Source organism: Lepidochelys kempii, chromosome 6, assembly GCF_965140285.1.
Source record: "Lepidochelys kempii isolate rLepKem1 chromosome 6, rLepKem1.hap1, whole genome shotgun sequence".
NCBI lineage: Eukaryota > Metazoa > Chordata > Testudines > Cheloniidae > Lepidochelys > Lepidochelys kempii.
Genome location: NC_136385.1, coordinates 16250749 through 16479722, shown reverse-complemented (window position 1 = coordinate 16479722; position 228974 = coordinate 16250749). Strand labels below are relative to the sequence as shown.

The window sequence follows — 228974 nt, the reverse complement described above, 5'->3', positions numbered from 1 at the left end:
GTGACAGGTAACAATAACATCTCTCATACGCTATCAAGATATCAGCTCTTGCCTCTGCTCTGCCAGTGGGGCCAGCCTTCACCGCCCACTTGTTACATTTTCAAACAAGCACCTTCATGCTTTCTCCCAGGCTACCCCTCATGCTTGGGGGCAGCTCCCTGTAACCATCCACAAAGCCACCTTGTTGCCCTCCTTCAAATCCCTCCTCACAACTTTGCTTTGCTGTGATACCTACGAAAAACCTGACAACAGTTAGGCTGCTGGTGTGCTGAGACCACTGCCTGTCATCCTGACCGACGTTGCTTTATTGGTTTCTTGTGCTCCCTTAGCTGCCTGTATCTGTCTGTCATCTCTTGTAATAAACTCAGGTTGTAATCTTTTTGGGGCAGAGACTGTCTCCATGTTCTGTGTTTATACAGCATCTGGCAGAATGGGGTCCGGGCCCATAACTGCGGCTCCTTGGTGCTGCTCCAATACAGACAATTAATAATAATTAGGGCCCTTTGATGAGTATGATTGTGATTGTGGTGATGAAGATGAGGCCCAGCCATGGAAATGATGGAAAGTGGAAGACTTATGATGAGGATGCCCCTAAGATCAGACTCAAATGCGCCACAATGCTGAAAAATTGGAGCAAGAGGCCAAAATCAATTACAGGAGATGCAGTGAGAACAAACATGACAGGCTTTATGTGGGGAGGAGTAAGATGCACACATAGAACAGGGGACTTAGCGGTGAGGCAGCTGGGCCGGCAGAAAACAGACAGGATGACAAATGGAAATGTCAAGAATGTGATGCTCTGCCAGAAAAGGCCAGGATGTTGGGGTGTCACAAGGAAGAGAAGCTCATTCCACTTAGCACTGGGCTCGCTGCCGTCAGGAGCCTGCGTTCAGTGGTTAGCTCCATGTTTGAGGAACTGGAAGCAGATCAAAGGAGAGTACGAAAAGTCAGAGAAGTGCATAGGAAATAGGTCTCCCGGGGCAAGGCTAAGAGAAAGTGGCACATTGAGCTGGCAAGAAACGAAGTGGAGCGGAGACATGAGAGCTGGCTACAAACACTTGAAAGGAATGATTGTCACCAGCTGAAGGCGGAACAAGACATAACCAGCTCAAAGGCCACTGGGAACGTTTAGGTTAAACAGCAAAAAAATCTTTCTGACTTTGAGATGAGTTCAGCCTGGAAACAATTTAAGTGGGGAGCCCACTCCAAAGGTGGCCCCAGCCTTGCAGTGGTACATGAGCAGAGGGAAGGGCAGTTGGCTCATCTGGATCTAGCATGGGGAGGTGCATTCAGCCAGCCCTGTGGGCCTGCACAGGATGTGAGGGACAGTGGTGGGAACATGTGCGGGACAGCGTGGGGACAGAGCTGGGTGATTTGGACGGGTACAGGTGAAACATCCCCCAAACCACTGAAATTTAGGGAACATATAAGTATATGACCGTCACTGCCCCTCAACAGGAACCCTCCAGGTCACAGTCACCCCCTTCACAGCCCCCAACAGTAACCTCCAGGTCACAGTCACCCCAGCGAGGTGACAAAACCAGGATTCCTATCACAGGGTGAGAGGCAGCGGTTGGTTTTGGCAGGATTCCTGGCTGTGGGTACAGGAAGGTTGAGGGACCAGGAAGGGAGAGAGCAAAGGGTGCGCCCATCCTTCCCAGTCCCGTCCTCAGCCAAGCAACAGCCCTTCCCTTTGCTCTCAAAATAAAACCAGGGCCTGAAACCTCAGCTGAGCCCCAGAGTTCTCCTTGTCCCTCCTAAGGGGGGAACAGGAACAAGTCCCTTCCTTCCCCCCATCCTGCACCCAATCACACCAGCTAGAGCAGCCCCAGAGCCTCAAATGGCTCCCTGGGGGCCATCATGCTGGCTGAACTCCAGCCAGACCCCCTCCTATCCTAGTAATACCCTGACATCAAGGAGCTGGAAGGGGGTGGCCAACTCCCTGGGGGAATCTTCAGTCACCCCCAGCAGCACAAAGGGGATTTAATGTCTTGGATTCATTATAATAAAGGGTGAAGTGGGAGCAAACAGCATTTACCCATCTGCTGTCTCCACTGCACCAGTCAGCACACCCCACATACCTGAAAGCCCCAGCTCCTTTCTCATCTATCTCCCATGGGCTGGATCCTACCTTATTTCTTTATTTTCCCTGTTCTTGTCTGCCATGCCCTCCTCCACCTGCTCTTACACCTTTCTCTGGCTTTTCTCCTTCTTTTCCGCTCTCCCCGCTCACCTCTCTCTGTGAAAGGGAAATGTAGCTCAAGGATTCCTGCCCAAGAGGCCTGATGCCTAGAGAGAAGGCAGGGTAACAATGGGATAGGTCTGGGAGGGTGCAGGCCTGGTAGCACACTCAGCCAGTAGGGTTGTCAACCCTCAAGGATTGTCCTGGAGTCTCCATGTCAAGTGATGAAACCTCCAGGAATTCATCCAACCAGAATTGGTGACCTTATCAGCCAGTCTACCATCAATTCCACCAGCTCAGCCATTTTGTTGCAACTTAAAAAATTGAGGCAAATCTGTGTGTTTTGTAAAACCAGCAGGGGCTCTGGGATAGGTCCCCACACCAGGGATATTCCCAGCCACTCAGTCTCCCTACTCACATGGCATGCACGAATTACATAATGCCCTGATACAGTCAACCCCAAGTGTTCAAAAATCATGAGATGCTTTAAATACAATACATCTGTGGGGAGGGGGTTGTTTATATTCTGAATCTTTAGGGTACACTTGGTTTATGTTTGTAGGCTTTTCTCTGCAACCATAAAGGCTAGAAACTTACTGCTCAGCTTGCCACAAAACCACCAGACAGTATGAGGAGCATAAGCAACCCACAGTGGTGTGGCTTATGGTTTTGTTTTAATATGGCTGGAATTGTCCAAAGCTGCATTCTAATTGGCTGGTTGGATCTTTCTTTGATGATGTCACAGCTGCGTGCCATCTCCCAATAATGTACAGCTGGGATCTCGTCAGTGGATGGCTGTACCTACATGTGAAATAAGAGGGGCGGGGCAGGGGGAAGGGAGTGGCGGTGGCAATGGGAGCTAAAGTATGTGGAGATAAAGATAGTACAGGCCTCCTAAGGCTTATTCCAAATTTCTCCTTTTACTAGGTACTATTTTTCACAGTGGAAGGGTATATATGTCGTTCCCCTACAAGCACATTCCCTGGCAGGACCAGGAGCCATTGGGTTTCCATCCTGGTGGTGGCTTCTGTTCTCCAAGCCTGTCCTAGGCCTGGTTTCCATGGGAACCCTGGCTGATAGCTGAGGAGCATACTGAGTTCCTTCCTTCTCTGTAGCCTGAGGAGACGCTGGGTTTTCATAGAGAGACTAAGGATGGAGGAGATAGGGGATGTGTTTCCCTTCACAGGGAGGAGGGTGTGAGAGCCCAGCTCTACAGGAGCTGCTGTTCTGCTGCTAAGTCTCAGCTGGAGGACTAAGGCAACAATCCTACAAGGGGGTCTGCATGCACAGATCCTTGTTCCCAGGGGGACTCTGTGTGGGCCCTTGTCAGACTGGGGCCACAGTGAGAAACAGAGAGTGATCATCCATGTCTCAGTGCTTGAGCCAACCTGGAGACTTTCACACTTTACGTCCTGTTTCCTGCTGGACAGAGGTGCATGGACATTTGTGTTGTTCTTATTGTAACAAATCCCAGGGCTTCCTGTTAGTTGCCCTACTGCCCCTTGTGTCTGCTCAGAACCTCACAATGACAGCAAGGGCAGGACTCAGATCCTCCTGCTCCCCAAGCTCCTATCACTTGAGTTAAAGGAGCATCTTCTTTCGGTGTTGAGCAGTATAGCGTGTAGGGTACAAGGAGCAGTTCTGATTCCGTCCAGCACACGGCAGCCTGCGCAGGTGTGCACACTCACATAATTGGCAGCCGGCTCACTGTGGTATCATGAGAAAAGCCATCGTATCATGTCCCAGCACAACATCGCATAACAATGCTGACATAGTCATTTTATGGATGGGTCAGTGAGCTGAAGTTGGGGTGATCCTACTAAATTCAAAACAGGTGGCAACCTGCTGAGGCAAGAGGAAAGGAGAGAGACTAGATTTTGAGAGCATGTAAGTCAGTTGCCGGAGGAAATCCTCTTGGAGCTGAACTCTGGTGTTTGCTGCTGACCTGAGCAGGTTTGCAGAGATAACACTACTCCCAGAACAGAACTCCACAATCCTATCTCAGTGCTTTATTCCATGCTCCAGCCAGAGCTCAGGAATAATACAGACATTGGAGTTCCCTGCTCTCCCTGTCCCAGCCTGCCTGGGGGGCCTAGAAAGGCTACAAGCTGAATCTCTCCAGGGGATTGTTTCTTGGCCTATAGGTTCCCTTAGAAGCCATGCCCTGCAGCCACCCTGACACAGGGCCACCTAAAGGTCACAATTTGCTTTTCCCTTTAGTGGTAACTGACCCATCTTGGAGGTTCCCTTAGTGTGGGGCACTGTAATTCCACAGCTTGATAAACACACGGGGCCTGAGTCTGCTCTCACTGACAACCTTGTGAGCTCACAGGCCCCCAGGAGGAGAAGCAAGCCACTGAGCGAGGAGAGAGAAGTGAGTTTGGAAGTGGGCAGTGTGACCCAGTCATCCCCTCTCACACAGCCTCTGCTCCTTACTATTCCAGTTGGCCTGGTACGTAATGGCCTGAATCTGTTGTGCTGTAGCCCCTTTATGTGCTGTGTTGGCATACAGGGGGTAGAAACGGCCGCTGGGGAATACTCCTATATAAGGGGGCTCCCTCGCCAGCAGTGGCATGACTCTAGGCTGTGCTGATATAGAGGCCAGGCCAGGGGTGGCTGGAGTGCATTGCACTCTGCCTCTTCCTGGCTTGCCACAGCTCCCAGGGGACCATGGGAAGAAGAGTGTACATTGGAACAGACCTGGGGCTACACTACTTTATACCAAGGGCCAGGCAAGCCCCAGCTGGCCCCAGGGAGGTGCTAAGGAGGCTTAAGGCTACCTTTGTTGTCACTTCCCACTCCACGGTTCCTGAGCTGACTGTGGGAATGGTGCTGCATAGAGCCGGGCCTACGTCTTCCCCCAGTCTGTTTCCTCCAGCTCCTTTCTGGTGCTTGTCTCTTTTGCACTATTTACACCAAGGTTCGACTGGGGCTGTAGCCAGGGAGTGGGGGTGGGGAAGTGGCAGGACTCAAATCTCTGCCGATGATCCCCAACTCCACCCACAGCCTCTGAGCAGCTGGGTGTTTCTGTCAAAATTATCACTAGGGAACTAGCTAGCAACAATGAGTTTTAAATGGTCACCGTTAGCCTTCAGAGTCAACATCCCATTGAGAAACAGAGGGTGGTGTACATCTTTGTGGGTCCATGGTTTCAGTCTCATTAAGAGAGTCCTGCATCAGTTCAGGACAGAGGTTTGCTTTGAAACACTAAGGGCTAGAAATGTAATTACTTTTACATACAAACTTATATTCTGCAGAAACAGATGGAGGCGCCCCCAAGAGGGGCAGCACTACTGAATGCTGTCATGGCCCAGTTCCATCCTAGGTACTTGCATTACATTACTGGGGTATTTAAGCACCTTGCAATGTTTTTATCCCCCTTGAGGTAGGGAATTGCTGGTAACCTCATTTTACAGCTGGGGAACTGAGGCACAGGGAGGCTAAGTGACTTGGCCAAGATCACCAAGGAAGCATGTGGCAGAGCAAGGACTTGAACTTAGATCTCCTAAAGCCGAAGCTAATGCCCTAACCACTGGCTCACCCTTCCTCTCTGAGCAGCCTGCTGTGCTTTGGTTCCCAGCAGCCTGCTATGCACTAGCTCTGGATCCAGAGCATATTGCTCTACACCAGCGTCATCCAGCCTCTACATTTATACTGACCTGTTCTCTTTTCCACCCTGTTCCAGCCATGTTCACAAGAGCGAAGAGACCTGAGAGCAGAATGCCTTGTGCAAACTCTGGCCGGGAAGATTGGATTAAAGCCAACAGCCGAGAGGCTCGGGGTAGAAATTGTTCCCATTTCCCCAGTAATCTGGAGGAGAGAGAGCAGCCTTGTTGAGCAGTCTGATTGCTGGGGCCTTTCAGTCACTCTGTTAGCCTAGAGCTGGGGGGAACTGAACTGACGTGTTCTTGCCTTCCGGAGGCCTGCAGTAAGGCTGTCAATCGTACTACTGGTGGCAAGCAAGGGAGAGGCTCCTTCAGCTCCAGTGGCAGACACAAGACTTCCCATAGGGGGAGGGGGATGGTAGCCTTGAGTTCTGTCCCCCATGCTGCATATGCCTGGTATGGCTGGTGATCTTGGTGCCTATATAAGGCCAGGGACTCATTTACTACAATCAGTGTAAAGAAAGGTCAAAGTACTGCAGTGGTGAGCCCGTGCAGCAAAACAAACACAGGCAACATGGCAAGTAGCAGGTGTTTCCTGGCAGCCAGAAGGCACTATACAGGGTATAATGAAACACCTAGGTGCCTGATCCAAAGCCCAATGAAGTCACAGGAGGACTTTTCATGGAATTCAGCTCAGGGCTGAAAATAGTCCAACCAAATGGGTGGCTAGCAATAGAACAGTGACCTGTCAGGAGTGTAGCTTTGTTCTGCATCTGTACAACACTTAGCACAGCAGGGTTCTGGTCCATGACTGGGGTGCCCAGGAGGCACAATAATATAAATAATAATAGCAGCGTGGGGCTTCCTACCCCAGGGCACAGCTTCAAATGGCCAACCTAGGGCTTTCCTGACACTTCATTCTGTGGGATCCCCTCATCAGAGACCCATCTTCTAATGGAGCCACTGCACCTTGCAACACTCCACTCCTTGGTCCCCAATATCTCCCTGCCAATCCCATGTGAGCTCTATTGTCAGAGGCGGAAGGCACTGGCTAATGGTCCCATAAATCAGGGCATGGTCTCTTTGCTCAAGGCGAGCTCACAGGAAGGCGTGGCTGGCGTAACGGGACCCTGCTTTGTGGCAAAGCTGACGCAGGAGGGAGCAAGTAACTCTTATGTAAAGGGCGTAGGGTTAAAGCACAAGCCATGCAAAGCAAACAGCCCATGCAAACACTGTGAGCTGGAAGGAAACATCTGATCCAAATTCAAGCTAAAACGTTACAGACATATTCAGGTAAATATAGTGAAGAACAACTTGTGCCACAAGAATCGTGCCATAGAAAGCATGATTGACACTTCCTCTGTAATGAAAATACATACAGGGTGTTCAATCACCCCCCGTCCAATCACTCCTATGTGGGATGCTGTAGTGAAGGCAAAGTCCCTCATTACTGGGTAGACACTGCAGGATGTTATCCCCACCATGTTCCTGGCCAGCACTTCAGAGCAACAGTAAGTGTGCTGTTCCCCCAGGCTTAATGTTAAGCCTGGTGCATGCTGGGGCAGCGAGGAGGGTGGCCATTGGTTAGCAGGCAGCATGGCATCATGTCCCATTGCTGAGGATTTATTTGCAGCCATAAAGGCTAGAATGTGTATGTGTTTTGCAGATGAAGGCTTAAAATTGCTGGAAGCATTGGGTCCACGCAAGAAGTGATAGGCCAGTGTATCGGCTCCAGTCTGACCCCATTCCCCAATGGCCGGTCCCCTCTGTGGCCAGGCCAGACCTCTGCTCTATTGAAGGACAGGCATTATTTTGACCTGATCCCTGGGAAATGCTCAGAGAGGTCTGTGCACAGGGCCTGATCCAAAGCTCATGAGAGACTGCAGGACTCTATCCGTTGACTTTAATGGGCTTTGGCTCAGGGTCTTGGTGCTTGTGTGAGTGACTGTCTCTGCACAAGAGTGTGGCTTTGAGGGTAATTCTGCCAGTGTCCCTGTCTGGAAATTGGAACATTCAGCAGTGTAACCTACTGCCTTCCATATCCGCCCCTCTGTGCCTGATCCACACAGGATAGGAATCTATTACAGCTCCTAGCTACAAGCCCTTCAATTCAAGGGGTATAGGCTTACGCCATTGAATCATAGAATCATAGCATCATAGAATATCAGGGTTGGAAGGGACCTCAGGAGGTCATCTAGTCCAACCCCCTGCTCAAAGCAGGACCAATCCCCAACTACATCATCCCAGCCAGGGCTTTCTCAAGCCTGACCTTAAAAATATCTAAGAAAGGAGATTCCACCACCTCCCTAGGTAACGCATTCCAGTGTTTCACCACCCTCCTAGTGAAAAAGTTTTTCCTAATATCCAACCTAAACCTCCCCCACTGCAACTTGAGACCATTACTCCTTGTTCTGTCATCTACCACTGAGAACAGTCTAGATCCAGTCTCGTGCTTGAGGGTTCTGGTTCACAGTCCCTGGTCACCACCAAGCTGGTGGTTGTCACAAACAGCATGTGACAATCACTATAACTTTGGGTCCTGGTTACTTCAGAGTCTGTCTCCTCATGTGATGCCATGGCATTTGAGATCAGCCAATATCCTCCATCTAACAGCCCTCCCAGGACCAGATAGCCATGTGTTGGTGGCAGGGTGTTTTCAGAGCCTGGCCCTGGGCTCTGTAACTTGTTCTTTCTGCCTTGGCCTGACAAAGCCAGGATCTAATGATCTGCAGGGCTCACCTAGGATATAGGTAGAAGCTCTTGCCTGTGGGGATGTGTGGGTGAGTTTCCAGCTGCCCTTCTTTGTTAGCTAGGTTGCTTACTGGGACTAGGGCAGTATGTGTATGCTAGTGAAGTGATGTGGTTTTAATTACACATAGGTTGAGGGACTTGCTGATTGCAGAATTTTATACCCTGAAATAACTAATTGTATAGATGAGTGTGTTCCTGGAGGGAAGGGGGTGTGTGGAATACACCTGGCCTGTTCATTTTCCTGCACAAGCATAAAATATCCTGAGCTACACAACCCACAGAATCTCCAACACAGAATCCCAGCACCAGGGGCAGCCTTGGCTGTGCTCTGACCGGCCTCCACCCTCCCAGAACACACACACATACAGCTGCTCATACAAGTTAAATAACTCTTAATTCCATTTAGTTGCTTGACTGGTTCTATCCTCAGCATAATGTTTACACAGAAGGACAAACAAGATGCTGCATGGCCGGGCTACGATTCCACTCCAGTCAGCAGACGAGAGCTCTTCTGCAGGGCAGGGATGCTGCCGTAAGAGCTGTAACCTAGCTAATCTCTCACTGCTTACATCCTGGGAAATGTTCCATTACACTGGACAGGGGGTCACAGAGACAAGGTAGGGATGAGGACAGGGAGTTGGGAACTGCCTGATCAGAACAGCTCATTGGGCCATCAGCCCTATAACCCTGGCTCTAATGCAGCCTTTGGGAAAGATAGTCTTGGGGTTGAAGCATTGGCACAGACCTTTGGAAAGCTGGGCTCAGCCCTGCCATAGACTCTCTGTGTTGATCCCAGGCAGGTCACTTAATCTCTCTGTCTCAGTACCCGCTCTGTGCAAGGGGGATAATAATGCTCCCTTTGCCTCTTTCCAGTCTAACTCTTCAGGGCCGGGAGCACTGTGTGCACGTACAGCACCCAATGTGCTGGGGCTCTGATCTTGGATGGCATCTCGGTGATGAACATGGGAATTTTCTGCAATCTTTTTATGGATGATATGCCTGGAAATGAATGACGTGACAGGATTGCTACTCTGTCAGTATAGAAGGGTTCAAATGCTGCTCTGGGGCAGACCAGGAGACATGAGGGACTGGTGTCATGGAACTGTCTGGAATGGTATGAATGGGGTGTTAAAGACTGGCTGAAAGCGACCCATATCAGTGAAGGATCCAGAAAGAGAAAGAGAACCCCAAGGACTGAACAACTGACACCTATAAATGGGAAATTCCCACAGGCACAACGTGTGAACTGAGCCTGGGTCTGCAGGAGGGAGACAGTAGAGCAGAAGGTGACAGGAAGCTAGGATAAGCACTGGCCTTGACAGAGACACAGCCACTCTCACCTGGGACTGACACAGAGCGACAGAACGAAAATGGATTCTACAGCAGCTTGGCTGGGTGGAGTCCTGATGCTGGTGGCCAGTCTGAACTCTTACCCTTTGCTTCTCCATGCTCATGTAAGGACTTCCCGATGCTGGGTTCCAGTTGACTAATACACCCTACTCCATTGTGCAGTCTCTCATGAGCTGCCTGGTGTGCTGAAGCCCAGAGGCTCAGTCTCAGAGGTGTTGGACTCCTAACCTGAAGGAAGAGTGGGACCCCTGAAGAAGTACTGCAAAGAGACTGTTTAAAAGCTGGGGTGTAGCACAGATGCCTAGGCACTAATATAATACAAGTAAATAATATGACTACTATGCACTATAATTCTGTGCACCCCTGCAGTGCCTTTAGTTGGAGGATGTCAAAATGCTTCACAAACAACAAAGAATTCAGTGCTAAGTATTATCCCTGGTTTACAGACAAAGAGGTGAAGAGACTTATCCAGAACTTCACAGTCAATCTATGATGCCCCCAGTGCCTTGCACTAACCAGCAGTAATGCTCCCTTTATTTACAGTTTTGGTTCCCTTTTCCTTACGGCACTTTGCCTCCTCCTAAAGTGTACTTAATAACTATAATTAATAGGACTTATCACTCATGCAGCACTTTCATAGAATATCAGGGTTGGAAGGGATCTCAGGAGGTCATCTAGTCCAACCCCTGCTCAGAGCAGGACCAATCCCTAATATTTGCCCCAGCTCCCAAATGGCCCCCTCAAGCATTGAACTCGCAACCCTGGGTTTAGCAGGCCAATACTCAAACCACTGAGCTATCCATCCTCCCCATCTCAAAATCACTGTACAAACATTTAGGTATACAATGTAAGAGTTATGAGCTACTTTTCAGCAGCCAGTGGGTCTTTATTCATGTATTTGACTGTCTTGGGTGAGTCCGGATGACTTGGAGGCTGTGATGGACTTGTCCTTTAGCCACTCAGGTATCATATAATGAAAGACCCAATATTTTGCCCCCCGCTACTCCCCGACTTTGTGGGTCTTGTGATAAACCAGTGGAGGCTAGAGAGCAATTGTGGCAGCTTTGTATTTGCACAGTCCAAGGGAGAGCCAATGTCTGGAACAAAGATCCAATGGATGGAAGTTGGAGCTTGATAAATTCAGACTGCAAATAAGGTCCACATTTTTAAAATTGAGGGTAATCAACCTCTGGGACAGATTGCCAAGGAATATGGCAGATGCTCCATCACTTGAAGTCTTTGAATCAAGGCTGGATAGCTCTTTACATGGTATGCTGTAGCTGAACCACAAGTTATTGACCTTGATACCAGGTGAAATTCTGTGGTCTGTGTAATGCAGGTCAGTCCACTACAGCCTTAAAATCCATGAAGTTATGGGACCAGAAAGAGAGACTGGGAAGTTAAGATGTTTGAAAGGGAAGGAACTCAGATTCTCAAGCAAAAGGGAAGGAACTCGGATTCTCAAGCAGACTTAACTGAAATGAAGAAAACTAGGCCTCACGTTGTTATCTTTAGTTTGTTAATATTTTACTTAGTCCATCCTAGCAAACGCCTGGTTACAACCTGCTCTTGTTAAAGTTGCAAAATAGTTTTCATTCTAACCCCCTATTTTAGTCACTTATGCTCTGAAAATTTCATTTTTTTTTTTTTGGATTAAGTTTCTTTGAGCCCAAAGATTAATTGTTATCCAAGGCTTGAGCAAAAAATAAAAATAAATATATAAATTCCACCACTTTTGAGTGTAAGGAGAATGAAACAAATTCACTTTCCCCCAAACTGTGCAAAAGTTTAATGATAATTTTTTTAACAGTACTAGAGCCAAAATGGCTGGGGATTGTGAATTGCAATTTGGCTGGGAAATAGACTTTATTGAAGAGCAGTGCACAGCTGCCTCCTGGAAGAAATTCATTTTGATTTGGTCAGTTTCTGGGTGTCTGGAAATCACATATTGAGCTTTCACGGTAGAGTTTTTTGACTGAACTCATTAAAGGCACAACAAAGAAAAGATGAGCTGTTGTGGTGAGGGATGATTAGACTATCAAATGTCTATTGCTGTGCAGCCTGTCACAAGAAGTGAGGGTGAGGATGTTCTGTTTGGACTAACATGGGGAAGATCCTCCTGGGGGAGATTGGAAAAGGAGATGTGTGTTTTGGCTTATTATTTATCGGACAATAGAACCAAGAAGCCCCATGGTGCTAGGTGGTGTGTAAGCCCATAGTAATTCTGTCACAAAGAGTTTGCACTATGAATGGGCAAGACAGACACAGGGTGAGGGGGCAATAGAGCCCCAGAGACACTTCTCCAAGGTCAGACAGTAGGTTAGTGGTAGAGCTGGGAATCTGAACCCAGTGCTCTTTTCTACAAGGCCACAGCCACTAGGCCAGACCGACTCTCGCTTTGGGTAGGGAGTTAGGGTAATAGGGGATGGAAAGATCCTGCATAGGTGAGACATCTTGATTCCCCAGCTGGCTCAACCAGACCCAAGCTGCTCACCCTCCCTACCACAAAGCATAAGCTGTAAAGACCACACAGGAATTTCCACCTGGTGCGGGCACCCATGGTCCAGCCCCTCCAAGGCTGCAGGGTCAATGGCATGACATACAGCAATGCCTTAATTTTCCCCGTGCTAAGCACTCTTCCTGTGGGCAGAGACAGCAGGTACAGCAATCTCAGCCTGTTGCAAAGGAGACACCCACAAAACACTCTCACTCTGCTTCTTTCTTGTTATTTTTCCTTTGATCAAATCTAAATCTCTTTCGAGAGAGGTGTGAGGGCCACCATCTTGGCTGACACAGTGAGGAGTGAACCCGCGGCCGGGGAACCACTGGAGCTAAGCGCACAAGTTGCTGTACTGGAGGAAAGGCTTTCCAGTCAGGGCTGTACCAGCCTCTGCAGCTTGGGCACAGTGGGGACCAGGCACACGCTCCCCAGTGGTGTACAGAGCTCCAGGTTTTCCTTTGTGCATGGCAAACCGAATCAGCAGCATGTTTGAGGCAAACTTAGGCCAGCTCCACCTACTTTCAGGGCAGTTCCAAATACATTGCACAGATCTGCTTCCAACTTCCCCTGCTTAATTACCTCTCACTTGGAAACTCCTCCGCTTGCTCTCGCACAGGTAGGGAGGAGTTTGAGGCCCGTTGAAGGTCACTAGGGCAGCGACAGTACTTCAGAGTCATCTGCGCATGTCCCCCTCTCCTGCCATTAAAACTTGCCTCCCCCTCTGCCCCCGATCACAAGTAAGCAGTTTGGATTTAAGACCTTAAACATGGCCTGCGCATAGTCCCAGGCAGGAAGGTGGCTTTGCTGTGTTCACAAACAGTTGGCTGAGAAATAAAGGTTTGGGTGAGTGAAGCCTGCGTAGGGCTTGGGAGCAGCATGTGTGGTGTGTGTTGCAGGTTTCAGAGCCGGTCCAGGGAACATGCTGGATGGTGGTGGGGAGGGAATGAGGGTTGTGTAGACGATTGGGAGTTGTGGAGGGGATCAGATAGCTATAAAGTGGAGATGCAAGGTGGTGGTATATCATCAGCTGGAGAGCAGGCAGGTCTCTGGGTTGAGAGTGGGGTTGCACAACCCAGGTGGGGAGGAACGATGGTTAAGGTGCTTGAGTGGGACTCAGGTGCTCTGGGTTCAGTCCCCCACCCCACCTCTGACACAGACTCTCTGTGTGATCTTGGCCAAGTGACCTGAGGCTGGATTTCTATAAGTACCCAATCCACTTTAGGCCCCGAACCATGAGCCAGATTATCCAAAGCACTCAGCATCCTGCAGCTCCTGTAGAGACACTCCTGGGCAGATTATCTCTGGAAAATCTGGCTGCCTCATTTGGTGCATAGATGGGAGCAGAACTCGTGGGGTTTCAGGTCCCCATCTGTGAAAGAGGAGTACAAATCCATTCTGTCTGTTTCCTTTATTTAGCTTGCAAGGTGTTCAGGACAGGGACTGTCTCTTATCATGTGTGTGCAGTGCTGAGCACACCCATGGACCTGAATCTCTACCTTGCAGCATTGTTGTAACCTGGGCATAGTGAGGGCATGACTCTGCTCTGAGTCAGCAGCATTTTACACTCGCTTTTCACCAGTGAAAATGTCTGGGCAGGGTGCAAAGCAGTGGAGTGCATTTGTGTGGGAGTGAGGGGTTATGGAGCTGACAGGAGCTTCTGTGCATGGGGGGACTGGGATTTTCTAGCCTGCTGAAGAGCATGTGGGAAGTGTGTTTAGAAAGCGGAGTAGAGCAGCGATTTGCTGCCAAGAATTTAATTAGAGGCTCTCACAGAAAGGTCCCCCCCCTTTGTCTTCAATCAACCCCACATGCTAGGGGCATGTGAGCTCTCAGAGGAGCGGTCGAGGGACTTGTTTGCTTTCCCCATTTAAACCAAACCACTCTCTCATAGCCCCAGGGAAGTGGGTATGATCAGTTGGCAAACAAACTTCACTGAGTGCACTTACTGGAAATGTTTATATTTGGGTCCTGAAAAGTGGGCTGTTTACTGAGACTCCAGCCCAGTGTTTAACTTGTTATCGGAGATGGTGTGTGCATGGGGATGTGGAGGTGTGTAGAACAGCCCAGTTCCGTGGTCTTTCCTATTATCCTTTTCCGACACAGGAGAAAGAGGGCTGGTTATATAGGCCTGGTCTCAACACGCTTTTTGTCCCACTATAACTATTTCAGTTAGCGGGGTGATTTTTGTCACAGATATACAGTGTGGACAGTTCTACTGGTATAAGGGTGTCTGATCCTGGTACAGTTTATTCCCCTTCCTCTGTAGGAATAAACTACACTGATACCAGGCTCCTCTATACATCTATAGCTGTCCATGCAAGGGGATCCGTCCTGATATTGCAATACTGGAATGGTTCAAGTACTACAGCTCTTTTATGGAGACAAGGCCTTAGTTAAGAGCCAGCATGAAGTCAAATTTCTTCAGAAAGAGAAATCTCCTGGTGCTTTAATCCAAGCCAGGCGTGCAGCACAAATAAGGAAACAAAGCAATAGGGGAATGGAGAGTAGTTTCCTCTACACAGCAGCAGCCCTGTCCATAGGAGATGGCTCTCTCTGTATCTGCTACTGAAAATGTTCCACCTCCTTCCCTGGAGGTCCAGAAAGCACTCCTCCAAGTACCAGCTACTAACCTCCAGGAGGGTGTTGCCTTATTTTGTTTGAGAAGCAGGGGAACTGAGACTGTTTTGGGTCCTGAAAGGAATGTACACTGTGCATATGACATGCATGTGTGCACCTGGGCTTGTACACGTTTGTGTCTCCAGGTGTGTTGTTGTTGGGGGGCGGGGGGGGGGGGCGCACCTGGGACTTCTGGTTCTAAAACGTGAGCCTTCGCTACTTGAGCTAAGAGACCCAGCTCAAGTCAAGGTTGGAATAGGTTCATCAACCTTGGTCCCAGTCAATGCTAGAGAGGGACGAACAGACGTGCTGAGTGGCTGGGACACATGCGTGTACAGGTGGGTACCTGTGGGTTGATATGTGTATGTGCATGCATCTTATGAGCATGTGTATGTGGACCCTGTTAGGGCACCTTCCCCTCGGAACGTTTTTATAGCACTTGGTGCCACCTCTGATGCATTCCAAAAGCAAAGATGAAATTTTGAGAGATACCGCACAAGCCACAAGGATGAGGCCTGTCTGGCAGGGCTGACGCAGAGCAGGGGTGAGCTCCAGCAGAGGCAGGCAACCACCCCAACCCACCTATCATGAGAGACCTCTGGCCACCACCGTTGGTCTGGGGAGCTGACTAGTGTGTGTGAAAGGATGACGGAGGCGTCAGTAGAGCAGGCTTCTACAGCGGGCTGGAGAATGTGTTTATGTGGGGTGTGTGTGTAACATTGACTGACCAAAGTGGGCAACTTCTCTACCTTTGCTCCTGCCCAAACTCTCTTGGCCCTCCCTCCTTAACCCTTGGACATGGGTTAAGGAGCATGATAGGCCGGGTTCATTTTCCCACTGGGGAGGAAAGGTTAGATCACTTCCTAGGGACAATTAGTCCCTTGGAGCTCTCACATAGGCTTGTGTGAGTGGGGATGGGGTGGGGGTTCTTGGCTCTCAGGGGCTGTTTCCTGTTGGCCTCAGTTTAGCCAGAGAGCTCCCCTCCCTGACACCCCCCTCCGTACCTATTTATCAACACACTGCAGAGCCAATTTACCAAACATATTTCCGTTAATTTGCTATGTGTGTTTTTCCATTGGATGCGTTCAGCAAATGTTAATGTGCAATAAAAGCAGGGGACGTGAATTGTGTTTACCTGCTCCGATGGAGTGGAAATGATATTGAGATCTTCCTCTGCCCCCTCACAGATGGCTCCAGAACTCATTCCAGCAGGGCACAGAAATCCACCCATGGCTTTACCAGTGACCATGTGGACTAAGAAAATCTGTGCTAGTGTCAAGACTAAGATGATGCCCTCTGTGAATTTATCAGCAGGAAAAAAACTGAACTGGATTTCTGTGTCCCCTGGAGTGGACTCTCGGTGTCCCCGGGAAGAAGAACCGGAGTTGGATTTCTATGCCAACGGGGTGGGTTCTGGGTGCCCCTGGGGAGAAAAACCGGAGTTGGATTTCTGTGCCCACGGGGTGGGCTCTGGGTGCCCGCGTGGAGAAGAACCAGAGTATGGTTTCTCTGCCCACGGGGTGGGCACCGCATGCCCTCAGGAGAAGAACCAGAGTTGGATTTCTGTGCCAATGGGTTGGGTTCTGGGTGCCCCCGGGAAGAGGAACCGGAGTTGGATTTCTGTGCCCACGGGGTGGGCTCTGGGTGCCCCCGGGAAGAGGAACCGGAGTTGGAGTTCTGTGCCCGGGGGTGGGCTCTGGGTGCCCCTGGGGAGAGGAACCAGAGTTGGATTTCTGTGCCCACAGGGTGGGCTCTGGGTGCCCCTGGGGAGAGGAACCGGAGTTGGATTTCTGTGCCTAGGGGGTGGGCTCTGGGTGCCCCTGGGGAGAGGAACCGGAGTTGGATTTCTGTGCCCGGGGGTGGGCTCTGGGTGCCCCTGGGGAGAGGAACCGGAGTTGGATTTCTGTGCCCGGGGGTGGGCTCTGGGTGCCCCTGGGGAGAGGAACCGGAGTTGGGTTTCTGTGCCCAGGCGGTGGGCTCTGGGTGCCCCTGGGGAGAGGAACCGGAGTTGGATTTCTGTGCCCGGGGGTGGGCTCTGGGTGCCCCTGGGGAGAGGAACCGGAGTTGGATTTCTGTGCCCGGGGGTGGGCTCTGGGTGCCCCTGGGGAGAGGAACCGGAGTTGGATTTCTGTGCCTAGGGGGTGGGCTCTGGGTGCCCCTGGGGAGAGGAACCGGAGTTGGATTTCTGTGCCCAGGGGGTGGGCTCTGGGTGCCCCGGGGAAGAGGAACCGGAGTTGGGTTTCTGTGCCCGGGGGTGGGCTCTGGGTGCCCCCGGGAAGAGGAACCGGAGTTGGGTTTCTGTGCCCGGGGGTGGGCTCTGGGTGCCCCTGGGGAGAGGAACCGGAGTTGGGTTTCTGTGCCCACGGGGCGGGCACCGGGTGCCCCCGGGAGAAGGGCTGGTGCCCGGTGCACACCGGGGGCCCGCTGTCCAGCTGGGCGGGCGCCGGCCCATGCACGTCCGGCTCCGGCAGGCGGCTGCAATCCCCTCCGACGCCGGCAGCGAGCAGCAGCGGGCCGGGCGCCGCACGCGCGCGCGCGCACACACACACACACACACAGGCGCGCGCGGCGGGGTGTGGGGAGCGCGCCGGAGCCTGGCATGCCCCAGTGTGGACGTGAGTCACTCCGCGGAGCCCCTCGCAGCAGCAGCCGCCGCCGCCGCCCGCCAGGCTCCCCCCACATGCCGGCTCCCCGCCGCTCCGGGGCTCAGTTGCCCGCCGCGCTTGCCCGGCTCCCCGCCGCCTGCGGCTGACGCTCGCTGCTCCCCAGCTGCTCCGAGCCTGCCCGTGTGGACCGTACAAAGCCCGCAGCCCGCGCCGCTGTCCGGGGGCTGCCTTGCCTGGGAGGAGCCCACGGCTACCAGGAAGGGACCATGTACGTAGACCCGGAGGCTGCCGGCAAAGGTAGGAGCCAGCCCGGCCCCTCCGGCGCGTCTGGGGCTGCCGCGGCCACCGGGCGTCTCCTGGGCCCGCCCGCGCTCTGCTCGCGCCCCTGAGCGCTGTACAGCGCCGAGCACCGGGACAGCGGCGCGACCCCCTGTTCGACCCCTGCTGCTGCTGCTGCCGCCCGAAGCGGGGCGACGGCTGCGCCCCCCTCTGTCTCCACGCTGGGCTTGACCGGGGGATGCCCCCCATCTTCCCTCGGGGTAGCCCTTTGGCTTTGGCAGGCAGCTGATTCTCGCCCCCAGCCGCGCTTGCCGCGCACCTGCTGCGCTCACCCAGGTGTTGCCCGCTGGGCGCTGCTGATGCTGCCCTTCCGGGACTGGGCGGGTGGGGACGGCGCGGCTGGGGGAGCGCAGGGCTCGGCTGCTTAGTGGAACTTCGCTCCCCATTTCGGGGCACAGAGAAGAGCAGGGCACGGGCACAGAATGGGGCTCCAGCCGCCCCTCTCTCATGCCTTCTCCTCTTGGCTTCCTTCATTTCATCTCCTCTCTGCCCCTATTCCGCCTCCTTCCCCTTCCCTCTCTGCCCCATCTCTCCTTCCTCCTCTGACCCATCTCTCCTTCCTCCTCCTTCCCCTTCCCCCTCTGCCCCATTCCTCCTCCCCATTCCCCTCTGCCCCATCTCTCCTTCTTCCTCTGCCTCTATTCCTCCTCTTCCTTCCTGTTCCCCCTCTGCCCCATCTCTACTTCCCCCTCTACCCCTATTCCCCCCCTCCTTTCCTCTCTACCCCGATTCTGCATCCTTCCCCCATTCCTCCTCCGCCCCATGATCTCTCTCCTTCCTCCTTTGCCCCACTCCTTTTTACTGTTCCCCCTCTGCCCCATTCCGGTCCTTTCCCATTCCCTCTCTGCCCCATCTCTCCTTCCTCCTCTGCTCCTATTCCTCCTCCTCCTTCCCTCTCTGCCCCTATTCCACCTCTTCTGTTCCCTCTCTGCCCCATCTCTCCTTCCCCTCTTTGCCCCATTGCTTCCCATTCCCTTTGCCCCATCTCTCCTTCCCTCCATCATCCCATCTCCATCCCCTCTTTGCTCCCATCTTCTTCCCATTCCTCCTTTCCATTTCTTTCTTCTCTTTGACGTTCTGCTCCCACTACCTCCTTCCTGTTCTCTGCTCACAATTTACTCTATCAGATCTCTGCTCCTGTTCCTCTCTTTCCCCAGATCCCCTTTCTTTTCCTTTCCTTATTCTGCTTTTCCCTCTCTTCCACCCACGGAGTCGCCTACTTCTCCTTTCTCCGCTCCTTTCCTCTCCTTCCCCGCGGGGGTTGTGGGCTTTCTGGAGTTTCCCAGGCAGGAGTTACAGTAGTTTGGGGGGGAAGTCACCGCCGCTCATTTCAAATGAGTCACCACCCTGCAGAGCTGCCTGAGCAGTGGCACCTGCTATTCCTGGAAGAAATAAACACAACACAAGCAAAACATTCCCAAGTCCCGGAGCCAGTTTGAGAGCAGTCAGCCCACAGTGGGCGGGGGGAAGGAGAGCCTCTCCATCTGGCTGGCTCTGGGGGTCCTGCTTAGACACAGCTTCCTGGCCTCACCCGCTCCCTACCAGCCTCAGTCTTGCCCTCTGGGGATAGGGGCTTGGGGAGGCACTTTGGCTAGTGCTCTTTGCTGAGCTCATGCTTACAGGGAGCAGTTGGCCCACTATCCAGGAATCTGGGACACGCTGGTGTTGGGGGCAGGACTTATGGCTCTTGGCAGAAGGGTCTGTTGCCAATGCAAAAGAAGAGGGAAGGGGCATTGTCGAATGCAGTGTGGCTGACTGCGGCCTGGTGTTACCTGCAGGGTTTAGTTGCCAAGGTGGCTAGTAATGTTGGGTTCCCAGGGGCAGGAGGACAGGCTGTTTTCTTGAGATTTGGGGAGATCCAAGAGAGGGGTGGATTTGTCTTCAGGGGATTCTTCGGAACGTAGAGTCAAATTTTCTAGTAATCACGATTCTATTTGAAGTAGATACTCAGGCCTCAGCTGACTGGGCCTGTAGGAACTGGCAGACCCAGAACATGGGTCCATCTAGCCCAGTGTTCTGTATGTCAGTGGTTCTCAACCAGAGGTCTGGGGCCCCCTCGGTGGCCGGGAGCAGGTTTCAGGGTGTCCATCAAGCATGGCTGGCACTAGACTGTGTAGGGCCCAGGGCAGAAAGCTGAAGCCCCACCGTGCAGGACAATAGCCCTGGGCCCTGAGCTCTAGCACCCGGGGATAAAGCTGAAGCCTGAGCAGTTTATCTCCACGGTGTCCCTTGTGGCGTGGGGCCCCAGGCACTTGCCCTGCTTCCTACTCCTTAATGCTTTTATATGGAGAAATCTGTTGTTGTCGCACAGGTGGACCGTGAAGTTTTTATAGCATGTTGGGGTGAGGGGGGAGCCTATCATTTTGAAATTTGCTGCCCTTCCGTTTTGTTGCCTGGCCACCAGTCTCATCCTGTGCAAGGATCAATGGGATATACCTAATCTACCTCTTCTGTGCCAGTCATTATTTTCTATATCTTGATCATTCCCCTTCTTATTCAGCTCCTCTCCAAACTAAACAGTCCCAGTCTTTGCAATCTTCATGTGGAAGTTTCCTATGTCTCTGATCAGTCCTATCTCTGAAGCCCTATGTTTCTGCGCTGTCCCTTTGGAGACAGCGTCCCCAGCATGGCACACAGTATTCCATACGAGGATTCCACATTCTTTTGTTTTACACACTGGCATTATAATAGTTTCAGTGTAAATCTCCATCACCTTCCTTGCGGACCCTAATGTGCTGTTTGCTTTTTCAACTCCCGCATACTGAGCAGAGGTCTCCATTGTACTGTCCGCAATGGTGTCCATGTCTTTCTCCTGAGCTGATAATTAAAGTCAAGCCCAGCAACGTGTGTGAGTAGTCCTTGCTGTGGGCCACTTCATTACTGCAGCCCCCTGTTCTGTCCTGGCCCCTTACCAGGAGATTGAGGCCCCAAATCTATTACATCCAGCACTCCACCTGCCTCTGCCCCACTGAGGAATCCCACTGATTGCCTCCAGATTAGGCAGCTTCAGCCTGAACTGCTCTACGTTTGACATCTGCCTTGCTGTGTGGGCAGCTCTCTCCCAGCCCCTGCGGTGAGCTGCCCTCACCACATTGTGTGGGTAACCCTCCCTGTACTCCTCCCCACACCACCAAATGTGTGTGACCCTAGTCCAACGCCCCCTTGCTGCACTAGTGAGGCTCCCTCCCTGACCCCGTGGCATTTGGGTGTCCATGCACTAGTGCCCCCTAGTCCCAGCACACCCCTGCTCTGAGCCCCTCCTCCCAACATTCCGAACGGGCAAAGCCCCCTGTGCCCGACACAACCCCACCCTGAGACCCACTGTCACCATGATCCTGTCCCATTGCCTTCCACTGCACTAATGATCCTGCCTTGACCCCGGTTTTCCCCATGATTTATGGATGACTGTCTCATGCCCCACTGCTGGGCTAATGACTGCCTGAGCCCCATGTCATCCCAGTGTGCTCACCCGTACCTGCCTCTCCGTGTCACAGGGACAGCCCCCTTGGTCCTTCTCCCATCCCCTCCTTGGGCTCTCACACGGAAGGGTGGATTTCTGGGATGTAAAGCTGCCATGCGGAATGGAATTGAATGTCTGCCTTAGAAAAGGGGGTTGGGGCGGGGGAGCCAGGTAGGGGCAATGATAAGGCAGCACAGATTTCCCCTCTCAGGCCCTGGACAAATATGGGTTATTTTGAGTGGGCTTGATCCTGCTAGGAGCAACTCCTGGGGGTGCCGAGCCCCCTCAGCTTCCACTGAAATTCCACTGAAATCTGTGGGAGTTGAGGGCTCCCAGCCCCTTGCAGGATCCAGCTCCGTGTGATGTCTGTCTCCATTGTGTGGCCTGGAAGCAGGCCAGACAGATACAGAAGCTATGACGGCAGGTGTGGCTTCCTCAGACACAAGTTCAGCCAGAGCGCCAAGAAACCTAGCTCTGCACGGGTTGGCAAGACAGGCCTTGCTGTATGGGGAGACCAGCATGAGCGGCAGTGGGTTGGTGGGGGACCTGGTTTAGTTTCTGTGCTGAAATCTCTAGTCTGAAAGCAATCACAAGGAGACTCCGTGAGCAGCCTTTGGAGGAGTGTGTCTTGAGGCAGGGACAACAGCAAGAACAGGAGCAGCAGCAGAGAAATAAATACCAATGCCTGCACAGAACCGTGGCCTCAGATCTCATTAGATCTCACACATTACGCAAGGTGGGATTGGATTGGTATGTGGATGGGCCCCTCCCTGGACACTGGGTGTGAGTACTTGTATGGGAGATGTCCAGGAAACATAGAGGTGCTGCAGGAAATACTGTTGGTGACTCTGTAGATGCCACTTCCCCTCTGTTTGTACTTGTTCCAATGCCCCAGCATGGTGCTAGGGGGAACTTTGCTGCAGGTGGCATCATCTTCTGGCTGAAATATGATAAAACCAAGGTGCTGATCATGTGTGGTCATTAAAGATCCTATATCCTGGTCACACTCCCCCGCAGGTTCTTACATCTTGCAAAAATCAATTCCTGTTCCGCTTTCAAATGGAAAGAGTATTACCCTTCATTTCCTGATGCAAAATTGTGTTATGTTGCTGTGTGCTGTTAAACTGCAGTTGCACCTCTCTCCAGAGGTGGCTGCATTTCAGTGGTGAAGGAAGCAATCAGCCTTGAGAGATTTGTGAAATGTAATTCATTATGACTTGTAAAATACTTTGGGACCTTTGGAGGAAAGGTGCTTTATAACCCAAGGTAGTGGTATTAATTATTACCTAACTGTAAACAATCCAGTCTAGTTAAACAATGGGAGGAATTGGGAGCTGTTATTAAGGGAAATAGTCTACGGTGAAAAGAGACATTACGGGTGTAATTCAAACCAAGAAAAAACTGAGGTGGTTTCCAAGGAGTTTTTCCAGAGGCCAAGAGTGGCAGAGAAGGCTCTTACTCTGACTGATTGTGGCAAGGGATTGCGAGGAGGGAGCAGGGACATGGTCATGGTTTTGTGAGGTTTGGGGAATGGATGATGCCACACATGACACCCAGCTGCCCAGGGGAGTTACACTTCCTGTAGCACATCTGAGGGCTTGATCTCTCTGAAAAAATGGGTCAGCCTTAATGTCAAAGATGCTCTCCCTGCTACAGAGCAAGATTTCTTCCCCATGACCCTGTGAGTGAGATTTCTCCCCGCCCCTCCCATCTCTTCCTGCTCTGTCTCTTTCCATCTCAGCCCGTGGAGTGAGACTGCCCACCCCTGTCATGCCCTTCGGGTGTCTGGCAGCGTGAGAATGTCTGATGCCCCCAGCACTTCTGGGAGGGCAGGTGTGGGGGCAGTTTGATAGTGGCTGTCCCCCTTCACTGTGTGAGTAATGCCTGGGGGGCAGGGGATCAGCACCCCACATGGCAGAGCCTCCTATGTTCCTGGGGCAGCCCTTTCCACTCTTCCTTTGGTGCCTCCGCTCCTCTGATCACCAGCTGCACTGACAGAGCCGAGCAGCCTGAGTGATGGCCCCTCACGATGTGGTGAATAAATAACCAAGCGCCTGCTGTTTTCTCAGGGGAGCTCCTGGATCTGGGATAAAAAGGTCTGCGTGTTTGAGCAGCAGGTGTCGGGGTGGCAGAGCAGGGGAGTGGAAGGGAAGGTGACTCCCGAGGACTCGTGGTGCGGAGACAAAAGCGGGGCTGGTTAAAAATAAGATGAAATAACATCAGAAAGATTGTAGCCTGGGGCCCTGGTACAATAGCCCTGAACTTACATTCGCCTCCCCTCCCGGCTGTTCTGCTCATGTATTGGGGAAAGTCACTGGCGGAGAAGCAGACACAGAGCGAGGAGCTCAACCAGCCCGCAAGCCATTCTGCGCAGCGCTCTCCATCCCCTCCTTGGGCTGGGGGGCTGGAGAGGCCAAAGAGCCATTTCCATGAAGAAGCCACCTTTGCTCCCCCCGGGCCTCCCTGTGCCGCTCAGCTGACATGCGTCTGACCTCCTGCTACTCCGGGTTTGCCTCTCTGGCTCTGCTAGTGCCCCTCCATCCTGCCCCACATCACCACCCTGCTATTTCTGCCCCAGCTTTCCCCTCAGTCCTCTTGATCAAGGGCATCCTCTGTTATGTCAGGTCTGGCACTGCAGATACATTTACTTACATGTGCCTCTGCCAAAGCCCCAAAATCCAGCCCTACAGCATCCTCTGCTCTTCCGCTCCTGAGGTCCCTGCATCAGTTTGCCAATCCCCTCAATCCTGCCTTGTGTTATCCCTCTGTTGTTCCAGCTCTGGGCTCTCATATAGCTCTGCCAATGCCCCTCCATCCTGCCCCACAGCACCACCCTGCTAGTCCAGTTCTGGGCCCCCTGCTTTGCCAGTGCCCCTCCATCCTGCCCTGGAGCACCACCCTGCTAGTCCAGTTCTGGGCCCCCTGCTTTGCCAATGCCCCTCCATCCTGCCCTGCAGCTCCCTCTTCATGCCACACCTGGGCCCCTCCAAAGCAGAGACCATACCACCTGTTGCCAGCTCCTGCAGCAGTGGTTTTCAGGCATATTAAATCAAGACCCTTGGTCTCATTTTTCTTGGGACCAAGGTCACATTTGAACCCAGATCTGCTGGGCTGAAAGGCCGATGTGTGAAACTGTTGCATCATGAGCTCCCTCCCTCCTCCCACTGGCCTCCTGCTGGCTTTTCTCTCTCTTCATCCCTCCCTTTCCCGCCTACTAGCTGTAAAATTTCTCCTTTCCTGCTCTCAGGTGCTGGTGCCTCCCAGAATAGCTCCCATGCCAAGGGAGGGGTGGGGAGAGAGAGAGAGAGAGAGACCCACACACACACACCCAGTGGTGACAGGTGAGATCAGGTTACTAAAATTAAACCTGCCTTGGCTGCAGCTGCAGGAAGTGGGGTTGGAGGCAAGGGGACCCTCAGACAGAAATACGCTCTAGCCAAGCCCAGTAACGGCACAGGCCAGCCCCAATTTTGTATCCAGTGAAAAATGGGGCAAGGTGGGAGGAGGGTGCCCCCTCCCCAGCCGGGAATGATAAGTGTGGAAGGAGCTTGGGGCTGATTTCCGTGATCTGATCTTGCAGTCTTCAGCCTGCCAGGGAGAGAGAGAAGGAAATGAAGACAGATGTAGATAATAATCACTGCCACCCCAAGCCCCCAGGGGCTCGGCTACAATATGTATTATGGATGAATTCAGCAGGGAGAAAGGCTTTCAAAGAGCAGACGGCAGGGCTGGCAATAAGGGACTGTGTTCAAAAGGCAGAGAGCTTGGGAAAGCATAGAGTGGGGTGGCTTGAAAAGCCACCAACTGGCTCAGCAGGGCATGGCCCGTTCCCGGAGGGGGTGGGGGGGGCAGACTTAAAGCAGGTGCTGGGATACCTATGGGGTGGAAGCAAGCCCCTTCTGCCATTGGGGGTGGGGTCCTCACTTCCAAACAATGGGAGTCTCCAACACTCTCTTGACTTCCTCATAGGACGAGTCCCTGCCCTGCCCAGCCTCCCCACTTCCCTCTTGGCTTCATAGATTTTAGGGCCAGAAGGGATCATTATGATCCCCTAATCTGACCTCCAGAATCAGTCAATTAAGTGTCACAGCTAAGGCTATAACCCACATGTCTGGCATTCACTTCCATGACAGAGGTGGGGATAGAACCTAGGAGTCCTGATTTCTACTCGTGTGTGTGTGTGAGAGAGAGAGAGAAATGAGTGAGTGATATAAAGGAACTGGTGAGAAGATATGAACTTCCTGGAACCTACACACACACCTCCTCCAAGGGAGCTCTGGGTAGGGGCTGAACAGACTTTGGGACTAAAAGAGGCCATGTGCTGAGAGCAGCGGAGAGGATCAGTGGAGCGAAGGGGGCCTGGGAGAGTATTGACTGGTTCCTTCCTTGACATCTCCAGTAATGCGAACTCACTCCTCCATGTTCAGCTCTCCTGGTCAGTCCGTTCTTCCTCTCTCTTCACGCCCATTGCCCAGTCCTCCTTATCCATCTCTCCACCAGCCTCCCATGTCTTCTCTCCTTTCCTCTCATCCTGTCTCATCCACTTTTCCCCACCTATATCTGGTCCTTATGTCTCTCACTCCCCCATCCTCCCTTCTGTCTTCCCCTTCCTACCTTTCCCCTTCCCCTGTCTATCCATCTTCCTACCGCGCTCATCACCATGGTATCCAAGCACCTCTCTCCCCGTCTCTCAGTCACACCCCCTTCCCCCCAGTCCAATCTGTCATGTTTTCCTGGGACATCTGTGCGATTGGCTCGTTAGGGACATCAGGAAGCCAGACAGACCGGCACCCAGGTGAGATGGCCACTGATAATGCAGGATAAGAAGGAGGGAGACAGGAGGAGCGGGAGGGAGAGGTCACCTTGTGTGGAGTTAATGAGGTTTAAAAGGGAAGTGGCCAATCTCGCAAGAGGAGAGAAAGCGGGGGCGGCTGAGGTTGAGGGACTGAAACTGCCCTGCTTCTGCACCAGCTCAGGGATGGATGAATCTTTCCCTGAGGATATAGACAAGCTCTGAAGCTGTGGGGAAGTGTAGCAGGGTGGCTTGCCCTTTAAGGGCTGAAGGCCTGGGACCAGCCAGCCTTATTACTAAGGAGGCACACCTCAGCAGGGATCAGCTTATTCCCTATAAAGAGTATCAGGAAGCTACAAAGGGGGATGTGAAGGAAGGCCAGAGGTAAGTGACCTGATCTGTCTGGGAGCAATTAAGCTCTGGTGGAGGAACCTGGGGGACTTGGGGAGTGAAACCACAGGCAGGAAAGGCCTGGGAATGACCTGATGAGGTGATAAACGGAGGAACTTGGGAACTTCAGTTTGAGTGTTTGTTAATGTGATAAACCAGAACCTGAGAAGGGCTGTGAATGGATATAAAGGGTCTGTGAGTTATTGAAGAAGCCCCTTGAAGAGGGAAGCTGAAGCAGGGACCACTTACAGGGCTGCCCTGAGGCCACAAGGGGATACACAAGAGGTGGCCTGCCCAATAACAGGAGGACTGTAATAAAGGAGAGATCATAGAATCATAGAATATCAGGGTTGGAAGGGACCCCAGAAGGTCATCTAGTCCAACCCCCTGCTCGAAGCAGGACCAATTGCTGGTAGTAGACCGGTCTTTATTTTACGTGATATGGGTCAGTAGCCACTGACTTCAGTAGCTACTGCTCCATGGTCCAAGGCTTCATTGTGGGTGGGCTGTGTGTTGCTGTCCATGCCCTTTAGCTGGGATTGGGCCCTGGGATGTTTGCCTAGATGTCCCATTAACCTCCTGCCCAGAGACTGCAGCTGGAAGTTGGTGCCTAAATTCTTTGACCATTGGCACCAGGTGATAGCAAGAAGCTGGTAGCTGGGTTTAGCAGATGCTTTATTCCTTTTGCCCTTGTCCATCTTTTCCTTCCCTGCCTGAAGCGGGTTCCTCTCTGGATCCTCCACACGTACCTTAGAGTGTATGTTTTATTCATAGCGCAGTCCCAGTTTCCCATTTGGCTGTCTGGGGACATTTCCCTTCCCCTCTCTGTGTCCTTGTGTCTGGGGGATTTTGGTGACATGCGTGACTGAGTGGTGGCAGTGTGGGAAAAGTCTCCCCCTCTTTCAAGTCCGCTTGTGCATGGCCAGTTTGGTCACATGTTGTCTTTCAGTGGTGTGGATGGAAGGTCGCTCCAGGTGGGCTGGTCCTGGGAGGAGTGAATTGGAATCATCAATGATTTAGATAATGGCATAGAGAGTACACTTAGAAAGTTTGCGGACAATACCAAGGTGGGAGGGGTTGCTTTGGAGGATAGGATTAAAATTCAAAATGATCTGGGCAAACTGGAGAAATGATCTGAAGTAAATAGAACGAAATTCAATAAGGACAAATGCAAAGTACTCCACTTAAAAGGAACAATCAGTTGCACACATACCAAATGGGAAATGACTGCCTAGGAAGGAGTACTGCGGAAAGGGATCTGGGGGTCATCGTGGACCATAAGCTAAATATGAGTCAACAGTGTAGCACTGTTGCGAAAATAGCGAACATCATTCTGGGATGTATTAGCAGGCGTGTTGTAAGCAAGACACGAGCAGTAATTCTTCTGCTCTACTCCACGCTGATTAGGCCTCAACTGGAGTATTGTGTCCAGCTCTGGGTGCCATACTTCAGGAAAGATGTGGACAAATTGGAGAAAGTCCAGAGAAGGCAACAGAAATGATTAAAGATCTAGAACACATGACCTATGAGGGAAGATTGAAAAAATTTGGTTTGTTTAGTCTGGAAAAGAGAAGACTGAGAGGGGACAAAACAGTTTTCAAGTACATAAAAGATTGTTATAAGGAGGAGGGAGAAGAATTGTTCTTAACCTCTGAGGATATGACAAGAAGCAATGGCCTTAAATTGCAGCAAGGGAGGTTTAGTTTGGACATGAGGAAAAACTTCCTAACTGTCAGGGCAGTTAAGCACTGGAATAAATTGTCTAGGGAGGTGGTGGAATCTCCATCATTGGAGATTTTTAAGAGCAGGTTAGACAAACACCTGTCAGGGATGGTCTAGATAATACTTAGTCCTGCCATGAATGCAGGGGACTGGACTAGATAACCTCTAGAGAGCCCTTCCAGTCCTACGATTCTATGAGCAGGGGCAGGTTTGGAGATACCCATTAGGCTGGCTCTTTGCAGGGGAAGAAAGCCTCAAACATGGCACCAAGCCCTCCCTTTGGATGCCTTCAGTAGGTCTCCTGGCTTCCTATTGGCCAAGGTGGTGCAAGGGTCTGAGAGTCCCCTGTGGGAGATTTTGGTCAGCTTCTGCCAAACCTGTTGTGGAGAAAGCCAATGCTTTTCATGGCTCAGTGGGTGAGCGTCACCTCCCTCTGAGGAGTCCCTGAGACCCAGTTGGATGTTGCTGCTGATCCATTTGCTTCTGGCTGGGTCCTCAGGGATTCAGAACCTCATGCAGTGTCATTGTGACCTATTCATAACGAGTGAGATGGGCAACTGAGGAGTGAAGTTTATTTGAGCATCTGGCCTGGGCCAAGAACTAGCTGCAGGGTTCTCCCATAGCTGATCCAGCTCCCCAAGAGGTGGTAGCTATGTTGATGGAAGAATTCTCCTGTCGACCTAGTGCTGTCCAGCCTGGGGGTGAGGTTGGCATAGCCACGGCTCTCAGGGGTGTGGATTTTTTCATGCCTCTGAGAGACGTTTCTATGGCAGTGTAAGCTCCCAGTGCAGACTAGTCCTGAGGTTATAACACCTCTGGGGAGGCTCGCATATGCTGGTTCAAATTGGACTCTCCAGAGGCCAACAGACAAAAGAAAGGACTTTTGGATAAATAGCACAAGCTTTAACTCACTTGAGCCTTCGCTCTAGTTCCTGATCTACAGACTGATCCAAATGTGTAACCACAGGAAAAACCCAGCAGTGGGGTTTGAAGGACTGACCCATACCAGAGCCCTGGGTTGGAGCTAGGGGTGCCCTCTGGTAAGCTTTTTAGCATATTTGTAGATTCTTTTATGGATGGTATGTGTTTTCTCTGTAATGCTTTTACCTTCAGAATAAATGTGCTTGCTTAGAAAGAGCTGTGTGGTCATTTAACTGCTGGCAATACACTGGCCATAGCTCATGGAGAGAGAGCAAAATGCAGATGCTTGCCTCTTTGGGCAGTCTGCCTTGCTGTGAACGTTACAGTGTAGGCAGGGAACTGTGCAGCCTTAACGCTCCTGGTCAGAAGGGAGTGCAACATGGATCTCTGCTCATGAGAGGTGACGGCTGGGAGCCAGAAACCTTTAAGTGCATTCCCTCAAGGGATGATGGAGGGGGAAAATACAGGTGCAGTTATCCTTAAAACTGTGACACACAGCAGCTCAGTCCTCTGCTGTTGGTGCTACTCTTGGATGCTCTCAAATGATTGTCATTGGGGATTTCAATAAGCATCTGCATATCAGCGCAGATGGGCTGGCACACGCCTTCCTGGAAGCAATGGATTCTCTGGGCTTTACTCCAGGGTCTAGAAGAGCCGCTTGATCTCCAGCCGTGAGCTTGTATGGGTGAGTTCTGGATAGTTCAGATTCTCCGGTCATCTGAGTTGGGTGGTCCATCTATCCCCTCATCCGTTCCAGTGCAGGGTCTGTTCCACACCTACGCCAGCACCACATCTAGTCTATTTCCCCGTGATCTTGGAGACTCCTGCGTGCGACAGGTTTCAGCTGGTGCTGGGGTAGATCTGACCCTCATCCCCTTCACGGTGGCATTGATAGATAGCCCTGGGTGGGGGTGCGTTCGACTCCTTGGTTCATCCCTCTATCCTTGTTATTTCTTGGGCCTGGAAGCCACTGGGGCTAACTCCTGCCCTCCTGAAGATCACCCATATAAATAGTGTGTCGGGTGAATAAAATGCTTTTGAGATGAAACTCACCAGTGCCCACCCCCTTGCCTAGTCTAAGGGTCTATCTGCCATATTTAGCACCTCCAGCTCCCTGCTGCCTTGTACACCACTGGCCGGATGCTCTCCTCCATGGGTTTCCTGACTGTCTCTTTTCCTAGTTCCTCTCTTCTGTGTTACCATTGAAGGATCCTCTTCCTCCTCCCTCTCGGTACTGTTTCCCAGGAGTCTGCCATTCATCCACTTCCCTTTTCCCTTCAGCTCGCACCCCATCCTCTCTTGTCACCTCACAGACCACTCTCAGATTTATCTCTGCAGCCCTGTACTCTCTGCCTAGGCCACATCTCTCTGTCTCTCTCCATGGATGACCCACTAGTTCTTCAAACTAAAACTCTCCCATTTCTTCATCAGCACTGACCACTCCTCCCTCCTGCCCGTTGCTCAAGCCTGCACCCTCGGGAATATCGTTGACTCCTCCCTTTCCTTCTGTCCTCACATCCAGGCTTTCCCCAAACCCTGCCGTTCTCCCTCTAACCATCTTCTGTCCGCACTGCACACTCCTCCTCTGTGCACCGCCCTCTGGAGGGGGTTGGTTTGGTGGGGGGGAGCCAGGTAGCAAGCGCCTTTATGTACCTGGTGACAGACTCTCACAGCTGTAGCATGTGCCCCTGGTGACTGCAGTTCCCTCTTAGAATCATAGAATATCAGGGTTGGAAGGGACCCCTGAAGGTCATCTAGTCCAACCCCCTGCTCAAAGCAGGACCAATCCCCAGTTAAATCATCCCAGCCAGGGCTTTGTCAAGCCTGACCTTAAAAACCTCTAAGGACGGAGATTCTACCACCTCCCTAGGTAACGCATTCCAGTGTTTCACCACCCTCCGAGTGAAAAAGTTTTTCCTAATATCCGACCTAAACCTCCCCCACTGCAACATCTTATCAGGGCTCTCAGTGAGGCTCCCCCAGCCCCTGCTGCAGCCTCTTGGTTGTGAGCTATTATGAGTATTACTCCCACTCCAAACTCTTGACAAGGGCTGGCTCAGAGCGGTGGATTGATTAGAAGCTGCTACTGTTGGTTTTTAAAGGCCCTGGCTGACCTCCTGCTCTTGGGGTTTCAGTGACCATCCTGCTTTAAGAGATTCTGCCATCTTGTCTTGGGTCTTTTGTGGATTGTGCCCACGTGGGGGTGGGGCCTTGTGGGGAATAGGGGTGGGTATCTATACTGCATCTATGGGACCCGGGCTTGTGGGCTCAGTGTTTCCAAGCCTGTGCTTGAGCATCTGCACTGCACTGTAAACCTGGGTTTGCAGTTGCTCGACCTGGGTCTCCCAACTGTGCTAACACATCCATACTGCCCTGTGAAGACTTTCTGACTCAGGCCTGTTGCTTGAGCTGCGTCCACACTGCAAAACGACAGAGCTTGCACCCGAGTCACAGTGGGACTCAAGCTCTGACTGACCCTATTAGCAGGGTCCTAGGACCTGGGTCTTGAGTGCTTGCTGACCCGTGTCAGGCTGGATGGATGGAAGTGGGGGTTTGGGCTCAAACCTGAGTAACAGCTTGGGTTTAGTGTTCAGTGTAGACAGGCCCAAGGTGTGCAACTTAGTCCCCTGCCAGGGCTGCAGAGTGGGGACTGTGTGTCTTTTTCTGCAGTTGGGACATGGGGTAGGAGCTAGACTTTTATCTGAGGTAACGGGGTATGGATGGAGCCTATTTCTGGGACAGAGACCTGCGGCAGGGAGTGGGGTATCAGGGTGAAAACTTGGCTTTTATCTGGATGGAGACACAGGCCCGGCCTCGATCTGAGTCGGAGCTGGACTAGGCCCTTTCCACAGGTGGGGCCATGGGGCACAGAGCAGGGTGGTCATTGGGGCTAGGAGAGGAGGGAAGCATGTGGCGTTGCTGGTGAGGGGTCACTGGTGGTGCACAGGGTGACCTGCTTGCTGTGTGTATAAGTCTGGGGGCCACTGAATTTGTGGGAGACTCGCCATGCGCAGGCCTCAGCCCTAGTTTTGTTGCTGTGAAATTTGTCACTGTTTGGGAAACTCCCTGCCAGTTTGGCGATCAGGACACTTAGCAGGCTCTGTAGAGAAAGAGAGCGACAGGAGATAAAGGGGCTGGGTGAGCTCATCAGAGCTAGCCCCCCTTCACCACGTCCTATTGCGCTTCCTGCTGGGAGAGGCTGAGACTAGGATACCTAGGAGCTCCCCATAGCGCAGTGTCCTAACCCCATTCCCAATAGCGCCCCCTGCTGGGAGAGGCCAGCACTGGGATTGGTTTCTCCCCTCATCTCCTCTCCTGTGACAGTCTGGAAGTGTGTCACTTTCTGCCCCTCTTTCCCTGTTACTCAGTCACCCTGGCTGTGTGTGAATAACGGAAGGCTCAGAAGAGAAGTGATTTCGGGTGGTGGTGCGGCTCTCTCCCCTCTCAAATGGCTCTAAACCGGAAGCAGCCCTGGGAGGCGTCCCGTTGCTGGAGGGCACTGGCTGCCCCTGAAACAGTGCTGAAATGGCAATGCCAGTGTGTGAAGCCATAATGCTGCCCAGTGGCATAAATGTGCTGCCCCCACAGCCAGCCGGGGCAGATGGAGGCTGCACCAAATGTTTAACGGCAGCTGGGCGAGCCATCCAGGGAGCTGGGAGAATGATGGGTGGCAGGGGCCGCGCTCGCTGCATGGGTCACTGATTCCACACGCAGCTCCCCATGTCCACACTGGATCCGGCTCCCCCGCCAGGGCCGTACATGCTGCACCTGCAGGGGACAGAGAGAGTACAAGCCAAACAAGCTTCCCTGCTGGTTTCCAGCCTCCACTCTCGCCTGCATGCAGAGAGGGTAATAGCATACTGCAGCCAGGGAGAGATTCCATCCTGCACCCTGGCAGACCTCAGGGATTCCTCCCCCTTTGTTACTGGGGCATACCAACCTGGGGAGAGCACCCCTTCCTGCTTAGAGGGAGACAGAGTCCCTGCTGTCGGACCCAGAGAGCTCCTCTCCCCCCTGCACTAGCCATCGGGATGGGGGCACCCCATGCTTGCTGTAGGGTCAGATCTCCTTGCACTCTTTCAGTAGAATAGAGGTTCTCAAACTTTTGTACTGGTGACTTCTGTCACACAGCAAACCTCTGAGTGCGACTTCCCCCTTATAAATTAAAACCACATTTTTTATTGTTAACACTATTATAAATGCTGGAAGCAAAGCGGGGTTTGGGGGTGGAGGCTGATAGCCCACGACCCCCCCATGTAATAACTTTGTGAGCCCATGAAGGGTCACGACCTCCAGTTTGAGACCCTTGCAGTAGAGGGCATTGAGCCTTCAAGAGTCACACTGATTAGGTGAGGCCTTAAAGCCCAGCTGGATGTGCCCCCGCTCCCAGGCTGGTGGGTGGGTGAGAAAGGGAGTGAGCGGGGAGAGGGGTGAGTGGACAGATGTGTGTGAGCAAGCCGGTGGAATCCATTTGCACTGTTAGCTGTTTTCATCCAAGTCTGATCCTCTTTCTATTTAAGACCAAAGAAGCTATCACCCAGGGTAAGAGGAAAAGTCAGCAAAGATGATGTAGCTTCTGGCTTTCTCATTTACAGCTTAGCTGCTGGAAGAATCTCAGGTAAGCACCCAATACGCACCATCTTATTAGCCACACTGAGACTCTGGCTAGGATTGGACTAAAGTATTAAGTTTATCCAAGAAGAGGTTAAGTAGGAGGAATTGGTGGCCGGGGAATTCTCTGAGAGAACCAGCAGAATAGCCCTTCGCCACATACATTACAGATCCTAGCACAGGGAGTGTGGCAGGGAAAGAGGGGCCATGGCTGGGCTGTTTGTTGCATTCTGATTATTCTCGCTTGCAAGAATGGCCCCTTGTGGCCTGTTGTACCCAGGTGTAAATTTAGAGCAGTCCCAATGCTGCTCTAGCTTTTGTGGAGGGTAATGCAGGCTTGACCCCCCTCTGTTCCTGAGCGGAGCATAACTCATCTGGAAAGGAAAATCTAATGTCAAACCAGCATTTGGGGAATGGGAGGAGGCACAAATCCTGGACCTACAGGGCGGTAGGAAAGGGCCATAGCTCACAACTCAAGAGGGAAGGTGCCTCTAAAATATTGAAACAACCATCAGTCTAAATCTGAATTCAGAGCTGCCTTGTTCTTGGCCCTGCATATGCTGTTACAGGCACCGTTCTGGCTAACTGAACTGCACACACTCCTTGTTGCAAACAGATGGATCGTACAGCATTGGAAATCAGTGCCTGGGCTGCACAGACCTTGCTGGCACGGATGGTTAGAAGAGCTGGCCGGCCTCAGAAGAGCAACGCATCAAGTAGAGAGACTCTCGCGCTGTAGCAAGCTGATCCGGATCCAGGGTTCAGATCTCCCAAAGCTCAAGTGGGACTGGATTTTTGTTTGTTTTGCTTTGGGCCCAGTGCTCATAACCGTGCAGTCCTGGATTAGGTGAGCGCCGAGAGGTGTGGCCAGCTTGTGGATGTGCTCCACTGTCCCCTACTGCATGGAATCAGAACTGTTCCGTGTGTGACTCAGCCCTTATGTTATGCTGCAAACAACTATAGGAGAGTCTCCTTTAACTTGAGTGGGAGGGGCTTTGGGAGCAGGAGGGGCAGAGCTCTGTCTATGCTGTCATTGTGCGTACAATTCTAAGCCACCATGGAAGCGTAGTGAGAGCTGTGAAATCCTAGCTGGCCACAGCTTTTTTACAACAGTCTCAACTGTGTGTGTAACCCTTAAACCCTTGAGTCTGGCCATATTGTTACAGCCTTTAGTGACAGTGTAACCCATCCAACACAGCACTGACCCACAGAAAGGACTGTATATAACATTACCTAGCTCTTATCCAGCACATTTCATCGGTGGATCTCAAAGCACTTTACAAAGGACGGTCAGGATTGTTATCCCCATTTTACAGGGGGGGAAACTGAGGCACGGGGCAGGGAAAGTGGCATGCCCAAGGTCACCCAGCCAGGCCAGTGGCAGAGCTGGGGATAGATCCAAGCTCACCTGAGTCCCAGTCCAGTGCTGCATGCTCTAGGCCAGTAGTTTTCAACCAGGGTCTGGTGCCCCCTGGGGGGGCCATGAACAGGTTTCAGGGGGTCTGCCAAGCAGGGCCAGTGTTAGACTTGTTGGGACCCTGACCCCTGCCACCTGGGGCCGAAGTTGAAACCTGAGCAGCTTAGCTTTGCTGGTCCCACTGTGGTGTGGGGCCCTGGGCAATAGCCTTGCTTGCTGCTCCCTAATGCCGGCTCTGGCTTTTATATGCAGAAAGAAGTTGTGGCACAAGTTGGCCATGGAATTTTTATAACCTGTTGCAGCGGGGGGCTCAGAAAGAGAGAGGCTGAGAACCCCGGCTCTAGGCTACCCTGCCTGCACTTTATGTCCCAGGTGTATTGTACAGACAATATCAGACCTGGTGCAGTTATCTAGAACCAGATACATCAGTCAGGCACTTATTTAAGTGCCTCGGTGAGAGCTGAGCTGTTTTGAAACCCTGGCCCTGCTTGTGGGTGCTGAGCCCTTGAAATCTGGCCTTGAGCTTTTGTGACTCTGGCGCCGTTGTCTGCAGAATCTGCCTGCTTCTAAACCACACCTCTCACAGTCCTTGCACTCCTGAGTGTTAGGGATGGTGACATTGTTACCAGACGGTCTGTTACCTTCCTTCCCACTCTGTGCATGCTGCCCCAGGGTGTGTAAGGGAACCGGGAGATTAAAGGGCAGCCCGTCCTTGGGGTGTGTGATCAAAGGGGAGGGGGAGCGACTGCCCTGCAAGGCCTAACGGGGAGAAGACCACCTGGCCTGGGATCTGTGAGTGAGGGGCCCCAGGGAGTTGGCCTGTGATCCAGGAAGGAGGGCAGAGGGCTGTGTGTGGTCAGTAGAGGCAGTTCCACACCTGGGAGTGGGTATAGGATCTCTGGGAGTGCAGTGGGGCAAGAGCCCTGCACAGAGTGAGCTCTGCTGATTGCAGACAGGGGTGGCTGGGATCCCGGGGGCGGGGGCCATGTCCATGTGGATAGGAAGGGCTCTGGGCATGTAGGGGGAGCATGTGTCTGGGCCGCATTGCCTCCTCTGGCTGCCCTTTAACGAGCACAGCAGTGCAGAATTGCTGCCTCTCTCCTGCAATCAGTGCTGCCCACTGCCAGCCCAGCTGGGGGCTTGGCTGCCTGTTTGCCCCTGCTGCAAGGTACTTGCTCCTAGACCAGGCTCCTTCCTCATTTCCTCTGTGCCGCCCTTCCACCAATGCCCAGGTGCTTCTCCACAGGGGTGGAGAGTGAGGGCATCAATTCTTGACAGGTGGAAGCTGCTCATGGCCTCCTACCTTGGCTGAGCCCATCTCCTGGGGAGAGTAGCTATGGTAATCATGAGTCTACGCCAAGGCCCCTGCCAGCAGTGCTCTGAGTCCTGGGATCCCTTTGGTCCAGCAGAAACCGGAAGATACTGGATACTCATACCTAGGGATACTCATACCTGGATACTCATACCTAGGGCTAGTTCCCTCACTCCTCCCCAGGCACACCTGTCTAACACCTGTGGGAGGTAGGGGGGTGGTGAGGAGAGTCCCTGGCTGGAGCACAGGAGTGGGCTTCTGCTCCTGCTTTGTCACTAAGTCAGTATGTGACCAGGACCTCCCTATGCCTCAGTTTCCCCATCCAGTTAAAGAGGGGTGCTACCACCGTAACAGAACGCCTGTCACCCAGCACTTCACAGTTGTCCCTGTGCTGCACCTTGTGTCCACCCGTTGTGTGGCTTCCCTGTGCCCGCGGGGGTACAGTGCTGCCCTTCCAAAAGCACAGGCGCCCGCACCGACCCCATCAAACGAGACTCTCCATTCTCTGGCAGCAGCATGGGGACTTGAACAGGTGGGGAATCAGTTCCACTTCCCTCCAGTAGGGGGTGGTGGTGCCAGCCAGCTTATTAGCCCATTTGCCTCTTTACAAGGGTTGCTGTGAGGCTTAATCCACAATGCGCTTGGAGATCCCTGGTGGGAAGGTGCTACGGGCTAGCAAAGTGTTGCTGTACCCAAATAAAGGGGGTGCAGTGTGCGTGTTTGGGATCTACCCCCCGTGTCAGGTTGAGGGCAGCTGTCCCCATCCCAAGCCTTGCTACCCTGAAGAATTCATTCTGGACAAAGCCTTGGGCAGCATGGTGTAGGAGACAATCCCATGCTGGTCTCTGGTTCTCTGCGGGCCTCTCTGAAGCCTAGCCCTCAGGTATTGCTGGGGCAGGTGCTCTCACCTCTCTCTCCCCCCACAAGGACCTGGAGCTTTGGCTGAATCTGACTGAGTGTTTGCAATGGGGCCGTGCGCTAGGAACGAGGAGATCGCTGTGGTAGGGCACAAACTGGGGGAGCTGGCTGCTTTCTCAGCTGTGGGCGGCTGTCATGCGGCTCACTTACTGCGTGGTGCCGGCTGTGGGAACGGCACTGGGCACTGATTTTGCTGGGCTAGATGCTCCTCACCATTCCTGCCTGATTCCGGTGACGTCAAAGCTTCCTCCGGTGCCTCCAAGCGAAGGTGGCTGGGTTTGTTTCTCTGACTCAGCCCGGGCTCCCCAACCCCGCTAGCTGGCAGTGAAGGGACCAGGGCTGATCAGAGACTCAGCTGTGACCCCTGAGCCAGAGCAGCATTCTGAAAACCCTTCTGTGGTTTGCTTAAGTGAAAACTAAAAGGCACCACAGACCCGAGGAAGGGGGCTGGTTAGCGTGACGTCAGGCCTTCTCCTGATGGGTGGTGTGGCTGGATCACAAGGTGTCCTTGTGCTGTGCCGAGTATTCTCTCTGTGCCCTGTCCGCAGAAAAGGAGCATTGGCCCCAGCTGAAGCAGCTGGCCTGCATTATCTGAGCACCTCCCTGCTCCTCGCAGCTTGGCGAGTTCTGCAAGGGGGGTGGAGGGGGATCACAGGGCTGGTTTAACATGCCTGACTGGCTCATTAGCATCACTTGGGGGGTGCACACTCCTGAGGGGGAGGAGAGAGAGATGGGTGCGCATGGATGGAGAGGCAGATGCGTATAGGGGTGGAGGGACAGGCAGATAGGGTGACAGCGCAGGATGCTTGTTGCAGAACAGTGGGGTGCAGAGGGGGGAGTGTTGATGGGAGCCCGGGCGACAGAGCTGAGCCCTGGAGGTTTTGGGCAGCTGGGTGCAGGAGGTAGACAGAAAGGGCAGTCGCTGTTCCTTCTTCCTCCCCTCACCCCCACTTTTCTCCCAGCGCCCTTGACTGCTGTCCTGACCCTGTTTTCCTAGGCTCTGTTTATCACTTCTCTCTGCTCTCCCATGTCACTACACTGGTCCCTCCCTTGTTTGTTTTTCTCTTCCCTTCAATTTTCAAACCTGTCCTTCCTCCTCTGCTTGCTCCCTCTCATGATCCCTGTCATTCAGTCTTCACCTCCCGTCTGTCTGTCTGGGGTTTGATTCCACCCCCCACCCCAGGGAGGGCCCATTCTGGTGCTCCCGCCCTCTCCAGTCTACTTGATTGCGGGGTAAATGAGAAAGCCCTGTTCCAGCCCCAGGAGAACACCCCTCCTGGGCAGCCCCATGGGAAATCAGTCCCCTTGCGAGCCCCCCGCACACCCATTTGCTCGTAGGGCATGTGTGTGGCGCATCCCTGGTACAGCTGCCGTGTCCCCTTGGCTGCAAAACTGTGTTTGAAATTACCTGAGTGGGAAGGACAGACTGTTTGAAAGTGACACAAAGGGATGTGCAGGAGCTGATGCCAGGCTTCCTGTGGACCTGCCAGTTGCCTCGTCATAGAATCATAGAATATCAGGGTTGGAAGGGACCTCAGGAGGTCATCTAGTCCAACCCCCTGCTCAAAGCAGGACCAATACCAATTTTTGCCCCAGTTCCCTAAATGGCCCCCTCAAGGATTGAACTCACAACCCTGGGTTTAGCAGGCCAGTGCTCAAACCACTGAGCTATCCCTCCCCCCCCAAGTCAGCTTGCCTCTCTTCCTGTTCCTTCCTCAACAGGCACAGGGGCCTTTGGGGTCACATGTGTTCCCTGCAAAATCCATTTCAGGGGCCAGCACCTGTGTTTGGGGTCACTGCCCTGCCTAGAATCCGAGGAGAGTCCTGCTGGGATTGGGCTGGGCTGGGCCAGCCTACTGCAGGGGTCATCACCCGGCCTGGCCTGGATCGCAGAGGCCTGGGGTGAGCCTCCCTTCAGTTCAGGCTCAAGGGAGTGCCAGTGCATAGCAGCTAATTAGCACAATGGCATGTGCTGTGGCTGCCAGCGGAAAGATCTCACTGCAGGCAAAATGGCCTAGGGGGTGGGTGGGGCCACCTTGTGTCCTGGGTGATGATTGCTCTGAGTGCGGCTGGTTAGAAATATTTCCTGATCTGGCTTGGCATGTGTGTGTACATGAGTGTGTGTAAACTGCACTACTGCGTAGGTGTATTCCAGTGTACGTTGTGTGCATGCTATGTGTAGGGCTGGGTTAGGTGTGTCTATATGTGTTGCTTTGTGTAGGTGTAGGAGTTCACACTTACTCCTGGGGGAATTTTCTGCCACTGCGCATGCGCAGAATTTATATCCCCCGCAGATTTCTTTGCTTCCCCACAGAAAAATGACTTTCTGATGGGGAAGCAAAAGGAAGCCACAAGAGCAGTCATGCGACCCTCCCCAGCAGTATGTTTCAGGTGCCCAGGGAAGCCTGCAGAGAGGTAAATCACTGTGGGGCAGGGGGGTGGAACTGCGGAAGACCTGGCTGGTGTCTCCTCCCTGCGCTGGGATCAGCTGCTAGTCCAGGCTGGGCTGGAGAGGACAGGACTTCCCCCTCCCCTGCACGGCATCCAGGGCTGTGTCAGACCCACCCCCAGATTTATCCCCTGGCTGTAGGAAGCTCTGAAAACTCTCTCCTTCCCCCCCCCCCCCACTCTTCCTGCACCCATAGCTCCTCAGCTGCAGGGGGAGGGATCCCTGTAGGAGGAGCTGCTCCCCCATCCGCCCAATCCCGTGTATCCAGACCCAATCTTATCCAGACTCTCCTGCTGAGCCTCACCCCCCTACAAAACCAGAACCCCCACCCCCAACAAGCCCCTGTGCATCCGCACCGGGACCTCCCACTGAGCTGCCCGTACCCAGATTGCTCCACACAACCCTCTCAACCCACACCTGGATTCCTCCTACACCAAGCCCCTCCACACTTGGATCCTGCCTCGCTGAGCCTGCCCACACCTGGTGCACCCCGTATGGAGGGGCAAGGCCCTGGGGTGTTTCTGGGGCAGGCCCTGTCCTTGAGCTGTGTCGGGGTTGGGTGGAGCCTCATCACTCAGTCCGTGTTCCAGTGGGGAGCTGCACAGTGATCTCCCACCTCTGTGCAGCCAGTGGCCTGTGCTCCCCAGTGCCATACTGGAGCCTCAAATGTTGTTTGTCAAAATTTGCAGAATTTTAAAATATTGTGCGCAGAATTTTTAATTTTGGGGGGCAGTTTGTTTTTTGCACAGAATGCCCTCAGGAGTAACACTGTATGGGTGTCTGTATGTACTGTGCCCAGCTGTGTGTATAGGTGAGCGTTGCTTTGGACAGCTGGAGATAGTGTAGCTTGCATGCTTGTGTGTGTTCATTGTGTGGGGGGATGTGGGTCTGTACAGTGGTAGAAGAGCATGTTCTGAGTGGGTGTGTACATATATAGGAATATGGAGGGGTGTTAGGTTGTGTAGCTACGTATATGTATCTCATAGATGTGTGTGAGGCTGTATATGAGTACTGTGTGTGTCTGTATTGTGTAAGATTGTGTTGCTTTAAGTGTGTATGTAAGGAGTGCCCTCTGTGTATAGGTGTACTATACTGGGGGGTGTATATGGGTTTGTTTGGGTAGCTGCATGTGGGGCTGAGTGTCTTGTATGGGGGGGGTGTAATGACTGCTGTGCGTGGGTGTATTTGTGTTTTGGGGGGGCGTAAGGTTGTGTTGCTGTGTAATGAGTGTGCTGTGCTTGGGGGGGGCGTGTATTGGTTGGGGTGTTTATAAGCTGGCTATAAGTAAACACGGTGTGGCTGTGATCTAAGGGGACCTATGTGATCTGCAAACACCGTATTCTAATTTATTTATTTATTTTTGGGTGTTTCACTAAAGTCAATAGACAGCGAGGGCCGGGTTGGCTCCCACTTCCCCAGGTGGATGGCAGTGTGTGGCAGCCGGGGACAAAGCCTGCTAGCAGCAGCTGTGTGTGTACAGAGTTTTGATCATCTTTTCAGAACCAGATGCCCCACAGGAAGGGAATGTCTGGAAACCACCTGATGGCTGCCTTCTCTCACTCACTGGTCTTCCTCCTCTCCGCCTGCCCTGGTAACTCTTTGGAGGATGCGGACCTGAGGCCGGCTGGAGCCCAGCAGCAGCTGACCCAGCCTGCCATGGGTTGTCTCTAGGCAACACTCACTGGCTGAGAAGAAGGCAAGGCTGGAGGGGCCTCAGGTGCAGGGCACCACTGGGGTCACAAGGGCAGAAAGACCTCGCCTTGGACATCTGTGCTGCCAGGGCATGGACCGTTGCAGCCACCTTGGGATGTTGTGGGGAAACTTGTCCTCCCAGGGCTGTGAGCAGGATGCTGAGAGACCCCAGAACTGGCTTCTTCTTGAGTCAGTCGGGATTCGCTGCCCTGGAGTCAGTGGAGCTAAGCAGTGTTGCATCAGGAGAATCAGGCCTGGTGGCCTGTAAGGATTCAAAGACAGGGCGATGCACCAATCCCAGCATGTTAGCAGCTTGCCCTGTATGTTCTCAATCAGGGGGTCACCAGCAGAGAGGGGGCAGGAGGAAGGCTCCTGTCGCCAGCCTTTTGGTAAAGGTGATTTGCTTAGTCACTTGTAATCCCATCTCACTTAGAACCCCTTCCCCCTGTGCCCCATAAGTCTCCACTGCACTGATTCCTAGGGCACCTTCTGCACAGCCCCCTGGACCCAACACTGCAGATAGCTGTCTGGCACCTCTCACCATGGTACCTAGGCCCACAGGATTCTGGGGCACACCAGCAGTGGATGGTGGCTGAGTAGATATATGATCAGGGTACTAAGAGCTGATGCACCTGAGCTCTGCCCTTCCAATATTTACTCTCTGTGGTGCTGCCTTGTTCCTCCAGCCTCACTGGCGAGACCTCACCAAAATGGTCCCCAGGCCTCCTGTGAACTAGTTGGAAACCTGCTCCCCGCTGAGCTTTCAGTAAGATTTCTCTGGAGCCGTCTGCGAGCCACTCTGCCTGCCAGTCCCCAAGCAGAGCTTAGCTGCGCTCAATCCATTTGCAGAACTGCTCCCCAGAAGCCCAGAGTTGGTGTGACCTCCATTTCAGCTTGCCTGACGCTAGCTCTTGCCTGCAGCTGCATCACCTTGGGCTGCGATCCTGTCATCTCTCATAAGCTTAGACAGGGTTAAGCCTGGTCAGTGCTTGGATGGGAGAGCCCCAGGGAAAACCCAAATGCGTGAGGAAGTGGTGCTGGTAATTCAGTAACTGGCATCCTTCCCCAGGAGTCAGCCCAGAGCCAGCGGTGCTGCTGTCTTTCCAATGAGATGTAACACTGAGGACTTAACCCTTTGTGGTCTTTAAAGAGTCCATGCCCTGCTGTAGTTTCACTCTGGCGTCTGGGCCGAATTCTGCAGAAGTTTCAGATCTGGAAGCTCTTCATTCTCTGTCTGAAAGATGGTTTCGTGCAATTATGTTCCACTCTGTAGGTGGCTGCATTCCGGCGTTCCGTGAATGACCCCTGGATACAGGGTCTGTGAAATGTTTTGGGTGCTCTCAGGTGGTGATTGTTCCCTTCACCTTAGCAACAAACAGCTGGATAAGACAGCGAGGGGAAGATGCTGCCACCTCTGTGATGTTTTGTCTCCTTTCTCTGCAGGCAACTGGGATTTGTGAGTTGGGGTGAGGGAAGGAGACTTAATTCTTTGCATGATTTTGTGCATCTTTTCTACACACCCACCTCCTGAAGCCAGGCTCTGTTCCATAGGACAAATTGCTCATTAGCGACAAGGACCTGGAATTTGACAGGATGGCTCTGCAGATCATCTCTTTATCGATAGATTTGAGGTGGAGAGAACTGAAAACCCATCTCTGTGTGGGAGTATTTGCTGCACAAGGAGGCCTAGGAATAGGATCCCTTTGTGGCATCCCTGTGCATGACCAGTCCCAAGAGAACAGAGGCTGTCCAGGCTGCAGAGTGGCAGAGGCAGCCTAAGGATTTGAGGATCTGATGCACTTCTTGGAGACCCAAATGGAAGAGCCCCCAAGGAGGAGCAGGTCAATCCCTGCCTGTTGGGATATTAATTATCTGGGACACCCCTAAGATACTAACCAGAACGTCTGGCTTCAAATTCAGTTCCCTGGGAAAGGAATGAAGGGGCCAAGGTTCAATTCCTGCCTACTAACTGCCTCCATTCACCACCAAACATGAACCAGGGGTCCTGGCTCGGGTCCTGGCTGGGAGAGTCTGCAGCCAGGAAGTAGTGGTTGAGATAAGCCCCTGATGGGTAGCCTGCTTCCATGCTCCCGGGGACAGGCACTCTGATTGGTGAATTCCCTGGGATAGTCACTGTGGGACGCAGATTCAATGCCCAGATGGTAAAGGACAGGAACCATCAGGCCTAGGTAAAGTCCCAAGACAGTAACCTAGGTGCAGTCTCCAGCGGGTAACTCTGCCCACACAGGGATAAAAACAGGGGCGCCTGGGATCAATCCTGGCGTGCAACCCCCATCTCCCTCAGCCTGCATGCTTCTGAACAGACACCTGACAGAACTTGGGGTACCTGGGGCAATGCCCAGTGTGGCGAGCCCCCAGAGTGCAAGCAGACTGAGGGGATCTCAGCACTCCGCTGACCATTCCTTCTCTGCTCAGCAAGTGGAACTGGTATTTCAGAGCCAGGCTTGGTAGCAGGAAGAGACCTGAGCACTGGAAATAGACAGGGTAGGGGAGGAAAGGGGCGGGGGAGGCGGAAGCCCAGCAGCAAGGAGAGGAAAGGAGAAGGGGGCCATGTGGGAGGCAGGAATAGGAAGCTTGTGTACACCCTGGGAGACGCGGTGTATTTGATGAAGAGAAATTCTATCTAAAGGAAAGTGGGTGCATGTGTGTGCCTGGGGCGGGGGGGGGGGGGCGGAGGAGGGTGTCTGTCCCCAAGGGGTGGCAATGCAGTGGGGTAGGATCACCTACCTCTGAGCACCCGGAGAGCAGGGCCGAAGGACTGAGGGGAAGCTGCCAGGGGCGAGGTGCACTCAGAGCTGGGCTGAGTTACAAAGGAAAGCTTGCTGGCTTGTGGATGCGGGGCACTGCCTGAGCATACAGACACTGGGCAACTGGCGTGTGCGGTGGGGTTGTTAATATAGATATGGGGGGTGCCAGGGGGAGAGGGTCATAAGATTATTCGGTATGGAGAGCACCTAGAGGAGAGGGTGTTATAAGCCAGTCACTCTCATGCAGGGAGGTGACACGAGCAGGGGTGCTCAGGTGGCAGGCATACATGAAGGGGGCTGGCCTGTTCTAGGCCCGGGGGCACAGAGGAGAAATAGGGGGGAAGAGATTTCCTCGTGCCCCTCAGGAAGGTGAGTGGAGAATCCACTGGCGGGCTGAGAGTCACTCGGGTGGGATGGGGGTAGAGACTCTTGGGGCAGGGGCAGGAGTGTGCAAGGAGTGTGTCCAGTGAAACCTTAACCCTGTTGTGCAACCCCCTGCTGCGTGGTCAGTCCCAGCTAGGGTGACCAGATGTCCCGATTTTATAGCGACAGTCCTGATTTTGGGGGTCTTTTTCTTATATAGGCTCCTATTCCCCTCCACCCCCTGTCCCGGTTTTTCACATTGGCTGTCTGGTCGCCCTAGTCCCAGCAGAGGGGAGACAAATGAGCTCCCACTGACAAACGTGCATCAGCAGAGGCAGCATGAGTGCTGGTTGCTCCGTCCAGCCCCGGCTTCGCTCGCCCGGCGTTTGACCGAGACGGCATAAACCATTCTGGCTTTCTCCCTCCGTCACCTTCGGGGCTTTCAAACATCAGGCAGGCTGGGGAGGAATGAAGACGTGAGCAGAGCTGCCTTGGCTTGCCCCGGGCTGATCTCTGGAGTGCTTCGGGCCTGAGCCCTTGCTGCTGTACATGGCCTTACGCTGATGAGCTAACACATGCCCTGATGTCCCTGTCACTCAAGCGCTCCTTGTACCTGCTGCCTCCTCTGGGACCTGCCATGGCTCAATGACCTGTAAATAGCTTCCAGCAAACTGCAGAGCCTGTGCAGTGGTAGGGACGGGACAGCTGTCCCTTGTAAATAGATCTTAAGCGCTGCTCTCCCTGCAGTCGCCTCTCTCTGCTCCTTTAGGTGCCTGAGCAATGCATAGATATGTATGGGGGGATGGATGGACGGACAGACACATGCTTATGGAGGAGGGACGGATGGATAGTCATGGCCCCTCTGTGCCTCAGTTTCCCTTCTACCCTTTGTGCATCTGGTCTACCTAGTTTGTAAGCCCTGCGCGGTAGGGGCTGTCTCTTATTATGTGTTTATACAGCACCTAGAACCATGTGACCCTGATCTCAGTTGGAGCCTAGACACTAGCATCATAAAAATAACTCTCAGCAGCACAGCCCCCTAGCCTCAGGTGGGTGCCTTGCTTCAGATCAGACACATGCAGATGAGCGCCCCTTGCAGAATCGAACGCCCCCAATGCCTTAAGCCCGTGGGTTTTTGTCGGAGGTCTCCCATCCAAGCACTGACCAGGCCAAGCCCTGCATAGCATGAGGCTTGGCAAGCTGATCCTAATAATGAATAAATGAAAATAGTACTTAGGGCTTGGTAACACTTTGCCTCCACAGCTCTCTGTGCGCTATTAAATATTCTCCGGGCTGCGTTTTGGAAACAGGCACTATGGATTCTGTGGCTTTTATTTTATATTAACCCCTCTGCCTTCTGACATGGTGGGATTTATGTGGGCAGATGTGGTGGTAAAAGCGGAACCAGTTTCACTGAGAGCTGCCCGGTTAGATGGTGGGTGCTAATTAGGGCTGAGGCAGGGGAAGCTAAGGGAGGGTACGCGAGAACAAGTGGCCTAGCACCTTGTCATGGGGAAGGGGTGTCATTGGTTTGGTTCTCTCTTGTTCTGGGGGACACGTGGATCAGATCTGCACAGATGGCAGCGTCTGTGTGGCGCCGCTCGCACCTGGTGGCTTTGTGGAGGCTGAGGGGGAAGAGATAAGAGGCACCAGTGATCGCTCGCTTCCTCCCGCATGCTGTGTTAAATAGGCTTAAATCACCTTTGTTAAATGCTATTACATGGTTTTAAAAGCAGATTTTATTGCCAAATCCAGGGCATTTGGATTCAAGGGAGGCAGCCCAGGACTCTTGCTCTAGGTTTATGACACTCTCTCTCTCGCTCTCTCGACTCCATTTATCATAAAAGCCACTAGCCCTAATTAGCACCTTCCTCACACAGATGGGAAATCTGAGGCATGCAAAGTTACAGCCTGAGTGTTCCTATTCGCTGGGCTAAAGCCAGGCCCCTGATAAGTGGCCCAAAGACATTGAGCTCCCAATACCTTCCATTCAAATCAGAGTTGCAAGGGTTTCAGCACTTCTGAAAATCAGGTAATTTCTTTAGGAGACTAAACAGAGATTTAGGTGCCTGACTTGAGCTGAAAAATGACACCTATAGGACTCGTCCAAGGTCCCAGAGTGAGGCAGTGCCAGAGGCAGGATGAGAACCCAGGAGTCCTGACTCCCTGCTATGCAATTGCTCCACTGTGTCACACTTCCAGTGGGGTTCTTGGCCCCTGTTCTACCGGACTGCACCGCACGTTAGCTGAGCCAGGGCTCTAGACCAGCGGTTCTCAAACTGTGGGTCAGGACCCCAAAGTGGGTCGCGATCCTGTATTAATAGGGTTGCCAGGGTTCATGTTGCTGAGACCCGGGGCCCAAGTCTCAATGTCTGGGGCAGCAGAGCTTGGGCTTTGCCCCCGTCACACACCTGGGGTGGCAGGGCTCAGACTTCAGCTTCGACCCCACCCAGGGCAGCGGGGCTTGGTTGCGCTCAGGCTTCAGACTTTCTTTGTGGGGTCATGTAGTAATTTCTGTTGTCAGAAGGGAGTCGCGGTGCAATGAAATTTGAGAACCCCTGCTCTAGACTTATTCCAATCAGCTTGAGACCCCGAGGTCCTTCCAGGTGCTAGACAACACTGGTCCCGAGCGGCAGGCAGTGTCTAGCTCAGGGGTGGGCAAACTTTTTGGCCCAAAGGTCACATTGGGGTTGCAAAACGGTATAGATGGCCAGGTAGGGAAGGCTGTGTGTCCCCAAACAGCCTGGCCTCTGCCCCCTCCCACTTCCTGCCCCCTGACTGCCCCCCTCAGAACTCCCGACCCATCCAACCCCCTCTGCTTCTTGTCCCCTAACCGGCCCCTGGGACCCCACCCCCATCCAACCCCCCTGCTCCCAGTGCCCTGACCTCTATACACATCCCTGCCTCCTGACAGGCTCCCCGGTACCCCACACCTATCCAACCCCCCCTGTTCCCTGTCCCCTGACCGCCCTCCCCCGAACCTCCGCCCCATCCAACCGCCCCATGCTCCCTGTCCCCTGACTGCCCCTCGGGACCCTCCGCCCCTTATCGGACCCTCCGCCCCTTATCCAACCCTCCGGCCCCGCCCTCGGTCCCCTTACCATGCCACTCGGAGCAGCATGTCTGGCAGCTGCGCCGCCCGGCCGGAGCGAGACACACTGCCGCTCTGCTTGGCAGGAGCTCGCAGCCCTGCCGCCCAGAGCGCTGCCCGCACGGCGGTGTGGCTGCAGGGGAGGGGCCAGGGGCTAGCCTCCCTGGCCGGGAGCTCAAGGGCCGGGCAGGACGGTCCCGCGGACCATAATTTGCCCATCTCTGGTCTAGCTGGTTTGGGATGCTGACTGGCTCCTGCGCTCCCTGCAGGGCAGCCTGGCAGGGTGAAGGTGGCACCTCCCCGAAGACCACATGCTGCTCTTGAGTGGCAGGTGTGACTGGTTAGATTAGTTCCCAGGTGACCTTGCTTCCTTCTCCTCTCCCTGGTGCCCCTAAGCCATCAGTGTCTGTCCGTGATAACGATCCCCCTGGATGGGCACGGGCTGCTGGAGAGGGCAGCTAACCGTTGCTCATCACTCATGCAATAAGTCTCTGCAGACGCTGGTGCTGCATTGCTCTTGCATCAGACGTTGACGGGCTGAGTTACCAGATCAATGCTATGATTCTGGTGGCGCCAGAACAGCCTGCCAGACCGAGCCCTCTTCATCGTGGGCTGCGACTGGCTCAGGTGTCCAGGGGCTCTGGGCAGCTGCTCATCGCTTTGCAACTTCCCTGTTCCTAGGCGCTGGGAGACCTGATAAGGAAACAAATAGCCTGCTAACTACAACTGATCCCATTGGCAACTGGATAGATATGCCTGCATGCACTGCCAGTGCGTGCAGACGTGCAGTGCACCCCCCACCTCCCCCGCTTCCACCGCCAGTGCGTGCAGACGTGCAGTGCACGCGCACCCCCCACCTGCCCCGCTTGCACCGCCAGTGCGTGCAGACGTGCAGTGCACGCGCACCCCCCCACTGCCCCGCTTGCACCGCCAGTGCGTGCAGACGTGCAGTGCACGCGCACCCCCCACCTGCCCCGCTTGCACCGCCAGTGCGTGCAGACGTGCAGTGCACGCGCACCCCCCACCTGCCCCGCTTGCACCGCCAGTGCGTGCAGACGTGCAGTGCACGCGCACCCCCCCACTGCCCCGCTTGCACCGCCAGTGCGTGCAGACGTGCAGTGCACGCGCACCCCCCCATCTGCCCCGCTTGCACCGCCAGTGCGTGCAGACGTGCAGTGCACGCGCACCCCCACACCTGCCCCGCTTGCACCGCCAGTGCGTGCAGACGTGCAGTGCACGCGCACCCCCCCACCTGCCCCGCTTGCACCGCCAGTGCGTGCAGACGTGCAGTGCACGCGCACCCCCCCACCTCCCCCGCTTGCACCGCCAGTGCGTGCAGACGTGCAGTGCACGCGCACCCCCCACCTGCCCCGCTTGCACCGCCAGTGCGTGCAGACGTGCAGTGCACGCGCACCCCCCACCTGCCCCGCTTGCACCGCCAGTGCGTGCAGACGTGCAGTGCACGCGCACCCCCCCACTGCCCCGCTTGCACCGCCAGTGCGTGCAGACGTGCAGTGCACGCGCACCCCCCCACCTGCCCCGCTTGCACCGCCAGTGCGTGCAGACGTGCAGTGCACGCGCGCCCCCCCACCTGCCCCGCTTGCACCGACAGTGCGTGCAGACGTGCAGTGCACGCGCGCCCCCCCACTGCCCCGCTTGCACCGCCAGTGCGTGCAGACGTGCAGTGCACGCGCACCCCCCCACCTGCCCCGCTTGCACCGCCAGTGCGTGCAGACGTGCAGTGCACGCGCGCCCCCCCACCTGCCCCGCTTGCACCGCCAGTGCGTGCAGACGTGCAGTGCACGCGCGCCCCCCCACCTGCCCCGCTTGCACCGCCAGTGCGTGCAGACGTGCAGTGCACGCGCGCCCCCACACCTGCCCCGCTTGCACCGCCAGTGCGTGCAGACGTGCAGTGCACGCGCGCCCCCCCCACCTGCCCCGCTTGCACCGCCAGTGCGTGCAGACGTGCAGTGCACGCGCGCCCCCCACCTGCCCCGCTTGCACCGCCAGTGCGTGCAGACGTGCAGTGCACGCGCGCCCCCCCACCTGCCCCGCTTGCACCGCCAGTGCGTGCAGACGTGCAGTGCACGCGCACCCCCCCACCTGCCCCGCTTGCACCGCCAGTGCGTGCAGACGTGCAGTGCACGCGCACCCCCCAACTGCCCCGCTTGCACCGCCAGTGCGTGCAGACGTGCAGTGCACGCGCACCCCCCACCTGCCCCGCTTGCACCGCCAGTGCGTGCAGACGTGCAGTGCACGCGCACCCCCACACCTGCCCCGCTTGCACCGCCAGTGCGTGCAGACGTGCAGTGCACGCGCACCCCCCCACCTGCCCCGCTTGCACCGCCAGTGCGTGCAGACGTGCAGTGCACGCGCACCCCCCCACCTGCCCCGCTTGCACCGCCAGTGCGTGCAGACGTGCAGTGCACGCGCACCCCCCCAACTGCCCCGCTTGCACCGCCAGTGCGTGCAGACGTGCAGTGCACGCGCACCCCCCAGCTGCCCCGCTTGCACCGCCAGTGCGTGCAGACGTGCAGTGCACGCGCACCCCCCCACCTGCCCCGCTTGCACCGACAGTGCGTGCAGACGTGCAGTGCACGCGCACCCCCCCACCTGCCCCGCTTGCACAACCAGTGCGTGCAGACGTGCAGTGCACGCGCACCCCCCCACCTGCCCCGCTTGCACCGCCAGTGAGTGCAGACGTGCAGTGCACGCGCACCCCCCCACCTGCCCCGCTTGCACCGCCAGTGCGTGCAGACGTGCAGTGCACGCGCACCCCCCACCTGCCCCGCTTGCACCGCCAGTGCGTGCAGACGTGCAGTGCACGCGCACCCCCACACCTGCCCCGCTTGCACCGCCAGTGCGTGCAGACGTGCAGTGCACGCGCACCCCCACACCTGCACCGCCAGTGCGTGCAGACGTGCAGTACATGCGCCCACCCCCACCTGCCCCGCTTGCACAACCAGTGCGTGCAGACGTGCAGTGCACGCGCACCCCCCACCTGCCCCGCTTGCACCACCAGTGCATTCAGACATGCAGTGCACGCGCACCCCCCCACTTGCCCCGCTTGCACCGCCAGTGCGTGCAGACGTGCAGTGCACGCGCACCCCCCCACCTGCCCCGCTTGCACCGCCAGTGCATGCAGACGTGCAGTGCACGCGCACCCCCCCACCTGCCCCGCTTGCACCACCAGTGCATTCAGACGTGCAGTGCACGCGCACCCCCACCTGCCCCGCTTGCACCGCCAGTGCGTGCAGACGTGCAGTGCACGCGCACCCCCCCACCTGCCCCGCTTGCACAACCAGTGCGTGCAGACGTGCAGTGCACGCGCACCCCCCCACCTGCCCCGCTTGCACCACCAGTGCATTCAGACGTGCAGTGCACGCGCACCCCCCCACCTGCCCCGCTTGCACCGCCAGTGCGTGCAGACGTGCAGTGCACGCGCACCCCCCCACCTGCCCCGCTTGCACCGCCAGTGCATGCAGACGTGCAGTGCACGCGCACCCCCCCACCTGCCCCGCTTGCACCGCCAGTGCGTGCAGACGTGCAGTGCACGCGCACCCCCCCACCTGCCCCGCTTGCACCACCAGTGCGTGCAGACGTGCAGTGCACGCGCACCCCCCCACCTGCCCCGCTTGCACCGCCAGTGCATTCAGACGTGCAGTGCACGCGCACACCCCCACCTGCCCCGCTTGCACCGCCAGTGCATGCAGACGTGCAGTGCGCGCGCACGTGGGTACATGTCCCTGCAGCACAGCACAGCCATGCAGGGGCATTGCCTACAGGAACGTACGCACAGACACACATGCACACACTCAAACATAAAACTACAGGCAGTTGTACGTGTTCACCCACACTCTGTCACAGACTCACGGCCGCAGCCGGCTATCTGAGTTCTGGCTTCTTGAGCACCTGTTCCCTGGCACCAAGATGGCAACTGAGATAAGGTCTTGTCTCCCCTCCCTAGATCTAAATGTCAGCAAAGGGCCTTCGACTTTGAAATCTGCTTCCCCTGTTGATCTGACAGAGCTCAGGTCTGTTGACCTTCAAGGCACAGTGTAAAGACCATCTGTCTGTAGAGGTTTTTGCTGGAGGGGAGACGGTAGGGTGTAGCTGCCTAGAGCATGTTGCAGGGTGGCGTCTCTTTGGATTTAGTTTGACGTCGGGCAACTAATTTTGTATTGTTTAAGTAATGTATCTACACACAGAAAAAAGTCCTTGTAAAGGGTAGAGTTTAATTCAACAAAAACAAGCCCCTGACCACGCACACCCCCGCATGCACAGTCATACACGCATGGGAAATGTTACTACAGGCAGCCACCCAGGCTCTTAGGCGTGCATTCACACATCCATACAAACAGTCACAGCCCTATACCTAGGGCCCTGCCAAATTCACAGCCATGAGAAGCACATCATGGACCGGGAAATCTGGTCTCCCCCGGGAAATCTGTATAGTATAAGGTTAGAGTTCACAAAGGACCAGATTTCCCGGGGGAGACCAGTGTTTCTCAGACTGGGGGTCCTGACTCAAAAGGCAGTTGCGGGGAGTTGCAAGATTATTGTGGGGGCGGGGGGCGCAGTACTGCCACCCTTACTTCAGCACTGACTTCACAGCTGGGTGGCTGGAGAGCAGCAGCTGCTGGCCAGCCAGCCAGCTCTGAAGGCAGCCCCCCACCTGCAGCAGCGCAGAAGTAAGGGTGGCAATACCGTGACCCCCCTACAATAACCTTGCACCCCCCCCACAGCCCCTTTTTGGGTGAGGACCCCTACAGCTACACCACTGGGAAATTTCAGATTTAAATATCTGAAATCATGAAATTTATGATTTTTTTAAAATCTGATGACCATGAAATTGACAAAATTGGACTGTGAATTTGGTAAGGCCCCAGCTACACCCAGGGTGGCATATGTGTATATTCGTGTTGTTTCAGCGTTGTCCCAGGCACTCTCACACCTGAGCCTGGTGCTGTGTGATATAATCCCCAAATCACTTGGTTACATCATCACCCCCACCACACATTTCTGTATTCCTCCAGCTCTCTAGCCTGGTGCATGCTGGGTGAGTAAAGGCCGCTCTATGGGTGAGGAAGAGGAGGGACTCTGGGGACAGCGGGGGGTTGTGGAAGCACTGATGGGTGACGGGTAGAGCAGTGTCCCTCATTGTCTCTTGATTCCCCTCGCACAGTTCTATCTCTGCCTGTCTGAGCCCAGTGGCAGGGGACTGGCCAGGAATAGCCCTTCCCCAGGACATGAGCAGGTCAGAGGTGTGTGGAGTGGGACGGCAGTGAATGATGGTTCTATTCCGGGTCCAGGTGTGGCTGGGGGCCTGGGCAGGGGCTGTGGCCGCTCCAAATGCTTTTGTGCGGTGGGATTTATTTAGCAGGAGAGCTTTTCAAGTGTCTTTCGCACCCCACCCACTGGCTGATTCCTCAGGCACCTAATTTCAGCAGTTGTGACCCCCTCATTGGCTGTTGTGTCTGGGAAGGGAGAGCAGGGCTGTCAATCACAGGGGCCAGCTGGATTGAGAGGATGGAACATTCCACCATCCCTAGTGTGATCACCATGGAGACTAGCAGGAGAAAACTGTGCTTTGGGTGTAGCAAGTGGTTGACACTTTGTCACAGGTAGTGACCATAACCTTCAGCCCATGCTGTTCAGTGTGCATCAGTCACTGCTAAAGTTTGATTTAGTTGGGGATTGGTCCTGTTTTGAGTAGGGGGTTGGACTAGATGACCTCCTGAGGTCCCTTCCAACCCTGATAGTCTATGATTCTCCATCCAGGACTTCACCCAGGCCAAGGTACCCAGCATAGCTTCCAGCTCTAAGTCCTGGCTGGCCCCATGCTGCTCTGGCTTTCTCCAGCAGTTTGCTAGCTCCAGCAATGCACAAGGGAAGGCTGGGACAGAGGGTGTGGTTGTGCTTTCCACACCCAAGTTCAAGTGTAGGAAGCGTCTCACCCCCAAGGAGTGCATCAGCCCAGGGTGAAATTCATTCAGGGACCGTGAGGTCATATAGCGAGCCCTGGTCCTCCCTGCAGTGCCCACTTGCATCAGGTCAGTTGTCCGGCCTTGAGTTGCCATCGCGTAATCTCTTGCTCTAGGCAAATTGTGTTTCCATGGAGATGATGGCTCAGGATCTTAAGAACTCTGATAACTAGGCGATTGTCCCAGGTGGCTCCTGGCTTGAGATAGAGAAGGGGCATGACAGGGGGGTCAGCAGGATCCTGCAGCATTGAACTGCAACGACTGAAGGTGTGAGGAAGAAACCCATTGCCTGATTATTAACAACCTCAGAAAACACGGTAAAGGAGAACAAAAACCCAGGACACGCACCAGAGCTTAGGTTTCCTAAGTCAGTACCTTTAGTTCATGCAGCCAGAGAGTTTGCCATACTGAGCGCCTTCTCTGGACATTTTCCTTTATACTTCGGAGAGGGTTCCCATTATGCCCTACTCTTAAAGGAGCACTTGTTCCTTCGCAGGGCAAGCTCATCTTGTCTTTCTCTGCAGGGTGGGCAGGTGGAATGGAAGTGCACCAAACAGCATTTAACAGCCCAAGAGAAGGAAAGGAAGGAGAACAGTGAATACTGTGATATGGGGTAAACTAAAAGGGATAGACCCCTATTCCACATTTACTGTCTACACAAATGCATTAGATGTTCTGCATTAGTTTCCAGGAGGTGCCATTGAAGGGGCTGATGATTAGCTATAGATAATGGCATAGAACTTGGTTTCTCTTGGAGATACCATGTTGTATCATTACATCTTACAAAGCATTCCGAGTGCGGGGAAACCACGCAGACCCTGCTGATTTCCAAATGCCCACCCTCACAATGGCGCACAAATCCGGACCCTAGCTGCTGCTCTGTTAGTAGGGTTGTCAACCCCCCAGGACTGGCTTGGAGTCTCCCAGAATCGGCATCGATCTCCCAGTGACTATTGAAAGCAATCTGGGAGGTTTTAATAGGATATTTTAAGAAAATGACATTACGTCATGTTGGGGGGGGGAAATCTCCCGGAATAGCTTCAGAGTTGGCAACCCTACCTGTTAGGTTCTTGCGGCTTCTGCAGTAGAAGGCAGGGACGCCCAATGTATTTAATGGGTTCCTACCCAAGTCCTACACGCTGCTCTGTCCCAGCACATGCTGCCCTAGCAGCTGCCAGGAGCGGAGGGACTCGTGTTGCCTGACCCCCAAGGCTGAACCCATGGGGGCCAGGGCATTCTCAGAGGAGGGCCCTAGCTTCCCGGGGGGACTGACAGAGTTCAGGACTGGCCAAGGTTGAGGCCCCTTGCAAGGAACAGCTCCCTGCTTTTCTGTTTGTAGAAAGGCGGGTGGACGGTCTAGGATTTGTTCTGTCTCTTGAAGCAAACGAGGTGCAGCCTGTATTTGAAGGACCCACAGCCCTGACTGCTCCTTAATGTCAGGCAGGGACGTGTCCCCTGCTCTGTGCTGGCTGGAGTTTTGCAGTGCAGGATGATCTATGCAGGATGATCTTTCTCCTGGGTCTGTCGTGGGCAGCATTAGGAGTTTTCTGTAGCGGGTGGCCCTCTCCTCGGCCCACCCCTTTCTCTCCTGTGCCTGGGAGATTCCTCTCCTCTTCTGCCCGTCCCCCATTGCTCGTTTGCACCAGGGGTGGCTTCTGAGGCCCTGGAGCTGCAAGGAGCCCCGAGGCAGCGCTTTGCGCGTGTCCCGGCTGTGGTGGGCAGAGCCTGGCTGACACACTCTGTTACTCGCGAGTTTGCACAGGTGCGAAAGCTGCAAATTCACAGCTTTTCAACTGCAACCTAAAATATCAGAGTGGGGAGATGACTGGCAAATGAGGAGGAGGAATTAGAGGCCCAGTGCCAGGCAAACAGCATCTGTGAATCCCCCAGCATTGAGACATAGCCCCATCCCCACTGCTGTATCCCAGCTCCTGAGGACCCCCAGCTCTGAGGCACAGCCCCAACCCCCAGGACCCCCCAGCGCTGAGACCTGTGAAGCTAAGTTGCTCAGTCTTCGTCTTCAGCCCCGGGTGCTGGAGCTCAGGGCCCCGGGCTGCAGTCCTGGGCCCTAGAGAGTCTAACGCCAGCCATGCTTGGTGGATCCCCTGAAATCTGCTTGCGTCCCCCCAGGAGGCCCTGGACTCCTGGTTGAGAACCACTGCCTTGGGAGGTGTCAGACTCTTGGCTTCACAGAAATAGATACATTGCCTTCCTCTGCAGAAGGTCTCTCTGGTGGTAGCCATCTGCAGAGACTTTTAATTGCCAGACACTCCTAATGTTGGATTCCTTTGTCAGTAAGCAAGTGTCTGCACTGATGGTCTTTGGGAGTGAGTGGGAACTGGGAACACTGGGGCTGATCATCCATCCATCCACAGTGTGAAGCAGCAGGATGTGGTGCACTGCAATTCAAGCCAATAAACGTTACTGGCAAGACAAAGGATCTGAGAATCACCAAATTTCTACACAGAGTTCAATATCAGCTCAAAATAGAGCCCTGCAGGGCTCCTGCGTCATATGTCCATTTGATATCGTCGTCCATTTCTAAGCCAGTGGCTGGTTGCCACACATTGGCAGTCTATTGCTGACGTCTCTTTGATGTCCCCCAGAATCAGACTCAGCTTTTCATCCTTGTGGCCTCGGGGAAGGTTGCTCCCTTTGTCCAGCAATCTTTCTGATATCTCTTTATCTTCGAAAAAGTGGAATAGAAAGTGCCATGCAGTTTCACTCTTCTCTGTCATAGCGATTACATATTTTCTTCCCTCGGTTTCCAGTGAATCATAGATCTCCTTGATTCTAGTCCCACTTTGGGATTGCTGATTCTATAACCAGGGAGGGCCTACTGGTATTTTGCCCCTTTCTTTGTAGAAACTTAGTTGGCATAGAATGAAGTTTCCGGGTGTAGCTCTCTAACATTTTAGCTTCGTGAAGGCTTTGATTACTTCTTTCCCGGAACACAGTCTACATGTAGCATTCTGCGCATTTTAAATTCTCCCTGGGATTGTTTTTATTTGTGCGTCTTGCTGCCGGTATTATTTCAGATTGGGAGGCAGGCTACGTAGGTGTGGGGTGTGTTTGCTTGAGTTTCTGCATTTGATCGCCTACTGCTTTGTGATGGTAGGAGTGTGTGTTGCTTGGATTGGGATGGTAAGAGAATACCAATCAGCTGAGGGGATTGCCCTAGTTCTGCTCTGTGCCGGTGTTGAGAGAGCGCCTGTATTTGCTCAGCACTGGCTGGTGGAACAGCAAAGGGCTGGGTTTCCTCCAGGGAAAGTCTGGACTCAGCCTTTGCCGCTGCAGGGCAGAATGAGTTAACGTATACTGCCAAAGAGTTTCCAGGGTAGTCTTATCAGTGGGTTGTATTTACCTAGTGTTTTCTTTACAGCGCAAAGCTTTTATAGCCAGACTGAAGCTCCCTGATGCATTCAGTATGAAGCCCAGAAATATATAATTTAGAATGTGCTCCATTTCCGTGGCTTTCAGATTAAATTGTAGCTTGTTTTGGATCTTTCTCTGAACAGTCAAGAGCTTGGCCCTCTTCTTGGTTGACCCAGAGAGCCCACGGGTTGTGGTAGGTTTGTACAAAGCAAGAGATTCTTTGGGAAGCCATCTGGGGAGGAGGAGAGTTTGACCAGGTCACTTGCTCAGAGCAGGCATGTCAGGGCAGATCCACAGCTGGAGGAATCGGATGTCAATGGAGCGATGATGATTTACACTAGCCAAGGATCGGGCCCTGGGTTAGTTAGTGAGAATCTGGGGACTGCTCCAGCTTGGTAGGTCGTTGATGTGTATCTTGAGAAAAGTAGGGCTGAGGTTCCATCCATTCCTTGCTCACCTTTATTGCTTGAAGGCCTCTGTCTGTAGCACTGATTCCCCTGGGGTAAAGGTGCCGGGCAGTGGGGAATGTCATCGCAGAATTCCCCTGCTCCAGTCGAGCGGTGCTTCATGCCCGCTCTGTGTACGCTCTCTCCCCTGGTCTCAGCGACAACACGTGGTGCCGGGCGACGGGGAATCAAATGTGGCGCCACATGTCTGTGTTTCCCCTCCGGCTGGTGGACTAGTGCAGAGATTGAACTCAGTCATTCGTTTTGTAGCAGTTTGCAGTTCAGTCCTGGGTGCCAGGGTGAACCAAAAGCCCATCAAGCAGATGACAAATATCTTTCTGCTTCTATATTTTCCTTCCATGATTGTTAATAAGTGTCTGCGAGGCAAAGATGAGTTTGAGGGCTCGTTTCTCAGGCAGGGCACCGGTTGGACTCTCGTGTGTTAAGCTGTCACTGCTCAGTTGTTGCATTATTCTTTTATTGAGGAAGCAACACAGTAGCTTGCTGGTAACGCAGATAACCCCTTGGTTGTGGATCTTCCTGCTGTGTGGTTTATTATATATATTATTGTAATGCTCAGGGGCCCCACCTGAGATGAGGAACCCACAATGCTAGGGGTTCTACAAGCATGGAGTAAGAAGCAGGCCCTGTCGTGGAGAGCTCCTAATATAAGCAGACAAAGCAAGGTCTGTTGTCTCCATTTTACAGATGGGAATCTGAAGCCTGGAAGTGAATTGCTGGAGGTTGCACAGAGAATCTGTGGCACAGCCAGGAACTGAGCCTCATTTCCTGGTCTAGTGCTTTTAAATACAAGACCATTCTGGCCTCAGAGCTTAGGGGAATGTCCCAGGGAAGCATTAGGTGAAACAACTTGAATGGGGTTTTCTGGGTGTTGGGTTTTAACAGCATGTGGAATACGTTCTCTCACAGTTGCCAAACCCCAAGTCAAACAATTATGAGTTGGCTCCCCCAAAAATCATGAAATAAAAAAAAAGTGGGGACCTTTTTCCTTTGCCTTCTGGGTTCTGAACTTTTAGGTCACACTTAGGTCATATCTTCAAGCTTTTCTCCACAACTACCAAGGCTAGAAACTTACTTCTATTTTTAAACAGAAGCTGAGATTCTCACTTAATCACATGTCTCCAAGAGCTGGGGCTTTAAGAAAAACATCAAATACTGTGAGACTCTACAAAATTGTGAGTACAGGCAATGCTGCATAATCTAGGCCTCCTCTCTCCTTCAGCCTGAGTTTCTGAAGGTCCCTGGAGCGTTATGGGGCTCTCTGGGGGGTTGAATGACATTACTGTTTTCTCTGAGCTTGTTGTTTTGTTCTTGAGTAAGTTTGCCAGCCTGAATTCCTCTCCAGATCTGCCCAGCCTGCATGGTGAGGTTGCCTTCCTTTGCGCTGGGGATAGTCTCCCTAGGCCTGGCAGATGGAATTGGTGTCTACTGCCATTTGATTTTGTAACAGCTGCTCTGCCCTGTGCTGGTGGGAGCCTTGGTTTGCGGTTCCACGGGGAGTTGAGAGGTGCAGACCCAAGCGCATGCCATACTCGTGCACCTATGCAACATGTCCTGGTGCCCACCTCTGCAGAGCACACATACGGAAGCGTGGGCGTTGAGAAGAAGATGCAAACAGAGACATGCTAGTACCTGTGCAGGAACACTGAATTGCCAAGAGAGGGCATGCGAGGGGGGAGGGGTGTCTGGAGGTGGATATGCAATTGTGTATGAGGACCTGGAGAGGGGGGTGGGTGCAAGTGTGCTTTGTGTAGACCTGTAACGATTACCTGCATTTGCATCATGCACCCACAGAAAAACATGTATGCCAGCACTTCATCATAGAATCTCAGGGTTGGAAGGGACCCCAGGAGGTCACCTAGTCCAACCCCCTGCTCAAAGCAGGACCAATCCCCAATTTTTTTTGCCGAATTTCCCTAAATGGCCCCCTCAAGGATTGAACTCACAATCCTGGGTTTCGCAGGCCAGTGCTCAAACCACTGAGCAGAGCAGCGTGTGATTGTGCGTGCGTGTTTGTGTGTGCGTATGATTGTGTGCGGGCGCGGGATGCAGCGCAGGATTGTGCCTGGGTGTGTTTGTGCACGCATATGATTGTGTGTGGGCGCAGGATTGTGTGTGTGCGTATGGTTTTGTGTGTGTGTGGGCGCAGGATTGTGTGTGTGCGTATGGTTTTGTGTGTGTGTTTTGTGTGTGGTTTTGTGGTTTTGTGTGTGTGCGGGTGTGGGATTGTGTGTGTGCGTATGGTTTTGTGTGTGTGCGGGTATGGGATTGTGTGTGTGCGTGTGGTTTTGTGTGTGTGCGTGTGTGGGATTGTGTGTGTGCGTATGGTTTTGTGTGTGTGCGGATGTGGGATTGTGTGTGTGCGTATGGTTTTGTGTGTGTGCGGGTGTGGGTGTGGGATTGTGTGTGTGCGTGTGGTTTTGTGTGTGTGCGGGTGCGGGTGTGGGATTGTGTGTGTGCGTGTGGTTTTGTGTGTGTGCGGGTGTGGGATTGTGTGTGTGCGTGTGGTTTTGTGTGTGTGCGGATGTGGGATTGTGTGTGTGCGTATGGTTTTGTGTGTGTGCGGGTGTGGGTGTGGGATTGTGTGTGTGCGTGTGGTTTTGTGTGTGTGCGGGTGCGGGTGTGGGATTGTGTGTGTGCGTGTGGTTTTGTGTGTGTGCGGGTGTGGGATTGTGTGTGTGCGTGTGGTTTTGTGTGTGTGCGGGTGCGGGATTGTGTGTGTGCGTGTGGTTTTGTGTGTGTGCGGGTGCGGGATTGTGTGTGTGCATGTGGTTTTGTGTGTGTGCGGGTGTGGGATTGTGTGTGGGCGTGTGGTTTTGTGTGTGTGCGGGTGCGGGATTGTGTGTGTGCGTATGGTTTTGTGTGTGTGCGGGTGCGGGATTGTGTGTGTGCGGGTGGTTTTGTGTGTGTGCGGGTGCGGGTGTGGGATTGTGTGTGTGCGTGTGGTTTTGTGTGTGTGCGTGTGTGGGATTGTGTGTGTGCGTATGGTTTTGTGTGTGTACGGGTGTGGGATTGTGTGTGTGCGTGTGGTTTTGTGTGTGTGCGGGTGTGGGATTGTGTGTGTGCGTATGGTTTTGTGTGTGTGCGGGTGTGGGATTGTGTATGTGCGGGTGCGGGATTGTGTGTGTGCGTGTGGTTTTGTGTGTGTGCGGGTGTGGGATTCTGTGTGTGCATGTGGTTTTGTGTGTGTGCGGGTGTGGGATTGTGTGCATGTTCATGTGCACGTGATTGTGTGTTTTGCTCCTCGAGCGAATGGGGAGGTTTACATGAAGGGAGACTCCAGGGCCCTCTGTGTGTGCATGCAAAGAGGTGTGCAGCGGTGCCAGGGTATGCAGGCAGGGGCATTGGAGCCATCCTTATAATGGGGGTGCTGAAAGCCATTGAACAAAACTGTAAACCGTGCATATGATGGAAACCCCATCTTCGGTTGTTATTACTGCTTCAAGCCAGGGGCTGCTGCCGCGCCCCCAGTACCCCTGTGCGCAGGGCCGTGAGGGCGTGGAAGGGAGTCCCCGGTGCAGAGCGACTCCCGAAGGGTGTCACCAGGTTGTGGGGCGCCTTGCGAAGCTGGTGCTGAGTCTTTGTGGTGCTAACGAGGCAGCTGATCCAGTCGTCAATAACAAACAGTCAAAATGGAATTATATTCCATCAGAAAACCAAATCACGTGGAATACTGATGAGAGAGCTACCGACCAATAATGGCTCCGCTCCCACTGCTCAGCTCCCGGCCGCTGCCCTCCCTCCTCCATGCCTTCCGCTCGCTCTTCAGCGCTAGCTCCCTCTCCCTGCTTCTCGGGATGAAAGTGCGGCCTGCTAGGGGAGCTCCAGAGGCTACCTGGTAGTCTGTGCTTCAGGGACCTGCGCATGGAGAAGGGGGCCTCTGGAGGAGGCCTGGGCACAAGGATCTCGGCTGGAGGTGACGCCCCCAAATCCTGTTTAATTCCAGAGGCATGTGGGCACCTCATGCCTTTGGCTCCCCCTTGTTGAAAAGGGGAAGCCCAAGGTCCATTTTACGCTGAGCAGCGAGAGGCAGCTTCCCCTTCACTCTTACACTGCTCAGGCGTCACCTTGGGCCACCCCAAAGACGAGATCCCGGTTTCCCATTGAAAGGGGCTAGAGTGCTTTGGAACTGTGTGGGAGAGCAGCCAGTGCAGGCTTCTGGGGAGCCACAGGGTCTGGAGTCTGGATGATGGGGCAGCTAACTCAGGCCTTGGGGGAACCAGGTCTGGAGCCTGAATGATGGAACCAGGTAGCTCAGGCCTTGGGAGAACCAGCAGGTCTGCGAGTGGGACAGGTGCTGCCCACTGCACCTCCGCCATTTGTGGCTAAAAATTGAGCCTACTTTCCTTAAAGGGCTAGGTGGGGTTCTCATGAGTTCAGGTGACCCCCCTCGGCTCCCTGATGCATTGCAGATGCTCATTGTCCCAGTGCAAGGTTGCCGTGGAAGCTGGCATCCCCCCACTACCCTGTTCCACCCTGCTGTTTCCTGGGGCAGAGATGATGGAGTAGGAAGGAGGTTCGGACCGTGTACAGTGCGAGCATCCCAGTGAGTGACCAGCCGCTCATGGAAGGAGACGGAGGCCTCAGCCCTACTGCTCTTGTCATCTGTCAAGGTGGGTGTGGAGCCATAGAGGGGCTGACATTATGATTCATTTCCCCTGATTGATCGGGCACAGGGCCCTGTCAGAGCCAACTAACCTAAATTACATCAGACGACCGCCACACAATCCGGTAGCCAGGCGAGTGGGGTCTCTCCGGGCCGCGGGACTTGCTGTCTCTCTCACGTGCACCCAGCACTGTCTGCACCAGCAGATAAAAGAGATTTATGGCAGATTGGAGAAGGAAGGGGCAGGGAGAACAAACGAGCACTGTATATATCATGTGTACTCGTCTCTGTCCTCGCGCGTGCTGCCTCCAGCCAGAAGCAATTATCAGCCGCCAGAAAAAGCCCGGGCTGGTGAGAGGAGCAGCTTGGTAAATGAATCATGGCATCCATCGGAGGCACAACTCCTGCTCTGCTAACAAACCTGGCTCTGGCAAGGGAGCCCCGGGATCTGGCAAAGGAAAAGGGACTGCAAGCTGTTGGAGAGCCACCTAGATATGTGCCCCATGGGAGAGCCACACGGACCTGCCACCCATCTCCAGCCTGCACCTCCTGGGAGAGCCACACGGACCTGCCACCCATCTCCTACCTGCACCTCCTGGGAGAGCCACACGGACCTGCCACCCATCTCCTACCTGCACCTCCTGGGAGAGCCACACGGACCTGCCACCCATCTCCAGCATGCACCTCCTGGGAGAGCCACACGGACCTGCCACCCATCTCCAGCCTGCACCTCCTGGGAGAGCCACATGGACCTGCCACCTGTCCTTTAGTCCCACCACCTTGCCATCCTTCCTCCCCTCTTAGTTTGATCCAGATTCAAAGAAATGATGAAGAGCTAGAGCTGACCCTGGGCTTCAAGGTTCAGATGTGGATGCACAGCCCTGCATAACAAACAAACAAACTGCCCCAGGTCTCTTAAGGGACCTGCAGATGTCAGCTGGGATTGACATTCACCTCTGGACACCACAGTCACTGGCTGGGCTTGACTGCTGGCTCGTCAGCACCCCGAGCACAGGCCTCGCCCACTAGAGGAGAGCTTCTTCGGCTGTGAGGACGACGTAGCTGCTGAGCCTGTCAACTAGAGTACTACCGGCAGTGTCCCTTTAACGTTTCCCTCTCCCGGTGGGGTTGTCCAACATATACATCTCTTCTCCCCCTCGCGTTCTGTCTCGGTCTCCTCACTCAGCCCCGCCGCCTCGTTCTCTCTTTGCTGTCTTCTCTGTCTCCGGCTGCCGTGGTGTTTTGTGGCCCTGTGCTTTAGGGCTGCAGTAGTTACAGTTTGTCTTGTCACAAGGCTGAGTGAGCAGCAGAGCCGGGGCGTCTTCCGTCTGCTAACAGTCGTCTTCTGGCTCACCACTCCGTGTCACCCTCGGCCCTCGCTCTTCCAGATGTTCCCCTCTCTCAACTCCCGCCACCACCTCTCGATGGCTTTGCTGACCGTCAGGGGTCCCAGTCGGTGCCTGTTCCCTGGCCATCCCTTTCGTGAGGGCTGCATCACCCAGGGACCAGCTGTTCCCAGTGCACCCGGCATGTCATGGCACGCGTAACTCTGATCACCACCAAGAGCTTTGCTCCATTTGCAGCCTGTGGCTCTATTTATGCCCAGAAGGGGGAGCACTCACCTGGCTGGGAGTGGGGGGCACTGACAGCATGGGGTTCAGCCCTGAGAGTAAGAAGGATGGGACTGTCTCCCCGGTACCATCGCGGGGAGCTCTCACCTGGGGAAAGTCGCGGGGTGGTCACGGTAATGGGGCAGCCAGCGGGGCTTCACCCTGAAAAGCCATAGGGCTGAATTCAGTCCTAGAGTGAAGCAATGCTAATCCCATTGCAGTTGATGGGGCTGTGCCAGGGTGGAGGTTGCCCTGTAGCCTTTTCGAGTTTGTTTGGGTCTCTCCCTTTCACCTACCCTGCCACCTGGTCCTCCCTCTGAGCCTGCCCCTGTGTTCCCCCTGCACCTCCCTTTGTCTCTCCATCGCCTCTCTCTGTCTCCTGCGTGCCCCCTTTTTCTGTGGCAGCCCCTCGCCTCCCTTCTCCCACTCTGACCCCCACCCGCTCCAGCTGCTTGTGATGGGCTGGGGCAGCCCTGGAATTGCACTGGGGTGAGCAGTGGATGTTGAGAAGGGTGGGGAGATGCTGTAGGGTGATGGATCCATACCTGGCACCATTAGCCCCTGTCTCTCTCCCTGCTTAGCCTCGGGCCCCACCCCGCTCTCCCTAGATGGTGAGCGAGGTTCATTGGGCTGGGTTTCTGGCATGTGTGTTGCCTAGTGGCAGGCTCCGTCTCACTCCAGCTCTCTCCTGCTTTCCTCCCAATGGGAGCTGGGCCTCCTGCTAAAAGCCAGTGTCTGTGTTCTCGTGGGCCATCCTTGGAAGTGGCCTCTCAGTCCTGGTCACCTGGCCGGCAGCGGTGACTTGGTCCTGGTGACCTGGCCAGCCACTGCTCAGCCGTGGTGGTGGAGGGGAGCTCCAGCCACCTCCAAGTTGTCTGCAGTTTCCTCGGGGCTCCAGTTACCCCAGGCTGGCTCTAGTCCGGCCCCATGGCTCCTGTTGTTGCTCAGTGGAATGGTGTCCCTGCAGCTAGAAGGGATGTAGTCTCAGCACAGGGGATGTGGCACCAGGAGCCACGAGCACAGCCTCTGCCCTACGTGGCCCTTTAGAGCCCCAACACCATGCAGGCCTGGGAGCCGTCAGAGTCTATAGGGTCGGGGGCCTTCCCAGGGGCAAGGGCAGGCAGGATTCTCCAGGGAGATGCTGCCCTGACCCCCTCCTGTCTGCCCATTTATCCCCAGTGTGTCCCTTCACCCTCCCCCCGCCCTGTGCCAGGCAGGGCTGAGCTGGCCCCTGGCACTTCCCAGCTTCCCCCTGCCCCGGGATCCGTTCTGTTCCCTCAGGGCAGAGTGGCCTGCAGGCTGCTGCCTGCCCCACAGGCTCCCTTGTCCTCCTGTGCTTTTATACAGCCTCTCAGTGCTGCTACTCCTTTCTCCATTCGTTACACAGCTTCTCCCCTCCCCTCCACCTCCCCCAGGGAAACACAGACCAGGGCATCTCTCCCAGGTTGCACTGGGGGTCAGCCCCGTGGGCTGGGCACTGGCAGCCTCTCTGACTAATTAACAAGTGCTAATTGCCTGGAAAAATTCATTTAGAACCAGCCTGAAAACTGCAGCTGAAACTTGGCCTCTGTCGAGTGCGATGAACATGTGAAAGTAGAACAGCGCTGAACGGGGGTGGGCTCTGGGCAGAGCTGCTGGGCTCAGCCTGGGGACCAGATGTGCCCACATTGGGGCCCAAGGGTTAGGTGGCAGGATGGCCAAGTGGTTAAGGCAGTTGGCTGGCATTTAGAAAACCCGGGTTCAATTCCCAGCTCAGCTACAGACTCCCTGTGCATGCTGCTGAATCGCGCTGTTCCTCAGTGGGAGTACTAGCCCTGCCTTACCTCACTGACATGGCCTTACTGTCCGAGGGCACTAAGTGACCAGGGTAACGAGGGCCAGAGAAATGCCTGAAACTGGACTACTCCTGTTGGCTTTCCCTGCCGAGTAATCTGCCTTTGGGGGTGAGGGTGTGGTCTGGGGGCCCTCAGCTGTCCAAGGAAGGTGGGAGCTAGTGGCTGGACTATAGCACAGTGAGAAGGCACTCCTGAGTTCCATTCGCTGCTCCTATCTCTGTGTGGCCTTGGGCCTGAGCCACGTCCTCACTCAGTGCCTCAGTTTCCCCATCTGGGAAAGGGGGGTGGTAATGCTTTAGCAAGCCCATAGCCACTGCTGGTTTTACAGTGGTCACTGCAGCACGTACCAAACCCACTGAGAGCACTGTGTGGGAAGAACCCTGCCCCTCTAGCTCTTAAACACACAAGTTAAAGGAGAATCCCTGTTGGATGACAGCAGTCTAGAGTCTATGACACAAAGCTGAGCAGCTCCAATTGCACTGGCTTGCTTCGTACTCGCCACCTGGTTTGCCTTGGCTGGCGCCTGTAAAGTACTAAGCAGGGATGTTAGTGAGAGGCTGAAGTCCACCAATGGAACGCTTAAGCCAGTGCTCTCAGTCTTCCCTTCCCGTAGTGCTCCCTGGGAGTGGTGTCCCGCGTGGATCAGGCGGGGTCTTTGTGGGCAGAAAGAGGTTGGCCTGATCCTGCTCCCGTGGGAATTCAGCTCTGGAAAGAGTGGGTCCTGCATTGGGGTGGACAGAACCCAGGTCCTTCCCCCACTCTTGGCTCTGATGACACCTTGGCCCCATCCCAGTCCTGGGCAGCCCTTGGCAAGGTCCTTGCTTTAGAACCTTCATGTTCTTTGTGCCCAATTTGATTTCTCTGCTAATGAGCATCCTGCCGCAGCCTCCTTAACCCCGTTTGGAGCTGCCAGTGTGGTCAGGGGGTGAGGATGCAGAGGGGAGATGGGCTGGGACCAATAAGCAGGGCCAGCAAGCAGCCTGCTGCTCCTGCAGGTTGGTATGGTGAGGCACACACTCCTAATGCTAACAATGAATGCTAGGGGAATGCCAAGCAGCCTGTGGGGGAGAGGGCCCTGCCCAGGGTAGGCCACGATCATCCCAGGGCTGGCTGGGAGCGGACTCCAGTTGCGGCTCCCATTCCCTGTCACATGCGCTGGGGCTCGAGGTGGGGTCAACCTTGTTGCTGGGGGAGCCTATGGGGTCCAAGGGTAAGGTGGCAGTACCGGGCTGTGGGATCAGAGGCAGGCAATGCATCCAGGCCAAGTACCCTTAACAGTTCTCGGTCAGGAACGAATCGGAATGTGACACAGCACTGCTTGGGGGAGATCAGAAGCAGGTTCCTTGGGCAGGGAGAGCAGGAGCCCTGCTGTGGGGAGGGGAACTTAGCACACACCGATGTGATACTGAGCTGTGGGAATGCCATCATACATGCCCCCCATACTGTGCAGGAGCAAGCCTGCTGTGCCCTGTCCCTCTGGCATGCGGGGCGGGGCCCATGCTCCCCTATCAGCACGGCCGTGTGCATTGTGCCGATGGCAGGGGCGTCAGAGACTGATTTGAAATGTGTGGCATAGGGGAACGTTTGTGTTTCCCAGTGTGTGAGTGTGATCAAGGGCCGTGTGTTAGCATGAATGAATGTGGAGAGGGGGAGGAAGTTAATGTGGGGGAGCATTAAGGGGGGTGTGTATGTGTGAGGGAGAGAGCGAGAGAACATGAACACGTTCCCTTCCTTAGTCACTAGGGTATAAGAGCCATGAAATTAACAAGCCGAGAACAGCAATAATCTGTTCCATCATGCCAAACTAATTCCTGCCCCCCCCCGAACTGTTAAACACATAACAGACAAGTGAAGGATCTGCTTGACATAACTCTTCCTGCCTGACAGCATGATTTCAGGGGTGTCGCATCTCTTCGTTCCAATCCGTGTCCTCAGCAAGGCAGCCCGGTCCCAGCCATGCTTTGTGTGCTGTATGTGGCGGCTGGCTGCGGAGGGAGGCAGGAGAGGAATTAATTTGCTACTTTGCGTCGTAATTTAGCACTTAGGATGTAAATCATGGTGCTTTGGCCTCTGGGGTCAGTTGCCTGAGTGTCATGTGTAAAGTGTCATGGAGCCATCTTGCCCTCGCCCCACCCTACCTCACCCGAGCTCTGTTCTGCCCATTCATCAGGAAACCAGTGTCGGTGCTCTCGCTACCCTGGCTGACTTCTGCCAGCGAATACCTGGCTGCTGCTGCTCCAAGTTCTCCAGTCCCCAGCCTAGGGGAATGAGTGGCTCCTCGCTCAATGGGAAGAGCTGGCGGCACCTCACCTGAGATCACGTCCCGTTGTGCTAGGCACTGTACAGACACACACTGAGACTCAGTCCCTGCCCCCAAGAATTCAGTATCACAAGTATTTTGATTCCTAAATCCCATGGGAGTTAGGCAGCAAATACCTTTGAGGATCTGAGCCTCATAGTCTAAATAGGACCAAAGGAAATATAATTATCCCCAGTTTACAGATGGAGCACAGAGACATGAAGTGACTTGCCAAGACTTGAACCCACAGCTTCTGATCCCCAATGCCTTGTCCGTGAGGTCAGCCTTGCTCTGTACGCAGCTGAGCAGCTAGATTGGTTCACTCTTTGTGCTGAGGGGTAGAGGATAATTCCATCGGCTGGGGCACATCCACTTATGACCTGCTTTGCCTCTGTGTGCCTCAGTTTCCCTCTTCATAAAATGGGCGTAAGGATCCCTCCCTTGTAAAGTACTAATCAGAGCTGGAAACATCTATGGTGTGGAACAGAAATGCCAGGTGCTGTCCTTCCCCCACTGGCCAGTGACTGTGCAACCAGCCATCAAGGGACTGGACTTCATCTATTTCAGCACCACGATCAGAGCCAAGGCCTTGAGCCATCATTAAAGTCAATGGAAAGACTCCCTTTGACTTCAGTGAGCTTAGGATCAGGCCCCCGCTGAGTCATGCAGTCTGAACGGCCCTCAGAGCCATGAAGAGCTCTCCTGGGCAGTGAGGTTATTTAACCATGGCCATAGTGTTGGGGGCGCTTTATGGACAAATAATTCGGGGAGGTCCCTGCCCAGAAGAGCTTGCAGTCGAAGTGAGGCAGGGATTTGGGTCTGAGTGGGTGAGGTAACCGGGGGCAGTAGGGAGGAGCCCCAGTTCCTCTAATCCCCAGAGTGGGGGCACTTGAGCCCCTGCTCCCTAGAGCCAGCCCCAGGTCAGAGACTCCTGGCGGCCCTGTGGGGGGCTAGCACCACTGGGGCTCCCCTATCCCAGCACCGCGGGAGGCACAAGCCCCAGCCCACCACCCCCATTCACTGCGGCTTCTTCAAGCCCATTCCCGAGCGCAGCTGGGCAGCCATGGAAGACGAAGTCCTGGAGGTCGTACAGAAGCCGCAGCTGCTCAGCCCGCCTGGCCCGTGCCACCTGGGCAAAGCGTGAGGCCAGTGGCTGCAGGGCTGAGTACAGGTTCCATTCACCCGCAGCTAAAGGAGCCCTTAGCTCAAGTGACAGGGGCACGTGTTTTCATTGCTGAAGAGACCAAGTCAATCCCCACCACTGGCCGGGGTGTGTATGGAGTGGGCTGCTGCTGGCTACATGCGCAGGGGACCTCTCCTGGTGGTGGTGGTATTTACAGTGAGGTACTGACTGCAGATCTTAGCCATCTGGGCCCCACTGTGCTAGGCACTGGACCAGCGTACAGTCCATTTCTGAAGCCTGGTCCTGCAAATCTAGCTCAGACTAGCAGCTATTACAAGAAGGCCCACTGACTTCAGTGTGGCTCCACGTGGGAGCAAGGATTACTTATGTGAGCAAGGGTCTGTGGATCAGGGTTTTATAAGGTTCTCCTCAAAGTACCTTATAGCTGAAACGTGTCACGCTTGGTCTGAGCCTGGAGATCAGTGATTCTGGCAAATTTCAAGGAAAACTGTTCAGACAGCTCTGAGTTAGCAGCGTGCAGAAAACAAGCCCTTCTCAATAATCGCCCGGAATCTTTTCTGTGCTCGGGCGGTTTGGATTTCAGACGTCAAGTGTGGCATGGCTGTCATCCAGGACGTGCTTTGCCTCCTCACATGAAGATATTTGATTTGAGTCCTGCGCATGTTCATAACGCACGTTTGCTGTCCCTCTTTCTGTGTTAAGCGCTAGCCCAAGTGCGAAGCTCTGAACAGCTGCTGAGGTTGCGTTTGAGGTCGCAATTCGAGTTCAGCCTTGCAAAACTGGCAGGAAAATGGACCGGCCCAGGCACACACCTACTAGCCAGGCTTTAAGGTAACTGTGTGTCCAACGCTGAGTCCAGAAGCCTGGGGCGCTCCCCGAGGGCTGGCCTGTAAATGGGCTGTGTCGTCCACTGAAGGGGCAGGGCAAGAATCCAACAGATTCTGAGCCACAGTCTGGGCCTTGTATCCCCTCGCTCCAGCGTGGATGTGTGCTAGGCCCTCTGCTGCCTCAGCTAACTTCTCTCCTGCCCTGGTTAGTGGGTTGGGTGGGGGTGGGTCCACCCACTCCCCTCCGCTCTCCGCCCACCTGAGTGGGAAGGAGAGCCGCTGTCCTGTGGTGGCTGTTCTGCCCCACTAGCCCATAGGCAGCCTCAATGCTGCTGGAAGCCCACCAAGGGGAGAAAGTGGTCACTGCAGGCGAGTGCAGCAGGGCTCATGGTTTAGCCTGAATCCATGTGTGCCTCTGATCCTGCCTGTGAAAGGGGGCTTATGATCTTTCCCTTCAGCCCCACCCTTTGTCTCTTGTCTGTTGAGATTGGATGCTCACTGTGTGTCTGTACAGCACCGAGCGCAGAAGAGCCCTGATCTTGTTTGGGACCCCTAGGACCTACCCTGTCACTGGGAGGAGGCAGATGCAGCCAGCCCAAATTATTAGACTGCTATAAAAATCAAGAGCTGGATTCCCAATTAACTCCATGGTTGGTTGGTTTGTCCTTTGCTTTTGGAGCTCTCTGGGGAAAGGGAGCACTCCACTCCCTCGAACCGTGAGATTCACAGCCAAGCCTGTAGGGTCAGACCCAGCTGCGCTGTCCCGTGGCATCAGCCCAGCTCACTGTGATTCATGACTCGCTTGAATTGTGAGCAGCACAAAAATGTCTACTGCAAAATTCACTCCACAGCCCTGTTAACTCCTGCCAGGCTGCTCCGGTCTCCCAGGATAACCAGGGGACACGGGTGACTTGTCTGTGGCAGGCTTTAAGGCTCGGAAAAGGAATCACATTGCCCATCTATATCCATGCTGAGGAGCTTGAACCTTTGATTCCCAAGCAAGCTCCTCTCCAGCGCCCTTTTACTGCAACTGGTAACCCTCCTTAATGTGTCACTTCCACAACAGTGGTGCCACATGAAAGTTGATGGTATGGCTTGTAGGGAAGGCGCTGCTCTGGAAGTCAGGAGATCAGAGTTAATGCCCTGCTCTGCCACTGACTACTTGGGTCACCCTGGGCATGTTGCTTCATCTCTCTGGACCTCCGTTCCCCAGGTGTAAAACAGGGATAAGGCTTGTCTCATTAGACTGTAAACACTTTGGGGCAACAGCGCCTGGCACAGTGGAGCCCTGCTCTCGGTTGGGAGCTTCTGGGTGCGCTGTGACACAAATAGTTATTCCAAAGATCTTGGCATGAATCAATCCCAGCACTCATAGAAAGTCCCAGGTTGTCACAGCCTGCTAGGAGCAAGCAGGCCCATTTGTGCTGGAAATGGCCCACCTTGATTATCATACACATTGAAAGGAGAGTGATCACTTTAGATAAGCTATGGGGGGAGGAGAGAAAATCTTTTGTAGTGGTAAACACCCATTTTTTCATGGTTTGTGTGTATAAAAACATCTTCTGTATTTTCCACAGTATGCATCCGATGAAGGGAGCTGTAGCTCACGAAAGCTTATGCTCAAATAAATTGGTTAGTCTCTAAGGTGCCACAAGTACTCCGTTTCTTTTGAGACCAGGGCTGAGGTCAGGTAGCTGGTGGGCGTTGTCGATGCGCATGGTCGGGGAGCAGCTGGGCTTTGTCGGGAGGTCAGGGAGGGGTAGTTGACTGAAGGGCAAGCCAGCTTTCGAAGTCCAGGGTGTAGACAAGTTCAGCAGCAGGGATCTCAGTCCGCCAGAGGATGACAATGGCTGGATAGGCAAGGTGCAGGGTCAGTGTAGGTAGTAGGCAGGGACAGGCTGACCCTGAATCCAGCCAGGGTATGGGCAAATCAGAAGCGTGGGTTGGGTAGCAGGAGCTTGTTCTCAGTGGGTCTGGGCAGCGACAGGCCTTGTTGTTCAGACAAGGGGTGGGGCCGGAACTGGAAGCTGTAGACTAAGTGGTGTCCAATCAGCAGTCTGCTGCTAGTCACCTGATCCCTCTGAGTAGGCGGGTGTAGCCTCTGGTGGTGGGGTATTAACGATGGTTCCCTTGTGTGACCTTGGGGCGCGGTGGCATGGAGGGTAAGGCTCTCGCTCGGCAACCCCGCAGGCCAGTGGTGCCTGATGCAAGAGAAGAGCCAATAACTGCTTGCTTGAAAGCACAGTGCTGCGCCTGCCTGATCTTAGCAGGCTGGGAGCGATCAGCGTGTTGTGGCTGGGGACCTAGGGGTGACCTATGACAGCATGTCACCGAAAACCTCAGGGAGGGCGGCTGACTGATGGAAAAAGCCAAGACTCCTTCACTTTGGTGGGTAGCCCATGAGATTTTGGATGGAAAGGATCTTGGCTTGATTTCTTCTTGGAACAGCTTCTTCCTAAGCAGGGACAATCCTTCATTTGAGCTTTGCTGCTTGGATCCCTTTCTGCAGTGAACAGATCTTGCCTTTTATTTTAATTTTCTCTTGCCAGAATGCACTTAGAGTGAAACTGGCCCATGCAAGGGCTAGACATCACTTAAATCCTGCTTAAACCCCCGAGCAGAAGGCTCAATGTCCCCTTCATTCCTTAGCTGAGTTGGGTTTGTAGTGTTGTTATTTATGTATTTATTATTAGTTTATTGTTATAGCTTTTGGCTGATCCCGCTCTTTGCTGTGGAGAAAGGCTCAGAAGCAAGCTGACAACTTTCCAAACCCTTTACCTCTCCAGTCCAGCTTCTCTCCTCTTCCTTCTCAACCCAGAGGTGACGTTATTATGTTTTGTTTGGAAAAGTGGAAAGAAATACCCAGCCTGACTGTTTAAGGAGGGGACATTCCAGTCCCCGCAGGTTCCTTTTCACGTTGGGCTCAGGATATTGCTCGAGATGCAGGATCTTTCCTCCTTCTCTTGCTCATGAAATATAAAGTGGGTCGAATTGATACAAGCAAGTGACATTGCGTTGAACAAAGCTGTGATTGCAGAAGACAGAGGGATGTTGGAGTTCAAGGGAGGAAATTGAGGCCCGATCGCTGGCTGGTGTAAATAGCCCGTTGCTTCAGTACTGATCTACCGTGGCTAAGGATCTGGCCTGTTGGCTCTCTTGAAATGACATTGAGTCCCTTTGTATTTTTTAATCTCTGGGGGGATTCTGCATCAAGTGTGCTCGATTGATGAGTCAAAAAATGATTTTTTTCTGCCTGCCAGCCCTGCAGAGCTCAGCCTGGCCTCTGAGCGTCTTTGTGTTTCTAACATCAGTCAGAAGGACTCTGCAGTCAGAACTTTGCTGACAAATGCCTGATGCTTTGATGCTGGGCAAATGCAAAACAGATTGCAGCTTGCTGCTCCGTGACCCTGCTGACTGCAAGCTGAGGCCCTTGGTCCCATGTGCCTTAGCATGAAGACAATGGGACGATTTCCGTGGCATACGCATAAAGGTTTGCAGGTTCAGCACCAAAGGGACTAATCTAGCACCGACTGAACTCAATGGGAGTCTCTCCAGTGCTGTCAGTGGGCTGCGGGTCAAGCCCTTACCGGTAGCAAAAGCTCCTTTGTGTCAGTAAAGAGATGTGCCTGGGCGTAAATTCTGTCCTCCCTTACACTGGTGTAAATGAGGAGTCACTCCGCTGAAGTCTGTGGGACACCTCCTGACTCACATGGGGGTGAGTGAGGGCAGGATTCGGTCCCCAAGTATATGGTGAGGCTGGGATTAGCTAGGTTCTGGTTCTGATCTGAAAAGTGACTCATGGGCTCCCTGTATCTCAGTGGTTTCTAGCTGCAATGCCCTTAGTTATCATCAGTGCATTGTCATTGAGGGGCTTACTCAGTGGTAAGTGACTGGGAACTAGGCTGGTCCTGCAGTGAGCTCCACGCGGACAGAGCCCTGCACCCACACGGTGCCCCTTTGAACTCGGTGGGTCTCCATGCAGCTGCAGGAATCCATCCCTGCCAAGCTCACTGCAGAATCAGGACCTTCGCTATCAGTTCTGCTGCTGTTGCACAAGGCATAATAGACTCCAGCTCCCTCTCCCTTGGCTTCACTGGCTTGGCTGGGCTAACAAAGCAGTAAGGACGTATTATCAGCCCTGACCCTGAATCCAGCCAGGGTGTGCGTCTGCAGAGTACAAAGGAACCCAGCTGACAGTCACGTTTCAGAGCAGAATCCCACACTAGTTTCCCAGAGCAACCTTACTTCCTCTTTCTTGCCGCAGGTCGTTCATCCCATCATCACACAACTGTCTTCAGGTCCCTTCCAGCCCTGTGTGTCTGTGACTCTCTGATTAACCCTGAGCTGAGAAATGTGGCACACAAATATTTTACCTTTTTAAATGCACTGGTGACTGTATTACTCATCTCCCTCTTACACAACAGCCACTCTTCGCCTTGGATCCATGCTCCTTTTGTTTTGTGCTTGGGGCTGGATTTATTGTACTGTATTTGTATGGCAGGCTGAGCCCTGTGGAAGGGGGAAGGACAGATGCTATAGAAACTGTGTTCTATTGCTGTTATGTGGTGTATTTGTTTAGCTTCAAGGGTGCCCAGAATGACACAGTCACGTGGTCCCTGCTCCAAGGAGCTGTCAATTGAAGTAGACAAAGAAAGATCAGACAATACAAACCCGCCACAAAATTCAGTGGGTGGCCAGAGAACAGATTGAATATGGAGTCAGGTGAGTTGATTCGGGAGGTGGGGTGTGGGGGTAGTGGTTTGAATTTGTCAAAATCTTCTGGTTGCATAAATCACAAGTGACAGGCAGGACGGGCTCAGAGCCCTGGGCTGCGATGGAAGCAGTCTGGGCTCAGATTCCCATTTCGTGAAACCAATGCAGACCCCGGTGTGGCTGTGCGGAGTCCAGTTCAAGTGGCTCTGTTCACTTCAGATGACGTTAACTGGGGACAGGTTTAAGCTAAACCACAATAAGCCACCTTGAAACTGAAATAAAGCATCTCCACCAGCCTAGCTGGACCTGGTTACAAATCACTTTAAAGTGCAACTTTCCCACGTAGACAAGGCCTCCGTTCCCCATCTGCACCATTGGGATGATAATCCTTCCTCCCAGCTATCCTGTGTCTTGTCTATTGAGACGGTAAAAGCTGAAGGGCAGGGGCTGTCTCTCACTGTGTGTCTGGGCAGTGCTGGCACAAGGGGGCCCTGATCTGAGCCGGGGCGGGGCCTGTCTCACTGTGTCTGGGCAGCATCCGGTGCAACAGGGCCCTGACCTGCCTTAGGGCAAGGACTGTCCCTCACTGTATGTTTGTACAGCACCAAGCACAATGGAGCCTGATCTAGGCACTACCTTAATACAGATATAACTAATCCTCCTCTGGCTGGTGGATGAACTCTATCAGGCTACCTGGGAAAGGGTATCTGAAGGAGGGATTAGTAGGGTAGGGAGTTCCCAGCCATGCAGTATATTTTTATGGACAGGACCTGCTGTCTTGGATTCTGCACTGTTTTCCAGTGGGGCTGGGTATATCAGCTGGACCATGCTCTGCTCTCTGGTACAACTGCCCCATGGTCTAGCGGGCAGAGCACTGGAATGAGACCCAAGAGAGCTGGGTTCTGTTCCCACCTCTTCCTTTGACCTGAGACAAGTCCCTTTGCCTCTCTTTCCCACTCTTTGGATCGTGAACTCTTTGGGGAGGGACTATCTCTCACTCTGGGGCCCTGATCTCAGAGGGGACTTCTAGGTGCTACCATAGGGATTTTCTTCTCTGTATTAGCTCACGTACATCATGTGATCATGTAGTGGAAAGAAGCCACTGAGGTGTTGAATTTCCTGACATGAGTGCGGCTCCAACCTCCGTACAGTGCTGATGCAGCCATCCATCCATGAGCAGCAAGGTGGGGACAATGACAAATTCAGACTGGAAATAGGATAAGGGTAATTAACCATTGGAACAGTTGCCCAAGGATCGGGGTGGATTCTCCATTGCTGGCAATGTTTCAGTCAAGACCGGATGTTTTTCCAACAGCCCTGCTCTAGGAATGTGGGAGCAGGTCTCTGGCCTGTGCTGTACAGGAGGTCAGACTAGATGATACACAATTGCCCCTTCTGGCCTTGGACTCTATGATCTCTTGATCAAATGAGCAGCACGTTGCTAGGCCCAGTGCCGCGGTGAATGGAATCACTCAACTCGCCTAATCCTCAGCTTCAGCATCCCACTCCGAAATCACTCCCGCTCAGCAGCCAGCCACTGTATGCTCCACGTGCGCTCTGAGTCCACACCATGACTAGAGCTCAGAGCCCTGCTGGCTCCCCCTTGGTCCAGAGCTCAGCTCCATTGTGCAGTGCCCCAGAGGGACATCGCCTCAGATCAGCACCATGGAGAGCGGCCGCTTTCTTCCCCAGCCCCATGGGGGCTGTTCTCAGGGCTGTGCTGGCAGGTTGAGTTTGCTGAACATCCTTCTCAGCAGCTTATCTGGTTTCAGGTTATAAATGTTTGAAATTAAGGGCTGCTCCCAATTCCCTTCTAGGCAACAGTTGCTAAGTGTGTTTTACACAAAGACTTGTTATTACTGATGCAATCGAGGCGTTTTCCCTTTTTGCTCTTTCCCTGGCACGTGCTGGTGAGAGAGATGGCTAGGAGGTGCACAGGCCTGGTGCATCACTCTCCTAAAGAGCCCGATAATCTACCTGGTGCACGGGGGGTCCGTCATTACCTTCCACCACTTTGAAAAAGAAAACCTCTGTCCAGCTGCATCTCCCAGCCCAAGCCGTGTCGCCGGGGCAGCTACATGCTTAATAAATTCTTTGTTTCTCTGCTCTGCCCTGCCTCCCTATCCTCTCTGACAGCTTATCCCTCGGCCCTACAGACGATTACATCTTCTGCTTGTCAATGCTGCGCACATGCCCCACACACCGGCGGGCGAGGGGAACGCATGGCTGCGTCCCCTACTCCCCTCCCTCCTTTATTCCAGGTGGTGGCTGTCTTTGTGGTGAGTTTTGATTTCCATTAGGCCCTGCATCTGACTTGTGGGATTGTCTGCGGCCAGAAAAAGCACCTACTGATTCCAGCCAGAAGCACCATCAAACGCCTGCTTTTTTGGCTTGCTCTGCACTCACCTCCCTTGCCTGCATCGAATCTCGGCACCGCTTTTCTATTAGTGATTACTGTGCTCTTCCAGCTCTTCCCCTCCAGCCTGATGGGGCTGACAGTTTCATTGACGGCCTCTCGTTAGTGCCATTAAAATGCTCTTCTTTTTTTTCCCCAATGATATGCAGCGTATTTTGGCTTCTGATTTATGCCAGGTTCTCCAAGGTGGTCGTTTTCCTGTCCATTGAAGAGTTAGTGATGCAGAGATGAATTATGGAACTGCGCGGCTGAGAGAGCAGAGTGAAAAGCAGCCGGGCAGATTAGCCACCGATATCAGTCAGCCTGACTTGAAAAGGGAGAGGGGATTATCTGCACGGCCTAATATAGTTCTCTGGACACACCAATTAAAAAGCAGAGCCTTGGAATATGGATCTGCTGAAGGAGATTAAAAGATTGGTAATGAAAGAAGAGCACCTGAGCTTCCGCTTCCTAGAGCCCGGCCGACATGCACAAAAGCAAAGCCTCTTTATCATGGGGCAGTTGGGATGAAGAGCACGTGCTCCAGCCAGCCCCAGCGCCAATGCTGCCTTGTCCCAGAAAGACAGATGCTCCCTGCCAGCAGAGCCGCGCTGCTGGCTCTTCGATTTTGTTCAAAAATAAATCACATTTGCCAAATAAAATACAAGGGAAGAATACTAGATTATATGGCCGGATGTGAGGCAAGGGCGCCGTCCTAGCAAAGACTCTGTTGATCATTGTGAAGCAGAGAGAGATGCCCACCCATTTCTCCCTCCCTCCCACCCACCGTTACTGGATCACACTGGCTTTTCATCTGAAAGATACCAACCCAGAGAGGGACGCCAAATTGACGGGACTGAGGTCCCAGTGCTCTGCAGTGCTGGGATCTCACCGCACTCAGCAGACACTGATGAAGGGAGATGGGCTAAATCCTACTGAGCTCAAGGAGTGTCCTTGTATGGGGAAACTGAGACATAGAATGTGGGAGTGATTCGCTTATGGTCACACAATGACTCAGTGGCAGAGACAGGCCTAGAACAAAGATCTGTTCCCTAGTCCTGTATCTTCATCAGCGTATCATCTTCCTTTCAGGGTCATTGGCAGTCAGTCTCTCTCTGTTCTTGGGTTCCAGGTACTGCTCCCTCTGCGGTAGAGAGCTGGTCTCTGTCTGTGCTGGGTCCTATGGAACTGCCTTCCTGCTTCTTCGGGCCTACAGGGCTGGTCTGCTGCTGCTCTGGTCCTGAGGAACACATCTGCTGTGTCAGAGACCCAGAACAACAGACCAGCTCTCTAGGCTCAGAAAAGCAGGAGACCTGCTCCTCTGGACTTGGCACAGCTGGCGCAAGTCCCTCCACCTTAGGGCTGGCAGGAAAACAGGAATTCCAGTTTGTGAAAAATGTCAGGGTTTCATTCTCCCTCAGGGTGAAACCAGGGACCTTTCTGAATTTTTCATGGAAAAACAAGAGAGAGAGAGACCCAGAATAGCCAAGAGGCTGGCTTTTGGGCACACAGCTGTGACACAGGAGACCTTCGACTCAGGCAGAGTAGGGGAAAATAGGGCTCCCACCTCCCTGCTGAGTGGCCGGACTCTGGCCTAGTAACTGTTCTTTGGTTCCTCTCGTGTGCATGTGTGTGTGTGTACACACCAGTAATTCCATCCTGGGCCCGAGAAATTCCATCGTGGACCCGAGAACCCTTCCCGGTGAAAGCATTATCAGACATGGCCATTTCTGTGACAAGTCTGGGTTTAAACAAATGGGTGTTTTCTGATGCAAAAAGTTTCATCGCAAACTTCCCCACTGGCTGCCTCAACCTTTGTGCCTGTCCCTCCACCTGTAAGAGGGGGTGCCCCATGGCACAAAGGGGTGTGGAAGTGAGCTGGCCCTTCTGCCTCTAGCCTGCAGCCGCCTTGCCATGCAGCACTGTCGCCCAGGGTCGCAGAGAGCTCTGTGCGCAGCTCCTGGAGCTCTCAGCTCTGCTCCTCCTGGAACTTCTCCCTAGATTGATCCTCTTTGCTCTCCTTCCCTAGTCAGTCGTCTGTGGTACTGTCAGGGCATGCTCCCTGCGCAGATTTCCCAAGGACAGCACGCATCCTGCTGGATCAGGGGAGGCAGTGCTTCCACCTGGAAGCCTCTTTTAAAAACCCCCTCCCCCGGTCTTCTTGACTTTTGTTTTGTTAGTGTGTCTCTTTTCAAATGTCACCACGGCCTGTGCGACAATGGCAGGGAGGGGAGGCGGTGCAGCAGCTGCCAGCGGCAGTAGGGGAACAGATGGGAGCCATTGTTTCCATTTAGTACCATAATCTGAGCCGTGTTTCAAAATCTCACAGAGGAGCTTGGCTTTTTCTCTTCTTTCTCCTGTCTCTTTGCTTCCCTTTGTCCTCCCCTTAAAATGCAGGCGGAACAGACATTGGGAATCAATTTGGGGGCATTCTGCCTCTGCCAAGCACTGGGCTGCTCTGGGAAGAGGGTGTCAGAATTGGCTCTTTCTGCCAGAGCTCCCTACACAGCCTGTGACTGGGCAGGCTGCGGCATCTGGCACACGGGCTGCAGGCTCCGTTTCTGAGCCACTTGGCTTTCGCGACAGCAACCAGGCACCAGAGGGACAAATGCCATTCTATCCCCTGGCCTGGGGCATGTGATGAGGTATGGTGGGTTGGTGCCAGTAGGTGACACTCTTTCCGCTGTTGGCTTGGGTTTCTCTGCCAGTATGGCAGGACAGGGGGCTGCAACAGTGGCTAGAGGATGGGAAACTTCCCTCTTGTGCCAGCTGGGGGGCACTCTGAGAGCTCTGGGGGAGAGGAGCCTCCCACCTGAAAGGCTGAGGACTGGAGCCGTGTTAGCAGCAGGGAGTGCTCTAGTGGGGTGGCCGTGAGTCTGGGCTGTAGTGCAAAAGGGAAAGCGTTTCTGCAGGACTGAGACTGGGGATTAATTCATCATGTTTATTATGGTAGGGCCTAAGGGCCAATCAAAAGTGGGGCCCTGTTGTGCTAGGTGCTGCACAAACCCAGAGTAGGAGAAGTACCCTGCCCTGAAAAGCTTAGAACACAATGTCTCTCTGGTACCAGCAGGGGATGCTCACAGTGGCTTTGGGAAGTTTGGGTTTGGGAAGTATCTCACAGCAGACCGCCACCGTGGTGGCCAACAGCAGGGATTGAACCAGCAATCTCCAGAGTTAAAAGCATGAGCTGGAGTGGACCAGCCACGACTCCCTAGCAATGGCTGTAGCAAACTCGTATCCTCTGCAGATCAGGCACAGTGGGGGCCTGGAACACACACTGTGCGCTGGGTTATCCACTCAGCTGCTTGGGGTGAAGTCATCCCTTTGCCCACCTGTCGGGAATGACAATGTCTCCATGGCACCAGCATCGGGTGCCCTCAGCTGCTTGGGGTCATGGAGATGAGGGGACACAGCAAGGCCCAGGAGTTCCTGAGGCAGAACATGCCTTTCCTAACAGGCAGTTTGACATCTGTAGATACAAATTCTCTTCCCGGGGAAACGCAGGCTGAGAAATCTTTCTTCACAGCTCTGCAGCCTCTAATCAAAGCAGCCAAGCGTCTGTCTCTTCTTTATCCCATGGGGCCTGCGCTCATCCCTTCCCCTCACCCCATGGTTCATGAGAGTGGGGACAGATCCCTCGTTTGTGGCCTAAATGCAGCCTGTGTTGGAGGAGCTCCTTTTAGCAGTTCAGTGCCTCGTGAGTAGCACCATGAATATCTGGTTGCCTCCTCCTCAGCTTTCATGTCTAGCACAGGCTTCGTGGGGGGCTGGGAGGGGGGGCTGGGCTGGGCTGGGCTGGTGGAATAAAGAACCGCAGCCTCCCGTGAAGCAGGAGCAGAGAGGGAGGGCTCAGTACACAGTGGTGCTGGCAGCTGTGCAGGAGCCGGGCCGGTGTTGGGGAAGGAACACAATGTCTAGGTCCTGCACCCCAGGGAAGGCTGTGGTGGCTGTCACCCTCCAGGATGCAGGAAATCCCAGCCAGACCGTCCTCCTCATATGACGAGGGCAACAGCTCCAGGGGGAAGCACTTGCCATTGCTTTCTGAAGGTGCTGGATCAAGGGGCAGAGGTAGCACCTGAAGCTGGGATGGTCAAAGGAACCTAATGGATCCAGGCCTCTGACTCCTTAGGCTCCTCTGAGAATCCCAGCTCTGAAAGCAATGCCTTGTGAGCCGTGTGGTATCCTGCCCCAATGGCCCCCTGGAGCCCGTGCTCATCTCTTCCCCCAGCCCCCATGGGGCTGATCCTCTCCTGCAATAGTGCGAGTAGTGGGGCTACAGCAGATCCTTCGCCAGCCCATCCGTGGGCACAGTGGGCATCAAAGGGGACATCGGGTCCAGTTCTGCTCATACCAGAGAGAGACTTCAAGCCCCAGCTTCTGGAGTCAGGTGCACACATAAGAATCTCAGTCCCCAATGTGAGCCCTTGAAAATGTGCCCCCTAATGGCATCAAATCCAGAATGCCACTAAGGAGGGTCCCCCACCCCCACCTTCTTCTGTTTAAAGCTCAAATGGTTTTTAAGCTCATCTCTTGATTTTTGTGGGCCCGGCTCATGAGTTTAAAGCCCCAGGCAATGCTGGCTCGGCACCAGGCTTTTGTTGGCCAACCCCATCAACGATACAAACGCGTCTGCTCCTGACAATCCATGTCCCTTGCCCACTTCTGGTTAGATACCTTTAGTGTCCACCAGTTGGCGCTATGCCATACTGGCCCAGACAGTTTCTGTATCACCGTGCTGAGAGCCCCTGGGGGATAACCCTTCGATATGGGGTTGACTAGCTCCGTTGCCTCTAACTGGGCTGATGCACTAACCAGCTCCCAGGAGGCTAGAGTGGGTGCTAGAGCTGCATTAGCAAAACCTAACGGGGCTAGCGAGACCATGAAAGCAGCCGCTGAAGTGAGCTGTAGCTCTCAAAATCTTATGCTCAAATAAATTGGTTAGTCTCTAAGGTGCCACAGGGCCTCCTTTCCCTTTTGTTCTCTACTAGCTACCCCCTGGAGACGGGAGTCCCCTCAGCAGGGGTGTGCAGTGGGGGGGTTGTCCCTCTCAGGGCAGGGGTTTCAGTTCCACAGGGGAAGCCAAGGACTGAAGGGCTGTGCTTGTGGCTCTCCCTGTCCCCATTAACCAGCGGCGTCTGCTGCAGTCATTCCTTGGGCTCCAGTCAAGCCGTCAGCCTTTGTTACACTGTGTTCTGCCAGCTCTGGCAGCTACAGGGCTGCACCCGGTGCCAGGGATTTAGGAGCACGCTGCCAGCCCCACACAAGGGAGCACAAGGTCTCTGCTCCCCACCAGAAGGCTGAGACTGCTGTGGGCCATGGTCAGGGATCACCAGAAACCCCTCAGAGCATCCCCTCTCCCAGGGCACAGGGCTGGCAGTGGCTTAGGCCCTCTACTTGGTTGCTTTTTCCTCTGGGATCTGTCCCTTAGAGATGGGCTCGTGCAGTGGGATCTGGATTTGGAGCCAGGATCCGGATGTTCAGAGCTAGGGTGCGGGCTGGGCCCAGGGCAGGGTTCAGGGGAAGGCTCAGGGCACATCGGGGAGAGAAACTCAGCCCTCGCTAGCTAAGCACATGCAGCAGTGGGGGTCCAGGCTTGGGATGGTCCAGGGCTCAAGGCACAGCAGGGAGTCAGGTTCGTGGTGAGCCAGGGCTGAGGGTGCAGAAGGTCTCAGATTCTGAGGCCTTCAGGGAGTCTGGGCTCAGAGCCCATCCGAGAGGGAGGCACAGAGGGAGTTGGGGCACACCCTGAAGTCCTGGCTAAGGGGAGTTGGGCCTAGGACCCTTCAAGGAGTCGGGCTCAGAGGGAGTCAGAGGCCAGGGAAGTGGGAGGGCTTTGGGCAGAGCAGGCAGTGCAGCACTGAGAGGGGCGGCCAGGAGGGAGGCAGCTGCAGGCTGCCCCCAGGGCACAGTCCCTCTCGCTAAGCATTGCTGTTTTCCTTTTGACTGTTCCGCCCTGCTTGTGGGCTACTCGTTTATCTCAGTGATTTATTGTTCATTACCAAACCCCATTAAAAATTCAGGTTCCCCATGTGAGAGTATGAAAGAGCTTTTCTTCCCCATCCCTTCCCTCCCGCCTTCTGCCTTCCACTGTGCACCAGCCCAGCCAGGGGCTGCTTCTTCGTACAGCCCGGGGAGCAGAGCCTGCCTCTGAGAGTGCAAGAAATGGCATCCAGCTCCCCATGCGCTGCTCGAGGCCTGCACGCCCCATCTAGCCCTGCACGCCCTGCCCAACACCTGCACTCCCTTTCCAGCCCTGCATGGCCCATCCAGCCCCACAGGCCCTCCCAGAGGCCCATGTGCTCCATCCAGCCCCGCAGGCCCTGCTGGAGGCTCACACACGCCATCCAGCCCCACACACCCTGCCCAAGGCCTGCACGCCCCATCCAGCCCCACACACCCTGCCTAAGGCCCGTGAGCCCCATCTGGCCCGTGTGCCCCATTCAGCCCCCGCATGCCCTATCCAGCCCCGCAGGCCCTGCAAAAGACCTGCAGGCCCCATCCAGTCCTGCACGCCCCATCCAGCCCTGCACGCCATGCCTGAGGCCCACACGCCCCATCCAGCCCCCCACACCCTGCCCAAGGCCCCCACACCCAATCCAGCCCCACAGGCCCTGCCTAAGGCCCGCATGCTCTGTCTGAGGCCCACATGCCCCATCTAGCTTGGTCACAGGCTTACAGAGTGTTTGCAGAATATACAATCTTGGCCGGCTAAGCCAGACTGATTAGAAAGAGGGAAGGAGGAAAGGGATAGGAAAGAAGAAATAAGGTGGGGAAGGAAAAGGGCCCATGGAGGGAAACAAAGTCTCATCCCACATGCGGTTTGGGATTCAGCCAGAGCTGGTGGAAATGGTGATGTATTCTGTGTTGCTCCGTGTGGCCCGGTCTGGTCAGGACACGTCAGGATCAGGATGATGAAGGCCCAGGAGACAGTGGAGGTGGCAGCCAGGATGGTGCAGCTTGCTCCTGTTAGGCAATTTCCCCCTCAAACTCTCAGTCGCAGGGAGCAATGGATGGAGTGATCCATCCCCTCATTATTTTGTCCACCGCTTAGGCCTCGTTTCCGACACACCAGTGTCGCTTCATTGATTTCTGATTCCACACTTTTCTTGTTTACCAGACGCGATCTTCACACAGTCCTTGTTATGGCAGGGCGGCGTTTTGGACTCAGTCTGTCTGTCTTTCCCCCCTTGCACCATTTCCCATCAATGTTTGTGGTTACAGGTTATGGTGACATTTTATGAATTTTCACTCGCTTTTTACCGTGGAGCTCATAATTAGCATAAATGTATAAGCCCAACTGTCACCCCATCTAGCCCCACACACCCTGACCAAGGATGTGTCTTTATCCACCCCATCTAGCCCCACACACCCTGACCAAGGATGTGTCTTTATCCACCCCATCTAGCCCCACACACCCTGACCAAGGATGTGTCTTTATCCACCCCATCTAGCCCCACACACCCTGACCAAGGATGTGTCTTTATCCACCCCATCTAGCCCCACACACCCTGACCAAGGATGTGTCTTTATCCACCCCATCTAGCCCCACACACCCTGACCAAGGATGTGTCTTTATCCAACCCCTTCAGCACAATCAAACTGCAACCATACCCATTCTCCGCCCCCCCCCCCGACCGCATCGTGTACAACTGGCCTATTACAGCCTGTCTGGCATCACCCTGTGGCCCCCACCCTCAGCATACCCTGCTCAGTGCCATCCCCCCATCCCCCTGTCCTGTCCTCTCAGGCCCACACCCTGCTTTCCCACCACGCCTTGGGTCCTTTCCTCCAGGCACATTGCCTCTTCTGAACTTGATTTCGGCTCTCCTCTACCGATAGTGTACTCCATGGACCAGTCTCAGCCCTGATCAAGCAGATTGCGTTCGCTTTAGTGGGTCACACCTGTTTATACAAGAGCTGCCCCTGGGTCCACACCAAATGAGATGCTTTACCTGCACTCCCTTCCTCCCTCGGGATGTAGGTAAGCATTACTGGATTGGCCTGGGGTTGGGAATAAAACTTGATGCTGCTAGAGACCATCTTCTCCAAAAGACTTGAGACAGCTTTGCAAAGGTTAGTAGATCTCAGTGTCTGTTTGCGCTCCAGATTGTCGCTCAATCATCTGCAGTTGGGAGGCTGTTGTCCTTTACGTGGGTGTGACTTCTCCTCCCATCTCCCGCCTCTGTCCAGAAGAGAGGAGGAGAGAAAGGATGAGATTAAACAGGACAGAAGGAGAAAGAAGCACCCAGAACATGATGGAAGGGGTGTGGGAGGTTGCTCTTCTGCAGAGGGTTATTAATAAAAGCTGCATCTGTGGTCTAGGAATAGCTCCTCTGTTGTGGTGACACAGCGACGGAGTCGTTAGTGTAATTCGCTGAGGTCCCAAGAGGCTGCCCCCTTGGGCCAGCACTGGAGAAGTGGTGACACATTGGCTTAGGGAGATCAGCACATACTAAAGGAAGCTCCAGGGAGAAGGCGGACAAGCTGTGGGCAGCTGTCCGTGTGTCATGGCCAATCCGGCACCGGGAGGGAGAATGAGATAACGTTGGGAGGGTGACAGCCAGCTCCCAGTGGAAGAGTATTTACAAAGAGAAACATGCCAGCAGTCAACAGTGAATGCACTTCCCTCACCCAGCCGTGTGGGCCCAGGCTGCCCCAGCCCCGCTCCCGCCACCCAGCCATGTGGGCCCAGGCTGCCCCAGGGCCCCTCCCGCCACCCAGCTGTGTGGGCCTAGGCTGTCCCAGGGCCCTCCCGCCACCCAGCCGTGTGGGCCCAGGCTGCCCCAGCCCCGCTCCCGCCACCCAGCCGTGTGGGCCCATTCCACGTGAGGTGACCTTACAGGGGAAAGCAGGCAGGACTGCGAGCCAAGGTCCTCCTGTGCCATGGGTTGGAGGCTGGCCATAGCCTGGCAGTTGACCTACAGATGTGCTGGGGCCGGGGGGAGTTCCCTGTACCCTGCCTGTAGCTGCAGGAGCTGATGAAAGGGAGAGATCTGGCATGGGTGCCCACTGAAAGTGGGACAGAGACGCAGCCAGGAGCTTCTCTTGCAGCCAGGAGTGACGAGAGCAAGAGACGCATCATTAGTCAGACAAAGAGCTGTAGCCTCCCCATGGGCCCCTGGAGCCTTTGGCAGCTCACGCAGTCTCAACAGCAACAAGCCCGGTGGGTTAGTGTTCCCGCCATGACAGCAGGGCAGCCCCTGGTGCATGGGGAATGAGCCCGCCTGGTGTCGGGCGGTGCTGCAGGGTGGGTGAACGCTTGGGTATGGGGGCATGGAGGGGCCACAGGGAGAGTTGGCCAGGCTGCACCAAGTGATCTCAGTTGCTGAGGCGGGTGTCAAGCCCTCAGAGCAGGCATTCCAGGCAGGTGCTGGGATCCTGCCAGTTCCACAGGAGCAGCTGTTTGTTTCACTGGGGCACCATCAGCAACCCCACTGCTGCATTCGCTTAGCTTGGCGAGTGCTGAACACGGCCCATGCGGTGGCTTCCCAGCGGGGAGCAGAGTTCTGGAGAGCAGCAGCTGGTGGACCTAGTGCCCTGCTTTCTCCCGTCCTCCGCGGGTTGAAGGCCAGAAGCATTTGGAAATCGTCTCGCCACCCTCTCCCCAGGTCTCCAAGCATGGTGCGGGTGGCAGGCATAGCTGGAGGCAGACTCGCTGCAGCAGTGCTGGGAGCTGGGGCTGGATGGTCTCTGCTAAACCATGTGCTCTGATGTACAGGTGCAGAAGCTGCGGGTGAGGGCAGACAGCCTGGTGGCCAGATGTTGTGTTCACCACTAGACAGCCGCTGAGCTGAGCTCAGACACGTCCTTACTGTATCTGCAGCCTCTGTGTGTGCTGGTCTCTAGGACAAAGACGGTTGCCCAAGCGTTTGAGGCCTCGCACTGTTGGAGACTTTAAACTAGCAGGAAACACAGTGATCCAGCTCTTTCTGCCCTGCCAGTCCTATCCCCACAGGGCTAACAGTGCTTGGCATAGCTGCCCAGCCTTCCCTGCTGGAGCTGGGCTTGCCGATGCCTCCACTTCCTAGAGTGACAGGTTCAAGCCCTGATGGGGGTAATGCAGCTTTTCACTGGTCGATGAATTAATGACACCTAAGGTTGCTTCTGCTCTGCACTGAAGAGCCCATGGCCTGATTTTGCAAGAGTTGGGCCTCACCCTGGTATCCTTGGAGAAAGCCTCTCTCTGGCCCCTGTTCAAGTAGTGCTCTCTAGCTGTAGGGTCTGAGCACCTCATGACTTTCACTGGATTGATCCTCCCCGTCAGGCAGGGCTGTGCTATCATCCTCATTTCACAACTGGGAAACTGAGGCACAGCGAGGGGCAGAGACTTGCCTGTGGTCACGCAGGCAGCCTACAGCATGGCAGGGAACTGACTCCAGGTCTCCCAAAGCAAAGGCTGGTGCTCTAACCACTGGGTCAGCCTTCCTCTCCTGTGCGGAGGAGTGGGTATACACCAGCACTGTTGGTGTCGACGCTGTAAACCAGGTGGGCCTGGAGCTGCCGAGAGCCGTTCCTTTGTCTCCAGGGGCTTTGTGCCAGGTCCTTTGTGGCGACTCTGTAGCCACGTAAAGCAGAAGAGCAGTGTTTATTTTCAGCGCCGCCCCACAAGACCCAGGCCCAGGCCTCTGCTTCTTGATGCTCTGCATCCCGCTCCACAGAGGCATCCCTGCTGTGCTGGTGAGGCTGGAGGAGAAGGAATCAGATGGAAGCCCGGGGGGTGTCTGTTGTGCTCCATCATAGCAGGGGGCACAGTTCGGGTGATCACAATTATGCTCTGGCACATGAGGGCTGATAACCCTTAACTTGTCATTGGCATGCAGGGGCAGCCCCAGTCACTGCCACAGCTGCTCTGAGACAGAGAAACGGCTGATCCCTGGGTGAATTTCATTAAACTATTTGCCTTGATAACAAGGGCAGCTGGTGAATGAATGATTAGTTATTATTTAATATTTATACTGCAATAGAGCCTAGAAACTGGGGGGAGGGGAGGAGGGGGTCTTGTTTGCCAGGCATTGTACAAACCCAGCATTATGATTGTGGTGCCAAGCAGTCCCGACCAAGATGGGGTCCTTGTGCTAGGTGCTGTAGAAACACCTGCTGAAAGACAGTCAGTTCCTACCCTTCAGATCCTACAGTCTCAACAGAAAAAAAACAGGGCTAGAGAAACTGAAGCACAGTGACTCGTCCATGGTCACACAGCAGGTCCGGGGCAGAGCTGGGAATAAATTCGGCTCTCCTGACTCCCAGCCCAGTGCCCTGTCAGCCAGGCCAGGGTGGCAACTGTCAGATCCGGCCCATAGGACGATTCCGTCCAGTCCCTGAATGCCTCTGCCCCTCACCCCCTAGCAGATCTGCTCTACACCATGAGGGTCCTGTGCATGATGTGACCTCGCACACACCGTCCTCGTGAGGTCGCGCCGCATGGAGGACCCGGTGTATAGAGCACGTATTTCTGTGTGTGGCCTGCAAAGGTGCACGACGCAACTGCATCCAGCCCACGGCAGGGAAAATGTTTGAGCTCCCTGCATGCAGCTGCCCGTAGGAAGAGCCTGTCCCTGCTCCATAGCTCTGACGTGGACAAGCAAGTTCCACAAGCTGTTTCCAAGCTGTGTAAAGCAGGAGTGTTTCCTTCCACACCAATTGTATTCGTTCCCCCTGGGTTTCACAGCCTGCCCATCCGATGGGAGATGGTGCATGGGACCTTCTCATTGACGTTCTGAGCCCTCTCTCTCGCCCTTCCCCTTCCTCGTCTAAATAGCCCGAGGGAATCTGTCCTGCCTGGCTGGTGTGAGGGCTTTGCCCCAGCCCTGCTGCTAGCTTCCCCTGCCCCCAGCATAGGGGGCATGGCCAGAGTGCAGAGCTGTTCTCTGCTTCCCAGCGGCCCTCATACATTGAAGCAGCCTTGAGGTTGCTGTAATTTGCACTGGCAAGGGGCCAGCAGGGTCCTTGCACAGCCCCAGAATACAGGGAGCCAGATTCCCCGCTGGGGTAAACTGCCATATCTCCATGGACTCCAGTGGAGCTACACCAGATTACGCCAGCTGAGGATCTTGGCCCAGCAGGAAAGTGGCTTAAAGCCATATTACATCCCCCCTAGCCCTGCCCCACTAAGCATCTGATCCTTAGCATTGGTGTTGTCTGTTCCTGTGAACCCCTCCTTGTGCCTGCACTCCCTCTCCCTGCCAGTCTCCTGCCCTCCCCTGTTCCTGCTCCCTGGTTCAGAGATGAGGTGCCCAGAACCAGGGGGGCTCGCGCAGCTGCTTGCTGTAATGGCGTTCTCCTATTTGTGTATTTGCTCTCTTACGCCCTGGCCTCACGTTAACACTGCTCCTAGCACATTATTTGCTCCCCTACCCCCAACCGCCTCTGTGCATTCAGCAGCAGGCTCTACTGAGCCGTCTGCGGTGACACCTTGGGCTCTGTGCTGAGGGGTTATAACTAATTCAGAACCAGTCAGGGTGTGAGGAATTTAAATCATTCCTTCCAAGGGGCATTTCTTTGCACTTGTCTAGCAGGAATTTGGCCGGCCGCACAGTTGTCCAATTACATTGTTCTGTTCATTCCCTTTGGATGGCCGTGCTGCCCTCCAAAGTCTGCTAACCGAAAGCATTCTGTGCCTTCAGCAAGATTGGCTGCCTTAATATTCAACTCCTGTTCAAATCATTAATAAACCTCCGGGACACGGGTCCTCATCCTGGTCCATGGGGCACCCTGCTCTGAGTTGCTGCTCGCTATAGTGGTGGTGCATTGTGTGTGTGATGGCAGGGTAATACCATGACCTAGGTGGTTCGTTAGCAGTGGGGATTGTCCCTGGGCTCTCTCCATCTTAAGGTGTGAGCCTCAACTGCTTGAGCTAAAACACCTGCCTCAGTCAGCTTAGCCTGCAGTGGGCTCATCAATCTCTGTGTCACAACCACTACCAGAAGAGGACAAAAGTGCCACGCTTTGTGGGCCAGGGTAGGGCCTAGAGGGACCCCATTGTGCTAGCTGCTGCACAGACGCAGAGTGAGAGACCATCCCTCTGAACAGAGGCATAGCGATGATCCCCATTGTACAGATGGGAAGCTTAGGCACAGAGAGATTGAGTGACTTGACCAAGGTCCCACAGGGAGTCTGTGGCAGAGCTGGGAAGTGAAAGCTGGTTTCCTGAGCCCTGTCTGGTGCCTTAACCACTAGACCAGCCTTCCTTGATGAGAACTGGCCATTTATTTTTCCTTTGGGGCCTGATCCACTGTGCAGTGACGTCAATGGGTGTCTTTCCATTAATGTAACAGGTCCTTATTTCTGACCTCAGCTTGCGTTAAATCCATGCTAGGCCTTTAAACTCTCACCCCTGGCCCCCTGAGCTTCCCAGCCATGTCCTGAACGTGAATGATGTTGCCACCTGCTCCTCCCTTCGGCACTGTCCTAGGAGGGTCCTGGCAGGTTACAGCTCCAGCAGCCAGGCTGCCTTGTCCGTAGCATACCACACTCAACTAGGTCCTTTACAATAATCACCAGTGCTTCCTGTTATCCCTGTGTGTTGTCCTTAGGCAGCGGAAAGTATATTCTTGGCCCCAGGAATTTCACCACAGACATTGATGAAAGGCCTGCAGATCTGTAATGTAATAATAACCTCCTCCCCCCTACCCCGAAGTAATAAATATCTCCCCGCCAGCTGAGCGCTAGGGGAGGGCATCTGCCAGGGCTCAGCCACACCTGTGCAGAGGATGGGACTGATCCGTCCCTCCCCAGCCAGCAGCTGGAAGCTGAAGCTTGACAAACTCAGGTTAGACACCTGCAGATTTTTAACCCGGGAGACAGGGGGTGGGTAGTGAATCATGGGAACAACTTGCCTTGGGACATGGGGCTCAAAGTCCTTAATGGAAAATGGGGGCATCTCTCTAGTTCAGCCAGGAGCTACGGGCTTGAGGTGGGAATTTCTGGTGAAACTCTCTGGCCTCTGTGATGCAGAGGTCAGATTCGATGGTCAGAAGGAGCCCCAGAGGGAAGTGCACAGGTGCAGTGGAGGGCAGGTATGTGGGGCTGTAACAAGGCAGCCCACTCGTTTAAGTGCCAGGAGGCCCTGGGCCAGACAACACTGTTAATTACCCCTGCCCTGCTACACCTGTGTTGGGTGTCGGACTCAGGAGGAAGCGGTAGAGAGTTGGCTGGAGAGGACAGCAGAGGCCTATGATGGGAAGCACAAGGCTGGCAGAGGATGGGAGACTCCAGGTCAGGATCTGGGAGTGGCTGCTCAGGAGAGGGCAGAGAATAATCCAGAGGAGCCCAGGAGGGGCTGAGGAGGGAGATGGAAAGGACCCAAGCAGAGTGAAAGCTGAACCCAGAGGGTGGGCAGAGGAGTGCCTGAATCACAGGAGAGAAGACAGACCCCTGGGGAAGCGGGGGCTGGGCTATGGTGGAGACTAAGGCAAAGACTTTGTGTTGTGTGTGATGGGAAGTGATGCCCTGAGTGGGATGGACTTTTGTTCAGAGAAAAAAGACACCGCAGCAAGTCACCTCTGTGGCAAGAGGAGGCTGAAGATCACTGTGGGGAAACTGAGGCAGAGTGCAACAGTGCTGGGTCTTCCTGTGTGTGGGGCACTCCAGGATGGAGTCTTGGGACCGGGACATTGGTTGCAGTCAGGGGACAGGTGTAGCGAAGGGCAGGAATTTGTCCCTCTGCGGTTTTCAAACCTGGGTATCTCAGCAGGACTCCAGTCCAGCTCCTGCTTACACTCGGGCAACTCAGCCAGGCATCTGAGCCCCTAACAGACGCTGCTGATGGATGCTACCGATGCCCAGCTGTGGGATTCCAAGGCCACATTTGAAAATCAGCCCTGGCCCATCTGTACTAATTTTCCCCCTCTGTTTCCGGCACTGATGTGTAGGTCTCCAGTTGGTCCATGCCAGCATCACCCTTCGCATCCTTATTTAGAGAGGGACCTGGGGCTGGCTGCTCTCCAGTGCACTGGGAGAGTGGCTGTTTTGAATGATAAATTACGCCTTTTTGTGAGCAGCTCAGTGACTTTGTTCCTCGGCTCCTTCCCAACCCTGCAACAAACGCCAGCCGTCCCCGGTGATTTATGAATGGCACTCAGCTTATGGCTATGGGGCGTTTCCCTTTGCAGGACCCACTTCTGAGTGCCAGGAAGAATGACCCCATTGGGCTGGAGTTTGTGCTGCTGTCCCTCTGCACAGCAGCGAGTCATTAAAGTGTCGCCTGGTGAAACTCCCTGTGGCTGTTTTAAGAGACCCAAAAGTGTGGGGACAAAGCTGTCACCAGGGAAGATATTCGTCAGATTTTGTTTTAGGGCTCCAATCACTCAAAACCCAGCTTTACTTATAAACTCCAAGCCTTGCAGGAGGAAGACAGCTACTGACCTGACTTTCACTAGTGTCAAGTACCCCAGAGACCCTATTGGAGTCAATGCAGATAGATTAATAGATTTTACATCCAGAAAAGACCATCTAGTCTGACTTCCTGTGAGTCACAGACCATGGAACGCCCCCCAGTGATTCCAACTTCTGGCTCATAACCACTGGTTGAGCTGGAGTATGTCTTGTACCCAGTTTTGAGGTAAAGACTTTGAATAATGGAGAATCCCCCACCTCTCTCAGAAAGCTGAGCCAATGGTTCCCAACCCAGATTCCAGTGTGACTTAGTTTAGCCTCCGCGTCCACTGGCTTTGATGTCCAAATAAGGCCCAGAGCAATGAGATCTAGCTGTAACGCTGATGCTGCTGGTTTGGTGAGCCAGGGCAAGTCACTTCAATCTCTCTCTGCCTCTGGTTCCCCATCCGTAAAATGGGGAGAATAATTCTTGCCTGTGGGGCTGTGATGCTCATGTGGGATCTTTGGGGCGTGTTCTAGGAATGCAACGTCTGTTACTGGTCGGACGTTTCCTTCAGCTAAAGCTTCCCCCTCACCTTTGATGTGTTGGAAGAAACGTTTCTTGCAGAGGAAAGCTGGCAGCATTTGCAAAGCTGCGATGCCCGTTGGCCCCCTGCCGTTTGCACCCGAGTCTCACCTGGGAGCATCCCTGTTTCATTGTGCACTTGCACAGCACCTTCCTCTAAGAACCTCAAAGCACAGGAAGTCTCCTCAGGGAGATGGGGCAAGTAGCATTATAATAGGGGTCACTCGCTCTCGACTGAAATGCAGCCACCTCAGGAGTGGGAAAAGGCAGCTGTTTCTCCGCAGCATTACAGTGTGAGAGTCAGGAGGTGGAAAAGAATCTTCTATCCTGGGCATCTTGACCCCCAACAGGTTTTAGGGGGTCACTAATAACCCTCCATTTCTTTATCATAGAATCATAGAATCATAGAATATCAGGGTTGGAAGGGACCTCAGGAGGTCATCTAGTCCAACCCCCTGCTCAAAGCAGGACCAATCCCCAACTAAATCATCCCAGCCAGGGCTTTGTCAAGCCTGATCTTAAAAACTTCTAGGGAAGGAGATTCCACCACCTCCCTAGGTAACGCATTCCAGTGTTTCACCACCCTCCTAGTGAAAAAGTTTTTCCTAATATCCAACCTAAATCTTCCCCACTGCAACTTGAGACCATTACTCCTTGTTCTGTCATCTGCTACCACTGAGAACAGTCTAGATCCATCCTCTTTGGAACCCCCTTTCAGGTAGTTGAAAGCAGCTATCAAATCCCCCCTCATTCTCTTCTGAAGACTAAACAATCCCAGTTCCCTCAGCCTCTCCTCATAAGTCATGTGTTCCAGTCCCCTAATCATTTTTGTTGCCCTCCGCTGGACTCTTTCCAATTTTTCCACATCCTTCTTGTAGTGTGGGGCCCAAAACTGGACACAGTACTCCAGATGAGGCCTCACCAATGTCGAATAAAGGGGAACGATCACGTCCCTCGATCTGCTGGCAATGCCCCTACTTATACAGCCCAAAATGCCATTGGCCTTCTTGACAACAAGGGCACACTGTTGACTCATATCCAGCTTCTCGTCCACTGTCACCCCTAGGTCCTTTTCTGCAGAACTGCTGCCGAGCCATGCGGTCCCTAGTCTGTAGCGGTGCATTGGATTCTTCCGTCCTAAGTGCAGGACTCTGCACTTGTCCTTGTTGAACCTCATCAGATTTCTTTTGGCCCCATCCTCCAATTTGTCTAGGTCCCTCTGTATCATATCCCTACCCTCCAGCATATCTACCTCTCCTCCCAGTTTAGTGTCATCTGCAAACTTGCTGAGGGTGCAATCCACACCATCCTCCAGATCATTTATGAAGATATTGAACAAAACCGGCCCCAGGACCGACTCCTGGGGCACTCCACTTGATACCGGCTGCCAACTAGACATGGAGCCATTGATCACTACCTGTCAATCTAGCCAGCCTGACAATCTAGCCAGCTTTCTATCCACCTTATAGTCCATTCATCCAGCCCATACTTCTTTAACTTGCTGGCAAGAATACTGTGGGAGACCATGTCAAAAGCTTTGCTAGATGGCTAGATGGGCTCAGAGGAGAACAGTCCTGAAACTTTTTGTGTTGTAGCCTGGGGTCACGGTATGTAAAAGGTTGAGAATCTCTGTTCCAGGGGGTTGTAACTGCAAGGAAACAGAGTTCTCTTCTCTTCCCTGACAGGTTTCAGAGTAACAGCCGTGTTAGTCTGTATTCGCAAAAGGAAAAGGAGTACTTGTGGCACCTTAGAGACTAACCAATTTATTTGAGCATAAGTTGCTTATGCTCAAATAAATTGGTTAGTCTCTAAGGTGCCACAAGTATTCCTTCTCTTCCCTGAGGTTCCTATACCATGCTCATCGGCGTGTCCGAGGGAGTGCCTTCCAATCGGGCATTACCCAGCGTGACTAACCTGTCCCGTGTTTCTTCTCTCCCCGGGGGCAGGAGTGTGCACAGGGGAGTGTCCTGTGTGGTGGGGTTTTTCCATGTGCTCGTTGCTCTGTATTTATGTCAGAGAAAGCAAAGGCAAAGAAACGCGCCTGGCACTTGGAGCAGAAGCTGCGGGAGGTTTGGGGTGGTCCTTAGTTCCTGGGGGAGTTCATTCCCTGGGCTGGGACTGGCCCCCAGGAAAGCTCTGTCTCCTGCACAGAGGAGCCCTACCTTGATTGGGGAGAGTTTGTTTGGCTTTGGAATTTGGCCAGGACCTGGGGGCTCTTCCCGGCATGTTTCTGTAGAGGAGCTTTAGTGACCGCAAGAGGCCGGGACACTGACCTTTACTCCTCCCGCTGATCTGATTTCACCATGGGGTAACTCCCCTGAGAAGTCCCTGTAGCTGCATCAATAATTGGTTTGGTCCAGTACCTCCAGCAACACAGATTCCCCTAGCACCGTGCTGGGACTTCAGCTCACAACAGACTCCAAGAGGGAAGTGTCACGTTCTGCATCGCCAGCCAGCAGCACTGCCTCCGGCAGCCCGCCACTGCTCCAGGGGCCTGTCTAGCCACACTCTGGCATCTGACTGTCTGAGGTGTCCTGATCAAGCATTGACCCAGCTCATCCCGGCTGTGCCTGGGAGAGCCAACCGGCCCGCCGTGCAAGGTGTCATATCCCCTGGCTGTCTTTTCACCTGGCTGTGGAGGCGCGATGCAGCAGACAGACACAGGGGCGGGTGAGCGAACACCAGAGAGATGTGCGGTTGTGCAAGCAGAGAACACACTGAGATACAGCAGGAGCAGCCCGATTGCTCTGCATCCTCCTTGCAGACCTGCCTGGCGGGTGTCCTACCCCTGGTCCCTCCTCCACGAATATGACTATCTGATTATGCGGCTCAGCCCTGGCCAGCTCTGGAATCTGGCATGCCCCTAGGAAACCTGCAGCATCCCAGGGTCTGACGACTTGCAGGGCGTCATGGCTCTGTCTTATTGAGATCATTCCCCTTTGTGTTCTCGCCATTGGGTCGGAGGAGGCAAGGTGACGTAAGGGCTAGTCTCAGGCTCTGTGTCTGATCTGAGGCTGGGAGGAATCTCTGTCCGTGTTCCTGCTGATCGTCCCCTATGGGAGCAGAGGGGGCTGTGCCAGTGACTGGCTCCCTCACCCCTGCCAAGCACACTAAGCAAGCGCAGGCTTCCCCATCTTGCCACTGCCTTAGCAGACAAATTACACAGGGCAGCTCCTCTGCTGCCGGCAGCCCCGCTCCCTCTCGGGGCTGAGGAGTGTAATTTGCAGCATGGGTCTGCAGGTGGGTGGGAGCAGGGGAGCAGGAGCCTGGAGAATGGGGTGCTAGTGAGGGTGGAGCCCCCCACTCTGCGATGGCCCATGGGTGACCAACCCCATAGACACCCCCAGTCAGTGGGAGGCTCAGAGTCACCCTATATGACAAAGCCCGAGACAGAGCTCTGAGGTGGGTCTTATGGGATAGCCCGGAGCGGAGCTGATGTTTGGCTGGACCTCAAGAGCCAGCTCCTAAGAGTGGCATGCGTATGGCTCCCTGAATTATTGATAGACTATTATTACAGCGATTAATTATTCATGAAAAGAAAAGGAGTACTTGTGGCACCTTAGAGACTAACCAATTTATTAGAGCATAAGCTTTCGTGAGCTACAGCTCACTTCCTCAGATGCATATCGTGGAAACTGCAGCAGGCTTTATATATACACAGAGAATATGAAACAATACCTCCTCCCACCCCACTGTCCTGCTGGTAATAGCTTATCTAAAGTGATCATCAGGTGGGCCATTTCCAGCACAAATCCAGGTTTTCTCACCCTCCACCCCCCCACACAAATTCACTCTCCTGCTGGTGACAGCCCATCCAAAGTGACAACTCTTTACACAATGTGCATGACAATCAAGTTGGGCTATTTCCTGCACAAATCCAGGTTTTCTCACATCCCCCCCACCCCCATACACACACAAACTCACTCTCCTGCTGGTAATAGCTCATCCAAACTGACCACTCTTCAAGTTTAAATCCAAGTTAAACCAGAACATCTGGGGGAGGGGGTAGGAAAAAACAAGAGGAAACAGGCTACCTTGCATAATGACTTAGCCACTCCCAGTCTCTATTTAAGCCTAAATTAATAGTATCATTATTAAGGATCTACAACCTATCCTAAAGGATGACCCAACACTCTCACAAATCTTGGGAGACAGCCCAGTCCTTGCCTACAGACAGCCCCGCAACCTGAAGCAAATACTCACCAACAACCACATACCACACAACAGAACCACTAACCCAGGAACTTATCCTTGCAACAAAGCCCGTTGCCAATTGTGCCCACATATCTATTCAGGGGACACCATCACAGGGCCTAATAACATCAGCCACACTATCAGAGGCTCGTTCACCTGCACATCCACCAATGTGATATATGCCATCATGTGCCAGCAATGCCCCTCTGCCATGTACACTGGTCAAACTGGACAGTCTCTACGTAAAAGAATAAATGGACACAAATCAGATGTCAAGAATTATAACATTCATAAACCAGTCGGAGAACACTTCAATCTCTCTGGTCACGCAATCACAGACATGAAGGTCGCTATCTTAAAACAAAAAAACTTCAAATCCAGACTCCAGCGAGAAACTGCTGAATTGGAATTCATTTGCAAATTGGATACTATTAATTTAGGCTTAAATAGAGACTGGGAGTGGCTAAGTCATTATGCAAGGTAGCCTGTTTCCTCTTGTTTTTTCCTACCCCCTCCCCCAGATGTTCTGGTTTAACTTGGATTTAAACTTGAAGAGTGGTCAGTTTGGATGAGCTATTACCAGCAGGAGAGTGAGTTTGTGTGTGTATGGGGGTGGGGGGGATGTGAGAAAACCTGGATTTGTGCAGGAAATAGCCCAACTTGATTGTCATGCACATTGTGTAAAGAGTTGTCACTTTGGATGGGCTATCACCAGCAGGAGAGTGAATTTGTGTGGGGGGGTGGAGGGTGAGAAAACCTGGATTTGTGCTGGAAATGGCCCACCTGATGATCACTTTAGATAAGCTATTACCAGCAGGACAGTGGGGTGGGAGGAGGTATTGTTTCATATTCTCTGTGTATATATAAAGTCTGCTGCAGTTTCCACGATATGCATCTGAGGAAGTGAGCTGTAGCTCACGAAAGCTTATGCTCTAATAAATTGGTTAGTCTCTAAGGTGCCACAAGTACTCCTTTTCTTTTTGCGAATACAGACTAACACGGCTGTTACTCTGAAACCTGTAATTATTCATGAGCATTGATTATTATTTAGACAGGACCCGACGTGTGCGTTACTAGGCCGCAGAATGACCTCCCTGAGAAAGTGCTCTGACCTCTCCCCTCTGTCACTCAGGGCGTCTGAACACAGGACAAGGCGTGGGCAAGGGGCTGCAGGGAGCAACCCTCAATGGGGGTGGGGGTGAGGCTGGTATGTCTCCAGATGTGCTTGTGTGTCAAATCCTGTCTCCTGTAGTCAACCCAGAAGCCCAGCTCCTATCAACAGGAGCTTTCCTATATCGGCGCTCCGCGAGTCGGCCCTGCGAGGCTGGGACCATCGGTTGGTATCATGGCCGGGGGGCTACACGTGTAACGCTCTCCGTTTCACACACCCGCACGCACAGAGATCTGTGGCCCCAGCCTGGCTCGCTAGCAGGCACCCAGCTGGGATTTGTGTGCGGTGGCATCTGGGTTTCTTGTTGTAGGACGTGGGCTCCCAGCTAGCGTGGATGCCCAGGTCTTTCTCGCTCTCTCTTGTCAGCATCGATCCTGTAGTGCTGGGGTGGCACCCTGCTGGGCCCAGGCAGCCTTTCCCCACGGTGGGAATGTCAATCACCCAATGCAGGAGGACCATCAAGAGGAGACCTGGAGTACAGGGCCCTTTGCTGTAAGGTCGCTGGCTCACACAGGCCCCCAGGTCTGGAGAGACTGAACAGCTCAGAGGATGTGGAATGGGGTGCACAGCCTCCACCCCCAGGTCCCTGCTTCCAGTCAGGCCTACGCTTATAGCAGAGGGTCAGGGTTCCACTAAGGGCACTGTGGCAACTGGCCCTTCTGTTGGCAGAGACCCCCTCTGACATGGGTCAGGGATTCTGCCCTCCCCATCCCTGCTGGAGCTGGTCCTGCTCTGAGGCCAGGCTAGCTAGGGGGGCAGTCAGGGGCGTGTGTGTCGCTGGGGCCCATACTATAGACCTTGCCTGGGGGGAGAGAAATGTCTGACTTTGGGCCTGGGCGTCCTTCCAGCCTCTTCTCCCAGCCTCGCCTCCACTCGCAGACGTTTCCTAAAGGGGAAGCAATAAGGGAGATAATAGAAGGGTTGAGGAGACAGGGAGAATCCGGCTTTCAGGCTTGAGTAAACAAAGGTGACTCATTCCCCAAAGCCAACGTTCAGGGAGAGCCCAGACAACACAGCCGAGTAATCAGGCCCATTTGCAATGAGACTGGAGTGATGCAGCGCAGATGCCGTGGCGGGCCTCCCCTGGGATGTATTGTCACTTAGGGGAATGCACCATGACCAGCAATGAAATTAATAGGACCGATTCCTGCCTGGTGTAAATCCACTGCACTAGAGGTGACTCACCTAGAGGCACAGGGTGTGCCAAATACCAGGCAGCAGAGCCTCTAGCCAGCTGTGCTGTGTCCAGCAGCGCTCAGCGAATGGACGGCTGCGCACTAACGTGCCCATAGCGGAGGGCTCTTCCTAGCACCAGGCCATTAGTGGAGAGCCTGGGTCTTGAAACATGAGGGATTGGGTTCCCAGCACTTGCTGTGGGGAGCTGGCTCTTCCTCCTCATTTTCCAGCTGCTAAGTTACCATTTAAAAAGCTAACAATACATGAAATACTTCCTGAATGAGACTCTTCCATGTGAATAAGGGCAACAGTTGTATGATCATCAATGGGGGAGGGGAGGTGGAGCTAGGGGATGGCCAGTGGGAGGGGAGCAGGTTCAATTGATCTTTACTGGGTGGGGCAGTGCCCATGAGACTCGTTCAAGGATAGAATTTGACGTCTCTCACGATATATTTGTATCACAGTTGGTGTAACTGAGGAGATGCTTAATATTCATAAACATGTATAATCCTTTTGGGAGTCTACTAAGCTCTTGTCCTTCCTGACATCTTGTGGCAAGGAGTTCCACAGGTTAATTACACTTTGTGTAGAAAGGTATTTACTTTTGTTAGCTTTAGATGTCTTGCCTTTTAACTGAATTGGATCTGCCCTTGTCAAGGCAAGTGAGAGCACCGACTTTATCTTGTCTGTATTCATAGTTTTATAGACCTCTGGCACGTCCTTTCTTATTCACCTCCTCTCTAAACCAAACAGTCCTAATCCTTGTAATCTCTTTGCACATGGAAGTTTTTCTATGCATAGGATCATTTCCATTGTCCTTCTCTGGATCACTTCTATTTCTGCTATATCCTTTTTGAAGGGTCTAGATGCTGTATTGTTCGGTGATAGATGACTACGAATGAGGTGGGTAGATAGATCACCCAGAGCAGCACACAGTATTCCAGGTGAGGGCACATCACTGACCTACAGAACGGCATTAGAATAGCTGCATTTTCATAGTCTATTTTTTCTTTATCCCTTTCCTGCCTAAACATCTTGTTTGCAATTCTGCCTGCCTGCCACTGTGCACTGAGAGGTTCCTATTGAAACGGCTGTGATGGTACCTTTTTCCTGAGTGGTTATGGTTAATTTAGAGCTCATCATGGGGTAGGAGTAGTTCAGAATGTTCCTTCCAACATGCATTATCCTGCACTCATAGCCCGTTGCTTTGCCCTAATCTCCTAGATTCACTGAACCCTTCCTTCTGCTAGTATTCACTCAATTAAATCAGTGCCATGGCAGCTGCAAATTTTGCTGCTTCACTTTTCAGCCAGGCGTCCTACCAATGCATGGGACATTGAAGCACGACACCGTTAGCCATGTCAGAAAGGGGGCGTTGGTGCCTGACCTTTGCTTTCGGTCTTTAACCCAATTTCTAATCCAGGACAGTTTACCTCGCACCCTGTGATGACTTAATTTCCTTAAAACATCTCGTGATGTGCTTGGTCACAACTCTTTTGAAAGCCCATCAGCCATGCCTCCCTTATATACTAGTTCAGTTGTCCTCAACCTTTTCCACACTCCTTCTGTCTAGCCAGCCCCCTCCTGCTGTTTAGAAATATGGGAAGGGCAGGTTGACTACAACACCCTGTTACCTATTGATGACACACACACAGTCAGGCCCAGAATCTCTGCGTTAGTTAGTTGACTCCTTCAGAGAATTCCAGTAGATTGGAGAGGCACGTAATTCAAGCTGCCCAGGGATGAACTGCCCCATTGTACTTTGTCAGCCATGTCCCTGCAGGCTGGCACATTTTAGAAAATAAACAGATCGAATGACGGAGTGTTTCCTCACTATCATGCCTTGTATGCAATGCATGGTGTCTGGCTTGGAGATGGGCTATCCCACTGCAATGTGATCTACTCAGTGGACTGTACCTAGAGAGGAGGTTCGATATATCTTGCTACAATGTCTTGAGAGATCCACGAACAAGCAGGGCCCTTGGCTTGGCCTGACGCCTGACGTAGTCTGTGGTGCTGTATGTGGATGTGTGTAGCCGAGATTGGAAACTCTCTGGGCAGGGGCTGTTCTCAGGAAGTGTTTTTAGAGTGCCCATCACTCTGGGAGACTGATCTGGACTGGAATGCAGGTGCTGCCCAAATACACTAACTAATTGTGACCCAATGGCTCTGATATGCAAACTGCATTCTGTCTGGGTTAGGATGGACCAACTCTCATTGCTGGGCATTCCGTGTAGCACCGTGTCTGGGTGGCTCTTGCTGTTGGCTGTCCCATGCCGCTCCCTCTGTCTGGGCGAGGATGGGGGGATCTCGCTGTCGGGTGTCCTATGCTTCTGGATGCATGCCTGGGTAGGTGTTCGGTGTAACACCTTATTCCCTGAGGCCACAGCAGGATGGCCCTGAGGGTCTACCTTACCATCAGGTGTCAGAGTGGAATCGCCACCATACTGGGACATGGGCCAGGGTGCCAGATCAAGTGCTGCAAGGTGGGTGTGGGTCCATGTGCTCCCATGTGTGGCTGGTGACCTGTCCAGTCTCTGATCAACCTCATGGCTGCTGCCATCCTCAGCACTCCGCCCGTGTTGCCTGTCCTTCTCCCCAAAGGCTGAGCTTTCTGCAGTAGCCGTGCCTGGGACCATCCTGCAGGGACTGTGCCGGGGGGGTTGGCTCAGGACAGACTAGCCCAGCGGGAGCTTTGTGTCCCTCCCTTGCCAGCCCTGTTCTGCCCGCTCTCCCCCTCGCCAAGGGGCCTGACCCTGTGCTTTCCTCTTGCCAGGAGTGCCCTCCCGCGATGTCCTCCTGGTCTCAGCCATCATCACCGTCAGCCTGAGCGTCACCATCGTCCTGTGCGGGATCTGCCAGTGGTGCCAGCACAAACTGGTAAGTGCCGTGACTCGGTGGCGGGGGCCCTGCTGCCCTGCCTGGGTTAGGAACAGCTAGGGGGTAAGGCTGCCGGGTGGCACACAGTATACTCGCCGAGGTACACCACTCGGGGCACGGCATGGGCAATCCACTCTGCAGCAGCGTCATCCACGACCGTGGGGAACGAGAGCAGTATGAGACACAGAGCATGAAACCAGGGCAGTCAGGAGAGGAGCAGCCGCCCAGGGCCAGGGCTTGGCCAGAGAGGACCAGGGTCCGGCAGAGTCGCTGGTTTAAAGCAGAGAGGGAGTTTGAGGGAGCGTCTCCTGAATGAGGAGTGTCACGCCCCAGAGCAGAGACTCCACAGTCCCTGGTGATTCCTCACCTGTAATGGCGAGACCCCAACCCAGCCCCCCACCAGAGCACAAGGATTGGACCCCCCGGGTGGGACCCTCCCACCCCGGAGGCCCCCCCTCCACCCGTGCTGACCAAAGGTCAATGTGGCTCTCCCCCAACCTCAGCTGCTGCAGCTTCCTTCACCTCTGAACCACGTCTTAGAATATAGCACAGCCAGCAGGCCCCCTGCCCACCCCCCACAGAACGTGGGGCAGCCCCAAACTCAGAGTGGGCACCCCCAAATTCAGAGCAGTCACTAAGGAAGGGATCTCGCTGCTAGAAACCTGGGTACCGTGCAGTGCTGTTGCTGACATGGTTGGCTGGCTCGACCAAGTGCAACACCTGGCAGTTTCCTTTCTTTACATTTCTCTCTCTGTCCTTCTTCCCACCTTGGATCAAGCCATGGGTCTAGCAAGATCCTTCTCCCAGCTGTACCTGAATTCTTCAGAGGGAAGGCCAGTCCTTCCCAGAATGCAGGGAGGAGGGATGGAAATGCTTTCCTGGCCCATGCAATGGTGCGCTTGGGTTCTGAAACATGACAATGTGATCCTCTGCCTTAGCTGGTGTAGACATGTTCCCACTGATGGGAGTGATCATCTTCACACACACACACACATCCTGCAGAGAGGCCAGCAGTAGGGAAATCTACAGTCCCCCTGCCTGGAGGAGGCCAGAAGGGTCAGAGCACTGAGCAGGGACCAGCCCCGGCTCCTCTCAGGCCCCACTTTGCTCCACTGGGTTTTTCTTTAAAGACAGGGAAAGCAACTGAGACCAAAGGAAAGAGCCGAGCCTGGAGGTCAGGCTTCTCTGAGCCCCACACCACACGTCCTGCACAAGGCCAGCATGCGTGGGGGGTTGAAATTCCCCACCAGGCACACAGCTGATCAGGAGAAGATATTGGCCAGGCATCAGCGGAGCCCAGCTAGCCTGTCTTACGCTCCAGTGCAAACAGACTTTGGTCACACCTGCCGCACCCTGCGCTGGCTGGAGAGGCTAGGGTGACCAGGTGTCCGGTTTTCGACTGGAACACCTGGTCGAAAAGGGACCCGGCGGCTCTGGTCAGCACCTCTGGCCAGGCCGCGAAGGCAGGCTAGTCCCTACCTGTCCTGGGGCACCGTGCTGCACCCCGGAAGCAGACAGGAGGTCTGGGTCCTGGGCCGGGGGTCACGGGGCTCCACGTGCTGCCCGAGCACCAGCTCTGCACTCCCATTGACCAGGAATCGCGGCCAATGGGAGCTGGGCGAGGGGGGCGGTGACTGCGAGCGAGAGCGGCACGTGGAGCCTCCTGCTCCCCACCCCACCCCTCCGCCTAGGATCCAGACCTGCTGCCACTTCCAGGGCATGCACAGCCCCCTACGCTACGCTGCTGACTGGGAGCCAACCAAGGTAAGCCTGCACCCCAACCCTGAGCCCCAACCCCCTGACCCATTCCTGAGCCGCCCCCAATCTGGAGCCCCCTCCTGCACCCCAGACAACTCATCCCTGGCCCCACCGCAGAGCCTGCGACCCCAGCCCAGACTTCTCACCTGCCCTGCACCACAACCCCCTGACCCAGCCCAGAGCTCCCTCCCACACCCTGAACCCCTCATCCCCGGCCCCACCCCAGAGCCCGCATCCACTCCTGCACCCCAACCCCCTGCCTCAACCTGCAGCCCCCTCCCACACTCAAAATCCCTCAACCCCACCCCTCAGCCGGAGCCCCCTCCTCCACCCCAAACCCCTCATCGCCAGCCCCAGCCCAGAGTCTGCACCCCCAGCCAGAGCCCTCACCCCCTCCCAGAGCCCAACTCCCTGTCCCAGCCCAGAGCCCCCTCCCACACCCTGAACCCCTCATCCCCAGCCCCACCCCAGAGCCTGCACCCCCAGCCGGAGCCCTCACCCCCTCCCACACCCTAACCCTCTGCCCCAGCCCAGTGAAAGTGAGGAAGAGTGGGAGAAAGCGAGCCACCGAGGAAGAGGGAATGTAGTGAGCGGGGATGAGGCCTCGGGGCAGTCTGGGGATGTATATATACCTGGGGCAGGGGGTGTCACCTCCTGAGTCCTGCAAAGTCTGGTATGTGGCACCAGCAGCCAGCCGTTGGCTATGTGCTGCCTGCTGATGAAGTCAGGGCTCTCACCGGCTCAGGGCTTGGATCTGAAGAATCTAAGACTCTGCCCTCAGTTCACCCTAGCACTCACCTAATACCTCGCAGAGCCCCCTTCCCCTGAACAGTGTAGGAGGCGAGGTTGGGAGGTGCTATTTGGATAATTCGTACTCATGGGACTTTCTTCAGTTCCATGTGACAGCTGCTGAGAGCCACTGTGCCCCTGGTGGAGGATGGGCAGGTATCCAGGGGCAGAGTTAAGGTGATTGCCAGAAATGTAATCATGCAGTTCCTGAGTTTGGAGAGTTTTTAAAACACCTGTAACTTTCCCCTAATGTTATTTTACAGGGCACTTTATTCTCAGACTTAATTCTGGTCTAACAAAACTTAATCTCAGGGTATAAGATGTTTCATTTAGACACACACCGATGCTGCTTTTTATGCCTCTTGAAACTGAAAACTATCAATGCTTGATTTTCCACCTTCCCATTTCTAAGAACACACTTGCCTGTCTGAGAAGTAGCAGTCTTTCCATTCACCTCTGTTTGGGGTAGCAGTTGTTTCCTTAATTTGGAATCTCAGCAAGATCCTTTACTTATTAATCCATTCAGATTGTTAATTCCATAGCAGAGAGACAAAATGTAACGGTCCGAACAGCAGCCCTCGCTTTCCCCAGCAGAAAGACAGTTGCTTGTTATGAAAATCAACCGCAGCCAAATAAATCTAATTGGGCTCATGGGGTGTTGGGGAACAGGAACAAACTGGGGTATGAGAGTGCGGGTTACAATGCTCCCTCTTCTGTAAACAAAACTGCACAAGCTTTGAATAAGGGGGGGTACTGGGGGCACAGCATGAGGCACAAGAGGAGGAATTGGGGTACAGGGCAGAGGAGTTTAATTAGGGGTGCACAATGAGATGTAGATGGAGACACACTGGGGTATGCAGTGAGAGGCATAAAGGAAGTAATTTGGGGAGCACAGTGGGAGGTGTAAGGGGAGCCACTTAGGGCATTAGTTTAACAGGTAGAAGAGCAGTCAGTTGGGGTTCACAGGGGGAGGTGCCACCCCTGGGTGTGTGGGCAGGCTGGTGTCCGGGGCCCCTGGAGTCCCACCCCGCAGTGACAGTCGTGCAGCCCTGAGAGGCGTTTGCTGAGTAAGGCTCCGTGGTGGCGGCTGCAGTTTTTATTTTGCTCTTTTGGAGATGTGATAATTAAATGTTTGGGTGAAAATGTGTGTGCAGCATAAAGGGAAGTTTTCAAAATAAATATATATATATTGGAGATGCACGGTAATGAGCTGGCCCCTCTCCTGCTCCGCCCTGGCTCTGCATTGGCATGAGCAGCCCGGGGGGAGGCAGGCTGCACGGCACTGCTGCGTTATCCCCAAATGGTGGTAAAGAATGGACTTGCGGGCCCCCCCCGCCCTGCAGCCCCCACCCACCCCGGTCCCCCACAATGCCCTGTGGCCCCTTCCTACCCACAGTGCCCTGTGGCCCCCACCCGCCCTAATTCCCCACAGTGCCCTCCTGGCCAGGATTCAGTAGCACGTTGTCTTTCGTTTCCTTCCTCCATGAAGCCTCTCTGTGCACGGCTGAGATTGGAAAGTGGGTCAAGTGCTCCGAAGGCAGCTATTTTTGATTCTTTTTCACTCTCCAAACAACAAACACTGCACTAGAAATAATGTCACCTCCCCGTTCCGCCTGCCGGGGCCCGAGAGGGCGCAGCCGGGCACCGGGAACCATTAAAAAGCCATAGCACCTGTTCTTTAAAACTGCCGTTAAAAGGAGACAGCATCTGTCTTTCCAGAGGAATGTTCCTAGGAGCGTCTCCCTGCTGCACCTTCACACGCACAGGCAGCTCTCCTTCCCCAGCCCTCCGGCAGGTATCAGCACGGCTCCTCCCCAGCTGCTATCTGCCAGCTTTCTGGCTCTGCCACCCCACTGCCCAGATCCAGGCTGTTTGGCTTCCCGTGATTTATGGCCGGGGGAAGCTGGCGTGTGGAATGTCGAGGAGGGCCGAGGATGTTTACATTCACAAACAAGGGAGTTAAGCAGCGATACTGCCATATTAATAAGTAAAGCCCTGCGGCCGGGAGCCAAATTAATAAACCAGGCAGCCTGGGAGGAAGTGAGATGAATCGAAGAGCTCCCCGTTCAGTGGTAACTGGGCCTGGGGCCAGGTTCAAAAACGCTTCAGCCAGCTGCACAAGAGAAACAAGGACTCACTGGGAGGGGAAGGACAGCCCTGGCTGCTGCCTGGGCCCAGCTCTCCATGCTGCCTGAGGGTAACGAGAAGGGATAGAGAGCTAGCTGGCTGGCTCAGTGGGGTCAGGGAGCCGTGGAGTGCTCAGCTGCCTGGGGTGAAGGGTGGCTTCCTCCTCCTGAAGACTCTGCTGCTGTTCCCCCTCCCGACACCCTCCCTCCTCAGAAGCGTCCTGTTCCCAGTACCCAGGCCAGCGCCCTGGAAGGTGACAGAGTTCTGTGACAGATCCGTGCCCAACCAGCACTGAGGACCAAGGGAGGAAACCTCGCCCAAGGTCACAGAGCCACAGCCCCTAGCCGGTGCCCTCGGTAGGCTGAAGATCCATGCCATGGTGAGGAGAGTCTCCTTGCACTCCCCAGCCGCCCACGTATCTACCTGTCTCTCATGAACCATAGTTACCCCCGTCTGCCAACCAGCCAGCCAGCCTCCTACCTGTCTGCCCTCCCTCACCCAGGCACCTAGCCCGCTCTGCTGAGAGAGCATTGCCTGGCCGGCAGCAAACAGGGCAGTGCCTCCCCTCCATCCAAGCCAGTGGAGATGCCAGAAGAGCTGGGCCAGCTCAGAAGTATCTCTGTGTTATAGCAGCAGCACCTGACCACTCGCTCTCCTCCCCTGCCTCGTCTACTCCAAGTCCTGTCTGGCGAAAGGGAAAGAGCCCTGGCAGGTCCACCAGCTTCTCCGGGGCTAAGGAAAGTTAATGCAGCTGCTGCTGCCATGTGCCACCTGTCGGGAGCCTCCCGTGGGGTCCAGGAGCAGCAGCTGATGAGGAGGGAAGGTCACAGCCGCCGCAGTCCGTCAGTCTGCACGCGCCGGGGAGCGCAGGCAGCACAGAATGCTAACAAGCGAGTCCGCTCTTCCAGCAGGCTAAATTTAGAAGCAAAAGCAAGAAGGTGAAACCCTCTCACCTCCTCCCCGAACGCAGCTGAAACATGCCCAGCCTGTCTGCAGCCAGCTGCCGGCTCACTCACTCCTGTAGTGCTGGCTTGTCAGGGAGGTTGGATCCAGAGACGCTGTGAGGGCCCCGCAGCCACTGGCTGTCTGGCTACTCTAATCGCAGCATCAAGGCCAGGGGATCGCCCTCCTGGTTCATGGCATGGCCTATATTTTCATCCTGAGATTGTCTCAGGGACACCTGCCCTCCCAGGTGCAACAGCCCTGTGCAACGCCAGCCTTCCCGCCACAGAGCAGTGACCCGAGGAAATGTATTGAATGTGTTTCTAGCTTCATTTAATGCGACTGAATAAGGAGGACGAAGAGCAGCAGCATTACCCGATGGCCCATGCACAAATGCTCCCCAGATCGCAATTTTGGAACCTCTGGTATGACTTCTGTTCCATTTCCTGCAGTGCCCCCAGCTGGGAGAGGCTGGCACAGCAATAGCTGGGAGCTCCCCCACAGCCAGCACTCCGGTGTTGCTGTGTCCTCCAGGGGCTTGTGCCGGGTCACCCTTTGCTCGCTGTGGCTGCTGAGCCAGTCCGAGCGCACCTGGCAGATACCCCAGGGTAGGGTAGCTAGCATGTGGTTGCCCTTCTGATTCAGCATGCCTTCAGGCTCCTCCATGCCCCAGAGGTGAAATCACAGCCCCCCACCCCCTGCCCAAGAGCTGGACACAGGTTGTGAGTTCCCTGCCTTCTTGAAGAGGCGCTGGGCGTGGAAAGGACTGGGCTCGGGGGAAGGACCTGAGGAAAGGGTTGGGATGAAGGGGAGGAAGGAGGCCCGGGAGGGTGGGGAATGGGGAGCCCTTCTCCCGTCCTGCTGGCCAAGTTTGGGAAATCAAATTCCAATCTTACCCTGTGACTTTGGCGGGACAGGTGCCAGGGAGCAGTGGCAGGAATTGGCCGTCACAGAGCGCCTCCGTTGCACTCCTGGCAAAGAACCCTCCACTTCACTTCCGCGTGGATTAGGCTGCTGACTCCTCCTGTTGGGCTTGTGGCAGCTGGGCACAAGGTGTGATCTGGTAGTCAGCAGGCCAGGCCAGGATTACATGGGGATGCTAGCCAGAGAGAACCCCAGGGTCTGCCCCCGTCCAGCAGCCTGCCCAGAGCGTCCCCTTTCAGTTCACTGCAGCCCAGTCCCACCTGCCCCTGTGGAGAGAGATGCTGGATGTTGCAGCAGAGCGTGCCCTTTGGGAGAGCCTGGGGTGTGAGCGCCCTCTCCCCCGCTGGTCAGTGCCCTGTCTGCAGCGTGCGGGCCTGCACTCCGCTAATGGGAGCCATTGCGCAAGGCTGCCTCGAGGGGAGGCATGAGGGTGGGGATCCAGGGGGGATTCCTGGGGATCCAGGCTCCTGACCTCAGAGATGCTCACCCCACTCCACAATGCCCAGCTGCCCTCAGACCTTGGCAGATGGAGCAGTCACCTCTGTGGCCGAGGGAGCCAGGGGTTGGCCAGCTGGGCACTGTGTCTCCCCAGCACAATGAGCCAGAGCCCCAGCGGACACATGGCAGTTGTTGGATCTGCACACCTTCGCACCAGCTGGGGGTGTGGCCCCGTCTCCCTGATACAAGGAGCAGGCTTGCCCAGCTCGAGTTTCCCAACAGAGCCAGCTAGGTGGCTCGCCAGCACTGACCGGTGAGCACCTGTCCAGCTCCTGCCAGGGAGAAGCTACTGCTGCACAGACCAGCCTGTGCTGAAGCATTGGAGGAGTGAGCTGCTCCCCGCCCCTTACCTCAGCAGGTGGCTGACGGGGCCACCAGGCAGCTGCCTACTACCAGCCCGCCTGATGTGACAGGCCTGGCACTCTCACCCTCCCCATCGGTGCAAGCGGACCCTGCCGTGGCTGGCCTGATACTGCTGGCCTGGGAGAGGTAGACGGGGCCCTGCCTCACTCTGGCAGGGCAGGAAAGGCTCGGAGAACAGAGAGAGTTCAGAGAATGCAGGAGGAGGGGGGAGAGGAGTGACCCGGCTTCACCTCCAGCACAGGGATCTAGGTCCTTCATAGCCCGGCCCGTGGCCTGACATGACTGAAGGGCTGAGAAGGAGGAGGAGGGCATGGAACAAAGGGGCAGAGAATCGGACAAAGGGGAGACACCTCATTGCCTGGCACTGGGGGAATGGCAGGCTCAGCCGAGCGATGTAATGGGTTGGGGAGATAACAAGTAGGCTCTAGGATTTGTTATTATCTCTGTGCTAGTAGCTCTTAGAGGCCCCCCACCAAGCTTGCTGGCCCATTGCCAGGCGCTGCACAGACACAGAGTCAGAGTCAGCCCCTGGCCTGAAGAGCTTACAGCCTGAATGGACCCTGGGAGCGTCACAATCACCTTTTACAGATGGGGCACTGAGGCCCACACCCTCAAAGCTGTTTAGGCTTCTAACTCCCATGGGAGATGAAGTGACCTGCCCCACAGTCAGTCACACAGGGTGAAGAATTGAATCCAGATTTTCTGCTTCCCCATCCTGTGCCTTAAGCACAAGATCCAACTAGGTGGAGTCACAGCTGGTGAGCTGCAGCCTTCCCTGGGCCCAGCAGGGGGCACTCTGACTGTGGGCATTGACCATGCAGTGGGTGCAGGCCAGCCGTTCAGGTTCATCTCATCCCCATGCTGGTCTGCACTGGCGCCCTGCTCATCAGTGTCTGTGGAGGGGAGTTTTTTGCCCTTGACCAGGCACCGTGGCCCTGTGGTTATCCCACCCTTACTCAGTTTCCCTGTACCCTTGCCATTGAGGTGCTCACCCGTGATTGTCCCCAGCTGAACAGTTGCTTCACCCAGTCCCTGCTGTCTTATCTAAAAGCAGATGTGATGGGCAAAGGGGGGAGCAGGGCGAGGAAAGCGTGAAGGACAAAGTGGGTTAAGATAGAAAGGTGGCTAGATGCATACTGAGGAAAGGGAAGCCAGCCCACAATGGCTGTCCCGCCATATCAGATAAAAGAGCTCCTCTCGGCCTGCCCATCAGCAGCGATGCTATGTGTCTCGCTCAGCTCAGGAAGTGTGCACGTCTGTCCTAGATTGGCACATAGGCCAGATTCAGCTGGAAGCAGATCCAGCTCCCATTGAATTCGGTGCAAGTTGCATCTCCTTTGACCTCCCACAAAGACCCATCCCTTTGTAACCAAGGTAACCAGTTATCCCTTGTACCATCCACCCCAAATCACTTACATCTAACTCATGCTTCACTCCAGCTCTCAAGTATGAACAACAGCTAGACGTCTCTTGAAGTGCCCACTTCTAATCCTGCTGGGATGGTCATTAGGCTCCTTCATGGCTCTGTTCCCTTTTGCACCATCTCAGGGGCAGAGACCAGGATCTACCCCATATTCTGCTACAGTCCTAAATGTGGTGTCAAGTTGGCACTGTACTTGGTTTTCAGCATTGCACTGGAAAGAACTGCTCCACTGGCTTGAGCTTGAAACCTCCTTGGATGGGAACATTTTGATGAATGGAGTTCACTGGAGGCCGTGCTGGCAGAGCCCCCACCCCCTTCACACCTGAGCAGTTCCGCTAATGGAGCCTGTGGACACTGCAGCCTGCTCTTGGCAGAGTCTGCGCCATTCTGGAACCTGTATCATTTAACGACAGAGCTTACGGGCTCCTAGAACGCAAGAGGTTCACAAGACAGTGTTTCCGCGTCCTGCAGGCCACTCCGGCTGTGTCTGTAACCTCCTCTAACCTGGACCTTTTGAACAATGGAGCTCAGAGATCTCATGAGCTGGGCCGGGGGTGTTTGCAGCCTTGTTGAACTGCAGCGGCTGGGCTGAGAGAGTGTGGCAGGCTTGGGAGCAGCTTAAACCCAAACTGGTTGGCTGATGAAGGTGACAAAGTCTCCAAGTTGTGCTGCTGGCAAAGACAGGAGCTCACCTGCTGAACCTTACGCTCTGCCAGCGGTTGTAGAGCTCTGGAGATGCTGAATTCAGCCTGATGTTGGCAAAAGTTATCAGCTCAGCTGGGTCCTGGCAAAGTTCTCCGAAGTTCAGACATTGGGGGAGTGCTCCAAGGGTCGGTCCTCGGGCCGGTTTTGTTCAGTATCTTCATAAATGATCTGGAGGATGGTGTGGATTGCACCCTCAGCAAGTTTGCAGATGACACTAAACTGGGAGGAGAGGCAGATATGCTGGAGGGAAGGGATAGGATCCAGAGGGCCCTAGACAAATTAGAGGATTGGGCCAAAAGAAATCTGATGAGGTTCAACAAAGACAAGTGCAGAGTCCTGCACTTAGGACGGAAGACTCCCATGCACCACTACAGACTAAGAACCGCATGGCTCGGCAGCAGTTCTGCAGAAAAGGACCTAGGGGTTACAGTGGACAAGAAGCTGGATATGTTACCAAGAAGGCCAATGGCATTTTGGGCTGTATAAGTAGGGGCATTGCCAGCAGATCGAGGGACGTGATCATTCCCCTCTATTCGACGTTGGTGAGGCCTCATCTGGAGTACTGTGTCCAGTTTTGGGGCCCACACTACAAGAAGGATGTGGAAAAATTGGAAAGAGTCCAGTGGAAGGCAACAAAAATGATTAGGGGACTGGAACACATGACTTATGAGGAGAGGCTGAGGGAACTGGGATTGTTTAATCTGCGGAAGAGAAGAATGAGGGGGGATTTGATAGCTGCTTTCAACTACCTGAAAGGGGGTTCCAAAGAGGATGGCTCTAGACTGTTCTCAGTGGTAGCAGATGACAGAACAAGGAGTAATGGTCTCAAGTTTCAGTGGGGGAGGTTTAGGTTGGATATTAGGAAAAACTTTTTCACTAGGAGGGTGGTGAAACACTGGAATGCGTTACCTAGGGAGGTGGTGGAATCTCCTTCCTTAGAAGTTTTTAAGGTCAGGCTTGACAAAGCTCTGGCTGGGATGATTTAGTTGGGAATTGGTCCTGCTTTGAGCAGGGGGTTGGACTAGATGACCTCCTAAGGTCCCTTCCAATCCTGATATTCTGTGATTCTATGATTCTATGACATTTGTGGTGACTGGCTCCAAAGTTAACCACCTGGCCTTCTAAGGCACGTTCAAGGACATGTGCTGTTGTGGAGGGCTCTTGGAGTTTCTAGGCCAAGCCATTTCTGGGGAGGTGCCTTCCCAAAAGTAACTCAGGAGGAAAACATCTCCATTTGCACCTCTTATGGCTGTCTGAGTGACATCCAGAAATCTCTCCTCTGCCGGGAGACCACACAGGAGAAAGCAGAAGCAGAACTGAGGTGTTTCTGAGGGACACAGAGGGAGATCAAGGGCTGAGGCTTAGGATGGAGAAAGCAAACCACAACCTAGCTATGAAGTCACTGCACTGCCTTGGCTCCATAAATGAGCCCCTTTCTCCCCCCCACCCCACCCCCTGGGGCAGCATTTCTCATGGTGATTAACAGGCTGTTTGTGATCCTCCCCAGGCTTTTTCTTAATTTGTGGGCAGATTACCCACAACTAACTGCAATGAACAATGCATGTGTGTGGCTGCCTGGAGAGCTCACAGGGACAGTGCAGGTGGGGTGAAAGGTCTAGGGGGAGTGAGCTGTCAGTCTGAGTCCATATTTCACATTGCTAGACTACCCCTCCCCAGCCACGGAATCCCTTCCCCTACCCTGATCAGACTGGTCATTCTCCAACTCTCTGTTGTCCCCTCAATCCTGTCCTTCTTTCCAGATCCAAATTGCTGACTCCCCTGCCCACAAACACCCCAGCCTTATCCCACTGTCACCCCTGCCCTCAGTCCAGACCCAGATTCCTTCACACGCACTTCTGCTGCTGTGCCACTCTCCATCGTCCCACTCTGACCCAGATCCAAATTCTCTTCTACTGTTCGTCGCCACCTTGACCTAGATCCAAATTCTCTCCTGCCCCATCCTGCTCTATCTGTGTGCCTGGAGCCAGCTCCCTTCCTCCCCTCTCCCCCCGCTGCTGTCCTGTTTTTTCCCACCACTACATCCAGAGCTCCTGTTGGATCCAAAGCACCCCATATGTTTGTTGCTCTCTCTTGTCCCCTCTCCCCCTGCCCCCGGACAAGCATATTTCATGCAGCTGAGGCTTAAAAATACCCCTGGCGGCCTCTCACTTTTCTTAGATGGCTTCCCCCTAGAGCTGTGCGGGGGGGCCCTTTACCTGCACCTGTGTGGGTTGGTGTCATCCACTAATTGTTTGCTAATCAGCATTAATTGTGCTCTTGTCTGCCCTGGAATCGCACAGCATGTTGTACCTGCCATCGGAAATCACTACCAAGTGGCCTTATTATCAAGCCCCAATTAGGAACAAATGCACATTTCATTAACTTGTGACATGTTTTTTTTTTTTCTGTGAACTTAATTAATTAAAGTTCAATTAATCCTAAAATTGCTGATCCTCCCCTGCTGCAGATGTGATGGGGCAGCGGAGAGGAAGGCCGGGTTTGGCTCTCTGTCTTGCGTTCATGAAGCAGAAGCAGTAGGGGGGCACAGGTCATCCAAACTAACTCCTTGGAAGTGCTCCATTGTGATGGCCAAGCAAGGAGCATTCTGGGGCATGCCTTTCCCATGATGCTTTCTGACTGTTTCAGATGTCTAGGGAAACACACCAGAAACGTTAAGAGTTTGACCAATTTCAGGATTTTTCCAAGCAAAACCAGGTGAGCAGCTGAAGTGAATGACAAACTGGAAGCCACAAAAGAGCAAAAACTAGGTCAGAACACACCTGACAATCTGGGACATGAGACTTAATCATGGCCTCATCCAACGAACGTCCCCCAAAATCCAGCACCCATCTTCAGCTGCACATTCCCCTCACCCTGCAGACAGTGGGCTGATAGAGATGGCAGCAGGGAAAGCTCTGGCTGGCCTCATGGGCAACCTGTTGGTTCAAGAATTAGTCACATTAAATAGACATTATTCAGGGTGGGGTGGGAGAGTTTGGGCACTTAAGTCACATGGTCTTGTTTCTTCTCCCTGATTAAATGACTGTTTTAAAACAGGTATCTGTCAGTGGGTGAGAGGATTGCTTTGTGTTTAGGGGACTTGACTAGGATGCTGGGGACCTGGGTTCAATTCTTGGCTCTAGCACAGATTCCTTGTGGGACCTTGGGAAAGTCACTTGGCTACCATCACATTAGCCAGGAAAGCGTTTATGTCGTAACCACAATGAGAGCCAGATGGATAGGGAGAACACTGATCTGCAGCAAATGAAACCTGTGAGTCTGATTACCGCTGGTACCTGGGGCTCACAGTGGGCAGACTGGCCTGAAAAAAATTAACAATCCCCAGACAATTCACAGGTTTTAGCACGAGCGAGCCTGTGTCCAAAAATTCAGTTGGGAACTTCTTGGCTCCGACCCCTTGACATATCTCCCTTCTTTTCCCATAGGGTAAACGTTATAAAAATTCCTTGGAGACGGTGGGGACCCCGGATTCCAGCCGAGGGCGCAGCGAAAAGAAAACCATCAAGTAGGTGCCACGGGACAGCGCGGGAAGGGATTAAAGCTTCAGGTGCTGCCCTGGAGCGTGGTGTCTGCTCCAGCAGCTTCCCAGAAGCTGGAAACTCCTGAACCCCAAACACCCCCACACACTGCCCCCCGTACACCCTGCCCCCACACAGCCATGACAATCCGCCAGCACCCGCAGGTCCCTACACACTGCCCCATTCACCCTGCCCCCACACAGCCTTAACACCCCACCAACACCCGCACATCCCCACACTCTATGCTCCATAGACCCTACCGCCACACAATATTGACAGTCCACCAACACCCACACATCCCCACAAACCACGCCTGTACACACTGCCTCCACAAAGCCACGACAATCCACCAACACCCGCACATCCCCACACACTGCACCCCATACACCGTGCCCCGACAGAGCTTTAACACCTCATCAACACCTGCACATCCCCACAGTCTATGCTCCGTACAAACTGTCCCCACAGTCATGACAGTCCAATACGCGCACATCCCCACACCCTGCCCCCACACAGCCATGACAATCCACCAACACCTTCACATCCCCACACACTGCAACCCATACACCGTGCCCCGACAGAGCTTTAACACCTCATCAACACCTGCACATCCCCACAGTCTATGCTCCGTACAAACTGTCCCCACAGTCATGACAGTCCAATACGCCCACATCCCCACACCCTGCCCCCACACAGCCATGACAATCCACCAACACCTTCACATCCCCACACACTGCAACCCATACACCGTGCCCCGACAGAGCTTTAACACCTCATCAACACCTGCACATCCCCACAGTCTATGCTCCGTACAAACTGTCCCCACAGTCATGACAGTCCAATACGCGCACATCCCCACACCCTGCCCCCACACAGCCATGACAATCCACCAACACCTTCACATCCCCACACACTGCAACCCATACACCGTGCCCCGACAGAGCTTTAACACCTCATCAACACCTGCACATCCCCACAGTCTATGCTCCGTACAAACTGTCCACACAGTCATGACAGTCCAATACGCGCATATCCCCACACCCTGCCCCCACACAGCCATGACAATCCACCAACACCCACACATCCCCGCACACTGTGCCCCATTCACCTTGCCCTCCCACAGCCTTAACACTCCACCAACACCCAAACATCCCCACACACTGTGCCCCATACACCCCACCCCCATACAGATTCCACACCCCTGCAACACCCACACATTCCCACACACTGTACCCCATACATCCTGCCCCTACACAGCCAAGACAATCCACCAACACCCGCACCTCCCCATACTCCTTCAATGTCCACAAACACATCCATAGACCCGGAAACTCTGAACATCCCCACACCGTGATGCCTTCAAACATCCCCATGCCTCTGCACCCCACATTCCTGTTTCCCCAGACTACCCGATCACACCTCCCCCCACACTCCTGCACCCTCAGATACTCCCAAGCTCAGAGGCTCCACACACTTCTGCACCCCAAAATACTTCTTATAGCCCCACCCCCAAACACACCCCTGTGCCCCCAAACAAACCAGCTCACCACTGCACCCTCAAACTCTCTCACCCATTGCCCCCAGCACACACACCTCTCCAAAGGCACACAGCTGCCTAACCCCCAGATGCCCCCCCACCTCCTCCCCAGCTCAGACACCTCCCTGACACACACAGCCCCCCACACCAATCAGACACCAACCTCAGACTGCCCCACTGCCTCGTGTGCACCCAGCCACGACCTACAAACTGCTCTCCTCTGCCCCCAACACCACCCCCCATCTAAACATTCCAGTGCTGCATCTGCTCACCAGCCCTGAGCGAGAACAGAGCCTACCAAAGCCAGACCAAGGCTTCATGTCTCCCTGCCCTCCTCAGGGCAGCAGGCAACCACCTCCTGGGAGCCCAGAGGACTGTCCCCAGGGCTGCGAGTCCTCAGAGCTGTCTCCTCAGGGTGGGCAAAGTCAGGGCCTCGGGTCCCTCATGCCAGGCTCGTAGCCATGGTGGCAGGGCTTGGCGAGGCTGTTAGGCCATCATGCTGCATCTTGCCCGCAGGGGATGCTGATCGCCAGCCGGGGTCTGCTATAAAAGACCAGGTCCTGCAGCAGCTAGTTCCCCTGGTTTTTCCTTCTTCCTGCATGGTCCATGCTCCCCAAAGGGCAGCCAGGGCACATGGAGGGGCAGGGATCCTAGCTGCTCTCCACATTGACAGCCATTGGGGTAACCAGTTGGATCTGGGCTCCCATGCCCACCCCATCCCGACCCCCCCTGGACACCTCCTTCTGCAGCAGCCTGCTTGGCTTGGACCAATCACAATGAGATTTATCCTTCTCTATTCACATCTCAGCACACAGAAGTCCCCACTGCCCCACAGAGGGAGGGGAGACATCTCAGGGTCCCCTCTGCCCCACAGAGGAATGGGAAGGTGCCTCAGGGTCCCCTCTGACCCACAGAGGGGAGGGGAGGTGCCTCAGGGTCCCCTCTGCCCTACAGGGGTGGAGGACACCTCACGTTCTCTCTGTCTCACACCAAGCAGGGGCCCTGCTGTTCACTTGGCTGTCTCCATAATGTCTTGCCCCACTCTCAAGCTGAGGGTTTAAGCCCATGGTGCACTCTGGGGGGATATGGGCCACAGCCATGACCTTTCTCAGGGCTTCTCTTTGTTCAGAGGCCAAGGCAGCATCCAAAGACAGAGACGCCAATGGGGCAGTCCCTACACCCACTCCATAAAGGACGTGGGGCCGAGGGCTGTAATGCGTGACTGGGCTGTGCGGCAAGAGGGCTCCTAAGACGGGTGCACTTGGGTGGAGAAATGGTGTGAAGGGCTACTGATGGGCCTGGGGTGCTGTAACATCGTGCAATGGGGCAGTGCCCACCGGGGCAGTAAGATGGGCCTTCAGGGGAACTGGGCCCTGTGACTATGACTGGGCCCCAGGTGGCTCCTACCCACCCACGCCAGGACAGCGATATCGGTCAGCACTCTGCCTGTTCCCCCCATGCCCTGGAAACCTGGCGTCCCCTTCTGCGTGGCCTGTGCGGCTGGGGGGAGGTCAGCTGGCCGGGGTGGGGGCAGTCCTGGGAGGAGGGATGGGTGGATGACTGACCCATTTCAGCCTGGCGAGAGCCATTGTCGCGTCTATCGCTCTTCCAGGCTGAGCCTGTCGCCTTCCACTGCCTTCCTGAGGAGTGGCCACTTCCAGTGGGACTGTGGCTGCTTCCTCCTCTCACCAAGCCTATGTGATGCCTTGTGGAGCTTACTCTCTTCACCCGCCGTGACCAGGGCTGCCCCTCCATGGACCGGCCAGTGGTGCAGTTATTGTGGCACTCTGGCTGGTGGATCAAGTGTGTGCGCACAAGGTCCCTGGGTGCATGGGATCTTCCCTACCATAGGCCCAAGGGTGGCAGCACCTGTCCTCATGTGGGCCAGGGGACCTTGGGCAACATGCCCCTTCACACAGTGCCCGCGGGGCGGCCCCATTGCGTGCTCCAGACCTGGCTGATGTCACCGACCCTGCTGATGAGTGAAGTGATGAGAGATGAGGTCCGTGGTGAGTCGCAGAGGAGTGGTGTGCGGGCTGCCCTCTGAGGAGAGGAGTCACTCAGGGGACAAAGAGCTAGCCTGAGACACGCCATCCTACACCGCAGACACTCACCCCATCCACTCCTCAGACACTCCACCCTCTCTCTCTGGGAGGGTCTGCCCACTCCCTAAGGGGTACGCCGCCCACTTGAGACTCTTCACCCTCTCTCCTCGGGACTCAAAAGCTGCCACTTCCCAGAAGCCTCATGGGTCTCCCAGCACCAGTGACAAGAGACTCTCCAGACAGCTCAGCCTCCGATGCCCAACCAGCTGGCCCTGACTGAGGAAGAGAGCTGCAAATCAGAGGGCCTTTGTCTCTCCCTCTCTCCTCCATCCTCTCTTCTCTCTTTCTCTCCCCACCTCCCTCTTTTCCCTTCCCTGCCTCCCCTCCACTTTTTCTCTCCCTTTCCCCCTTCTTTCCCCCTTCTTTCCCCCTTCTTCTCAAGGTTGTGAGCGAGCCTTGTGCTCTAAGGCAAAAGGCAGTGGCCCCTGGGGCACGTGCGGCCCCCTCTCCTCGGCCTTTCATCTCACTCTGTGTGTTCGGAGAGGCCGTTTCATGTCAGAACCGCAGGAGGACTGGAGGAATTAATGAGGGGAGGCGGGCTGAGTGCAGGCACGCAGCCTGTCGGGGACTTTTGAAGTCTCCGGTGAATTTGCCGCAGTACCACTTGACTTCAAAGGTGCTGCTTGTTGGATCCCATGTACTCCAGGTCAAGCAACAGGAAGCCATTGGCGGCTCTCTGAAGTCAGGAGGCGATGGGTAGATACGGCTTGTCTCTGATCTGTCCGTGGCATGAAGTGACCTATTTAGAGTCTGAAATGTACAGCCAGACAGTCGCAGTGCACACCCTGCTGAATCACGCTCCCTGGCTCCCGCTGCACCGTCAAGTGGGGACTGATCTTGTCCCGCAGGATGGGACAAGAGGGTTACCCTTAATATACGTTTTCTAGGAGAGGAGGGTCTCACATCTGGAGCAGAGTGTCCTTAGCTCTGGATCCTGCAGGGAGGGATTACACATCTGGAGCAGGGTGTCAGTTGTGGATCCTGCAGGGAGAGGTCTCACATCTGGAGCAGGGTGTCATCTGTCCTGGATTCTTCAGGGAGGAGTTGCGCATCTGGAGCAGGTGTCAGTAGCTCTGGATTAGAGAGGGGCCCCACATCTGGAGCAGGGTGCTATTAGCTCTGGTTCTCCACCTCTGCTGTACTAAGATGAGTCCTGGTGATGGACAATGCCTATCTAGGTGGAAGACAAACAGGAAATAAGAACCCCCTGCTGGATTCATCTGCCATCCCTCTCAGGTTTTTAGTGGCTGGTTTCAAATATTAGTCCTGTGTGTCTCTCAAGTTGCTCCCTGGGTCCCTCTCCTCTCTCCAGCTGGAGTTTCTAGCAAATCTCGAAGTGATGGCAGAACAAGTCTGACTATATTCCTGGCCCAGTGTCCCTCAGAGGCCAACCTCGGGAGATCCTGATGGACCATCACCCTAGCTTGACTCCCAACTTTATCAAATGTTCTTAGAATCTTTCCATTCCCCAAATCCCACGTCCTCCCATGCCTCAGGAACTGGGCATTGAGTCCTGCCAGCTCATTTCCCCCTTGAATGAAGGTGACATTCCCCTCAGCATGCTGACCTCCAGTCTCTTGGAAGATGTCAGTCAGTCCCCAAGACTGTAGTGGATTCTGCCGCTGTCTCAATGCTAAGGGGACTACGTTTTGCACTGCCCCATTGCCAGTTCTAGTGATTATATTGTGAGTCTTGAGCAGCTGGGGTGTTTTCCTGATGACCCCAGCTCTTGGGCTCGCGAGTCTGTGAGCATCTCAGCTTCTGTGGTAACACCTGCAGTGCGTTCCCAGCCCAGTAATGGTTGCCAAGAAAGCTTGAGAGCGTGACTCCCTAACGCTCCCAAACCGCCTCCTTTTTAGGCCAATCTCATGCTTTTGGGGGCATGCCTCCTGATTTCTGAATGCCTGGAGCCATCAGTTCTGCCAACATCCAGGGGGCAGGGTGCTTGGGATGTAGTGAGAACTGCCCTGAAGCTGTTCCCAGGAACAGAGCAGGGAGCCTGGCGAGACATTACCAGGTTGCCGTGTCCAGCGGACTCTCCTTTAACCTGCACTCTGTCTCTCTCTCTCTCCTACCAGCTTCTGGAGGCTCCTGCTCCCGTCTTTCTGCTGCTCTTCGTCCCTTTGTCCCCAGTCCATCCTCCCTCCGTGTTTGCGTGGGTGTGTATGTGTGTGGCAGGCCAATGCCGCGACCGCTGTGGCTTTTTTTTCACAGGAGGAGATGGAGCTGCTCTCCTTTTTAACCTGGCTTCTTTCTGGTTTTGTGGGGGAGGGGGTTGATTTTTTTTTCTCCTTCCTCCCCTCGCAGGAATTCAGATTCTCTCTCTTGTATTTCCCTTTTCTTTCTCCCCTCTTCTCCGGCCGATGTAGTGATCTAGACAGAGACTTTTGGAATAACAATGACAACACAGTGCAGCAGAAATGGAGCTCCTACCCTCCCAAGGAGTTTATACTAAACATTTCACCTTACGCCCCATACGGTGATCCACGACTTTCCCTCAAGTGAGTCTCTCGTTACCTGGTTTGATCATGTGTAGTGAGTATATGCGCAACCCACCACCCACCCACCTACCCTCTCCTCCCCTTCACCCTCCTCCTCTTCCTCTTTGCTCCACCTCTTCTCCCCACACACTCCACCCCCATGGGCAGACAGCCATGGAGACGAGCAACCCCTCCTGCCCTTCCTGCCCCCTGCCTTTATCTCAGTGGTTCCCAACCACTGGCAAGGGCGCCAGTACTGGTATGCCAGGCCAGTTCCCTGGGCTCAGCCCCTCGCTCCCTTAGGCTCAAATCCAAGTCAGAGAGAGCGTTGCCAGGGTCTTCAGTGGCCCTTCACAAGGCACCGCTGCATCAGGCTGCCCCCTTGTGGGGCTGGGCCCAAGCTCCAGGGCGGGATAGAACACAGCCCACCAAATGGGAAGCAGCGGTGGGCACCGGCTGGCACAGCTGTGGCCTCGGGACCTCATCCAAAGCTCATGCCAGCCAATGGGAAGCTTGCCATTGACTTGGCGGAGGTTTGGCTCAGGCCCTTCACCTGCTAGTCTGGAACAGCTGCCCCAATGGATTGGGAACCACTGCCCTAAGTGACTCGCTGAGAGAGGCTAGCGCCCCCACCCCGCTGCCCCAGGTCCCCTCTGCTCTCCCTCCCCCACCCCATGCCCCCTTCTCTGCAGCACAGGATGGGGTTGCGCGTTTGGGTCCCCCCTCAGCGTGTACTCTGCATTTGCACTGTGTGGTGGTGACTCTGGTGCTGGTAAGCTCTCACTAACATGGCTTTTCTCTCCCTCTGCCTGTACTGGTGCCTCTCCTAACAGTTTTCTCCATTGTTTAACCCCTCGTTGTCTATGGGATAACGTAACTTTGCTGCCATCACACACTCACACCGAGCCGGGGCCGCCTGTTGTTTTTTCTCTCCTCTCCCTGTTGCCGAAGGCTCCCCGTCAGCCCTTTCTTTTGCAGTGCTGATGTCTCTCTTTCTCTCTCTGTCTGTCTGTCTCTTGTCTGTCTGTCTGTCTCTCTCTTTCTTTCTCTCTCTCTTTCTCCCCCAACATGTGGCCTCCTCCCCGCCACCCCCCCCCTCGCGCCCATCCTGGTGGATCTGGCCCACCCCAGTGGCTCTCTGCTATCGGGCGCTAAGTTGGCTGCCTCTTCCGCTCCGGGGTTGGCGGGGGAGCGAGAAGGACGCCCGGGGGAGAAGCAGCAGCTCCGCGAGGACGGCATGAAGAGCAGCCTGTCTGCCCACAGCGAGCCCAGCAATGGGAAGGCGGGGAGAGGCCGATGGCACACGGTGCAGAGCCACCTAGCAGCAGGGAAGCTCAGCCTATCCAAGTGAGTGAGAGCGCTTCTCAGGCCCTTCCCGGCCCCATGAGGCACTGCAGCGTGGGGTCCAGCAGAGCATGGGGTTGGGTGAATATCCTGCTGTTTGAGTGGATTATCCCCCCCACTGGGGTCAGGCAGCGGGTACAGGAAAATGTGGGGTCGTGTGAGAGGACTACCCCACCCCAGTGGAATCAGACAGGGCAGTCTGGAATGTCTGAGATGGCAGGAAACACTTGGCCACCCGATGGGGATTTAATGATGATGAGATGAGAATCCTCTTGATCCTTGGTGAAGTACTGTCATTATCTCCATTGCGGTAGCATCTGGGGGACCCCAGTCAGAACCCAGGGCCCCAGTGTGGAATCCCTGTCACTGGAGAACAGGTTTGACAACCACCTGTCAGCACTCACCGAGGTACACTTGGTCCTCCCTTAGCTAAGGAGGGATGGACTGGATGACCTCTCGAGGTCCCTTCCAGCCCTCTATTTCTGTGATTGTGCTAGGCACTGTGCAAACAGCAAAAGACAGTCTCTGCCCCAAAGAGCTTATAATCAAAGTAGAAGTCTAGAGACAACAGGTGGGTCTAGACAGGAGAGTCTGAAGGAGGACACCGAGGTGTCTTTGTGGATGACCACAGGGAGCTTCTCCCGTGCGTGAGGGAGAGAGCACGAAGGGGCCTGTCTGAACATTTAACAAGTGGGTGATGGAGGCTCTGGCAAAGCGGAAGGGGAGCCAACGGCTTGGCAGCATTGGATTGACGTTGGGTAGGATGGGGTAGGCCGGAGAGGACCTTGAAAGTGACAAGTCATTTGGGTTTGATGTGGTGGAGGAGGAGCCAGCAGAGCAGTGGAAAGAGAGGTGTGAGAACGTCAAAGCTACAAGCCTGGAAAATTATCTGTGTAGTGGTGTTTTGAACGGGAGATAAGTGGGGCAGGACTGCTTTTGTCAAGGCCAGAGAGGACAAGTTTGGTCAAGATGGGGTGGGCGTGGATGAGACTATTAGAGGTGTGGATGGAAAAGGAAGGCTGGATCTTAGAGGTGATGTGCAGGAGAACGTGTAGACCCAGCCTAGATGTGAGGACCTACAGAAAGGGCTGAGGCAAAGATGACGCCTAGATTACAGACCTAGGCAACAGGAATGATGGTGGGGTTGTCCATAGCGATTGAGATAGGAGCGTGAGGAGAGGCCTTAGGGAGTGGGGTTTGGTGGCTGGGAATTAATTAATTTGATGTCCAAAAAGCAGGGCCCCGTCTCCATGTCACTATTGCTAGCTGACTGGTTCCCCCAGCTGGCAGAGCTGCATCCTCTGCGGTGGGGCAGCACCCCCTGAGCAGCCCTGTGGATGTGCTTGAGTCAGTTAATCTTGGGGATCCTGCCTGCTACATGGGCTTTCTATGGGTCTGGAAGGGAGATCGCCTGCCCAATGCTCAGTCTCTTGGAATCAAGGCTCTGCTGGGGATCAGTGCTAGAAGTGGGGGGAGACTTACAGGTACCAGGCAGGCCAGGGGTTATGCCTACATTTCTGCAAGTATCTGCGGGTAGGGGAAGTGAGCAAGGTAAGAGGCTGCTCAGCTGGCTTTCTACCCCTTCCATGCTTAGTACCAAGCCGGGGGGCTCTGGTAACTTACTAGTGGATTGCTCCAATGGGCAAACACTCCAATATGGAGTCATTGGTTTGTGTAGTGAAACAGCTAATGGATTGCCCCACTCTTGGGCCATCCCATTCCTACCCTTGGGGGCAGGACCATTCTTAGCCCCACCCCCATGGAGGGGGCTAACGGCAGTAGTGACTTCTTGGAGTCCATTCTATGTCCAGATTTGGCCTAACTTTTGCAATAAACTAAATTTTTGAGCCCCAAAATTTTGCTCCCTTAGTCTGATGTCAGAGGGGGACTTGGGGAAAATTTTGAAGTTTATCAGCGTTAGAAAAAAACAGTTTCTTTAGGACACTCGTAACTCAGTTTGGCTTAAAGGTCTTGGACCAGATTCTCAGCTGCTGTAAATTGGCATAACTCTGTTCATTTACATGGAGCTACACTGATTTACACCAGATTGAGGATCTGGCCCTAAATTTCTAATCTCTGTTGGCTAAATTGCCCGAGATCCAGGAAGGTACAGACTCCAATGGTGCAGTATTTAACTCAGATACTATGCTGTGCTGTAATTCACTGAATAACATGTATAATTCTACACCCTAACTAGAAATACAGCAAAGTAGTCTCTCGGAAGAACATATATAGATGTATGGCATGTTTTCACATATCATTGTGTTGAAATACATTCATTTAAAAAACACTAAGGAAATTCCCAGACAAAATGCTTTGTTAAGATGCCAGTAAGGTTTTAATAACATATTCAAATACGTCATTTAAAATTTTGTTAGAGTCTTATTGTTATAAAGAATAATTTGAAAGCCAGGAAACTGTAAGTTAATATTCAATTTACAAAAAAAGAAAAAAAAGAAAGAAACTGGAAATTCAGAGTTAAGGTTCCATAAATAACCTTAACTCTGTACCTGAACAACCTTCTGTATCCCCAAGACATCTTTCCAATGGCCCTTTCCATACATTTCCTATATGAGCTACATGCCCCTACTATAGAGACCCCTTTCTGATTTATGATATGCAAATTCCATTATCGCTGCATTGAAACAACATACCCAGCTACAATCCCTCCTCAAATCCATGCTCCTGGACTGTGTCAGGCAGAGCACCTGCCTCCTACCCATCTGATACAGAGTAAAGATCTCTCCTTCCCACCCACAAATGCCCACTGGAGCAAGACAGGACAACACTCACATCACACTTTCTATATATGGTCCCCAGACACATTACCTGTTCCAGAGAGGACTAGCTCAGGTGTTCAGATACCATGGGGGTGGGAGTAGTGATGGATGGGTGGATAGATGGAAAGATGGATATATGCATCTGAGGTGGGAATGATGTATGAGTGTGCATAAGGGTGGATAGATAGATAGATAGATAGATTAGATAGATACGGTGTAGCTAGCTAGCTTGATAGATAGATTAGATTAGATAGCAGGGTATAGCTAGCTAACTAGATAGATTAGATTAGATAGCAGGGTGTAGCTAGCTAACTAGATAGATAGATAGATAGATTTGACAAACTTTTGAAAATGACTTGAAGCACTTGGCACAGACACCAGTCTATGACATGTGGTTAGTGCATTTAAGAGTGGGAAATGAGGCAGAGTTAGGGTGTTTGAGAAAATTTAGCTCTGAATTTCTAGACTGTAATGCCTTTGCATTGTCATGAATTTCCCTTTGGCTTTGTCTTTACTGCTTTTTTAAATACGATGTCCCTGTTTTAAGAAGGTTTCTAGCAGAGGGAATTGATCTGCCTTACAGACCTGGTTGTATCTTAATGAAGTTCCTTTTGCTGGGGAGACACACAGCCACTCCTGTAGCTGACACCTGCCCTTGTGATGGGGCTCTCCATTGCATTGTGTGTCTGGAGGAGGTCGACCTTCACTCGCTTGTGCCATAGGAATAGCAGTATCCAGGGGGCGGGAGTAGGTACTAGCAGACGCTAGAGTGCCAGGTGTGCTTGATGCCAGGTTCGTACAGTTCCCTCTGCATCAGAAGTGGCTACCATGCGTCAGTTACCGCTGATAGAAATTTATATATTCCACTGGCTCAGGGCCCAGAGCAGCCAATTTTAGTTTCCTGTGACTGAGAGGTTGTAAATTGGACTAATTTAGGATTTGATAGAAAACTGAAATGAGGTCACTGAGCATGGAAGCGAAGGCAGCGGCTGGGAAAGGCCCATCTCTGCGTCATACCAGGCAGCACAGGGGCCACGCTTGGGGACTCATCACCCAGATGGCATTGCTCCTTCCGAATCACATTTGCCAAGGAACCCAAAAATATATGCCAAGCCAGAGGCAATGCCAGTTGGGTGACACACCTCTCCAGGGCACCTGGGTCTTTGAGGCGGGCTTTCTGCTTATTCAGGACTTCACTTTTTCTCTTTCCCTTTACTCTTTCTTGATCTCTCTCTTTCTCGATCTTTCTTTTTTCTCTCCCTCTCTCCTTTCTGCTCTCTGCGTGATGCACGAAGGCGCAGCTTCACCATTGTGTTTCAGCCATAATTACAGCCCAAACCCACATGGAAAGTAGACAAAGTTTTCCTGCTGCTGCCACGGTGGAAGCGATTCCCCCAGGGCCCGGCTGGTATGTGCCACGGAGGTGGCATCTGCTGCCACTGTGGCTGGGCTGTTCTTCCTTTGTACCCTTGGGAACCATGCAGGGTCTTAGGTTTGAAATGACCATCAGGGTGGATGGTGAATACCCTGGCCTCAGCCCAGCCGGCTGCTACAGGGACGTCTCAGCCGAAGGCATGACCTCATGGCAGCAGCAGAGCTGGGGGACAAAGAGGTTAGTTGGGTCCTGGCCACATGCTCCTCTGTTCAACCACAGGGTTAGCTACCTGCTTCATTGGCTGTCCAGCCGAGCGTCTAACTGGGTGCTCTGTATGCGTGCCCAGCCATGTGCTCTGCCCTGTGTCCAGCCTTGCGCTCCAGGTGCATGCTCTCATGTGACAGCTGTGCGCTCAGCGACGGGCTTTGTCAAATATCCAGGAACTGTGTGCTCGGCTGAAGGCTCCGACACGTCTTCAGCCAGGTGCGCCATTGCATTCCCAGTTGGGGCGCTAGCCACATGTTCCATTGTGTGCCCAGCTGTGTGCTCAGTTTTGTCTGCTCAGTTTTGTCTGGCTGTGCTCTACCATGTAGCTGGCTGTGTGTTTATCTGGGTGCTCTGCCATGTAGCTGGCCATGTGTTTAATCTGGGTCTTCTGCTGTGTTTATCTGGGTGCTCTACCAGGAATCTGGCTGTGTTTATCTGAGTGCTCTACCATGTGCCTGGCTGCATGTTTAGCCGTGTGATCACCCATGGGTCTGGCTTCATGGTTCGTTAGTGTACATTGCATTGTCTTTCCATGTTCTCTGTCCTGGGTCAGCCCATGCGCTCCGTTTCTCATGCCCAGATGAGCCCCTGTCCCCACGTGGGCAGCTGGCTGTATTTTTCAGCCACCAGCCCTTTCCACCAGGGTTCAAACATTGCAAAGGCCAGATTGTGACCTGGCCGTTGTCCCTTTGGAGTCAGTGATGCAGCCCTGATTTACCCCGGCTGAGCATCTGACCCTTAAATGCAGAGCCATCCTGAAAGCTAAAAAACACAGATGCAAGAGACCAGCAGGCATCTTCCCCTTCTCTGCAGGGCAAAGGAAAGCTTGAGTCCAGAGGCTTTCACCTCATGGCTGGGCTTTGGGCTGTCTCCCGATTGGCACTGTGCCATAACCAGCATGTGGGGGCCGAGGAAGGGGCAGCCAGTCAGGAGAGAGAATACTGGGAAGTCATTGCCGCACGCATGCGCCAGGCCTGACGTTGCCACTGTGCCCCAGGGAATGTGCACGGTACACTTGAGGGGCTTCTGTGGTTCTTGACCTCAGAATGTGGGTGGCTGGGAATGAGCCTTTTTCACGCCAGCTTGGCCTGAACTTCGCTGAGGAGCCTGGTCCTGGGACTTTGGAGAGCCCCCACCTCACAGTCCCTTTCAGGGACTGAGTGGCTGCCCAGTTGTAGCCAATGGGGAGAGGGGTGTTTCTCATGTGACAGGAAGCAACGCGGACACTGGGGGGTTCGCCTTCACGCAGCAGCCTAATTAGCTCAGAAAGGAGGTCGGCCAGCGTGCTGAGAAGGCGCAGGCTTCCTGCGAGCCGAGTGGGAAAGGAACGGGGACAGCAGTATCCCAAGCATCGGCTCATGGGCACGGACACGCCAAGCCCTCAAGGATCGGACAGAGTCTGGGCGACATGGCGTGGGGTGGACGGGAAGGCGAGATGGCCATGGGGCAGAGAGCTTGCGCCTCTCGGGAGGCAGAGACAGGGCCGAGACCTAGAGGGACAGCTTGCTGGTTCCGAAGGCTCCTGGCAGAGAGCGCACCACGCTGGGGCATCTTCTCTCTAACTCTCTTCTTTTGCTTCCTCCAATTTTGCCCCTTCACCTTCTTCTCCTTTCTTTCCTCTCCTTTGCCCTCCCCCTCCCTAAGTTTCGAGGACTCCACCATGTCCACAGCCACTACCCTTGAGTATATCCCCACCTCAGCAGGAGACCCGAAATGCCAGCGCCCACGCACACTGATGCGCCAGCAGAGCCTCCAGCAGCCGCTGAGCCAGCACCAGAAAAGCAACCACAGCCAGCCCACCACCAGCCAGAGCCTGGGGCACCTACAGTCTCACACCAGCTCCTCTTCCAGCAGCAGCAACCCCCGGGGCTACCGGAGCGGCCAGTCGCGGCAAGGAGTCTCGGCTGGCTCCAAGCACCGGACAGCTGGCGGCCGGAGCCGCTCCAACCCTGGGAGCTGGGACCACGTGGTGGGGCAGATTCGCAACCGAGGCTTGGATGTGAAGTCCTTCCTGTAAGTTCTCTCTCTTTTCTTCCCTCTCTCGCTTGTTTCATCTGCTCCTTCTTTGCCAGCCAGTGGCAGGAGCCCAATGCCACGCCGGCCACTGAATTGTCCTCTCTCGTGGGCAGCACCGCCAGCTCTTTCACTGCTCTGATCCTTATTTGCAAGTGGCAGAGGCATCCGTTACCCTGTGTAGATCTCTGTCCCCAATCCATGAGACACTGAGGAAGAGGGGGGCTCTCTCTCCTTCCTCTCTCTCCAAGTGTGTCTGGAGAAGGTTCTCTCCCTCCCTCCCTCTCTGCTCCCATCAAATCTGGTCGCTTCCATTTAATGCCATGGCTTTGCCCCACATATCCAGTAAAATCTCAGACTAAAGCATCCTGTGAATTTGGCAGCCACAGCTGGAGAGGAACTCTTGGGGCCCAGCCCTCCTGGCTTAGGGAACCAGTAAGTCCCATCCACTTCCTTCTCCTGAAGCAGGAGAACAGGCCCGTTGAGTGTGTCTTAGCAGAGCTCCTCACTCCACAGCTGCCTCACTGTCTATAGAATGGGCTGAACCAAAATCCCAGATCAGACCCGGGAGAAAGTGCCTGTGCGGTCCTGGATCCGTCCCTAGGTGCAGCTGCAGACAGCGCACAGTCTTGCCTTTGGGAGAGGAGGGAGCCTGTCAGCTCAGGGACAGGAATTCTCTTCCTGCCATGGGGTGACTCTCTTGTACCAGTGGGAAACTGACATTCCCACCGCGAAGGAGGCAATTGCCTGTGCTTATCCTTGGGAGTGTCAGCCCGCAGATCCTCCACGGCCGTGATCCCTAAATGCAGCTGTGTGAGAGCAGCTAGAGGCGTTCGATCTCTCATCAGTTGTAAATGCGTCTCCTATCAGTGATGGCTTTTACATTCCCAATGCCATGAACTAAGCTGAGTCCTTTGCTGTCATTATATCCCTGCTTATGACAATCGCACTTATCTTCTGGGCATGTGCCCCTCCCCTGCCAATACTTTCCCAAGGCACCCTGCTCTTTCGTTCACTCTTTACCCAGTGGGGCCCATATACAATGGGAACCACGTTGTAACTCCCACAGAATGTATTACATGTAGGGCCAGATCCTCAGCTGGCGTAAACTGATGTAACGCCATTGGAGTGAATGGGCCAGATCCCCAGTTAGTGTAAGTCATGACTCAGTGATGGGTGGGAAGGATGGTCTGGTGGTTAAAACTCTGGACTGGGCTTCAGAAGACCTGGGCTCAACTCGGGTTCAGCTACAGGCTCCCTGCATGAGCACGGGCTGCTCACTTACTCTGCCCTGTGCCTCAGTTCCCCATCCGTGAAATGGGATGAAGCTTCCTGACCTCAGAGCAGTGTTCTGAGACTAAAACCCATTAGTGAGTGGGCGGTGTTCAGATGCCAGGTAACTACTTAGATGGGTAAGGAACCACTCTGACTGATGCCAGTTGAGGCTCTGACTCACGACAGGGAATCCATCCTGCCTAATCAAGGGCATGGAGTGTCAGGTGTAATTCACCCACGTAAAGCTCTTTCAGATCCTTGGATGGAAGATGCAAATTCACTACACCGGTGATGGTGATCAGCATCCTTGGGGTTAATTTGCTATTAATTCAGCCAATTTTGTGGCTGTTCACACCCAGCTCAGCACCAAGGCCCTTTTACCTCCTGGCCTTAGCCTTAAAGATTTTCATAGCAGGCTCCATTTGCCAGCTTCCTGATTTATAGATGAATCTCATTAGCCCTCCAGAGGATTATAGACCTCTCTGTTTGCACAGCTTCATTTGCTTATTCCAGCCTTAATTGGTTGAAAAAAGTACCCACAGAAAGAGAACGAGCTGAGCAGTTCTATTGCTTTTGCCCTTCGAGGAGTCACTGCCATTTAGTTCCATTACTTCCAAAAAACCATTAACTTTGTTTTTCATCTTGCTTACCATCAAACTCCCGCTCCTCGGCATTTTAATGCACATGCATTTATTAACCTCTGGAGGCCCACAGGAGGCTACACTAACGAGGCTGCATCATCCATGCAAAGCATCCTGGGATCTCAAGTGGGTGAAAACGCTTGCTCTTCTAGAGAGGGAGCTGAGCCTTTAAATAGCAAGGCAGGCATGCCAGTGCCCCCCCATCCCCCATACACACACGCATAAGCAGGAGGCTGGAGTTGAGTGGGTTATTCTGTAGATATGCAGAGCACAGAAATATCTGCCTAGTATTGCTTTTCCTTGCAAGCAGTTGCTGTGGTTGACATGGGGATGCGCTGCCCATGAGGGAAGCTGGTTGGTGTGATCAGGAATGGGAGAGGATGGAAGCTTGGGTAAATCGCTAGAAAGATGTGATCCAGGCTAGGAGAGCCCCAGCTTTACACCTTCAGGAAGGGGCGATCTCCAACTGCTTCCCAATGGGACCCAGCACTTCTAGCCCTCGAAGGGCCCAGAATAACAGACTTTAAATCTGTGGCATGTTCAGGTACATGAGTGCTAGTTTGGCTTCTTTCGTGGCTCTCTCTGAGCCCTAAACAGTCAGGCTCATGACAGCTAAAGTACTTGGCTTTGCAGGCGGAGGAATACAAAATATAGTCCCAATAAAACAGTTTAAAAATCTCTAAAGCTTTCCTAAAACGTCCAGTATCTGTAGGAGACACAACAGCACGGCGTGCTGGGAAGGCTCTGCTGGAACTTGGTTGGGATGATGTGCGTGTCGCACCATGTGCAATGCAGCCGTCCCAGACTCACTGGTAACATTTACATTCCACACCAGGCTAGCCTGCATTCCCTGTCTCTAGATGCAGAGATGAGTGTATGGTCAAGGTCTCTCTCTTTCTCTCTCACTCCATTTTGATCTGGGGAATCCTCACTCTCTCTCAGGGGCGCTGGAACAATTTGTGTAGAGGGGGTGCTGAGAGCCATTGAACCAAACTGTAAACCCTGTGTATGATGGAAACCATGTCAAGTCAGGGGGTCTGGCAGCAGCCTTAGTTCCAACACCTATGCATTCTCTCTCCGCTTCTTTTCTCTCTCATGTATGTCTGGAGCCAATTTCTCTCTCTCTCTAGTCCTTTCTCCTGTCAATTGCCGTGCATTTCTGAGATACAAATCACGCAGTAGAAGAAGCCCATTCAGACCTTCCCTAGCTTCTCCCGCTCTGTCTGAGCTCTGTCTCATCCCCTGCAACCATTCATAGCCCTACCCACTCAGTTTGGCCCCATGTGACCTCTCCTTCCCCCTCCCACCGTCTGGCCTTTGTCTCACCCTGTGACCTTTCTCAGTTCTTTCCTCCATCTGAGCTGCCTCCCATTCACCTAAGGAAACCTTTCTAGTTCAGTTAAGAAACAAAACACAGCAATGACACTCAGGGAGTGTCACTCAGACAACAGGACCAGGGCCCAGGGGTATTTTTTGCCACTGTTTTCTGCACTCGGTGTCTCCTAATCCTCCCATAACAGACAATCATCTTTGCAGGGCCCTGCTCCACAGCTGCTGCCGTGCTGTTGGCTGGTCCTGACTTCCGAGACGCGCTTTACCTAGGAAAGGAGTCAGATGGCACTAGGCCTCTGCCAATGCAAACCCACCCATGCTTCTGATGGCAGCAGCTGCAACAGGATCAGACCCCATTCATTCTGTCTAGTCCTCATTGCTTTGGCTGGTGCAGGCTCCCTGGCAGCTCAGCGTGCCACCCTTTGCATAGCTGGATAGACTTTAAGCCCATTCTAATCATCTAATCTGATCTCCTGCATAGCACAGGGCGGAGAACCTCACCCAGTGATTCCGGCATCCCAGCCCATAACCTGTGGTACAGCTAGAGCACAATCTAGCAATGTGGGGCTCCGTCCTGCCAGGTGCTGAACACCCTCAGTGCCTAATGACTTTGAGAGGGGAATTGAGGCCACCTGGTGAATCCCCTCAACCCCTTGCAGGACTGGGGCCGTAAGGTTACAGCAGTGATCCCTGGGCCATGGTCCCTCCCTCGTTTGGACATTCCACTTCCCCCAGAGTTTCAAAATGTCCCCTTTAAAGAGTTCCGCCAGCTGGATCCCAGCAGATAGTGTCAGACTGAACCTGGGGGACAGCAGGCCGTTGGAGAGGGAAATGTTCTAAATGGAGATGGAGGAGTATCTGGGCTCCTTTTAGTCCAAACGAGGTGACACTGCCCTGGGGACCAAATGGACATTGTCCCAGCCTTGGGGAGGTTCCTGCATAGACCCTCTCTTCTACCTATTGCAGCAAGGAAGGGTGTACTCCCAGGACATTAATAATAATAACTCCATACACTTAGCATCTTCCAACCCACGTTGTCAAAGTGCTCTACAGAAACCAGGCCTCCACTGATCAGATGGAAGACCCTTGGCATCGGTCAGTGAGGGAGCACAGGCTAGGGGTTAAAAGGAGGCAGGCGGACTGGGTTCTAACCCCAGCTCTGCTACTGACTCACACTGAGTATGGAACAAGAGGTGGCAGTTCCAGCTCGAGGAGACCTGTCCTTGCTAGCTCTGATCGAGCTAGTGCACTAAAAATGGACGTGTAGTGGTGGGAGGAGCTAGCTGCCCCAAGTACGAGTCCATGCAAGATACTAGGCACACACGTGGCTGGCTAGTCCCTGCTACTGCGGCTACCCTCTATTTTTAGCACGCTAAGGCTAGTGGGGGTAGGTCTCCACGAGCCGGCATTTACGCCTCCAACTCCAGTGTAGACGTACCCAGCGTGACCTTGGGCACATGGCTGTGCTGTTCCATGCCTCAACGACCCGCTCTGTGAAGCAGGATGAAAACGCCTTTCTGTCCCGCTTTGCTGCTGGGAGGATTAAGGGCTGGGGTTGTCAAAGGCAGCGAAGGGAATTGAGCGACCAGCTTTCGGATCTTTGGGTTTTCTGAGAAGCCCAGCCTTATTCAAGCAGGCCAGTGTCATCCAAAGTGGGTGCCTAAAACTAGGCGCCAAAGCAGCCTGATTTTCAGAGGTACCGGTTCCTCTTGAAAACTGGTGGGATTTACAGGTGGTCGGCACGTCTGAAAATCAGGCTGCTTAGTGAGGGGACTAAAGGTGGATTCAGGTGTGTAGGGCCCCTAATTTGGGTCATTGTACCTGAATGAGATCATACTGCCAGCCACAGTGTGAGACAGAAATGTATGATGAGCCCCCTTTTGAGTGGGAAACTGAGGTGCCCAGAAGCTGAGGCCCAGATCCCCAGAGGTGTTTAGGTGCTTAACTCTCATGGGTTGCAGTGGGGATCTAGGCCTTAGCCACTTGCCCAAGGCCACCCTGGGACTTCAGATGGCCGGACTCCTACTCTGTGCCTTAACCACAGCACAATGCTCCCTCGCCGATGAATAGCAAACCGTCTCTCGTGATCTGTAATACAGATGCATTTAGAATTGCGAGGAGAAAGAGGTGGCTGTTTCTACCTTGGCTCCTTCCCGAGTGTCGTGCTGTTTGTCCTGCTCTCTCCTGCTCCCATGCCCAGCCTTTCCTGCCTCGCACAATGATCATCTGATCTCAGACACAAGCCGCGCAGCGGCTTCAAATCCAATTACACAGCGCCCCTGCCCAGAGCGCCCCAGTACCTTTTGAAGCCAGCCGAGAGCGGTAAGTTCAGGGATGCGAAAGTGTCCGCAAGACGCTCTCGTCAGCCGTAATAAGTAGTGGCACGTGCGTGTCGGAGCGGCTGCATCACACTTCAGCATCAAAGGCACAGCTCTTGAACCGGGGTCATGACGCTATTTGTTGTCTCCACAACACATAGAATCATAGAATCATAGAATATCAGGGTTGGAAGGGACCCCAGAAGGTCATCTAGTCCAACCCCCTGCTCGAAGCAGGACCAATTCCCAGTTAAATCATCCCAGCCAGGGCTTTGTCAAGCCTGACCTTAAAAACCTCTAAGGAAGGAGATTCTACCACCTCCCTAGGTAACGCATTCCAGTGTTTCACCACCCTCTTAGTGAAAAAGTTTTTCCTAATATCCAATCTAAACCTCCCCCACTGCATCTTGAGACCATTACTCCTTGTTCTGTCATCTGCTACCATTGAGAACAGTCTAGAGCCATCCTCTTTGGAACCCCCTTTCAGGTAGTTGAAAGCAGCTATCAAATCCCCCCTCATTCTTCTCTTCTGCAGGCTAAACAATCCCAGCTCCCTCAGCCTCTCCTCATAAGTCATGTGTTCTAGACCCCTAATCATTTTTGTTGCCCTTCGCTGGACTCTCTCCAATTTATCCACATCCTTCTTGTAGTGTGGAGCCCAAAACTGGACACAGTACTCCAGATGAGGCCTCACCAATGTCGAATAGAGGGGAACGATCACGTCCCTCGATCTGCTCGCTATGCCCCCACTTATACATCCCAAAATGCCATTGGCCTTCTTGGCAACAAGGGCACACTGCTGACTCATATCCAGCTTCTCGTCCACTGTCACCCCTAGGTCCTTTTCCGCAGAACTGCTGCCTAGCCATTCAGTCCCTAGTCTGAGCCCGGGGCCCGCAGAACCGCTGCCCGGTGATCAAGGTCAGAAAGACCTGCTCGCTCAGAATTGAAAAACCTTTGCGCTTCTACCAGGAGTGAGGTTTAATTTGGAGCTGACACTCTTTCCGAAGGTCCATGCTTCTGAGCAACCGGCTGTACTCTGCGGAGAACATTTCTATTCACTTGGCTCGGACTTCTTGAGCTGGGGAAACAACAGATCAATCCAGCCCTGGGAAATGCCTTCGACCACAGTAGAGCTAAAGCAGGGATGGCTTGGGCCCAATGTATGGCCCTTTCCCCTCACAGAAAACCTGCTCTTTAACACCTGCTCCCCAGAGGTTCCCCCATTTGGTACCAACTCTCCTTCAATTCTAGCTCCTACTACTCACTACCTCCCATGGCAATCTGCATACGACTAAGACCCTCCAGTATCCCCACCCTCTCACCCAACCTACCCATGCTACCAGGCCAATTTCTGTCCCAAGCATCCAGATCAGCTTGCATCGTAGTTAATTCTCCATACCTACCCTGATTCCACAGCAGCCTCCTATAATCATTCTCAAGTACCAGCTCCCCAATAGCTGCCTTATTCCAACTCCATCCATCTCCAGCACCAGCTCACCCAGGGGCAGTAAAGCCAGCCTGCCTTCAGTAATCAACATTTCTGTGACCTTGTCTGCTAGAACCAACATCCCTGTACCCAACCACCCTGCATACCACTGTCCCCAATGGCAGCTCCCCAATGCAGAGCTGTCGTCAGGACCCATTCCTCACTACCATCTCTCCAGTACACACCTGCCTCAAATAGATTAGGTTAGATTAGATTAGATTACATTAGAGCTAGATAAGGGTAATTTCAAATACAGACAATGGGAATTTTCCCAAACTCTTCATTAAATAAATCTTCTCCTTTGGGCTGAGAAGTGAGAGAGAGAAATATCCCAGGACAGGGTAATTTTACAGAAAGCTATCACCTGAAATGAATGTGCCTCACAAACCATATGACCATAGGCTTTACCATTCGGGATCAGACCATTGGGCTGTCTAGCGTGGTATCCTCCCTCTGCTGTGGCCAATATGTGATACTTCGGAAGAAGGTCCAAATCCAGGTGAAACTCCTCCTGAAGTCAATGGGAGATTTTCTGGAGTTGGTCAGGATGCATTTTGGCAAGTTGTGCAGTGGTTGCCAGTTCAACAGTAAAATACCAACTCACCTTCATCCACACACTAGCTGAGCTTTGGTCATCAACAAGCCCCAGCTATCAAACCACCAAGGATTGCTCTCCACCGCATACCATTACTCCTCTCTTTCAGAACCAGGACACCTCCCATAACCATAGCAATCCTAGTTTAATGCCCATCCTTCCCATGTTACCCAGTCGCTCTTGCCTTCCACACCAACCTTCAGCCCCTATTCACCTGCCTTCACTTTCATCTTGTCTTCTCTGCTAACCTTCATTCCCTGCACAGTCACAACTCCCGGAAGAGAGGCCATCACCAATGGGAGGGGAACTGCCCCCAAGGCAGCCTGTCTGTTAAGATGCAGTCCACACTAGAAAGAGGTCTGAGACGCCCTGCATTAGATTGACAATCTTTTCTGGAGCTGATTCTCAAGTGTCCACTGGTGATGGATTCCCCACAAATAACGCAAGTGCCTCTTTCCTACTGAAAAGTGGCACCATGGCTGGTTGACTTTAGCCCTGGTCTCCATGGCCAGAAAGAAGTGCCAAGTGCATTTGCCACCTTACGGAGATTCTCTGTCCAACAATCTACTCTGTACTCCATGTTATCTCCAACTGGGGAGCCTGTGGCTCTGTACTGCGGGTTTCTATCCCAACCTTGAGTAGCCTCACACTCCGTCTCTAAGGTGCTGTTTTCCTCTGGGTTTTGTTTCTCATGCTTTGTTCTCCTCTCTCTTTCTCTTTCCTCTCTGCTTCCTGCTCTCCTCCTCTCCACGGCCGGCTCCCTCCTGTGCAGGGAAGGCCGGATGGTGGTGTTATCCCTGGTTCTGGGACTTTCGGAGCAGGACGACTTTGCCAATATACCTGATCTGCAAACCGCTGGGAACCAGCAGGCGCAGAACTCTCAGGGGGACAAGAGGTATGAGTAAGGGAGAGGGTGCTTCAGCAGGAGGAGAAGAGAGGGCACTGCCGAGGGTCGGAGGAGGCTGGTGGCAGCTCCCACTGCCAGGGAGAGCAGAAGGTTGGCGCAGCAGGAGGGGGGGAATGCCAAGTAGCCTGGGTGTTGGGCACAGTGCTGTTTCAAAGCCATGTGGCAGGCTCCCTCCTCTTTCCCTAGCACCTAGTCCTGGTGTTCGCGTCCCTGTTAGGGGGAGAGCTGGGGCTTGGGAATCACACCTTCCTCAGGCAGGAATGAATTGTCCTTGTCCTCCTTCCTCCCTTCCCTTCTGCCACCTCCCCTGCCCCATTCACCTCCATGTCTCATCCCCTTCCCTCTCTTCTGACAGGTGTCAGGGAGCAGGGTGGTGGCCACACCAATTCCCGCCTTTGAGCAGCCTCACCCTGCTTAGCTAAGGGCGATAGGAAGCAAAGACATGAAGGGAGGGGAGTTGAAAAGATCCAGGGGAGAGAGGGGAACAAGACCGATAGAATGGAGAGGGACAAGAGGGAGGACCTCAGGGAAATTTGTGGTCCACTGGGCTCATTAGTCAAGGCCATGGCAAGTCCCCCAGTCTCAGTTCCTTGGTGCATTATCAGGCAGTATTTGTTGTGGTCACTCAAGAAGAGCCATGTGCTTCAGCAGAGAGCTGGAGAATGACCTCCTGCCAGGAAGCTCCTGGTTTCATTCAATCCCCTGTACACCACATCCCGGAGAACCAAGACCTTCATGATTGGAATCCCAGCCCCATAAGTTAAGGAGAACTTTGCCATTGACTTCAGTGGGGCCAACATTCCACCCCGTGCATTTAACTTAACTCTGCAGTGTTGGCTGGCATAGGGCAGGAGGAGACAGTGAACTGCAGGGAGGGGAGAGAAGAGTCAGTGGAGAGGGACTCTACTACTCTCATGCTATTCTATGGAGAGATCCGACACAGTCACTGGTATTTGCACATTAAACCCAGGGAGGTAACAGCGGCCCTGTTGTTTGTTGCCAAATACAACTCCTGTGATGGCACATGCCCCTGGGCTACTGTGCTGGCTGCTGAGCTGTGATCTGAGAAATACCTTTGTTTCCCAGGATCCCAGGGTTTCTTTCCGGCTACAGGGATGGCAGGATATTTCCTAGCATCTCTGGGGCTAAGGTTTCTCTTCCTCTCGCTGGCAGGCAGTTGCTTTCACCACTCCAACTGCCACTCCCTGGCTTCCAGCAGCCTCTCCTCTCCTGGGCCCCCAGCTGGTTCCCGGGCAGTATGGAGACCGCAGGGAGGAGGGGGCCAGGGCTGCAGTGGGACAAAATGGAGGGCAGATTGGAGGCAGCCACCCCAGGCTCCCGCACAGACTCCAGGCTCCCACTTCCCCATCACCCCTTTCCTCAGGCTGTTCCAAGCCCTGTCCAATCCCCAGTAAGGCTCCAGGCTCTCTCCCCACAACCTCTCTCACTCCAGCCTCCTCCAGGTGAGCCCTGACTCCCTCCTGGTTCCCCTCCCCCAAGGCCCAGCTTCTGAAGTGGTGGGGCACTGCCCCATCTCCCCTCACTCCTGGGGAGGAGATTCCCCCCAATCAGTGCAAGAAACATCCCATGTGGGCAGATGTGCAAGCACCTTGGCAGCCATGAGTCAATGGTGGGGTGACTGGGTGTTTCAGGGCAGTGAGCTCCAGGGGGCTGAGTCTCTTTTTACTCTTAACCAGTGTAGCCCCCTGGACTATTCCAGAGTCACCCCAGAGTCACCCCAGGGAAGGATGGGAAGCAGACCCTAGCCTTGGTCTGTGGGGAACTTTCATACCAGAGCTCTGTTTACACTGTCATCAGGGACTGATTACCGCTTGTGTAGACATAATCGCACTAACTCTGATCTAGCTAGCTCGGTATACATAGCAGTGAAGCTGCAGCAGCATGGACTGCAGCACTGGCTAGCCGTCTGATCACATACCCACACTGGCTGGCCTTCAGGTGGCCAGCCCATGCTGCCGCAGCTTCACTGCTATTGGTAGCCCAGCTGGCTAGATCACAACTAGCTCCGCTGTGTCTACGTGTGCTGCAGCTTAGATATACCCTGTGAGTTTTATGGATCATGCCTGTACTTCAGGGGCATCTGCACAGCCCTGCCTGAACTCCGCGAGTCCTGCCCTGGGACGCACAGGGCTCAGTAGTGAGTCTGGGGGTGGTGTCATGCTTTTTGGGCTGTTCCAAAGTCCTGGTCAGGAAAATGGGGAGAGACACTCTGCAGAATATTATACCCTGATCTTTCCATTGCCTAAGCCACATGCCCAGCAAATCTGCCAGTGTCCTTTGGCCTTTCTGCTGTTGCCCAGCAGGGGCTGCTTCCCCTGCTAGCTGCCTGCTGTCCTCGCAGAGGCGAGGGTTGTGGGGGAGTGATGTGACAGCCACAAGCCCCCGTCTCTTGTGTGGTTTTGTGCCATCTCATTCCCCTACTGGGATCAGGAGGGGAGGGGGCCTGGCTGACTGGAGGCAGAGGCCTCGAGCAGCTCCAAGTGCATGTTAAATTCCATCTCTAGCTGCGAGGAGGTGTGAAGAAAGAAGAAGCTGGTTCCACATGATCAGTGTGTTAATTAGCTGGCACCGTTCTCACCCGCACGCTATTTATACCTCGCTGTGGTTATATTTCAGTACATATTTTAGCACTTCCATTTTGATCATCTCATTGCACAGTCTGTCCCTATCTGATGCTGTAAGTGGGGGTGGGCTGAGCATGTTCAGCCGAGATCGCCTCAGCCCAGAAAGAGCATCCCCTGCTGGCACAGGTCCATTCTGTGCACACTGACCTAGGAGCTGATCTCCCACCGGGCACACAGCGTGCGCCAATCTGGAGAGAGCGCCCCCTGCTGATACCATTCTGTACCTTCCACCTTGGTCCTAGGAGAATAGCCTGCCCTCCCCCCACCCCCCCCACCCCCTCCTCCTGACCTGGTGAAAGCACGCCCCGGTGGTGCTAGGGAGGCAAGTCCCTTCTCCACAACCTGAGGACTTGTGAATCTGTTCATGGATTAATTTAAGGAAAAGTTGCCACACATACCTTGTCTTCCCCAGCAGACAGAGATAGGCCAGTGGGGAGGCATACGTGGGGGAAACTCTGCAGTGAACAAACATGGGGACAGTTCCCCTCATCCCAGGAAGGAGAGAGAGAGAGTGTGTGTGTGTGTGTGTGTGTGTGAGAGAGAGAGTGTGTAACCCCAGGGGCAGTCCCCCTCTTGCCCCAGAAGGATCCATTGGTGGATGTGTGTGGATGTGTGTTTAAACGCCACAGAAAATTCCCCTCTTACCCTGACCAGGCCTGTGGTGTATTTAGGTTCTCCTCAGCACTGTAGCAGACCCTGCTCCTGGCCTTCAACTGTTGCCTTTTATGGAAAAAAGAAAAGGAGTACTTGTGGCACCTTAGAGACTAACCAATTTATTTGAGCATAAGCTTTCGTGAGCTACAGCTCACTTCATCGGTGAGCTGTAGCTCACGAAAGCTTATGCTCAAATAAATTGGTTAGTCTCTAAGGTGCCACAAGTACTCCTTTTCTTTTTGCGAATACAGACTAACACGGCTGTTACTCTGAAACCTGCCTTTTATGGAAGACTTTTGCTGAACTTGACTTCCACTTGATGCACAACAGCTTGGTCCTTGGGATGGTGCTTGCAGTCATCCAGCCTGAGACAAGAGGGGTGGAGAAGGGCAACTCCAGCAGAGGCCCCCTGCCCATTATTCAAAGCAAGGATTTGCCCTGACCCTAAGCAGCCTACCCTGGAAGCTCAACGTCTCATCATAGATGATGAGGTCCATTCAGTGCCCAACTCTATTGCCCAGACCATCCTCAGTGGCCAGTTCTCAGTGCTGTTAAGCAGCAAGGGCCAGTGAATTTGGGGTATACATGCCTCGGAAAGGGGGCTCACTTCTGAGACACACACACACCCCAACCAAATCCTGCTGGGCCTTTGCTGCAGGCTTCTCCAGCCAAAGGCAGTTGCCCTTGGCTTTGCAGTGGGAGTTAGCAAGCAGGGGGCATGCTCCTGGCATCATGTGCGAGGGGGGAAGGCTGCACTGTCAGGTCCAGCTGGAATAGGACATCATCCCTGTTAGAAAGAATCAGCCTGGTCCTAACAGAGACCCTGTCATTCATGAAAACAAAGAGCTGCAAGAGGGGACTTTGCGGAGAGGTAGGTGGGCCCTGTCTAGCCAGCCTGGAACCCTGACCAGTCTCACCTCCCCTGTGCAGTGCAGGGATAGGATGGGGGTCCCTTGGGAGCTGGATTTCTTGGGGAGGTGATCAAACTGTCCATGCCCTGCCACCTCCTCTTTCTCTGCAGCGAGTGAGCTCATCACCCACTCCTTCCCTTCCCCTCACTGCCTCTCCGTATTCCCCCTCTGATAGGCCCACGCACCGCCTGCCATTCTCAGCCGCGTGGGCCCCCAACTCCCAGCCTGTTTCCCCCACATCTTCCTAGTGACCCCATTTCGCCCACCCTCCATGCTCCCCCTCCACGCCCTCCTAACCCCAGTCTCCTGTTCTCCCCATAACCCATCAGCCTGACATGGATCCTGGGCAAGATAATGGAGCAGCGGATACAGGACTAGAGTAATAAAGAATTAAAGGAGGGTAATATAATTAATGCCAGTCAACATAGGTTGATGGAAAATATAGCCTGATATCTTGATATCTTTTTTTTAATGAGATTACAAGTTGGGTTGATAAAGGTAATAGTGTTGATGTAGTAGACTTAGAGTTCTGTAAGGCATTTGATTGGATACCATATAACAGTTAGATTAAAAAACTGGAATGATATGAAATTAACATGGCACATATTCAATGGCTTAAAAGCTGGCTCACTAATAGGTCTCAAAATGTAACTGTTAATAACAAGCAAACAATATGCATTTTACTATGTAATGTAAATGTGTACAGCTAGGAAAAAAGGACATAGGCCACCCTTACAGGTTGTGGGATTCTATCCTGGGAAGCAGTGACTGTGAAAAAGATTTTGGGTCATGGTGAATAATCAGCTGAACATGAGCTCCCAGTGCGATGCTGTGCCCAGAAGGGCTTGTGTAATTCTTGGATGCATAAACAGGGGAATCTTGAGCAGAAGCAGAGAAGTTATTTGACCTCTACCTTTGGCACTCGCGTGGCTGCTGCTGGAATGCTGTGTCCAGTTCCGGTGGCCATAATTCAAGCAGGGTATTATCAATTAGAGAGAGTTCAGAGAAGAGCTATGAGAAAGATTAAAAGATTAGAAACTGTACCTTGCTTAACAAAGCGAAGGGTAAGGGGTAATTAGATCACAGTCTGTAAGTACCTATATGGGGAACAACTATTTAATAATGGGCTCTCCAGTCTAGCAGAGAAAGGTAGAACGTGATCCAACAGCTGGAAGTTGAAGCTAGACAAATTGAGACTGGAACTAAGGCGTACATTTTTAAGAGTGAGGGTAATTAACCATTGGCATAATTTACCCAGGGTCATGGTGGATTCTCCAGCACTGACAATTTTTAAAGCAAGATGGGCTGTTTTTCTAAAAGCTCTGCTCTAGGAATGGTTTTGGGGCAGTTCTAGGATCACACTGGCCTCTTCTGGCCTTGGAATTGATGACAATGATAGGCTCTGTGTTCTCCCCACTTCCTTCCAGCCCCCAGCTCCTGCTCCCCCCACCCCTCACCTCTCTCCCTGTTCCCCCCACCCGTATCTCCTTTTCCCCCTCACACTCCACCTTCCTCCCTGTTCCTCTACATCCTCCCAACCCATCTATTGCTCTCCACACAAGCTCCCCTGCCCCTCCAGTCTCGGTGGGATATAGGGGGATGTAGCTTGTGGGGGCCGGCGTGGTGGGAGGGGTGGGTGCTAAGAGCTCCTGAGGCTTGTGGGTCCACGGAAGGCCCTGTCTCTCTTTCTCTGTTTCCCATTACCCCCCATCCCAGCACGCCTGTTCACAGTGGCCATGTGGTGTATCACATTGTAATGTCTCCTCCTTTCCCTTTTCTCTGCTTCTTCCTTCCAGCCCTGCTGCTGCTGCTGCTGCTGCTCAGCCCTGTCCCCCCTGTCAGCCCTGGTGGCGCCAGTCCAGTGCCTAGTCCTGTCGGTGTGGTGGTTGCTTTTTGTTTACTAATCTCTCTGTGTGTCTCCTTCTCTCCCCTCACGCTTTCTTCCCATTTTCCCTTCCCTCAGGAGGCAGGCCAGGCCCTGTGGTGGAAGATGCTGCTCTTCCTTTGTCTCTCTCTCGCTCTCTCTCTTGCTGTCCTGTGAGCTCCGCCGGTGCTAACCGTTTCCCAGATAGCTTTGCAGCTGCGTCGATGCACTGGGGTTGACAAAATACCTCTGAATTGTTCACACCTCCAGCTATCAATCACACACTTTCGCTCTCTCTTTGTTTTTAACCTGACTTTACCTCTCCAGCTATTTCAGTCTCTTTCTTTATCTGTGTGTGTGTCACTCTGTCCGTGAGTGTATTGGCCTGTCTGGATCTCCGTGTGTGTCACTCTGCCTGTGAGTGGATCACTGTATCTAGATCTGCCTGTCTTACGCTGTCTACGAGTGTACTGGTGCAGCTGGATCTTCGTGTGTGTCACTCAGTGTGTCAGTGCATCTAGATCTATGTGTGTGTGTCACTGTCTATGTCACTTTGTCTAGATCTGTGTATCTATCTGTGAGCTTATCAGTGTGCCTGGATCTAGGTATGTGAGAGAGACTGTGTGTGGATGCCACTGTCTAGAAGATTTAGGTGTGTGCTGCACTGTCTGTGAGTGTGTCAGTAGGTATCTGTGTCTGATTCTGTGTGTTTCTTTGAAGGTTTTGTTTGCTTTTGTTTTGTGTCTCTGCATGTGGGTCTGTGTGTATGTGTGTCTCTGTGTGTATTTCCCTGCATGTTGGTGTCTCTACATGTCTCCCATTGCCTGTGTGTGTCTCTCTGTATGCCGGTGTCTCTCCTCTGTGCCTTTTCCAGTGTCCTGCCCCTGCGCCCTCATACCTTGGATCTCTCCTTCCTCCCAATCGTACGTGCATCATCTCCTCTTGCAGCTTCTTGCAGCATCTATGCCGGGGCTGCTGCCATCAAACCCCCCAGCACTGCTGTTCAGTGCACCTGTCGACCCAGCTGCTGTCACAGAGAGGCCATTGAATTGCTAGACCAGGACGAGCATAGCCGGGACCTCCCATGTGTGTATGTGAATGAACACCAAGCCATGGGGGGCCTGGATGTCCTGGGCCAGAGAGACGGCATCATCACCGTGGTCAGAACAATGGGGGAACCAGTGAAGGCCTCTCCTTAGTGTCTTAACAGGATAGGTTCATCCCTGCTAGGGTATCAGGGGTGGATCTGGCTTCCTGGATGTCTGGGGAAGATGTCCGGGCTGACCCAGCCCTGCTCCCTGTGCTATATGGTTCTACCCAGCTCACAAATAGGGACAAGAAAGGCCAGTGAACCCACATCTCCTGGGAAGGAGGAACAAGCCTACAATTTGTGTGCTTTGTCCAGCTTCAGGGGCAGAAAATGGGAGAGCTGGGAATGGGGGCGGCCAGCAGGAGGAGAAACGTGGGGGAGATATTGGCAATCTAGCATCTTTACAGAGAGGTTCCTGCAGTAAGCACCTACTGAGATCAGACCTTTCCCAGGCATGGGCAGGGGAGGCATGGACAGGAGGGCGAGGCCCTGCTGACCTGCACTGAGCAAGGCCTGTCTGATGTGGGAGACGCTTCAGTCACTCTCCTAGTGGGGTGGTGAGTCCTGGCCATGCTGCTAAACTCCCATGGCAGGGTGCTGAGCAAAGGAGGCATAGCCAGGCAGCTTCCCCCAGCACTGTAAATGAGAGCCGCCAACACACCAGGAACTGCAATGGGATGTCACATGGGGGGCATGGGGCTGCCATGGCCTGGCTGCTGGGTTACAGGCCTTAGCGGGGCTGTCAGGATTTGTCTGGTGGGTTACAGGCCATAGCGGGGCTGCCAGGACTGGGCTGCCATGGAGTCACAGCTGCAGCGCGGTTGCCATGTTGCTGTCCTGCCCGCCCTGGGGGAGTTTGTCCCATCGCACTTGGCCTGCAGAGCTGACGTCCTGTAGCACCTGGCACTCGGGTTCCCCCAGGTGCTGTGCATGTGTCGGGGCTGGCAGACAACTCATCTGTCAGGAGAAAGCAAACAAAGGCAGCTGCCTCTCTGTGAGAGGGAGCGTGTGTGTTCACAGAGGTTAATGGGCCTGAGAGGCAGGGGAGGGTGTCAGTGGAAAGAAGCAGAAGCAATAGCTCAGGCTCTGCCTCCCTCCCCCATCTCTCCCAGTACAAGACAGGAGAGCCTGCAGTACCAGTGGGTGATGCCCAGGCCCCCACTGAAGGGGTGGGAATTACTGGAGGCTGGGGAGACATGAGGGCCTCCATCTATAGGGCCAGAGCAAGATGGAGGCCAGGACAAAGGGGATCAGCACCAGGCTGAGGGCAATAGTGAACGAGCTGGACGGGTGCCCATGTGAGGGGCATGCCTGGATCCATGGTTATGAGTCCAATGGGTGGGAGGTCTGAAGTGAACTCTCTTACGGCCAGGTGGGTGAGGAATCACCGAGGGGTGTGAGGGATACACAGGGATGTGTCAGGGGATCTTGGCATTAGGATACAGCTGTGATGGAGAGCAGCTGGGGCTGCACTGGCACGGCCTGACCCATGGCTCGGACATGGCACCCTGCCCCCTTCTCTTACATACTGCTCCTCTCTCCCAAGGTTGCCATCTGGAGGCAAGATGGTGAACACAGCCCCTATGCCCGGGCAGACCCAGCATGACGAGTCTGACCGCAAAACGGAACCTCGCTCGTCCGTCTCGGACCTGGTGAACTCCCTGACCAGTGAGATGCTAATGGTGAGTGCAGGCCAGAACCTCTGTGCCTCTCACTTGGAGATACCCCGATCCTGTCTGAACTGCCCCATGCCCAATACTCCTGCTCCACTCCCTATAGTGCCCCCTGCTGGGAGAAGCTGGGACTGGAGTAGCTGGGAGCTCCCCCACAGCCAGCACTGCTACCTCATTTCTGCAGCCTAGCTACATCTCCACTCAAAACCAATCACTGTGGGTCCAGTGTGCCCTTGGCTGCAGGGCTCAGTGGGTGACACTGCAAAGAGCGCTCTGGAAACTTTAAGGCTCAGGGTTTGTTGTTGCCAGGTTGTTCTAGGTCCATGTCTCAGGGGCTGTTGCCAAGACATTGAAGGCTACCAAACCCTGCAGGGGTGATAGGCAGGTTGTTCTAGGCTCCTGCTTTGTTCTGAGCTGTTCTCAAAGTGTTCTAGACTTGCACTCTCTTTGGGGGCAAAGAGCAGGTTGTTCCAGATTCCTGCTTCATTCCAGGATCATGGAAATAGTTTAGACTCGTATTTTTTGGTGGGTGATGGGCAGATTGTTCTCAGCTCATGCTTCATCCAAGGGTCATTGCTGAGAAGTACTAGGCTCCCAGTTCCTTTGGGGGTGACGGGTAGGTCGTTCCAGGCTCACACTTGGTTGGGGGACCTCCACTGAGATGTGCCAAGCTGACGTTCCCTTCTGGGCTGGTGCTGGGCCACAGCTAAGCGGGGGTTCAGGCCAGCCTTTGTTCCCCAAACCCTATGTATCCATTTCCCTGGAGTCAGCCCTGACAAGCCCTGCATTCAGGGAGCAGGCAGCACGGAGCCTGTCACTGGGCACCTCTGCCCAGCCACACGCCCAGTGATGGCAGGGGCGCCTGCAACAGGGTTGGCCAAGCTCATTCATCTCGTGGATAGCTCTCTGTTCCTTTACGAGGGCTGAGCAAACCCCAAATGGGGCCAGGGGCACGCCCTTGTCACAGAGTTGGGCAGTGTGTTGGATCAGTAACTGTGAAGCTCTCACTCTGCTCTTTGCTGACGGGAGGCCGGGATGCAGCTAAAGTGGCTGAGTGTGTTCTGGCACCTGCCCAGCGCAGATGAAATGAGTAAGAAGACCTCTGCCAGAGCTCTGTGCTGAATCCTTAAGGAGGCAGGATGGGAAAGAGAGAGCCACCAAGCCCAGGGTTCCCAAGCATCTCAGGGAGGCCAGGGGGAGCGCTGCACTAGAGCAGGCAGGAAGGGCAGAGGGTGCCCAGCCAAGAGAGGGAGGCACCACTCTGGATGGAGGATGATATATCTATTTATTGGGGCAGCAGTTGCTTTAGGGAGGGGTTTTATTTGCAGTCACTATTGATGGAGCTAATGACATGCTGAGAACACTCAGTGTCAGGATTGCCCTTCCCATGCATTCAAAAATCATGAGACTGAGCCTATGCATTCAAAGATCATCCCCCCAGATCATGAGATTCGCTAAAGAAATCACAAGATTTCAAAAATACTGTATTTAGAGTTCTTTTCATTTCTTATCTGGCTTTGGAGTATTCAGGGGTCACGTTTTCAATCTTTTCTGTGCCGTCAGGAGGGCAGGAAACTTGCTTTGTTTTTTAAATGAAAGATGAGAGTCTCATAGAAGCCCCTAATTCCAGGAACTGGGGCTTTGAGAAATATGCCAAGAAACTCGCTAAAGTTTGCAACCTTGCGATTGGAGGAGTCACAAGCAACCCATGCGGACAGAGAAGTGAGACAAAGGGGCTGACCTTAGACATGTGGGCACAAAATAATGCCTCTTGGGAAGAGACCAACCATTTGTGGGGGGAAGAATCTGGAGCAGGGATTTTCAGTGGGGAAGTTCCCTCCAAGCTGCACAGCCGGCTGATCACCCAGCAGGCTATCAAGTGCAGCGCACTTCAGGTGTCCCTCCCCTCACTGCCTCACTGCTCCTGCCCTCTGCCTTGGAGCCCCGAAACAGCTGCTCCCAGGAGCCTCTTGACTGCTGTGCAGAGTGGGGCGAGGAAAGGGGGCGCTGATGTCAGGGTGTCACCCTCCCCCCACCACTGTACCCCGTCTCCACAGAGCGGGTGGGGCACGACGGGGCTCCAGAGGGAGCTTGCTGGCAGCTGTTGCTGTGTCTGAACACGCAGGCTTCAGGCTGTTGAGTGCTGATCTACTTAAAGGGCAGCGGACGTAAAGGGGCAGCGTGTATCTCTCTTTGTCACACACACTGTGTGTTTCTCTGTCTCTCACACACACACACAGTGTCTCTGTCACAAATACACACTGTGTGTCTCTCTCTCTTTCATAGAATCATAGAATATCAGGGTTGGAAGGGACCTCAGGAGGTCATCTAGTCCAACCCCCTGCTCAAAGCAGGACCAATCCCCAATTAAATCATCCGAGCCAGGGCTTTGTCAAGCCTGACCTTAAAACTTCAAAGGAAGGAGATTCTACCACCTCCCTAGGTAACGCATTCCAGTGCTTCGCCACCCTCCTAGTGAAAAAGTTTTTCCTAATATCCAACCGAAACCTCCCCCACTGCAACTTGAGACCATTACTCCTAGTTCTGTCATCTGCTATCACTGAGAACAGTCTAGATCCATCCTCTTTGGAACCCCCTTTCAGGTAGTTGAAAGCAGCTATCAAATCCCCCCGCATTCTTCTCTTCCGCAGACTAAACAATCCCAGTTCCCTCAGCCTCTCCTCATAAGTCATGTGTTCCAGTCCCCTAATCATTTTTGTTGCCCTCCACTGGACTCTTTTCCACATCCTTCTTGTAGTGTGGGGCCCGAAACTGGACACAGTACTCCAGATGAGGCCTCACCAATGTCTAATAAAGGGGAACGATCACATCCCTCGATCTGCTGGCAATGCCCCTACTTATACATCCCAAAATGCCATTGGCCTTCTTGGCAACAAGGGCACACTGTTGACTCATATCCAGCTTCTCGTCCACTGTAACCCCTAGGTCCTTTTCTGCAAAACTGCTGCCTAGCCATTCGGTCCCTAGTCTGTAGCGGTGCATGGGATTCTTCCGTCCTAAGTGCAGGACTCTGCACTTGTCCTTGTTGAACCTCATCAGATTTCTTTTGGCCCAATCCTCTAATTTGTCTAGGGCCCTCTGGATCCTATCCCTACCCTCCAGCGTATCTACCTCTCCTCCCAGTTTAGTGTCATCTGCAAACGTCCTGAGGGTGCAATCCACACCATCCTCCAGATCATTTATGAAGATACTGAACAAAACCAGCCCGAGGACCGACCCTTGGGGCATTCCACTTGATACCAGCTGCCAACTAGACATGGAACCATTGATCACTACCCGTTGAGCCCGACAATCTAGCCAACTTTCTATCCACCTTATAGTCCATTCATCCAGCCCATACTTCTTTAACTTGCTGGCAAGAATACCATGGGAGACCGTGTCAAAAGCTTTGCTAAAGTCAAGGAACAACACGTCCACCGCTTTCCCCTCATCCACAGAGCCAGTTATCTTGTCATAGAAGGCAATTAGATTAGTCAGGCATGACTTGCCCTTGGTGAATCCATGCTGACTGTTCCTGATCACTTTCCTCTCCTCTGAGTGCTTCAGAATTGATTCCTTGAGGACCTGCTCCATGGTTTTTCCAGGGACTGAGGTGAGGCTGACTGGCCTGTAGTTCCCAGGATCCTCCTTCTTCCCTTTTTTAAAGATGGGCACTACATGAGCCTTTTTCCAGTCGTCCGGGACCTCCCCCAGTCCGCCATGAGTTTTCAAAGATAATGGGCAATGGCTCTGCAATCACATCCGCCAACTCCTTTAGCGCTCTCAGATGCAGTGCATTCGGCCCCATGGACTTGTGCTCGTCCAGCTTTTCTAAATAGTCCCAAACCACTTCTTTCTCCACAGAGGGCTGGTCACCTCCTCCCCATGCTATGCTGCCCAGTGCAGTAGTCTGGGACCTTGTTCGTGAAGACAGAGGCAAAAAAAGTATTGAGTACATTAGCTTTTTCCACATCCTCTGTCACTAGGTTGCCTCCCTCATTCAGTAAGGGGCCCACACTTTCCTTGACTTTCTTCTTGTTGCTAACATACCTGAAGAAACCCTTCTTGTTACTCTTAACATCTCTTGCTAGCTGCAACTCCAGGTGTGATTTGGCCTTCCTGATTTCACTCCTGCATGCCCAAGCAATATTTTTATACTCTTCCCTGGTCATTTGTCTAATCTTCCACTTCTTATAAGCTTCTTTTTTGTGTTTAAGATCAGCAAGGATTTCACTGTGAAGCCAAGCTGGTCGCCTGCCATATTTACTATTCTTTCTACACATGGGGATGGTTTGTCCCTGTAACCTCAATAAGGATTCTTGAAAATACAGCCAGCTCTCCTGGACTCCTTTCCCCTCATGTTATTCTCCCAGGGGATCCTGCCCATCAGTTCCCTGAGGTTGTCAAAGTCTGCTTTTCTAAAGTCCAGGGTCCGTATTCTGCTGCTCTCCTTTCTTCCGTGTCAGGATCCTGAACTCGACCATCTCATGGTCACTGCCTCCCAGGTTCCCATCCACTTTTGCTTCCCCTACTAATTCTTCCCAGTTTGTAAGAAGCAGGTCAAGAAGAGCTCTGCCCCTAGTTGGTTCCTCCAGCACTTGCACCAGGAAATTGTCCCCTACCCTTTCCAAAAACTTCCTGGATTGTCTGTGCACCGCTGTATTGCTCTCCCAGCAGATATCAGGGTGATTGAAGTCTCCCATGAGAACCAGGGCCTGCGATCTAGTAACTTCCGTGAGTTGCCGGGAGAAAGCCTTGTCCACCTCATCCTCCTGATCCGGTGGTCTATACAGACTCCCACCACGACATCACCCTTGTTGCTCACGCTTCTAAACTTAATCCAGAGACACTCAGGTTTTTCTGCAGTTTCATAGCGGAGCTCTGAGCAGTCATACTGCTCTCTTACATACAATGTAACTCCCCCACCTTTTCTGCCCTGCCTGTCCTTCCTGAACAGTTTATATCCATCCATGACAATACTCCAGTCATGTGAGTTATCCCACCAAGTCTCAGTTATTCCAGTCACATCATAATTCCTTGACTGTGCCAGGACTTCCAGTTCTCCCTGCTTGTTTCCAAGGCTTCTTGCATTTGCGTATAGGCACTTGAGATAACTCGCTGACCGTCCTGCTTTCTTAGTATGAGGCAGGAGCCCTCCCCTTTCATGTTCTCCTGCTCGTGCTTCCTCCCGGTATCCCATGTCCCCACTTACCTCAGGGCTTTGGTCTCCTTCCCCCGGTGAACCTAGTTTAAAGCCCTCCTCACTAGGTTAGCCAGCCTGCTTGCGAAGATGCTCTTCCCTCTCTTTGTTAGGTGGAGCCCATCTCTGCCTAGCACGCCTTCTTCTTGGAACACCATCCCATGGTCAAAAAATCCAAAGTCTTCTCTCCGACACCACCTGCGTAGCCAGTTGTTGACTTCCACGATTCGACGGTCTCTACCCAGACCTTTTCCTTCTACGGGGAGGATGGACGAAAACACCACTTGCGCCTCAAATTCCTTTATCTTTCTTCCGAGTGCCACGTAGTCCGCAGTGATCCGCTCAAGGTCATTCTTGGCAGTATCATTGGTGCCCACGTGGAGAAGCAGGAAGCAGTAGTGATCCGAGGGCTTGATGAGTCTCGGCAGTCTCTCCGTCACATCGTAAATCCTAGCTCCTGGCAAGCAGCAGACTTCTCGGTTTTCTCGGTCAGGGCAGCAGATAGATGACTCAGTCCCCCTGAGGAGAGAGTCCCCAACCACCACCACCCGCGTCCTTCTCTTGGGAGCGGCGGTCGTGGAACCCCCTTCCCGAGGACAGTGAATCTCATGCCTTCCAATCGGCGGAGTCTCCTTCTGTTTCCTTCCCTCAGATGTATCATCTAGTCCACTCTCCGCATTAGTACCTGTGGAGAGAACACGAAAACGGTTGCTTACCTGTATCTGCGCTGCTGGTACATGGACGCTCCCCTTTCTTCTTCTGGGGGTCACATGTTGCCAAATTTCTTCACCGTCCTCCTGTCCCCGCTGCACAGCCTGCTCTGAATCTTCCGAACATTGTGCCCGTAGAAGCATATCCTGACGTCTGTCCAGGAAATCTTCAGTTTCTCTTATGCAACACAGGGTCGATACTTGTTTCTCCAGACCTTGAACCTTCTCTTCCAATATGGAGACCAGGGCTTGCACTTTGTACAGACAAAGTCGCTTCTTTCTGTCCTGTGGAAGAAAGACAAACATGGCACATCCAGTGCAGGTCACAACAGCTGAACACTCCCCATCCAAATTACCTTCCTTCTACGAGCTTCCTCAGGAGTTGTAAAAACTACTCAGAGAAGCCGGCAAGATGTAAGCCTCAGTGGCTCTCCCCGGACGAACTCCCAGGCAAGCTCCCTCTGTTCGCCGCTCAGCTGGTTCACAGCTGACTGGCTTTTTATAACAGTCAGGCCCACTCAAGGCTCACCTGGAACAAAGCACTCACACACACACACACACACACACACACACACAGTTTTCACACCCACCTCCCAACACATACTTGTATTATTGTTGTTGTAACTTGATACTTCTTTCAAAGCATACTTGTGACACCTTAGAGACTAACAAATTTATCTGAGCATAAGCTTTTGTGAGCTACACGAAAGCTTATGCTCAAATAAATTAGTTAGTCTCTAAGGTGCCACAAGTCCTCCTTTTCTTTTTGCGGATACAGACTAACACGGCTGCTACTCTGAAACACTTTCAAAGTGTGTTGTTTTAGTGTTTTGACTGGTCTGTGCATTTCATAATTTTATTTCTCTTTTATGCTTAAATTTAATTCTTTGAGTACTAAGTTCTAAAATGCCTGACCTGTCCTGGCTAGAGTAATTATCCCTATGGTAACTTTTAAAATATATATATTATAGCTAGGTTTTTTGTTTCTACTGGTGGCGCACATCTGCACATTACCTCGCTATGGTGCACATAACAAAATGCATTCCGCACATGGATGGAAAAAATTAGAGGGAACATTGGTGGGGAGCCTGGGGAGTGGCTGGGGATGGGGGGTGAGACAGGACACCTGCTTTAGGAGCTTGCAATGCCAAGTAGATTTCAGGGCATTCATGTCACTGAGCCAGCTGTGGGGAGACAACAGCTAGAACGCTGGGTGCTGCTCAGGGAACCTCCGTCCCGAGGCAGTGCTGAGCAGAGAGGAGCAATGGGGATTGCGGTGCAGGGCGAGAACAGGGCCTGATCCAAAAGCCACTGAAGTCACTCAGAGACTCAATGGAGTTTGGATCAGGCCCTAAGGGAGCTCAGGCCAACATTTCTCTATGCTGGCCCCTGATTTTGAGTGCCCAGTTAGAAACCTGGAGGCATCTAAAAATCAGTGACCATTTGTGAGAAATGGGGCCTAAATGATATAGCTTGGACACGAGTGGGCTAGAGGAGCGAGGCTCTGAATAGTGCATTGCAGAAGGGAAGGCAGCGTAACCAGAGAAAGGTAGGCTTGTGAGTGAGGCGCTGGCCTGGGTCTCCAGAGCTCTGCATTCAGTTCCTAGCTCTGCCAGAGACCTGGGTAACTCACTCAGTCTCTACGGGCCTCAGTTAAACATCTGCAAAACGGGGTGCGGGGCAGTGATCCTTCCTTTGTCTGTTGGGACTAGTTAGACTGTCAACAGTTTTGAGCCGGGACAGGGTGGTATATACAGCACCCAGCACAATGGGGCCCTGGTCTCAGGTGGCACAAGGACTGTCTCTGGCTGTGTCCATGCAGCACCCGGCATAACGGGGCCCTGATCGCAGCCGGGCCAGGGTCTGTCTCTGGTTATCTCTGTGCAGCACCTGGCATAACGGGGCCCTGATCGCAGCCATGGTTCAGTGGGGCTTTTCTGCCTTTGTTTAAGAGGGGAAAGGGTCAGAGAGAGGGGTCCACGCTGCCCTGCTCAGGAGGGAATTTGCACACAGTTGGCTCTTTCCCCCTGTGTGACCTTGGGCCGAGTGACCCTCTTGCTGGGGGCTAAAGAGAGATGGGCTCAAACCCAAGACCTGCCCTTGGGGGTGATCCTCACTGGGCCCTGATTCTGCACCATTCAAGCCCGTGGGAGCTTGGCCACGAGCATCAGTGGGCTCAGGATCAGGGCTGTAGTGATGGCACCAGCCCAGCGGGGCAGAGACGTTACCCCCACCGCACCCCCGGTGCCATCCCAAACTCACAAACTGTCTTGTCGATCCGGAGCTAGAAGAATGGCCTCTGCTTCTCCTCATGGACATTGTGGCATCATGTGGCGCCCCCTTGTGGCACATCTGGGAAGAGCGGTGTCAGTGACAAGCAGCTGCTCCCTGAACTGGGGCGCAGGGCAGAGATAAGAGCGGTGAGCCAGAAAGCAATCCTCATGCCCCTCCGCACTGCAGCATGAGAGTGAGACCCGCCCCACAGGCTGGGACCACCCATCCAGGGGATATGGGATGAGCATGCCTCTGCAGAGAGTGGGAAGGACAGACTGGCTGCTCCCCACCCCTAGCTGCATGGCCAGGGCTTGGGAGCCCAGGCTCCTTGGCCCAGGCAACCAGAACTGCTCCCTCCACTCTGCCGAGGAGACCCCAGCGCCTAGGCCTGGACCAGGCAGTGGGAGAGGAGGAGCTGGGAGCGTCCATCCTCCTGGATCAACGCACCACACCGTGAGGCTGAGACCCTGCTCCTTGCTTAGGTCCCGTGTGCGTGGAGTGAGGCCAGAGCTGCCCAGCTCAGAGCCAGGGGCCAATCCAGCACCCTTGCCTGGGCTATATTTGCCCTTTAAAACATCCCTGCTGAGATGTAAGAAGGTGGGGCACTCTGCTCGCCTGGGTCACTTAGCTGGGCCCACCGTGGGGTATGGCACATTACCACCTACTGCCGGGGGAGAGGCTCCAGCAGGCAGCCAGGGGCCTGGATCCCACCTCCCCCAAGCATGGGAGGCGCTAGGGAGGGTGCTTCCCACAGGCCAGTGCCACTGCTGGGGCCCTCAGTCACACAGTTCAGTCCAGCCACCACTCCCGGGGCTCTGGGACCGGCAGCTCAGCTTCCGTGGCAGGCTTGGGCAGAGGGGGAGGAGCTCAGCTGCAGGGCAGGGAAGAGAGACCGTGTGGTCGAGGAAACGGATACGCTTCCCCTTAAAGCCTGGGGACCCTGGGGTGGGGACTGAACCCCGCAGGATGTGGGAGAATTACCTCCACACGCAGCAGAGACATGCAACTGGCCATAGCCCACAGACATACAGCAACGCACACACGCAAAGCACAGAGCCACGCTCTAGCCAGTCATCCGTCCCCCTCCACCCCCAAGCCAGGCTAATGCACACGGGGGCGCACATACGCCCAGTGCAGGGACATTCACACCCAGAGCCTCCTGGCCTGGACACATACCCACAGGGTCACACGTGTCCTACCGGCCCACCCACATACGCGCTGGCTGCCTACGTACCAGCCTGCCCGGGTGCACCAGCCCTGGGGGAGGCCTCTGGGCCCAGCAAGGAGCCCCTACTTGGTCCCCTAGTGTCTCCCCCTGCAGGAACTGGCTCACTCGTGTTAAACACACTGGTGGGGTCAGAGGCAGGAGCTAATGAACTGCTGGGCCACCGCCAAGCGCACCTGCCCTGTAGGAAGATGCACAGCCAGGCCATGGGCTGCCACCGAGTCACCCAAACCTCACAGGCCATGGCAGGGCCCTGAGTGGCAGCCTGCATCTCCCACCCCCTACCCTGGCCCCACGCTCAGGCCAGCCCCTGCAGCATGGTACGGGGCAGGGCCCTCTGCCTGGGCACAGAGACACCTCGGACAATGTGTCCTGCTTTAGCAACTAGTGGCCTCTCTCCTCCTGTGCTCCCCATGCCCTGCCCTCCCCTGCCCCCCTCCACCGCACATGCCCTACTCCTCCTGTGCCTCCCTCCACTCCCCTACTTCTCCAGCCCCCTGCCCCTCCCCTCCCCTCCACGCCCTCCTGCCCTCCCCTCCTGCCCCTCAGCTCCCCTCCCCTACTCCTCCAGCCCTCTGCCCTTCCCCTCCACTCCCCTACTCCTCCAGCCCCCTGCCCCTCCACACTCTTCTGCCCCTCCCCTCCCCTCCTTCTCCAGCCCCCTACCCTCCCCTCCCCTCCCCACCCTCCTGCCCTCCCCTACTCGGCCAGCCCCCTTCCCCTTCACGCCCTCCTTCCCTCCCACCCCGCTCCAGCCCCCCCCCGCCCCTCCTGCCCTCCCCTCCCGCTTCAGCCCCTCCCCTACTCAATTCCACTCCCCTGCTCCTCCAGTCCCCTGCCCCTCCCCTCCACACTCTCCTGCCCTTCCCCTCCCCCTCCCCTACTTCTCCAGCCCCCTGCCCCTCCACTCCTGCCCCTCTGCTCTCCTCCCCTACTCCTCCATCCCTCTGCCCCTCCCCTCCACGTCCTCCTTCCATCCCCTCCCACTCCAGCCCCTTCCCCTCCACGCCCCTCCTGCCCCTCCCCTACTGACTTCCACTCCCCTACTCCTCCAGCCCCCTGCCCCGCCCCTCCACACTCTCCTGCCCCTCCCATCCCCACTCTTCCAGCCCCCTTCCCTTCCCCTCCCCTCCCATCTTCCTCCAGCCCCCTTTCCCTCCCTTATTCCTCCTGCCCCTCCCTTCTACACCCTCCTGCTCCTCCCTTCCACTCCCCTATTCCTCCAGCCCCTCCCCTCCCCTCCCCCTTCAGCCCCCCGCCCCTCTTCTCCCCTCCCCTCCCCTCCCATCTTCCTCTAGCCCCCTTTTCCTCCCCTCCTTCCCCTCCCTTCATTCCCCTACTCCTCTTGCCCTGCTGCCCTTCCCCTGCTACCCTCTGCCTCCCGCTCCCTCTCAGGCAGTCTTCTTTCCCGCAGCAGGCAGCTCACTAACCCCTCTGAGTCTCTGACCCTCCAGCCCTGGCTCCTGCTTGGCAGCCCCTCTACCTTCCATTCACTGCTCCCTGACCCAGCCTCTCTAGATGGAGGAGAGAGAATCCCGCTGGGTGGCTCAGCCTGCCAGCCCTGCAACGGGGAGGGAAGCTGCTCTGTACGGGGCTGTAGGATGGTGGCACCCTGCTCTCTCAGCTCCCCAGCACCCTCAGGCTGTTCCTCAGGGGGCCCGGCCCGCTCAGCAGCATTGCTTGCCTGAAGCCCACTGCTCAGTGTGGTATGCCTTCCTCCCACCGCCTGGCCAACACAGGGGAGGAGTTTAGCTCTTTAGCTCAAGCTGTGGAGACTCACACCTTGGCTCTGGAGGTCCTCCTATCCATTCCAGGTCATGAGCAAGACACATAGCGCCAACACTTGGCCTTCCAGACCCACAACAAACAGATTCCCATAGACCTACCAAGAGCCTGATCTGAGCCATCATTGACAAAGGCACTGCTCTGAGGAAGCTCACATGGCTGGCACCATACAGGAATAGACAGGGCACTGCTGAGGGGAAGCTCACAGCACTGAAGTCCATGCTGGCATAGACAGAGCACTGCTGAGGGGAAGCTCACAGCACTGGAGTCCATGCTGGCATAGACAGGGCACTGCTGAGGGGAAGCTTACAGCTCTGGAGTCTGTGCTGACATAGACAGGGCGCTGCTGAGCAGAAGCTCACAGCTCTGGAGTCCATGCTGACATAGACAGGGCACTGCTGAGGGGAAGCTTACAGCTCTGGAGTCCGTGCTGGCATAGACAGAGCACTGCTGAGCAGAAGCTCACAGCTCTGGAGTCCATGCTGACATAGACAGGGCGCTGCTGAGCAGAAGCCCCACAGCTCTGGAGTCCATGCTGACATAGACAGGGCACTGCTGAGCAGAAGCTCACAGCTCTGGAGTCCATGCTGACATAGACAGGGCACTGCTGAGGGGAAGCTCACAGCACTGGAGTCCATGCTGGCATAGACAGAGCACTGCTGAGGGGAAGCTCACAGCACTGGAGTCCATGCTGGCATAGACAGGGCACTGCTGAGGGGAAGCTTACAGCTCTGGAGTCTGTGCTGACATAGACAGGGCACTGCTGAGGGGAAGCTCACAGCACTGAAGTCCATGCTGGCATAGACAGAGCACTGCTGAGGGGAAGCTCACAGCACTGGAGTCCATGCTGGCATAGACAGGGCACTGCTGAGGGGAAGCTTACAGCTCTGGAGTCTGTGCTGACATAGACAGGGCGCTGCTGAGCAGAAGCTCACAGCTCTGGAGTCCATGCTGACATAGACAGGGCACTGCTGAGGGGAAGCTTACAGCTCTGGAGTCCGTGCTGGCATAGACAGAGCACTGCTGAGCAGAAGCTCACAGCTCTGGAGTCCATGCTGACATAGACAGGGCGCTGCTGAGCAGAAGCCCCACAGCTCTGGAGTCCATGCTGACATAGACAGGGCACTGCTGAGGGGAAGCTTACAGCTCTGGAGTCCGTGCTGGCATAGACAGAGCACTGCTGAGCAGAAGCTCACAGCTCTGGAGTCCATGCTGACATAGACAGGGCACTGCTGAGCAGAAGCTCACAGCTCTGGAGTCCATGCTGACATAGACAGGGCGCTGCTGAGCAGAAGCCCCACAGCTCTGGAGTCCATGCTGACATAGACAGGGCGCTGCTGAGCAGAAGCTCACAGCTCTGGAGTCCATGCTGACATAGACAGGGCACTGCTGAGGGGAAGCTTACAGCTCTGGAGTCCGTGCTGGCATAGACAGAGCACTGCTGAGCAGAAGCCCCACAGCTCTGGAGTCCGTGCTAAGATAGCCAGGGTACCGCTGAGGGGAAGCTTTGTAGAAATGAGAGATAAACAAGGCTTGTGAGGACCTGGCTGGAATACACCTACCCTGCCCCTCCCTGGACAACACACAGTCATTCCCTGCTTCCACCACTGCCTTTGGGGAGACTCTGCCACACCCTAACCCCTTGCCATTAGGAGACTATCACTGCTCATCAGTGTCACCCCATTGCTCCTACCTAGCCCCCTTTAAACACTCTCCTCCCCCGCTCGAAATTCACATTGCTCAGGTTCCCCTAGACAGTTGTCTCCCTGCACCCCTGGCAGGGACATGTGCGGGGGAGACGGAATGTAATTACCGCAGCTGGAGCTAACAATACTGTGCCGTGTCTCGTACACGCTCTATCCTTCCCCAGACACGTTACCCAGCTACATAACAGGATTGCAGAGAGGGAGACCAGCAGAAGGACAGGAAAACAAAACTGTTTTGCCACTTAACTCCCTGCTTTGTCCCAAGGACGCAGGAGATGAGGGGCCAGATTCTCAGCTGGTCTCCATCGGCGTTGATATGCACCAGCTGAGAATTTGGCTCAATCGCTTTTCAGGGCAGGCTCAGGCTCAGTTCTTCCATATAGGCAGGGCAGCAAAACGCCCCAAGGCAATGCCTGGGTTTCGCCTTCTTCCTAATGCTCCATGTGTGTCTTTTTGTGCCCTCCTCAGCGGTTGGCTTGGGGAAGGGCAGAATGCGAGGGCCCTGGGGATTCGTCTCAGGCAGATCAGGGTAGCTGCTGCTGGGACCCCTGAATGAGTCTGTGCTAGATTCCTTACCCTGCACAACTCGCTTCCAAGGCTGGTGGAACATGAGCTAATGACCTGACACAGTGTCCTCCAAATGACCCCAGGAGGACCCCAAGCAACCCAGCAAGCTGCCCTCTGAGTGACCCAGGGAGGGACCTACGCGATGACCTGACTAGGCGTCCCAAGGGGTCTGATGATGTGTCCTCAGAGGTGTATTTTGAGCAACACTCGAAAAAGCTAGAGCAGTCTCACTGGCTGCCTCCCTGCTCAGCTCCCGCTGGCTCCTGGAAAAGTGTGCTGCTCGGGTGGATGGCAAGAAATGGGACACGTCCTGCATTCTTTGCTTCTGAGCAGAGCTGGTCAGGAAAGGGAACTTCGGCTCCATCTGACATCTCAAGATTTCCATTCCTCCCGCTTCGGAGTGACAAGTCAGAATTCACCACAGAACGAAGAGTCAGAGACCCTTCATGTGAGACACACTGAAAGAACGTTATGGAAATGTAGTTTCACTGGGACTTCAGTGTTACAATGTACCAGCTGAAATGATGCCATCAAAGTGAAAAGCTTTGATAATCTCCCCTCGTAAATTTCAACATAACAGAACGGTTTGGCTTCACTGGATCAGTGTTTTCCGAGGGAAAGCTTTCCACGGGCCGTGTTTTGACCAGCTCTGCTTCTGAGGGTATGTCTACACTTGGTTGCAGCCCATGTAACCCTAACCAGGGTAGTGGTGATCTAGCTAGTGTGCGTCCTGGCGCAGTGAAACAGCAGTAGCAAGGGCTTCACCATGGGCCGTACCAGCCTGTCCAGACCCCTGGGTAATTACTCGCGGGGCTAGCCCAGGTTGCAACACGGGCTGCTGCAGCTCTGCTACTCCGGCACCCAGGCTAGCTGGATTAAACCTTGCTCGGGTACGTGTGCTTGAGCTGCAGTCACACTCTGGTGGCAATGCAGGTGTAACCTTGTATCTCTAATGCACTAGTGTGTGGTGGCAGGGAGGCGTGACCAGTGGGTCCCTAATGCACTGGGGGCGGGGGGCGTTCATCCATCCAACAGCTCTCTAAGCACTCGTGTGGGGGGAGGGATGGGGGGTGGGACATCCAGTGGAGGAGATGGTTGGACAGCTTCCTAAGGCAGCATCAGTCTGTGACAAATCTGAACCGACTGGCTCCTCGATAGCTCCTGTGCTGCCCTGAGCCCCTGCTGGGACGCAATGCCATTGCCCTGCAGGAGCACCGGTCCCGGCCGATGGTACCACAGGAGCCCCAGCAGAGAAGGGGTTGAGATCCAGTCCTCGCAGGTGAGTGTCTGGGGAGGCAGTGTATGCCCCCCGGACTGACATGACCGAGCGAAACCACAAATGTGGAGCTGAGTCAGACAGACAGCGAGTGGGGCTGTCAAGGGGCGCATGTCAAATGCTGCCTCACAAGGGCCTGGTGGGTGTCAGGAGGTCCCATGTTTGGAGCATCTGGGGACTGTCAGTGGAGCACAGGAGAGACCTGGCCCTTCTGCCCTTCTCTCAACGGTTCTCACACATGAGGAACTCCACTAGCACCAGCCATTATCATCTCCCACCGCCCCATCATTTGCTCTTGAGCCTTTATTTAGGGATGTTGAAGAGCTTCATCCCAGCTGGGTTTGGGGGCCTTTAGTTGTCTCTTCCCAACTCCCTGATAGACAGTACAGCGTGGAAATCCCTCCCCATAGATAGCCGGGTATGTTACTCCTCTCTCTCCCTGCTCAGCCCCCTTCTGTCTCAGGCACTCAGGCCATACGCCCTTGCCATTAGCCGCTATATGCGTGAGGGTCCCGTCCTCTGCCAGGTCCCAGTACCTCCATTGTGTTGGGTCGAGGAGGCCAAGCTATCCCAGGGCTGCCCACGACGAGACGCAGTCTGGGCCATCGGATTGGTTCTGGGGAGATGGCTGCAGTGCTGTGACAGGCAGGCTGTCAGGAAGGATTTGGCTAATTGGAGCTCCCGACCCTAGGGAAGTGAGTGTGTGGAGCGGAGCCAGGAGATGCCGGTGACAGAGAGAGAGGCTGATCCCCTCTGACAGCTGCCTGGACAACAATGAAGCCACAGGCCCGGGAATCCATAAGATATTATCTAGTTGTCTAAACGTAGTGGGAAGAGTTCCACTCCCCAGTTCCTCGCAGAGGTGTCTCCGCTGACAGAGACAGGATTGCCATAGAGTGCTACAAGCACAGGGGGCTCCGGGTATGGGGACAAAGGGAAGAGCCCAGCTAGGTCCTGGCAAGATGCAGAGGGGATTGCTCCTTCATCGTGGATGTGGGTGTGCCCCTGATTCCATGCTGTGTATCCAGGAGAGTCAGCCAGGAGTGAAAGGCCAGCCCCTAACACCCCTCAAAGCCTGGAGGATGAAGGGATTTGTTCTTTGAGATCCGGGAGCCCATGCCTGCGACTAGACATGGATATCCTGTCCCAGGGCCATGCACACGCCCACAGAGACATGAGGGCCACATGCAGAGGAGGGACCTCAGCATCAACACTTGAGGTGACGGGGCCTGGAGTCTCTGTGCGTGGCGACGTGCTGATAAATTAACCAGAGCTGCCCCCGAGTCTTGCTTCAGTCAGAGCCATGGCCTGAGATTTTCCTGGTGCTCCGCTCACCGGCAGCTCCTCTACCTCTCGCTGAGGTGGCTAGCTGAGCTGAGAGCTCTGCAGGAAGGAGAGCAGCCTGTCTCGAAGGGGCCTGCAATGCCTGTTTCTGGTGGCAGTGCTCAGGCTGTGCTCCACATTTCCCCTTGCTGACAAGATGCCAGGAAGGTTTCTCCTTGGGCATAGTATGGCACGAACAGCACACACATCTGCTCAGCTATGTGCCAATGCAGGCCTCCCTCTGCCCAGTCCCCAGGGACTTCCCAGGTAAGCCCTCCGCATCTGCTTTGGGCCAATGGCTCCAGCTTCCTCCAGGCTGCCCTTGTGCTGATGGAGTGGCTTGCAGCTGGTGGCGTCACTACCCATAATGGAGCAGAGGCATGTGCTGCCCTCCTTGTGTGTCTGCATCTCTTCTCTTATTTCTTCCCCCATTCCTCAAGGGGAGCCCCGGCCAGCCCTCCCAACAGTCCCTGGGCCGCAAGCCACAGCACCAAGCCTTCTGCTCTGTCTGTGTGACTCAGGCTCCCAGTGGATCCGGAGAAGCCAGAGGCGGAAAGGGGCTTTCATCATTAATGGAGGAGTGCAGAGCCACCAGCACCCGCAAGGCCTCTCGGTTCAGCCAGATCAGGAATCACAGCAATCTGGACAGAGCTACTACAGATCAGCTGGCTCATCTACACACACTCCCCCTACCCTCCCCGGTTCATCCCCACTAATGACTTCTCCATCCTGCATCTGCACAGCCATGGCGCCTCCACCTCCTCCCTGGTTGGCCACATGGTGGCTCATACTTCCTAACAGTGAGGCCTGTCAGTGGGAGGATCCAAGGTCCTGAGTCCAGGCCTTCAGGCTGCGGCCACATCCACAACACCACTCAACAGCTCTACTAGTTACTGGAGAACTAGGAGCCTGAAAGGCATATGCTCCATTAAAGGTACCGCCCCCAGGGACCGGATTGGATGAGTTCTGGAGTCCCTGATTGAGCCACATACACTATTTAAGCCAGAAAGAGACCAAGGAAGTTGTCTATGCAAAAAGGTGGCTCCTGGCTTGCTGCTGCTACAGAGCCTGCCGTCTCCTACCTGCTGTCCCAGCCTCGTCCCCAATTCTATACTCTGACCCTGTCCTGTTCCCAGCTCCTGCCCTTAGCCTCCTTCCAGTCCCTGGACTCCGTTGCCCTGGTTTCTGACTGCTCCGGCTCCAACCATGGGCTATGACTCTTTGGCTTCTGACGCAACACTGGCCTTTGGCTTCAGCTCCTGTTTCCTGTCCCTGCTGACTTCAATTTTCAGCTCTAACACCTGGCTCCTGCCTTCAGACCTGCCCATTGGCCTCTGGTTCCTGAGCACCATGTTGACCACCAGGCCAGCCCACCCCACACTGCTCCCAGGGCAGGGGTGGAAGTCTTATCTCTGGAGTCGTCTAGAAACCAGCTAGTTCTTTAGAAACTAGTACAAAGCACTATTAGGTGCCCTGAAGGGAAGCTCCTGCACTGGCCAGAAGGAGATTTAATGGGTCTGTTCCCATTGTGGTTTCTACCCTACCCATTAAGAACCTTGCTTCCAACATCTCAGCCTGAACTTCTCCTTCCTTAGTACCAGGCCGTTGCTCTGAGGCCCACATAGAAAGCTGTGGGATATTGGATGCAGAATGCGCAAGGCATCTGAGAGATGTGAGGGTTTAAGAACTAACGTCTTCCTCATTTCTTGGGGAGGCTTTTTGGGCTGACCAGGCCTGGCACCATTCAGAGCGCAGCCTGGGCCCCTCGCTTGTGAAATACCTCCCATCAACACGCAAAAGTGCCCTAAACAGTGCCCATTCCTGCCATGAAGCACTAGGATGGGACAGGCTAAGAAATGTCTCAGTCTGCAGCATGATGATGGCAGCGTGAATGGAGGTCGCTGGCGTAACTCAAATGGTTCAAATAGTCCTCCCTTCAAACAGTCCCTCATGGCACCGTTGGCCTTGCAACATCTTCCAAAGGCCTCTGCTTTTGGGAACAGTGGGATAGATACCTAGAGGACAGTGTGGGTATGGGGAAAACTGTAACAAGTCTGCAGCATGGACACACTGAACCGACTGGGCTTAAACCTGATCTTTCCTGTGGCTTCAGTTAGAAGCAGCTCTGTGAGTGCAGATTCAGCCAAAGAGAGCTCGGTCTGGAAACTCCATGTTTGCTTTAGTCTGTGTTGGCCTTGGTGAGGACTGGTGCCTTTGGCTAAGTCAGGAGAGGCTGGTGGGATAATAAGTCATTAGATGCACAGTTCACAAGCATTTTCAGCTGGACTACTGCAGTGTTTCTAAGTGTGAGACCATGGAGAGGGGTCGGGTGGTGGGAGGGCAGCAGAACTGGAGTGTCCGTTAGTGGGGGGCAGGAGACCCAAGCATCTAAAACCCACTTGTATAGCTGGCCAAAATGTTCTGACCAAAAACTTTTCTTGCCAGGGATGCAATGAAAACATGTTTTGCAGGAAAATTTCATTTTAGTCTAAATTTTTTGCCAGGACATTTTGAAACAAAATTAACGTTTTTGTTTAATTTTTAATTGAAATTTTCATTTCATTTTATTTTTTGAGACCTGAAACAGATTGATAATTTTGAAAGATTTCTACATTTATCTTGTATTAATTCCATTAATGAAACGTGACCTGGTTGAAATAACGTGTTTTGACAAGACTCAAAGGGGATACTTCCAAATATTTCGTTTTGCCGAAAATTCCAAGATTTTGACTCTTTGTGCCCCAATTGGGGGTGAAACCAAATTTCAAAATTTGAGAACTTTCAACGGGATGGAAATTCCATTTTCGGCCCCCTCTAGTTAGAACCATTCAGGAAACTAACATTAAACCTGTGGCCCTCCAGCTTGAGAGAGCTCGGCCCTTTGTTATATCTGACTGGAGGCCCCCAAACTAGAATTTCTTTTAAATCCTAAATTCTTTTAAATCATTTAAAGAAATTATATGATTTGAGGCCAGGTGCTGAGGGGCAGGAGATCTGTAATTGGAAATTGTTGCCCTTGCCTGGGAGTCGGCAGAGACATGTAGCATCATAACCGTGCTGTGGATTTGTATCTCCCAAAGCCACTGTACCATTCATCAAGGGCTGAGGGAAACTCTGAACACACACAACATTTCAGAATGTAAAACTCACCCTGCCAAAAGTCCTTATTAAAGAGTTTCTAGTTCCCAGGCCTTGTGCCAGAGCACTAGTGGCTGAGATTGGGCATAAGGGTTAGCAAGTGCTTTGAACTTGAACATAAGAACGGCCATACTGTGTCATACTGATGGCCCATCTAACCCAGTATCCTGTCTTCTGAGACTGGCCAGTGCCAGATGCTACAGAAGGAATGAACAGAACAGGGTAATTATCGAGTGATCCATCCCATGTCGTCCAGTCCCAGCATCTGGCAGCCAGAGGCCTAAGGACACACAGGCACTGACTTTCTGAAGTGCCGGTGGGGGGTACTCGACCCCCAGCTCTGCCCCAGGCCCCCACTCCACCCCTTCCCCCAAGACTCCATCCCCTCCCCACCTCTTCCCACCCAGATCTGCCCCCTCCCCCGAGCATGCCGCGTCCTCGGTCCTCCCCTCTCCCTCCCAGAGCCTCCTGAATGCTGCGAAACAGCTGACCGCAGCAGGCACGGGGAAGAAGGGGGAGGTGCTGATCCGCGGAGCCTGCTGGCGGTCGGGAGACACTGAGGGGGTGGGAGGGAGCTGATAGGGGGGCTGCCAGTGGGTGGAGCACCCACAGAGTCGGAGCCTATGTAAGGACACCCAGAGCATGGGGTGGCATCCCTGACCATCCTGGCTAATAGCTTTTGATGAACTTATTCTGCATGGATTTATCTAGTTCTTTTTTTTTTTAACTCCCCCGCCATTTCATCCCCTCCCCAAGGCCACGCCCTCGCTCCGCCTCTTCCCGCCCTCACTCCACTCCCCTCCCCTGAGGTCCCATCCGCTCCGTGCTCTCTGCTCTCCCTCAAGTGCCTCTACCCAGCCGCCAAACAGCTGATCGGTGGCACCGAAGAACAGCTGTGGCTGGTGGGTGCTGAACACCCACTGGTTTTTTTTCCATGGGTGCATGAGCCCCAGAGCACCCATGGAGTTGGCGTCTATGCCCAGGGGGCATCAGAGTTCAGAGACACCCCTCTGTGTTACAGTCCCTCCCCTGCTTCCCCCTTGCGTTGCAAGGTAGTGATTAATTGCAGGCCTGGATCAGCTGCAAATTACAACACCCCGTGTACTGGCTAGGCTGCTCTGGTCAGGGAATAGAGGGAAAACCCATTCCATGTACGCAGCAACTGCTCGCTCCTGCCTGCCCAGACCCCAGCTCTGGGTAACATGCAGAGATGCAAGGAGAGTCGCTCCGCTGCACAGCTCTGTAGTCCAAACCACAATCTGGGCCACTCAGGATCAAAGATATTCCCAGCCTGTGTCAGCAAAATGTCCTCAGCAAAATAGGCGCGTTTGGTACAGCACATGCCCTGGGTGTGGAGGGACAGGTCGGAGTAAAGGCCATTTTGTTGACTGTTGACATTTTCAACCTTTCAGATGTTTGTTTGGATTTAGATTTTCCTGGCATTCTAGGGATTTGTTTTGTTTTGTTTAAACCACAACATCCTTTTAAGACCATTTCCCTGGAAAAGATTGATGTGTACTTTCAACCTTAACTCCAACGTAAGGAAGCTTTTCGTCATGGAATATGGGGAGATCTGGGGAGCGATACAGTATCGTGTGAAAGCAGAGTGATGATAATTCCCCTGCACACCACCAGGGGGAAGCCGTGGTGCAACTGAGATAGTCATTATTAATCGATGATTCGTTATTATGAGCAGTAAAACAGGGAGTACAAAGGGGAGCGTGGGAGCTGGGAGAGTTGGAAGGCCTCCCATCTAAGAGACCAACACAGGAGCTATGCATATGTGCCTTAAAGAAATGCAGGGAGCAGGGTGGGATAGGCCTCTGTGCCAGCAGCAGAGCAGAGATAATAGAAAGGAAGCTGGAGTTTAATAAGAAGCAAGGGCCCTGAGCACAGGAAGAGCACATTTAGATGAGATGCCTGCTGATGCTCTGACAATGGACCGAGGTTGGGGAAAATGCTCGCAAAGAGCCCAGATGGGGCAGGCAGAGCAAGCGGAGGGAGTTGAGCTGCGGTGCAGAGGCCCGTGAGCTCCGTTCCTGCTAGCGATTGGTACTGGAGAAGCCAGGGCATTTTGGAGAGGCCCATGAGAAGCAGGCAGTGCCGATTGCCAGGGCGGGTGAGCCGGGGGCTGAGGCCAAGCAGGGTAGATTGCTGGCTAGCGAGTTGGCGCCACACGTCACTGACAGGAAGCGGAGTAACCAAGTGCTCTGGAGGCTAAATCACAGAGCTTATGAATATGCCACTGCTGCTGGCTGGCTGGTTCAGTCCTTTATCTCAAATGGTATAACTGGCTCTGTGGATGAGGGGAAAGCGGTGGACGTGTTGTTCCTTGACTTCAGCAAAGCTTTTGACACGGTCTCCCACAGTATTCTTGCCAGCAAGTTAAAGAAGTATGGGCTGGATGAATGGACTGTAAGGTGGATAGAAAGCTGGCTAGATTGTCGGGCTCAACGGGTAGTGATCAATGGCTCCATGTCTAGTTGGCAGCCGGTATCAAGTGGAGTGCCCCAAGGGTCGGTCCTGGGTCCGGTTTTGTTCAATATCTTCATAAATGATCTGGAGGATGGTGTGGATTGCACCCTCAGCAAGTTTGCAGATGACACTAAACTGGGAGGAGAGGTAGATACGCTGGAGGGCAGGGATAGGATCCAGAGGGCCCTAGACAAATTAGAGGATTGGGACAAAAGAAATCTGATGAGGTTCAACAAGGACAAGTGCAGAGTTCTGCACTTAGGACGGAAGAATCCCATGCACCGCTACAGACTAGGGACCGAATGGCTCGGCAGCAGTTCTGCAGAAAAGGACCTAGGGGTGACAGTGGACGAGAAGCTGGATATGAGTCAACAGTGTGCCCTTGTTGCCAAGAAGGCCAATGGCATTTTGGGCTGTATAAGTAGGGGCATTGCCAGCAGATCGAGGGACGTGATCGTTCCCCTCTATTCGACATTGGTGAGGCCTCATCTGGAGTACTGTGTCCAGTTTTGGGCCCCACACAACAAGAAGGATGTGGAAAAGAGCCCAGTGGAGGGCAACAAAAATGATTAGGGGACTGGAACACATGACTTATGAGGAGAGGTTGAGGGAACTGGGATTGTTTAGTCTGTGGAAGAGAAGAATGAGGGGGGGATTTGACAGCTGCTTTCAACTACCTGAAAGGGGGTTCCAAAGAGGATGGATCTAGACTGTTCTCAGTGGTAGCAGATGACAGAACAAGGAGTAATGGTCTCAAGTTGCAGTGGGGGAGGATATTTGGAAAAACTTTTTCACTAGGAGGGTGGTGAAACACTGGAATGCGTTACCTAGGGAGGTGGTGGAATCTCCTTCCTTAGAAGGTTTTAAGTTCAGGCTTGACAAAGCCCTGGCTGGGATGATTTAATTGGGGATTGGTCCTGCTTTGAGCAGGGGGTTGGACTAGATGACCTCCTGAGGTCCCTTCCAACCCTGATATTCTATGATTCTACGGTAGAAGCCTGTGCTTTTTGTCCAGACCATCCTGGGTTCAAACCCACTGGCAGCCTGCAGAGACTCATTTGCTGTGTTGATGTAGCACCTGTCCCCAGCAGGCCCTGCCTGCCCACAGCTCTGTGCCAGTTCTTCCCCAGCCTGAGCAGACATGCCTGTGCTGGGTCCCAAGCTGAGAGGGTCAGTCGGGAGGTGACAGCAGGGGAGACAGGCTATGCAGCTAGTTGGCTGTCAGAAGCTCCTTCTCTGGTGCAAGCAGTGTGATGGGGCCTGTGCATAGCGTTTCCTGGGCTCCCGTGCCAGCTGCAGGCTGGCCTCACATTCCATGGGGGGTGGTCTACCAGGCTAGCACACATGCTGGGTGGGTGGCCATCTCAGCCAGCTCTTGTGCCTGAGCCATGCATGGCAGCACTTGCCCTCTCTCAGGCAAGGTGGGATTTTGTCCACTGTTCTTTGAGGACACTGAGCTGGACGCTGGCGTGAAATACTAGCCCAGCTCTGCAGAGCTGTCCAGACACACAGAGGGCTCCAGAAGAAACTCACCTCCCTTTCTGACCATAGACACCTTCTCTACTCCCAGACCAGAACCTGGCCCCATCAAAGCCCAGGGCGTTTTGCTGATTATCAGGAAGCAGGTTGATAATCGGCAGAGCCTTGCCTTGGAGAGCTTGACCCAGCATGCTTCATTCTCACCGACTGCACCTCTCTCCCTCTCCTTGGCTGGGTCAGCAGCTGATTGAACCTGGTCTAAAAGCATGAGCTTCTAGTGGTTGAGCTACAGGACCAGCTCCGCCATTTTGGAAACAGCAGCTGCCGCCTAAGAAACCTCTTTATGGGGAACAGCCCCAGAGGTGCACCCAGCCCATGCTGTGTTTTGCGTTACACTCACATCACGGCTGCAGATTGGCCCTGACTATTTAAGCAATATTGTAACATTCCTCAGAGGCAGATGGAAATCAGCCTCATCCACCCAGTGACTGAGCTACCCATCCCACTGCTGTGATCTCCCCTCCCCAGGAGCCTCCAGCCCCCCTTCCTCACTGCAGATTTACACTCTGCCCCGACTAGAGATGCCTCTTGGGTCTGTAGAGTCCCGAGCTGCCTGATGGGGAGAAATCAGGCCAGTCTCCTCCTCTGGTCCCATCTTGGGGAAGGAGGGGGAGAGAGGGGGTGGGGCGAAGGGCAGCTATAGGAGGAGGAGCTCAAAGACTGAACATAAATCATAGATAGGCGGGTGAAGTGACAGGTAGATAGACAGATCTCTGGGTTTCTCCCTGGCAATAGTGCTCACCCCATGCTGAGTTCTCCAGGATGACTCTCCATTCTCTGTCCCCACTCAGCTCTCCCCAGGCTCTGAGGATGACGAGGGACACGACAGCTCCAGCAGGGAGAACCTAGGCCGAATCCAATTCAGCGTCGGCTACAACTTCCAGGAATCCACCCTGACTGTCAAGATCATGAAGGCTCAGGAGCTGCCGGCCAAGGACTTCAGCGGCACCAGTGACCCTTTTGTCAAGATCTACCTGCTGCCTGATAAAAAGAACAAGCTGGAGACCAAAGTGAAGAGGAAGAACTTGAACCCGCACTGGAATGAGACCTTCCTCTTTGAAGGTAGGCGGCAGGAGCCAGCAGACAGGGCGTGAGCCAGGAGCGAGTCCCAGCTCAGCCATTGACCCCCGGCTAACCCTGGGAAGTCACTGCCTCTCCCCTGTGCCTCTGGGCCCTGTCTTTAGCATGGGGTTAGCACTTCGTGCCTCCCAGCGCTCAGATACTGTGGTGACGAGGGCCATATGAACACCTAGAGAGACAGAAAGTGAGTCCAAGTCCCTGTAGGAAGCAGGATTTGCCAGACTGGAGCCCAAAGTGAGCCATCTAGAGCAGCAGTGAGCCTGCTCCTGCCAGGCTGATCTCTCCACACGACTGTTCTCTCCACCATGCTGGATCGCACCGTGGTCAGTCAGCACCAGTACACCCTTTCCTACCTCCCCACATTGAGCCACTGGCCTGTCTGGCCAAACGTCCTGCCTCCTGGTCCTTCCAGCATCGGATTCTGTGACCTACCCCCACAGCCACCCCAATGGACAATCAGCTCTGTGATCCCCTCTCCTGCCTCCCCGTACTGAACCACTGGTCACACTAGTCGTACGTCGCACCTTGTGTGCCACATCTCTGGCCTATCTGGTCCACTATCTCTGCTTCTGCTAAACCATATCAGACTGTCCTGCCTCCGGCCCGATCAGACCACACCCTTGGGATCTGACCTCCTGCCGGATCAGATCACACCATTGATCTGGGTCCAACCTCTGGTGAACAGTCAATACCTGATCACTCACAGAAACACCTCCACAGTCAGTTGCGATGCACCCAGCCAATTGTGGAAGATGTTTGTGAAGGGTGGGATTCCAGTGGCCAGCTGGTGTCATGAAGCATGAGGGTTGATTACTCGTAACCACAGATATTAGTAGAGGCCATAAAATTACTGAAAAGTGTGTCTCCCTCCAACCAGTGCCCCTTCTCCACTGACTGTTCGATCCCAGCAACATACACCAGCCAGAACTGGCTAGAGAGATGCATGCCAGGGATGGTCTCTTTTGCATGAATGCCACCTGGGTTTAAGTAGGTGTATGGATCTGGAATGGCTCTGCCAGACTTGGCCGTGTTGCCACGTTCCTGGGTAGCCACCTCCCGCTCTGGTCTCCTTGGCAGGTTTCCCATACGAGAAGGTGGTGCAGCGGGTGCTGTATCTCCAGGTTCTGGACTATGACCGCTTCAGTCGCAATGACCCCATCGGAGAGGTGTCCATTCCACTCAACAAGTTGGACCTGACCCAGATGCAGACATTCTGGAAGGAGCTGAAACCCTGCAGCGATGGGAGTGTAAGGCCTTTGCTTTGTGTTCAGAGAGAGGCTTAGCCAGTGTGTAATGCCCTGGCTTAGTGTACGTGGCTATTAGCTGGCCTCAGTGACTATAACAGCCTAGTGCTCCCAGAGGACATCCTGAAGCTGCCACAGCAAGGGTCCCAGAGAGGACATCCCTGAACCCCCACCACTGTGAGATACCCAGAGGGATCTACCACTATCCCAGCAACACTCCTGGAGGCTGGGATGAGAGCCATGTCTCCGGCCTGTGCTATGCTGGAGGTCAGACACAATGAGCAGAGTGGTTCCTTCTGGCCTTAAAAATCTATGAATCAGTGATGGACCCATGAATCTGGTACCGGTAAAAAAGGGAAGTATTGACAGCCCTGGGGACTGCATCTTCTCTTTATTCAGAATCCGAAGGCCTAGGGGTCTTACCCCCTGTCAGCTGAGAAGGGGTTTAAGGCCTTGTGCATCCTGTAGGAGACACTCTACTAGCAGAAAACAGTTCTCGGCCATGGTTTAGAGCCAACTGCAAACACGTGGGCTGGCACCAGCTGCGGGATACTTTCACTGATCCATGTGGATGTGAATTTATTTCCAATAACGGTGCTAGCTGAAGCCATGCTACAGATTCCCCAGCCCTAGACAGCCAGCTTCTTCGTATGTGGTGGAGAAGCAAAGCATGTTACAGCCATAAATATGTTTAAAGGTGGTTTCTGTGGGGACAGGGCCGCCGAGGTGCTCTGGTTGAGCTAGGCTAGCTGGTGTCCCAGGGAGTTCTGCCAGTCTATAACAACCTCTCCTCTCTGCAGGGAAGTCGGGGAGAACTCCTCCTGTCCCTTTGCTACAACCCTTCCGGTAACTCCATCATTGTGAATATCATCAAAGCACGGAATCTGAAAGCCATGGACATCGGGGGGACTTCAGGTACTGGCAATCAGGGCCCTTCTTCTGTACTGAGCCAGGGGTACTGGCAGGGGCCATTCGCCACAGCGTAGTAAGGTGCAGGATAACTGCAATCTATTCTTCCTCACCTTGGGGCCCTCTGCCTCTCCTCAGGGAGGAACTTGTCCGGAGTCCCTCTGTCCCACACCAGGGAGAGAGTCCTCCTTTGTCTTCCAGAGGGAACAGTCAGCTCTGAGTCCCTTCTGTCCCACAGTGGGAGGAACTCAAGAGTCCCCCTGGCCTGTTTCAGCTCCCTAACACGTCCTGCAGCGAAAAGGGGAGCTGCCCCACAGATCCCTCTCTCCTGCACTGAACAGGAGGCTGCAGGCCACCAGCTGAAAGAGAGGGCCCTGGCGTGAGAGGCAGGAAACCTGAGGACAGGCCAAGTTAAGGAGCAGAAGCGGGAAGAGCCCTGCCCTGGCCTAACAGCACTGAGCCCTGCCCTGGCCTAAGAGCACTGTGTCTGACCTCTCCTCTCCATGGCAGACCCCTACGTCAAGGTGTGGCTGATGTACAAGGACAAGAGAGTGGAGAAGAAGAAGACGGTGGTAATGAAGCGGTGCCTGAACCCAGTCTTCAACGAGTCCTTCATCTTCGACATCCCCACCGAGAAGCTGCGAGAGACGACCATCATCATCACCGTCATGGACAAGGACAGGCTGAGCCGCAACGATGTCATTGGCAAGGTGTGTGTCCCCCCCCAGACAGCCCCAGGGCCACAGCTCTCCTGGGCTTGCGTGATGGGGGAGCAGGTCACAGGGGTGGCAGGAAAGTGGGATCTGTTAGCACAGAGGGGAAGGGGCTATGGGAGGCCAAGGCAGGACCTTCACTAGCATCCCAGCGCAGCGCTCAGAGGGGCACACCACGGATATTTTGTATTCCCACCTCTGGGACAGGGAGAGGGCTTGAACGCTTCCATTTAAAATGCCTGTTCCAGCACACAGCATTGCCATAGGCCACAGCCTCACAGCATTGCCATAGGCCGTATGCACAGGTGCCACACATGCATGCAGGCCGTGGACATGCACTAAGGGCTTAGGCCACCAGCACATACCACTGGCAGAGGCCATAAGGGCAGCTGGTTCACACATGTCACAGATATAGGTAATGGGCATTGTCAGCATTGGGAGGCTGTGTCAGGTGGGGTCCGGCTGGGGTCTGTTCTGGCTCCAGCACTGGCCAGTGTTTTCGCTAAGGACTCACAGAATGGAGGAGAGACACAGCCAAAGCAAAGAGGGCTCACAGGAGCCTGGGGCACACTGTTAACCCCTGCTGGGCCACGCGGGGATGGTAATGCTTCACAGAGAGGGGCTTTGTCCCCCTGACTGCTCCCAAGTTAGTTCTTGCCAAGTGCATTCAATCACCCATCAGTACAAAGCTGCTAGGTCACTGAAGGGGCTGGAACTGTCCAGGGAGGTGTAAGAAGAGATTCATGCATGGTAGGGGCAGGGGAGGCTCGAATGGCTTGGCTGTTGTGATATTGACAAGGAGCTATAGAGCATAGTAGGCCGGACACACGCCAGCGGTGGGACTCAGTCCCAAAGGAGGTGATATTCCAGGCACTCCATTGTGTACATACAAAAATGCATGTGCAGTTGCATGCCTAGTCTGTACACGCAGTTAACCAGGACTGTGTGCGCAAACGGCTGGTTGTATGTTAACCCTTCTTCCCCCCCACGTACACATACAGCTGCTTGACTCTGACCCCACAAGGGCGTAGTAATAGCCTGCTCAAATTAGGCTTGCAGTGGCAATTGTGCCCCTCAGGGCTTTGACCCAGCTGGATTGTGTTAGCAGGAAGAGCCAGGACAAACAAGAAACAGCGTTATTTCCTCCCTATCTTTAATGTCACACGATCCCGATCCACCCAATCCTAGGCCGGCACTGACTCCTCTCACAATGGAGCCTCTCTGCAAGCTCACACTCAGCTGCTGTTCCTCCCTGGGTCTTTCCCAGCCTTGTTGCTCTGTAGATAACTGGTCCCTTCCCACATTTGTCTCTGTTCCACTTCTTCCTCTGCCAAGGCGGATGGCCTCACATGGCATTACTGAACCTCAGGCACCCGCAGCACTGCTCTCCCCAGCTCCCTTTGCTGCTGGCTTCCCCTTCTCCTGCATTTGCTATGGCTGATTTGGGCATCAGAGGCAAAGCTCGTGAATTTCCCCTTCCCCTAGCCTGTCAAGGAGAATATTAAGTGATGGGAATCCTAGCACTGACTCCTGAGGTTCCCTCCCTTGATATTGCTCCCTGCTCAGAGGTCTCCCCCTTAACAGTTACTCTCTGCTCCCTGTTCATCAGCCAGCTGCTAATACAAGCAACAATCGTTTGATCTCCTGGGCCTTTTTCCAATGCCTGTGTCTTTTAGGTGGCTCTGCAAGGCATTTCTGGGGTTTGGCGATCCATTTTGCACCTTCCACAGGGATCACGGTGTCACACAACACCACAGCCAACAGAGCCAATTGGGGAATCCCAAAAGCTCTCTGCAGAGTTCACTGCAAACACCCCAAATATCGTGCCCCTGCAACATGGCGGCTCAGAGCCCCTCTGTCCTGCGCTAGCTTGAGGCGAAGAAAAGGGAATCCTACAGACCATTGGAACTGGTGCCACCAAAGCAACGTAGCCCCAGGCAAGGAGAGAGGGCAACTGTCCATTCGTAAGAAGGGACGTTAATGCCAACCATGTCTTGGGAGTATAACGGGGAAGTCAGGAAGTGCCTTAAACAGAAATAAGAGACTCGTGAACTCATCTCTCAGCACACAGAGGAGTCCCTCACACAGAGGGCATAATGTGGAAATGATGGTGCTGTAGGGGAGGAAAACTCATCAACAATACCCTGTCTAGAGTGTCAAGCTCATGGTGCTCAAGCCAAAAAGTGCCCCATGCCTCCATTGCCACCTAGAGAATTCTGGACTGTGAAGATCCTGGAATCAGGTGAAGCCTACAGGGATCGGGAATTGATTTACTGTGAGAAACTATGCATAAGTCAGGGAATCGCTATAACATGGCCAGGACCATCTTCAGGGCACATGAGGATAGGGAGCCAAATGTCGGAAACAGGAGCAACATCTCAGCTTTGTCCATAAAAAAATGTTGATGTATCCAGTTAGGGAAACGGAGCCACATCCATCGCTAGGATAATCAGGCGCAGCTCCACTGGGATCAATGGATCACACCCATGGGGAATTTGGCGTCTTCCCGCGTGAGCAAAATGGCATGAAAAGGAAAGCCAGGTCCATCACCTAGATCACTGGGATGGAAATCTAGCCATTGTCCACATAAGAGGTGAAGCACAAAAGCCTATAGCTTTGTGACAGCACTGAGTGGATGTAGGTACAAGAAAGCCACAAGACAGCAGAATAGAATTCCGTGGTTCTCATGGCCACTGGGAGATCCAGAGAAGTTCCAGACTCCTTTCTAGCAATGTGTGTGATACTGATTTGGACGGTGGAGAGTGAGCCCCACGGGTTGGGTTCAAATAGATACTTAACATTTTTTAAGCTTGTGCAGATGTCTCTCAGCCTCTTCTCCAGAAATTCCCAGCGTGCAGACATGACTGGTACCAGTCCAGTGCATTCCCAGTGTTGCTCCGCTAATCATCTAGGTGAGGCAGTAGCATCCAACTATCCACAGTATCCACATCTGCCCATAGATCTAATAACACCATCAAGGACAGCTCTGTGTTTGCAAAGTGGTGAGTAAATCATCCCTGATGCTAGCAAGGGGATTCTTGGTGCTGTGTCCCCGACTGAATCTGGGCAGCTATTTCATTGCTGAACAGGACTGTCTAGATATTCCTCCAGCCCTGTACCACTACTGAGTCCAGAATCTTGTCCACAAGTGTCTTGTTAGACACCAGTCTGTCCTTCCCAGTGCAGTTAGGATTTCACTGGCAGAAGAGCCACCACTTCTTTTACACTGACTTGAGAACAGCTGCCTCGAACGAGAACAGCTGAGCTGCATCGGGACAGCGTGTCTCACCACTCCCAGATGCTCCAGAAGGAACACTGCTGGGCAAGGAATCAGCCTTCAGCTAGCAGCACGGAGCCCAGCTATCGCACTGCGCAGCTCTAACTGTAAAGATGGCCCGAAAGCCCGTGGGCAAGCCGAGGCGATTGAGAGGCCAACCCCTAGTAATAAGTGACCACATCGAGGAGCTCAGGTCAAGTGGTCTGTCTAAAGTCTTCTTCTCCCTGAGCCAGAAGAGGCTGCTCACCTTCCCCCTCCACCCCAGTTAACTATTTAAATGTTCATGTGAGGTTAGTGCTGGTGAAAGATGCTAGATTGACAGCCCTGGAGTGGGACATCTTCTGTTAATCCCCAGCATGCACAGTATGAGCAAGGCCCATCGCTGTCATCATCATCAAGGCAAATCCCAAAGGAATGTCGCTTCCTTGCAGATTGGGCACCACCCAGACTGATCTCTAGCTAGGTCCTTAAGGCGGTCAGGCTGGATAGTCAGTCTGTGTCCACCATCGGCAGTCCTATTGCACCACTGAAGCACTTGGTACCCATGACCTTGCCAGTTGTGTAGCAGCATTCCTTGATACACACACTTTATAATTCATTGATCTTCCCTCCTGATGATATGTCTGCACTTAGAAAGCCACCGAACCCAAACCTGTGCTGATGGGAGGCAGTTTCTGGGTTCAGCTATGAATATCCTCGTTGCTGACCTTGTCCTGCCACTTGATATGGAACAGCTGACAAAAACAGTGCTGTCCCTCATCTCTGACCTGGAAAGATCACCTTTATGGAAGGGTGGGAGTTCATGGTCCTTGCCCCATTCAAGCCTCAAGCTCTCTTTTGAGACTGCTGTCAAGAGGGTATTGATTGGTTTCATGACGTAGATATATATCCACTGGGAAGTGGGCCAAGACCACTGAATTCATCCCACCCAAGCCACCAAACAGATGTCAGATGGGAACCTGCCTACCTAAATTCAAACCAGTGGCCTGGAGGCGAAAGGCCCCATAGCCCGGTAACCATTCACTGAGTCCCCCCACCCCACCCCCCCCAGCCCTCCAGGTAACTCTATTAACTAAACAAAGGTTCGTCCATCAATAAAAAAACAAGTCGAAACAACTTTGCTTGCAGTAGCCACACCTCAGTGTCTCGGTCTCCTCGCCTTTCCCACAGCCTCCTATTGCTCCATCACCCTATGCCGATGAGAGCCCATCCCAAAAGCCATGTGACTTTCCAACATGTCCTTCTGGCCCTGGAACGGCCACGGAATATGAACACTAGTCATTCATTGCATACGCACGGGGGGAGCCTCCCAAAGAACTACTCCATACTACAGCCAATCCTAGAAGAAACCCCCAGTCCCAAAAGGCACTGGAATTCTGGGAAAGTTCGGATCTGGCACTAAACTCTGCAACCAGCCCAGCCACAGTCTCGGCTCCGACTTGACATGATCCAAGAGTTGCTAATCCAGCCAACAACTGGGATACCAAGGAAATGAGCCATCCACTGTGTCTAATGGATCTCTCTGCCTAAGCTTTTCTGCTACACTTGTCTCTCCAGTGTACAGCAGAACCTGCTTTCGGGTTAACTTGAATCTAATGAAACTCTGTTTATAGGGAAATAAAATGAAAGGCTCATTGCTCTGCAGTTCCAGGTAGAGTGTAATCTCCACCTACAACAAAGTTGTCCTGTGGAGGAAAAATATCTCATGCTGTGGGGAGTGATCCTGTGACTTTTACTCAGGAGAGTACATCCATTGGCTTTAATGGGGCTGCTTGTGTGAGTAATGGAGGCAAGATCGGGCCCAGTAAGATGGGATCTATGCTTTGGATATAGCGCCTTCTGATCTTACAGCAAACACTCATTGCACATGTATTCCAAGGCTGAGTCGCCCCGAGTCCTAACCAAAGAACTAGTTAACCTTGAGTTAGACCCTCAGCAGGTGTAAATCAGCCAAGCTCCAAGGACTTCAGTGAAGCTACAGCCAATTTATACCAGCTGGGGATCTGGCCCATTGACTCAAGTGGAATGATGCTGATTTACGTCAGTTGGGGAAGAATCTAACCCATTGATTCCAGTGGAGATACAGCCAGTTTACACCAGTTGGGGAGCTGGCCCCTTATGTGTAAAGACAAAATTACAGGCGGTACTTACAAAAAATAAATCTGTTGTAAATCTGATTTACACTAAGTATCTATAACTCTCCCCCCATTAGGGTAATGATGATACATTGACATGGTAATCTCATTATTATTACTGCATGCTGCAGGGAGTCAATTATTCCCTCATGCTGGGCTGCAATAAAACAAACACCATGTCTATTACATTAAAAGCAGAACATGAAGGTGGCATTAAGAAGCTGAGAGTTTAAGCACAGTCAGGCCACAAAGTGAGAGGATGGCTGGTTGCGTTGGCTTGGGCCTCAGCCGCGGCTGTGTGTTCAATTCTTGATTCCACTGTAGCCCCCTGTGTGACTAAGGGCTGGTCACCTCACCTCTCTGGCCCTCAGTTCTTCATGTGTCCGAGGGGGGGATGATCCTTCCCTTCTCCTGCCCTTTGTCTGTTTAGGGTGTAAGCTCTGTGGGGCATGGGCAGTCTCTCACTAAGTGTGAGCTTGATTGGAGCCTCAGGTGCTACCGTGATAGTGATACAAGTAGACAGCCCAAACTCTGTTCCCCTTTGTACCAATACAACCCATCGACCACCAGTGAGGATACACATGCGTCACCGAGGCTGGATTCTGGTCCAAGGTTTGCAGCAACATTATTAACTCAGCTACGCTGCAAACACAGCGTCATCATAGGTAGGATTTTCCAAAGCGCCTATGTGACTTAAGAGCCATTTGAACAACTAGCCTTCAATCACCCAAGGCCCTCCCAGCCCCCTGCAGGGCTGCTTCATGTCTGTGGGTATGTCTACAGTTTGAGCTGGGGCGTAATTCCTAGCTCAAGTAAATATGCCCACACTAGCTCTGATGGAGCTAGTGTGCTAAAACCAGATCATTGGCATGGGTCGGGGGGCAAGCTGTGGGCGGGGCTAGCCGCAGCAAATATATACCTAGCATATCAGACAGGATCCTACTGGGGCAGCTAGCCCTTCCCACCACTTGTGCTTGCTGTGGCTACACTTCTATTTTTAGCATGCTAGTCAATCAGCACTAATGTGGGTATGACTCCTTAAGCTGGGAACTGCATTTCCCAGCTTCAGTGTCGACCCTCTTTTATGGAACAGGTGCCTCTATCCTATAAAATCGGGCAGGATCAGATTTGGTTATGCTACTCAAACCAGAAACACCAGGAGGCCAGAATGAGAGCGGGATGGGATTTTTCCATGCCTCGATTTTTCATAACAAAAATGCCAATATGTTGAAACTGAAGCTGTTCACATATCAGGATTGGGGCCAACGCCTTTCCCAACTGGAAAAATGTCAAAGGAAAAAGTTTTGAAATTGTCGAAATAATTCACGTCAACGTTTTCAAAACAACAAATTCCAGTGTTGTGGTGTGAAATGACTTTTGAAATGTAAGCTAATTAGTCTGAAAGAAAGGTTTTTTTAAAAGTGGGAGAGAAGTCAAAATGGAAACCTGGTGTTTTGGTTGACCTGAAATGGGGAAAAAATTGGTTTTTGGGTTCACAAATATTTTCAAGATTTTGACTTTTTGTCCTGATTCAAGACAGGAAAAAGATTTGGAACACTTGAAAAATATTCGTGCCAGAACCCAGGTGTAAACTGACCAGGAGAGATGAGAGCAGAGGAGGCTGCAGGCTATGTGGGGAGACTGCATGCTGAGAAAGCATGGAGATCATAACCTGTTAGGATTCTCATGTCTCATTCCCACTGTCCTCACTGGAAGAGGAGATGTCCATGGGACAGTCTCTGTCTTTTGGAAGTGCACTTGGCAATAGGGAGAAGCGGCCTCAGTGAAATCCATGGCCTAACTGATTTCACTGCAGGCTCAGCAGTGGTTCTCTCCCATCCGTGCAGTGAGACCAGCGAGGAGAGCAGCATTTTCCTCCCCCATTTAACTACGCTGCTTCTCTTGCTTTAAATGGTGTCTCCCGCTGAGAAGGTTCAAACCCTTACAGTTCTCAGCAGGCCATGCACATTACATTAACATTGCAGGGCTCCGTATTGACTCTTAAGGATTGTACAGCCAGCATGCCCAGCTCTTGGTTCAGGAGCTGATTTGTCTAGCTGCCGGCAGTGTTGCAAGCCCCACCTGGTATCTGGAGACCCAACAGGGGCCTGACTGCCTCCAGCATCATTCCAGGGACATTTGGCCAATGCGGGAGGCAGAATGGAATCCAGCTCGCTCTCCTGTAGCTGGGAGGGGAGCAAGGTCTCTTGATCCAAACAAGCCATTTTCAGCAGTTTTTCTAACCATCGCCATCCTTGAGAGTCAGGGGGTCAGATCCCCTGCTGATGTAAATCAGCATCGCCTTGGTGAGCTCAGCACGGGCTACACTGATGTACACCAGCTGAGTGTCTGACCCAGGATTGTTTAAAGGGGAAAAAAGAGGTTTTTTTCTCCTCTCTTCTAATTCAAAAATAGATGAACCAATTATGCACAAACTTTTCAGAAAAGCTTCCTAGACTTTGCTACAGTGACAGGCATGTAGATTAGATTAGATAGATTACACACAGTAGGTAGGTTCATGTGACACTTTTGGGGGTTACTCCAGGTGGCCAGGGTGAATCACTACCACCTGCATACAGCATAAGAGAGGCTTTTCTGTGCCCACCAGAAGAAAGCCTCCCAATTCTATAGGCAACCCAAGTGCTCTGATCCAGGCTCCGCAAGCCTGCTACTCTTCCCCTCTGCAGGCTAGCAGTTAGCACACCCCACCTGCCGGGTGTAGCGTGCGGGTACTGGGTGGTGTTAGTGACCTGTGGAATGGAGGAGGTCAGACTGGATGCCCTGCTGGGCCCTTCTGGCCTTCAACTCTACAACTCTATGACCTTGTTACACTCTCATGTCCAGTCCCTGGTCTTCCAGACACCTGCAGTGTACACCAATCTGCTGCCTCTGTGGAAGCCATGTATTCTGTCCTGCAGCAATCTCCTCCTGGCCTTGGTTATACTGAGGGCTGCCCCTCATCCCCCTCCCCTGTGGACATCTCGCTGTTCTCTGCTGCTAAGGGTGTGGAGATCTCACCTCCCACGTCAGCTGCCTCCCCCTCTGCAGGGTGTGTGTCTGGGACCCCAGGGGGACACTCCCTCTTGCTGCAGGTCACAATATTAACAGCCCTAGGCAGTGAAATAATATCATTCCCCACTCGCACATCTACAGGTATATTCTGGAGAACCCCCGCCTTAAAGTTCCTTTTAAACCTTCCCCCACAAGCTCAGTGTGAGCCAAAGATCCCATGGTTTTGGATTACCCCAGGGCCAAGGGCTTTACCCTCTCTCCTGGGAGCACATCAGACTCCTTAATCATATCCTCCTTGACAAGTGGGTCATGGACCCCTGTGTCCCTCCAGCCTCAGCACATTCTGCTGTTTACCTTGGCATCTTTGTCCACCTCCAGTAGGTCAAACTGGATAAAATTAACTGGGACCCTCTCACGGACCCTGGGGGGCTCTGGACCGGGGATTCCTTAAACTGCCCAGTTCAGGGTTGGCATTGGGATTCCACGTAGGAAGCACATTGCTTCCTCATGCATTCACTAGACTCAAACAGGTAACAGCTTCTGGGACCATCCCACTGGACTGGGAACCTGTTATTGGTGTTGCCAGGAGGGGACCATTTCTGGGGTGGTATGAATTTAGACCTACCTCTCCTGCCTTCTTCCCCAGGACAAATCAGGGACCTTCCTTTATGCCGGGATGTTGCCCATCCCTCTGTGGCATGCGCTCCACAAATGGTCTTGCACCTATAGATCAGCTCCATCTTTTACAGTCATTGGGGTTTTATCCCACACTGCAGCCCTTACTTCATCAGTGCTGCAGGCATCAAAGAATGGCTCGTGAACAAACATGTCGACCAGCTTTTCACAACCCTCTGCCCCTTTACCCCTTAGCCACTTGCTTAAATAATCCCATTTTATAAACATAGTTCCCGTGACTCATCTGATCATGTTTGCTGAGGTTTCTAAACTGTAGGCGATATGCCTCGGGGGATTTGAAACATTTTCAATAGTTTCCTTGCACCGATCATAAACCAGAGCCTCCCACAGATCCATATAATTAAACACGTGTAAGGCTTTATCAGAGAGTTTGAGAAGCAAGACAGTCATTTTTGTGCACCAGGAATCTGGTGTACTCTGTGAATCCTCTCAAAGGTAATCAGATGCTCCTCTATAGACTGCCTGTCCCTGCAGCTTGGGCATCGCTTCTCATAGCTGGTTGATCCCTGGGGAGCGGGGCACTACCCCTGGATTGAGGGCTCTTATTTTGTAATTCCAGCACTCTAAGCTCCTGCTCACCTGTGTTCATGCTTTCAGCACCATCAGTCTCCAATGGGCAGCTTCCTGGACTGCTTTCTCTCTCTTGCAGACTCTCTCCTCCATCCACCTCTGGTGCTCTCATTCCTTTTCCAATTTCACCAACTCCGATCTGGTCATCTGGGATGAAGTGGGAATGTTCTTAATGGTTTGTCAAAATACTCTGTGTGTGCCTCAGTTTCCCCCATGTGTTACTTAAGTGTCTACTTCTAGGTGGTGGGACAAGGGTGTGTAATCATTACAGAGACCCCCCAGGTCTGACTGCCTGGGCTCAGACAATGGCCAACATTCAGTATGCTGGCAGCTGATTGCCGGGGCCCATCCTCTGCAAGAGCAAGCCAGAGATGTTGGAGAACAAAGTGCCGGGTGGAGGCCAGGTGACCCATTTGCCCAGGAAAGAGACAAAGGCCGGAGGAGGGGCAAACTGGGTGTGACAGAGGCTGGGCTGCTGGAAGCTGGTTAGTCTGTGGTTGGGGGATTGAAGAGGGGAAAGCTCTGGGCTCGGGATTACCCCCTGCCCTCCAGGATGGACTTTGCTGAAAGTTCCTAATTTCTGTGCTAACAAACTCTGTTCTATGCTGTGTTCCCGACGACAAATAAGCCCTTCTGTTTTCTACTGCTGACTGCAGAGTGGGGATGCACGGCCCCTTTTGGAGCGTATAGGGCTTCCCCAGGTGTCCCATCCAGGTGGACTCACTGCGGGAAGCTCACGGTGTGAACAGGGGCACTGAACGCTCCGAGGTCAGACCCAGGAGGGGCTGGAGCCAAGGAGGTGTGCCCTGGTGAGAGTGTGCCCTCAGGGGAGACACGCTGCTCTAGAGTCTTGTCTGACTTCATTCAGAGCAGTTCCAGAGCACCCAGCCTGTGACTACGTGACACCATCTCCAGCCGAAAGCTGCTTTGTTGAGGGCTGTGCCAGGCTGGCCCCTGTTGTTGGGAGTCGCACCCAGATCTGCATTCCCCACATTTTCATTCATTCCCGAGGGATCTAGCCGCTCTCCCTGCAACTTGTTCCATGAGCGTAAACCTCGTTCCTGCAGCAGCTGATCCACATTGGGCACGCAGCTGCTCTGACTGCCGTGGAGTCCGTCTGCAATGTGTTTCATGGCCACTGTGCACTGGCCTTTGTTCTGTGGCCCTCTCCCGAAACAGACAGAAACCAACAAAATGTCTCCTTTTTCTCTCCGGTCTCTAACCGTATTACCTTCCAGCCTTTAGGATAGGTCTGTCAGTGTACGTTGTACATGCCTTGAGCCTGAACTTCTGCTGGCCCTTTTTCCTTCCCTTGTACAGCCACAGACATTTGTCTCAGTTCAGAATCGGGGCATTTCATTAACATCAGCTCAGTCCTGATGGTCCCCTACTCACAGTTTTTCCTTGGCGTTCTTTTGTCTGTCTCAGTGCTCAAGCCTGCATCTGCTGCAGGCTGCAAACCCAGAGCTGGGCTGGGTCGGTGGATGTCCGTTGTTCTCAGGGTTGATTGAGTCCGCTCTGGAGACCCATCCTGCCTCAGGCGACAAGTTTCATCTCCAATAGCTTTGGAACCCAATATTCTACAAGTGATATAATGCTACAATTATTCCCCTTACAGCTAGGAGGCCAGGTGCCCAGTTTTCAACCAGGCAGTTCTCTTTGCGGGCGGTTTGTCCCGCATCCAGTACTGAGACAAAACCGGATGTGGTTTTGTCCGTTATCAGACAGAGGACACCATTTTGAAGAGTGCGCCACTCCGCCCCTGCTGGTGGGACCTCGCATGCACCCTCACCCTCGCCGGCAGGTGTGGGGTCACACCAGCGGGATCAGGCCCATGCCATTCTCAAAATATCCAGTATTCAAGAAATGAATGAGTGGCCACCCTATGTACAAACTTCCTGCAATAACCATGATAATTAACTCATTCTTAGCTTTTAGAGTCCACAAGACCCCTTGGTTGAAATATCTGGAGGACAGTTGGACACAGATGTAATATACCTGCCTGGGCATGTCTGTGTCAAAAGGTAGGTAGGTAGATCAAGTGTGGTACAGCAGGCAGGGCAAGAGAGAGAGAGACATTTCATTACTAAAGGAAATTCGTTGAGAAAGTTCCAAGCAATAGAGCAAAGAACTTGAAAGAAACTTGCAAAGGAAAATTGTCAAGTATGTTCCAGGCAACTGCAGCCCGAGACTGAAAATAGATTGCCCTCTACAACCTCAACCACAGCTCTGCTGCTGGCAACATGATAATAACTTCTGATTGAATAATTACCAGTATATAGCATACCTTAAGTCAAGCTATGAAATCCTGTTACTTTGAGTGACAATCACAAGTCTCCATTAGTGCATCTGGAACACATGTCTCAGCTGTCAGCATGCAGGAGGGTTGACACGCACATTTTCAATGTGGCTGTATAGAAAATCGGCAGATAAAAATAACCCAGCCTGTGCGGAGGGGTTTTCACTCACTTGCATTGCCTTGTAGCTAATTCTGACGCCTCCATCAAATTTGCTTGGCAGAGGAGGGATGCAGCTGATGTTATCACCAGAGGTCCATGGAACAGGGCTGTGGATGAGAGGCCCAAGGAGGAGAAGGGTTGAGATTTAGTGGCCAGAGATGCATGCCCCAAAGAGGAACCTGGTGCCTAATTGCAGAGCTTCTCTGCACTGTGCCTAATTGCCTGGAACTGGCAGGTGGTTGGTACTTTTCTCTGAACGGTGTTGCCAGTGGTTAGCAAAGTAGAGGTGTCGTGTTAGTGACACAGCCTCACGTCCGTAGGTGGCAAATTATATGGGCCCATGGTGCCCGTGCTCCACCAATATTTAGGAACGTGGACCCGGCTCCACCAATGTTTGGGCTTACTGCGCTTTGGGGGACCCGGCACTTCAGGGGGACATGGGATCTAGGGCAGCCTGTGTCGTTAGCAGGGGGCCTGGTGCCGGCAGCAGTGAGCAGCCTGCCCTACCCTGCCGGCTACCGGTGTCGCTCGGGGGAGGGGGCGGAAGCCAGAAAGTGGCGGGGTGAGGCTTGGGGGAAGGGGTTCTGGGCACCACCAAAAAATATACAAATCTGGCGCCCATGCTCACGTCCCGCTGAATATCTGTCTGCTTCAGAGCATGGGTCATCTCCAGATAGCCAGAACATCTCAAGGGCACCTCCCCGGCAGCTGCAACCCCTCCTGTTCACCAGTGGGCCTGCACAGCTAGCTGGTCCTCTTCTCCCCCAGACCCACCAGCCCACCACCTTGCTACCCTGGCCACGCCTCTCTTGCCGGTCCATCAGGCTAACTCCAACAAGGGCAGGGGGCTGGCTTGGGGGACAAGAGCTGGGAGGCAGGTCGAGGCATGGGGGCCACAGAACTTAGTGTACAAAGAGGGAGGGCAGCAATAGAATAGGAAGGAACATGCTGGGAGCAGGACAACGAGAGGAGAGATACGGTCATGGGCAAGGCTGCAAGGGTTTGGATGAGGAGCCAGAGCAGGACTTTACTTGTGTAAATGGTGGACCTTGAAGTCTTTAAATCAAGATTTGAGGACATCAGTAACTCAGCCAGAGGTTCAGGGTCTATTGCAGGATTGGGTGGGTGAAGTCCTATGGCCTGCAACGTGCAGCAGGTCAGACTTGATGATCATGATGCTCCCTTCTGGCTTTTAAAGTCTCTGAGCAGGAATCCAGTGAGCTAAAGGGAGGCCAATGGAGTCAGTGCAGCAGGAAGGAAGGTGACCCTAGCTGCAGTGTTGGAAGGGGGTGGTGCAGAGCTGAGCTGTGGCCCAGGCACACAAGGAGGGGGAGTCAGTGACTCTCGGGTTTCTCTCCCTGTAGATTTACCTGTCCTGGAAGAGTGGCCCCGGCGAGGTGAAGCACTGGAAGGATATGATCTCCCATCCCCGGCAGGCCGTGGCACAGTGGCACCAGCTGAAGGCCTGAGCGGCAGCGGCTGAGAATTCTTTCTGGCTTTCACCGCTCGGAGTCGACGTTTCTTGGCCATACTCTCGCTACTTTATGCACAACGGAGGCACCTGGGGATCCCCCTAGGGGATGAGCTCGGGGCTGACAAGGAGCTGAGGGTGTGAAGTTGGCGACGTTTCCAAACTCTGGGAAGCAGCGTTGGCCGCCCGCTGTGTCCACGGAGCGCCCGGCACCAATGGGAGCATCTTTAGTGCCCGACTTCCTGCTTTAGCCTTTCCTTCTGACTCGTTACGCCGAGAGAGAGACGCCAGCCCTCTAGGTGGGAAGAAGCCTCGGCGCTGGTTTGTTTTGGCCCTGGGGGGAGGGGAAGTGGTGTTGGCGCGACTGGCTCTGTGAGGTGGTGAGAGGAGGAGACGCCTCCGCCACACGAGACTTCCTACGAGTTCTTCCAGCCCAAGGCCCGTTGGGAGCGGTCCCCCGAGGAAGCCAACTTCTCCTAGGGGGCGCGTGGGCCTAGGAGGGGGGCTGGCAAGGGGGACGCGCCTTTCGTCTCCTTGAGGTCATTTATTTTTAATTCAATAAAACTTGTAAGAGTAATAAGAATAATATAAGTAATAGCGGCTAGAATCCCATCCTGGCCAGGGCTGGGGGAAGCCGCGTCACTCCAACAGCCTCCTGTGCGTTTGTGTGTGTGTATAAGCGTGTTGTAAGTGTCACGTTTGCGTGCGGGCTGCTCACGTCTCTCTCGCTCTCTGCCCTGCCTGGGAAGCAACCCCTGATCCCACAGGACGGTGGCGGTTCCAGTGCGGGAGGTGGGGTTTTCATTGGCTGGTGCGTGGCGTTTGAAGGAACTGATGCCACAGGGGGAGTGGGGCCAGTCTCTGCTGCCAGTTGATGCTTGATAGGGAGGGAGGCGGAAGGAGCCGGCCACCAGACAGGGTCTCCCCTCGTGACCACTCTGTTGCATACGGGATTGGAAGCCATAACAGATGGATCGGTAGCCAAACTGGGCTCGGCTTTAGGTCTAATGAGAGCTTGACTGTAGACACCTCCCTCTGGCTGCTGAGGGCCTCATCCTGCTCAAACTGAGAGAATGTCCCAGCTCCCAAACACTGCCACGCTCCCAGGCATATGGACCCCGAAACAGCCCACCCCTCCAGCACTCATCCCCCAACAAGACCCCAGACACCCTCACCACAAACAGCCCACTCCTCCAGCACCCATCCCCCAACCCAACCCCAGACACCCCACACCCTCACCGTGCACAGCCCACCCCTCCAGCACCCATCCCAACCCTAAATACCCTCACCATGCACAGCCCACCCCTCCAGCACCCATCCCAACCCTAAACACCCTCACCATACACAGCCCACTCCTCCAGCACCCATCCCCCAACCCGACCCCAGACACCCCACACCCTCACCATACGCTGCCCACCCCTCCAGCACCCATCCCAACCCTAAATACCCTCACCATGCACAGCCCACCCCTCCAGCACCCATCCCAACCCTAAACACCCTCACCATACACAGCCCACTCCTCCAGCACCCATCCCCCAACCCGACCCCAGACACCCCACACCCTCACCATACGCTGCCCACCCCTCCAGCACCCATCCCCCAACCCAACCCCAGACACCCCACACCCTCACCGTGCACAGCCCACCCCTCCAGCACCCATCCCAACCCTAAACACCCTCACCATGCACAGCCCACCCCTCCAGCACCCATCCCCCAACCCGACTCCAGACGCTCCACACCCTCACCATACACAGCCCACTCCTCCAGCACCCATCCCCCAACCCGACCCCAGACACCCCACACCCTCACCATACGCTGCCCACCTCTCCGGCACCCATCCCAACCCCAGACACCCTCACCATACACAGCCCAGCTCTCCAGCACCCATCCCCCAACCTGACCCCAGACGCCCCACACCCTCACCATACGCTGCCCACCCCTCTGGCACCCATCCCCCAACCTGACCCCAGACGCCCCACACCCTCACCATACACAGCCCACTCCTCCAGCACCCATCCCAACCCCAGACACCCTCACCATGCACAGCCCAGCTCTCCAGCACCCATCCCAACCCCAGACACCCTCACCATACACAGCCCAGCTCTCCAGCACCCATCCCCCAACCTGACCCCAGACGCCCCACACCCTCACCATACGCTGCCCACCCCTCCAGCACCCAATCTGCCCTAGGCCTCAGAGGTGCTGTCTGTGAAGGTTTCCCACTTGTTATCTGTCTCCCCCTAGCTGTGGGATTGGATATGGCCCCTCCTCCTCAATCCAAATGTGATGCCACCCCATGATGGGGTCTCCTGCATGGGCTGCGGTAGTGGCGGCCATTTCCCGGTGGCCCATTTGAGCCCATACCAAGCGCCCCACTGGGCCACGTCCGCCGGAGCAGCTGACTGGGCACCTTGGGTGCTCTGTTCCCCACCCCCCACCATTCTGGGCATTGCTGCTCATTTCCTGGCAGTACGACACTGGGGCAAAGGGGCTGCACCTCGCCTACGAACGGGCACAAAAGAACTAATGTCACCCAGACGCCCCTGCTAGGTGGTGAAGAACGCCAGAGCGCTGGGGCATGGGAACGCTGTGGACACATCCCACCCCCACATGCCCATCGCCCACCATTCCCCACAAGCAGGGGGCCAGACTGGCCTAGCTGTGAGCGCGCCAGGCCTGCTGCTACGCCACTGCCTACACCGCCCCCTGCTGGGAGCGGCTGGCACCGGCCTAGCCAGGAGCAGCCCATGGCCCGCACTCCCCGCATGACCCTGCCTGCTGCCCAGCACGTCATGCAGCCCCAGGGCACCGAGCTGCCCCGGCCCTTCCTCTGCCCCTTTGAAGGGCCTGTTACTCCCCATTCCCGCCAGGGCTGAGCCGGGGGGGGGGGGGTTGTGGTGAATTAAGCATCGGCCTCGCTACACCCTGCTAGAGAGCTAGCTGGAAACTGCCCGTCTGCTTTGGAGCCCAAGCCATGGGCCCGGCGAGAGCGCCCGCACAGCTGCAGAGCCTCCACCGGGTGGCACTGTAGGGCCATAGGCAGAGCAGCGCCGGGGCTCTGGCTCCAGCTGATCGCCCTTGGAGTCACTGCCCAGGTTGCTGGCCAGGGAGCCCCGCAGAGACTAGGCGCTTCCAGAGTTGCCCTCCCGGCCCCCCATCTGCGCATGGGGCTGGTCCCTGATTCCCCCGCTGGCAGACACACAGCGCTCAGGCCCTGAACTAGACTCAAGGCAGGCGGCTGGTACATGCCAGCCAGCTCTCCCCAATCCCTGGGCCAGTACAGCTGCCCCCTTGCTATGCATGGCCCTCTGGGACCCTCTTTCCAGGGCACCATGGCTGCTCCCCTGCTGAGGCCTGGGCTCCTCACCATTGTTCCCCAGCCCCATGTCGCTGGTTCCCCCCCCCAGCCACTCTTACTGGGGCGCCATAAAATGGTTCACCTTTGCCACACAGCCCCCCCCTCGCAAAAAAAGTGTGTCCCCCCTCCAAGCCGGGCTCCTGTCACAAGTTCACTGTTCCCAGCCCACCCACACACCCCCATCACACAGGGCTGCAGTGCCCAAAGCTGGCTGCTTGAAGGGACTCTGCCCTCCCCCCACACACACCTTGCTCTGCCCACCGTGGGTGTGTTGAGTGCTGAGGCAGCTGGCTGGATGGTGGAATAGGTGCTGAGGCCATTGGGTGGGAGGATGGCTGCTCGGTAGGGCGAGTGGGGTAGTTGCAAGGGTGCTGTGGATGATAGATGGGAGGGTGAAGGTCCTTGGGGTGGGTGCCAAGACTGATAGATGGGGGGAAGGGTTAAGGGGTCCAGACCTGATTGAGGGAGAGGGTGTCAGGGCTGGGTACTGGGACTGATTGGTGCACGTGTGCCTGGGGTGGCTGCAGGGGCAGCTGGGTGGATGGCTGAGTTAGGTACTGAGACCACTGGGTAGGCTGGTGCCTGGGGTGGTGACTGGGTAGGTGAATGGCATGATAGGGTGAGTGCTGGGGTGTCTTGGTGCTAAGTGGATGGTTAGGTATTGGGTCGGGTACTAGGACGTGTAGGTGGGGGGAATGCGAGGGGGGATACCAGGGTGAAACCAGGTATAGGGTGTGCTCCCCTAGACCATGGGAGCTCTGCATTTAGTGATGTCTAGGCTGCCTTGCTGCACTCATGCCGGGCTGGGTGGTGGAGTCACATGGCACGTTGCCCTGGGTGATGACAACATCTATTCAGTTTCCCTTGTGATGTTCTGGAACCCTCAGAGCTGGGGTGGGAGGCAGGGAACACTGTGTCCATTGTTGGGTGAGATCATTAACGCCTACTGACGAGGCCAGCTGCCTCTCATTGGCGGTCCTCACTAGGTCCATGCACACGCTGTCCTCGCTTGATGCTGTCAGTCTCACTGGCCTTGCTCTAATCTACCCTTTTTTAGATGAGATCACTGAAGAGACTGTGGGAGGACACCTTGGGTGTCATGTAGAGTCCATAGGTTGCCTTGATTCCTTTCCATTTGTGGCATGGAGGCTGCACTAGTCTTGCTGCCTGATGAGCTCCTAGTGATGGACAAAGTTCAGGTATCACCATGTTCCTTATAGATCTGCCAGCAGCCTTTGGAGCTGAGGACCTTGAGGGTTGGTTGACTCTATCGAAGATCGTAGCTAGGGCTGATGAGATGGCTCTGGCGTAGGTCTGCTCAGGGCAGGTGATGCTGGGCAATTGCTTTATTGACGGAAGGACATGTTCATGTGTGGTACGCTGCAATTCCATTAGGTCCTGTTCAGTTTGTGCGTGAGGCCACCAGGGGCAGAGGAGACTGAGACATTACAGGCCACAGCAATGTCCTTGTTATGTCAGTGGCAGGTCGCGCGGCATCTCCATTTCCTGGCGCAATGATGCTGGTAGGTTGGGTACCAGTTAAAGTGTATGGCTGGGGGTTATTGAAAGGTTGTTCCCACCCTTTATTAGCGCAGGTCCAAACTGGAGGTGCTGTCAGAACTCCAGCCTCCCCCGCAATCTCAGGCATCACTGGCAGCTTTTATTCTTCTGCCTCTAGTCAGACGATTGTGACCATCTCACTTGGACCTTGATTGTTATTCAGGCATTGATGGCCTCCAGACTGGATTTCTGCCGTGCACTCTACACTGGCAGTCCCTTGGAGATCATCTGGGTTGTAGCACTGGTGCGAAACCTGGTAATGAGCTGTGTCCGGCCCAGTGAAAACGTTACACCTATTCTTCCAGAGGCTATAGTAGATTCCCATGAGCTTCCAGGTGTGATTCACGGTGTCACTACTAATCTATAAATCACAGGGTTGTTTAGGTCCTCACTACCGGTGCAACCACCTCCTTGGGTGCCACCTTGATAATTGATGTCACTCTCAGTCTTAGGTTATTCATGATTTTAAAATCTATTGGGGCAGCCTCAGGGAAGGCTCTCAACGCACGCATTCACTTCTGCTTCCATCCAGCCAACAGAGCCCAAGGTTTGTAACCTGGTGGGCGTGATGTAAGGACCACCTACTCTCTCAGACCTTCCCTGATTGGGGTGACTGATAGGCTCTGTACAGTAGTTCACCTATTTTTTAGGGCATAAGAGTCTTTTCTTTGGTTGACATAGTTATTGTGTTATGGTGTTTTTTCTACATAACGTGCAGGTGCCTAGAGACATTTGTGATGGGCACATTTTTATAAAATTAACAATAAACCATGACGGGAGGACGGAAGAAGGCCTACAGGTGATGGGGAAAGGGTTGGGATCTCCTAGAAAGGGTTGGGTGGACTTTTGGTTCTTTCTTGTTCCCCCATTTTGTGGCATCACTTCGCAGCTGAGCCAGTTCTTCAAAGCCCAGAGGAAGTGCTAATAGGTTTATTTATTGGTCTGTGGGGGAAGGGACCCTGGGGAAAAAAAGGCCACTTAAAAATGCAGAGAGAGCAAGAGAGACGGTGAGACGGCCCTTAGCGATCTGCACTCATTAGGTGAAATAGTTACCGGTTTACTACAGAAATAAAAACCAAACTCGTATTGATGTGGGAGGGGCGACAGCGTCTTTTTATTTTTGTGCCCCACCCGTGCAGCTCTCAGCCAATCAGATGCAAGGAAACATTCCAAAGGGATACTTTTCGCAAAGGGGGACTTTCGCGCCAAAGCAAACTTGAAAACATGCAGCTTCCCATGTCAGTATTTGAGCTGAGCTGTGTTGATGGGAACGGTTTCTCACCTGCAGCCCTTCCTCTGCCTCTTCCTGAGCCTCCGGCAAAGTCCGAGCTAGAGCTAGTCCAACTATGGGATGAATGATCGTCGTCCAGAGCCCCATTCCTTCTAATATACACTATTTGTTATTCAGCCATAGCTCGGGTGATACCGGTGGTTCACAACTGTTTGAAACTGCTGCTGTTTCTGCTCCACTGATTGCATGATGATGGAACCATTCACAACAGGAGGAAAAAAATTAACCAACTTTCTGGTATGAACTTTTGCACCAACCTGTGCTAAAATTGTGACTAGGACCCTGTGTCGCTAGCCCCTGGCCAAACACTCCCAAATTACAAGTGTGACAACCCTCAGGCAGCAGAGTGAACAGAATTTGGCTCATTTGGGCACAAAACTATTCAGGACTCAAGGGGCAAGGGGCGTTTTACTAGTCCACCCACTCCTGTCAGAAGTCTGCCACAGTGACAGCCCAGGCTGTGGCCATGGTTACAACTGTGATGTCTCAGCTTTGGCATGGTGGCTCTTGCTGGACAGTGGAAGAAACAGAAGGGGGACATGTGCAACCCCACCGGGAAAGAGTAAACTCGTCACCTATGGAGGTGTTAAGGTGAGGCCAGCCCTGGGGTCCTCCGTGTCTGTGACATGGAGCTGCCCTCTGAACTCCTGCTCCCTGGTGGTCTTCCACCCCCCTCCAGGCTGGGGTTTGGCTCCACAACTTCCAAAATTCTCAGTGAAACTGATTCAGTTTTGACCATCACACTGGTCCCCGTGTGGCCTCAGGAAAACTGCTGCACCTCCGTAGGACTCTGATTCTTCTTTGGTACAACAGGGATATTCCTACTTCCAGCCCAGGCTGAATTCATAACATGCTGGGAGATCCGGGCTAGCAAAGGGGCAGGGGTAGCTAACATCCCAGAAGTCCTGGTACCCATTCCTGCATTGGCAGCCATGTGACCAATGTACGCAGCTAATGTCATGTGGAGATGTAAAGCCACAAAAGGAACGTATTTATGCATCAAACTAAAGTTTTGCCTGCGATGAAAGTCCCTCTTTAAAGTGCTGGACAATCTTGACAGAAATAATCATGTTAAGAATATTTGTATTTTTTTTCATATTCTCTCTCCTTTTTTTTGTAATCAAAGACACTTCCAAACCTGGCAGAGGAAAGGAAGAGGAGCTGAACGGGTTTCATGCTGCTGGCTAACAGCAATGGTGGCACTGACTGGCTGATAATAAGCAGGGTGGTGGCGTGGAGGGGCAATAGTTGCCATTCAACTAATGAGGAGGCAGCATGTCTAATGGTTAGTGCAGAGAGGACATGAAGCCAGGATTCCTGGGTTCTATCACTGACTTTGCCACTGACTCACTGTGTGACTTTGGGCAAATCACTGAACCTCGCCGTGCCTCAGTTTCCACACTTGTAAAAAGGGGCTAATAATACTTCCCTCCCTCGCTGGGGGGTAGGTTGTGAGGCTTAATCTACAAGAACCAGTTTCGGATCCCCAAAGTCACATAGCGTCGTCCCCCAGTGCCACAAGAAACCCCATTGACTTCAGTGGCATTTTTTGTGGAGCAAGGTGCTTACTTAACACGAGGAACAGGAGACAAATCCGGCCTCTGAGTAAAGCACTTTGAGATCCTTCAATGAAAGGTGCTAGAGACATGCAAAGTACTATTTTCATTATTGACCAAGCAGCCTCTCTGCCCGTGTTCCCACTGGCTTAGCAGCCGGGGCTAACCCGTTCCCCTTCCTTTCCCCAGGAGAGGTTTCTTTTGTATGGCTGGATTTCCAGGAGTTGCGTGTTCCTTTTTAACTCTAGAGCTCTTTGCTGTATCTTGTTTGGGTAGCTCTTCTTCATGTGCTGATAACCATCGAACTGGTGTGTAAAATACAAGAAAACGAAAAAACATAATGACTAAACTGTAGACTTCTTTGCTAGCAGCAACGGCAGCAGCTGGGCTAGACACCGCTGCTGCCTCATTTCTATTGTGTTTGGGCTGAAGAGATGTTAAACTCATGGCGTTGCCGTAATTTTATAATAGAAACAGAGAAAACACACCAAAAAAATTATAACGGGCGACAAATAACCCAACTACTTACTACTAAGCCAGCGTGATTTCATCATCTCGAATGTTTACGAGGTAGGATCGTTTTCTTTGAAGAACCATATTTTTGGAGACCTGGCCCCTCGTTTTGTGGAGGCGGCCTCTCTTCTGAATAATAAAGGACAGCAAATAACTCGGGTTTCAGCATTCTCTCTGGTCACTTGCAGTAGGGTGCCGGGGATGCGGGAGGGGAGTGGCGGGGTGTGATTCACGCACAGCCCCACCAGGGGACGCAAGATGGGAGAATGGGATGGAAGGGGTGTTCCCACCACAGGGAAATCCAGGGATCAGCAGATCCTCTCCCTGCCCTCAACCTCTTGAGGCATTTTCATCTTCTCTGTGGTTTCAGCTTCCCAAACAGCCTCCTAAGACATGGCCTGGATGTGGCAGAGGGGTAGGGTGGGCTGGGCTGTAAGGAGACCCAGAATGCTGTGCAAAATGCACTTCCTGCAGGCATGGGCTAAGGAAACTGGCCTGTTACAGGGCTACAAAGCTTAGCCAGACGTTGATGCTCTCCAAAAGCTGGGGAACGTCTAGCTGGAGTGGGTGACCCTGGCCTTCTGACCCATGTTTGTAACATGGATCGCTCCCATTTTCACTGGAACCCGGAGAGATCCAGCCCCTAGTGCTGGCCTGGCTGGCTCCCCTTTCCTCCTACTGTTCTGCCTGGCCTCCTGAACAGCAGTGCTGTGCCAGTCACCCTGCCTCTGGGAGCATGGCCTCCGCTCCCTGCCTGCAACATATCCGCTTGCCAGTGGGCTTCTAGGCCCCTCAACCCTGGCAGAAGGTGACTTTGTCAGACCTCCAAACCCCTTTGGAGCCATGGCGAGAAATATTTGGGGCCATGGAGCCAGAGGGAAAGTATTGGAGGACCCTGCGTAGAGGAGCAGGAGGCTTTTGAAGCACAGGAGAGGGGATTGGGGTGTGGGGACTGAGCGACTGGGGGAGGGGATGGATCGTACGGGTCTGCCAAGGGCTCAGTGTGCTCTTGGTGCTATAGCCAGCAGCACTGGCTTGGCAAAGAAAAGAAAGCAAGGAGCCGAGTGTGGAGCGAGAGGCTCCAAGAAATCCCAGCAGCAGAAAGGCCCAGACAAGAAGGAGACGAGTAAACCCATAGCAGGACTCTGAGCAGGGTGGAATACAGGGTAGTGAAAGGGCTGGGAGAGCACAGGCAGGAGATGCCAAAGGAGAAACACAGGTTCCCCCCCACCGGGTCCTTCACTATACTCAGTCCTTTGTTTAGACTGAAAGAGGACATGGGGCTGACTGGGATGGATAAAGGCAAGTGTGCCCCTGCCCCCTCTTTGGCAACTGCCCCAGGTTTTCACTTTAATAATTTAGGGCATCTACCCATGACGCTCTGCAAAGCCACGCCCTGACCTGTTCAGCAAAGGGTTTGCCTGCTACAAGGATAAACACCTGGTGCTACAGGCCCACAATGAACGGCGCTGCCCGCCTCCTGCCCCTGACTGTGTGACAGAAAGGGCTCCTCTGGTCCACCCAGCAATTATCAATTGTGTTCACACTTGACAACCTTCTGTCCGCGAGGAGCAGATGGAAATGGCAGCACACTGCTAACTGTGCCCTTTCCTAGGGCGCTTCAAACAGGCCCTTGCGTCAGCATCTGACTGGCTTCCCGCACCTACAATGGGCTGGAAATCTGGAGAGCAAGGAGTTAGTCACAGAGGCACCTGACCAGCATGGAAGTGAATGAAAGCGGTTATGGACAGCTGCTGCACAGACAGCGATGAAATGGTGCTACTGAAGAAAGCCGGGGCTTTCTCCAGACCTGCAGAAGTCACAAAATCCCAGGTAAAAGCAATGGCTGCCGGAATGGAAGGTGATTGAAGCATATTCAGGCAAGGAAGAGCCATGCAAAAACACTGGCAAGTCCCCATTGCTGAAGGGACTGAAGCAAGCCACAGAGTCTTCACCCTCCCTTCCTCCCACCATGGGCACAGAAAATGTGCAGGAAGGAAACCTGCTAATGCAGAAATTACACCAAGTGTAATAAAAGCCGTTGCTTTGCACAAGTCTCAGCCCTGAGCCACACAGATCCAGGCCCATCATTAGACTGCAGGTGACAAGAACAGTGTTTCTGACAGCAGGGAGCTTTTGATTGATAGGCACTAACAATGCCTCAGAAACAAATAAGTCATGTTCAAGCCAAACACCTACTAATCTCCCGCTAGGCACAGATACTCAGACTGTGAGACAGACACTCAACACCCCTGCCCTGCACATTTCAAACCCCAGCCTCCACGTGCCAACAAACATGTGTCAGGCTGTGGAGGTGAACAGCTTATAGGTGATGGGCCCAGGATGAATCACTGGGGGGCTTGTGGCTTTTATTGATCCTTTGTGATGGATAAAGGGCTTTTTCGGCTTTTTTTTTTTTACACTGGAAATTCAAGACTAAGCCTGGAAGACTCCCCAGTGATTAGAAATCTAGTAACATGGTGGCCGTCAGAGGAGCCCAGGGAGTGAAAGCTGAGCAAGTGCCTGAACCAAAGACCATTGGTGTTGTTCCACAGACCTCAAATAGGCTTTGTCTCAGGCCCCAAGGGAGAGGCGAAGGAGGGACTTCAAGTTAGACTGTTTCACATTCTTTCAGATTGGTTTGATTTTTATTAACTCCAATGTCTAATTATCACAGTGGAGAGGATGACTTTGGTAAAGCCTGAGCACCTTCTCCCCTTTAATTACGGCATAAGAATGAGGCTCCTGGCATAAGAACACATCCTCCAAGATCTCCAAGAAGACCAGAGTTGGCATTCCTGGTATTTTATTTGTCCACCATGAAGAAGCAGAAAAGGGCATCAGCCCAATTTCCTGTAACTCCTTTGCAGGTCTGTTAAGCACAATGGCACAGAAGAACTAGAAAGCGGATTGAAAAATGCCACCTGTAAGCCTGCTGTAAACACTCAGTCACATCCAGTTATGGGCCTGGAAGCATGTTTGGAGCAGAGCACAATTGACATCTGCTCAGCATGGGGAGGCCCAGGGGAGCTGGTTACTGCTCCCTGATTTGCAGATTGCCTCTGCGCCACTCTTCGCCTGGGACAGGCTGCTGTAACCTATACCCACTGAGCACAGCCACAGCGCAGCACACCCTGGCCACTGCCCCTCCCCACCCCGACATGCCCCTTACACTGGGGCCGAGTGGTGGTGCAGGGGTTCTGTTCTGCCCTGCCGGAGGAATTCTCAGCTGATGGGATCTGGCTGCTTTCCAGTCCCTTGAATGTATTATATTGGGGTTCTTTGTAGCTCCAGCTGAGATTACAAAACCTGCTGTTCTCACAGAGCATGCCGACATTTTCAAGAACTGAATATTTTTTCAGGTAAACATTCCTCTCATCTTGATCCAGTAGCCACCCCTGCCATCAGCACACCAAGAAAAATACCACTTGCAAACTGAAATTGCCTCCAGCAGGAATTAGACCACGCAGTAAAAGCAGGGATTGTCACTAGCATGACAGGAGCTACAAACAGTCATTTACAAACTGCTATTTACCAGTTAGAGAAAAAGCCCCAAACAAGCAAACTCAGTCTGTCTGGACCCTCAGCAGCATAGGTGAGCAACATAATGTCCACATTACGCCAGACTTTGAAGACAATGGGCCAGATCCTCAGCTGGTGCAAATCAGCATGGCTGTGCTGAGCATCTGGCACATTACACGTACACTAACTGGCTCCTCCGGAGTGCAGGATGTGAGGCCAGAGTATTAAGCAATTCAACTGTCTGAAGAGTCATCGCGAGTCTATTTTTGACTGATTTTAACCAGGACAAATTCCTTTGTCCACCTTTTGGCATCAGTTCAGCATAAGAAAAATTCCAGTACCAGACTGATGAGACACATGAAAGACTCAACAGAGCTGCAGTCACTTGACATCATCCAAATATTTGGGGGAAACTCTAGAAATCACCTGACAAAGGGGCACATCTTAGGCCAAGGAAAAGTGTGATCTGCATCCCAGATGTAGCATTGCTGCAGGTGGGATCAAACTACCGTCACTACGATCAAGAACAAGGAATGACCACAGGACTATTGTTCCAAGCTAGAGTCAATACTTGGCCCATTTAGCCCAACCTGTCCAGGTCTGTGAAAATAGAAGAAACTCATGCTCAAAGGTATCAGAAAAGAAGCAGGTCCAGCATTTATCTATTTTGATCCAAAAGAACAGCTGATGCTACAAGCAGATGCATTTAAGAATGAACTTATTCTGCTCTTCCAGAAGGGCCACCCCTCTGTTATGCAACCAGTTCATTCACACCAACAGGGGAACATTATGCACAAACAGCAAAGGAGCTATAGGCACTGGTATTTGGCTACAAGCGCTTTCATCAATATAGGTATTGATCCCCACGTTAGAGTTAAATCCAGCCATGAATTATTTCCATCAATCCTGAAATAACCATTCACTGCAGGATTCTCCAATGGCAGATGCAACAGCCACGCTGTGTATCGTCCACGGAGAGAGAGGCCTGTTGACAAGCTGTTAAAAAATAACAAAAATCCATTACTGATAACAACAGCGAAAGAATGAACATGCAGGACCACATGGGAAATTCTGAAGTGCCAGGAAGTGATCGGAAAGTGACAGAGGCAACTAAAGGGGAAGAACAAAATACAACTTTGGAATTAGCAGTAGGGGGTAGACTGCTAGATATTGAAAAAGGAATGTCCCTGCTTCATTGCCAAATAATGGAAACAGAGAGAAGCAATCTCATTTTTGAATGGTGTAATCTTTAAAAGCAAGAAAAAATAAAATAATTTCCTAGCGGTTCTTGCTCTCTGAAGATGTAGGGGCAAATCCTCAGCTGGTGTAAACTGGCATAGCTTTACTGAAATCAATGACGTTATGCTGATTTGCACCAGCTGGGCATCTGGCCCATCAAAGTCAGTGGATTACTGATTTTAGGTGTATAAAACCAGCATAAGACCAGGAAGAAATTCTCCTAGCTGTGAAGTACTGAGCAGTTAGGTACCCGTAAAGGGATGTCTCATGTCACACACGCACTTCCCCCTCTCTCAATGACTAGGTTGCTTTTCCTTGTTCCCTGGTCAGTTCCTTCCAAAGCAAGAGGCAAAAATAATCCCACCAGGCAATTAGCAAAACTAATAGGCAGAAACTCCAGAGCCCCAGGTCTGCGGGGAAGAGGGGAGAGCACTAATCCACTGGGAGGAGAACAAAAATTCAGACAAGTGATTTCATTGATTTCCAAAGATACTATCTCATTTGATTCTCTTCTTGAATACTAAACCACACTGTTATTAGTTCTTATTGCAGTATCTGGTACAGAGTAAAACAAGGGATATATGTGCCTTGAAAGGTAACAGATTTTTAACATGGAAGAATAAGGTATCTCCTAAAAATGCAACTACTGGACAATTTCAAGAGATATCCCAATTAAATAAAACTCCAGGGGGCAGCAGCATCATGGTGAGCCCAACCTTGAAGGCAGTTTAAGCACCGATAAATCAAGCCTGGATTGTTGCTGAAAAGCCAAGTCTAAACAGTGATGCTTGGTAAATGAATGCAGCGTAAACCAGGTGGCTGCATTGCAAATCTGAACAGAGACAGATTTGACAACGGTTGCCGAAACTGCTCTTCTGTGAATGGAAGGACCCTTGGCAGGTCGTAGCAGCAAATCCAAAGAGCCATTTAGCTACAGCTCTCTTGGGAACAGCAGAACCTACTGTACTGGTGTCAAAGCCAGCCTCTCCCTGGATTAGCCCCCCAATCAAAGCAGTGTCCTGGGGTATGGCCGTTGTCGCATACTAGCTGCTACTTGGAGCCACAGGTGAGAGTTGGGTGTAAAATGAAGACCAATGAAAAAGAACCTCTCAAGCGTGCAACTGTCTTGACTTTCAGAAGTACTACCTCTCCTTCTACACCCCATATTCCCCTACAAGGCAGCTATGCAGAGAAATGCCTATCGCCAGCATGCTAAGTCTTCTTTGGCAGACGAGACCTCCTGGTCCAATGGCTGGAAAGGCACTGAACCAGCATACTGTGGAATATGGAAGACTTGACCAGGCACAAAAGATGTCAACCTACCCACTACAGATAATGAAGTTCCCAGTCATTGAGACCTTTGGACCTTGGGTCTTTGACTTCAGCAGTCAAGAGAGTGAGACTTCTCTCTTAAAAAGCCTTACACACAGGCATTCCCACATCATTAAGAGCCCACAGCCACAAGAGAACGCACAAGAAGCTGTGGCATCAGCATCATGTACAACGGCCAGTCATATACATAATATATACTTCAAGTACATAAAAGGTTATTACAAAGAGGAGGAAGAAAAATTATTCTCCTTAAGCTCTGAGGATAGGACAAGAAGCAATGGGCTTTAATTGCAGCAAGGGAGGTTTAGGTTGGATATTAGGAAAAACTTCCTAACTGTCAGAGTGGTTAAGCACTGGAATAAATTGCCTAGGGAGGTGGTGGAATCTCCATCGATGGAGATTTTTAAGAGCAGTTTAGACAAACACCTGTCGTGGATGGTCTAGGTAATACTGAGTCCTGCCATGAGTGCAGGGGGCTGGACTAGATGACCTCTTGAGGTCCCTTCCAGTCCTACGATTCTATATGCCTACTGATGTCAAGGGGTAAACTCCAGAGGAGAGGGAGCTCAGAGGCACAAAGCCCAAGCACATTAACAGGACAGTGTACTGCAGGACTAATCTCAGTGCCAAAGAGCTGCAATGAGTTCAGAGAAATGTCTCATTGCTGCACCAACAGAAGGATGCGCTGTGGAGGAGATAGGCCCAAGGCCCTGAGGGCACCAGTGGCCCAGGCAGCCAGTCAGTCTTTGCCTAGGCACCCTGGAAGGAGCAGATACCACCAACACCACCAATGGTCATGGCCTTGAACACCCAGTTAGAAAGAAAGAAAGACTACTCAAGGAACCAGTAAAAGATACAGGGCTAAAGTATCACAACGCTGCTGAAGCGTCACCAAAAGCCAGGACAAACACCGCCAGAGCTGGCAAGTCCCCAGGCAGCCCCTTCACCGAAGGCAGTCTGAAAAGAATTGGCCATGGAACACTAAGGAGCAGACCACACACTGCAGGAGTGGACTGCAGGAGTTGGCCATACCTCAGCCCTTCAGAGCTCAGGCAGTTCTAGCTTTGTCTCATGCTTTAAGGCCAGAGGGTACCTTTGCAATCATCTAAGCTGACCGCCTGCACATTGCAGGCCACAGATCCTCACCCACCCACTCCTGCAGTAGGCCCATAACCTCTGGCTGATGGGCATGCAGAAAGACGAGCAAAGAAACGGTGACCTACTCCTTTGGTTTGGTACATTGTCAGCAAGTTGACCAGCTTGCTACAAGTGAGCCAATGATACCTCATGGAATGCCAGCAAGATCATGGCAGACCATTGACAGTTGTTTGATTCCTTGTGTGGAACAACAGACACGATATGAATGTTGTGCAATATTATACTAACTTCTCTGAACTGGAAATCCTGAATACCACTGAAAGTACCACAAACGGAGGGCCATACCCACTAGACATGGAATCCCTAGAAAGACTGTCTTAGACAACGGCCTTTGTTATTCCTCAGAGGAATCTGCAATCTTTGCCAGTGCATGAGTTGGTAAACATAGCACAGTTAATCTGTGTTATCCACAAAGCAACAGTCTTGCTAAGGAACCAGTCCAAAGGACAGAACGTATACCGGTCAAAAGCCAAGGCTGATGGCAAAGGTTCTTCAGCCTCTATCAGAATTCACTTATTGACTTTAAAGTGTGATTCTACTCTGAAAAGTGACACTATAGAAATGGCACCGTGATGTTCTACATCTGTCACCTCTCAATGATTCCAGGTCAAATGTGCTTAGTATACAAGTAAAAAGAAGCCAGCCACTAAAACTCACCTTAGGCTCTGAAAACTAAATTTAATTCTTTCCTTCTTCGACATCATCACCAGCTAGAGAGTTTCTGCAGGCCAATTTTGACCTTTGTTGGCAGCTCTGCAGCCCCCTATCTTCTGATTGTGTCCTCAGTGACACTGGTGAAACCCCTTCACCTTCAATGGGGTTGCACATGTGTAAATGACTGGAACGGAGGCATGGCTGCATGGCAATCAGGAGATGCGACTGTAGCATGTGGTGACAGACCTGAGTGAGCTTTGATCTAGCCCGAGTTACAAGAACAGTAAAGCTGGAGCAGCAAGGGCAGCTGCCTGGGCACGGCCCACGTGCCCAGGACCCTGGGCACACACTCAAGCAGCTGCCCTCCATTCTGTCGCAGATTCACGGCTATCCTTACTCGAGCTCCATCACAGCTATCTTGGATATGTCTATACATGCTGCAATCACACCCCTGACTGCAGTGCAGACAGACCCTGAGCACACAATTCTGCCGATGGTGTCAGTGCAGCTCACTCAGGGCTAAGAGGTGTGAGAAACAGTCAAAATGTATTTTTCTCAATAAAGCAACCAGATATTATTCATTATTTTCAGGTGCCCCCAAATGTGCTGGGCCTCTGAAAACACTCCGGGAGTAGATCTGCTGAGCAACCCCCTGCCGGTTTTGCAGACTCACTTTTCAGAGTGGAATCACACTTCAAATCACCAGTCCATGTACCAACCCCTTTTCTCAGCACACAGAAATGGCTGAAATAGCAGCTCTCTGAACCTGCTGAGAAGATCCCTAGTCTACATGAGCAAACCAGAAGCTGATAAAAAGCCCTGGGCCGGTGTTCGCAAACCTTGCACCTCCTATGGCACACACAATTTGTGAATCGCTAAGACAACACGCCCTGTGCCAGCCAAACCAATGTCACCTACTAGAACAGCACAAACACCTCTACCAGGAAGCCAGAGTACCAAATATGGCCCAAGATTGAAACCCAAGAAAGTCAGGGATTTGTATACTGCCTCCTATGACTATTGGGCGTAGGTGGATGATTGCCCGGAGACATCGAGACTTCTCACGTATACGTTGCGAGCCAGAACCTCAGCTGGGGTAAATCGGTGCAGCTTCATTGATTTTAACGGAACTAGGCCAATTAATACCTTCTGAGGATCAGGTCTTGTGTATGCTTGGATTGTTTCAGTGTAAAGAGCAGAATGGTCACATGAAACCACTTGCCACAGTCAATGCGACTGATTCGTATTTCTCTTCCAGCAGACACTGTACATATGAGAAAGGTTCTCTGAAGGGACAGGTAACAAAATGTGCTCTTCCCTTTTGCAGTGAACCTGCTCATTTTGTTTACCCTGAACATTTCAGATTCATGCCCTTCTAAAGAGAGACTTCCTCTCTGCTAGGCTGCCTTATGTTTGCAGTCAGCAGGAGCAGATGGAAACAGAAGCATGCTCCTAACAACTGTGATTAAAACAAGACACAAAGCAGTGCACGCTGGATATTGGAGAATATGCCACTTATATACATACAGATCCTATGCTCTATACTGTGACCCAAAGATGCACACATGCCATAGCAATTTGCATACAGTGCTAGGGCTGTGAAGTCTCACTTGGATTCCTGCAGTGTCAGATTAGCTCAAGACCAGATCTGCACATGCTCTCCTGGAATGCAGGCCCAATCCCGACCCGTGCAGATGCAATTGTTGTGCCTGGAACCGGCCTCCCAGATTGGATCCCATTCCTTTTGTGGACCCTCTCTTGACTCCCTCCAGCTAATGCCCTCCATGGGAGTGAAAAATAGGCAGTCTAATGCCACAAGGGAAGCACAACGCAGACAGTCAGACGGAGAGAGCCTGGGGAAGTCAGACTCACGGGAGTATTTCTTCAGGTATGTTGGCAACAAGAAGAAAGCCAAGGAATGTGTGGGCCCCTTACTGAATGAGGGAGGCAACCTAGTGACAGAGGATGTGGAAAAAGCTAATGTACTCAATGCTTTTTTTGCCTCTGTTTTCACTAACAAGGTCAGCTCCCAGACTGCTGCGCTGGGCATCACAAAATGCGGAAGAGATGGCCAGCCCTCTGTGGAGATAGAGGCGGTTAGGGACTATTTAGAAAAGCTGGACGTGCACAAGTCCATGGGGCCGGACGAGTTGCATCCGAGAGTGCTGAAGGAATTGGCGGCTGTGATTGCAGAGCCACTGGCCATTATCTTTGAAAACTCGTGGCGAACCGGGGAAGTCCCGGATGACTGGAAAAAGGCTAATGTAGTGCCAATCTTTAAAAAAGGGAAGAAGGAAGATCCTGGGAACTACAGGCCAGTCAGCCTCACCTCAGTCCCTGGAAAAATCATGGAGCAGGTCCTCAAAGAATCAATCCTGAAGCACTTGCATGAGAGGAAAGTGATCAGGAACAGCCAGCATGGATTCACCAAGGGAAGGTCATGCCTGACTAATCTAATCGCCTTTTATGATGAGATTACTGGTTCTGTGGATGAAGGGAAAGCAGTGGATGTATTGTTTCTTGACTGTAGCAAAGCTTTTGACACGGTCTCCCATAGTATTCTTGTCAGCAAGTTAAGGAAGTATGGGCTGGATGAATGCACTATAAGGTGGGTAGAAAGCTGGCTAAATTGTCGGGCTCAACGGGTAGTGATCAATGGCTCCATGTCTAGTTGGCAGCCGGTATCAAGTGGAGTGCCCCAGGGGTCGGTCCTGGGGCCGGTTTTATTCAATATCTTCATAAATGATCTGGAGGATGGTGTGGATTGCACTCTCAGCAAATTTGCGGATGATACTAAACTGGGAGGAGTGGTAGATACGCTGGAGGGGAGGGATAGGATACAGAAGGACCTAGACAAATTGGAGGATTGGGCCAAAAGGAATCTGATGAGGTTCAATAAGGATAAGTGCAGGGTCCTGCACTTAGGACGGAAGAACCCAATGCACAGCTACAGACTAGGGACCGAATGGCTAGGCAGCAGTTCTGCAGAAAAGGACCTAGGGGTGACAGTGGACGAGAAGCTGGATATGAGTCAGCAGTGTGCCCTTGTTGCCAAGAAGGCCAATGGCATTTTGGGATGTATAAGTAGGGGCATAGCGAGCAGATCGAGGGACGTGATCGTTCCCCTCTATTCGACATTGGTGAGGCCTCATCTGGAGTACTGTGTCCAGTTTTGGGCCCCACACTTCAAGAAGGATGTGGATAAATTGGAGAGAGTCCAGCGAAGGGCAACAAAAATGATTAGGGGACTGGAACACATGAGTTATGAGGAGAGGCTGAGGGAGCTGGGATTGTTTAGCCTGCAGAAGAGAAGAATGAGGGGGGATTTGATAGCTGCTTTCAACTACCTGAAAGGGGGTTCCAAAGAGGATGGCTCTAGACTGTTCTCAATGGTAGCAGATGACAGAACGAGGAGTAATGGTCTCAAGTTGCAGTGGGGGAGGTTTAGATTGGATATTAGGAAAAACTTCTTCACTAAGAGGGTGGTGAAACACTGGAATGCGTTACCTAGGGAGGTGGTAGAATCTCCTTCCTTAGAGGTTTTTAAGGTCAGGCTTGACAAAGCCCTGGCTGGGATGATTTAACTGGGAATTGGTCCTGCTTTGAGCAGGGGGTTGGACTAGATGACCTTCTGGGGTCCCTTCCAACCCTGATATTCTATGATTCTATGATTCTATGAGTAGCATGGGGCAGCCAGGCAGAAGAGCTGGGGAGCAGCAGAAGTAATGGCCCCAACAAAAAAGCAGAGCAAGAAGGAGGGGAGACTGTTATTTCAGCATCCAAATGCCTTTCTGTGGGACTGCAACAAAAATGTGGCCACCTACAAACTTTGTGCTTGTCATTATGTTGCACACTGGGGCCAATCAGACCTTCAAAGTGATAGTGGGGATAGAACTCAGATCTCCTGCTTTTAAAAAAAAAAAAAAAAAAAAGCATAGACTCCTGCTCCTTGAGCTAAAGGGGAATCTTCCTTAGCTATCAGCAGTAGAGTGCTCTGACATACAGAAGAACATTTCTGATTTTATACAATGGAAAGCAGTGGTGTGCATACATGCCACTCTCTATGCATGCAGGTTGTCCCATTCGTACATAGAGGTGTGAATGCCACTATCTTGTATTACTATAGTGTCTTCAATCCCAAAGCACTTCAGACACTATGAACCGGGGTAGTCAATAGGCAGACCGTGAGCCAAATCCAGACTGCCAGAGGCTTTTGAATGGACCATGAAATCTTTTTATTTACTTATTATCTTTATTGTTATTGATGTGTGAAAAATGTTTCTCTGGAGTCTGGACCTTGACTATACCATTACCAAAAAATTCCCCTGCTATAAACCATTCAGATAGCACCTCTGAACAGAGCTCACCTTTGGAGTGAAAGGTGGGATCCAGCCAGGATACAACACGCTCTAGAACAGTGACTCTCACCCTTTCCAGACTACTGCACCCCTTTCAGGAATGGGATTTGTCTTGCATACCCCCAAGTTTCACCTCACACTACTTGCTTACAACATCAAACAAACATACAAAAGTGTCACAGCTCACTGTTACTGAAAAGTTGCTGACTTTCTCATTTTTACCATTATAAAATAAATCAATTGGAATATAAATATTGTACTTGCATTTCAGTAAGAGCAGTATAAACCAGTCATTGTATGAAATTTTAGTTTGCATGACTTCACTAGTGCTTTTTATGTAGCCTACTGTAAAACTAGGCAAATATTTAGAGAAGTTGATGTACCCCTGGAAGACCTCTGCATTCACTCAGGGGGTACACATATCAATGGTTGAGCACCACTGTGCTAGAACACCAGAGAGCAGGGGCAAAATCCTAATCTTATAAAAGTGCCTGGGAGCACTTTAATGTCCAAACAGAGCAGACTGGACCACTCCGGTTAAAGCCTGGCGCTCAGTTTCTCTCTCTCAGTAAAAAAGCTAAGTCAACCCAGCTGGAATGTGAACTTATGATACCGGGCAGCAGAGCTGTGTCACACCTGATACATAGACAACAAAGCCAACCCTGGATGAAACCCTAGACAATGGCCTCCCAGATCGCGACACAATTCTGGAACTTCACAACTCACAAACATTCCGTATCCCTCCATACACTTGACTGTAGTTCATTTGCATACTGCAGTCTTATTGGTTACAATCAGAGCCGCTTGAAACGCAGCCTTTTTTTTCTGCAGGAAATTCCAACATTTCAAAACCTGGGTTTGCGCCACACCAGCATGGACACAGAAAACGGTGAAATTTCCCATGAAATGAAATTTTCAAAACAATTTAGTTTCAGGTCAAACAAAACATTTCGTTCAGATTTTGACTTTTTTAAAAGTTTATATGTTACTGATAAAAAACAAAATACATTTCTAAATAAAGTTATTTCAAAATGAAAAACCAAAACGTTCCACTTTGACCTTTTCCCAACCCTTCAGTTCCATTTTTATTTCGTAACAACATTTTGTCAAAGTCCCTATGCTCCCGCAGAGAGTTTTGAGAAAACTGTCTCATCTGAACATTTTTTGACCAGCTCTACTTAAAATGTCTTGCAACTCTGACTGTTTTTAAAATCAAAAATGTAAACCTTTGGTCTGAAGTCTTTGGACTGGTCCACAGACACACGCTGTTCCGACAAGTAACTTGGGAAACTCACTGCTGCAGGATGTTATGGGGGAAAAGAACTCAGTGGGATCCACAGGTTCTTATGCTTCAGTGAAAGCTGATCACCATCTGGGATCAGGAAACATTATTGCCCCCTATCACCTTGCTATGGTATTGCACAATTCAATGTATTATGCGGGGGAGCATACTGGCTACTGCCAGAGGCAGGATACCAGACTAGACAGACCACGGGTCTATTATACTATAACAAGGAGGACAGATATTGGCCCAGCTGATCATTGATCTGCTCTAATGCCTCAAGGAAGTGAAATACCAGATGAGATGGACTCACTGCTCTGATCCGGTCTTCGGAAGACTAAGAGACCTTCCCTCATCCTGGCTGGAGCAGGACAGTAGAAATTCACTCCACCTTCACAAATGGGCAGTAGGATTTAGACTTCATGCTCAGTGAGGCTGCGGATTAAGATAACCAGGGCCAGTCAGCCTTTAGCACAAGCAGTGTTCCTGTGGGTACCTGCATTCTTGCCACACATACCACACAGTCAGATTCCTGGGCTGACTCAGCAACTGCGGCCAGTTCAATGTCCCGCTCCAGCAGAGGGGGCGGGACTGAGATAACTTGCTTCTCAATCCCCGCCCCTGACCTGGCAGCCTCTTGCTGACTCCGGATGTTACTATAAGAAACAGCAAAGGAAATCATTTGAAATTGTTCCCTTAAGAAGCCTAATAAAACCACTTGAAGCTGATCAAGAGAAGGAGAGCAGAGAAATGACTCAAAACAGGAGGAAGAGGGGAATGAATTAACTACTCCAGTTAAGCAACATTCCTGATCTTGGTAAACAAAACACCTCTAAGAGGTATAGGAATCCCCACCACCAATTTCAAGGGAGTCTGGACAATCAGCAATAAAAGGCCCTTCCCAGGCAGCAGTTTAGCCTCAGTGTACCCAGCTTAATAAACTCATGTGTGCGCTAAGCCTCAGGCAGGCATGCCCCAGTGCACAGAGCTAGCCAGGGCAGGCAGCAGCAGTGGGCTCAGAGAGGAGATCAGTGCGGAGTGCTATGGGGATAACATGCTGTATACCCCTAACTCACAGAGACAGGGGCAGCAGGACTCTGGATCTCTGAAATACAAGGGCCAGGGAAGCACTACGGGCTGTAACTGTCAGGAGACATTCTTTCCCCCTCCACTCGCTGTCATTTCGATAGCACAATTAGAATTTGTTTTCCCAACAGCCACCTGAGTCAGTCTCTCTCACCTCCCGTGTTTGCCCCTTGGCCTGACCTTCCAGCCTCTCTACTCATCACTTCGTGGCCCATTGCAGCTGGGATGGCATATCCTCAGGTTCCACAAGGGCTTTTCAAATGAGGTGGGAGAGAGCAAGAGAGAGAGGACACAGCTGAAATAGAGACAGAGGGAGCACGGCTCAGAAAGAGATACCCCACAGCTCAGACAGAACAACAGAGAGTGAGGACTTGGTTTTCAGGTGCAGATGGGCCAGCTCCAGGACCAAGACTATGCAGTTTGAGCCTCCCCTAGTCACACAGACCAATTCAGCCCCCAGAGCAAAAATGACGCAGACAGGGACAGAGCAGTTCTGAGAGACATGAGTCATACTGTTCCTGTTATCAGTACTGGGCTGATTAATCCCCACCCAAGGCACCTGAACCTGCTACAGAGACACCTGCTACAACAGCACACAGGCCCTGTCAGCTCAGCCTAGAAAAGACCAAAAATCATGGGCTTAAAGCCCCAAAGCAAATTAAAATGTTACTGTGCAGACACACACAGAACCCACCTGAACAAGCCACACCTTGGCCTCATAGTCATGCAGCAGGAAGGGCTCAGCTGGCTACAGGCTGTGCTACAGACCTTTAAAATCCTCCGGCTACCTTCAACCCGCGGATAAATCTACTGCTAGATCTTTATGGGTGGGGAGTGTGGAGTACAGCAATTGGCACTCAGGCTGCACTGGAGGGAACATAAGCACTGCTAAAATCACCCTCCACTCTTACACAGGTAACATCTTCCCACCTTCTTCCAGACACTGCACAAAGCCCCAAAAAAGAAAAGTATGTTGGCTACTGGAATTAGAGAACATCATCAACACAAGCAGCTAGATTGTTCTAGCTCCCTTCTCACTAGCAGACCTCCTATCTACAGGGCACTGTGTAAAACAGAGCTGTGCTCTCACCAAGTATTGAAACAGTGATCCCAAAGCAAAAATGGAAACCAGGACACTTTCCACTAGAAACCCAAGGATGGGCAATTTTGTACCCCAATGTGACAGGAGAGACTGAAACTGACAGGCACTTTTTATTCTGCTGCATGAGATCCAAAAGAAGAGGAGGAGACTTTTCCAAGTGATCAGAACTAGCAAGACTCTTTGCAGAAAAGTAAAGAAGAAAAATGACATAACTTTGAGTGAAAGGAAAAAGACAGTGGAAATGTCTTAATGCTACCTGGCCCCCAGCCAGCAAATCCACAAAAGATCATAGTGGGCACATGGTATAAAACCCAGTTAATCCTCTAAAACCCTGACCAAGGCACAGAGACTTGACAAAGTGTATTAACTTTGGCAATACTGGTATACTTTGCCATGCCAATAAAGTTACTGAGATTGAAGCTGGGCTGAGAGTGAACACAGCCCAGGGAGGAGTGGAGGGGAGGAGATGAAGAGAGGAGGGGAGAGCGCTATGGAGGGGAGCTCAGAGAGAGGTATGGAAAGGAGGGAAGGAGAATGGACCTAGTTCCCAGTGAGGGAGGAGTTGCACTGCAGAGGGAGTCACAAATGACAGCAGCAGGGGAGGGATGGAGGAGAGCGAGGAAGAGTGCAAAAAAGACCGTACAGTTCAGAGACGGGCAGAGAGAGGAAACAGGATTCCCCAAAATGTTAAAAATAACACAGATGCTTGAGAACCCAGTTCCCTTTCCCCAGACCATATGATTCTGTTTACATACTCTTTCCAAATAAACCATCCTGGCAGCAGCCTCCCTGAGAATCAGCCTGGGAGCCTCTTCCTCTCACTACCAGATTTTCTCAGTTTTCTACTTTTTATTGCTTAGATTTGGTACAAATCTAGCCCGCGGGGGAATGGGAGAATGAGCCTGCCACCCCCAGGGGGAAAGAGAGAGTCGGAGAGAGTCCTGCTGCTGCCACCCCACTGCCCCAGACGCACACAGTCCTGGTGGCCCAGTTCACACCAGCTTTTGCTTCTGTGCCCATTTAAGGGAATGGAAAGTCCAGGCAGCCTGCAAAGCAGCGCACAGGGCTCCTTTTCCCACCATACAAAGAGCGGAGGCAAAAACCCTTTCCAGGCCAGAGAGCGAGTGCTGCACACAAACAAGGCTTTCCTATCAGCTTCTTTTCAAAGCTGACAGCTGGAAGGAGCAGCTTGGGAGATGTTTCTCTCTGTGAGTCTAATTCCAGTAGCAGAATAGGAATCTCTAGGATGTGAGAAGCTTTTCTGTTCATGCTCGAACCATGTAGCCCTCCAGGGCGCGGAGTCCAAGGGAATGAAAAAACCCCACCAAACCAAACAGCATGGCTTTTTCCTGTCTTGCTTCTGAGTCCCGTGGCAATGGGCCGGATGGCAAGTAGCAGAGATCACTCAGAGATACCTAACCAAACAGCCATAGATTGTCACATTAAAGTCCTTTCAATTCCAGGCTTCCACCACAAGCTGGATGTTCTGAGAAGGCCAACTCTTATCAATGCCCATCTCAAACAGGGACCATCCTCCTACAGAGCTGGTCCAATGGGATTATCCAACACAACAGCATTGTGGTTTCCCCTGCCAACCCCCACGTCCTGTGGTTATGCAGGATGTCTCAGGGGTGCAGTGACTGCCCAGCACTTCTGCAGATAGATGATACTCCCCTTTGTGGTCTGTGGTCCCAGCAGGGAGACGGTGATCCCTTTGATTCATGGTTTTCCTGTCTCGTGCAAGAAGATAGTGACTCCCTGGACTGGTAGTTGCCCATGACCCTAGTTGGGAGACTGTGGCCCTCCATGGCCAGAGATGGTCCATGCAAACGCCTTGCACCGCAGAAGCGGATATACCAGCCCAACAATGTCCACCAGATTTTCTGAGCAGCAACCATGTTGTTGTAGTACCCATTCTCATGTTTCTTCTGGGGAGCATTCCAGGGCAGAGAAACTGCCTTCAGCATCCTCCAGCAGAGAGGAGTCGTTCCTCAGGGTGCCCTGCATGGCTTCTGAGCCATTCTCCTCCTGTTCATCCTGCTCCTCCTGCTCCCGCAGGCTCTGGAGACGTTCCTCCCTGGCCTCCATCAGCTCCTGGGCCCCATCGCCCACAAGGGTGACAGTGTCAGCCACACAGGGTGGTGCTTTAACTGGATTATGGTCATAGGAAAAGAGCCGTAACCCTTTTAGGTGGGCCAGGTCTGGGAAGTCGATGATCTTGTTGCGGTCCAGGTCAAGGATATGGAGCTGGGCCATGCGGAGCAGGGGCTGTGGGAACTCCTCAAAGCGATTCCCATAAAGCCATAGCCCCCGGAGGCCGGTCATACGCGGCAGGCTGCCTGGCAGTGCCCGGAGTCGATTGTCACCCATCTGCAAGGACTGCAGTGCAGGCATCTGGAGCAAGGCCCGAGGGAAATGGTACAGGTAGTTGTTCTCAATCCACAAGCAGCGCAGAGTCTGGAGCTGGGCAAATTCTGCAGGGAGGCCAAAGAGGCGGTTGCTGCCCAGGTAGAGGCGGGTGAGACGGGGCAGGCGGCATAGTGCCTCAGGCACCTCCTCCAGCTTGTTGAAGTCCAGTGCCAGGATGCGCAGCTCCCGCAGTCCCTCGATTTCCTCAGGCAGCTCACGCAACCCCGTGCCACTGATGTAGAGCTTCTGCAGGCTGCCCAGGGCACACACTGGGCCTGGCAGCCGCTTCAGGTGCCGCCCGGTCAGCTCCAGTGTCTGATCCCCACCACTCAGCTGCTCCTCCGCTCCCGATGGCAGCCGCTCCTCCCTGCCTGAGGACCCTGCGCTGCCCATTCTCATGGCCAAGGGCTGCTGGGATAACGAGAGCCACCGCCTCCAGCGGGGCAGCCCACAGGGAACATGACAACCAGCTAACCTGGTGCACCCCGGATTGGCCTCCTGGGACTAAGACCAGTGCCCCCTCCCCGGTCAGGGATGGGACCGACCAGCCTCCTGGCGCTGGGACTGGTGCCCCCTTGCTCCCCTCCGGCCAGGGCTGGGACTGGTGCCTCTGGATCGCCTCCCCCGAGACTAGGACATGTGCCCCCCTTGGGTGCCCCGTGCCAGGGATGGGGCTGGCTCCCCCTTGCCTCCTCTGCCAGGGCCGGGAGCAGGGCCCCCCAACAGCCCCCCGGCTATGGGGCCGGTGCCCCCGGATCAGCCTCCCGGGACCAGGACCAAAGCCCCCGGGATCCCCCAGCCAGGGCCGGGCCGGTACCCCCTGGATCGCCCTCCCGGGGCTAGCACCCTGCCCCTACCCGGGATCGGCCTCCCCCCCGCGTGGTGCCGGCCCTGCCGCTGCGCGGCCCCCGGTGCCTCCCGGCCTCTCGCTCCGGGGCTCCCGGCTCGGTCTGAGCTCGGCTCCCACACACCCGGCGCCTAGCGACTCGTCTCCATAGCAACCCCCACGCGGGACAGCCCGCCTATGGCGGAGCCGCTCGGGCGGGCTGAATTCAGACCCCGCCCCTATGACACGCCCACTCCCGAGGCCGCTGCTGCGGGACTGGCTGTACCCGATAAGGGCTCGCTCGCGAGGCCCTGCCCCGCCTCCAGCCGACACGGGCCTCGCCCCCCCCCCCGCCCCCGCGCACAGCCTCGGCTACACTCGGCCCCGCCCCCAGGACCTGTATCCTCACGACGACCTAGGCTACACAGGGCACAGACACCTCAGGGCTACAGCCCCAGGCTCAACCCCCACACCCCTTCCTCCGCTACACCCACCGCACAACCCGGCCCAGCTCCACTGAGAGACTCCCTACCCTCCAACAGCCACCACACCCCAGCCCCACTCACTGTACAACTTCCTCCCCTGCTACCCCCACCACACAACCCAGCCCAGCTCCACTGAGAGACTCCCTACCCTCCAACAGCCACCACACCCCAGCCCCACTCACTGTACAACTTCCTCCCCTGCTACCCCCACCGCACAACCCAGCCCAGCTCCACTGAGAGACTCCCTACCCTCCAACAGCCACCACACCCCAGCCCCACTCACTGTACAACTTCCTTCCCTGCTACCCCCACCACACAACCCAGCCCAGCTCCACTGAGAGACTCCCTACCCTCCAACAGCCACCACACCCCAGCTCCACCCCCTGTACAACTTCCTCCCCTGCTACACCCACCGCACAACCCAGCCCAGCTCCACTGAGAGACTCCCTACCCTCCAACAGCCACCACACCCCAGCCCCACTCACTGTACAACTTCCTCCCCTGCTACCCCCACCGCACAACCCAGCCCAGCTCCACTGAGAGACTCCCTACCCTCCAACAGCCACCACACCCCAGCCCCACTCACTGTACAACTTCCTCCCCTGCTACACCCACCGCACAACCCAGCCCAGCTCCACTGAGAGACTCCCTACCCTCCAACAGCCACCACACCCCAGCCCCACTCACTGTACAACTTCCTCCCCTGCTACACCCACCGCACAACCCAGCCCAGCTCCACTGAGAGACTCCCTACCCTCCAACAGCCACCACACCCCAGCCCCACTCACTGTACAACTTCCTCCCCTGCTACCCCCACCACACAACCCAGCCCAGCTCCACTGAGAGACTCCCTACCCTCCAACAGCCACCACACCCCAGCTCCACCCCCTGTACAACTTCCTTCCCTGCTACCCCCACCGCACAACCCAGCCCAGCTCCACTGAGAGACTCCCTACCCTCCAACAGCCACCACACCCCAGCTCCACCCCCTGTACAACTTCCTCCCCTGCTACCCCCACCACACAACCCAGCCCAGCTCCACTGAGAGACTCCCTACCCTCCAACAGCCACCACACCCCAGCCCCACTCACTGTACAACTTCCTCCCCTGCTACACCCACCGCACAACCCAGCCCAGCTCCACTGAGAGACTCCCTACCCTCCAACAGCCACCACACCCCAGCTCCACCCCCTGTACAACTTCCTCCCCTGCTACCCCCACCACACAACCCAGCCCAGCTCCACTGAGAGACTCCCTACCCTCCAACAGCCACCACACCCCAGCCCCACTCACTGTACAACTTCCTCCCCTGCTACACCCACCGCACAACCCAGCCCAGCTCCACTGAGAGACTCCCTACCCTCCAACAGCCACCACACCCCAGCCCCACTCACTGTACAACTTCCTCCCCTGCTACACCCACCGCACAACCCAGCCCAGCTCCACTGAGAGACTCCCTACCCTCCAACAGCCACCACACCCCAGCCCCACTCACTGTACAACTTCCTCCCCTGCTACCCCCACCACACAACCCAGCCCAGCTCCACTGAGAGACTCCCTACCCTCCAACAGCCACCACACCCCAGCCCCACTCACTGTACAACTTCCTCCCCTGCTACCCCCACCGCACAACCCAGCCCAGCTCCACTGAGAGACTCCCTACCCTCCAACAGCCACCACACCCCAGCCCCACTCACTGTACAACTTCCTTCCCTGCTACACCCACCACACAACCCAGCCCAGCTCCACTGAGAGACTCCCTACCCTCCAACAGCCACCACACCCCAGCCCCACTCACTGTACAACTTCCTTCCCTGCTACACCCACCACACAACCCAGCCCAGCTCCACTGAGAGACTCCCTACCCTCCAACAGCCACCACACCCCAGCCCCACTCACTGTACAACTTCCTCCCCTGCTACACCCACCGCACAACCCAGCCCAGCTCCACTGAGAGACTCCCTACCCTCCAACAGCCACCACACCCCAGCCCCACTCACTGTACAACTTCCTTCCCTGCTACCCCCACCGCACAACCCAGCCCAGCTCCACTGAGAGACTCCCTACCCTCCAACAGCCACCACACCCCAGCCCCACTCACTGTACAACTTCCTCCCCTGCTACCCCCACCACACAACCCAGCCCAGCTCCACTGAGAGACTCCCTACCCTCCAACAGCCACCACACCCCAGCCCCACTCACTGTACAACTTCCTTCCCTGCTACACCCACCACACAACCCAGCCCAGCTCCACTGAGAGACTCCCTACCCTCCAACAGCCACCACACCCCAGCCCCACCCACTGTACAACTTCCTCCCCTGCTACCCCCACCACACAACCCAGCCCAGCTCCACTGAGAGACTCCCTACCCTCCAACAGCCACCACACCCCAGCCCCACTCACTGTACAACTTCCTCCCCTGCTACCCCCACCACACAACCCAGCCCAGCTCCACTGAGAGACTCCCTACCCTCCAACAGCCACCACACCCCAGCTCCACCCCCTGTACAACTTCCTCCCCTGCTACCCCCACCGCACAACCCAGCCCAGCTCCACTGAGAGACTCCCTACCCTCCAACAGCCACCACACCCCAGCCCCACTCACTGTACAACTTCCTTCCCTGCTACCCCCACCGCACAACCCAGCCCAGCTCCACTGAGAGACTCCCTACCCTCCAACAGCCACCACACCCCAGCCCCACTCACTGTACAACTTCCTTCCCTGCTACCCCCACCACACAACCCAGCCCAGCTCCACTGAGAGACTCCCTACCCTCCAACAGCCACCACACCCCAGCTCCACCCCCTGTACAACTTCCTCCCCTGCTACCCCCACCGCACAACCCAGCCCAGCTCCACTGAGAGACTCCCTACCCTCCAACAGCCACCACACCCCAGCTCCACCCCCTGTACAACTTCCTTCCCTGCTACCCCCACCGCACAACCCAGCCCAGCTCCACTGAGAGACTCCCTACCCTCCAACAGCCACCACACCCCAGCCCCACTCACTGTACAACTTCCTTCCCTGCTACACCCACCACACAACCCAGCCCAGCTCCACTGAGAGACTCCCTACCCTCCAACAGCCACCACACCCCAGCTCCACCCCCTGTACAACTTCCTCCCCTGCTACCCCCACCGCACAACCCAGCCCAGCTCCACTGAGAGACTCCCTACCCTCTAACAGCCACCACACCCCAGCCCCACCCACTGTACAACTTCCTCCCATGCTGCACCCACCGCACAACCCCAGCCCAGCTCCATTGAGAGACTTCCTATCCTCCAACAGTCACCACACCCCAGCTATACCCACCATAAAACCCCCACAACCCAGCTACACCCACTGCACAACCCCTTCTCCTGCTATACCTGCTGCGTAACCCCCCCAGCCCAGCTACACTGAGAGACTCCCCTCTCCTACAGCCACCACACAACCCCCACCCCAGCTACACTGAGGGACTCCCCTCCCCTCCTGCAGCCACCACACAACCCCCTTGCCAGCTACACTGAGGGACTTCCCACCTATAGCCACCACACAACTCCCCTCCTAGCTACACTCACCATAGGTCTCCCTGCATACCACCACCGCCAAACCAACTTCTGCTACATCCCATGTGAACACCTTTCCACAACTCCCTCACAGAGACACACCCCTGCACAACAGAGGGTCTTCTGGTTAATCAAAGTAAGAAGAAGATATCCCTGGCTACTCTTGTTTGTGTATCCAGGAGTAGCAATGAGCACCCCAAGACTTGTCACTGCCTTGACTGCTTGGCAAGTACCACTGCAAATGCCACTGCCTCAGAAAGTTTTCCTCTTCCTACTAACAGGACCTGAGGTACTCTCTTCCCTGGGTTTAACTGAAGCCGGCTTCCTTTTGTCCAGGTTCCTTCAGACACATCATTGCCATCCTCTGCACCGGAGATGTAGAGCTGGGTGTCATCAGCCCATTAATGGCATTCGATCTCATGGGATTTCAGTGTACACTCGAGAATTCTCCAACCAGTCCTTTCTTCTTCCAGTCAGCCTCACCTCAGTCCCCAGAAAAATCATGGAGCAGGTCCTCAAAGAATCAATCCTGAAGCACTTACATGAGAGGAAAGTGATCAGGAACAGTCAGCATGGATTCACCAAGGGAAGGTCATGCTTGACTAATCTAATCGCCTTCTATGATGAGATTACTGGTTCTGTGGATGAAGGGAAAGCAGTGGATGTATTGTTTCTTGACTGTAGCAAAGCTTTTGACACGGTCTCCCACAGTATTCTTGTCAGCAAGTTAAAGAAGTATGGGCTGGATGAATGCACTATAAGGTGGGTAGAAAGTTGGCTAGATTGTCGGGCTCAACGGGTAGTGATCAATGGCTCCATGTCTAGTTGGCAGCCGGTGTCAAGTGGAGTGCCCCAGGGGTCGGTCCTGGGGCCGGTTTTGTTCAATATCTTCATAAATGATCTGGAGGATGGTGTGGATTGCACTCTCAGCAAATTTGTGGATGATACTAAACTGGGAGGAGTGGTAGATACGCTGGAGGGCAGGGATAGGATACAGAAAGACCTAGACAAATTGGAGGATTGGGTCAAAAGAAATCTGATGAGGTTCAATAAGGATAAGTGCAGGGTCCTGCACTTAGGACGGAAGAACCCAATGCACAGCTACAGACTAGGGACCGAATGGCTAGGCAGCAGTTCTGCGGAAAAGGACCTGGGGTGACAGTGGACGAGAAGCTGGATGTGAGTCAGCAGTGTGCCCTTGTTGCCAAGAAGGCCAATGGCATTTTGGGATGTATAAGTAGGGGCATAGCAAGGAGATCGAGGGACGTGATCGTCCCCCTCTATTCGACATTGGTGAGGCCTCATCTGGAGTACTGTGTCCAGTTTTGGGCCCCACACTACAAGAAGGATGTGGAGAAATTGGAAAGAGTCCAGTGAAGGGCAACAAAAATGATTAGGGGTCTGGAACACATGACTTATGAGGAGAGGCTGAGGGAACTGGGATTGTTTAGTCTGCAGAAGAGAAGAAGGAGGGGGGATTTGATAGCTGCTTTCAACTACCTGAGAGGGGGTTCCAGAGAGGATGATTCTAGACTATTCTCAGTGGTAGAAGAGGACAGGACAAGGAGTAATGGTCTCAAGTTGCAGTGGGGGAGGTTTAGGTTGGATATTAGGAAAAACTTTTTCACTAGGAGGGTGGTGAAACACTGGAATGCGTTACCTAGGGAGGTGGTAGAATCTCCTTCCTTAGAGGTTTTTAAGGTCAGGCTTGACAAAGCCCTGGCTGGGATAATTTAACTGCTTTGAGCAGGGGGTTGGACTAGATGACTTCCTGAGGTCCCTTCCAACCCTGATATTCTATGATTCTATGATTCTTCATATGGCAATCCCCTGGGTACACCTCAAATCACACTAACAATCCCTGCTCATGCAGCCAGCCATACAAAACAGGACCCATCAAAACTTATCCTCCACACCCTCAACCAACACATACACACAGCACTGCACCAGTCCTGTCTTCTCCTTCCACCTAATCCACCCCCCACACTCACATCCAACCAACAACCTCCAGCATACACCCAACCAGCTTTCCTGGGCATGCACAAAATCACTCTTGCTTACAAACCTAATGAAGGTCTTCCCACAAGACCCCAACCATCTCTCTCTAATACACTCAACCAGCCTTGAGTTGGTTGGAACTCAGGCAGCTCACGTGGTTTGGCTTAGGTTGGCATTTAGATAGGCAAGGTCTCCCAAGCCAAGCATCTTTTATGGCTTGGATTAGGCCAGCAGCTTGCATGGCTTGGATTGGGCAGGTACACTGGAAATTCCTTTGATCAGGAGAGTTATTCCTTTATCAGTTAATCCTCTGGTAGTTTAGCCTCAGGGGTGGAACTGTCTTCATAGCTCTATCTTGTGAGCATATGGCAGGCAGTGACAATCATATAAATAATAAACCCTGTTTGTCCCCCTCCCTGTAGGAATGTCATGATACCAAAGAAGGTTCAGGCCTGTGTCCCAGTCCCAGCTCTTGATTGGGATGGGGTATTTCTGTTTGTTACCCACAGGCCTGGTAGGTTTGTTGTGAGTTCCTGTGAGAGGCTGGAATGAGAATTGTGCTGACAAGAGTTTATTGATCTCCCGACAGAGTGAAGCCAATTAGCCCAGAGGTTACAAGAGGTCACAGCATCTGCCTTTACTTTCCCCCCTTCCCTTCTCATTTCATCTAATTCATTTTCCACCAAATCATGTTGAAAACAAAACTCCCCCATACTTGGTTCATCCTGTATCTTTTCAGTATCCCCTTCCTCCCACTTAATGCAGCACACAAGAGATCCGCATGCCCACATACATGAACTCCTGTGTCCTACAACAAAATTAAGAGGCACATACGCAAACATGCTGACCTCATGTACATGCAGATCTGTACACCAAATGAACTCACCTCCATGTACCTGGGCATATGCACACAAGGACACATACATGTATGGTATTTGTGCACAAATATGCCCACATAAAGAACAAACATACACATTAAAATTACATGCAAACACAAAATGCACTGAATTTGCACCCATGCAGTCTATGCCATACACAAATACTGAAATCACCTACATCCCTATACATATCTGCATTCACACACACACCTGTGTCCCTAAATACACAGAGCAAACAGGCACACATACACAGTATTTGTGCACAAATATGCACATGTAAAGAACACATACACATTCAAATTACATGCAAACAAACACACTGAATGTACACCCACGCACAAGATATGCCATACACAAATATTTAATTCACCTACATGCCTAAACATACATGTATACACACACAGAAAACTAATGTACATTCGCACACAACCACATGTGCCTAAATTCATACAGCAAACATATACAAACATGCATGCGTTTCTGTTCTGTTCTGTGTAGATTCATATACCATGCCACCACTGTGGTATCCAAAGGCTTACACACACCAAACATCCATGCACACACAAACATGCATGCATGTGCATGTTAAGGGACAGTACATAAACTCCCACGTCACCCAGCCTGGTTTCTTTCAGAGACCTAGTCATCCTTATCCCTTTTGAGATACTGGGTTTTGACTGCCCTGCACTGACCCTTGTGTCCACTGCATTCTGAGAAGACAGCAAAGATCTGCATCAGTACCTTAGAGCTGGTGGCCCTGCTAGAGATGATGATCTGGCTCCTCGGCTGGTGGGAATGGACACAGTCAATGGATTTATGCTGATGTACACTAGCTGTGCATCTGGCCCTTCCTTCAGCTCATTCCTTGCCACCCTCAATTCTGTTCCACCCCAAGTACCTACTCTTCTTACAGTAATGTTCCCAAACATTGTCCACTAGTTGCTTCACTCATATTCAGTGAGTTTTAAATTATCAAGTCCTGGCTCCTCTCCTGTATCCAGGTTCTGCTCATGGAAACTGTTGCATCTCCTCATCTTTTGAATTTCCTAAGTCTCCTCTCCTCCAGAAATAACTAAAAAAGCCATAATTTCTCTTCTTCAGCACAGCCTAGCTACTTTGGTTCAGTTTGAGATCTTCTTATCTTCTCTCCTCCCCTTTTTTCTATTCTTCTCCCTGTGGCTGGAAGTGAGCTGGAGAAGACAGCCACCTTCTCCAGATCCATTCACAACACCCCCTGCCTCATTCCCAGGTTAGAGAAATAGCTTAACAACCCCAGGCTCTGAAGTACCAGGTGGAGACCCCACTGTCACAGAAAAGGATCATAAGCAGAACCAAGACCCCTGGTACCATAGATCCCAGCCCCTACCCCCATTTTTTGCCATCTCATCCCACCAAGACAAAAGATGCTTCGAGATATAGTTATCGATCAGCAGTTGTGTATCTCTTATTGCCTCTTACACATCCCTCCAGGTGTTTTGTACTCAGCCACTCTCCTGCCTTAGTTCCCTGTTCAAATCAGCTGTGTCATCCACAAGACCTTCCCTGGGAAAAATTATACTCAGACAGCCCTCCAGTGGCCACTGTCCCAATGACACTCTCCCATAGATTGCATGTGGGATACTGTACTTACTCAGGCAAAATTCCCACCAATGTCAACAGGAGTTTGCCAGACTAAAGACGGAGCCTGTACTAAATAAGGAACCAAATCAATGGGGGTTTTGCCCAAGTAAGGAGAGAGTGTAATGTGTGTCCGGTTCGTTCCTGTGCTGTAACTACAGATGGGGCAACCCAGGGTCCTGTGTTCTGGTAGTGGGGGCTGAGATTCCAAGTCCCTCACGTCTCATTGCACAATACCTCAGTGCTAACCGTGGGATAAGAACATGATTAGAATATTTTTGATTAGCTAAACTAGATAGTCTGAGGTCCATTCCCACCACCACCATTACTAACACACTTAAGAGCTGAGAATTCACTCACAGGGATTGGTCAGGAAGCCACTCAACCCCCTCTCACAAGCCTGGGTCCAGCTGTCCTCATCCCCTTTACTCCCCCCTCATTGCCCTAGGTCAGGTCAGCCTCTCACTCCCCTTTTCCTCCTGGGTCAGCCCAACATTCTGCCCCACCCTTGTTAATGGTGCATTGCTCAGAACAAACAGCCGCCGCCTGTTTGACCAGCCAGAGAGCGTGTGTCTGCCCGGGTGTTACTCTGTCACACACGGACTGACTGAGAGGCAAGAATTGCTGCTGTACAAGAAATGCTCAGGAGCAGCCAGTGTTACTCACAGCGTGTAGACACCAAACAACCTGTAACAAAACTGGGAGCCCCAGAATCTCAGAACCGTTCATTAATTTTGGGTGCCCCACCTGAGTTCCTGAGGCACTGAGCTCTGGTGTTATTTGTGTTACAACGGCACCTAGAGGCACTGACCAAGATCAGGTCCCAGAGTGCCAGGCGCTGCACAGGTGCACTGTGAGAGACAGTCCCTGCCCCGGCAGAGATCAGGGCCCTGTTGTGCCAGGCGCTGCACAGACACACCGCAGGAGCAGTCCAAGTCCTGGTTGAGATCAGGGCCCCTTGTGCCAGGCGCTGCACAGACACACAGTGAGAGACAGCCCCTCCCCTGAAGAGTGCCGAGTCTACACAGACAAAGGAAGGATCATTATCCCCATTTTACACGTAGGGAAATGAGGCTCAGAGAAATGCAGTGACTTGTCTAAGGTCCCACATGTCTGGGGCAGAGCCAGGTACTGAACCCAGGTCTTCCAGTGCCTCAGCTCCAAGCCCACCCTTCCTTTTGTGCACCAAATCACATTGTTTTCCTTGGGGGTTGGGGGCGCTGAGTGCCTCTGTAATTCAGACCCTAATTGTCTCCGGCTGTGATCAGTTTTCATTTTAAACACAGCAAAGGACGCCAGAGGAGAAAGAGCAGCCTCACCAGCTCATCAGCCAGCGGCCTGCACACCAGCCCCCCTCTGCAGGACTCATTACACAAACCCAAGCGCAGGCTAGAATGGTTGCTGCATGCACCTACTGCCAGGCCTGCTCACGTGAGCCCCGGCTTTGCCCGTGGGCATGCATGGGAGGGGGGAGTTAACCCTATTCTCACTAGCAAGCTTATACCAAGCAGCACTCGTGCACAGCACAGGGCCAGCACGTGCAAACAGTGAATCACACGCAGGCCAGTACGAGGGCCTGTCATAACCACACACGTACGTGTATGCACAGCCACAACGGGGACACACCTGAGCCTGTGCTGTGGTGGATGCTCCTCTCAGGCCCTGATCCAACCACATGGAAATGGACAGTTGTCTATTGCCTTCAAGGGGAATTGGAGCCGGCTCTTACACCAGGCAATGACTGTGACTTACTACTGGGGTGAGCCATCAGCTGGTCAGTCTCCTTCATACACCCCCTGAACAGTGTACCATGGTTCAGTCCTTGCCAGCTCTCCCCTTATCCCCAGTCATTCTGTGGCTGGGTCCCCAGGCTAGTTATTTTGGTACTAACTCCTCCTCAGTCCTTTATATATCCGTTGTCATGAGTAACGCTTGCTCTGAATGAGTCTCACTCCAGATGGTTGTAAAGGTAACAGGGATTTTTTTTTTCAGAGCTATGTACAGCCCTGTCTGTCTTCTGAGATGAAGTCAACAACCCCAGCATACGTTTCAGCTCCACACCCCTATGCTCCTTTCATGCTAGGGCAGGGGTGGGCAAACATTTTGGCCTGAGGGCCACACCTGGGTGGGGAAATTGTATGTAGGGCCATGAAAGTAGGGCTAGAGCAGGGGGTTGGGATGCAGGAGGGAGTGCTGGGTGTGGGAAGGGGCTCAGGGCAAGGGGTTGGGGTGCAGGAGGAGTGTGGAGTACAGGAGGGGGCTCAGGGCAGGGGGTTGGGGTGCAGGCAGGATGCAACAGGGGGCTCAGGGCAAGGGGTTGGGGTGCAGAGTGCAGGGGGGCTCAGGGCAGGCGGTTGGGGTGCAGGAGAGCTGCGGGGTGCACGAGAGGGCTCAGGGCAGGGGGTTGGGGTGCAGGCAGGATGCGGCAGGGGGTTGGGGTGCAGGAGGGGGTGCAGAGTGCAGGGGGGCTCAGGGCAGGGGGTTGGGGTGCAGGCAGGATGCGGCAGGGGGTTGGGGTGCAGGAGGGGGTGCAGAGTGCAGGGGGGCTCAGGGCAGGCGGTTGGGGTGCAGGAGGGGTGCGGCAGAGGGCTCAAGGCAGAGGACTGGGGGGCTTGGCAGGCCAGGGGTTGAGGTATGGGGTGCAGGAGGGGTTCAGGGTGTGGGCTCCGACCTGGTGCCGCTTACGACAAGCAGCTCCATGGTGGCAGCAGCACGCAGCAGGGCTAAGGCAGGCTCCCTGCCTGCCCTGCCCCGCGCTGGTTCCTGCAGTGGCCAGCATGTCCGGCAGTGGCTCCTGGGGGTGGGGTGGAGCAGGTGGCTCCGCCGTGCGCTGCCCTCGCCTGTGGTACCACCCCTGTAGCTCCCATTGGTCTCCTTTCCCCCATTCCTGGCCAATGGGAGCTGCGGAGGGCAGTGCTAGTAGGTGAGGGCAGCGCCCCTCCCCCCGCCCCCAGGGACCACAGTGACGTGGTGCCAGCCGCTTCTGGGAGTGGCATGGGGCTAGGGCAGGCAGGGAGCCTGCCTTAGTCCCGCTGTGCCACAGGGCTGGCAATCCCGTGGGCCGGATTGAAATCCCTGACAGGCTGGATCCGGCCCACGGGCCGTACCCTGTACTAAGGCATTGCTGGGTGCTCTGAACAGCCATGAAACCGTGGTCCATTACCTAGCACATCATCATTCGCTGGGATCACCTGCCATGTACAGGCGTACACACAAACGTGCAGACAGGCATGGGGTTCACGCAGGAATGCACACGCACACTCAGAGTCAGATCCAGAACCGCTGCGCACTCAAACACAAATGCAAGCAGCACAGGGAGAGCCATCTTGGGAAAGTGAAGCTAACCCAGTTGAAGAAATAGAATCCCATAGATAGATGTGAAATGGGAATGAGAAATCCAGCCGGAAGTTAGGCTAAGGCAGAGATCTGGAGTTATAAGGGACAGGACATTAGACGTGATTGGACAGCAAAAATTTTAAAAATAGTGTGATTCTGTGCTATACAGGCAGAGGTAGTGGACAGGGCACTGAACTGGGATTCAGGAGACTTCGGGTCTATTCCCAGCTCTGCCACTGGCCTGCTGGATAGTCTTGGGCAAGTCACTTTGCCTGTCTGTGCCTCATTTTTCCCATCTGTAAAATGGGGATAATGCTTCTGCCCACCTATTATCATGATCCTCATAAGGGCAGGGAGGTCCTGCTATCTGGCTCTGCTGACAGACCAGCTGTAGTTGGGTTGGGGTCCCACCTCACCAGAGAGGCTTAAAGGAGATCAGAGAAGCATAACAAAAAGAACCAGCTAGGCTGGAGGGGCTGGTTTATGAGATTAAAGGAGTGAACTCTATCCTGCCTGGTTAAGCCAGGTGGCAGTGGGGAATGTGACAGTCTGGCAGTCCCTGCAGCATGTCAAGCTGATGGAGGGATTCTTGCGGGGGCGGGGATGTGGGTGGAAGGAGGGAGGGGAAGTAGAAATGATGAGATGAGGGAAAATTTAGGCTGCCTACCAGGAAAATGTTCCCAGCGGTGAGATCCGTCAGATTGTGGGAAGTCGGCCACTTGGGACACGGAAACTAGACACAGTTATGGGGGAGAATCTAGCCTAGGTGTACAGGATGGGCTATGGCTGATGGAGCCAATAGGATTTACCCATCTCTAAATACTCCTGCACACACTACAAACATGATGCAGGCCATGACACACACACACACACTCAGAATTCACCCCCCACTTGCAGTTTCCTTTCACATCTAGTGTTACATGTGTTAACTCGAGGTTCTGAGTGAGCTGTAGCCAGGGAAGCTGTGAGATGTAGCAGGATTGCTGGGCAAAGCTACAGCCCCCAGCCAGCTTCCCCTCTGCAGAGTGTGGGGGGGGAGATCAGGTGTCGGCAGGCTCAGGTGTGCTGGAAAACAGAGCTGCAGCAAGGCATTGTTACCTGCAACATGAGGCCAGCTTGTTTGGTATCACTGACTGCACTCAGTGTTGTCAAAGTCAGAGGCCCCAACCCAGCTCATGAAACATGCACTAGGAAATGAAACTACCCTCCAGAGAGCAACATGAGAGCGGGAAAGAGGGAGATATCATGGTTTGGGGCAGAAACTGAGACCGAGGGCAGGAGTGCAGAGGGTGTGCATTGCAGTCCCAGGAGCCAAAAGGTCAATACTACACCAAACAGGGAAAAAGCCTACGTCTTATATCACCCCATGCAGGGAGATCCCACTGTGCATGTGTGCATCATGCCAAGCTGGGAGCCTAGAGACCCTATTGCGTGTGTGTGCGCATCCCACTATGCTGGGAGTGTGGAGACCCTACCCATGTGCACGTGCAAGCTTAACACCATTCCGTGAATTGAGACCCCGCTGTGTATCTATATAACATTACACCATGCTGGAAGGCTGGAAACCCAACTCTGTCTTTGTGTGTATCACACCATGTTGGGAATGTGGAGCTCCGACTGTGTGTGGGTGCATGTACACACCATGTTGGGAATCTGGAGACCCTACTGTATGTGAGTGCATCACACAATACAGGGAATGTGGTATGCGTGTGTGTATATATATCACACCACGCTGGGTGTCTGGAGACCCTGCTTTGTGCATGTACCATCACACCATGCTGGGAGCGTGGAGACTACTCTGTGTATGTGCACCTCCCCGTACAGTAGGTTATGGGGCATGGGAAAGGATCCTATTACCTATACATCACCCCATGAGGTGCCGGTGTATTTGGGACATGCGAGGGTGTGGGAATCGAGCTGCCAGCCATTTGGGATGGGGAGGGGAGCCGTAGGAAGAGAGTCATTAAATGCAGTGCGTGTAGATGCACAGTGTGACAGGACTGGGAGGAAACGCAGGGGTGTGTCAGACTGTATATTAATAGGTACCAGCTGGCAGCTGAAGAGACAATTCCAGCCCATCGCTCTGCTATTACCCCTCTCCCATCTGGGTACCGCCACAGTGCAGCTGCTCCTTTCAGGGCACAAGGGAAAGCTCGCCAGTTGGTTCCTAACACACATGCATGAGCGGGTTGGCATTGCCGTGCTGGGGCACCTGAGCCAGGCAGCATCACCACACAGCTGCCTCCACCATCACAAACACCACTGTGATTGAGCCGTGAAAGAGAAAC

General features: G+C 53.5%; 2 protein-coding genes across 9 annotated transcripts; one reads left to right on the top strand and one right to left on the bottom strand.

Moving 5' to 3' along the window:
* Positions 1-17563: 17563 nt before the first annotated feature.
* SYT7 (synaptotagmin 7) lies at positions 17564-193589 on the top strand. Of its 8 annotated transcripts, XM_073346933.2 has the most exons (13): positions 17564-17907; positions 102326-102429; positions 115405-115484; positions 121509-121640; positions 122751-122966; positions 129030-129398; positions 137821-137943; positions 146666-146801; positions 170802-171072; positions 172168-172337; positions 173135-173249; positions 173754-173953; positions 187470-193589. In XM_073346933.2, the coding sequence occupies exons 1-13, from the start codon at positions 17877-17879 to the stop codon at positions 187572-187574; spliced, it is 2052 nt and encodes a 683-aa protein (XP_073203034.1). In that variant the 5' UTR covers positions 17564-17876; the 3' UTR covers positions 187575-193589. The 8 variants fall into 8 exon arrangements, with proteins under 8 accessions (XP_073203034.1, XP_073203036.1, XP_073203038.1 ...); XM_073346935.2 differs by lacking the exon at positions 121509-121640; XM_073346937.2 differs by lacking the exon at positions 122751-122966.
* A 15521-nt stretch (positions 193590-209110) lies between these two features.
* LRRC10B (leucine rich repeat containing 10B) lies at positions 209111-214932 on the bottom strand. The gene has a single exon (XM_073346932.2). It carries the CDS (start codon positions 214393-214395, stop codon positions 213505-213507), a length of 891 nt encoding a protein of 296 aa, XP_073203033.1. The 5' UTR covers positions 214396-214932; the 3' UTR covers positions 209111-213504.
* Positions 214933-228974: the final 14042 nt, after the last annotated feature.

What these genes read in the sequence shown, in the direction of transcription:
- SYT7 (XM_073346933.2), top strand. Translation starts at nt 17,877, where the DNA reads ATGTACGTAGACCCGGAGGCTGCCGGCAAAG. An exon ending in AGTGGTGCCAGCACAAACTG is followed by an intron (nt 102,430 to 115,404) that starts GTAAGTGCCGTG and finishes CTTTTCCCATAG; the next exon opens with GGTAAACGTTATAAAAATTC. An exon ending in AACTCTCAGGGGGACAAGAG is followed by an intron (nt 137,944 to 146,665) that starts GTATGAGTAAGG and finishes CTCTCTCCCAAG; the next exon opens with GTTGCCATCTGGAGGCAAGA.
- LRRC10B (XM_073346932.2), bottom strand. Translation starts at nt 214,395, where the DNA reads ATGAGAATGGGCAGCGCAGGGTCCTCAGGCAGGGAGGAGCGGCTGCCA.